The 230,874-nt window shown below is 44.6% G+C and overlaps 3 protein-coding genes across 13 annotated transcripts; 1 reads left to right on the plus strand and 2 right to left on the minus strand.

The window, feature by feature from the left end:
- Nucleotides 1-77,985: 77,985 nt before the first annotated feature.
- BATF3 (basic leucine zipper ATF-like transcription factor 3) lies at nucleotides 77,986-92,307 on the minus strand. Its single transcript, XM_049868252.1, has 3 exons — nucleotides 92,207-92,307; nucleotides 89,282-89,386; nucleotides 77,986-78,629 (listed from the first exon to the last, which is right to left on the minus strand). The coding sequence occupies exons 1-3, from the start codon at nucleotides 92,282-92,284 to the stop codon at nucleotides 78,444-78,446; spliced, it is 369 nt and encodes a 122-aa protein (XP_049724209.1). The 5' UTR covers nucleotides 92,285-92,307; the 3' UTR covers nucleotides 77,986-78,443.
- Nucleotides 92,308-94,907: 2,600 nt separating this feature from the next.
- Nucleotides 94,908-182,219, minus strand: NSL1 (NSL1 component of MIS12 kinetochore complex). 4 transcript variants are annotated; one of them, XM_049868375.1, is made up of 6 exons: nucleotides 181,901-182,219; nucleotides 178,164-178,242; nucleotides 172,796-172,926; nucleotides 170,750-170,804; nucleotides 149,975-150,042; nucleotides 95,496-95,570 (listed from the first exon to the last, which is right to left on the minus strand). In XM_049868375.1, exons 1-6 carry the CDS (start codon nucleotides 182,132-182,134, stop codon nucleotides 95,559-95,561), a joined length of 579 nt encoding a protein of 192 aa, XP_049724332.1. In that variant the 5' UTR covers nucleotides 182,135-182,219; the 3' UTR covers nucleotides 95,496-95,558. The 4 variants fall into 4 exon arrangements, with proteins under 4 accessions (XP_049724333.1, XP_049724332.1, XP_049724331.1 ...); XM_049868374.1 differs by lacking the exon at nucleotides 95,496-95,570 and adding an exon at nucleotides 147,800-148,722; XM_049868376.1 differs by lacking the exon at nucleotides 149,975-150,042 and having other exon boundaries at nucleotides 94,908-95,570.
- Nucleotides 182,220-182,310: 91 nt separating this feature from the next.
- On the plus strand, nucleotides 182,311-207,887 carry TATDN3 (TatD DNase domain containing 3). 8 transcript variants are annotated; one of them, XM_049868368.1, is made up of 10 exons: nucleotides 182,311-182,393; nucleotides 191,711-191,743; nucleotides 193,850-193,923; nucleotides 194,136-194,220; nucleotides 198,272-198,334; nucleotides 200,479-200,588; nucleotides 201,066-201,121; nucleotides 202,417-202,529; nucleotides 204,144-204,224; nucleotides 207,089-207,887. In XM_049868368.1, exons 1-10 carry the CDS (start codon nucleotides 182,328-182,330, stop codon nucleotides 207,230-207,232), a joined length of 825 nt encoding a protein of 274 aa, XP_049724325.1. In that variant the 5' UTR covers nucleotides 182,311-182,327; the 3' UTR covers nucleotides 207,233-207,887. The 8 variants fall into 8 exon arrangements, with proteins under 8 accessions (XP_049724325.1, XP_049724328.1, XP_049724327.1 ...); XM_049868371.1 differs by having other exon boundaries at nucleotides 204,147-204,224; XM_049868365.1 differs by having other exon boundaries at nucleotides 182,314-183,178.
- Nucleotides 207,888-230,874: the final 22,987 nt, after the last annotated feature.

Here is a 230,874-nt window from a genome sequence, read left to right on the forward strand (position 1 = left end):
CAGCAGTACGTTGACAGGGAACTGGCAGAAATTCTACCACAGGTATAGAGGTTAGGATTTACAGCACTTATTTTAGAGGAACACAATTCAATCCCTAATACTGTTGACAAAAACAAGGGTTTTCTCTAGGGTGGAAAGGCAGGAGATGAGATCAAGGAGGTGGGCACAAGGCCTTCGTGGTGTTGTTAGGTGCTGTTGAGTTTGTTGTGAGTAGGAACGAAACACTACCCTGTCCTGCACCATCCTCACAGCCTCAACGGTGTCAGTAGGCATTTATTGTGTTTTTTTACATTTTAACATCTCCGAAATCAAGATGATCCTACAATCACTGTGGCAGTTGTGATGAATCTATTGCTTCAGACATAATTGTGTATGTACAAGAGTAATATATGACAAAAATCTAAGTCCGAAAGCCCTCTTTCATTATCAAAAATTTTAAACGATAAAACATTAAGTTTTCACAAGAACCGTTGGTTTTTAGGAAAAAAAGGAAGGAAAGATATCCTTATCTCCCAGATGAGAACACTGTGGGGCCTTTGCAGATCAGTGACCTACCCCCACTCAGTGTGAGCCCTGTCCAGGCCCTGGGGAGAAGGCAAAGCCAACAATTCCAGGGGTGGTCCCTTCTCATCAAGGAGACAGGGCCGCCGTATCTTCCTGAGACAGCTACATATTTACCACCATGCTGCAGAACTCTATAAAGATGAGCTCCAAATGTGCTGGATAGAGAAGAGGGGAAGCTGGGAGGCTCCTGGTAGCTAGCGACTCTGCTTGGTGTTTGAATTTCCGTGAGCTCAAAGCCCTTAGCTGACTTTATCTAAGAGCTTCCAGACCACCCTTAATCTGAGTCTGGCTCCCAGGCTTCTATCTCTTGGATCCAGAGTGACCCGACTGCAGCTGTAAACTGACCCCCCACCTGGAATTCCGGGGCCTTGTTCCCCACCAGCAGCCACCACTCCTGACTCTGGCTGCCTCTCTCTGCAGCCCAGTCCTCCTCCAGCTGCTAATTAAACTTTTTGAAGCCAGTCTCAGAATGGTTTCTCTACACCAAATCTTCAGGAATTTTCTTCTTCTGGAGTTCCAAAAACAAATCTTTAAAGCCCACCTCAAGAGGAAGGTTCAGACATAGGACATAGCATGCTATTGCCTGGACCGTGAAGGTTAATCCCTAAAGCTCCTTTTGAGAATAGTCCTGGAAACTATTGGAGTGAGTCAAGTTATTCTTAAGAAAGGAGGGAACATGCCAGAGATTAGATACAAATTGGCCCTGGGAGGAAAACAACCTGAGAATCATTAACCCAGAGCTTCAGAGATGACTAGGGGGCCTGTCAGGAAACAGAATTAATGGTTTACCTTGACCAGCTTTTTCCTTGACTCAAGGTGGGGGAATTATAAAAAGACCACATCACATTCCTTTGATCTTAGGATTTCTACAGAGGCAAGTCTAGGTAAACACCAGTCTGGATGAAGAAAATGCAATAAAAACTTCTGTGTAGCACTTAGCCGTTTACAAATTCTCTAAGTGTGTGCTCTATTCTGGTTCTCACATCTCTCCGCTTTGCAGATCAGCAGACTGAAGTTTGGAGCATTTAGAAAACTTGTTCAAGGTGGTAGGTGATGGAATAGAATTCATGGGTACCAGAGTCAGCACTCTTCCCTGGCCCCTTGTACCTTGTACTCTTCCCGAGGGAAGGCTTTCACAGAGTAGAAGCACTGGGCCCAAGGTATGGGAAATCAGGAATGGACGGTTGAGCAGGCTGACGGGAGGAGTCTTCTGAGCCAAGATATGGGCGAGGGGGCAACTGCAGAGCAACACACTTCACGGAGCACCCACTATGCTGGTTCTGGGTCCTGTGTGGAGATACAACCAGTGGGCAGACAGGATAGGTGCGTGAGTGATTGTTACAGCTGAATGTCAGGTCCAGTGAGAGACGAGTGATTGTTACAGCTGAGCATCAGGTCCAGTGAGAGATGAGTGATTGTTACAGCTGAGCGTCGGGTCCAGTGAGAGACGAGTGATTGTTACAGCTGAGTGTCAGGTACAATGAGAGACGCCTGTTCAAGGAAGGACTCTGGGTCACGGAAGACTTCACAAGAGGAACTGGCAGTTTTGAAGAATGAATAGGGCTCTGCCAGGTGGAGAAAGTAGGAGGGCAAGGGTAAGGGTGGAGGTGCTAGGGAAGGTCACAGGAAATGAACTTGTGCAAAACACAAAGACTTGGGACGTCACAGTATGTTCAGAGAGGAGGGACATGAGGCTAGAAAATCAGGCAGCTGGATCTTGGGGGACCTGGGGTGCTGTGGAAATGGCAAATAGTTGAGACTTTGGGAGCCACCGAAGGCAAGCACCTGATGTGAGTAAGGTGTCTGGCTCCAGGGTGCAGAGCTGATGGACAAGGGGTTGTCTGGAGGCAGGGAAAACTCCAGGAAGCCGCTGCACTAATCTCAGTCAGACCTGGCAGGCCCGGAACCTGGGCAGTGGCACTGGGCAGAGTCAGGAGATGTTGAAGATATGGGACGGGACAGTCTTCCACCTCACATCGCAGACAACAGGAAGCCCAGGGTTTAGGCTCAGCCGTGTCTAAAGGAGCAGGAGCTAACAAAAGTCATGTCTTTATGGTGATGACTGTTGGATTGTGAGCAAGAAGACAGGCTAAGGAGAAAGCAGGGAAGAATGTGTTAGATATACAACATGTTCTAGATTGCGTTCTAGATTGCTAAGGGGTAAACACCAGGATGGGGCAGGGGGCTGTGGGGCTTCAGTCCTGGTAGACCTCCAAGACAAAAGACCACTTTGAAGTTTCCTTTGTCTGTAGGACACTGCCTTCTCAGCCCGCTAGAGCCCCTTGTGGCCAGGCCTGTTACTGCAGGTTGGCCCTTGAATGAGGGGAGCCGCCTCAGTCACAGTCACCCCTGTCCTTTGTCACACAATTAGCCTAATGCTAATTCACTGGCAATCAGACTAACCCCTGGGGTGGGGGGCTGCAGCAGGCAAAATGAGGCTGGAAGGAGAGATGAGCCCAGGACAGGAGAGAGACCCGGAATGCCACATAACTCCCCCACACCCCGTGGTCTTTATTACTGCAAATGGGACCTGTAATCCACAAGGTGAGGGGTGTGCAAAGCTGGGTCCTCCATGAGCAGAAGGGCAGGGAAGCCAGGCTCTCCGCTTTGCCAGTTTACAGAGCTTGAAGTGTGCTGTGAGGTCATTTTTTCCCACACTCTAAGCGGGAGCTCCCTCACAGGTGTGCAGAGGTATTGATACTTCTCAGCTTTGGTTGCCAGGGGCATTGTTATGGGTTGAATTGTGTCCCCCCAAAGGATGTATTGAAATTACGGTTCCTGTACCTGTTGACGTGACCATATTTGGAAATAGGGGTTTTCTTTTGTTATGTTAATGAGGTCATACCAGAGGAGCGTGGGTCCTAAACCTCATCCCTTTGAGTTATAAAAAGAACAGTATTGGGGGCACTGAGTTTATGTTAATGGTGGTGGAATCATTTGGAAAAGGATAACACAATGTTTGCACAACTTGAAGAATGTAATCAATGCTGCTGAATTATACATGTAGAAATTGTTGAATTGGCATATGTTTTATTGTGTATTTTTCAGTACAGTAAAAAAAAATGTTATGAGGTAAAAAAAGAGCAGACATACACACACACTCATGGGGGCGGGGGTGGGAATCGGGGGTGGGGGGTGATAGAAACCAAGGAATGCCAAGAAACTTCTGGGCAGGACCCTCCCCTAGAGCTGATGCCCTGATTCGGATTTCTAGCCTTCAACACTGTGAGAAAATAAATTTCTGTTCTTTAAAGCTACTCATTCGTGGTATTTGTGTGACAGCAGCTCTAGGAAATTAAAATACCCCAAGGTGCCATTCCAATGTCATCATTTTCTAGGTGTGCCATGGCCTGCAAAAGGTTGAAGGGCACCTTTCTACACACATACACACACACACACACACACGTGCACACACTGCAGTTCACATGTAGAGCATGGGTGAGACCTAGCAAAGAGCAGCGGAGAAGCACCCCCTTGGACATTCAGCCTGCTCCCCAAAGCTGCAGCTGATGCTGACCTTGTTGCTGCTCTTTTCTCTTTCTGCTGATGTTGTCACACCCCAGTCTCTAGTTCCGTAGCCCCAGAACACTGCCGTAATGCAGTTTACACCCACCAAAGGAAACATGAGAAAAATACGGAGAAATGTAAGTTTCTCATACTGCTGAATTTGTTCTTTAAAGACCTGTCCTTGTCTAAATCCTTCCTCCTGTTTTTAAAGTTTTCTTTTGAAGTAAAACATATGTACAGAGAAGCTCGGTGTGACATACGTACAGAGAAGCGCAGTGTGACATACATACAGAAAAGCACAGTGTGACACACGTACAGGGAAGTGCGGTGTGACACATGTACAGAGAAGCGCGGTCTGACATACGTACAGAGAAGCACGGTGTGACACGTACAGAGAAGCGCAGTGTGACATATGTACGGAGAAGGTCAGCGTAGCATAGGTACAGAGAAATGCAGTGTAACATACGTACAGAGAAGCATGGCGTGACATACGTACAGAGAAGAGAGGTGTGACATACGTACAGAGAAGCTTGGTGTGACATACGCACAGAGAAGCACAGTGAGACATACGTACAGAGAAGCTCGGTGTGACATACGTACAGAGAAGCACAATGTGACATACATACAGAGAAGCTTGGTGTGACATACGCACAGAGAAGCACAGCGAGACATATGTACAGAGAAGCTCGGTGTGACATACATACAGAAAAGCTTATAAATCATAGCAGATGACTTGACATTTCATAAAATGAGCGACACCATACAACTGGAACTGGGTGGCGAATCAGAATGTCTCCACACCGCAGATGCCCCCTCTCCCTCTCTTCCAGGCACTGCCCCCGAGGGGAACCCGCAGCCTGACTTCCAACACCACAGATTAATTTTGCCGCCTTTTCAACTTTATATAAATGGGATCCCACAGTATATTCTTTTTAAATCTAATTTCTTCCACTTAACATCATGTTATGAGATTTACCTCTGATTTCCCATTCATTCTTGTCGCTATATGGTATTTCAGTGTGTAAATATGCTATACTGTCTGCTATCAATGGGCATTTCAGTTATTTCCAGGCTTTGGCTATTAAGAATGGAGCTGCTGTGAACATTTTTATGTAGATCTTTCGGTAAAAATGTACACAAGTTTCTGCTGGGCACATGCTAAGGAACGGAATTGAGAACATGTGTAGGTTCAGCCTCAGTAGGTTCTGCCAAGCTGTTTTCCAAAGTGGCTGTCATCTTACAGCCCATCAGCCAAGTCCCAGAGTCCTCACTGCTCCATGTCCTTGCCAGCGTTTGATACTGTGTATCTCTTCTTAGCCATTCTGGCGGGATGTAGTGCCTTTTCTCCCCATTTTATGAAAAATAGACTTAAAAAAAATAAAGTGTGATGACCTAGAGAAAATGGTAGTTTTGTTGTAATGTCTTTAATGGGCAATGTTGGCTCAGTACCAATTTGTTTAATCCAACACCAATCTAGGTGTTGACTTAAAGGGGATTACTCTTGATAATGTTGGTGGGACTCATCTAATCAGTTGAAGACCTACCTTAAGAGCCAAGGAATGGCAAGACACTCCCGGGGTACCTACAAAGAAAGACCCTCCCCTTCTTTCCCAGAAAAGAAACAATCCTGCCTGACTTTCCAGTAGAATAGCCTTCCTGGAAGACTTCAGACTCAAGACTGCAACGTCACCTCCTGCCTGAGTTTCCAGCCTGCTGGCCTGCCTTACCGATTTCAGATTTGCGAGTCCCACAATCACATGAGCCAATTCCTCTACATGAACATATATGTATATTTTTATATATGCCTTATTGGTTCTTTTTCTCTGGGGAACCCTGATGTTGTTGTTGCTGGATGCCGTTAAGTTGATTCTGACTCATAAAAAACAAAAAAAACCACTGCTGTCTAGTCAATTCCAACTGTGACCCTATATTACAGAGTAGAACTGCCCCATAGGGTTTCCTAGGCTGTAATCTTTACAGGAGCCCTGACGGCACAGTGGTTATGTATGAGCTATGGCTGCTAACCAAAAAAGGTCAGCCAGTTCAAATCCACCAACTGCTTCTTGGAAACCCTATGGGGCAGTTCCACCCTGTCCTGTAGGGTTCCTATGAGTTGGAATCGACTTGATGGCAAAGAGTTTAACCTTTACAGGAACTGATCACCAGGTCTTTCTCCTGCGAGTGGATGGGTGGGTTCGAACTGCCAACCTTTGGGTTAGCATCTAAGCTGATTAAAAAAAAAAGCTGATAGTATACAGTATATATCATATAGCTCCCAAATTAGTTTTGAAATTTCACGGTCTCTGAAATCTTGTTTATACAATTTCAAAGGTTTTTATTAATACTATTACTACTATTTGAGGAAAGGAGGCTTTTTTAAACCTCTTCTACCATCCTGCTCCAGTACATTTTGCTTTGTAACAAACTACCCCAAAACTTTAGGATTTAAAACAACAATTACTGTCTCCTATCTCTAGATTCTTCTCCATCACGGATTTGGGCACTACTAGGCAATTCTTTTCCTTGTGGTATCCGCTGAGGTTGGTCAGTAGTACTTAACTGGAGCATGAGCTGGTGTGGGGGGGTCTAAGGTAGATAGCTTTAATCACGTATTAGTTGTCTTGTGGGGAATGGCTGGAAGGTAGAGCCCAGCTGGGGTTGTCCACAGAGATACCTCCACACAGCCTTTCCAGCTAGATGGTGTCAGGCAATCAAACTGGCTTTCCTCAGAGCAAGTGTCCCAAGAAAGCCAGGTGGCAGGTACTTCTGACTGCCCCCTAGAAGTTACCCCACATAACTTCTACCACATTCTTTTGGTTACAAGCAAGTCACAAAATCAGCCCATTATTTAAAAGAAGAGGAATAAGACTTTACTTCTTGATAGGGGAAGGGCAAGATCACATAGTAAAACAGTACGTAGGATGGTAATCTTATTGAGGCCTTCGTTATGGGTTGAGTTGTGCCCCTCCCCCAAAGTTATCTTGAAGTTATCCTGGTATGTGTGAATATGACCTTGTCTGGAAATGGGGCTTTGATGATGTTATCAGTTAATGTGAGGTCCTACTGGAGTAGGGTATGCCCTAATTCTATACAACTAGTCTCCTTGAGAGGAGGCAGTCCTTCGGGTAGCCCAAATGGCTACTATTACCCCCCTTTTCTGCCCCACTGCTAACCTCTTTGGACTTCGGAACAATCATTGCACCTCCCTGTCTGAAGCCTAATGGTTTGTCTAAATAAGCAGCGCGGCTAAGACGATACAATTATGGGCTAGAGCCCCCATGTCTGAATACCCACCTTGTGCAGTGAAACACAGAAGCCCTGGAATATACAACCGGTGGGGGAGATCCCCAGGACCCTTTATCCACAGTGTGAAGACAGGGGGCACTGCCCTGGTGGCCGTGATGGGTCTTTTCCTGTTGTACACCATCTATCGTCTGTGAGTAATAAAAAGGCTTTGACTATTGTCCACCCTGTGTGAGCATCTCGCGTGCACACCTTGATCAGGGTAAATGGACACAACACCCATGGAGGGGCTGGTGCCACTCGGTGGAATTCTCATCCCAGTACTCTGGTGGGTACTTGAGATCTGGAGACAGCCTTTAAGGTAAGCTGCGTGTGCAACGCAGTCCTTATAAAAGAGAAGACACACAGAGACAGGGAGACAGAGCAAGGCCGCCAGGTGACGCTGCAGCTGTAGGCCAAGGAAGGCCTGGAGCTAGGAGACAGGCTTGGAACAGATTCTGCCTCAAAGCTCGGAAACAATCGACACAGCCAACACCCTGGTCTCAAACTCTCAGCCTCCACAACTGTGGGACAATAAACTTCTGTGGCTTAAAGCACCCCACTCCATGGTATTACCTCACGGCAGCCCTAGGAAACCAATACACCCACTTTGGAAAATACAATTTGCCATACACCCATCCCCCCGCTCCATCCCTAACAAAGGAAACCTGGCCAGAAGTACCTGAGGAGCCCTGAGGAGCCCTGAGGTGCTGTGGTAGGCACTGCAGGCCTGTCTTCCGTACTTCCCCTCTTCCCTCCTCCCCTTTTCACCTTATTTTCATTCTCCGCCTTCTTTCCTCCCCTTTCAGTTAACCGAGCTGCCAAGGGCTCCCATTGGACAGTACTGAGTCCCTTCGTCCCCTTTTCCTCCCCACACACCTTCAAGCTCCTTGACCCCCTGGCATGTTGTGCCTGGAAGGATCTTGGCTAATCCCAGATGCACTTCACAGATGAGGAACTTGAGGCCCAGAGAGGAGACGGGGCTTTCCCAAGATGCTACTTCAAGTAAATAGCAGAGTTCTGGTTAGCCCAGCACAAAACATAGCCTCCAGTGGGGCCTCAAGAGTGCCAGCTGCTTGCTTCCAAGTCTGACTGCCTGGAAGCAAGGCTACTTGTCTCTGTTTCACATCCATTTCAGTTTCTGCTTGGCTAAGGGGGAAACCAAAGATGGCAGGCTTCTCCCAGAGGGGCCTGCCCAAGCCCTGGCCCTGGCCCTAGCCTTCAGAGATAGGCTGGGCGGGAGTGGGGGTGTGGCTTGTACCAGTCAGGACCAGTGCACCCAGCCCCTCCAGCCATCCCACTGGACTCTGGAATCACATAGCTCTCCCTGATCCTGAAGGCCAAGGAGTCTCAGAACTCTGACCTCATCTAGAAGCCTACAGGCCAGTTTTCAAATTTTCTGGGCATCTGGAGGTGGTGAATTTAACTCAAGGTGACGATGGCTGAAGTCTAGCTGAATGTAAATCTAAGGTGACATAGAGATACAGACCCTAGGGACAATAACTCTGTTATGTAAAAGCCTGTTTCCTCTGATAAGAAGCCCAGATAGGAAGAGGCTAGGGCCCAGAGGGGGAATCCCAGGCTGGCCCACCGAACGTCCCATAGCAACAGCGGCTGGATCTTGAGGGGAAGTGCGAAGGCTGTAGGTCTTTATGACAAACACTTACAGAGCCCTAAACACATGCTAAGCTTTGTGTTAGACCTGGGTGTTAGAAACAATAAAACACAGCCTCTCCTCAAAGGAGGTTTCAGTTAAAAAAAAAAAAAAAACCAAAATAGTTGCTATCAAGTCAGCTCTGACTGCTGGCAGCATCATGCATGTCAGGGCAGAGCTGTGCTCCACGGGATTTTCAGGGCTGCGACCTCTGGAAGTAGATCGCCAGGCCCGTCTTCAACGGTGGGTGGGAGCGTCGTTCTGCGACCTGGAAACAGGAGGATGAGGAGAATTCTCTTCTAAGAAGCCCCTCGGAACTTTTTTAATCCACCAGTTCAGTGTTTGAGTCCCAAGGTTGCACCTCTGCAGGTTAGTGATAGCTGGGGGTGTGACATGGGTAAGCCATCAGTGCAGTCACTCTGGGGACACAGAGAGAGCCCCTGAGGCTGTCTGTGTGCCTGGCATGGGGAACACATCTGTGGAGGACTGTGTGGTAACAGGGACTGAAACGATCGCTTCAATTGCTAATCGGCATAGCCTGCCACTTCATAGGAGTCCCTGCTAGTCCACCTAGAGGCTCCTTGGAAGACAGGCCTGGTGATCTACTTCCAAAAAGCCACAGCCTTGAAAACCCTATGGAGCACATCTGTATTCTGACATGCACAGTGTCACCACAAGTCAGAGGTGACTTGACAGCTGCTGAGTTTTCTGTTTTTTTACTGGTAACCTCCTTTGGGGAGAGGCCATGTCTTAATGTTTCCAGTCCCCAGGTCTAACACAAAGCTTAGCATGTATTCAGGGCTCCATAAGTCTTTGTCACAAAGACCTACGTCAGTCCACCAGTTAGTCCCCTGCATCCAGGTGTGCTTGCAGCTAAGGTGCCTGCCCTCTGTAAACCCTGCTCCCGCTCCTCCTCCGCAGCCCCCATTGACAGGAAGTCCTCCAGGAGCTCTAACAGGCCATGAGGGACACTGCTAATGATGTTAGCCCCACCATGGACCCCAACCAGCAGACCCTCCCCTGGACCCTCTGTGGGGCTGATAGAAACAAGCCATGGAGGGCCCCTTGCCGTTCTTCTCTCTGGGTCATCCCCCTTCCAAACAGATAAAGGGGAAATTTCTTTCCCATCATACTCCCTTCCTGAGGGAAAAAAAAAAACGAAAATAAGAACAGAAAAATCACTAAACCAGGGGAAACGTCATCAGCTAACGGTGTAATTTCCCAACCTCTTGTTGGCCAGAGCCGGTGCCTGGCCCTTACATGTTCTCCGGCCGTGGCTGCAGCAACCTGAGTTGAAATGGTGAAGTCAGCCCCACGCTGTGTACACAGCCAAGGAACTGGGAGCCCACCCTGTGTTTCTCCCCAAGCTCTGTGGTCTCTTTGCTGCATCTTATTTGGGCTCTCTCTTGTAGTGCTAATGTCTGTCAGGTGCTTCCTGTCTGCCAGCCACTTTTCTAAAAACTCACAGGAATTAGCGTGTTTAGTTCTTTTTCTATAAAACTCTGTAAAGTAGGAATTACTGTTCTCATTTCACAGATGAGAAAACTGAGGCACAGATGAGTTAGAATGAGGTCCCCAGTAGCAGGGTATGACTCCGGAGTCCACACGCCTGACCTCACCGTGGGTGACTCCGTGGAGTTCGTGGTCTTAGAAGGTAGCTGACTCTACGCCTGGGCGAGTGGCCAGCCTGCAGATGTGGGTCAATAACCTCTGACTTAGAGCACTGGGGTTCTGCACCAGGGCACCTCTCCCCAGCGGTGGGGATGACCCCATTTTCCCTCTGCCCCTGGGCCACGGCTGTGCCCTTCATTCAGGCTGAGGAGTGTTTCAGCTACTGAGGGAATGACCTGCCTTGTGAGGGGTGTTGCTCGTCTCTTCTGGAAAATTAACCAGGAGCCCCATGCTGCTGTCATCTGCCTCGCCCGAGCCACTTTAAAATGTGTGAGCTGCCTGGAAGGTTCTTTGTGACGCTCAGGGAGCCCCCAGGCAAGCCCAAGGGGTGACTTCCAGAAGCAACAAGAAATCCCAGGCTAACACCTGCATGGTAAGAGAGGGGAACATGGCCCTGGAGAGACCTCCTGACCACACTCTTTCTAGTAACTTCGAGCGTGAGATTCCCAGACAGCCATGTCCACTCCCACTCTCAAATCCTCCAGAGCACCCCCTGGTGCTCTTCCTACGTCTCCCTTCTCTCCTTTTCCTGCCTCAGGCTCCGCACCTCATGGCTGTCTCCACCTTGGGTCACTCGCTCTACCCTCCTTGCTTCCACATCGGCTCCCCTCCTGCCCCCAGTTTGGCTGCCTTTCTTCCGCAGGCTCTCCAGTTCCCTGCCTGGCCTTGCTTTCTTCTGATCTGTTATTCTCAGATCTGAGGGTCCCTTCCTCACCCCAAATCCTGTCCCCCCAAACACACCCCATGTCCACCATGTGATTCTAATCCCTCCCTCAGGCCCCAAAGCGTGGACATTGAGGATGAGACTTCAGGGGGCCAATTTGGGGACCTGCAGGCTCTTTTGCCTACAAGCCAGAGTTGCCATTCTCTTTGAAGGTGAAGCTGAGGCTGCCTGCCCTCTCCCCACGTCCCAGGGGCACAGAGCTTGAGCTTATTTGCGTTAATTCCCTGGTGGCTTTGGCTCACTGTCAAAGACGTGGTGGCATGCTAATTTATGCATACTGGATGCAAATGAATATAGAAAAATATGTGACCCTGGATTTACTGGAAATCAGAGGCTCCCCTGATGGGAAGACAGGAAAATTTTGGAATCTACTTCCCATGAGAAATTTAAAAATAGAGTGGCCTGCCTCCCCGTTGGGGGTGGGGAGGGATGTGGCTGGTAGTCCTTTGGAAGAAGGAGCTCAGTCCCCATCCCACTCCCCCCATCTCTAAGCAACCCAGTAAAAGCCAGAGAAAGAAAAGGCACCTGGGCATCAAGCCCTCTCCCTCTCTTCTCTGGGCTCTGGGCTCAGACTCTGGCTCTGGACTCTGGGCTCTGGGCTCTGGCCTTGGGCTTGGGCTCTGGCCGTGGGCTTGGGCTCTGGCTGTGGGCTCTGGGCTCTGGGCTCTGGGCTCTGGGCTCTGGGCTCTGGGCTCTGGGCTCTGGGCTCTGGCTCTGGGCTCTGGGCTCTGGGCTCTGGGCTCTGGGCTCTGGCTCTGGCTCTGGCTCTGGGCTCCGGGCTGGGGCTCTGGCCTCTGGGCTCTGGGCTCTGGGCTCTGGGCTCGGGCTCTGGGCTCTGGGCTCGGGCTCTGGGCTCTGGGCTCTGGGCTCTGGGCTCGGGCTCTGGGCTCCGGGCTCTGGGCTCTGGGCTCTGGGTTCGGGCTCTGGGCTCGGGCTCTGGGCTCTGGACTCTGGGATCAGGATCTGGCCATGGGCTCTGGCTCTGGCTCTGGGCTCTGGGCTCGGGCTCTGGGCTCGGGCTCTGGCTCTGGCTCTGGCTCTGGGCTCTGGGCTCTGGGCTCTGGGCCCTGGGCTCTGGGCTCTGGGCTCTGGCTCTGGGCTCTGGGCTCAGGCTCTGGGCTCTGGGCTCAGGCTCTGGGCTCTGGGCTCGGGCTGTGGGCTGTGGGCTGTGGGCTGTGGGCTGTGGGCTGTGGGCTCTGGCTCTGGGCTCTGGGCTCTGGGCTCGGGCTCTGGCTCTGGCTCTGGGCTCTGGCTCTGGGCTCTGGGCTCAGGCTCTGGGCTCTGGGCTCGGGCTGTGGGCTGTGGGCTCTGGGCTCTGGGCTCTGACTCTGGGCTCTGGGCTCTGGGCTCTGGCTCTGGGCTCTGGGCTCTGGGCTCTGAGCTCTGGCCTCTGGCTCTGGCTCTGGGCGGTGGGCTCTGGGCTCTGGACTCGGGCTCTGGGCCCTGGCTCTGGGCTCGGGCTCTGGGCTCGGGCTCTGGGCTCTGGGCTCGGGCTGTGGGCTGTGGGCTGTGGGCTGTGGGCTCTGGCTCTGGGCTCTGGGCTCTGGCTCTGGGCTCTGGGCTCGGGCTTTGGCTCTGGCTCTGGGCTCTGGCTCTGGGCTCTGGGCTCAGGCTCTGGGCTCTGGGCTCGGGCTGTGGGCTGTGGGCTCTGGGCTCTGGCTCTGGGCTCTGGGCTCTGGCTCTGGGCTCTGGCCTCTGGGCTCGGGCTCTGGCTCTGGCTCTGGGCTCTGGGCTCTGGGCTCTGGGCTGTGGGCTCGGGCTCTGGGCCCTGGCTCTGGGCTCGGGCTCTGGGCTCTGGGCTCTGGCTCTGGCTCTGGGCGGTGGGCTCTGGGCTCTGGACTCGGGCTCTGGGCCCTGGCTCTGGGCTCGGGCTCTGGGCTCGGGCTCTGGACTCCGGCTCTGGGCTCTGGGCTCTGGGCTCTGGGCTCTGGGCTCTGGGCTCTGGGCTCTGGGCTCTGGGCTCTGGGCTCGGGCTCTGGCTCTGGCTCTGGGCTCTGGGCTCTGGGCTCTGGGCTCTGGGATCTGGCTCTGGGCTCTGGGCTCTGGGCTCGGGCTCTGGCTCTGGATCTGGGCTCTGGGCCCTGGTTCTGGGCTCGGGCTCTGGGCTCTGGGCTCTGGCTCTGGCTCTGGGCTCTGGGCTCTGGGCTCTGGGCTCTGGGCTCTGGGCTCGGGATCTGGCTCTGGCTTAGGTCCGTGAAGTCAAAGCCATGGTGCAGCTTATGCCTGGAGAGCAGGTTCCCAGGCAATTACTGCATCTTTGAACACAGACGTATCCCTGTCTGGTGAAAAAGGTTGATGTGTTTGGAGAATAACCTGAAGTTCGATGGTTTGACTGCACCCACAGGCACCTTGGAAGGAAGCTCTGCTGACCCGCTTCCAAAAAATTTAGCCACTGAAAACCCTGTGAAGCAAGTTCTACTCTGACACACGTGGGGTCGCCACGAGTGGGAGTCAACTCCACAGCCTCTAACTCTCCTACAGCATTCTGCTCCTCTGACCGCTTAGTCTCCTCCACTGCCCCTCCTCTGCTTGTCTCTCACTGGGCATGGCTGGTTAAGTGACAGAATGTTCTGGAACCTTGGGGGGAGGGCTAGGAGGTCTCAAGGTTTCTATAAAGAAGGACTCAGAGGACTTCTCTGGGGCAGGTCAAGTAACCACAGAGTCTTAGGTACCTCTGTCCCTGGAGGAGGGGGAAAAGAGCCCCCTAAGAAAGAGCAAGAGAGGAGCGTGGCCCACAGGCTCGTTCTTGTAACCCTAAGCAAGGTTGTCCAACAACCCCAAGAGGAAGAAACTGACCTTTTCTTAAAGATTTCAGGACAAGGAAAGTTTCTTCCAAAATCTTTCCAACAGTCTACCACTTCCACCATAAAGTTTTTACTTATATGATTATATATGCTTAGTGTTGTCATAGAAGCCTTTTTTTTTTTTTTTTTCCCTAATACTTTCCCCCCAGGTAGGCAGAAAACAGCTGCTCCCTACTACTAAAGTAAAAAAACTAAAGTAACACTCCAGCATATCACCCATTGTGAGAAAAACCTTAAGACAAGCTCCCCCGAGACCCAGGGACCTCCCCAGCTGCTTCCCTGAGAGTCCCCACACCCCAGGTGACAGGGAGTGCTATGTGCTGAGCCCTGCTCCCTAGCTAGCCAGAAAGTCTTCCAAGGTCCAACTTCCATCTGGTCAACATTCGGGGCTGCCCAGAGGAAGGAAACAGTGCTCATCTGTACATTTAAAAGGGAAAGGGCACACTGTGCATATGGTATGTTAACCTAGCATCTCCTTTAAGACTCTGAACAGTCCCACTAAAAACCAAAAACCAAACCCACTGCCGTTAAGTTGATTCCTACTCATAGCAGCCCTATAAGATGGAGTAGAACTGCCCCACAGGGTTTCCAAGGAGCAGCTGGTGGATTCAAACTGCTGACCTTTTGGTTAGCAGCCAAGCTCTTAACCACTGTGCCACCGGGGCTCCAGCTAGTGATCAACACTCTCCATTTTCTCCTTTTCTTCTAGCACACACTATAAACTACAGTTCCCAGCCGCTCCTATAGGGTCGCTACTCTGTCCTATAGGGTCACTATGAGTCGAAATCGACTCAATGGCAACGGGTTTGGTTTCGGATGCAGTTAGGCAGGGTCATGTGACTGAGCCTTGGCCAATGAAATGTGGAGACAAGTGATTTTTGCCACTTCCTGGCTGGCCCATTAGAACTGCCCACAGTGGTCCTGCCCTCTCTTTTCCCATCACTCTCTGGATGATCTGCACAGCATGAAGCCATGAGATGAAGATGGGATGAGCTTGGGTCCCTAAATTGTGGTCAGAGAAAGGCTACACAGGTGGTGGGGTTGATGAAGAGCAGAATCCTTGTAACATGTCAGGCCTGACCCTAACTCTGGGGCATTAGGGTCAGAGCTAGAACGTGGGTGGCTGCTGTCAGACATGGAGAACTTGAAAAGTGGGGATATGTGTTATCTTCACATCTTTGGGAATCAGCTTTATGTCAATTCTTTTTTTTATATAATTTTTATCGTGCTTTAAGTGGAAGTTTACAAATCAAGTCAGTCTCTCAAACAAAAACGTATATACACACCTTGCTACACACTCCCAATTACTCTCCCCCTAATGAGACAGCCTGCTCTCTCCCTCCACTCTCTCTTTTCATGTCCATTTCGCCACCTTCTAACCCCCCTACCCTCTCATCTCCCCTCCAGGCAGGAGATGCCAGCATAGTCTCAAGTGTCCACCTGATCCAAGAAGCTCACTCCTCACCAGCATCCCTCTCCAACCCATTGTCCAGTTCAATCCCTGTCTGAAGAGTTGACTTTGGGAATGGTTCCTGTCCTGGGCCAACAGAAGATCTGGGGGCCATGACCACCGGGGTCCTTCCAGTCTCAGTCAGACCATTAAGTCTGGTCTTTTTATGAGAATTTAGAGTCTGCATCCCACTGCTCTCCTGCTCCCTCAGGGGTTCTCTGTTGTATTCCCTGTCAGGGCAGTCATCAGTTATAGCCAGGTACCATCTAGTTCTTCTGGTCTCAGGCTGATGTAGTCTCTGATTTATGTCACCCTTTCTGTCCCTTGGGCTAGTAATTACCTTGTGTCCTTGGTGTTCTTCATTCTCCTTTGATCCAGGTGGGTTGAGACCAATTGATGCATCTTAGATGGCTGCTTGCCTAGTGTTTAAGACCCCAGATGCCACTCTTCAAAGTGGGATGCAGAATGTTTTCTTAATAGATTTTATTATGCTAATTTTACGTAGATTCTTATTAATGCAATAAAAGAATCGAAAAAACCTTTTTAGCATTCATCCCAAGAAGGGTCCCCCGCCACCTTCACTGAAGGCTTCATCCCGTGGGTGCAGGACCATGAATTTGGTGGACGCAGAGCACAGCCAGGATTACCGTAAAAGTCTGCTAAAGCCATCATCATGGTTTGCAGCTCACTGCTGTACCAGTTCATCCCCCAGGCAATGAGGGCTGAGTAACCATCTCATAGAAAGGCTCCAAGCTGTGATCACGCTCAAAGAAAACGTACTTACCAATTGAGCATCCTCCACACGCCATCATTCTAACAAGTACAAGCTAAGATCAGCCCAGCCTGATTTTTAAAAGAGGGAGGGGGAGCCAAAGGGTTATTGGTAAGAAGGGAGAAGGGAGGGTTAAAGGATTTCTTAAAATTCCTACAAAATAGGAAATCCTGCACATACAGTTTTCAGGGCCTCCAAATACCTCTTTTGTTTTCCCCAAACATTTCTGCCGAGGTTCTATGCTAAAGAACAAGTTTTTGGTCCTAACACTGTGTTCCTCCTCCTTAAAACGGTGACCTCCCTAGAAGAGGCAGTGTACGTCTTATTAGTCAATTGCACGTTATTGTGACGTGGAACTTGACGGGAACTGACATTTATTGAGTCCCTATCATTTATGGTGCCAGGATCTTTAAATACATTGTTTTATTCGATTTTCACATTTTACAGATGGGCAAACTGAGTCTCAGAGATGCTTAGTTGCCTGCTGTCTCAGTGAAAGACGGCAGATTTGACACCAGTTTTGTGTTTGCCAAGTCCTTGCTCGCTGCCCTATGCCGGCGTGTTTCATGTCTGGCTGCTACTCACAGTCACCGAGAGGACAGTTAAAAACACAGATTCCTGGGCCTGGGCCCAGACTTGTAGACTGCTCTCCCTGGGCCAGGACCCTGCAATCTGTTTTCGCATACACCCTAGGGGCGAGTGGAGATGAGTCTGGGAACCATCACAATGTGCCTTGCAGCTGAAAAGAGGAAGTGGGCAAGTGAGTGGGGAGGCCAAGGGAGCGGGTGCCGGGGAGAGGAGAGTGTGGCCCTGGGCTGGCCCTCCTCAGGCAAGGACTGGCCCCCGTCATGTAGGAGCTGAGTGCCTGATGTGGCTCCCCGGCCTTGTCTCCTCCACCCCCGTCTCTTGACATGAGGCCCTGGAGGACAATGCATGAAGTCAAGGGTCCTTCCTAGGCAGCTGTTTGCCTTAAATCTCTGCTGTGGAAAGGGATGTCATTCATGTGGAACTCGCCTGCAAAAAGTCATGTCCAGACCTATTTTTAAATTCACCAGAAATAAAGAAGGCAAAGCTCATCAAGGCTCAGAATCTGCTGGTCATGTTCCCGGCTCTGTAAAACTGCCTTGATTTGGTGCTCATCAGTGCCAAAGCCTGAGATCACCGAGCGGCAGCTGGGCTTATGCTGGCCACCGCGCCAGCTTGGAAGCCAGTTCATGAAGAATGCGGCCAAAGCGAGGCCGAGGGTGCTGTTGCCGTAGGGAGCTGAACGGCTACTTGAAAAGCCATGTTAGCACAGCCGCGGACGTCCTCCTTGGGAACAGTAATAATGCTGCCATTTATTGAGAGCTTACTACGCACAGGCTTATAATCCCTTTTGTCCATAGGTGGACCATATAATTTATGCCCATCAAACTGGGCAATTTTGAAATTGAAACGGTCAGGAGAGCTATTAATATTTTCACCATGACCACAAATATAAACCTGGGGTGTCTGAAGAAAACTAGGATGTATGATCACCCTATATACCCGAAACCTTGGGGCCAAATGTGTTTCAAATTCAGATTTTTTCAGATTTTAGAAAGGCAATGTTGTGTATATGTATATATGTACATGTGTATCTATATTTTAAAGAGCCTTGGTGCAGTGACTGAGCACTTGGCTGCTAACTGAAAGGCTGATGGTTGGAACCCACTAGCCACGCCACAGGAGAAAGACGTGGCAGTCTGCACCCACGAAAATTACAGCCTTGGACACCCGATGAGGCAGTTCTACTCTGTCCTGTAGGGCTGCGATGAGTCAGAATTGACTGGATGGCAACGGGTTGTATATGTATCTATAAACCAAAAATCAAACCCATTGTTGTCAATTCCAGCTCACGACGACCCCAAGCGTTACAGAGTAGAACGGATTCTGTAGGGTTTTCTTGCCTGTAACCCTCATGGAAGCAGATTGACAACTCTTTCTTCTGAGGCTAGGGGATGGGTCTGAATCACCAACCTTTAGGTTAGCAGTCGAGTGCAAACTGTTTGAACCACCCATATACATATTTATGTTGTTGTTTGCTGTTAGGGGCTGCCAAGTTGGTTCTGACTCATAGCAACCCTATGTACAATGGAATGAAACACTGCCCGGTCCTGCGCCATCCTCACAATCTTTGCGATATTTCAGTCCATTTTATATCAATCCATCTCATCAGGGTTGTCTTAGACATCTAGTGCTGCTATAATGGAAATACCACAAATGGGTGGCTTTAACAAACCGAAATTTATTCTCTCACAGTTTAGGGGGCTAGAAGTCCGACATCAGGGTGCCGGCTTTCTCTCTCTGTCCACTATGCGGGAAAGTCCTCATCAATCTTCTGGGTCTAGGAGGTTCTCAGTGCAGGGGCCCAGGTTGAAAGGACATGCTCCTCTCCCAGCTCTTCTTTCTTGGTGGTAGTAGGTCCTCCTCTCTCTTCTCTCTGCTTTTCTCCACACCCCAGGGAAACTCCCCTTACATCAGATCAGGGTTTATATCTGGAGTATGGGTGTTGCATCAAACCCTAATCCTCTTTAACATAGCCTAATCTTGCCTCATTAACCACAGGCAGAGATTAGGGTTTAGAACACACTGGACAATTACATCAGATCACAAAATGAAGAACAATCACGCAATACTGGGAACCATGGGCTAGCCAAGTTGACACACAGTTTGGGGGAACACAATTCAATCCACGACAAGGTCTTCCTCTTTTTCACTGACTCTCTACTTTACCAAGCATGAAGGGACTGGTCCCTCCTGATAACATGTCCAAAGTACGTGAGACAAAGTCTCACCATCCTTGCTTCTAAGGAGCATTCTGGCTGTACTTCTTCCAAGACAGATTTATTCCTTCTTCTGGCAGTCCATGGTGTATTCAATATTCTTTGCCAACACCATAATTCAAAGGTATCGATTCTTCGTCGATCTTACTTATTCATTGTCCAACTTTCACATGCATATGAGGCAATTGAAAATACCATGGCTTGGGTCAGGTGCACCTTAGTCCTCAAGGTGACATCTTTGCTTTCCAACACTTTATAGAGGTCCTTTGCAGCAGATTTGCCCAGTGCAATGCGTCGTTTGATTTCTTGACTGCTGCTTCCATGGTTGTTGATTGTGGATCCAAGTAAAATGAAATCCTTGACAACTTTAATCTTTTCTCTGTTTATCATGTTGTTGCTTGTTGGTCCAGTTGTGAGGATTTTTGTTTTCTTCATGTTGAGGTGTAATCCACAGTGAAGGCTGTGGTCTTTGATCTTCATTAGTAAGTGCTTCAAGTCCTCTTCACTTTCAGCAAGCAAGGTTGTATCATCTGCGTAACACAGGTTGTTAATGAGTCTTCCTCCAATCCTGATGCCCCGTTCTTCTTCACATAGTCCAGCACCTCAAACCTGGCGGTCTGGACACCAGTGGTCAATTCTTCCCCTGGAGGTCCTGTCCAGAGACCTTGTGATACTCGCCCAGGGGTGTGGGGTCATGGTTATTAAGTGGGCCTGACGATCTGAAACCAAATTTGTTTTAAAGAGGGTGATTAAAGTTGCATAGTGATCAGACCTGAATATTAAGTCATGAGTTTAATTGGTAAGAGAATGTTCCCTTTTAGATGACACAATCACCTCCACTGTTGAGTTTCTTTGCTGATGTTGAGTGGCCACGAGGGATTTAAATGTTTGAATCTTAGTGATTGCAGGAGAGGGCCTTTGACACGCCCTAAAGTGATGCCCGCCTCCCCCACCCCGTGCACCTGGGTGAGAGCCTCATCTGTCACTAAATTAAGGATGAATCCTGCTGTGAAGCCTCTGCCAAAGAGCCCACCTCACCCCAGCTAAAACCGCCTCTACAGGCCCTGCGGCGCTGCCCTCTCCAGAGCTGGGAGCAGCCTACCCAGGGCTTTCTAGGCTTGCTGGCCTGGTACCAGGCCCTGGGCTCACCTCCCTTCCTATCGTAGGCTCACCAGCCCTGGAAGGGATATCGTGTGCGCTTTGTGTGTTTGCACATGTGGGTGTGTATGCATGTGTGTTTGTGCGTGTGTGTGCGTGCACCAAATGTGTGCACGTAAACATCAGCACTGAGCACTGCTTCGTCCCACCCTCCCCTCCACCCACCGTGTGAACGCGAGTTTGAGTCATTTAAATTGGAGGACGGAAGGATGGCCTCACCCCTAGATGCAACATGGAAAAAAAAACACCAAACGAGTTGGCATCAGTCGGTCAGTTCCTACTTGAGGCAACCCCGTGTGTGCAGAGGACAACTGCTCCATAGGACTTTCGATGGCCAAGACCTTTTGGAAGTAGATCACCAGGATGTTTTTTCTGAGGTGTCTTTCGGTTAGTAGCTGAGCCCTTAGCTGTTTGTGCCACCCAGGGACAACAGAACTTGCAAATTCCAAGGGCACCTGCCTCTCTCTGCCTGATGAGTTCAGCACAATCCCCAAATCACTGGAGATGTGGCCAGTGACCCTGACGACACTGCCCCACCAATGTCTTCCCCGGGGGACCAGACCACAGCCTGGAAGCCTCCTCAGAGAAGACCCGCGCAAGAACAGCTGCAGTTACGGCCCTGGGACCACGCTCCCCCCAGCCCCTTCCTCGGTGGCAGTGTTCCTTCTAATGTCTTTTTCTTTCTTCTTCTTCTTTTTTTTTTTTTAACTCTATTCTTCTAATTCCCTGAAGCTGTGGACAGACAGCCACACAGCACACCCGGCAGACACAGACAGATGCTAGTGTTGTAGTCACGTTACATTTACCCAGCAGTTGAGATTTGCAGAATGCTAGGCAGCACTCAGTCGCGGCTTTGATCAATGGTAATTAATGACGATGGACACAAAGAGGCCAACCACTGCCGTCTGAGGCCCTGTTTTTCCCAAGCCGCAGGCTCTGCAGCGGCTCTTCATGTTCCTGGCTATCAGCTACGTTGTTTGGCTTTGTTTTGGCCGTGTAGCAACAACCTCCCATAGTGTGAGGTCTTGGTGGTAGGTCAGCCTTGGGGACCAACAGAGCCAAGTGCTCCTTGTGCCTGCCCCCAGGTGCCCAGGTCTTAGGCCTGGACCCCAGCCTGAGCCCACAGGGCACTTCTGCCAAGACTTCAATCTTGAATGAGTGACAAAGCCCATATCGGCACTAGGAATTCTCCCCAGCAAGAGCAGCCCATACCAGGTTGTTCCTGCTGAAAGGCATTTCCTCTGCTTCCTGCTTCTTTCCTGTGGCTTCCTCCAGACTCACACCATACCTTCCTTCCAATAAATTCCCCTTCTGGTGACAACAACCAGACTCCTGGTCATGACACCAAACTCCTGTTCAAGACAACCAGGCTCCTGGTCATGATATCAGACTCCTGTTCACAATAACAGACTTCTGGTCATGACAGCCAAGCTTCTGGTGACGACAACCATACTCCTGATCATGACACCAGACTCCTGGTCACGACAACCAGACTTCTGGTCATGACATCAGACTCCTGGTCACAACAACCAAACTCCTGGTCACGACAACCAGACTTCTAGTCACGACAGCCAGAACTTCTGGTCACGACAGCTAGACTTCTGGCGACCACAACCACACTCCTGATCACAACAACCAGACTCCTGATCACTGCAACCAGATCCCTGGTCACAACAACCAGACTCCTAGTCACAACAACCAGACTTCTGGTGACAACAACCAGACTTCTGGTCACAAAAGCCAGACTCTGCTTCTTGCTCCTGAAAGCATTCCCTCTGGTTGTGACAGGACCTCTTGCTAACAGAGCTCCACGTTTTCATTTGTTCATATACATGCCTGGCCCAAGCAAATGGGTTATGAGTGATCAGCCCTAGCCCCTGGTCCTGTGACACAGTTCTGGCCAAAGAGACCCAAGGGGAAGCTGTTGGGAGTTTTGGGACAGCTTTTCCTCACTGATTGTGTCCTGTCCCTCTTCCTGCTTGGGAAGCTACCAGGTGAGAAGGGACCCTTAGAGCCCAGTAGCCATCTTGCCAACTGAAGAAGGCAGAGTGAGAAGGCAGAAGACCCTGGGTCCTCTGTGTTGGCTCAGAGCCACTGCACCAACCCCAGAATCAGCTCCCTCTGACCTGAAGCCTTTCTGTGATAAATCATCCCCACCACTTGGTTCTCTTATACCAAGTGTTTTGTTATTCACAGCTAAAAGCATCCAGATACACTGATTCCCTGAATTTCACTGTTTTCCAAATGAATCCATCCACATTGTTGGAGCTGGAGGAGATGTGGGAGACCATCTAGCTTTGGAGCATTTTGTAGAAGAATCTGAGGCAGATGTAGAGACAGAACCAGAGGAGGAGCTGGAACACCTGAGTTTCACGTCAGGGCAGATTTCCCAACACCTGAGGAGGCTGAGGGCCCAGGGTAGGGGGAAGGGTGAGGACTCCCGGGGACAGAGCCTGGATCCTGGTGATGGAAAGCCCTGGGCAAAGGGGCAAATAAGAAGGGGCAGTGTGGGTCCCTGCAAGACTCAGGCAGGGCTGTGGCCTGAGAAAGCGTGAGGAAGGACAAGGTGTGTCTCCAGGTCTTTCTGCCAGGGCTGTCGGTGCACAGGCACACGTGCACGTGCACACGCACACCCCTTCGCCCTGGGCTCCACTTCCCAGCCGCCTTGAGTCTGGATCTCTGTCCTCACCCACTGGCCTGGCAGACAGGACCGCTTCCTCTCATGGAGGAGTATGCTCGTTTTGTGGTTTCTGGTTGATCTGTCAAACCACTCACTTTCCTCTGTTTTCACAAATTTCTTTTAGCTGTGCTTGGCCAAAGGCAAGCCTACGCCCTGCAAAGCTGCAAAAGAGCGGACCAAACCTCGTGGGAGCATTGAGCACAGGCAGCAGGCAGCTGGCAGAGCTGCAGGTGTACCGGCACTTCTTCAGAGGCGTCAGGAAGGCCTCTCCGGCCCAGATCACACTTCCCGTACCTGGAAGTCAGTACCTGAAATTCCCCTGTTGGAGATACAGTGTAAATATTGCTGGGAGACATAACTCCTCATATTCTCTTCAAGGTAAAGGAGTTTTCATGGCCCTCTCAGGAGGTAGACATTGAGAAGAATAAGAGTGGAAAAAGGATCAGGCGTATTGGAAGGTGGAGGTTTCTAACCCAAGACTGGCTCTGCAGTCCGGCTGTGTTGACAGAGAACACACTGGGGAGCAAGAAGGCAGTGGGGACAGTTATGCCCCTCCGGGGGGAAATTCGGGTGAGAGGAAGGGCAGGAAGGGGGTGGCCAGTGTGTCAGAGCCACACTGTGGTCCTCACAGCCAAGGTATCCAGTGTGCAGTACTTTGGTAGCAGCTGCTAGGGAGCCACTGAAGGTTCTTGAGAAGGAGAATGACATTATCCAGAAGCCAAACCTGGCAGCTGTGGGAGGGGGATTGGATGGTGGACTGATGTCAGGGAGCCTAGGAAGGACATAATGAAGGCCTGACCACAGGCATGAGGGGGATGGTGGAGGCCATGGGAGAGGAAGGGAGTAGAATCCAGGGGACCAGGGGACCAGGGGACCAGGACAAGTAGGAGGAATGCTGACCGTATTAAGGGGAAGTGGAAAGTGAGGGAGCTGGCTTGTGGGGAAGGAATACTGAGAACTTGAAACAGGCCCTCATGGGTCATCAAGTGGAGATGCTGTTATTGTAATTATCGTCGTCTGACAGATGCTCAGAGCTGACTCTCTGTGAGGCACTGTGGTAAGCCCCTCATCTGCATTATCTCGTTTAATCTTTGCAGTGCCATCCAACGGGTAGGTGTTATTTCATCCCCATTTTACAGACAAGGAAACTGAGGCTCTGAGAAGTTTAAGTACTTGCCTGAGTTCCCACAGCTAGTAAGTGGCAACAGTGAGATGTGAACCCCTGATCCCGACTTCAAAGCTCCTAACCACTAGTACTCGGCTCTGGCACTTGGGTCCACTGCCACGGAGATGACACGGGGGTCTTAGGAATGGCTGGGACCCCAAAGGAAATTTGTAGCGCGAGGCAGAAGAACTAATTGTTCCCATGTGCCCTGTCACTGTCCATCAGTCAGCCTTTCATTCAGTGCTCCAAGAGCAATTTCCCTGTTGTGCGGGTTTTGAGTGGAGTTTGGAATCGGCCTTAACAACCACCAACGGCTCCCTAACCACAGCCCAGAGTGACCCTAACAGCCCCAGGGAGGCCTCTTCCTCCTCCTCCCTCTAACTCAAGCTCCCAACTTCTTTTTTCTAATCAGGACTTCCTTTCTGGCCGTGAGTCATGGGCAGAACTCTGAAGCACAATCTGGGTATTGGACACAGAGGTGGGGCCCTGGGCAGGGAGCAGGTATGAAGGGTGGGGTTCCGTGGGAGCTCCAAAGATGGCCTGGGGTGGGGAGACATTGAAGGGCTGAGAGAGTGGGGACTGCAGCTGGAAGAGGGAGGGAGGTGGCAGGAGACAGAACAGGGAAGGACAGGTGTGAGGTCTAGGGAGCTGGGGCTGGGCCTCACCCCTTTACCTGGATGCCTTGCTTTTATCCACCAATATCCCCACTCTACGCTTCTGACTCCCTTTTCATCCCCTAAAGGAAAAAGACACTCAAGGAAACACTTCAGCTGAAATCAGATTGATTCCCTTCCGCTCTACGCCAGCCCTGAATCTGTCCCCTCAATGGCTCCCCTTCTCTGGGCCCCCAGGCACCACCTTTGATGCCTCCTTCTTCTCCATCCCAAACGTCTTCAGCCCCCAGTCCAGCCCATTTTATCCCAGAAACATCTCCTTCATCAGGCCTTCCCTGTGACTCCCACGGGAAAGGGGGTGAGCCTCAGGAACCTGGGGGAAAGCACCTGCCCTACAGCACCCCCCCATCCTCCTCCCTCACCTTAGAGCCTGGTGGGGAAGGTGGTACGGGGAGGTGATCCAGCTCCAGTTCTCCCTCCTCAAAACCATCTTTCTCATTCCAGCACTGTGTTCCAGGGCCTAGGCCACCCTGGCTTCCTAACAAGAAAGTGTTTGTTGAATAAGTGAATGAATGAACGAACATGTAACAAAAGGAGCTAAGAGCAGAGACTTCTGGGTAGAGCCCTCCTCTGCCTATTTTTGCAGATGAGGAAACAAGCGCAAAGAGACTAGACTTCCCAAAGATCCAGCTATTGGTAATGGAGGCCTGGGGTTCAAACCAGGTCTTCCTACTCTAAAGGCCGCGTTCTTTCCACCAACTGTAAAACCCAGACAAATCTGGGGCCTGGGGGAGGGAGGTCATGGAGGCACAGAGTCAGAGTCAGTGCTCTGTAGCTTTCACCATCCAGGAGAGGCACAGGGCCCCTTCTGAGGCCTAGAGGGACCAGGTGGGGTCTGGTTACCTAGCATGGGTGTCTCAGTTCTAGCCCAGACCGAGTGGTTCTCCTCCTTTTACTGGGGACCTCAAGTTCCAAAACAAACAGCCAGGGGTTGGGACACAGCCCATGCTCTGGAAAGACCAAGTATCCCAGGTGCGTCTGGGTGGATTTGAACCTCCAACCTTTTGTTTAGCAGCCAAGAGCATTAACAATCCAGGGACTCTGACATTCAATTAACATTTGTTAAATTGAACATTCTTATTACTAGTGAGATATTGGGTTTGCAGCTTTCATTTGACTGGATTTGGGTTAATAGTCTCACATATCTCTTCATTTTCCTTCGTGGTTTGGGCTTGGTGTTTGGGAAATGACAACGAACACTAATCGAGGGTCTGTTAGCTGCTAGGTCAGCCCTCAGGATTTGGCCCCTGGGTGCATAGCATGAACATTTCCTGAGATGCGAATTAGAAATGCAAATTCCAGAGCCCCACCCCAGACCAGCCGATGCAGAAACTCAGGGTGGGGCCAAAAGCAACTAGCATTTTAATAAGCCCTCAGGTGATGCTGATGGACACAAAAGTGTGAGCACCACTGCACACAAAAGTGTGAGCACCTCTGTGGCAGGTGTTTTGCGTGAATAACCTCATTTAATTCATAAAAGCCTAAAAAGGTGAGAATTAACATCCTGGATTTACAAATGAGAAACCTGGGGCTTGGAGAAGTGACCTTTCCAAGGGCCTCACCTGGTAAGTGAACGCCTGGTCTGTGTGACTCCACACAACTGGCTTTTTCCCCTTCACTACTACACTGTCTCCAGGAAGTGGGACTGTTAGTTGTGTTTCCTGAAGGGCTTCCTCCAGGCAGATGTGGGAGGCAGGCGTGGCTGGTGAAGGTAGAAAGTTCTTCTGGGCAGAGTTTTTCACATGGTTTGCAAGACCAGCTGGACTGGTAAGATTTGTGAAATCAGGCAAATATTTAGCACTAGGACTGTCCTGGTATCGCACTGGAGCTAAGAAGGCCTTACTGTTAGCTCGCAACTTGCCCAGAGCACCTGCCGTCTGCCAAGCACCGGCTTCTGCAGCGTTGGAGACAGAGCCCCCACAGGGCTGTATTCCTTACCTGGTTTCCTCCCCCACAGCATTGCATTGCAAAATCGTTTCCTTTGCTGGGTTCCACTCCCCACCCCCCACCCCCCAGCTTTGCACTGAACCCTGCTTTTGCTTGGAGTTTGTGTAAACCCCACTGAGCCTGCGCTTCAGGATTAAGAATGTTGTAGAGGTAACTTGTGTGAACGCCCTACCTGTAAACCCCTTTAAAGGTAACCTGTCTGCCCGCCCTTGGTGAGCAGCTTTGGCAGCAGCAGCTCTGACTGCTTATTTCCTTGTGCAACGAAACAAAGGTGCGTTTCCTGTTCTCCCACCTCAGTCTCTCCATTGCTGGCTGAGAGTTATGCCAAGTAAGAACTTGGGGTTTCCACCCAGGAACACACTGAGACCTGCCGTGACAGCACCAGTGGTGACGTGTGGAGTTTCTACTGCTTTAGGGCGCCGTGGTAGAGGCTTGTGGTACATTCTCCACTGAGTGTTGTTATGTCCTTTGACAAACGGGGAAACTGAGGCCTAGAGAAGCTCTACGGGGTCATTCCCTCCCGCCACCCTCGTAGCCATCAAGTTATGGGGAAGCAGTCTCAGAGCCAGGCAAATCTGGCCCTGGCTTCAGGACCCAGCACCCACGCCCACTTGCCCTTTTGGCTCTCTGCCCAGAAGAAGGCCAGCTGGAACCCACTGGGCAGGTGGGTGGCTGCCGGCGGGAGTGTGCCAGGTTATCTGAGCCGGAGGAGCTCAGGAAAGACCTATCAGAGGCCACAAGAGGGCGCTGTGATCCAGGACGCCCCTGGATCCTGCACAACACCTGCTCAGAGAGCGGAGAGCGAATCCTGGAGGACAAAAAAAGCTACCTGCAAAGGACTCCACCCGAACCCATCTCCCTCCCTTCCTTCCTCTTTCCCCTCCGCCCCTCCCTGACATCCAGCCCAGCCCACTGCTCCCCAAGTTCTGATTTAAGCGTGCTCACAGTCAGAGGACTTTAAATACTGCAAATCTGGACGTCAAAAGTGAACTTTCTGCTGTAAGTCATGGGTGTGCTTCAAAAAGCAGTCCTCCTAGTGCCTTCTTAGTATCAAAAATAAGTTACAAACAGGAAGCACAGCCCTGCGCCCCTCATTCTCCTCCCCCAAGTCCTCGCCCACCAGTTAAGAAACACGGTGTACCTGCGCTCGCGCTTGGACAGGCAGAATTTTGGGTTCAAATCCTGAATCTTAAAAATCACACAACACAGCAAGCTCTTTAATGAGCCTAACTTTTCTCATTGAATAAGATGAGAATGATTGCAGTACCCGCCTTGCAGGGTTGTTGAAAAAGCTGAACACATAGGAACCACCTAGAATGGTGCTCTGGCCACAGTGAGTGCTCAGTAAACATCACCTTATTCTGCTGACCCTCCACTGAGTAACCTGAGTCTTACCGCGTGCACCAGTCGTCTGGCGCTCAGCACAGCAGCCTGTATCCTGGGCTGACTTCTCAGACAGGATGTCTGACGACCGGCAGCTGTGTTGTGTCCATCTCTCTGCTCAGAAGTGCTCGGCATCACAGGCCCTTGCTGGGGCATGGTAACTAGAGAGGGCTTGGTGGCCACCACGAGCCACAGCTCTGGACACGATTCTGCCTCATCTTGTATTCCCTCAGGTGGTAGGTTCTTAAATAAACCTGTCAGTGCAGTTGCTAAGAACCCTTGTCTGGAAGGGGCAGGTGCCCTGGTAGCTTAGGGGTTAAGGTGCTTGGCTGCTAGCCAAAAGTCCAGTGGTTGAAACCCACCAGCCACTCTGCTGGACAAAGATGTGGCAGTCTGCTTCTGTAAAGATTACAGCCTTGGAAGCCCTATGGGGCAGTTCTACCCTGTCCTGTAGAGTTGCTATGAGTCGAAACCAACTCCACAGCAAGGGGTTTTATTTTTGGTTTAGGCAAGAGGTCCCCTTCTGCTCGCCTGACGTGGGGATGGAGGCAGATGGGGTGGTGCGGAAGCTTGTTTGGCTTCGTGACCCCAATACTCCTCAGCATGTTTTCTCCCTTTCAAAATCAGCAGCTGAGAGCTTGACATAACTAACATCACGATGAACCTATCAGCTTTTCTCCTTCCTTCGTCTGTCTCCTCTGCATACCTTTGTTAAAGACTTTGTTTTGACCTAATGTTAATAACTTTGTTCTTTGGTTTAATCTGACGCAAATAACTTTTTGTTCTGTCTGACCACCTGTGACTTACAACCCCCCACAGGAAAATCAGAGTTCAGGTATCCGATATGCATACCCTCAGTCTGATAGGGTCTTTTTGTCACTATCTTGTAATGAATCACTCCTTCTGGCCAGGTCATCTGCGGACTACAAAGACACTTGTAACCCTTGTAAGACTCTATATAAGCGCTAATGTAAAATTGCTCTTTGGGACTCCATAGAGACAACCTGTGTTACTGCCAGGTCCGTGGGGATGTGTACATCTCCTGAATAAACTTTCTCACTCTTTCTGACTTGGAATATGTTTCATTGGCTCAGCTGCTGCAGGGCATGGACCCTAATCAGACAACATCCTAATCTCTCAGGATGGATAGACTATGTGCTCCATGCAAAGGCCTGGCCTAGAGCCTCAGCACTGACCCAGACCAGACTGTGGGGCGCTCCAGCCCCTACCGCTGCATGGCCCATGGGTTATCAAGTCCACTTCCAGGTGTCGGCATCTGCAGTTCTGGGGGGTTTTATGTCTTGTTGACTTTCCACCTCTGAGAGTCTCTCCCTGTATGGCTCAGCCCTGGGCCCAGAAAAGGCCTTACAGAGCGGTACAGTCACTGAGCGTGCTGTGCTGACTGCCTCTCTGATCCAGAGGCCTTGGGCTGTGCCAAGTTAGATCTGTCAGGTCTTCAAAGGCACTGTGATCAAACTCCTTAGATCCCCTCAGAGGCCCCTCTGGAGCTGTTCACAGATCCCTCGCATATCATTGAAAAGCTAACCAGGTATGTAAATGAGTCTCAGGGGTGTGAGCTTGATGTGGGCTGTGGAAATTGCGTCTGGTCCATCAAGGACGGCCTCCTGGTTGAAGTGGGGCGGGGGGCGGGGGGCAGCGGAGGCTGAAGCTGCAACTGAAACGGATGTAGTTTGACAAAGAGAGGGTGTGGTTTTAGGCCATAACCTACCCTTCCCTGGTCAGTTCCTCACTTGAGTCATCCCAGGTTCCGCTGCCAGCTGCTGAGAAGGCTCGACAGCCCTCAGGAAGATAGCTGAGCTCCTGGAAATCACTGTCCACCAAGAGCAAACCCACCACTTCCACCCCCAAGTCTTAGAAATCCTGCCTGACTGCAGCTGGGAGCGGAATGGAGCTGAGGGTTTAGCAATGACCAAGTATTTGGGTTTGGGGCAGGCTGGTAACTACTGGTCTCCAGTCAGGGTCCCTTGATGGTAGTCGCCCTCTGGGGGGTGACATGTTCAAATGTGAAATGGGAGTTGAGCCCAGAGGGAGGGGTCAGCCAGGAGCTGTCTCAGGGCCCTTGTCTAGCTGGCAGGTGGGGCTGTACAGCCAGCAGCTTCCTGTCTCCCTCTCCGGGCTTCGAGAGAGCAATCTAAGCTCTGTGTATCTGCTTCAATTTATTGTGAACTTTCAAGCTGGTGCCGGGCAAGACCTTTTGGATACCTCAGAAGCGCTTTTGGTTTGGTCTTGTTTTTTATAGTGCCTTTTCTTGGAAGTAGGGAGTCCATTTTTGCCAAGAATAAAACAAAGAACTAGGTTTGAGATTGGATCAGAGCATAAGAAGAAATTAAGCTTTGATCCTTTCCATTGCCCTATTTTTAATTATGCAACAGGACAAGTAATAGCTAACATTTAATCCTGCTAAGTAGATCCTTTTTATCTCCATTTTGCACAAGAGAAAACTGCACCCAGAGATGATACATGACTTGCCCGACCCCACATACCTGGTAAGTGGTACCCTACACACAAGCATAGTGCCCAGGCCCACAATACTTTAGGGGCCCACAAAAATGTTTTACTTTCTTTTTAAATCAGGAGGAAAAAAATGAACTCTGAAGTCAAAGAAAATTGTTTAGTATAGAATATTAATATATTTGCCTAAACCAACAGTTGTAACTATACATTTTTTTTTTTTAATTCATGATGTAGTGTCACTTATATCTGAGTGTAATATGAGGCGATTTAACAATTTAACACCTTTGAGGAAACCCTGGTGCATAGTAGTTAAGTGCTATGGGTGCTAACTAAAAGGTCAGCAGTTCGAATCCTCCAGGCGCTCCTTGGAAACTCTAGGGAGTGGCTCTACTCTGTCCTATAGGGTTGCTATGAGTCGGAATCGACTCGATGGCAGCGGGTTTTGAGCATGTGCTAGGAGCAGGCAGTTGGTAGGTTGTTGCTGTTGTCAGGTACTGTTCAGTCAGTTCCGACTCATAGCGACCCTCTGCACAACACAACGAAACACTGCCCAGTTCTGAGCCATCCTTACAATTGTTGTTATGCTTGAGCTCATTGTTGCAGCCACTGTGTCAATCCACCTCATTGAGGGTCTTCCTCTTTTCCACTGATCCTGTACTCTGCCAAGCATGATGTCCTTCTCCAGGGACTCATCCCTCCTGACAACATGTCCAAAGTATGTAAGATGCAGACTCGCCATCCTTGCTTCTAAGGAGCATTCTGGTTGTACTTCTTCTAATACAGATTTGTTAATTCTTTCAGCAGTCCATGGTATATTCAATATTCTTCGCCAACACCACAATTCAAAGGCATCAACTCTTCTTCAGTCTTCCTTATTCATTGTCCAGCTTTCACATGCATATGATGTGATTGAAAATACCATGGCTTGGGTCAGGCGCACCTTAGTCTTCAGGGTGACATCTTCACTTTTCAATACTTTAATCCTTTGCAGCCGATTTACCCAATGCAATGTGTCTTTTGATTTCCTGACTGCTGCTTCCATGGGTGTTGATTATGGATCCAGGTAAAATGAAATCCCTGACAACTTCAATCTTTTCTCCATTTATCATGATGTTGCTCATTGGTCCAGTTGTGAGGATTTTTGTTTTCTTTATGTTGAGGTGCAATCCATACTGAAGGCTGTGGTCTTTGATCTTCATTAGTAAGTGCTTCAAGTCCTTTTCACTTTCAGCAAGCAAGGTTGTCATCTGCATAACGCAGGTTGTTAATGAGTCTTCCTCCAATCCTGATGCCCCATTCTTCTTCATAGAGTCCAGCTTCTCATATTATTTGCTCAGTATACAGATTGGACAAGTATGGTGAAAGGATACAACCCTGACACACACCTTTTCTGACTTTAAACCAATCAGTATCCCCTTGTTCTGTCTGAACAACTGCCTCTTGATCTATGTAAAGGTTCCTCACGAGCACAATTAAGTGTTCTGGAATTCCCATTCTTCGCAGTGTTATCCATAGTTTGTTTTGATCCACACAGTCGAATGCCTTTGCATAGTCAATAAAACACAGGTAAACATTCTTCTGGTATTCTCTGCTTTCAGCCAGGATCCATCTGACATCAGCAATGATATCCCTGGTTCCACATCGTCTTCTGAAACCAGCCCAAATTTCTTGCTGCAGCCGTTTTTGAATGATCTTCAGCAAAGTTTTGCTTGCGTGTGATATTATTCTATAATTTCTACATTCGGTTGGATCACATTTCTTGGGAATAGGCATAAATATGCATCTCTCCCAGTCAGTTGGCCAGGAAGCTGTCTTCCATATTTCTTGGCATAGACGAGTGGGCACCTACAATACTGCATCTGTTTGTTGAAACATCTCGATTGATGTTCTGTCAATTCCTGGAACCTTGTTTTTCGCCAATGCCTTCAGAGCAGCTTGGACTTCTTCCTTCAGTTATCATCGGTTCCTGATCATATGCCACCTCTTGAAATGGCTAAACATCGACTAGTTCTTTTTGGTATAATGACTTTGTGTATTCCTTCTATCTTCTTTTGATGCTTCCTGCATCAATTAATATTTTCGCCATAGAATCCTTCACTATTGCAACTTGAGGCTTGAATTTTTTCTTCAGTTCTTTCAGCTTGATAAAAGACGAGGGTGTTCTTCCCTTTTGGTTTTCCATCTGCAGCTCTTTGCACATGTCATTATAATACTTTTTCTTCTTGAGCTGCCCTTTGAAATCTTCCATTCAGTTCTTTTACTTCATGAATTCTTCCTTTTGCTTTAGCTGCTCAACGTTCAAGAGCAAGTTTCAGAGTCTCCTCTGACATCCACCTTGGTCTTTTCTTTCTTTCCTGTCTTTTCAATGACCTCTTGCTTTCTTCATGTATAATGTACTTGACGTCATTCCACAACTCACCTGGTCTTCAGTCACTAGTGTTCAGTGCGTCAAATCTATTCTTCGGATGGTCTCTAAATTCAGGTGGAATATGCTCAAGGTCATATTTTGGCTCTTGTGGACTTGCTATGATTTTCTTCAGTTTCAGCTTGAACTTGCATATGAGCAATTGATGGTCTGTTCCACGGTTGGCCCCTGGCCTTGTTCTGACTGATGATATTGAGCTTTTCCTTCTTCTCTTTCCACAGATGTAGTCAATTTGATTTCTTTGTGTTCCATCTGGTAAGGTCCATGTGTATAGTTGCTGTTTATGTTGGTGACAGAAGGTATTTGCAATAAAGAAGTCATTGGTCTTGCAAAATTCTATCATTCGACCTCCACTATTGTTTCTATCACCAAGGCCATATTTTCCAACTACTGATCCTTCTTTGTTCCAACTTTCGCATTCCAATCACCAGTAATTATCAATGCATCTTGACTGCATATTCTATCAATTTCAGACTGCAGCAGCTATAAAAATCTTCTATTTCTTCATCTTTGGCCCTAGTGGTTGGTAAGTATATTTGAATAATAGTCGTATTAACTGGCCTTCCTTGTAGGTATATGAATGTTATCCTCTCACTGACAGCGTTGTACTTCAGGATAGATCTTGAAACGTTCTTTTTGACGATGAATACAATACCATTCCTCTTCAAGCTGTCATTCCCAGCATAGTAGACTATATGATTGTCTGATTCAATATGGCCAATACCAGTCCATTTCAGCTCACTAATGCCTAGGATATCGATGTTTATGCGTTCCATTTCATTTTTGATGATCTCTAATTTTCCTAGATTCATACTTGGTACATCCCAGGCTCTGATTATTAATGGATGTTTGTAGCTGTTTCTTCTCATTTTGAGTCATGCCATATCAGTAAATGAAGGTCCCGAAAGCTTGACTCCATCCCCATCATTAAGGTCGACACTACTTTGAGGAGGCAGCTCTTCCCCAGTCATATTTTGAGTGCCTTCCAACCTGGGAGGGCTCATCTTTCAACACTATATCAGACAATGTTCTGCTGCTATTCATAAGGTTTTCACTGGCTGGTGCTTTTCAGAAGTAGACTGCCGGATCCTTTTTCCTAATCTGTCTTAGTCTGGAAGCTCAGCTGAAACCTGTCCTCCATGGGTGACCCTGCTGGTATCTGAATATCGGTGGCTTAGCTTCCAGCATCACAGCAACACGCAAACCCCCACAGTATGACAAATTGACAGACACATGGGGGACAATGTTAGGTACTGGGGAGGATAGACAGGAGATAGCATTAGTCACTATTGAATGTCCACGTACCTAGTATAGAAGTAGTCCATGGGTGGTGCAAATGGTTGACACATTTGGCTGCTGACCAGAAGGTTGAGATTGAGTCCACCCAGAGGTGCCGCAATTTGCTTCTGTAAAGATTTCAGCCAAGAAAACCCTATGCAGCACAGTTCTACTCTGGCACACATGGGGCTGCCAGGAATCGACTGCAGCAACTGATATGGCCCTAGTGCAGGCCAGGTGCTACGTACACTTGCTTTCCCCACTGAAGGGGCCAGACCCACACTGAACATGTAGCAGACCACAGCTGAGAAAGTTCTACAGGGTTTGGACCAGGTAGCTCACGAAAGCCTTCATGAAGGAGGTGGGATTTGAGGAGATCCTTGAAGATTAGATAGGAGAGAGAGGATTAAACATGAAAGGAGGGAGACAAGGAGGTGGGGTGGTGTGAGGAATGTTGAATTCACTGGTATTTGGCAGTCTGCTCCCATAAAGATGACTGCCTAGGGAACCCTACCTGTGGGGCAGTTCTACTCTGTCATATAGGGTCACTGTGAGTCCAAATGGAAACCCTGGTGGTGTAGTGGTTAAGTGCTGCAGCTGCTAATCAAGAGGTCAGCAGTTCGAACCCACCAGGTGCTCCTTGGAAACTCCATGGGGCAGTTCTACTCTGTCCTATAGACTCACTGTGAGTCAGAATCGACTCGACGGCAGTTGGTTTGGGTTTTTTTTTTTTTTGTTTTGTTTACAAATTTACTCTCCAGCACACTACAGCAAGGAGAACTTGGGGTGGTGGATGGACAGGCTGTGCTCTGATTATAGCCATCAGTGCCTATCAGTTAAAACTCAGTCTCAAAACTACTACTGAATTTTATTCTTTACGTGTCACTTGGAGGACCCACGTTTAACTATTACTGCTGTTTTCATTCCATCAGTAATAATTAAGGCCTAATTGTTACTTAAACTCACAAATGATTCTTACATAATAGAGGGGTAAACGAGACTTGGTTTTGTCAGTTGTTCCTCCTGTTAGATATTAGCTAGTATTCACTCTTTTGCAGTTAATGTACGCCAGTAATTAGCAAATGGTACCAAAGGTTGTAAGAAATCATCTCACTTCCTTGTTTTTGCACGAGAATGACACACCAAGCATGGCAGCATGGTTCCCATGGAGTGGACTGCTGGTTTACAAACAACGTTCCTCAGAGCTAGGATTTGGTAAAATGATGAGGGACAGGTCAGGGGCTGGGGGCTGGGGGTCCTTCTTCTTGCTTTGACCAGAGCAAGCTGTATATCGCACCACCAGGGTTCTCCATGTATGGGGCCCTGGTGGTTCAATGGTTAAGCTCTGGCTGCTAACTGAGAGGTTGGCTGCTTGGACCCACCCAGTGGATCCTCAGGAGAAAGACCTGGCAACCTGCTCCCATAAGGATTACAGCTTGAAACCCCTGTGGGGCAGCTCTAGTCTGTCAGGTGGGATTGCTGTGGGCTGGAATCAATCCAATGGCATCCGACAGCAACATGTATGTGCACACACACAGAGAGAAGCCCTGGTGGCATGGTGACTAAAGCGCTCGGTTGTTAACAAAAAGGTGAACAGTTTGAACCCACCAGCCTCTCTGGGGGAGAAAGATGTGGAGAAAATTTAGGGCCTTGGAAACCCTACGAGGCTGTTCTCTGTCCTGTTGGATCGCCATGTGTCGCAGTCGACTCATCGGCAAAGGGCTTATTTTTCTGGGTTATGCGTACACACGTATGTATATGTATGTGTATGTGTATATGTATATATACATGTATGTATTTCTACATAAGATTTCGTTTTAAAAGAGAAGTTCCTCTGGGGGGGAATATATTTGAAAACCACTGCTGTAAAAACTCAAGAAAGGTAAATCAGAACTCTGGAGCTAGTTTATTTCTTGATTCTCTGCCTTTCCCAGGAGAACCTCAGCTGGTTTACAGAACTCCATATTATGCAGCAAGGTTTTTTTCTGAGTGCAGAAGGGAGTGGAAAGAAGGTAGGCCAGCGGAAGAAAAAGCCAGCTGTCGCCAGGGCAAGGTTAGTGCCCCTGTGCACACACCAAGGAGCTGGCCAGGGGGCTGGGAGCACAGGCGGCAGGTGTGGGTGTAGCCGCAGAAGGGTTGTGGGACACATTCGTCCTCCATCTGTCGGTGAGGCCCTGAGCTCCCAGGGATGCTCCTGGAAAGTGAGTGAGAGTCTCTTGGAGGAATAGTTTGGCCCTGGGCAGGTACGTCCTCCTCCATCATGACCACTATCCTGTGTCCTTCTTGTCCTAGAAACTCGTGGGCTGGGAGAGAGAAGGGCTCTGCCTGTCCCACCTGGCTGTCCCCTATCCTCTGGCCACACACACCTCCCCTCACCCTACCCCCGCATGCTGCAGTCACCTCCTCGTCAAAAATTATCCAAGAAGAGCGACGAAACCCACAGCTTCACACTGAAGGATCTCTACCGAATAGGAGTAGCTAATGTCCCCATTTTACAGATCAAGAAACTGAGGCCCAGAGAGGTTAAATAACTCACCGAAGGTCACACAACCAACAAGTGACAGAGCTGGGTTTTGAACACAGGCACTTTGACTCTGTGCTCTTAACAACTCATGGTGACCCCATGTGTGTCAGAGTAGAACTGTGCTCCAGAGGGTTTTCAATGATTGCCAGGCCTTTCTTCTAAGGCACCTCTGGGTGGGCTCAGACCTCCAATCTTTTGGTTCACAGCTGACAGTGTTAACTGTTTCCCCACCCAAGGACTCCAAGCTTCACTATGTTGTTGCTGTTAGGTGCCATTGAGTCGATTTTCGGCTCATAGCGATCCCATGTGACGGAGTAGAACTGCCCCGTAGGGTTTTCTAGACTGAAATCTTTATGGGAGCAGATCCCCAGGTCTTTCTCCAATGGACTCGCTGAGTGGGTTCGAACTGCCAACCTTTCAGTTGGCACTTAACCATGGAGCCACCAGGGCTCCTACTTTACTGGGTTGTTGTCGTGCCATGAAGTTGATTCCGACTCATAGCAACCCTAGAGGACAGAGTAGAACTGCCCCATAGGGTTTCCAAGGATGTAGTCTTTACAGAAGAAGACTGCCCCAGCTTTCTCCCAGGGAGCAGCTGATGAGTTCAAACCACTGACCTTTCGGTTAGCAGCCGAGTGCTTAACCACTATGCCACGAGCACTCCAGTTTCACTAACGGGGGGAAATTGAGGGCTAGAGAGGTTGAGAAACTCCCTGGAGAGCACAGCTGGCTTGTCTACTGCTTTGCCCCAGGCCTTAACACCTCTGCTCGCTAACCACTCCCCACCTTTGTGCTCCTGTGCCCCCAAAACCATTCGTGCAGATGTTTCCTCATGGGGGCTCTCAGGATCTTTGCTTCTGCTCCTGCCTCAGCCTGTCATTTCCTCAAAGATCAGGGTTGTGTTTACTAGTTCTCTTCATGTCCTCTCCCTCCAGTGCTGTAAAAGCAGCGTGGTGAGGGCTTCTGACCTCCTCCTCTAACTTCACAAGGGGGAAGGAGAATCAAGATTCACAGCCCAAGGCTTATTCCTATGAGGCGGAGGTCAAAGATGCCTCCACCCACCAACATTTTTACCAGTTCTGACATCAGCTGTCCCTCCCATGGGACTCTGTACTCTGCTGAGTTTGATAATTCATTGCAGTGGCCACACAGAATCCACAGACCATACAGTGATAAGGCTTATTAGGAAGTCACAGGTTACTATTCAGGATCAGGGACAACTCAGGATACAGTTCTTCAGTCAGGACGGCTTCTTGCCTATACCCACAGGCAGGCCTCTCCTTGGCCACCTTTCGGCCCCTCGTCCCGGCCTCTGCCCTGCTTGGGCAAGTGTTACAAAGCTCTTTAACTCAGCAAATAAGGGCCCGTGGCACCCCACTCCACCTGTAAGCCTCAGCCTGAAGGCCCTCAGCTCTCTGGCTCCATGAGTCAGCTGACAAGTGCCCAGAGACACCGCACTCCTGGTTCTGCTGCCACCCTTTCTCTGTCACTGCTTCTCGGGGTCTTTCACCATCTCCAGTGTTTCAGCTCTCTCTCTCTGTCTCCTGAGTCTAGCAGGTTCTCAGTGCAGGGATCTTGGGTCCAAAGGACATGCTCCACTCCTAGCTCTTCTTTCTCTGCGATGTGAGGTCCCCCTTTCTGCCTCTGGGATGGCTCATTTTAAGCCTAGTGGGCTGACAAAACTGACCAATCCCCTTTTTAGCATTCCGTACACCTTATTTTCATGGTCCCACCCCCACAAGGGTGCCAGGTACCTTATTTACATTGTTAGCAAGCTATCCAATCCCCTTAGTGGGTCATAAGCACTTTATCTGCACAGCCCCACCAGTCATTTTTTCAGGTTTACCAGTCCTTTGGTGGGAGCACAAGACCTTGGTGAGAAAGGCCATATAAACATGTAAACACATAAAACTGATCTGCAAATGCCAAGGGCCCCACTTGAAGTTCTTCATACGGTGGACCCTAACTAGATCCAACTGCTTGCTCCAACTTCACGGCCACAACTGCATCGGCAGCTGACATCTTGGTGGAAATGCAGAAATGAGGAAACAGCCAGAAGTAGTTTCCTGGTCCTTCATCACACTTAGCAAAACTTTATTTGCATACATATGTATAAAGCAGGTATCTGCCAAAAAGACAGAAAAATTTCCTTCCCAGGAGTGTCTGGGGTCCAGCCATGTAAATCATCATGCAGCTGAGGAGGTGGCTGGGAGCTGGGTGCCAGAGCCAGGGAGAACCAGAGACTGGAAGGAAAGCCCTGTTCCCTCCCCCTCACCCCTGCCCTGGTGACTCACGGAGAAACTATGCAGCCCCGGCTTGAGTCGAGAGGTGATAATAAACGGACTCTTACTGGCTGCTGAGGCCCCTGGGTAGCTCAAACGGTTTGCACTCAGTTGCTAATCTAAAGGTTGGCAGTTCAAAGCCACGATTGGACCCACCCAGCAGCACCAGATTCCGTAAAGGTTACAGCCAAGAAAACCCTATGGAGCAGTTATATGTACTCTGTAACACATGGAGCTGCCACGAGTCAGAATCGACTTGAAGGCAATGGGTTTGGTGCTTTTTTGGGTACAGACTGGTGAACTTGAAGGGTAGTGAAATTGATCCTTGGGCCTCCCTCAGGAAAATACATTCACCCAACCTTGGGTGATGTCTGGGCAGGCAGGGAGGTGAGATGGAGACTGGTGCCGGGGAAACGTCACTAACTGGGACCTTGCTAAGAATTTGGGACAGCTTAATTTTTTTTTTTTTTTTTCAGCAATTGGAGCAAAGCTTACTTTTGTACAACCTATGAGGAACAGTTCTACTCCGTCCTATAGGGTCGCTATGAGTCGGAATCGACTCAAGGGCACTGGGGTTGGGTATGAGGAAACAAATTTCTAAGCAAATTAATTCAGTTATTTGTTCATTTATTCAATGGGTAGATGGGAGGTACAACCCCCCCTAAAATGGCCTTTGTTGTTAGGTGCCGTCCAATCGGTTCTGACTCATAGCGACCCTATGCACAACAGGACGAAACACTGCCCAGTCTTGCACCATCCTCACAAGTGTTGCTATGCTTGAGTGCATTGCTGCAGCCACTGTGTCAATCCATCTTAATAAGGATCTTCCTCTTTTTCACTGCCCCTCTACTTTACCAAGCATAACGTACTCCTCTAGGGACTGATCCCTCCGGATAACACGTCCAAAGTATATGAGACATAGTCTCATCATCCCTGCTACTAGAAGCATTCTGGCTGTACTTCTTCCAAGACTGGTTTGTTCGTTCTTTTGGCAGTCCAATATATTCAATATTCTTCACCAACACCACAATTCTAAGGCGTCAATTCTTCTTCGGTCTTCCTTATTCATTGTCCAGGTTTCCCATGCATATGAAACCAAAAAACCCAGTGCCATCGAGTCGATTCCGATATGAGGCAATTGAAAATACCACAGCTTGGGTCAGGTGCACCTTAGTCTTCAAGGTGACATCTCGGCTTTTCAACACTTTAAAGAGGTCCTTTGCAGCAGATTTGCCCAATGCACTATGTCCTTTGATTTTTTGACTGCAGCTTCCATGGGTGTTGATTGTGGATCCAAGTAAAACGAAACCCTTGACAACCTCCACCCTTCCTCCGTTTATCATGATGTTGCTTATTGGTCCAGTTGTGAGGATTTTTGTTTTCTTTATGTTTAGGTGTAATCCATACTAAAGGCTGTGGTCTTTGATCTTCATCAGTAAGTGCTTCAAGTCCTCTTTACTTTCAGCAAGTAAGATTGTGTCATCTGCATATCACAGGTTGTTAACAACTCTTTCTCCAATCCTGATGCCCTCCCTGTTCTTCTTCATATAGTCCAGCTTCTCTGATTATTAGCACACAGATTGAACAGGCATGGTGAAAGGATGCAACCCTGACACACACCTTCCCTGACTTTAAACCACACAGTATCTTCTTGTGCTATCTGAACGGCTGCCCCTTGATCCATGTATAGATACCTCATGGGCACAGTTAAGTGTTCCAGAATTCCCATTCTCCACGACATTATCTATAATTTGTTATGATCCACGCAGTCGAATGCTTTCTCATAGTCAATAAAACACAGGTAAACATTTTTCTGGTATTCTCTGCTTTCAGCCAGGATCCACCTGACATCAGCAGTGAGATCCCTGGTTCCACGGCCTCTTCTGGAACCGCCCTGAATTTCTGGCAGTTCCCTGTCGATATACGGCTGCAGCTGCTTTTGAATGATCTTCAGCAAAACTTTACTTGCCTGTGATATTAACGATATTGATCAATAATTTCTGTATTCAGTTGGATCACCATTCTTGGAAATAGGCATAAACATGCATCCCTTCCAGTCAGTTGGCCAGGTAGCTGTCTTCCAAATTTCTTGGCGTAGATGAGTGAGCACTTCCAGCACTGCATCCGTTTGTCGATACATCTCAATTGGTAGTCTGTCAATTCCTGGAGCCTTGTTTTTTGCCAATGCCTTCAGTGCAGCTTGGACTTCCTCCTTCAGTACCATCAGTTCCTGATCATATGTCATATGAAGCCCTGCTGGCAGAGTGGTTAAGTGCTATGGCTGCTAACCAGAGGGTCTGCAGTTCGAATCCACCAGGTGCTCCTTGGAAACTCTATGGGGTAGTTCTACTCTGTTTTACAGGGTTGCTATGAGCTGGAATCGACTTGATGGCACTGGGTTTTTCTTTTTGTTTTAATAATTTTTATTGAGCTTTAAGTGAACGTTTACAAATCAAGTCAGTCACTTATAAGCTTATATACACCTTACTCCATACTCCCACTTACTCTCCCCCTAATGAGTCAGCACTTCCAGTCTCTCCTTTCGTGACGATTTTGCCCGTTTCTAACCCTCTCTACCCTCCTATCTCCCCTCCAGACAGGAGATGTCAACACAGTCTCAAGTGTCCACCTGATACAAGTAGCTCACTCTTCATCAGCATCTCTCTCCAAGCCATTGTCCAGTCCCTTCCATGTCTGATGAGTTGTCTTTGGGAATGGTTCTTGTCCTGGGCCAACAGAAGGTTTGGGGACCATGACCGCCGGGATTCCTCTAGTCTCAGTCAGACCATTAAGTCTGGTCTTTTTATGAGAATTTGGGGTCTGCATCCCACTGATCTCCTGCTCCCTCAGGGGTTCTCTGCTGTGCTCCCTGTCAGGGCAGTCATCGGTTGTGGCCGGGCACCATCTAGCTCTTCTGGTCTCAGGATGATGTAAGTCTCTGGTTCATGTGACCCATTCTGTCTCTTGGGCTCATAGTTATCGTTTGACCTTGGTGTTCTTCATTCTCCTTTGATCCAGGTGGGCTGAGACCAATTGATGCATCTTAGATGGCCGCTTGTTAGCATTTAAGACCCCAGACGCCACACCTCAAAGTGGGATGCAGAATGTTTGCATAATAGAATTATTTTGCCAATTGACTTAGAAGTCCCCTTAAGCCATAGTCCCCAAACCCCCGCCCTTGCTCCGCTGACCTTCGAGGCATTCAGTTTATCCCGGAAACTTCTTTGCTTTTGGTCCAGTCCAGTTGAGCTGACCTTCCATGTATTGAGTATTGTCCTTCCCTTCACCTAAAGTAGTTCTTATCTACTAACTAATCAGTAAATAACTCTCTCCCTCTCTCCCACCCTCCCTCCCTCCCCTCCTCGTAACCACAAAAGTATGTGTTCTTCTCAGTTTATACTATTTCTCAAGATCTTATAATAGTGGTCTTATACAATATTTGTCCTTTTGCCTCTGACTAATTTCACTCAGCATAATGCCTTCCAGGTTCCTCCATGTTATGAAATGTTTCACAGATTTGTCGCTGTTCTTTATCGATGTGTAATATTCCATTGTGTGAATATACCACAATTTATTTAACCATTCATCCGTTGATAGGCACCTTGGTTGCTTCCAGCTTTTTGCTATTGTAAACAGAGCTGCAATAAACATGGGTGTGCATATATCTGTTTGTGTGAAGGCTCTTACTTCTCTAGGGTATATTCGGAGGAGTGGGATTTCTGGGTTGTATGGTAGTTCTATTTCTAACTTTTTAAGAAAATGCCAGATAGATTTCCAAAGTGGTTGTACCATTTTACATTCCCACCAGCAGTGTATAAGAGTTCCAATCTCTCCGCAGCCTCTCCAACATGTATTATTTTGTGTTTTTTGGATTAATGCCAGCCTTGTTGGAGTGAGATGGAATCTCATCGTAGTTTTAATTTGCATTTCTCTAATGGCTAATGATCAAGAGCATTTTCTCATGTATCTGTTAGCTGCCTGAATATCTTCTTTAGTGAAGTGCGTGTTCATATCTTTTGCCCACTTCTTGATTGGGTTGTTTGTCTTTTTGTGGTTGAGTTTTGACAGAACCATGTAGATTTTAGAGATCAGGCGCTGGTCGGAGATGTCATAGCTGAAAATTCTTTCCCAATCTGTAGGTGGTCTTTTTACTCTTTTGGTGAAGTCTTTAGATGAGCATAGGTGTTTGATTTTTAGGAGCTCCCAGTTAGCTGGTTTCTCTTCGTCATTTTTGGTAATATTTTGTATTCTGTTTATGCCTTGTATTAGGGCTCCTAACGTTGTCCCTATTTTTTCTTCCATGATCTTTATCGTTTTAGTCTTTATGTTTAGATCTTTGATCCACTTGGAGTTAGTTTTTGTGCATGGTGTGAGGTATGGGTCCTGTTTCATTTTTTTGCAAATGGATATCCAGTTATGCCAGCACCATTTGTTAAAAAGACTATCTTTTCCCCAATTAACTGACACTGGGCCTTTGTCAAATATCAGCTGCTCATATGTGGATAGATTTATATCTGGGATCTCAATTCTGTTCCATTGGTCTATGTGCCTGTTGTTGTACCAGTACCAGGCTGTTTTGACTACTGTGGCTGTATAATAGGTTCTGAAATCAGGTAGAGTGAGGCCTCCCACTTTCTTCTTCTTTTTCAGTAATGCTTTACTTATCTGAGGCTTTCCCTTCTATACGAAGTTGGTGATTTGTTTCTCCATCACATTAAAAAATGTCATTGGAATTCGGATCGGAAGTGCATTGTATGTATAGATGGCTTTTGGTAGAATAGACATTTTTACTATGTTAAGTCTTCCTATCCATGAGCAAGGTATGTTTTTCCACTTATGTAGGTCCTTTTTAGTTTCTTGCACTAGTATTTTGTAGTTTTCTTTGTGTAGGTCTTTTACATATTTGGTAAGATTTATTCCTAAGTATTTTATCTTCTTGGGGGCTACTGTGAATGGTATTGATTTGGTGATTTCCTCTTCGATGTTCTTTTTGTTGATGTAGAGGAATCCAAGTGATTTTTGTATGTTTATCTTATAACCTGAGACTCTGCCAAACTCTTCTATTAGTTTCAGTAGTTTTCTGGAGGATTCCTTGGGGATTTCTGTGTATAAGATCATGTCATCTGCAAATAGAGATAATTTTACTTCCTTCTTGCCAATCTGGATGCCCTTTATTTCTTTGTCTAGCCTAATTGCTCTGGCTAGGACCTCTAGCACAATGTTGAATAAGAGCAGTGACAAAGGGCATCCTTGTCTGGTTCCCGTTCTCAAGGGAAATGCTTTCAGGTTCTCTCCATTTAGAGTGATGTTGGCTGTTGGCTTTGCATAGATGCCCTTTATTATGTTGAGGAATTTTCCTTCAATTCCTATTTTGCTGAGAGTTTTTTTCATAAATGGGTGTTGGACTTTGTCAAATGCCTTTTCTGCATCAATTGATAAGATCATGTGGTTTTTGTCTTTTGTTTTATTTATATGGTGGATTACATTAACGGTTTTTCTAATATTAAACCAGTCTTGCATACCTGGTATAAATCCCACTTGGTCATGGTGGATTATTTTTTTGATATGTTGTTGAATTCTATTGGCTAGAATTTAGTTGAGGATTTTTGCATCTATGTTCATGAGGGATATAGGTCTGTAATTTTCTTTTTTTGTGATGTCTTTACCTGGTTTTGGTATCAGGGATATGGTGGCTTCATAGAATGAGTTAGGTGGTATTCCTTCATTTTCTATGCTTTGAAATACCTTTAGTAGTAGTGGTGTTAACTCTTATCTGAAAGTTTGGTAGAACTCTGCAGTAAAGCCATCCGGGCCAGGGCTTTTTTTTGTTGGGAGTTTTTGGATTACCATTTCAATCTCTTTTTTTGTTTTGGGTCTATTTAGTTGTTCTACTTCTGATTATGTTAGTTTAGGTAGGTAGTGTTTTTCTAGGAATTCACCCATTTCTTCTAGGTTTGCAAATTTGTTAGAGTACAATTTTTCGTAATAATCTGATATGATTCTTTTAATTTCAGTTGGGTCTGTTGTGATGTGGACCATCTTGTTTCTTATTTGGGTTATTTGTTTCCTTTCCTGTATTTCCTTAGTCAGTCTAGCCAATGGTTTATCAATTTTGTTAATTTTTTCAAAGAACCAGCTTTTGGCTTTGTTAGTTCTTTCAATTGTTTTTCTGTTCTCTAATTCATTTAGTTCAGCTCTAATTTTTATTATTTGTTTTCTTCTGGTGCCTGATGGATTCTTTTGTTGCTCACTTTCTATTTGTTCAAGTTGTAGGGATAGTTCTCTGATTTTGGCTCTTTCTTCTTTTTGTATGTGTGCATTTATTGATATAAATTGACCTCTGAGCACTGCTCTTGATGTGTCCCAGGGGTTTTGATAGGAAGTGCTTTCATTCTCGCTGCTTTCTATGAATTTCTTTATTCCCTCCTTAATGTCTTCTACAACCCAGTCTTTTTTCAGCAGGGTATTGTTCAGTTTCCAAGTATTTGATTTCTTTTCCCTAATTTTTCTGTTATTGATTTCCACTTTTATGGCCCTGTGGTCTGAGAAGATGCTTTGTAATATTTCGATGTTTTGGACTCTGCAAAGGTTTGTTTTATGACCTAATATGTGGTCTATTCTAGAGAATGTTCCATGTGTGCTATAAAAAAAAAAGTATACTTTGCAGCAGTTGGGTGGAGTGTTCTGTATAAGTCTATGAGGTCAAGTTGGTTGATTGTGGCACTGGGTTTTTGATGTTACCTCCTGAAATGGTTGAACATTCACCATTTCTTTTTGGTATAGTGATTCTGTGTATTCCTTCCATCTTCCTTTGATGCTTCCTGCATCGTTTAGTATTTTCCCCGTAGAATCCTTCATTATTGCAATTCGAGGCTTGAATTTTTTCTTCAGTTCTTTCAGCTTGAGAAGCGCTGAGCGTGTTATTCCCTTTTAGTTTTCTATCTCCAGGTCTTTGCACATGTCTTTATAATACTTAACTTATCTTCTTCAGCCACCCTTTGAAATCTTCTGTTCAGCTCTTTTACTTCATCATTTTTTCTTTTGCTTTAGCTACTTGACGTTCAAGAGCAAGTTTCAAAGTCTCTTCTGACATCCACTTAGGTCTTTCTTTCTCTTATGTCTTTTTTAATGACCTCTTGCTTTCTTCAGGTATGATGTCCTTCCACAACTCTTCTGGTCTTCAGTCATTACTGTTCAATGCATCAAATCTATTCTTGAGATGGTCTCTAAATTCAGGTGGGATATACTCAAGGTCGTACTTTGGCTCTTGTTGACTTGTTCTAATTTTCTTTAGTTTAAACTTGAACTTGCATATGAGTAATTGATAGTCTATCCACAGTTGGACCCTGGCCTTGTTCTGACTGATGATATGGAGATTTTCCTTTGTCTCTTTCCACAGATGTAGTCAATTTGACTCCTGTGTATTTCATTTGGCAAGGTCCATGGGTATAGCTGCCGTTTCTGTTGGTGAAAAAAGGTGTTCGCAATGAAGAAGTTGTTGCAGAATTCAATCATGCAATCTCCAGCACCATTTCTATCACCAAGGCCATATTTTCCAACTGCCAAGCCTTCTTTGTTTCCAGCTTTTGCATTCCAATCACCAGTAATTATCAGTGCATCCTGATTGCATGTTTGATCAATTTCAAACTGCAGAAGTTGGTAAAAATCTCCAATTTCTTCACCATTGGCTTTAGTGGTTGGTGCATAAATTTGAATAATATCTTATTAACTGGTCTTCCTTGTAGGTGTATGAATATTATCCTATTACTGACAGCATTGTACTTCAGGATAGATCTTGAAATATTCTTTTCTGCAATGAATGTAACACCGTACCTCTTCAAGTTGTCATTCCTGGCATAGTAGACCACATGATTGTCCAGTTCAAAATGACCAATACCACCAGTCCATTTCAGCTCACTAATGCCTAAGATGTCAATCTTTATGCATTCCATTTCATTTTTGATGATTTCCAATTTTCCTAGATTTATACCTTGTACATTCCTGGTTCCGATTATTAATGGATGTTTGCAGCTGTTTCTTCTCATTTTGAGTCATACCATATCCGTAAATGAAGGCCCTGAGGGCTTGACTCCATCCATGTCTTTAAGGTCGACTCTACTCTGAGGAGGCAGCTCTTCCCCAGTCATCTTTTGAGTGCCTTCCAACCTGGGGGGGCTCATCTCCCGGCACTATATCAGACAATGTTCAACTGCTATTCCTAAGGTTTTCACTGGCTAAATCTTTTCAGAAGTAGACTGCCGGGTCTTTTTCTTAGTCTGTCTTAGTCTGGAAGCTCAGTTGAAACCTGTCCTCCATGGGTGACCCTGCTAGTATTTGAATACCGGTGGCATAGCTGCCAGCATCACAATGACACACAAACCCCCACAGTATGACAAACTGACAGACGTGTGGGGGAAAATGGCCTTAGCTGTCAAGAAAAACAAAAAACTGGGTAACTAAATCAACTTGTGGTGCTGCTTCAACCCACGGTGAGCATCAGGGATTTTCAAGCTGTTTCGAGGCCCTCATCTTCGGCAGAAAAATAGACAAGTAAAACTCAAACTGTGGTATCTTGTCATTGAAGGAGATCCATGGGGTCTTACTGTTGGCCCTCAGCTGCTCCTCCCAGTAACAGTGGATGTCCTTGAAAGAAATGAAAGCCGTTGTGCTTTGTAATATTTAAACAATGTATCTTTTTCAAAAATTCAGACTGCCCTCCCTAACTTCATTATTCCTGAGATGAGCCAAAAAAAAAAAAAAAAGAAACGACTTTTGAAAGACCACTTTGGCTTTGGAATGCATTAAGTCCTTACCACTCAGAGTGTGGTCCACGGACCAGCAGCATCACCAGGGAGCCTGTTAGAAATGCAGACTCCTGTGCCCCATCCCAGACCTCCTGGGTCAGCATCTGCGTTTTAACAAGATCCCCAGGTGCTTCCAGTACCCCAAAACCCAAACCCATCACCATCAAGTGGATTCGACTCATGGCGGCCCTATAGGACAGAATAGAACTGCCCACAGGGTTTCCAATGAGCTGCTGGTGGATTTGAACTGCTGACCTTTTGGTTAGCAGCCCAACAACCACTACTCCCCCAGAGCTCTGGTGTTTCTGATGCGTTTTTACAACTCGAGAAGCACTGAGTCGTGTATTGTGTTCATGGGCAGCAAGCTTTCCTTCAGAGTTTTGCTTTGCTCCTAATGATGCTAAAGGGGTGTGTTTCTCTCTGAGAGTGTGGCCACATTCTGGGGGCAGCCAGCCCTAGACCTCACTGGGCAGAGGGAAGCAGAGAAGGAACAACCCGAGGTCTCTACAGACAGATGGCGTGGGAGTGCGATGGCCTTGGTGGCTGACCTCTAGAGCGGGAGGAACGAGAGAGGAAGAAACCCAGAAAACCGGCTCCCAGGAGGCAGTGGGCTGCAGAGGTAGGGGCTTTAAGAGGGGTCTTGATGAGAGTGGTAGGGGAAGAGAGAAGCCCCTTTAGAATCTGCACAGCGACAGGGAATAAACAGGCCCCATGATCCATGGGGGTCTCTATTTCAGCCCAGCCCATGGGTGGTGGGCTGGGGGCTGAGGAAGGGTCAAAGGCAAGGAACTGGGTTGAGGTCTGACCCCGGGCTCAATTCAGAGATCCTGGTCTGTCTACTCCTGACTCATGCGGCAGATGTGAGAATTTGGCAGCATTCCAAGAGCACAGAGGAAGAGCTGGATTTCTGAGGCTCCAGCTGACAGACCAGAGAAAGGCAAGGTGAGATGGGACAGGCACTTATGTAAGACAACCCCACGCCAGCTGCTGCATAAGAAAACCAAACACCAAATCAGTTGCCATCAAGTCGATTCTGACTCACAGCGACCCATATGTGTGTCAGAGTACAACTGCTACTGCACAGGCTTTCAGAGGCAGATCGCCAGGCCTGTCTTCCAAGGCACCTCTGGGTGGATTCAAACTGCCAACCTTCCAGTTAGTAGCCAGGTGCTTTATCATACCATTGTGGCCATACAGGAATGGGTCTTGGGGCATGAAGGTGTGTTGCTGTTGCCTTATGTGCACCTGTAGAGAAAATCACCTAAGTTTTCCTACGCAACAAGTCCCTGGGTGCCGCAGATGGATAAGCCCGCAGACCATGTCCCCCAGAATGCAGGGTAATATTTGCACAAAAGCAAAGATAAGAAGGCAGCAAAGCCAAGGCCATGAAACACTTTATGTACAAACTATTAAATGGAATGTAACTTGCTCTGTAAACTTTCATCTAATGGACAATAAAAAAAAAAAAAAAAAGAACAAGAACAAGAAAGAAAAAAAGCCCCGTGGAGCCCATGACAGACATTCTGACTCTGACACACGTGGAGTCACCGTGAGTCGGAAGCTACTCAATGGCAACCGGTTTACTGGTATTATTTTTAAAATTCCATGTAAATTGAGAATCAGCCTGTCAATTTTGAAAGAAAAAAAAATCTTTGTTGTGAATTCAACATTTTTCTCCCTCTATGTCCCGGACCCTCTATTGTGATCTCAGAGCAATTAGTAGTGGTAGCTGGGCACCATTTAGTTTTTCTGGTCTCAGGATAGGCTGTGTTTCCCGTGGTATATCAGTCCTTTGGACAAATTCCTGCCTTGAGTCTTTGGTTTTCTTCACTCTCCTTTGCTCTGGACTAGAAGAGACCGATATTTGTATCTTGAGACCTCTCCAGCTTTTGAGACCCCAGACGCTACTCACCGCAGTAGAGTGTAGAACACTGCCTTAATGAACTAAGTTGTGCCAATTGGCTTCGATGTCTCCTGAGTCTGTGGCCCTTTGCCTTCAAGCCAGGCAACTTCATCCCATGAGGTGTTTGGTTATGTCTTAGAGGTTTTCCTGACTGTGCCCCTTGTGTGCTCTATTGTCTATATTAACATATAAGGAGCACCTATAGTCACGTATGTAGAAATACCCACCACTGAACCTGTGTCTGCTGGTGGCTGTGCTCCCTTACGTCCTCCCACACCTCTTGACATACCTATCCATCTGTGTATCCACTCCTAAATTTTTGTTTGTTAATACATTGTTGCAGGATTGTCTAAGCTATAGTAGTTAAAAAAGTTACATAGTTGCCCTTTATTCCTGTGTTCCTTTCAGTGTCCTCTCTTGCCTTTGTCATGTTGTGCTGACTTCTCCTATATTGTATACTACCTTTCCCTTCACCAAATGGTAACACATGTCTTCTGTCTATTTGGGAATATTCCCTCCCTCCTTCTCCTATCCCCGGTAACTATAAAAAAATTTCCCCCCTCTGTGTGTAACCTTTAGTTGTTACTTTATAATAGCAGTCTCATACAATATTTGCCCTTTTGTGATTAACTTACTTCATTCAGCCTAATGTCCTTCAAGGTCATCCATGTTGTGAGATGTTTTGTGAATTCATCATTATTCCTTATTGTTGTGTAGTATTCTGTTGTGTGTATGTACCACAGTTTGTTAATTCATTCATCTGTTAATGGGCACTTAGGTTGTTTCCATCTTTTTGCTATTGTGAATAATGCTGCAACGAACTTGGGTGTGCACATGTCTATTTGAGTCATGGCTCTTATTGCTTTAGGGTTTATACCTAGAGGTGGGATTGCCGGATCATATGGCATTTCTATTTCTAGCTTCTTAAGGAAGTGCCGTACCATTTTCGATAGAGGCTGTACCATTTGACATCCCCAGCAGCAGTGTATAAAAGTTCAAACTCCCCCATAACCTCACCAACATTTTTTATTTATTTATCTTATTAGTGCCAGTAATGTCGGGGCAAGACGGTGTATCACTCTAGTTTTGATTTTCATCTCTCTAATTGCTACTGATTGCAAGCATTTCTTCATATATTTGTTAGCAGCCGGGATGTTTTCTTTGGTGAAGTGTCTGTTCATATCCTTTGCCCATTTTTTAATTGGATCGTTTGTCTCTTTCTTGTTGACGTATTGAAGTTTTCTATAAATTTTAGAGGATGAACTCTTGTTGGATACCTCATAGCAAAAATTTTCCCCAATCTGTAGGTTCTCATTTTATGCTTTTGGAGAAATCTTTATTTGAGCATAAGTGTTCAATTTTTAGGAGGTCCCATTTATCTAGTTCATCTTCTGCTGTGTGCATTTTTAGTTATGTTTGGTATTCTATTTATGCCACATATAGGGCTCCTAGCATTGTCTCTATTTTTTCCTTCATGATCTTTATAGTTTTAAGTTTTATATTTAGGTCTTTGGTCCATTTTGAGTTAGTTTTTGTATATGGTGTGAGCTATGGTTCCTGTTTCATTTTTCTACAGATAGATACCTAGTTTTGCCAGCACCATTTATTGAAAAGACTGTCTTTTTCCCTTTTAATAGACTTTGGCCTTCAGTCTTTTGTTAAAGATCAACTATACACAGGTGGAAGGATTTACATGTGGGTTCTCAATCTGTTCCATTGGTCTATGTGTCTGTCATTGTACTGGTACCAGGCTTTTTTGACTACCGTGACCATATAGTAGGTTCTGAGATCAAGTAGTGTGAGGCCTCCTACTTTGTTCTCCTTCTTAAATAATGCTTTACTTATTGGGGGCCTCTTTCCTTTCCGTATAAAGCTAGTGATTTGCTTTTCTATCTTGTTGAAGAATGCTGTGTGATTTGAATCGGGATTCCATCGTACCTATATATTGCTTTGGGTAGTATGGACATTTTTACAATGTTAAGTCTTTCTGTCCAAGAGCATGATATATTTTTTCATTTATGCAGGTATCTTTTGAATTCTTGCATAGTGTTTCATAGTTTTCTTTTATAAGTCCTTTTACATTACTGGTTAGATTTATTCCTAAGTATTTTATCTTTTGGGGGGGCTATTAAGCCAATGGTATTGTTTTCTCAAATTCCTTTTTAAAGTTCTCTTTCTTGACGTAGAGGAATCCAACTTATTTTTGTATGATCTTGTATCCCGCCACTTGTCTGAATCCTTCTATTAGTTCCAGTAGCTTTCTTGTGGAATCTTTCGGATTTTTAATGCATACGATCATATCATCTGTGAATAAGGATAGTTTTACTTTTTCCTCACCAATTTTGATTCCTTTATTTCCTTTTCTTTCCCTATTGCTTTAGCTAAGACTTCTAGTACAATGTTGAATAAGAGTAGTGACAAAGGTCATCCTTGTCTGGTTCTCATTCTCTCTGCATTGAGAATAGTGTTCGTTGTTGGTTTTGTAAAAACTCCTTTTATTATGTTGAGGAAGTTCTCTTCTATTCCTATTTTGCTGAGAGTTTTATCAGGAGTGGGACTTTATCAAATGGCTTTTCTGCATCAATAGAAATGATCATGTGAGTCTTTTCCTTTGCTTTTTTTTTTGTGGTAGATCACGTTGATTGATTTTTCTAGTGTTGAGCCATCCTCGCATGCCTGGTACGAATCCCACTTGATCACGATGTATTATTTTTTCATATGCTGTTGCATTCTATTGGTTAGGATTCTGTTGAGAATTTTTCAATCTACATTCATGAGGGATATTGATCTGTAGTTTTCCTTTCAAGTGATTTTTTTGCCTGACTTGGTATCAGGGTCATTCTGGCTTTGTAGAATAAACTCAGGAGTATTTCTTCCTTTTCTGTGTTCTAGAATAGTTTAAGTAAATTGGTGAAAACTCTTCTCTGAATGTTTGGTAAAATTCTTCAGTGGAGAGTGGGCTGGGGCTACTTTTTGTCTTTGGGAGTTTTTTTGTGTGTGTGACCCCTTCCATTTCCTCTTTTTTTTTATGGGCCTGTTCAAATTTTCTACCTCGGTTTGTATCAGTTTAGGTAGGTAATGTGTTTCTAGAAATTTGTCCATTTCCTCTAGGTTTTCAAATCTGTTAGAGTACAGTTTTTCTTAGTATACTGTTATAATCCTTTTTATTTCAGTTGGTTCTGCTGTAAGGTCACCCACCTCATTTCTTACTTGGGTTATTTGCATCCAATCCTGTTTTTCTTTTTTCAGTTTGGCCAGTGGTTTGTTGACTTTATCGATCCTTTCAAAGAACCAGCTTTTAATCTTGTTGATTTGTTCTATCATTTTTCTGTTCTCTGTTTTATTTATTTTTGCTCTAATTTTTATTATTTCATTTCTTCTAGTGACTATGGGCTTCTTTTGCTGCTCTCTTTCTAATTGTTCCAGCTGTAGGGTTAACGTTTTGATTTTTCCCTTTCTTCCTTTTTGATGCGTGTGTTTATTGCTATAAATTAACCTCTGAGCACGCTTTTGCTGTGTCCCAAAGGTTTTCGTATGTTGTATTTTCATTCTCGTTTGATTCTAGGAATTTTTAATCCCATCTTTGATGTCTTCTATTACCCAGTAGTTTCAAGCAGAGTGTTATTTAGTTTCCATGTATTAGATTCTTTTTCCTTGCTCTTCCTGTTACTGATTTCTGCTTTCATAGTGTTCAAGAATGTCTCCACCGCTGTATTTTCAATCTCATTATATGCCTGTGAAAGCTGGACAATGAATAAGGAAGACCAAAGAAGAATTGATGCCTTTGAATTGTGGTGTTGGTGAAGAATATTGAATATACCATGGACTGCCAAAAGAAAGGTCAAACCTGTCTTAGAAGAAGTACAATCAGAATGCTCCTTAGAAGCAAGGATGGCAGGGCTGCATCTTACCTACTTTGGACATGTTGTCAGGAGGGATCAGTCCCTGGAGAAGGACGTCATGCTTGACAGGGTACAGGGTCAGCAGAAAAGAGGAAGACCCTCAACGAGGTGGACTGACACAGTGTCTGCAACAATGAGCTCAAGCATAGCAACAATTGTAAGGATGGCGCAGGACCGGGCAGTGTTTCGTTCTGTTGTGCATAGGGTCACTAAGAGTCGGAACTGACTCGATGGCACCTAACAACAACAACAACAGTGTTGTGATCAAAGAAGATGCTTTATATTATTTTGATGTTTTTGAATTTGAGGCTCACTTTGTGGCCTGAAATGCAGTCTATTCTGGAGAACAATCCATGAGTGTTGGAGAAGAATGTGTGCTTGTTGCTGTTGGGTGGAGTGTTCTGTATGTGTCTATGAGGTCAAGTTGGTTGATTGTGGGATTTTGATCTTCTGTGTCTTTGTTGAGTTTCTTTCTAGTTGTTTTATCCTTCACCAAGAGTGGTGTGTTAAAGTCTCCTAGTATTATTGTGGAAGTGACCATAGGTGTCTTTTGGAAGTAGATCTACAGCCCTTCTTCCATGGTGCCTCTGGGTGGACTCGAACCCCCAACCTTCTGGTTAGCAACAAAACACGTTAACTGTTTGCACCACCCAAGGACTCCAAAAATAATACAATGAGTCTGAAATAGAATAAGGTAACAGAGACATGCATGAGGTTTGACAGCAGCACAGAGGAAGGAAGAATAGCTCTGACTAGGGTACCCAGGAGGCTCAAAGGAGGTAACATTTGATCTGGGAGTTGAAAGATGACTAAGCACTTACCAGGTGGAGACATTCTTGAAGGTCTACTTAGGTTTTACTGGTCATAAGGAGCAGACACTCATTTTATTTGGCCAAATAAGGGGGTGGCTAAAAGAAAACATGTGGGACTATCCTGGAGTCAAAGTCTCATGGGAATTATTGGCAAGACCTCCCAGATCCTTGGCTTGGAGGGCAGTTCTGGATCTCAGGCTCCTTTCCTGGCCTTAGCAGCCAGGTCTGTGAGTCTTTAATGTCTGCCTCCTGTCTGTGTTCATCCACTTCTGCCTCCTCCTACCAGCTGATTCTTTCTCTCCAGCTTACAGATGTGAAGCTGGAAGGATAGGTTGTACCAGATGGCAAAGGGTCTTGATTGGCTAGGGAGGTTGGTTCTTTATCACTTTATCATTTTGCCACTGGGGATTTTTAGCAGGAAGAAGAAATTATCAGATTTGGGTTTTAGGTAGATAATTCTGATGATATGTGAAAAACCTGCCTGGCAGAACAGGGAAGAAGATACTCCAAGTAAGAGATAACGAAGGTCAAAACCTATGGTGCTCAGGAAACACGGAGCTTGGGCAATAGCAACTACATCCTGAACACCCACTATGCACCCCGATGCTGGCCAGAAGTTTTATATCCTCTTAGGGGACAGAGGGGTCCCTGGGTGGTGCAAATGGTTAAATTTTCAGCTGCTAACTGAAAGATTGGAGATTCGAGTCCACCCAGAAGTGCTTCAGAAGAAAGGCCTGGCGATCTACTTCCAAAAACCAGTCACTGAAGACCCCGTGAAGCCCGGCTCTCCCGACACATATGGGGCCGCCACGACTTGGGGTCAGCTCAGCGACAGCTGGTTTTTACTGCTGGGGGCATGTAGGGTCGCCACGACTTGGGGTCGACTCAGCGACGACTGGTTTTTACTGCAGGGGGCAACGGACAGGAGGGCTAAGGCATCTGCGTTCTGCAAAATCTCCCCAGCTGATCCTGGTTGAGAACAGCTGGTCCAAACAAGGGGGGTGGCAAAGAGAGACCAGACGGAAAGGAAGACGGGGATGGGTTTGGAGACCCCCTGGGCTTGGCGGGAGAAGGAGGCCAGGTGCGCCTGCAGTTCCCAGCTGGGCAAACTGGGTGAGAAATGGTTTCATTTTCCAGGATTTAGGAAACAGAAGGCAGAGTAAGTTCACACATGAGAGTGGGAGGAGAAAAGCTTGGGAGGACAAAGGTCTCTGCGGGTCCCCAGAGAGGTCAGAATTAGGTCTGCTGAGGGTGCCCAGCGGGGCAGTGATCCAGGGTGGACTGGCTCCAGACGCCCTTTAGATTTGGCCTCCACAGGTCAGACTCTGCTGGGGAAGGAAGTGTTCTCTGGACATCAATTAGCTGGACAGACGCAGAGTCTTAGGGCTCTGAGAAAGCATAAAGCAACTTTCTTCATGGTTTTCTTGTTGTTTAGCATGGACTTTGCTAGCTCCTGGCCAGCGGCCCCTTGGTTTGGAATGCTGGATCACATTTAACCAGTGTATCAGTCAGGATTCCAGGACTTCAGTCAGATAGTTCCACCGAAGAGATTTCAATCGAGGGACGATTTAGGAGGATGTGGGCAATGTCGGGGGTCCCTGCGTGGTGCAAATGGTTAACACACTCGGCTGCTAAACTACAGGCTGTAGGTTCGAGTCCACCCAGAGGTGCCATGGATGAAATGCCTGGTGATCTACTTCTGAAAAATCAGCCATTGAAAACCCTATGGAACACAGGTCTGCTCTGACACACATGGGGGCACCATGAGTCGAACTGCAACTGGGCAGGGTTAAGGGAACCAAGGAGAGATGCTGAGGTACTCAGGGGCTATCGGCAGTGGGAAGCCTAAAGGGGCAAAGGGCAGAATGGAGTTGCTAGAACTCAGTGGGAACTGGAGTTGTGGAGGAGGGGCTGCTGCTCCAGGAGAAGCTACAGTGACAGAGCTGTGCAGCCACTTCCGGAAGGAAGGCTTGGAGTCAGGAAGGGACAGGCAAGAAACACCAAGACCCAAGCTGTCCCTCTTTCACCCTCCAGCTCCTGCTGGTGCCTCCCATTTGCTGAGGCCAGTTGGAAGCCAGGCATCAGGGAACCCAGGGATGGGTGTATCTGGTCAGCCTTGCAGACAGAGAGCAAGGCAGAGAAAGGTAGAGAACAGATCAGGTGTGTGTGCTTAGGAAGCAGGTAAGGATGAACCAGCACCATCACATTTAGAACCCAGCCTGGGTAGCTGTGGAATGGAGAAAAACCACAGCACGGGAAGTCAGGATACTGGGATTCTGGCGAGGCCTGACCCTGCTGCACACCCACCACCCTGGGAGGCATGCCCTGGCATCTTGGGCCTGGACACCTTCAGCTGTGGATCAGACCACCGCACTGTCAAATCCTTCTGGGGTGAAGTGTCACGCTTGGCTGTAAGTCAGCATGAACTGGGCTGGGTGCTGTGCTCTCTGCTCCCAGGGCTCAGACCACATCCAGGTGCAGGAGCCAGGAAGCCTGAGGGGTGCTGGCCAACACCTGAGACTAGACCTGGTACTCCTCTGTTCTAGGAAACGCACAGGGCATGAAAAGTCAGTCTGGGGCTTTCTCGAACATGCTTGTCACAGTGGTGAGGCACATTCAAAAAGAAAGAGAAAAGGCTGCTTATCTCCAGAGAGCAGCAGCTCAGCAGACCTGCCTGGCTGCGGCTCCAAGTCCTGGCAGCCCCCACTCAGTTCCTGATAACCGAAGATGAAACTTGAACAGCAAAAGGGAAGTCTCCTGTCTCCTACGGGGTATCAAATCCTGTTTCTAGATGGTTTCAGTTCTTAAAGAAACAGGATTCCATATTTTCTCACCCAATAAGCTGGAAGGCACAGAACCTCCAGTGACCACCAACCACAATTTCACGGCTCTGGGGTGAAATGGGACGAACCACACAGCCCTTCTGAAATCTGCCTTTGGAAGGGGTTCCAGATATTTCTGAAATGTATCAGGATCTTTCTCCTTTTTAACGTGAAGAGCTGCCTGGGTAAGTGCACAGATTTCATCACTCTGACCTGGGCCCCAACGTGCTACTTGGGCTTTTACTTTCCTAGCTTTCTGTGGGCTCAGGTGACTCAGCCAAGTGCAAGTTATCACTGTATTTTGGAGGTGGGAAGAAGGCCACGCACATTGGCTTCAGGGTCACCCACAGGCTGGCCTCAGAGAGTTGCCACTCCTTTGTCATGCCTGGGAAGCATCCAGAGCTGCTGGAAGAGTGGCCACAAGTGGAATGGGTTGGAATATTGCTGCTTTGAAAGCATTCGTTGGTGTTCACAGGCTCCCTTATGTGTCTTCTGATCACCACTCGTCTGTCAGTTTGTTGTATTGTGGTGGCTTGCCTGTTGCTGTGGTGCTGGATGCCATGCCACCTGTATTTCAAATACCAGCAAGGTTACCCACGGTGAGCAGGTTTTAGCAGAGCTTTCAGACTAAGATAGAACAGAAAGAAGGACCTGGCAGTCTACTTCTGAAAAGCATTAGCCAGTGAAAACCTTATGAACAGCAGTGGAATATTGTCTGATAAAGTGCTGAAACATGAGCCCCTCAGGTAGGAAGGCACTCAAAATAGGACTGAGGTAGAGCTGTCCCCTCCAAGTAGGGTCGACCTTAATGACATGGGTGGAGTCAAGCTTTGAGACCTTCATTTGCTGACGTGGCACAACTCAAAATGAGAAGAAACAGCTGCCAACACCCATTAATAATCAGAACGTGGAATGTACAAAGTATGAATCTAAGAATATTGGAAGTGGTCAAAAAATGAAATATCAATATCCTAGACATTAGTGAGCTGAATTCAACTGGTATTGGCTTTGAGCAGGATAATCACATGGCCTACTATGCAGGAATTATAAATTGAAAAGGAATAGCATCACATTCATTGTTGAAAAGAACATTTCAGGATCTACCCTGAAGGACTACACTGTCAGTGATAGGATAATATCCATACACCTACAAGGAAGTCCAATTAATACAGCTATTATTCAAATTTATGCACCAACCACTAAGGCCAAAGATAAAGAAATTGAAGGTTTTTATCAACTTCTGCAGTCTGAAATTGATCAAACATGCAATCAAGATGGACTAATTACTGGTGATTGGAATGAGTAAGTTGGAAACAAAGAAGAAGGATCAGTAGTTGGAAAATATGGCTTGGTGATAGAAACAACACCAAAGATGGAATGACACAATTTTGCAACACAAACTACTTCATTGCAAATACCTCTTTTCAACAACATAAACGGCGACTAAACAGGTGGACCTTGCTAAATGAAACATGAGGAAATCAAATCTACTACATCTGTGGAAAGAGACAATGGAAAAGCTCAATATCATCAGTCAGAACAAGGGCAGGGGCCAACTGCAAAACGGACCATCAATCATATGCAAGTTCAAGTTGAAGCTAATAAAAGTAGAGCAAGTCCATGACAGAGAAAATATGACCTTGAGTATATCCCACAGAGTTTAGAGACCATTTCAAGAATAGATTTGATATGTTGAACACTAATGACTGAAGACCAGACAAGTTGTGGAATGACATCAAGAACATCATACATGAAGAAAGCAAGAGGTCTTTAAAAAGACAGGAAAGAAAGAAAGACCAAAATGGGTGTTAGAAGAGACTCTGACTTGCTCTTGAACTTAGAGTAGCTAAAGCCAATGGAAGAAATGATGAAGTAAAAGGACTGAACAGAAGATTTCAAAGGGCGGCTCAAGGAGACAAAGTAGACATGTGCAAAGAGCTGGAGTTAGAAATCTAAAAGGGAACAACACGCTGGGCATTTCTCAAGCTGAAAGGACTGAAGAAAAAATTCCACCCTCAAGTTGCAATATTGAAGGATTCTGCAAGGAAAATATTGAATGACGCAGGAAGCATCAAAAAAAGATAGAAGGAATATACAGTCACTGTACCAAAAAGAATTGGTCAACCTTCAATCATTTCAGGAGGTAGCATATGACCAAGAACAGATGATATTGAAGGAAGAAGTCCAAGCTGCACTGAATGGAATGACGAGAAACAAGGCTCCAGGAATTGACAGAATACGATTGAGGTGCTTTAACAAATGGATGCAGAGCTAGAGGTACTCACTTGTCTAAGTCAAGAAATTTGGAAGATAGCTTCCTGCCCTACTGACTGAGAGAGATCCATATTTGTACCCATTTCAAAGAAAGGTGATCCAACTGAATGGGGAAATTTTGAACAATATCATTAATATCACACGTAAGTAAAATTTTGCTGAAGATCGTTCAAAAGAGGTTGCAGCAGTACAAAGACAGGCAACTGCCAGAAGTTCAAGCTGGATTCAGAAGAGGATGTGGAACCAGGGATATCATTGCTGATGTCAGATGGATCTTGGCTGAAAGCAGAGAATACCGGAAAGATGCTTATCTGTCTTTTATTGACTGTGCAAAGGCATTCGACTGTGTAGATCATAAATTATGGAGAACATTGCGAAGAATAGGAATTCCAGAACACTTAATTGTGCTCATGAGGAACTTGTACATAGACCAAGAGGCAATAGTTTGAACAGAACAAGAGGATACTGCATGGTTTAAAGTCAGGAAAGGTGTGAGTCAGGGTTGTATCCTTTCACCATACCTAGTCAATCTGTATGCTGAGCAAATAATCCAAGAAGCTGGACTATATGAGGAAGAACACAGCATCAGGACTGGAGGAAGACTCATTAACAACCTGTGACGCGCAGATGCCACAGAGTTTCTTGCTAAAAGTGAAAAGGACTTGAAGCATTTACTGAGGAAGATTAAAGAGTACAGCCTTCGGTATGGATTATACCTCAACATAAAGAAAACAAAAATTCTCACAACTGGACCCATAAGCAGCATCATGATAAATGGAAAAAAGATTGAAGTTGTCAAGGATTTCATTTTACTTGGATCCACAATCAACGCCCATGGAAGCAGAAGTCAAGAAATCAAGTGACGTATTGCACTGGGTAAATCTGCTGCAAAAGACCTGTTTAAAGTGTTGAAAAGCAAAGGTGTCACCTTGAAGACTAAGATGTGCCTGACCCAAGCCATGGTGTTTTCAATCTCCTCATAGGCATGAGAAAGCTGGACAATGAATAAGGAAGACTGAATAAGATTTGATGGCTTTAAATTATGGTGTTGGCTAAGAATATTGAATATACGATGGACTGCCAGAAGAACGAACAAATCTGTCTTGGAAGAACTACAACCAGAATGCTCCTTAGAAGCAAGGATGGCAAGACTGCGTCTTACATACTTTGGACATGTTGTCAGGAGGGGTCAGTCCCTGGAGAAGGATGTCATGCTTGGTAGAAGGTCAGCGAAAAGAGGAAGACCCTCCGTGAGATAGACTGACACAGTGGCTGCAACAGTGGACTCGAGCATAACAACGATTGTGAGGATGGTGCAACGATTGTGAGGATGGTGCAACGATTGTGAGGATGGTGCAGGACCGGGCAGTGTCTCATTCTATTGTACACGGGGTCACTATGAGTCTGAACCTACTTGAAGGCAGCTAACACAGCATAACATAACATAGTTCATTGAAGAGAACAGAGGAGGGGGAAAGAAAGACAAAGAGAAAAATAAGAAAAAGAATAGGTCTCTGAGCGTGTGAGAACGCGTAATTAAGGAGAAAGGTGATGCGTCCTCTGGAAAAGAAGAAGGGAAACATTTCTGCAGGATTCACCTCCCCAGTCCCCAGTGCTGTCGGGTCGATCCCGACTCATAACGACCCTATAGGACAGAGTGGAACTGCCAAGATTTCACCTCCCCAGTCCCCAGTGCTGTCGGGTCGGTCCCGACTCATAACGACCCTATAGGACAGAGTGGAACTGCCAAGATTTCACCTCCCCAGTCCCCAGTGCTGTCGGGTCGATCCCGACTCATAACGACCCTATAGGACAGAGTGGAACTGCCAAGATTTCACCTCCCCAGTCCCCAGTGCTGTCGGGTCGATCCCGACTCATAACGACCCTATAGGACAGAGTAGAACTGCCAAGATTTCACTGAGACACACCCAGAAAGCTTTCTCACTGAAGTCAGACCCTGGAAGAGGGAATAAAAGATGCTGTGGAATCTTTCATGTCAAGATTCATTGATTTACCTATTCATTTACTTAAAAAAAAAAAAAGTTGCCATTGAATCAACCTCAACTCATGGCAACTTTTCTCTCATCACCCCACACAAAAAAAAAACATTCATTCGTGCATTCTTTTCAATATCCCAGGTCTGTAAATATGTCTAACGATTCTCATTGGAACTGGCTGTAACTGCTGGGTTCCATCACTGATTCATGGTCTTTCATAAGAAAAATTTAACCCCTGTTCATTTCACGGGAGAACTGTGCTCCATGGCATCGCCAGCGACGGGTTTTTCAGAAGTACATTCTCAGGCTTTCTTCTGAGGTGCGTCTGGATGTAGTCAACCTCTAACTTTTCAGTTAGCAGCGGAGTGCAGTATTCATGAAGTTAAATGAGCAACAACAGTAAAATAGGATGCGTCCTGTGACCCATGTGGCGTCGTGGGAAGCACATAGGAACAGCACCCAAACAAATCAGTAAGGTCTGGAGCGACTGGCCATTAGCTATGACCTAACGGGTGTTCCAGAGTCAGAGAGAAATGAGGAGGCGGAGCAAGCCTGAGGGCCTAGTGTAGGAGAGCACAGCCCAGCCCACGAGGTGCCCCAGATCCTTGTAGCTCCTTGGAGATGTTACTCAATGTCAGTAAACTGCCTGGCTTTCTCCATGGCTCTGTCCATATGGGGTAAATTCTTCCAACAACACTGGGAGCATCTGACACTTTAAAAATTAAAAACAACTGAAAAAAGTTAAAGTCAGGGCTCTTATTCAGGTAAGAAATGAACAGGTGTTAAATTTTTTATTTATTAAAGACCATGAATCAGTGAGAGAACCAAGCAGTTACAACCAGTTCCAAGAAGAGTCATTAGACATGTTTACAGACCTGGGATATTGAAAAGAATGTGCAAATGAGTGTTTTTTGTGTGGGGTGCTGGGAGGAAAATACATTGATTGTTCTGTGGACAGCACATGACTTGCACAACTACAGACAAGAATTGGGAAGCCTTGGTGGCACTGTGGCTAAGCACTCAGCTGCTAACCAAGAGGTCAGCAGTTCAAAACTACCAGCCACTCTGAGGAGAAAAATGTGGCACTCTGCTTCCATAAAGATTTACGGCCATGCTGAGACCGGAAGAATTAGATGGTGCCCAGCTACCACCAATGACCGCCCTGACAGGAAACACAACAGACAGTCCCTGATGGAACAGGAGACAAGCGGGGTGCAGAATTCAAATTCCAGTAAAAAGACCAGGCTTGATGGTCTGACTGAGACCGGAGGGACCCCAGAGGACATGGCCCCGGACTCTCTGTTAGTGCAGAGCTAAAACCATTCCCGAAGCCAGCTCTTCAGACAAAGATTAGGCTGAAATATAAGGCACAAAATGATACTGGTGAAGAGTGTGCTTCTTGGCTCAAGTAAACACATGAGACTAAATGGCAGCTCCTCCCTGGATACAAGATGAGAAGGCAGAGAGGGACAGGAGCTGGTTGAATGGACATGGGAAATACAGGGTGGAGAGGAGGAGTGAGCTGTCATATTGTAGGGAGAGCAACTAGGGTCACATAACAATGTGTGTGTAAGTTTTTGTATGAGAAACTGACTTGAGTTGTAAACTTTCACTTAAAGCACACACACAAGAAAAGATTTACAGCCACGGAAACCCTATGGGATAGTTCTACTTCGTCCTATAGGGAGGCTATGAATTGGAATCAACTTCATGGCAATAGGTTTGGTTTTTTTTTGGTGGGGGGGGGTTAGACAAGAATTATTTTGCCATTTTATCAATTAGCTACAATTTAAAACCTGTGCTGTCTAGCCAACTCTGACTCATGGTGACCCCATGTGTGTCACAGTAGAGCTGTGCTCTATAGAGCTTTCTTTTTGTTTTATACAAGAATGCCCATGGCAGCTTTATTGACAATTTCCCCAAACTAGAAATAATTCAAATGTCACTCAACAGGAAAATGGAGAAATTGTGGTATGGTCTTACAATGGAATATTACTCAGCAATGAAAAAGAACAAACTACTGATACAAAAAAGTGGATGAACCCCACAGACATTCTGCTGAGCAAAAGAAGCCAAACACAAAAGAATAATACTATATGATCATGTTTACATTCTAGAAAAACCAAACCCATTGCTGTCCAGTCAATTCCAACTTATAGTGACTTACAAGGCTGAGTAGAACTGCCCCATAGAGTTTCCAAGGAATGCCTGGCGGATTTGAACTGCTGACCTTTTGGTTCGCAACCATAGCACTTAACCACTATGCCACCAGGTTTTCCTTACATTCTAGAGCAGTCAAAATCAATCTAAGAGGAAAAAACCAGGAAGTGGTTGTCTCTGGCAGGTAGAGTTTGACACGAAAGGGTCAGCAGCCATTTTCTGGCAAGGAGGAAATGTTCTATCTTGTGATAAGGAAGTGGGTTACATAGGTATATCCATTTTTCAAAATGATATGTCTAAAACTTGTGCATTTCAACACATAAATGTCAATTTTACCAAAAAATAATTATAAGAAAATGACGATAATAATAGAATGTTGGGGAGAGGGGATTGGGAGTGGTGGAAATAGACCTGAAGTAAGAATTTTAATAATTGTTGAAGCTGGGTAATGGATACATGGGTGGGGTTATTATACTATTTTGTTTATTTTGAATGTTGTTGTTGTTGTTAGGTGCTGTTGAGTCGGTTCCGACTCAAAGCAACCCTCTGCACAACAGAACAAAACACAGCCCGGTCCTGCGCCATCCTTACAATCGTTGTTATGCTTGAGCTCATTGCTGCAGCCACTGTGTCAATCCACCTCATTGAGGGTCTTCCTCTTTTCCGCTGACCCTGTACTCTGCCAAGCATGATGTCCCTCTCCAGGGACTGATCCCTCCTGACAACATGTCCAAAGTATGCAAGATGCAGTCTCGCCATCCTTGCCTCTAAGGAGCGTTCTGGCCGCGCTTTTTCCAAGACAGATTTGTTAATTCTTTCAGCAGTCCGTGGTATATTCAATATTCTTTGCCAACACCACAATTCAAAGGCGTCAACTCTTCTTCAGTCTTTCTTATTCATTGTCCAGCTTTCACATACATATGATGTGATTGAAAATACCATGGCTTGGGTCAGGTGCACCTTAGTCTTCAGGGTGACATCCATGCTCTTCAACACTTCGAAGAGGTCCTTTGCAGCCGATTTGCCCAATGCAATGCATCTTTTGATTTCTTGTCTGCTGCTTCCATGGGCGTTGATTGTGGATCCTAGTAAAATGAAATCCTTGACAACTTCAATCTTTTCTCCATTTATCATGATTTTGCTCATTTGTCCAGTTGTGAGGATTTTTGTTTGATTTATGTTGAGGTGCAGTCCATACTGAAGGCTGTGGTCTTTGATCTTCATTAGTAAGTGCTTCAAGTCCCCTTCACTTTCAGCAAGCAAGGTTGTGTCATCTGCATAATGCAGGTTGTTAATGAGTCTTCCTCCAGTCCTGATGCCCCGCTTCTCAATAGAGAAGAGTCCAGCTTCTTGGATTATTTGCTCAGTATACAGATTAAATAGGTATGGTGAAAGAATTCAACCCTGATGCACACCTTTCCTGACATTAAACCATACAGTATCCTCTTGTTCTGTCCAAACAACTGCCTCTTGACCTATGTAAAGGTTCCTCATGAGCACAATTAAGGGTTCTGGAATTCCCATTCTTTGCAACGTTACCCATAGTTTGTCGTGATCCACACAGGCAAATGCCTTTGTATAGTCAATAAAACACAGGTAAACATCCTGGTATTCTCTGCTTTCAGCCAGGATCCATCTGACATCAGCAATGATATCCCTGGTTCCACGTCCTCTTCTGAAATCACCCTGAATTTCTGGCAGCTCCCTGTCTATATACTGCTGCAGCCGTTTTTGAATGATCTTCAGCAAAATTTTGCTTGCATGTGATATTAATGATATTGTTCTGTAATTTCCACATTCGGTTGGATCATCTTTCTAGGGAATAGGCAGCAATATGGATCTCTTCCAGTCAGTTGGCCAGGAAGCTGTCTTCCACATTTCTTGGACGAGTGAGCACCTCCAGAGCTGAATCTGTTTTTTGAAACATCTCAATTGATATTCCATCAATTCCTGGAGCCTTGTTTTTCACCAATGCCTTCAGAGCAGCTTGGACTTCTTCCTTCAGTAGCATTGGTTCCTGATCATATGCCACCTCTTGAAATGGTTGAATGTCAACTAATTCTTTTTGGTATAATGACTCTGTGTATTCCTTCCATCTTCTTTTAACGTCTCCTGCGTCGTTTAATATTTTCCCCACAGAATCCTTCACTGTTGCAACTTGAGGCTTGAATTTTTTCTTCAGTTCTTTCAGCTTGAGAAATGCCGAGAGTGTTCTTCCCTTTTGGTTTTCCATCTCCAGCTCTTTGCGCATGTCATTATAATACTTTACTTTGTCTTCTCGAGACGCCCTTTGAAATCTTCTGTTCAGTTATTTTACTTCATCAATTCTTCCTTTTGCTTTAGCTGCTCAACATTTGAGAGCAAGTTTCAGAGTCTCCTCTGACATCCACCTTGGTCTTTTCTTTCTTTCCTGTCTTTTCAGTGACCTCTTTTGCTTTCTTCATGGATGATGTCCTTGATGTCATTCCACAACTCATCTGGCCTGCAGTCACTAGTGTTCAGTGTGTCAAATCTATTCTTCGGATGGTCTCTAAATTCAGGTGGGGTATACTCAAGGTCATATTTTGGCTCTCATGGACTTGCTCTGATTTTCTTCAGTTTCAGCTTGAACTTGCATATTAGCAATTGATGGTCTGTTCCACAGTCGCCCCCTGGCCTTGTTCTGACTGATGATATTGAGCTTTTCCATAGTCTCTTTCCACTTATTTTGAAAAGGTTTGAAATTTTCCAGAATGAAAAGCTTAAAAAAAAAAATGATGGAAAATACAAAATAAAACCTGTTGCCGTCAAATCAATTCCAACTCATATCCACCCTACAGAACAGAGTAGAACTGCCCCATAGGGTTTCCAAGGAGTGGCTGGTGGATTCGAACCACTAACCTTTTGGTTAGCAGCCAAGCTCTTAACCACTGTGCCACCAGGGTCCCTTAAAAAATGACAGGTTCCAACAAAATGGAATTGAACAAGCTCTAGCCCGGAGCTGTGTCCCTTGAACGGGGGTTTTAGTGTCATATTTCTAAGCTCCATCTTCTCATTTTATAAGGATTGGTGGGATTAGGTAATTTCTTCAGTTCCTTAGAGCTTTATTTAAGATTCTTTGAAATACTCCCTTGTGATGCACTCTTACTTCAGAAGCTGTGACAACTCGCTCTGTTCACTTGCTGACAGCGAGAGTAAGCGCTCAGATTGTAGGTAGTCCAAAATGCTTGGCAGTGCTTTGGGAATGGGCTCTTTGGAAGAACACTCTTCCCCATTGCCATCCCAGTAGGGCTCTTGTGGCAATGCAGCTTTGCATCCATTGGTTCTCAATTAGGACGGCAAAGGATGCAGCAACAGCAGTTCCTGAAGGAGAGAGGTTGCTAGGGTAAAGATGACCATAGTTGGCACTGCAGATGGTGTCCTCTCCACTGGTGTGATGGTTATGATTGTGTGTCAGCTTGGCTGGGCCGTGATTCTCAGGGTTTATATGGGATCACCCCTATGATGGGATCTGCTGTGAGTAGCCAGTGAGTTGAAAGGGAGTTTCCTCGGGCGTGTGGCCTGCATCCGAATATAAGCGGGCGTTCTGGCTTTCACCTGCTCTGGACCCTGCCTCCTATTCATCTGACCTCCGGTTCTTGGGACTTGAGCTTGCAGCTTACCTGCTGGTCTTGGGATTCGTCAATCTTCACAGCCTGTGTGCAAGAGCCCTGCTCTCCACGACCTGGAGATCTTGGGTTCGACAGCCCCTGCATCTATGTGAATCAGAAGATGCCTCTATCCCAATCCACGGACTTGGGACGTTCCAGCCTCTACAACCTCATGAGACACTTCCTTGATATAAATCTCTCTCTATATGTATTTATATGCTTTACTGGTTTTGCATCCCTAGAAAACCCAGCCTAAGACAACTGGCTTCCTCTCAATGGGACTTACATCACTGCCCATGTTTGAGTTCCTTGTAAGAAAGGCAGTTGCTGAAAATTACATCAGCGTCCAGAACCTAGAAACCCCAGTTGTGCTCCCTGCCTTCACAATGGCACACTTGTTTTCATTCCGCAGGGCACGACCTCTTGGAAAGTTCCAACAACGCCCTTGGGGGTGGAACCCCACATCAGTGTCCAGCTTGGCAGCTCCCCTATTTTGAAGAAATCCATGAGTTTCTTCTCCTTCAGTGCTACGACTGACACCATCTTGGAGTCCTGGATTTTTTTAATATAATTTTATTTATTTTGTTGTTGTTCAGAATATACAAAGCAAAACATACACCAGTTCAACAGTTTCTACATGTACCGTTTAGTGACATTGATTACATTCTTCGAGTTGTTTAGCCATCCTTACCCTCATTTTCTGAGTTGTTCCTCCCTCATTAAAATAAATTCATGCTCCCTACAGTTCCTAAGTAACCTTTCGAGTTGCTATTGTCAATTGGATTCCATATAGTTCTTAAAAGAGCACAATGCTTGTTGTAGATTGATTCGTGTCCCCCAAAGATGCGTGTCAACTTCACTAGTCCATGATTCCCAGTATTATGTGATTGTCCACAATTTTGTCATCTGATGTGATTTTCCTACGTGTTGTAAATCCTACCTCTGTGATGCTAATGAGGTGGGATTAGCAGCAGTTATGTTAATGAGGCAGGACTCAATCTATACAATTAGGTTGTGTCTTAAATCAATCTTTTTTGAAATATAAAAGAGAGAAGCCAGCAGAAAGACAGGAGGACCTCATATCACCAAGAAACAAGAACCAGAGTCCTTTGGACCTGGGGTCTCTGCGCTGAGAAGCTCTGAAACAGGCTGCTCAGCCATATTGAAAACCCCAATCAACACCCCTTCCCCCCTCTCTTTGTCTTGTTAACCACGAGCTTGTTTTGATCAGGAAGTCGCAGGAGGTAGTGGCTCTGTCCACTGACTAGCCCTAGTTACACCTTGAAGCATGCACAGATTGAAATCACATACTTCAACTGAAAACCCCCCCCCCCAAATATAGGCATGGGAGGGCTAAAGGCAGAAAATTCTGGGTACCAAACCCAACCCCCTGATGCCATTGGAAACAAAAAGCTCCCCAGCCCCCTTAGTCAGTGAGCACGTGGCTTTAAGGTCACTAGACCCCACGCGCTCCTTGTATGCGCAGATAATAAACTTGCCACTTTCTGTTTCCCTTGCAATCAGTGTCCGTCTTATTTTAATCGGCTAATAAGACAGGACAAGAACCCAAGTGGTGTTTGGTTACAGCTCCTCAACTGGGAAATGTTGGTGACAAGGCCCTTCCCCCAAAGCCGACAGAAGGAGGAAGCCTTCCCCTGGAGCTGGCATCCTGAATTTGGACTTCTAGCCTCCTAGACTGTGAGAGAATAAATTTCTCTCTGTTAAAGCCATTCACTTGTGTATTTCTGTTATAGCAGCCTTAGATAACTAGGATAATGCTCAAAGCTGATATTTTTTAATGGTGACACAGGGGTTAAGTGCTATGGCTGCTAACCAAAAGATCAGCAGTTTGAACCCACCAGACACTCCTTGAAAACCTTATGGGGCAGTTCTACTCTGTCCCACAGGGTTCCTATGAGTTGTAATTGACTCAACGGCAACTTTTTTTGTTTTTATTGTTTGGTTTGAAGATTCCAGGGGATATTTTTGGTTTAAGGTTTAAAGATTATCTCAGGGCAATAGTTTCAGGGTTCATCCAACCTTCATGGCTCCAGGAAGCCTGGAGTCCATGAGAATTTGTAATTATGTTCTATACTTTCCCTCTTTTGATCAGGATTCTTCTATGGAATCTTTGATCAAAATGTTCGGTAATGGTAGCCAAGCGCCATCAAGTTCTTCTGGTTTCATGGCAGAGGAGGCAGTTTTTCGTGGAGGCAATTAGCCACACATTCCATTTCCTCCTCCTATTCCTGCCACTCCTTCTTCCTATGTTGTTCCAGGTGAATAGAGACAAATTGTTGCACCTTGCATGGCCGTTTGCAAGCTTTTGAGACCCCGTGCACTACACATCAAACTATGACGTAGAACAGAGGCAATAAACATGTTATTAAACCAATTAACTGGGATGTCCCATGAAACCATGACCCTAAGCCTCCAAAACAAGAAACCAAATCCCATGAGGTGTTTGGTTGTACATAAGCAGCCTCAGTAGCTACTCTTGTTTTTGTTTGTTTGTCATTATTGTAAATATATCTATCCCACAACTTTCACCAATTCAACTTGTTCCGGGTGTTCAACTTATTGACAGCAATTGCATTAGTCAGCTGTGCAATGCTATCCTTAATCAATGCAATTTTTCCATCCTCGTTAGCCCCCCTCTCCCCCCTCCCTCATGCCCCTGGTAACCACTAATAAACTTTGTTCTCTGTATGTTTGCCTTTCCTGTGTTTTTATATAAGCGAGGTCATACATATTTGTCCTTTTGTAATTGCCTTATTTCACTCAGCGTGAAGTCTTCAGCTGCATCCATACTGTAACACGTATCAGGACTTCATTTCTCCTACTGGCCGAGTACTATTCCACTGTATGTAAGCACCACATTCTGTTTATCCACCATCTGTTGATGGGCGTTTAGGTTGTTTCCACCTTTTGGCTGTTGTGAATAGTGCTGCAGTGAACATTGATGTACAAGTCTCTAAATTTCTGCTTTCACGTCTTTTGGATATATACCTGGGAATGGAATTGCTGGTAGTTCTATTTTTAGTTTTTTGAGGAACTGCCACACTGTTTTTCACAATGGATGTACCATTTTGCATTCCCATCAGCAGTGGCTAAGGGTTCTAATTTCTCCACATCCTAGCCAATATTTGTTACTTTCAATTTTTTTTTTTTTAGCCATCCTGTTGTTGTTGTCATTAGGTGCCGTTAAGCTGATTCCAACTCACAGTGACCTTATAGGATAGTGTAGAACTGCACCATAGGGTTCCCAAGGAACAGCTGGTGCATTTGAACTGCCGACCTTTTGGTTAGCAGCCAAGCTCTTAACCACTATACCACCAGGGCTCCTTAGCCATCCTAGTGGGAGTAAAATCTTATCTCATTGTGGTTTTGATTTGCATCTCTTGATGGCTAATGACGCTGAGCATCTTTTCATATATTTGGTGGCCATTTGAATGTTCTCTTTGGTGAAATGTCTATTCAAGTCCTTTGCCCATTTTATGATGGGGTTATTTGTCTTTTTGTTAAGTTGTTGAAGTTTTATGTATATTTTGATTGTTAGATTCTTGTTGGATATATGGTTTCTGAAGATATTCCTCCAGTCAGTAGCTTATCTCTTTACTTTTTTGGCAGAGTCTTTTGATCAACAAAAGTTTTCAACTTTTATCAGGTCCCATTTATTTATTTTGTATTTTGCTGTTTGTGCTTTTGTTATTATGTTAGATAACCCACTGTGGAAAGCTAAGCCTGACAGCATTGCCCTTTTTCTTCTAAGAATTTCATGGTTTTAGTTTGCACATTTAGGTCTTTAGTCTATTTTTAATTTGTTCTTGTGTGTGGTGTGAGGCAAGGGTCCTGTTTCATTTTTCCGCAGGTGGAAATCCAGTTTTCCCAGCACCATGTATTGAACAGAACCTTCTTTCCCTATTGAATGGACTTAGCACCCTCGTCAAACATGGGTTGGCCATAGATGTGTGGGTTTATTTCTGGAGAGTCTTGGGTTTTCAATGGCTGGTACTCCAGAAGTAGATCTCCAGGCCTTTCTTCCAAGGTACCTCTGGGTGGACCCCAACCTCTCAACTTTAGGTTGGCAGCCGAGTATGTGAACCATTTGCACCCCCCAGGGACTGCAGCTATAAGTTACAGAGTTGTAAAATAGCCCAAAAACACTAAAGTCTATAACCAGATAAGCTGAGGAATGTTTTCTAGACAATGCATAATTTTCCCTTTAACTATTTGCATACACGCTAACCTTTATAATTTCTCTCTTTTCTCCCTCCAGAATAGAGGTTTCTTTATTCAGCTCCTCTGTGCACTATTAAAAAAAAATTTTTTTCTTTTTTTTTTTAAAAATTATTCGGGTGATAAAACATAAACGCAAGATAAATTAATTAACCTTAAACAAATATTAAGGGGTCCTGGTTGTGCAGAAGTTAAGCATTTGGCTGCTAAGTGGAAGGTTGGCAATTCAAACCCACCAGCTGCTCCGTGGGAGAAAGATGTGGCAGTCTGCTTCCGTAAAGATTTACAGCCTTGGAAACCCTATGGGGGCAGTTCTCTGTCCTGTAGGGTCACTATGAGTCAGAACTGGCTTGATGGCTATGGGTTTTTAAAGCAAACGTTAAGGACTTAAATAGTGACGAGACTCCGGCAATTATATTTATAACATTTAAATAAAAGTTGAGATAACAACTGAAGAGATTTGTGTCCCTCAGCTCCAACTTCATCTTCATCATCTTATTATCACTTTCACCATCGTAACTAAAAGACCTCTGTTAGACGTCTGGTCGATGCTGTAAAAAGAGGACTTAGCTTCACCTTTGACTTAAGGGAATTCCTAGCCTACAACAGACATACTTACCCAGATGACGAATTCGGGTTAGATTCAACAGGGACCAGCAAGGAGAAATTCCCATCATCAAGAGAGTAGCGTTAAGTGATTTGGGGGCTGGAACGGGGATGAGGGCCTAATTTGGATGAAAGCTAGGGAGGGAGTAACCATTCACTCAGCTCATCATCAAACGGATTTTTGTAGTGCTTACCACGCCCTGGTTGCTAACCAAAAGGTCATTGGTTTGAGCCCACCAACCACTGTGGCAGAAAGATGAGGCAGTCTGCTTCTGTAAAGATTACGGCCTTGGAAACCCTATAGGGCAGCCTGAATCTGTTCTCTAGGGTTGCTGTGAGTCAGAATCAACCCAATGGCAACGGGTTTTCTTGTTTGTTTTGCCAAGTGCTTGGCACAGGGTTGAGCAACCAAGGATATTTGGTTGAATAGAGCAACCAGCTGCTTGTAATCTAGGTAGCAGTGTTCCCTGTTCAGTCCAGATGGGAACAACAGTTAGGTCTTCTCTGCTGGAACTGAAAGAGGTCTAGACTGAGATCTCAGAAGCTGTATGATGAGGCAGCCCTTTAAGGCCCATTAAGGTGTGTTATTGTCAGATGGCATCCGGTCAGCCCCCAACGCAGCGCAATGAAACCTGTGCCTTCCATGATCAATAAGGGACGGGACCATTGAGATCCATAGGTTTTCACTGGCTGATTTTTGGAAGTAGATAGCCAGGCCTTTCTTCCTAGTGTATCTTAATCAGGAAGCTCCACCAAAACCTGCCCAGAATCCTAGCAGCATGCAAGCCTCCAGTGACAGATGGGTGGTGGTTGGTTGAGCACTAAGTACCCTGGCCAGGAATTGAACCTGGGTCTCCTGTGTGAATGGTGAGAATTCTACCACTGAACCACCAACCGCCTTCATCTTTAAGGTGGAGGGATTGCTTCCCCAGGCTGGTGCTGCCCCCATATAACTAGGTGTTTAACCACCAATTATGTGAACAATATTTAATTAGTAAAAACAGTAGCTATAACAGTTAAAGAACTGTTCTTTTCATCCTTTAGATTTTTTAATCTCAGGATGCTGGCCACCACAGGTGTTTCTCAAACTTTCTTGCTTTCTCAGTCTCCAAAAAGTATTGCCTAGTGAATTGAACCTTCTGTGAGTTTATGACATTTTGGGAGCTACCTTTTTCCCTTGCTACCGTTGGAAACCCTGGTGGCGTAGTGGTTAAGTGCCACAAGTGCTAACCTAAAGATTGGCAGTTCAAATCCGCCAGGCGCTCCTTAGAAACTCTATGGGGCAGTTCTACTCTGTCCTATGGGGTTGCTATGAGTTGGAATCGCTATGAGTTGGAATCAACTCGATGGCAATGGGTTTGGTTTTTTTGGTTTTACTGTTTTGGGGAAGGATTGCAAGGAAGCTCCATGAAAGCTGAGCATGTCGGGAAACGGTCCCGTTCCCAGCATTCCAGACAACGGCAACTCTACCCTCCAACAACAGTCACCCCTGGGATTCAGACATGTGGGAGGTGAATTCAGGGCAGAAGCTGGCACCCTGCAAAAGGTGACTAAAAACTTAAACCAGCTTAAGAAGAGTTTTGATTAATTGGTAGCTAGACAAACAGCAGATTATTAAAAGGAATCAGGGAAGTTCCAAGTGCGCCCCTGGCCTTTCAGGGTGGTGTCGTAGAATGCAAACGCTGGACTCTCCCTGGCATGTTCCCTCAGGGCTGTGGTCAGAACTCTGGGCCAGTGGCCTTTTTGGTCTGCAGTGACATTTCAGAGCTTCTTAAGAATGTCTTAACAGAAAAGGTCATGCTAGAACAGCCAGAGGAGCAGGTGAGCTGTCTCAAGGGGCAGGCCTGTCCTAAATGCGGCCCCAGGCTGACAGTGCAAGCCTTCAAGCTGCCACACCAAGTACCCCGCACTGCTAAATGCAGACGTTTGAGTGTCTGTGCTGCTGAAGCGAGCACTAAATACTGACTTTTGGTTTAGGTCATGCTAATTCTGATGATGTCCGTGGTGACTGATATCCTTTGTCCCAAACAGATACAGGCAGTTGCATGGAGCCGATACTGACTCGTGGTGACCCGACGTGTGTCAGAGTAGAACTGTGCTCTATAGGGTTTTCAGTGGGTGGTTTTTTACACATAGACTGCCAGGTCTTTCTTCCAAGGCACCTCTGGGTGGACTTAAACCTCCAACCTTTCAGTTAGCAAGCAAGCACATTAGCTCTTTGTGTGTAGAAAAATTTCTTCAAGGTGGTCATTTTCCAATGGGCAGTCCAGGAAAGTTCCCTTGACTCCAGAGTAAAGCAGTTTCCAGAGACTACCCTTGGCTAGCCCACCCTCACCCCTCATGTAAAGGGGTACTATCAGGTGGGTTTCCAACAATGTCCCTCCTGGGGACTCAGCATAACTTCCTCAGGAGCAGGGATGGTTTAGGTTCAGAGCTCAAGGACCCCATAGCTCTCTCCTCTTCCCCTTTCCCTTCCTTCCTCTCTCCTTCCCCTCTTTTCTTCCTTCTCTCCTTTTGCTCACTGACGCTCTCTGTCACCGGCCGACTGCAGCATGGATAAGCCCGCCGGCACCTCTGGTGTCACAGGAGGGAAGTCCATCAGTGAGAGCTGGGGCCAGCCTTTCCTCCTAGCTCTCGCTGGGGTGGAGCAGCAGCCCTGCCAGTAAGTGTATCCTGGCTGCAGAGACTCTAGCATTGATGGGAAAAAAGAGGGTTTTTGGGTTTCTGGCTTTCCTGTCCGTTACCGTCATCATTCTTACCCAGGTTTGGGGCTGAAATTGAGGCGTGATTCAGTGATGGAAACCCCAAGCTTCAAGACTTGGGCCGGGGCGATAGCAGTGTGATTGTGGACAGGAAGTGGGATGGCTGCGTGGGTGTGAAGGAAGGGCTTCCTCCCTCTCAGACACTTTCTATGCCCAGGGGTTGTTGGGTGATTCTATGCGGGTGGGGGATGAGGAGGCTTACTCAGCCTGTGTCCCTCCTCCCCAGCCCAACAAAGAGCAGCTGGGAGACTTTCCATCCCGAGGCCTGGCACGCAGCAGCAGCGTGAACACAACCTGACAAACCCACCCTCAGCAACCTTTCTACTTTCCTCCTGGAAATGACAGTTTCTCTGGTTTATACAGAATCTTTCCTTTTTCACAGGAGGAGTTGGACGCTGAAATGAGACAGCCCCTAATGGTGCTGAGACCTTGCTGAGGAGATTCTTAGAGGCCGAGCTCGGCTTTCCCACCACCAAGTGCAGTCCAGTCTAGTTGTGTCAGAGTAGAACTCTGCTCCACAGGGTTCCATGGCTGTGACCTTTCAGAAGCAGATCACCTGGCCTTTTTCCTGAGGTGCCTCTGGGCGGTTTGAACCACCAACCTTCTGGTTAGTAGTTGGGCACTTTGCACCACCCAGGACTCAATACTCTGGAGAGTCGTATCTTCAGCCATCTGGGAAGGGAATCGGCCCCCAGCACCATGACTCTTTACCGTGGGCAACCCTAGTTTTGGTTCCTGCTTCCAAATTGACTGCTTTGATATCAAAATGTGAGTTCAAACTAATAAATACACAGCTTAGGAAGGAAGGCAAGTCTCTAGCCCCCTGCAGACAGCAGTTAATTTAAATACAGTTCTTGATGGCAGAGAAAAGAATTAGCGTCTCACAGCACAGCGGCTGGATCTGGGAGTGGAAGACAGGATTGACAAGGCTGGAGAGTTAGCCGGGGACGCAGAGGAATCAAACCCGATGCCCAGGTTTGTGTCTCAGCAGATGGTGGAGACCTTCATTAAAGAGGTAAAGACAGGATGAGGTAACGGTGTAGCTTCAAACGTGCTGAGTGGGCACACTGTGAGAGGCCCCCTCAGGGACCTGAGGGCCAGCTGGACGGCAGGTCTGACTCAGGACAGACTTGGGTTCTGGATACAGACGGATTTCAGGAGGCAGGTCGGCTAGAGGGATCAGCCAGCCAGGAGAACGTGGAAGCACTGCAGGATCAGGGAGCAACCTGCAGAGTGTAAAGTGCCCCTATGCGGCCGAGAAGCTGCTGGTTGAAGGACAGCAGCAGCTGAGCGTCTGCATGTACGAGGCACTAACATTCACATGTTCACACTCAGGCACACAGTCCCCTGGACCCAGGCTCTGAGGCCACTCTTCACAGTCTGGCTGCTTTCCCGCAGTAGACAGTCCCAGCTGTCCTCGTGAGGAGCTGGCAGGAAGTACCACCACTAGACACCAGCTGAACAGGACCCCACCTCAACTCACCTCCTTGTTGCCCAGCTTCAGCCTGACCCTACCTACTAACTCTAAAGTGAAGCTTGGGGGTCTCGTCTGGTTCTGCTACTCACCTTGAGCAAGTCTCTTTCTCTCTGAACCTCAGCCGCCTCATCTGCGAAGTGAAGGAGTCGGGCTGCATGATTTTAAGGTCTCTTGCACTAAAAGAAAACCCTGGTGGCGTAGCGGTTAAGAGCTACAGCTGCTAACCAAAAGGCTGGCGATTCAAATCCACCAGACGCTCCTTGGAAACCCTATGGGGCTGTTCTACTTTGTCCTCTAGGGTCACTATGAATTGTAATTGACTCGACAGCAGCAGGGTTGGTTTTGGTTTGCACTAAAAGATCCATCATTCCCCTGAATGGCTGTATTTGGAAAGCTTTGGTCTGGTATCCCCAGCAGGCATCAGCCTCCCAGTGCCTCTAACTGGAGGGGTCCTGCAGCCTTCAACCAGTGCAAGTCGGAGGAGGCCAGGTGGTCTCCAACAGGAGCGGGAGCCTCTCCATGCAAGGAGCTTATGGGGAGCAGTCGGGATTAGTGATTGTATGAAGTCAGCCAGACCACCACCCCTGGACAGAGCTGCCCTCTATTTCTTTCCTTTTCTTTCTTTTTTTCCCTTTTTAAATCTTCTACACTTGCAACAAGAAAACTTGCCTTTCTGTTCTCATTTCTTGTTCCCTTTATGATGGGACGGCTCCACCCTCCACAACCCCTGTCTTGTTCCAGGGAAGATGAGAATTAGAGGGGTGTGGGGAGTGCTTTCCCAATTTGCTTTCCTCTCTGGGGTCAACTCTCATTCGCTTGGTTCTGCTTTTCCTGAAAGAATAGAGCTGGGAGGGACTTTGAAAGGATATTGCTCCTCTCCTTGCCTACCTAAATATTTGTTTAAGTAAGGCAGCAGGTCTCCCCCTATTCCATTGTGACTCAGGCTAAGATAGAAATAAATTTCCTGTCAGATCCTGTACCTACTATGGAATGGTGAGGTGGCCTGGGAGTGTATAGAGTGTACAGTATGGAAAACCAGCCTGGGGTAGAAAACCTTCCCAGACAACCCAGCATGGGTATGAGAGCTGGCGAGCACCGAGGGCTGAGCAAAGCACAGGTCAAACACACCCCTTCTGACCCAGCTAGGTCTGCCTCCTGAAAGCATAGGGGTGGCAGGGAAGTCCCATTGTCCACCATGGATGTCTACCATGGACGTCCACCACAGATGTCCATCATGTGTCTTCACCATGGGTGTACACCACAGATGTCCATCATGTATGTCCACCATGGGTGTACACCACAGATGTCCATCATGTATGTCCACCACGGACATCCATCACAGCTGTCCACCACGGATGTCCACCATGGATGTCCACCATGGATGTGGCTGCTGGGGAGACACACAGGAGAAGGAAGCAAGACCCATGAGCCACAAAAACTGGAGACCAAAGGAGGCCTCTTCAAGAAGAGAAAGTGTGTTATGTCTCTAAATTCCAAGAACCTGGAGAAAGGAAGGACTACAATAACCATCTTTATTATCCAAATTCTGGAGGAAATGATTCTGCACACAGCGGAACCTACTAGCTGCCAAAGTGGATGAGAAGTGACGGAAGGTGATGGTGGCATCCTTGCCTGCGTCTGCTCAAGGGCTCTGGACGTCAGGCGCCTGTGGGGCTCTCTGCTGAGCCCGGTCTCCTGAGGACAGGCCTCCTCAGCTTCTCGGAGGAGGCAGGGTGACAGGTCCTCCTGTGCACAGATGCTGAGGGAGACTGCTCATTCCTGGGGTGAAGAAGGCCAGGCTCCTCGCTCCAGGGAGGAGGATGTCCTCCGGCTTCACCGGGGCAGACAGCCAGCTACGGGGTCCGGCCGAGGCACGGACACGAAGTTCACGGGGCAGAGCAGCAGCGGGCACATCTTCTCGTGCTCCTTCAGCACCTCGCTCAGGTGCTTCAGCTCCTCTGTCAGCTTCCCGATCTCCCTCCGCAGCACCGTGTTCTCTTGCTCCAGGCACTCATACTCCTGGGAAAGAAGACAGTCAGCAAAACTATTTCCAAAATGAGACTCCCTTCCTCTGTCCTCCCGGCAGCTGTGACCCCCACCTCCTTCCCCCAGAACTTGGCCTTTGTCAGCCCCACTCTAGCTCTCATATTTGTCCGTTTGGTTCACACCTCTCTCTTCTCACTAGACAGGTGCACGGGGACAGGCCTTTGCTCTTTATAACAACTGTCCCACAGGGTTTCCAAGGAGCAGCTGGTGAATTCAAGCTGCCAACCTTTTGGTTAGCAGCTGAGCTCTTAACCACTGCACCACCAGGGCTCCATAACGACTTTACTGCGGTATAAACAAACAAACAAACAAAAACCCAGTTGCCATCAAGTTGATTCTGACTCATGGTGATCCCACATTGTGCCCTCCATAGGGTTTTCTTGACTGTGACCTTCCAGAAGCAGATCACCAGGTCTGTCTTCCACAGCACCTCTGGGAGGGTTTGAACCACCAACCTTTTGACTGGTAGTCATGGATTCGTTATATTCGACATAAAACAAAACGGACTCATTTTAAGTGTACAATTCCATGAGTTTTGTCACATGTACACACCCATGTTGATCAAGATACGGAATGTTTCCTTCACCCCCAAAAGTCTCTTCGTGCCCCTCTGCAGTCATTGCTCCCCACCCCCAAATGCTGAACTGCTTTCTGAAAGTCTTTGCTGGGTTCACTGCTACACCTTCAGCACCCAGACCAGCACCCAGCACGTAATACATGTTTGCTGATTGCAAGAATAAATGGAAAAAAAAAAAAAACACCTTTTGCCTTGGATTTGCTTGAGCGCTTACTTGTTATGTTTCCACTGTATCAGCAGTTACAGAGGCTCAGAACTGAAGGGATCATGGAGACCCCTCAGCCCAGCCCACCCAGCGTAGAGACCTTCCGTCTGTTAACTCTAGTCCTTGCCCCTTCTGAACCGCTCTATTAAAAAGCTCTTCCTCATGGTTGTTGGGTGCCCTCAGGTCGATTCTGGCTCACAGCAACCCCACATGTAACAGAACAAAACGTTGCTTGGTGCCGCGCCATCCTCACAATCGTTGCTATGTTTGAGTCCATTGTTGCAGCCACTGTGTCAATCCACCCTGTTGATGGTCTTCCTCTTTTTCGCTGACCCTCTGTATACTGACCCATAATCCCTCTCTCCTTCAAACCCACCCAGTGGGCTTGGTTCAACTTTATCGAACCACATAAAGTAAATCCACCACTTTTTCAATGTCACAGTTCTTAAAACATTAGAAGACAGGCCTACGCCCTTTCCCCTTAGCCATTCTCCTTCCTGAGCTCAACTGTCTTAACTCCCCCAAGTTCCTTGGGTGACAGGACTCCCAGCCCCTCTGCCCTCCTGGAGACAGCCCCCGATACACACTCCAGTTGGGCAGAATCTCTGAGACAGTGCTGCTCCCCAAGTGTAGTGCCTGATTCTGGGGTGGGCTGGCCAAGGGAGGACAGATCGTGGTGGGCCCTCCCTATGCCGACCCAAGTCTTCAGCCACCCGTCACTGCTGATTCTTCCTGAGCTTGCGGGGAAGTGCAAGCTTCACCTACAACTGCTGCTTCTGAGTCTGTGCCCGGATGGCTGACGTTCTGGAGCTTCAGAGTGGGACTTCACACCATCTCCACGAAACCCCACTCTGTAGTGGGACACATTCCAGTCTAGCAAAACCGTTTTCAATCTTGGCAGTATCATCTCATGGATTAGTGACACCACACAGCTTTCCACTGTCCGTTAGCTCAACAAGCAGGTGTCCCTTTTCTTCATCTAAGTTCCACAACACAGCCAATCATAGAGCCTACGGCTGCCAACAGAGACCTCTCTAGGCCGACAGACTTATTTAAAAGGTGCTGAGACACCATTTCCCCTCCTTTCTAGGTTGATTCGTATCGTTAATGCCATGCATTTCCTGGGTTGGGGACCCAAACTTATTACCCATCTTGTCTCTTATTAGAGAGATACCACTAAATATCACTAAAGAAAATCATTTAGAAAGTTTTTGTTACAGCCCCTGCAGACACATGCAAATTCTCAGCTCTGCCCCTGGTTGTCCACCTCAACTGGCTTGTCTTCTTCCTTTTCTGTGTAGGCACAGACCAGGCCCACTACCTCCAGGAAGGCTTCCCTGATCATAGCATCTATCTGAGCCACATCTTTTACTGTGTGTTCTATTCAGTCTGGAACCATGTTCAATCTCACTTGTGTTAAATAATGTCTCTCCTCGAATATCAGAAGCGTATAGCACCTAAAAGCCCCCGCTACCCTCCCCTGCACCCCTGCCTGATGGGCACAGCACCAACACCTATGCTCAGTGGCTTCTCAGCCCTTGTCCTCTGTCTCCTCTTACCCTCTTTCTTCTCTCCTACCCTCTCTAGGCACCTTCCTGCCTTTCAGGACCTAGGAGCCCAGAGGGACTGCACGCAGAGGCCATCTGAGCCATTCCTCTGTCTCCTGCCCACCCCAGGCAGCCTTCCAGCGTGAGCTGGAACCCTCTCCAAGGCAGCAGGCCTCAAACCTCTCCCCAGACTGCCCTGGGTCAGACTGTGGCCATTCTCACTGGAGCACCGGCTCCACCTGCCTTCAGTCCTCCTTCATGCCTCCCAGCCCAGCCCCTCATGCTCTCCTTTGGTCTCTAACAAGCTGTGGTCCTGGAGTCAGAATCCAGCCTATAAACCCAGCAACAAAGCCCTCCATGGCCAAGAGCGGGGGTCGAGTGGGAGGATAGAGATGATGAGTGAGGTATCGTGGGAAGTACAGCAGAGAGTGGGACAGGCTGCAGTTCTGCACACACACGCATGCATACATGCATGCAAAGACATGTGCACAGGCACACACATACCTGCACATGCACACACACACACATGCACAGACACAAATGCACACAAGCATGCAGACACATGCACAGACATATACATACGTGCACACATAGACATGCACAGGCACACATGCATGCACATACATGCGGGCACACATACAGACACATACACACGTGCACATTCATGCATGCACACAGACACATGCACAGACACACACATTCATGCTCCCATGTGCACACATACAGATACATGCACAGACACACATACGCACACATGTGCCCACACGTGCACACACACATGCACACACACATGCATGTACATGCATATATGCACACACGCATGCACACTCACACACACCCCACCCTGCAGCTGGAAAACGCTCTTCCCCATGCAGTGTAGTAAGAGTGGATCTGAATGGTTCCAACGAGCCAACATTTTAATTAGATTCTAAAGGACAGGAAGCAAGTACCCTGGGTGGGACAAATGGCTAAGCACTTGACTACTAGCTGAAAGACTGGTGGTTTGAACGCACCCAAAGATGGCTCGAAAGTAAGGCCTGGTGATCTGTTTCCAAAAGGTCACAGCAGGGCCCCATGAGTCGGAATCAACTCAGTGCCAACTAACAACAAGCGAGGGTACATCTCAGAGAAATGGGTGTAAAGCTGTAAAGGCTCTGAGTTTCCAAAAGTAAATTTCTATAAGCTCATGAGACCCACAGACCAGGAAGCTCTCTGCTTTGGGCAGAATATTCCATGTGTGTTGAATTCTCTGGGGAGAGTCTAGCTCCTGAGCTGTATCCCTGGAAGCCAGAAGTCCTGCCTGCTGCCTTCCTGAGGTCCCATCGTCTCCACCAAACCACAGCTCAAAAGGCTTCAGAGCTGCCTGTCCTGGGGCCACAGGGCAGGCCCACATTTGTCGTCTCCTCAGGGACTTTCTCTTCTGGGATTTAATTTTTAATCATAAATCTGCTGATGGACTTTTATCGAGCTGAGGAATAAGGAGAAAAGAAGTCAAAATCTTCTTTCTATAAAATAAGAAGACAATCTGGGAGGGGAGGAAGAGCAGGCAGAGAACACCAAGTGGGAACAAATAGGAAAGGAATAAAACCCACTTTCACACTATGAAGAAATTACTTGACCTTAACACAAACGGAAAGTAAAGAATATTAGCCCCTTTGTCATGTTCAAAGAGATTATCAGTTTAGTTCAAATCCTGCTGAGCTTCCAGTCATTTGCATTGGGGTCTGATGTCACTTCGCTGCCAGGGAACACGCTGCAGGCAGAGAGCTAGACAGCCAACTCACCACAAGCCCAGCCCTGGCTGGGGCAGCAGTTCTCTACTGGTGGACCCTGGCCCCCCACGGGACTTCTGGCAATGCCTGCATACATTTTTAGTTGTCACACTCGGGCGAGAGGTGCAATGCATCTAGTGGGTAGAGGCCAGGGACGCTGGTAAGTATTCTACAATGCACAGGACAGCTCCCCACACAACAGAGAATTACCCAGTCGTTTTTAGGAAGCCCTGGTGGCATAGTGGTTAAGAGTTATGGTTGCTGACCAAAAGGTTGGCAGTTCCAATCTACCCTGTGTTCTTGGAAACCCTATGGGGCAGTTCTACTCGGTCCTATAGGGTCACCACGAGCCGGAGTCGACTCGACAGCAACTTTAGTTTTTTTTTTTAGGGCCGCTGCGAGTCAGAGTGGACTGGATAGCACGTTTTTTTTTTTTCTTTCTTTCTTTTTAGCGTCAATAACCCATTGCCATTGAGTAGATCCTGACTCAAACCTACAGGACAGAGTTGAACTGCCCCATTGGGTTTCCAGGGAGTGGCTGGTGGATTCGAACTGCTAACCTTTTGGTAAGGAGCCGAGCCATGGCGGCACAGTGGTTAAGTGATACAGCTGCTGGCTGAAAGGTCAGCAGTTGGAATCCACCAGCCGCTCCTTGGAAACCCAATAGGGCAGTTCTGCTCTGTCCCGTGAGGTCGCTGTGGGTCAGAATCCACACCAGCCGCTCCTTGGAAACCCAATGGGGCAGTTCTGCTCTGTCCCGTGAGGTCGCAATGGGTCAGAATACACAGCAACGGCTTTGGGGTTTTTTTTTTTTTTAATGTTAATAGTGCCGTTGTTGAGAAGCCCTGGGCTGGCCATCTTAGAGAGGTTGTCAGGGGAACAAGGAACTGTCTGGGGGCATTTGGGTTCCAGGGAGCCCTGAGGCAGAGGAAAGGATCAGGGACCAGAGGTGATAATTAGGATGAGAAAGAAAGGAGCACGAGAAGGCCACCAGGAGGTGACAGGGCCACCACAGACCCATTTCACAAGTAGGAAAGCTGAAGCTCTGAGGGATACAGTGAATTTCCAAGGTCACACAGAGTTGGGGCCAGATCCCTGATGTCAAGGTCAACTGCGACTCTCATACAGCAGCAGCAACTCTGCTTTCTTTTGACAGTGCTGGGGCCCAAATTTCCCCATGGTGGTTACCAGCAGCAAGGGAGTGTAAGAGCCCAGAATTTTACAAAAAGTCCATTTCCAAGCCTTGAGCTGATACACTTCCCAGCAAGAAAATTGTGTCACCAACAAGGGCTATACAAATTAGTGTCATAATCAGTTTCTAAACCAAGTGGGTACTGACACAAAGCACTCTCTTAGAACGTGCAATATCTGAAAGAACCATGGTAACGCATACCACAACCATATTGCCCAAGCCCTTGTCAGTTTAAGACATTTGGGGCTCTTTAGGATGGCATCACTGCCTTCGCTTTCTGACTCAAAATTCATTCTCAGTCTGACACCTTTGGGTGCCCGACTCGAACCAGTCTGACCCACTTCTGAGCCACGATTCTCCTTGTCTCAGAGACTGGGACTGCTCATTCGGTCCCTTGTGTGGATGTGGGCTTGGGTGTGTGCCTGGTGTTCGGAGATGAGCAGAGGCTGAAGTTCCCATGAGAGTTGTAAGCACACTGAAGAAAGATTGGAAACCTGCAGTGAACAGTGAGGCACACAGACACTGTTAAGAACTGCTTCTCATCAATACAGTCCAACTTCCAGCAACCACAGCCTGAGGGGAAGACTTCAGCTGAAGAGTGACCCCAGCCCATCTCCCCTTTCCTCCCCTCTGAGGAGGCCTCGCCTTGATGGTTAGCCTTTGGACTTTGGCGATGAAGAGCTGAGAGGGAAGGGAGGTGGCCAAGAGACCCAGAGACTCATAAACGCCGGGCAGTGGAGGAGGGTTTTCAGGGTGTTGAAGGCGAGGGAGGCACAAGAGCAGCTGAGGTGTGGAAGTGAGGGGCAGGGGAGAAAAGTGGAAACTTCAAATAAGTCTTGCTCAAAATATTCTCTGTGGTACTCAAGAAAGACAAGAATTTGAGTTACTTCACAATCCTTAACATGCTACCCCAGAGTGTGGGGCTGAGGGATGAACGAGGGAAGTCCTTTGACGGGTTCATATCTCCAGGGAGCAGCAGGAGTCATGGCCATCGGGTGGCTGTTTCCTGGACCCCTCAGTGCTCCCAGTGAGCTGGCTTCACCCCAGGCTTGGGGAAAAAGTTTCCATACACTGTGTGTGTCCAGCTCTCACCTTCCTCATCCTAGAAGTAGCCCAGAGTTCCTGGATGATACAAACAGGCGCCATCTTCCTACAGATGAAGCCACTGTCCTGGCCTCCCCAGCACTATTTTCAACAACGCTGGCCTTACCAAGGCCTCCTCATCTACCTCCGAAAAAATCAGCCACTGAAAACCCTATGGAGCACAGTTCTACTCTGACACACATGGGGTCACCATGAGTTGTAATCAACTGTACGACAACTGGTAGACGTGGCCCAGGAGCCCTGAGACCTGAGTGGATTTCTATTGTGACCTATAGCAATGTTCCCCAACTCACTGGGAAATTATAAAATTATTCTTCACATTTTTTAAACAGATACCCCACCCCTAAAATGCTTTTTAAGTTTAAAAAAACCGTCATTCAATGTTCTACCACTAAACAGTCAGCCACGCAAAACACAGATGCCCGTAACTGTGATGTTCAACCTGGAAGGAGGCTGGGAGCAAACAAGAAAGGGAGTATTCACGTAGCACCTTCCAGCCCAGAGACAGTGTCCCTCTTGTTCTGCACACATTTGGGTATGGATGGATTTTCAGCTCCCTGTGCCAGCCACCCATCCCCCCGCACCTCTTTTGACCAATGGCCCTTTTGAGCAGCTAGTGAGGGAGAAGGTGTGGGCTACAGCTTTGAGGTCTTCCTACAGACAAAGCCACTGTCCTGGCCTCCCTAGCATTATTTGCCAACAATGCTGGCCTTGCTGAGGTGACCTGCCAGTGGAAGTAATCCTGATATGTTCCTCTGGCTCCACAGAGAGAGAGGAGAGCCAGACTTTCCATGGAGAGAGCAGGTTTCAGACCAACAGCCTCATGTCTGGATAGCGCAGCTGGCCTGACCGGCCATGTGGCACGGTCTACAGGGAGGAGAACATACTACGATCCTCGGGACGGGCCCTTCACTCCACGGTTCCAAGAGGATTCAGGTGGGAGCAAACGTGGCACGAGCTCTAGTTCCCACGGCAGCTGGCTCACTCGGCTATCAAATCCAACAATGACGGAAACTGAGAGTGACCCAAAGCTCATTTGAGCATCTTTGTTGGTGCTGTAGTAAAGTTATGTATTTGTTACCTTCAGTGGTAAGCAGAATAATGCCCCCCCCATCGCATTTACATCCTAATCTCTGTTACCTGTAAATACGCTACCACACGTGGAGAAAGGGACTTTGCAAATAGTATTAAGTTAAAGATCCTGAGAAGGAGAAATTCTCCTGAGCCAGGTGGGCCCCATGTCATCACAAGGGTCCTTTTAAGTGAAAGAGGAAAACAGGAGACATGATGATGGAAGACGCGTCAGAGCGAAGCAGCAGGACAAAGGCTGCTGGCATTGCTGGCTTTGAAGGCGGAGGAAAAGGCTCCAGCCAAGGAATCTGGGAAGCTTCTAGAAGCTGGAAAAGGCAAGGAAATGGATTTTTTCCCAGAAGGAATGGAGCCCTGCCAATATCTTGATTTTAGCCCAGAAAGACCGATTTCAGATTCCTACCCTCCAAAACATTAAGACGGTAAGTTTACGTGGCCTTGAGCCACCAGCTGTGTCCCAGCAGCTGCAGCAGATGGACACAGCTTCCTCAGGACAGGGACGAGATCTTCCTCCTCTCTTTGTGACCCGATGGTAATGCCTTGCCCACAGTTAACCAGTGGCCGTGGAGCTGATTCTGACTCGTGGTGACTCCGTGTGTGTTTGAGCAGAACTGTGCTCCGCAGGGCTTTCGATGGCTGATTTTTCAGAAGTAGGTCACCAGGCCTTTCTGCCAAGGTGCCTCCGGGTGGACCCAAATCCCCAGCCTTTTGGTGAGAAGCCAAGCATGTTGAACGTTAACCATCTGCAGCACCCAGGGACTCCTGCCCACAGCAGTGCTGAATAAACATGTGTGGGATGGACCAGTTCAGACGCGTTCCATGGAAGATCTGTGTCCACTACGCACACAATCACTTGGGACTTAGAACTGAGTGTCCTCCAGTGTTTTTGATATTAGTGCACCTGGACTGGACTAGAAGTTTCTTGAGGGAAAGGGCCCTGGCTGTCCAGCTGCTGTCTGAACACGGGCCGTGTCCTCACTCTGAGCTACATGTCCTTCCTGAGGCTTATTTGGTAATGTGAAACTAGAACCACGATTGCTTCAGGAGCAGGGGAAAGGAAGAAAGGACATCACAATTCTTGTGCAGAAATTTCACAGAACTGACGAGGGCTGGGAAGGGCCTTTCCTGGTCTGGAGAAACCCTTCCAGGCACACTTTGGGGGTTCCTGTGCCACAAAGTCTCGGTAGATTTATGCAGAAAGTCAGCCCTTGGAATCACCTTGAAACAAAAATTGTCCTAACAATCTCCTCTTTCTAGGGCCCAGCCTTCCTATGCCCAGGCAAGAATCTGACATTTATAAATTACATCATCCCATGAATTTGTATCAGTAGGTGACCCCTCCCTGGATGTTCCTACTAAACCCGTTCCCTGTTCATCGTTAAAGGAAGGGTTTTGGAGATTGCTTTCCCCACCCCATAATACCCCCATCCCCCATCCTAGCCTGGGCTAGCTGAGACAATACGGCAAGACAGCATGGCAGGAGAGAGCCAAACTAAACTTCTTGATTCTTCTCATTGCCCCAGTACAAAGGACAACAGCACAGACTTGCATCAAATCGTCCGATAGATCCTTGCATTCCTTCCCAGCCAGTTTCTGACTGAAACAGCCCCCACGTCCTGGCTGTAGGATTATGCATAGGAGGTGAGAAAAATGCAAGCGTTTAGGAGAAATCCCTGGCTCCCGATTGGGTGATGAGAAAGGTGTTAACTCCATTAAATACAATCTGAAGATAGTGCAAAGGGGAAGTTCCAGGGCAGACAGATATTCTGTTATGAATAGGTTGCACCCGAGGGGTCTCAGCAGACCCATGTGGAGACACTAAGCAGACACTGGAGGCTTGGGTTCAGGACAGAGGTCCTGCCTCTAGAGATATACACCTGAGAGTCAACCGTGTTGGGAACTAATGCTGAAAGAATAGATTAAATCTTCCAGGGTGAGAAGAAAAGAGGGCAGAGTTCAAAACCTTGTCGACACCAACATTTAAAGAAACAGAGGGAAAAAAGAAAAAAAAGGCTAACAAAGAGATCAAGAAAAAGTGACACAATGGGCAGAACTAGGAAAAGTGGTTAGTTTTTAAAAGCTAAATGGGAATGTCTTCAGGAAGAGGACGGTCAGTGCCATCTGCTGTTCCAGCGAGGTCCAGGATGATGAGAGCAGAAAAAGGCCCCTGGACCTAGCAGGTACAGGCATAGAAGCTTTGGTAAGAAGTATGTGTGCACATGCGTGTGTGTGTGCATGTGTGTGCGAGTGTGCATGTGCATCTGTTGCAAGGTGGGGTGGGGTGGCAGAAACCAAATCCCAGACACCCAGAGCATTCTGTTGTAAGTAAGCTGCACAGAGGTCCTTCCTGGAGAGACATACCTGAGAGCCACCTGTGTTGGGAGAATAGATTAAATCTTCAAACTACGTCTGGGACTGAGGACATGGAGCCAGTAAGTGTAAGATCATTGTTCTAAGTAGGGAAGTGAAGGAAGGAAAGAAATGGAACAATAGGAGCTTGGGCGAAAACCAGGTTTGAGAGGAGGTTTTGTTTGGTTTGATAATGAAAGAAACTTGAGTGTGAGAAGGAACCAGTGGGTAGGGAGAAATGCAAATGTCAGTGAGCAAGGAATCAGAACACTGGGCTGAGGGACCATAGGCAAAGCTCCATGGCCCCAGTGAATATTGCTGGGTGTTGCTGAATTGGTGATGATGGACGGGACCTCATCACCAGCCCCACAGTCAGGGGTAGATTATCTAATAGGCAAGGTAAGCATGGTGCTTACCCTGCTTACCAGATCGTCTGTAGTGAATTGAATTTCATCAAAGATGTGGTGAAACACAGGTGAAATTGTTCATTACAGGTAGGTAAGTAAGCACAAGTAAGCCTGTGCTTACCTTGCTTACTGGTCATCCATCCCTTTCAGGGGTTGTAAATTTGAAAACAGGCTTTGATTCTGTAGGCAGGTGCTGTGGGGTTGGGAGAAAGAGAGATGCCAGCCATACCTAGAAGTAGAATCTTTGACATGGTGAAAAAATGTGAAATTGTTCACTACAGACGATCTGGCAAATGAGGTGAGAACCTAACCCTGACCCTAACCCACGGTGCCAGGCCAAAGGACCACTCTTCCCAGTGGCTCCACTCCAACCACAGTCTTACCTCGTGGAGTTTGTCAGCCTTCTGGGTCTGCTTCTTCCTACTTCTCTGAGCAGCAACACGGTTTTTCTCTCTTCTTCGGACCTTCCTGTCATCATCTTCTGGACTCTGGGGGAAAGCATTTGGTCAGATGTGAAGTTGAGGCTCCTCACCTCACCCCTCTCTGCTTTCTCTTTTCACTCAGCATTGCCAGTCACGCTTCACCAATTTATTGCAGTGTGCAGCACTTGTTAGGTGTTGTCCAGTCAATTCCGGCTCATAGTGACCCCATGTGACAGAGTAGAACTGCCCCAAAGGGCTTCCTATGCTGTAATCTTTATGGAAGCAGATCACCAGGTCTGCTGGATGCCACTGGGTGGGTTCAAACCACCAACCTTTCAGTTAGCAGCCAAGCTCTTGACCATTGCTCTACCAGGGCTCCTGGGATAACTCTAGCTCTTTGTTAAGAAGCACTCACCAGGCTTAGCTGCTAATCCCCACAACCACCCTGAGAAATGGGTGGTCTGACCACTATCTGAAAGATGAGGAATAAGAAACTCAGAGAGCTTAAGGAACTTGCTTCAGGTATCATGGCTAGTAAGCGGCTGAGTGGGAAGTGGAACTCAGGTCTGTTGGGCTCCAAACCAATGTTCGTAAACCTTTCCAGGGCGTGTGCAGGAAGACTTGTGGTGCTCATCCAAGACTGGGAAAGCAGAGAGCACCTGGAACTTGCTGTGTGCCAGGCTTCCCCACATCACGCACAAACAGGTGCCTTTATACTGTATGCAGATCACGGTTACAACTAAATGCAACCACATAACTCCACCAACAGACAACGTGCTCATGTGAACAATGCTTGGCTTCCATTTTGTTTCAGAAGTCAAAGTGAATCAGAAAGCAAATTTTCAATGTATCTTGAAAGTTTTTATATGAGTTTTAGCCAAACTTAGTCAAATCCTGCAAGAGTTATCATGAAACAGGCAGGCAGAAAAATGCGCTTACCATGATGAAAACACGTCACTCCGTTACAGAAAACATGCAGAAGCAGAATAGTATTTGCTTTCCAGACCCTGTGAGAACACACCAAGGTAGGGGGGCAGGGAGGGAAAAAGCGCTACCCTTAAGAAATCTAAAAACCAAGAGGTTACCCAAAATGGAGCACAAATACAGGAAAGACACTCAATTATTAATATTAATAGAAAACAAAACACTAACAACACAAAATGATCATTTTATCTACTCCTGTATTCCAAATAGGTGAGACACACATCATCCCTCCAAGTTACTGCAGGTAAAGAGATTTTCAGTGAATGTGAGTATGTAAGAGTGTAAAAGGGGAAGAAAATAACACACAGAACAAATAGGAGTGGTCTGGAGACAGTGCTTAAGAGGACAAAGTGTAAAAATGAAAGCTTCTAGGGGCAAAGAAGACTTGGTAATCATAACCAGGACACCACAGTTAGACACTCAAGAAGTGTGAGAAAGAAAAGGAGTGAGAAAATGTGGTGTAGAGGGCAGAACTTCAGTTTTAGAATAACATACACCCTGGTGGTGCCTCTTACTACCAATATGATGGTGGGTAAATGGCTTAAATTCTCTCAATTTTCAATTCCCTCATCTATTGTAAGTGTGATTCATTTTTTTTCAATAAATACTGGCTGAGCACCTACCGCCTGCCAGCCAGTGTTCTAGGCACAAGCCCTGAACAGACGGTGGGTGATCTCATGGGGCTTCCAAGCTGGCAGCCCACTGCTAGGGCTCATAAGATAACACGTGATTTTTGTCTTCAAGCTTCCAGCACACAGCACGCCCTCAATAGGCCACTTGCCTCTGCCGGGGTTGCTGCTGTTTTTTATTGCCTCTGCCACAGGGCTTGCCACCAAATTTTGCCTCTTCACTTCCCATCATCCTAAGTCATGGGGCACTAGTCACTCTGCAGTGAGGCAGCCCACATCCTGCCCTCTGGGCGCTGACCCTCGACCTGGGCTTAACCACGTAGCTGTCCACACCTGACAACCCAGCAGAAGAAACAAAAAATCAAGACAGAACATACTGAGACAGTCATATAACTATTAACCATATTTCATTTAATCCTCACGAAAATCCTGAAAGGTGGATGTTATTATATTCATTTTACAGATGGGGAAACCGAGGCTCAGGGAAGTTAAGCAAATTGCCCAAGGCTACTCAGGCCGTGTGTGGCAAAGCCGAGTCCTGAACTTAGATCTCTGAGACTTAAAGTCACCGATGACATTATGTGCCAGGCACGGCGCTCGGTGGCGCCATAAAGATGAAAAGACCCAGTCTCGGTCCTTCACTGGAAGCAAAGCTGGCGGACGGCCCTGCCTGAGCGCAGCGTTGTCCGTTTCCCGCGGGCGCGGTTGTAAAAGCTGCCTGGGACATCGCCGCCGAAACCGACTGGACGGGGACGAGGGGTTTCCTCTAGCGCTGGGGGTGGAGGGGGTGGAGCCTGCGTCCATTGCCGGGGGCCCCCACCCCACGCTCCCCATTCCGCCCGCAACTGGAGCGTGTGCTGGGAGTGGCTCGGCGCCAGCAGCCTCCCCGGCCGAATTCCCCTCTCCACGCCCTGGCTTTCACCCGGAGTGGCCAGGAAGGGCTAGGCGCTCAGGCCGTGGGGCAGTGGCGCCCCGGACAGCGTGGAGCCCACGTGCGGGGAGCGCGGCCGGGCTGGGCCAGCCAGGCGTCGGCGTCCTGCCTCCTCTCCCCGCCCGGGGCGCAAGAGCCGGCTCCCCATCCAGGCCCCGCGGGCACCGTGAGTGCGCCAGGGCGGCTGGGCAGAGACGCACGCAGGGGCCCCTGGTCCGCCCTCCCGCCCGCTCGTCTCCCGGAGCGCCCTCCACCCCCGCACCCCAGCAGCCACCACCCCGGAACCCAGCGCCCAGCTCCTCGCGCCCCGGGCGCCCCCACTCCTGGGGCCCCTGGCACTACCTGCGGCTGCGGTTGGTTCCCGGGCGCCGCGACGCTCCTCTGCAGGACACTGCCGGCCGCCGGGAGCCCTTGCGACATGCCGGGCGCTCCTCGGCCCGACCGCCCTGCCCCCGGCGCTGCTACGGGGACCCTCCCACCCGGGGCATCCTGGCTCCCCGGCACCTGCCGGCCGCCCGGCCCCTTCCGCCCCGCCCCCGCGGGCTTCCCGCTCTCCCTGTCGGCGGCCGTGGCGCGCGGTCCCGGGGCTCCCCACCCCAAGGTCCGCCCTCGTCCTGCCCGTCCCCACGCCGGGCCCGCCCCTCCTTCTCCCACCCCGCCTCGTTTCCTCCTTTCCCGCCCTCTCGCCGCACCTCGGGGTCCCAATCCCACCCCGGGCGCAGGTTTCCGCTGGGGCCCTGCGCTTCGTGGAAGTCACGTGGTGGCTCCGAAACCCGGAGGGAACGCGAAGCCCACCCGCAAGAGGCTACACTGGGGTGGGCATGGGGGGTTAGGGAGGCGCAGCGCGGCACAGCCTTTGGGGTCCCTCGGCCGCCCCTGAGGAACTCGGGCTGAAAAACACGAGTGGGTGGTTTGGCTTGGTGGTTTTTTCCCGGTCCCATCACAGCATCTTCCTGCGCATCCGTCACATCTCGCCAGCCGCTCACAGTCCCGGGACTTTCTCCGCAGCCATTAGTCAGCCTGGCGCCCGAGGCGCTGCCCTCCCCACCCTCACGCCCTCCTCGGCCCTCGGCTCCCCAAACTGGGAGGTGCAGGGAATGGAGACGGACCAGCCGGCTTCACCAAGTCCCACCGCGCACCCTGAGGGTCACCCCTCTTTTCACCAGCCCCGCCGAGCTTGTGGGAGGGAGCAGACGGGGAGGCCCCGAGGGTGAATTCCCAGGGAGAGGGGGCCGGTTGTCCCAAGAGAAACAGTGACATTGACCTCACTGGACGTCACCGTTGACAGGTTTGGGGATCCGGGCCCCCCCCACGCTAACGTTAAACGCGCCAGATCTTATTTCTTTTTCAAGATCAAAGTGATCTACAGGTCAAGATGCGTGGCTGTCACCACGCCGGTGCCGAAGTGGGAGTGAAGTGGAGGTGCGCGGTGCTTTCCCCTCCACCCGCCTGCCAGTTAAAAGAGGCGACGTCAAGACAAAATCGTACATGGTCCCAGCAAAGAACTAACGAGCGGTTACGGGTTTGTGGTCTGGATGCTGTCAGCACCGGGAGAGAAAGATAACCGCGAACCCGGGGGGTGGGGGCGGGAACTCCGACCAGAACTCAGAAGTGCTGTCCGGGTGTGGTCGTTAGTCCTTCGGGCTCAGAGTGCGGCAGGCGCAGGGACGGACTCTGACCTCAGCCCAGTGCCCCTAGCTCTCCTTCAGGTCGAAGACACTCTCGAAAGCTTCGAGACGGTGCTTCGGTGAACTTGGCTGTCTGGCCGAGGTCAGGAGAGCGAGCGGAGATGTCTGTGAGCAGGGGTCCTGAGAACGCAGGGCGGAGATGCAAGGCAGCCAGCGGGAGGGCACGGGGGACACAGCCCGTTACAGCCACAGTGCCACCCACTACAAGGTCAAGGGAAGCAGAGCGGAGCCATCTCTCCTCGGCTCTGTTGCCTGGGTTTCGCCTCTCCCTTGTATTTCATCACCGAACATACCCCATGGAGGCTCCTGGGCTGTTACTTTTGTATCCCACGCCGGTACACACAGGGCGCCTTGTGCAGCATGCTACACACAGCAGGTGCTCAATTTACTGACAAATGAAGCGTGTTTCAGCTGAGCCCACATTCTTGAAACTTAAAAAGACTCTAACAAGTTAGGAAAACCTCTGGGGCGAGTGGTGGTTAATTCTGAGCAGGGCTTGCATCCCCCCATCCCCCCCCCCCCCCCCGCAAGGTGTTCAAGAACAGAAAGGGCAGGCAAAGCCCGGAGCAGACGTTAGGTGCACTCCCAGCTTCCTTCTGGCTGGTGTCGGTTTTCTGCTCTTACTTAACCACACCACAGTCTAAGGCATTTGTGGCTGTACCTGCTTGTCTCTGCCCCGGGAGCCTGGGCCTTGTCCCGGCACACAGGGACTCTCCGTTTAGGCATGGCCTGGGCTGTCATGTTAGGCAAGGCTACCTTCACATACCTCCAAGGAGGAGTCGATTAACTGCTTAGTGTTTAAGGAACAGATCAATTTGACCTACATATCATAATCAAAATTAATGGATTAGGCAGTCAGATATAGAAAATAAAATTAGGGAGATAAAACAGAATTAAATCCTTATTAAAGCCCTGGGAATAAGACCACAAGGAGAGAATTATCTAAGACTAAAAAAAACTAAGGCATGAAGAAATCCCGGTGGAAAGATCTGGACTGTATACGAATGTTAAACGGTTTTAGACGACAAAATAGCCAGAAGTTAAAAACAAATATACTAGGAAAAATATTCATGATAAACATGACAAAGGGTTAAGATCTCTATTGGATCTATAGGTCATAGAAAGAAATAAGAAAAATATTGGGACGAACCCCAAAGGCAAATTGCTCAAGTGACATGAACTGGAATTTCTCAATGGAGTTAAAAAAAATAGAGATAGGAAAAACACATATTAAAATAAGAAATTTTTCAAATATTGAATTACCAAAACAAAAGGTTATAATGTCAAATGCTGGTGAGCGTGTGGTGAAATTATTACTCTTGTATTTCACTAGCATTGTTACACATTGGTGCAAATCTATTGGAATGCAATTTTATTGTAGCTTTCAAGAACCAAAAGAGAGACACCACTTATGACTCAGTTCTCCCACATCTAAAAAAAATCCTAGGAAGATAGTTGAAAATAATGAGAAAAATACTATTGCACTAAATATACATAATAACATTCTTAAGAGTGAAAAATTATAAGCAACATAAATGTCCAATTGTAGATGAATAACTAAATAAAACATGGTGCAGCCACTGGGTAGAATAGTGTACATTTTTAAAATTACAAGCATGCAGACAAATTTACTACATGACAGACTGATTTGCTATCAGGTAAAGTAAGAAAAACAACCAGGATACAATAGTACATGTATAACACATGTAACATTATGTAAAAATATGACACATGTAACATTATATAAAAATGTATACATATGAGAAAAGACCAAAAGACCAAGGTAACAGTAGCTTTTCTCTCATGGTGGTGGGTTTATACGTAATTTTCTTTTGTCTGTTTTTTAAAACTTTTTGAAATTTTGTTTTATTATGTTAACATTTTTAAACATTTTTTATTTACAGATGATATTCCCTTCCTTGACGCTAAGGTCAGTTGTCATCCCAGAATGGCAACAATGCTCTGACCAGGTGGAATCCTCTTGTTTTTCTGTTGTATTTTCTGGCTCATTTTATCACCTTTAAGTCAAAAGGAGAAAGAAAAATGAAATGAAGAAAAGATAAACAAGCCCAGACATTTCAAATGTCACCTTTTCCTCCTCTGCCTTTTCTTTTTACTTGTGCTTTTTTCCTTTGAACTGAGAAGAGAAATTATATGATTTGGCGATTTCCTATTAATACCACAATGACCTTGGAGTGCAACTTTGGGGATAGAGAGAGGAGGTTTACAGCTCAGTGACCACATTCTTTGGTGATTCCCTTCACAAGAAAACAGTTGTTTAAAAAATGTGACTCAAAGGCTAGAAAACCTGGTCACCATTTCACCTTTGCCTTTTCAGTAGTTGAACTTTCACTACTCTTTCTCAGAGGGTGGTCCCGTGGGCTTCCGGTGGGACTAGAGAATAGAAAGTTTAAGGCAGAGACCACTGTGTCTACCCTGCTGTTGTGTGCCAGGCAGGGTTCTAGGCACTGGGATACAAGGAACAAAGCAAAGATCCACACCTTCACAGAGCTTACTCTAGAGAAGGGAGAGACGGACAATGAGCAAACACAGCATGTTAGTTAGCAGTACGATCTATGAGAAACATGAAAGCAGTGACCAGCACTAGGGAGTAGTAGAGGGAAGGTTTGCATTTTTGAATATGGAGGTGGAGCAAGGTTTCCTTGAAAGAGGTGAACCACGGGAACATCTGGTGGAAAGGGGCTCGTGAGGCATGAAGGGCAAAGGCAAAGCCCCATGGGAGGGTGGCCGGTCATTCCTGAACTGCAGGAGGCTCCCATGGCTGCAGTGAAGTGAGAAGGTGGTGGACACCAAGACATGGGGGCAGAGAGGTAACGGGGCCAGCCAGGTCATGTAGGGCCTTTGGGCTATTTGGCTTTTACTCGGAATGAGATAGGAGAACACCAGACAGAGGGGAGACAGGATCTGACTTCAGTTTTTACAGGACCACTTTGGCCGCTATGTTAAGAAAACACTGACAGGCGCAAGGAAGAAACAGCCAGGTGTCTGTCGCGGTAACCAGGAGAGCAGGAATGCGGGCTGGGAGGGAGTTGGAATCCACGGGCCGAGGCAAGTTTTCCATGCAGCTAATGAGCTCAAGCTTCAGAGCCTTCTGCTTGCACAGGCCCCTTTCAAGGCACAAGGGGCCACAGTATGTTCACATGGTCATGCGTTTTCATAAAACTTGCAAAAGTGGAATATTTTAAACATAATAAGATCACTACATCTTCCCACCCCAGCTCCTTTTCAGTCCCCTCATGTCTGGTGATGTTGAAGTCATGAGACATTTTGGAGACCCTGTGGAGGAGAGTTTACTTGGGGGTGCATTTATAGATTGGGGTGTATGTTTGTGGTTTGCACTTGTTCTGTGTGGGGTCACATTATCGCCAGTTGTACAGCTTCCAGGACTACTCTTGCTGCTATTCTTGGGCTACCTCACCCAATAGCATGGGTTGTACCGAGACACAAACACGTCTTACACTGCCCGCACCAGGAGTATGTGGGTGCCCGAGGAGACACAAGGGTTCAAATGCCAGAAGCCAGCATGTGGAAATTCTTCAAGTCATTAGACACACAAAGCCGCAAGCAGAGGATTCAGTTCTCATTTAGGTCGAATCAAAACAGGACTCTCTCCTGTTGGGAATAAAATGATAAATGCACCACGCTGAAAACCAAGCCCACTGCCATCGGGTCAGTTCTGACTCACAGTGACACTGCCATCGGGTCAATTCTGACTCACAGGGACACTATGGGACAGAGTAGGACTGCCTCAGAGGGTTTCCAAGGCTGTAGTCTTTACGGGAGCAGACTGCCACAGCTTTCTCCCATGGAGCACCTGGTGGATTAGAACTGCTGACCTTTTGGTTAGCAGCTGAGCACTTCACCACTGTGCCACCAGGGCTCCTAAATGTACCATAGTTTTATTTTTTCCTTTTTTTTAATGAGAGTGGTATATGTGATAAAGATTTGAACATGACATTTTAACGGCTATTTGGAAGGATGCTGCAGACGTGTTGGTAAAACAGGTCAGAAATTGGACTCCCCCACCGTGCATCTGTCGGCATGTCACACTGTGGCAGTGCGCATCTTGCTATGATGCTGGAAGCTCTGCCACTGGCATTTCAAATACCAACAGAGCCACCCACGGTGCACAGGTTTCAGTGGCGCTTCCAGACTAAGACAGACTAGGAAGAAAGGCCTGGCGATCTAATTTAGAAAATCAGCCAGTGAAAACCCTGTGCATCACAATAGAATATTGTCCAATGCGGTGCTGGAAGAGGAGTCCCCTAGGTCAGAAGGTGGTCAAAATGCACTGTGGCCGCAACAATGGACTAAAAAATACCAATGAGCGAGAAGATGGTGCAGGACTGGGCAACATCTCATTCTGTTGTACATGGGGCCACCGTGAGTCAGGGCTGGCTGGACTGCAACTAACACCAGCTAAGTCTCTATCTTCCCATTATCTATTCCACTTGTGTGATAATCTCTAAAAAATAATGTCATCATTTTCTGGATTATAACTGTTTATACTAACACAGAATTTGGCCAGAGTCAAAAAGAAAGAAAAGAAATCACAGACATCTAACTTGCTTGTAGATACAGTGCACCACCCTTTGTCATCTCTACATTTATTTATTAAAGAACTGAGAGAAAAATTATATAAAATTAAAGAACTGTAAAGGCAGATAAAAGTAAGCAAAAAAAAATCAAAATTTTTCCAATATCAATAATCAAATCATAATTTAAAATTTCAGATTTATTGGAAGCAATTATTCATTAAGGGGAAAAGATAAATGTCAAATGGAAGGGATGAACAGGCTCTTGAATTACTTTGTGATCCAACAACGAGGCAGAGTGAATGACAGAACACTCTGGGAGAACATTTATGTTTCTATTGCTCTGGCCTGAAATATTGACACTGATGAGGAAACACCAAACCCATAATATGCCCCCACAATGAGAAAGAACATCTGTGACAAGCTGGTTAATGAGTGTCAACCATTCTAAGAGTGTTGAAGATGAATCACTGAAAAAGAAAACACGAAATGTCCCGAAATATTACTATGCATACGAAACAACTTGATAGAGGGTTTCCCAAATCTGACAATTCTAAAAAAAATTACATGACATTACCAACGTGTTATGAAGCTGAAAGAAATTTTCTAAACTATGAATGTTTTCAAAAGTAAAATTCCTCTCAGCCACACAGAAAAAAAAAAAACACAGAAGGACTGGGTTATCTCCCTACCCTTTCCATAGGAATTCGTTGTCTTAAGAGGCAAACAAAGACATGTAGGAAAAAATCATTATAGAGGTATGTCAGCAGGGTAGGTAATCAATATGTTACTCTTCTTAATTTTTTAATGTTTTTGCTATTTATTTGTTAGCTTTTTAAATTTGTAATTTGTTGTGCTTTTCTTAGAAGGGAAAAATTACTTATTTTTCTATTCATAATATTCCTTTTTGGAAAATAGGGTATTAAGAAAAAGGCTGTATTTTCAAAAGTTTGCTTTTGGGTTGGATGTGGGGTATAAGGAAAGGGTAGCAGTCAAGAACGACTCCGTAGTTTGGGCCTGAGCACCTGGAAGGCTGGACTGCCATTGGCTGGAATGAGGAGGACGTGAGAGGAGCAGGTTGTGGTTAAGGTCAGGAGTTCTGTTTTAGACATGTTACATTTCAAATGCCTAATACACACCCAGGAGCCCTGACAGCACAGCAGCTACGCTGGGCTGCTAACTGAAAGGTTGGCGGTTAGAATCCACCCAGCAGGTTCCTGGGAGAAAGACTTGGCAATCCACTTCTGTAAAGATTACAGCATTGAAAACCCTATGGGCCAGTTCTGCTCGGTCAAATGGAGTCGCTATGAGTTGGAATTGACTCCACGGCACCCAACAACAATACACATCCGAGAGAAAGTGGGGATCAGAGGACTGGATGATAACGGCCCCAGGAGTCAGGAGAGGGGTCTGGGCTGCATGGCTAGGGTTTGGTGTCACCCAGTGGGGTAACTCATGGTGTCCCCTCCCATGGACCGACTCCCATGCCAGACCATACGGAATCCTTAGGAACGTCTATTATCAATTTTAATCAGAATAATATGTGATAAATATAGTTGTAAACTGCTAAAATATAATATTTCTTAGATTATATGAATAGTAACAACAAAATTGTTTTGTAAAATTCCAACATTGTTGGTTACGTTATTAGGTACTAAAGTAGAAGAATTTTTTTTCTTCTTTTCCTTTAATTACTTCTTAATTCTTGAAAATGTTATTGATAGACATCCACAAATACTACTTACCACAATCACTTACCACAATATTGTAGCTAAAACAACAGAAAATTTGACAAAATTAGCGACAATAAAAACACCAGCAGCAAGGAGAAAAGCGGCGCCTGCTTGCAGCTGTGCAGAGGAAACCATGTGATTCGAAGCACCATTGTAACTGGGTAATAATGCAGCTCTGGCCAGAGCATATTGTTGTTGTTGTCAGGTGCCAACGAGTCCGTTCCGACCCATAGCGACCCTGTGCACAACAGAACAAAACACTGCCCGGTCCTGGGTCATCCTCACAATCGTTGTTATGCTTGAGCTCATTGTTGCAGACACTGTGTCAGTCCACCTCGTTGAGAGTCTTCTTCTCTTCCGCTGACCCTGTACTCTGCCAAGCATGATGTCCTTCTCCAGGGACTCATCCCTCCTGACAACATGTCCAAAGTATGTAAGACGCAGTCTCGCCATCCTTGCTTCTAAGTAGCATTTCTGATTGTAGTTCTTCTAAGACAAATTTGTTTGTTCTTTTAGCAGTCCGTGGTATATTCAATATTCTTCGCCAATGCCACAATTCAAAGGCGTCAATTCTTCTTCAGTCTTCCTTATTCATTGTCCAGCTTTCACATGCATATGATGCAATTAAAAATACCATGGCCTGGGTCAGGTGCACCTTGGTCTTCAGGGTGACATCTTTGCTCTTCAACACTTTAAAGAGGTCCTTCACAGCAGATTTACCCAATGCAATGCGTCTTTTGATTTCTTGACTGCCGCTTTCCTTGCTGTTGATTGTGGATGCAAGTGAAATGAAATCCTTGACAACTTCAATCTTTTTTCCATTTATCATGACATTGGTCCAGCTGTGAGGATTTTTGTTATTTTAAAAAAAAAAAAAAAAATTTTTTTTTTTTTTTTTATGTTGAGGTACATGCAATCCATATTGAAAGCTGTGGTCTTTAATCTTCATTAGTAAGTGCTTCAAGTCCTCTTCACTTTCAGCAGGCAAGGTTGTGTCATCTGCATAATGCAGGTTGTTAATGAGTCTTCCTCCAATCCTGATGCCCCATTCTTCTTCATAGAGTCCAGCTTCTCGAATTATTTGCTCAGCATACAGATTGAATAGGTATGGTGAAAGAATACAATCCTGACACACACCTTTCCTGACTTTAAACCACTCAGTATCCCTTTGTTCTGTACGAACAACTGCCTCTTGATCTGTGTAAAGGTTCTTCACGAACACAATTAACTGTTCTGGAATTCCCATTCTTCGCAATGTTATCCATAGTTTGTTATGATCCACACAGTCGAGTACCTTTGCATAGTCAATAAAACACAGGTAAACATCCTTCTGGTATTCTCTGCTTTCAGCCAGGATCCATCTGACATCAGCAATGATATCCCTGGTTCCATGTCCTCTTCTGAAACCGACCTGAATTTCTGGCAGTTCTCTGTCGGTGCACTGTTGCAGCCTTTTTTGAACAAACTTCAGCAAAATTTTGCTTACACGTGATATTGTTCCATAATTTCCACATTCGATTGGATCACCTTTCTTGGGAATAGGCATAAATATGGATCTCTTCCAGTCAGTTTGCTAGGAAGCTGTCTTCCATATTTCTTGGCATAGACGACTGAGAACCTCCAGAGATGCATCCGTTTGTTGAAACATCTCAATTGATATTCCATCAATTCCTGGAGCCTTGTTTTTCGCCAATGCCTTCAGAGCAGCTTGGACTTCTTCCTTCAGTACCATCGGTTCCTGATCATATGCCACCTCTTGAAATGGTTGAACATCGACTAATTCTTTTTGGTATAATGACTCTGTGTATTCCTTCCATCTTCTTTTGATGCTTCCTGCATCGTTTAATATTTTCCCCATGGAATCCTTCACTATTGCAACTCGAGGCTTGAATTTTTTCTTCAGTTCTTTCAGCTTGAGAAATGCAGAGCGTGTTCTTTCCTTTTGGTTTTCCATCTGCAGCTCTTTGCACATGTCATTATAATACTTTACTTTGTCTTCTCGAGAGACCCTTTGAAATCTTCTGTTGAGTTCTTTTACTTCATGAATTCTTCCTTTTGCTTTAGCTGCTCGACGTTCAAGAGCAAGTTTCAGAGTCTCCTCTGACACCCATCTTGGTCTTTTCTTTCTTTCCTGTCTTTCCAATGACCTCTTGCTTTCTTCATGTATGATGTCGTTGATGTCATTCCACAACTCACCTGGTCTTCAGTCACTAGCGTTCAGTGCGTCAAACTTATTCTTCGGATGGTCTCTAAATTCAGGTGGAATATACTCAAGGTCATATTTTGGCTCTTGTGGACTTGCTCTGATTTTCTTCAGCTTCAGCTTGAACTGGCATATTAGCAATTGATGGTCTGTTCCACAGTCAGCCCCTGGCCTTGTTCTGACTGATGATATTGAGCTTTTCCCTCATTTCTTCTCAAACTGACAGACAGGTAGGGGAGAGCATATTAGAAGGTTCAAAAAATAAATTAGCAAAGGTGTATTGATATATGTAAGCTGGGCTTACAAAAAATGTTTTCTTTGTTATAACTAAACTTGGATATTTTAATAGAAAATAATAAATGTCTGCTGAAACACTGCATAAAAATTTTATAGACCATCACTTTGGTGTCACCCCCTCTGACAGTGTCACCAGTGGGGTCTGCACCCCTGCACCCCTCTAGAGCCACTGCTGAGCTGGGGTATACATTTTGAAGTCATAGCTTACAGATGACATTTAAAGCCATGGAGTCACCAAAGGAGAAATTCAGAAAGAAAAATGGATGCTGAGAATGAGCCCCGGGCACTGGACACGAAGAATCCGAGCTGAGGAGGAAGTGTGAAGATCACAGAAGAGGAGTGACCATTGTGATGGGAGAAGAAACAAGAGACAGATGTCCTGGAGGCCACGAGGAGTGTTTCTAGGGAAAAGGGTGAGCCACAGTACCAAACGCTAAGAGCTGATGAGAACTGACCATTGGATTTAGTGAAGTGGTGCTCACTGGTGTAGTCAACAGAGCAGCTTCAGGGAGTGGTGCCAGTGCAAGGCCAGCTGGAGTGGGTTCAAGAAATAAAAGGAGAAAAATTAGAGTCACTGGGTGGTGTGAACAGTTAAGTGCTCAGCTACAAACTGAAAGGTTGATGGTTTGAACTCACCCAGAGGCACCTTGGAAGGAAGGCTTGGCTATCTACTTCTGAAAGGCAGTTGTACTCTGAAACACATGGGGTCATCATGAGTTGTAGTGGATTGTGTGTGTGTGTGTGTGTGTGTGTGTGTGTGTGTGTGTGTTTTGGTTTGGCTTAATGTAGACAACTGTTTCAGGGAGTTTTGCTATAAACAGAAAGAGAGAAATGGGATGGTAGCTGGGATGGGAAAATGGGGTCAAGAACAAGTTTTTCTTTAAGATGTGTTTGTTTGCTGAAGGATAAAGATCCAGGAGAGAGAGGAAAGTTCTGATACAGGAGAGAGCTCTTGAGGTGATGTCTTTGAGGCCCGGCATGGAGAATTAGCCTCTGCTGGGGCTCAGGATGTGCTCAACATTGTCACGGGAGAAAAGGTGGAGCAAAGCTGGCGGGTACGACAGGGCAGGTAGATGCCGAGATCGGAAATCTCTGCGAGCTGGAGGCCAAAAGATGTGTTGACACGAATGCTGAGTTTATGCTTTGTGTCCACCAATGGGGGCTGGTCAAATAAAATTGTGTTCCACCCATACTGTGGCAGAAACATTACTTCCTGTTTGAAAAGAAGACTGTGCTTTGTGATACAGTGTGTGTGAAAGAAGCAAAGTGCATAAGAGTGTGTAATACGCTGTCGTTTGTAAACACAAGGAATATCTTTGCAAGGACGCGAGGGAAGCTGGTTTCAATGGCTGTGTTCCGGAAGGGGGACTGGGTGGCGGGGTCGGAGAGGGAAGGACGTTCACTTTTCTTCTGTATCCCTCGCACCTTTAAGTTTGGTACCATGTGCACTTATTAAATACAAAAAAAAAAATTTTTTTTTTTTTTTTACCTATTCAAAATTAACTTTAGTTTTTAATACTAAGTTAAGGGGCTTTGTGCTTGGCATGACTATTTGGGTTTGAAGAAAAGCTGCGTCAGGTATATAACTGTTGTTTTTCTTTTGTCAGGAATCCTTCTATGCCTACCAGAGGTTTTTTTCTATGTAATTTTAGTAGTACAAAATTTGAGTAGCTCAGAACTCCTTGGTTATTCAGCTTCGGGTAGAATTAATAACTGATTTAAACCTATTTGAATTAAAGGACTAATTAAAGCACTCTACCTGGCACTTGATAACCATTGTGGCTTCCTGTTGGTCAGCCATGTCCTGGGGAGCTTTATTGTCGCATCAGGCAAAAGGAGAAATGGGTACCTGGATACACATGTCTTTATGTACTTTTTATAATAGTTTTTTTTTCTTAAAACTTTAAAGTAATTGCAAAAATATTAAAAAATTGAAAAGTGTATTAAAATGTACGTTATTCTAAGTTTGAATATCTCATGCATATAAAAAACCAAATTTATCGTAGTTTTCTTTTCCTGGATTTAACCGAAGCAATCTCACCAATAAAATTTTCAAAATCTACTTCTTTGCTTCTCTTGTTTTCGGCTGAGAGCTGCTCAGTTACAACAAATGTGAGAAGGTAACTTTGAAAGTATGTTTGACGAATGTAAAACTTCAACAAGATGTGTATACATATACTTCCCAAACTTGAAAATAAATGAAAAAGACAAGAAATGATGACTACTGGATGAGAGTACGAATTATTATGGGAAAAGTACATATCAGATAGAAATTAAGGAGATAGTGGTATCCAATTTTCACATCTGAATTGGAGTTATGAAAAATTAAGTGAAATGTCTTCTGATCTTTCATTTTTCATCAGAGAAAATTGACTTTCTATGAATACATCTGATTTACAAAAAGCAGCCTCTGACTTAGCTCTTAATAGTCTGATAACTTAAAAACGAAACAGAACAAAACATTGCCATCTGGTCGATTCTGACTTATAGCAAGCCTATAGGGTTAGGGCCTATAGGGCAGAGTAGAACTGCCCCACAGGGCTTCCAAAGAGTGGCTGGTAGATTCGAACTGCTGACGTTTTGGTTACCAGTCGAGCTCTTAACCATGGCAACAACTTAAGTCCTGTAGAAATTCTGAATAGTTGTAAGCAGTGTGCAATATCAACAATGTGCAATGTAAGATCAGCTTTATGTTTGGATATTCTAAAACTGATTGACACATTTTGCTTAGCCCAATCTCCTCTAAATTTGAAAGTGGCCTTGAAACTTTTTTTAACAATGCCAGGCACAGTGACCCTCTACCATTTCACTACTCTGAAATTAATTAAAAATTATTTAAGATCATTACTTGGTCAAGAGAATTGTCCAACATGACAATCCTCTCAACTGAAAATGAGCAAAGCGAAGAAGTAGAGTTTGAAAACTGCCATTAAATCAAGGAAAGTAAAATGATCACAAGTTCATTTTTAAATAAAAATGACATATTTAAACGAAATAATATTGTGAGTTTTTATGTACCTACTTTTCAATTTTTAAATATTTCTTCAGCTTCTTTAACGGTCTGGAAAAAAAAATCAACCATTAAAAAAGGACTAGAAACATGAGTACCAGGCGCCCATTTTTTCTTTTGCTTGAGGCTCCGGTATGGCTTGATAAGGCACTGTTGAACCCTGTGTTTGTTCTAAATTTTCATGCTTTGTTTATCGAGGATTTTTTAGCATTAATCTTTTTTTTTTATTTATTAAAATAATAATAATCTTGGTTACTCAGGGGCTTTGTTTGTTTGTTTTTGCATCTCCCTAAATTTTGCACCTGAGGTGAGCGCCTCACCCTAATCCCAGCCCTGTTGTTTGACAGTCAGTGGACCATGGCAGAGGCGGGCAGGGAGCCAGCACCTAAGAGTGGGCTAGCTGATTTTACACTTTTTAACATTTTTTCGGTACATGGTCAGGGATGGTAATAAAATCCAGAATCGGTTGAAAAGCACATAGGAGACACAGAATCCCACGATCCAACCACCCACACAGACAGACCCTTTTGAATATTGGCATATACGGCTTTCTCAATTTTTTTTATGCAAGTATATACATATATATGCATTTACATGCATGAAATCATACTCTAAACTGCTTTTTCACTTAAAACATCATAAACATCTTTCTATGACAATAAATATGCATAGTATTCCATTGTAAAGATATACCATGTTGTTAGATACACCATGGGGAGTCGGTTCCAACTCACAGCGACCCCGTGTACAACAGAACAAAACACTGCCCAGTCCTGCACCATCCTCACAATCATTGTTACGCTTGAGCCCGTTGTCGCAGCCACCAAGTCAGTCCATCTTGTTGAGGGTCTTCCTTTTTTTTGCTGACCATCCACTTTACCAAGTAGGAGATATACCATGGCTTATCAAAATAATGATTAAGCAACATTGTTATAAATATAATTGTACCCACATATTTCTGGACTTTTCTTATTATGGCCTTAGATTTAATTCCTAGGTATAGAATTGCTGATCAAAAGGGATATGCACGCTTTCAAGGTATTTGACACATATTGGCAACTGCAATTAATAACCCTGCCATCGGTCTATGAAAATTCTACCAGCTAATTAGACCATACTTTTAGGTTGGCTACCGTTCAGGGCCAGGACTGAACTTGTTTCTTGGGTCACTTGTTGGACTCTTGATAATGAGATGAAAACAGGAACAGAAAATTGTAAGATGGGATCCGGCCCAGAACAAAGTTATGAAGACTGTTTTTAGTAACTTCCCGTCCATAGGCCCTTCTCCATCTGCTCCGTGAAGCTCTTTCTGGTGCCCAGGATTGGTCACCCGAGGGCAGGCAACCCAGGCCTGCTGTCCCTGCAGACCAATCCAAAATACATCACCGGGTTTTCTCCATCCAAACTTCCCACCACTCAAGGCTCTTTCCGCTCCCCCCAGCTCCCAAAAGGAAAGAGCAGGGAGAAAACACGTGGTACGTGCTACCACCTGCCTGCCAGCTAGTGGTGCCATGGTGGCTTGAGTGCTGCTATCATGCTGGAAGCTATGCCACCGGCATTTCAAATACCAGTAGGGTCATCCATCATGGATAGATTTCAGTGGAGCTTCTAGACTAAGACAGACTAAGAAAAAAGATGTGGAGATCTACTTTCAAAAGTAAGCCAGTGAAAACACCACAAATCACAGAACATTGTTCAAGACTTTGACTTGCTTACTTTGGTCGCATCATCAGGAGGGACAAATGCTGGAGAAGGACATCATGCTTGCTAAAGTGGAGGGCCAACAAAGGTGAGGGAATCCCTCAGTGAGATGGGCTGGCACAGTGAGCACAACACTGGGCTCCTACTTACCAACAATCATGAAGATGGCAGAGGACTGGGCAACATTTCACCCTGTTATACATGGGGTTGCCATTCAGTAGTAACAAACAACAGCAACAAAAGGTACTTGCCTTCTAAAACGAAAAAGTAGAGATGATGGATTGGGACAAATATCAAATGGTGGGATTTTAGGCTCTATGGCTCCAAAAGTGGAAGAGAGATTTGGGGGAGATTCCTTAACCACACTGTGTTAGGTTATTAACCTCTTGCTCTTATGCATAGAATTGGCCCTGAAAAAAGATGGAGAAAAGAAAAGAAAAAAAAAAAAAACTGAAGAAGAAAAAGAGGGAAAAGGAGCCAGAAAAAGAAAAGGTACTCACAGTACTATCAAGAGACTCTACCTGGGCCATAGAAGATTCTGGAGTAGAGGCTATGAAGTTGTTAAATGACTGGTTCTGTACCCTTGTTGTCTCTCTATCGCTCAGTCCCCCCCCACCTCAAGTTTTTTCTGTCTGTCTGTCTTTCTATCCATATCATCTCTATCGCACCCCTATATTTACCTCTGCATCTCTGCCTGACTTCTGGTTGTCGGTGCCCCAAGCTCCATCCTTAGCCACTGCTTCTCTCGTTCTGAGTCTCTCCACTCCATCTTTCTCTATTGGAGAACTTTCTCCTTAGCCTCTCTCCTGGGATATCCCACAGACACCTCAAACCCAGTACGAGCAGCACCAAGTGTACCATTAACCCAAATGCACTCGTCTGCAGGTGCTCTGTCCCAGGGACCCAGGCTGCCAGCTGCCCAGCCACCCAAGTGTAGGTCACGAGGGCATTGTCCCTGGGCACCAATTCCAGTCAGTCTGTATGCTATATAGTTCCTAAGCCAAAGGTTGGACCAGGTTTTGTGAGGCCTGAATCTGATACCACTTGGGGCACCCTCTTTAACAAAAGTTACTCAAATTTGAATACTAAAGTTAAAATGTAATCAGAATAAGAAAATAAATCATAAAAAAAACCCCACAAACTTGACAAAAATCCAAAAAACAGCATACTTGTATTTTCTACTCATGATCAACACCCAATGATGCTGTTATTTCATCTATTTTGGGGCTTCATACAGCAATGCTGTCTATTTGGGGGCTTCATACAGCAATGCTGTCTGAAGTTGTTTTATGTAATGAATAGAAAGATAATTCATTCTTCTCTTGTGATTGAAACTTGTTTATTTTATCATCAATAGTTGAGATACTTAAATCATATGGTTCTATACAGAGATATACTTGGTGATACCCTAAAAATGTAAGAATTCTGAGAAATGCTATTTCATAAGATTCCCACCAAAAAGTGCACTTACATTTGTTTCAGCTGCATTATCAAATATATTCCTGACAGGTGAGGGCTTCTTTTTTGATTAGGATCCCATGAGAACCAAATTCCCTGCTTTTACATCTATAATGAGCTTAAGAATCTGCCACCAACTGCAGTTAAAATACCTTTTTTGGTAAATTTTACAAAAACATCTGACCATGTGACTGTGGTGCTATGATCCTCCTAGGGCTTTGGAAAGGGTCTAAGTGACAAGCTGGAAGCTTACGCTTCCCTAACTTCACATTAAATCCATCTCCACCTCTATCTTCATGATATCTCTGGGGTTTCTCCCTCCTCTCATCCTCCTCCCCACACCTGTACCTGCTCTCATCTGGACCATAGCAATAGGACCCTGTGACCATTCTCCTTCTGCTCTCAAGGGCCTCCAGACCATCTAAAAGGCAAATCTGCCATCCTACTCCCTGTTTAGAACCTTTCCATGGTTCCTTTTTACCACCAGGATGAAGCACAAGTCTGCTTGACCTCCAAGGCTCTCTCCACCTCTCCAACCTTCTCGCCTTCTTCTACCCACCTCAGCCCTTACATTCACACAGTAGACTTTGTTCTACTTGGGATGATTCAGACTTGGTCAAAATGTCTCGACTCTATGGTTTTTGTCTGTTTTTCTCTTCTCCACCCTGTATCTCCTTCCACCCCCAACTTGGTCTGCTTGATGAAGATCTACATATTCCTCTTTCAACAAGTAGGCTAAGCACTCTCCCTCCAGAAACGCTTTGCCTTGACTGTCAGGTATAATTAACGGCACATCCTTTTTTCCTACTACTTCTTTATGAAGTTTTTAAAAATTTGCTTGTAACTACACAAGAAATACAGCCCTGATGGCACACTGGTAAAGAGCTCAGCTGCTAACCAAAATGTCGGCAGTTGGAATCCACCAGCCGCTCCTTGGAAACCCTATGGGGCAAATCTGCTCTGTCTCGTAGGGTTGCTCTGAGTCAGAATCGACTCAACAGCAACAGGCTATGTAAGAAATAAATGAAGACATTGCCACTGTAAAAAGAAGGATTCAACCATTTACAGATGAATTGAGAGTGGTCAGCACTTCCAACTCCAGTCATTGCTGTGTATCTTTCCAGATCTTACATAAGTGACAGCACCCGACTCCCCAGTTGTGTAACTATATGGTGAGCCCCACAGGCAAGTGCAGCGCCTTCTTCACAGCTCTGTCCCCGCTCCCCGACCAGTGCCTGCTTATGCTGTTAGCCCCCAACTCACAGGACCTCCTGTGTTACAGAGTAGAACTGCTCCATGGGGTTTTTCTGGTTGTAATCTTTAGGGAAGCAGCTCACCAGGCCTTTCTTCTGCAGAGCTGCTGGGTGGGTTTGAACTGCCAACCTTCGGGTTAGCAGCTGATCATAAACTACTTGTGTCACACAGCCTCCTAACTAATGCCTGGCTGTAGTTATAACCAGTACTACGACGGAGGACACTGAAAGCTTCAGGAACATGCCCTGGCCTCCCAGAGAGTCAGGATTCATACTCAGGCAGAGCAAGCAGTTAATGATTTGGTTGCTAGTCATTAATAAACAGTCACGTTGCAGCAGGTAGCATTTGGATTAGATAAAAGACTTACCAACAGAGGTCCAGCACATACTACCAAAGGAGACACGAGAATGCTTATTGAAGCATTATGGTAGCATACGCCACACAAAAATTAAGAAATTATTTCCCCCCTAATAATTTTGTTTCCTATGGAAAAGTCATCTAGTAAAATAGTGTTTAAACTAGTTGTGCAATTCTAGTATTTAGTGTAGCCCTAAATGGTGGTATATCTTGGTGGCATATCCTTGGTGGTGCGGTGGTTAATAGTCTAGTATTATAATAAGGAGCCCCGGTGACACAGTGGTGAATGTTGTTGTTGTTCCTGGGTTGGTTCTGACTCACAGTGACCCTGTGCACCACAGAATGAAACACTGCCCGGTCCTGCGCTATGCTCGCAATCCTTGTTATGCTTGAGCCCATTGTTGTAGCCACTGTGTCAATCCATCTCGTGGAGGGCCTTCTTCTTTTCTGCTGACCTTGTACTTTACCGAGCATGATGTCCTTCTCCAGGGACTGGTCCCTTCTGGCACCCTGTGCAAAGTATGTAAGATGCAGTCTCGCCATCTTTGCTTCTAAGGAGCATTCTAGCTGTACTTCTTGCAAGACAGATTTGTTCATTCTTTTGGTAGTCCATGGTATATTCAATATTCTTTGCCAACACCACAGTTCAAAGGCGTCCATTCTTCTTTGTTCTTCCTTATTCATTGTCCAGCTTTCGAATGCATATGATGCGATTAAAAATACATGGCTTGGGTCAGGCGCAGCTTAGTCTTCAAGATGGCATCTTTGCATTTCAACACTTTAAAAAGGTCCTTTGCAGCAGATTTGCCCAATGCAATGTGTCTTTTGATTTCTTGACTGCTGCTTCCATGGGTGTTGATTGTGGATCCAAGTAAAATGAAATCCTTAACAACTTCAATCTTTTCTCTGTTTATCATGATGTTGCTTATTGGTCCAGTTGAGAGGATTTTTGTTTAGCCTAGTATTATAATAAGGAGTCCTGGTGGCGCAGTGGTTAAGCACTCAGCTGCTAACTGAAAGGTCAGCAGTTTGAACCTACCAGCAGCCCCAAATGAGAAAGATGTGGCAGTCTGCATCCATAAAGATTACAGCCTTGGAAACCCTATGGGCAGTTCTCTGTCCTGTAAGGTCAGTATGAGTTGGCATCAACTCCATGGCGCACAACAACAGCAATACAGTACTACAATAGCTTTATAACAGTCTACTGTCTGGAAACTCTATGGGGGCAGTTCTACTCTGTCCTATAGGGTCGCTATGAGTCAGAATCAACTCAAAGGCAGCGGGGTTTAGCGTCTGGGAGATTGCTCATTCTTCTCTTTTAAACAATGAATAAGACATTTGTCATTTAGGACTTACTTAAAAAAGTAATTTCACTCATTTCCTGCAGTATTGACCATCAGCTACAGCTAATCTGTTATTTCCTTGGCGGCAACTCAACATCTCTTACTCACTCCCATTGCATCTAGCACAGAGCTGGGCTCACGACACCGACCGTGCCTGCTGAATGAGCAAACTAGGGAAGACTCCTGCTGGCTACTGTCGTTGGAAGGAGACAAAGAGCTTTGATATTACGCCCAACACTTAGGGAAGGTGCCTGGGACTGTTTAAAGAAACCGCTGGTCTTTCTTCACAGTAGCCCATGCTTGCGGCTATTGTTAGGACAGAAAGAGCCTTGTTATTACCTGGTGTTGACTCCGATTCATGGCGATTCCACGTGTGCAGAGTAGAACTGCTCCATGAGGTTTTCAAGGCTGTGGCTTTTCTGAAGCAGATTGCCAGGCCTGTCCAATGCCACTGAGTGAGTTCGAACTGCCAATCTTCTGGCCAGTAGTCAAGGGCTTAACCGTTTGTGCCACCCGGGGACCTTCAGGAAGAGCCTTAGGTTTGTGTAAGACACTGGCTCAGAGTCAGCTTCTCAGCAGTAGCTGAACTAGTGTGTCTTTCCCCTCAGCAGACCTCAGGCACACAAAACCGGATAAACATTTATCCTTGGTTCCTGCTACTCCATCATCATTGGCTCATAGATGGGCCCTTTTTATTTATGTATTAGTAATTTGTCTTGGAAGAAGCAAAGCCGGAGTGCTCCTTAGGAACAAGGAGGGGGAGACTGTCTCACATACTTTGGACATGTCATCAGGAGGGACCAGACCCTGGAGAAGGGCATCATACTTGGTAAAATAGAGGGTCAGTGAAAAAGAGGAAGGCCCTCAATGAGATGAATTGACACAGTGGCTGCAACAATGGGCTCAAGCATAACAGTTGTCAGGATGGCGAAGGACCAGGCAGTGTCTTGCTCTGTTGTACATACGGTCACTATGAGTTGGAACCAACCTGACAGCACCTAACAACAAAAACAACAATTTGCTTATTAATAATTTAACAAACATTTCTAAACCAACCACCTAACCCAAGAACCAGAACACTGAAAACCACTTTCATTTACCTCTGGGCACCTCCCTGTTCCAGTCCCTTCTCTCCCATCTCACTATCCCAAATTTTGAGTTTATCATTTCATTGCTTTTTTTTTTTAATTAAACTTTTTATTTTGAGATAATTGTAGATTCACATGCAGTTGTAAGAAACTCTTATGACTCTTTACCCAGTTTCCCCCATGGTAAAATCTTGCAAAACTATAGTACAATATCACAACCAGAATATTGACATTGACATTGATACCATCAAGATACAGAACATTTCCATCACCACAAAGATCTTCCTATTGCCCTTTTATAGGCACACCCACTTCCCTCCAACCTGCCTCCTTAACCCCTGGCTACACTAACCTGTTCTCTATACCCATAATACTGTCATTTCGAGAATGTTACATAAATGCAATCATGTATTTTGGGATTTTTTTTTACTCAGTGTGATTCTCTGGAGATGGATCCAGGTTGTTACATATATCAATACTCTGTTCCTTTATACTGCTAAATAGTATTCCGTGGTACAGTTGTTGTTGTTGTTAGGTGCTTTCAAGTTGGTTCCAACTCATAGCGACCCTGTGTACAACAGAAAGAAACACTGCCCTGTCCTGCATCATCCTCACAATTGTTGTTAAGCTTGAGCACATTGTTGGAGCCACTGTGTCTATCTCTCTTGCGGAGAGCCTTCCTCTTTTTTGCTGACCCTCTACTTTATCAAGCATGATATCCTTCTCCAGGGACTGGTCCCTCCTGATAACATGGTCCAAAGCAAGTGAGACGAAGCCGCGCCTCTTCCAAGGAGCATTCTGGCTGTGCTTCTTCCAAGACAGTGGCAGTCTATAGTATATTCAATATTCTTTAGTATGGATTTACCATAATTTGTTCAACCATTCACCCATTGAAGAACATCTAGGTTGTTTCCAGTTTGGGGCTGTACCATTTCATATTCTCTCCACTTTCTCTGCAACCTCACCAGCATTTGTCGTTGTCACTATTTTTAATTTTATCCATTCTGACAGAGAGATCATTGTGGTTTTAGTTTGCATTTCCCTAATAACTCATGGTGTTGAACATCTTTTCGTGTGCTTATTTGCCATTTTATTCTTGGTAAAATATCGTATGTCTTTTCCCCATTTTGTTTTTTTTACTAATGCATTTCTTAAATATTCATTTATTCTTTTTAAAAAAAAATTGCACTTTAGATGAAAGTTTACAGAACAAACTAGCTTCTCATTAAACAGTTAGTACACATATTGTTTTCTGACATTGGTTAACAACTCCACGACATGTAACAAGCTCCCCTTCTCAACCTTGGGTTTCCTATTACCAGCTTTCCTGTCCCCTCCTGCCTTTTAGTCCTTGCCCCTGAGCTGCTGTGCCCCTTTTGTTTTGTTTTATGGGCCTGTCTAATCTTTGGCTGAAGGCTGATCCTCAGCAGTGACTTCATTACTGAGCTAAAAGGGTGTCCAGGGACCATACTCCTGGGGTTTCTCCAGGTTCTGTCAGGTCAGTAAGTCTGGGTTTTTTTGTTTTGTTTTGTGTGTGTGAGTTGGAATTTTGTTCTACATTTTTCTCCAGCTCTGTTCAGGATACTCTATTGTGATCCCTGTGAGAGCAGTCAGTGGTGGTACCCAGGCACCATCTAATTGTGCTGGACTCAGTCTGATGAAGGCCATGGTAGTTGTGGTCCATTAGTCCTTTCGACTAATCTTCCCCTTATGTCTTTAGTTTTCTTCATTCTCCCTTGCTCCTGAAGGGGTGCGACCAGTGGAGTATCTTAGAGGGCTGCTCACAGGCTTTTAAGACCCCAGATACTACTCACCAAAGTAGAATGTAGAACATTTTCTTTATAAACTATCTTATGCCAATTGAGCTAGATGTTCCCCAAGACCACCGTCCCCACAGTCCCCAGCTCAGCAATTCAGTCCCTCAGGGAGTTTGGATGTTTCTATGGAGCTTCCATGACCTTGCCTTGGACAAGTTGTGCTGCTTCCCCAGTATTGTGTACTGTCTTACCACTCACTAAAGTTACCACTTATCTTTGTCTATTTAGTGTTTTTCCATCCCCACCCCTCCCATCCCTCGTAACCATCAAAGATTGTTTCTTTTTTTGTGTAAACCTTTCCATGAGTGTTTACAGTAGTGGTCTCATACCATATTGTCCTTTTGTGACTGACTTATTTCACTCAGCATGTTGCCCTCCAGATTTATCCATGTTGTGAGATGCTTCGCAGATTCATCATTGTTCTTTATCATTGTATAGTACTCCATTGTGTGTATGTACCACAGTTTGTTTATCCATTCATCTGTTGATGGGCACCTAGGTTGTTTCTATCTTTTTGCTGTTGTGAACAATGCTGCAGTGAACATGGGTGTGCATATGACTATTCATGTGACAGCTCTATTTCTGTAGGATATATTCCTAGGAGTGGGATTGCTGGATCATATGGTATTTCTCACCTTTGAATTGTGGTGTTGGTGAAGAATATTGAACATACCATGGACTGCCAAAAGAACAAAAAACCTGTCTTAGAAGAAGTACAGCCAGAATGCTCCTTAGAGGCAAGGATGGCAAAACTGCATCTTGCATACTTTGGACATGTTGTCAGCAGGGATCAGTCCCTGGAGAAGGACATCATGCTTGGCAGAGTACAGGGTCAGCAGAAAAGAGGAAGACTGTCAATGAGGTGGATTGACACAGTGGCTGCAACAATGACCTCAAGCATAACAATGATTGTAAGGATGGCTCGGGACTCGGCAGTGTTTCGTTCTGTCGTGCATAGGGTCACTATGAGTTGGAACCGACTCAATGGCACCTAACAACAACAACAACAATGGTATTTCTATTTCTAGCTTTCTAAGGAAGCATCATATTGTTTCCTAAAATGTTTGTATCATTTTGCATTACCACCAGCAGTGCATAAGAGCTCCAGTCTCCCCACAGCCTCTCCAATATCTGTTATTTCCTTTTTTTAATTCGTGCCAGTAATGCCAGGATAAGATGGTATCTCATTGTGGTTTTGATTTGTATTTCTCTAATGGCTAGTGATCCTGAATGTTTCCTCATGTGTCTGTTAGCCACTTGAATGTCTTCTTTGGTGAAGTGTCTGTTCGTTTCCTTTGCCCATTTTTTAGTTGGATTATTTGTCTCTTTTTTTGTTGTACAGATGTTAGATTTTCCTGTAGATTTTGGAGATTAGACCTTTGTCTGATTTGTAATAGCCAAACATCTTTTCCCAGTCTATAGGTTCTCTTTTTACTCTTTTGGTGAAATCTTTTGATGAGCATAAGTGTTTAATTTTTAGAAGATCCCCATTATCTAGCTTATCTTCTGGAGTTTGTGTGTTGTTGGTTATGGTTTGCATCTTGTTAATGCCATGTACTAGGATCTCTAGTGTTTATCCTATTTTCCTTCTATGATCTTTATAGTTTTTGGCTTTATATTTAGGTCTTTGACTCATTTTGTTTTTGTGTATGGTGTGAGGTATGGGTCCTGTTTCAATTTTTGCAGATGGACATCCAGTTTTGCCAGCGCCATTTGTTAAAAAGACTATCTTTCCCCATTTGATGGGCTTTGGGCCCTTGTGGAAGATCAGGTGACCATAGGTGGATGGATTTACATCTGGGTTCTCAATTTTGTTCCATTGGTCAATGTGTCTGCCATTGTACCAGTACCAGGCTATTTTGACTACTGTAGCCGTATAGTAGGTTCTGAAGTCAGGTAGTGTGAGTCCTTGTACTTTATTCTTCAATAGTGCTTTACTTATCTGGGGCTTCTTCCCTATGCATATAAAGTTAATACTATTGCATTTTGAGAATTCTCTATATATTCTAGACACTAGTCTTTTGTCAGATATGAAGTTTGCAAGTATTTTCTCTGTCTTTCACAGAGCAAAGTTTTAAAATTTTGATGCAGTCCAATTTATCAGTTTTTTCTTTTTCATGTTTTTGGTGTCATGTCTAAAAATTCTTTGCCTAAGACACACCCAAACTCCCTGAGGGACTGAATTGCTGAGCTGGGGGCTGTGGGTTCCACGGTCTCGGGGAACATCTAGCTGAATTGGCATAAGATAGTTTATAAAGAAAATGTTCTACATTCTACTTTGGTGAGTAGTATCTGGGGTCTTAAAAGCCTGTGAGCAGCCCTCTAAGATACTCCACTGGTCTCACCCCTTCAGGGGCAAGGAAGGATGAAGAAAACTAAAGACGTAAGGGGAAGATTAGTCGAAAGGACTAATGGACCACAACTACCATGGCCTTCACCAGACTGAGTCCAGCACAATTAGATGGTGCCTGGGTACCACCACTGACTGCTCTCACAGGGATCACAATAGAGTATCCTGAACAGAGCTGGAGAAAAATGTAGGACAAAATTCTAACTCACACACACAAAACAAACAACAACAAAACAAAATAAAAAAAACAGACTTACTGACCTGACAGAAACTGGAGAAACCCCAGGAGTATGGTCCCTGGACACCCTTTTAGCTCAGTAATGAAGTCACTGCTGAGGATCAGCCTTCAGCCAAAGATTAGACAGGCCCATAAAACAAAACAAAAGGGGCACAGCAGCTCAGGGGCAAGGACTAAAAGGCAGGAGGGGACAGGAAAGCTGGTAATAGGAAACCCAAGGTTGAGAAGGGGAGCTTGTTACATGTCGTGGAGTTGTTAACCAATGTCAGAAAACAATATGTGTACTAACTGTTTAATGAGAAGCTAGTTTGTTCTGCAAACCTTCATCTAAAGTACAATAATAACAATAATAAATAAATAAATAAAAACTCTTTGCCTAACCCTAGGTTCTGAGGATTTTCTCCAACTTATTTTTCTAAAAATCTTATAGTTCTACAGTTAAGTCTGTGATTCATTTTGAGTTATGTTTTGTATAAGGTATGAGACTTGAGTCAAGGACTTTTGCGTGTGTGCGTGTGTGTTATGGATGTCCAGTTGCTGCAGCACCATTTGATCAAAAGGCTACCCATCTCCACTGAATTGCTTTTGCACATCTGTCAGAAATCAGCTGGGCATGTTTGTGTGGGTCTATTTCTGGGTTCTCTGTTCTGTTTCATTGGTCTATGTGTCTTTCTCTCCAATACCATACAGTCTTTTTTTTTTAATTGTGGTTTAGATGAAAGTTTACAGCTCAAGTTAATTTCTCATTCAAAAATTTATACACATATTATTTTGTGACATTGGTTACAATCCCCACAATGTGACAGCACTCTCCCCCTTTCTACCCTGGGTTCCCTGTGAATGCAGTCTTGCTTACTATATTTATATAAGCCTTGAAATCTGGTAGACTGGTGTTTTCCACTTTATTCTTCTTTTTGAAGATTGTTTTAGCTATGCTGTTCCTTTCCCTTTCCATATGAAATTTAAAACAATCTTGTCTGTATCTACAAAAAAATCTTGCTGAGATTTTGATAGAAATTGCATTAAACCTGTACATAAATTTGAGGAGAATTGATTTCTCACTAGGTTGAGTCTTTTAATCCATGAACACAGTATGTCTTTCCATTTATTTAAATCTTCTTTGATTTCTTTCATCAGGGTTTTGTAGTTTTCGGCATGCAAGTCCCATACATGTTTTGTTAGACTTACACTTCATTTTTTTTTGAGTGATTGTAAATGGTATTTTTTTTATTTCAGTGTCCATGTGTTCACTACAACTATATAGAAATATAATAGATTTTTGTAGCTTTATCTTGTATCATGCAACATTGCTGAACTAAATTATTAATTCTAAGAGTTTTTGTAGATTCTTTGGGATTTTCTTTGTAAACAGTCATGTCATCTGCAAACAAGAAAAGTTTTATTTCTTCCTTTCTGTTCTGCCTAATTTTTACTTCCTTTTTTCTACTTTATTGCACTGACTAGAATTCCAACACTATGTTGAATAATGGTGGTGAGAGTGGACATTTTTGCTTGTCCCCTGTCTTAGGGAGAAAGCATTCAGTCTTTCACAATTAAGTATAATGCTAGCTGTAAGTTTTTTGTAGATGCTCTTTATCAAGTTGAGGTAGTTCCTCCTTTATTCCTATCTTTCTGAGAGTATTTATCATGAATCGGTGTTGAATTTTGTCAAAATTTTTTTCTTCATTGATTGACATTATTGTGTAATTTTTCTTCTTCAGCCTATTAATATTGTGTATTACATTAGTTAGGGGCCAACTCTACAACAGCCAACAACGTTAAGTGTAAAATCTTATTGTGGTCTTGGCTTTCATTTCCCTGAGTTCTCACGAGGTTGAGCACCCAGTTAAGCGTGTTCCTTTCTCCCTAACTCACTTTTTAAAACATGTAGTTGATACTTTACCAATAATCCAAGTCTGTTGCATTTGTTTTCTTAACGCTATTCGTATTACCTACATAGTGACCCCTGCCCATGCATCTGAATAGAGACGCATTTATTTACCCAGGAATGTGTCTCTGGGTAATTCTCCTGTGTATCTCTGGTTAGCGCAGTGCCCCAGGCAATGAGACACAAGTTGTTGTTAGTTGTTCTTGAGTGAATTCCGAGTCATGGAGACCCCGTGCTGTCAGAGCAGAGCTATGCTGCATAGGGTTTTCAGTGGTTGATTTTTCTAAAGTAGATCACCAGGTCTTTCTTCCAAGACACCTCTGAGTGGACTTGAACCTCCAACCCTTTGGTTAGCAGCTGAATGTGTTAACCATTTGTGCTACCCAGGTCCCTACCTCCATGCTTTTGACCATTTGGCCATTTCCTTGACATAATTTGGCCTGTTCAGCTGTTCCCTCTGCCTAGAACACTCTTTGTCAACCAATATCCTATTTATGCTTTAAAATATGGCTCAAATGCTCCCTCTCTGAAGACTGTCTTGGTCATTGCAACTGGAAATGATTGCCCTTTCCTCTGAGCGTCTGTAGCATTGAGCACCCCTCATATGATGGGCATACGGCTTGGTACCATAATGCATAACTGATGCTCACACCTGGAAGACTACTGGGTGGCCTTGCCTCAGTGGCTCAGACCAGGGCTGCCTGGCATGTCCTTATATCCACCTTTGGCTTGTAGGCAAAGTGCCTCTCCTTTACGAACATTCCAGCTCACACAGTGGACATTTTTTATTTCATCTCGAATGACCAAATTCATTAAAAGTGGTGTATTAGGCAAATTGCCAATTTGCTAAGCAGAAATATCACCTATACAAGAGACTGGAAGAATTAATTATTCAGAATAATGATAAACTCTGGTTTTGAAGTGATGCCCATTACATGTCAGTTTGATGTGGGAGATGGGCTAGCCTTTCAATAGCAAAACAACTGGGAAAACATATTTTAAGAGTCTGACTTGTTGTAGAACAAAATTCTAACTCAAAAAGAAAGACCAGACTTGCTGGCCTGACAGAGACTGGAGAAACCCTGAGAGTATGGCCCCCCGGACACCCTTTCAGCTCAGTAATGAAGTCACTCCTGAGGTTCACCCTTCAGCCAAAGAATGGACAGGCCCATAAAACAAAACGAGACTAAAGGGGCACACCAGCCCAGGGACAAGGACTAGAAGGCAGGAGGGGACAGGAAAGCTGGTCATGGGGAACCCAAGACTGAGAAGGGAGAGTGTTGACATGTCGTGGGTTGTTAACCAATGTCATAAAACAATATGTGTACTGTTTAATGAACAACTAGTTTGTTCTTTAAACCTTCATCTAAAGTGCAATTTTTTTTTTAAAAGTGACTTGTTTTAGTGTGAGTGGAAATGGGAAACACCCTACTCAGCTTTGAACTTTTGTATCTTCAAGGTGTGGTTAAGAGCTTGGCTGCTAACCAAAATGACAGCAGTTCGAATCTACCAGCCGTTCCTTGGAAGCCCTATGGGGCGGTTCTACTCTGTCTTACAAGGTTGCTGTAAGTCGAAATCCACTTGACAGGAACGGTTTTTTTTTGCTTTTTGGTTTTATTGCTATTGACAGTTTCAGCAAACCCTGTAATACAAAAGGACTTAAAAAGAACAAGTCTAGATTACATCATTTCATCATTTTTAAAGTAAGAGATTCCAGGCATGCTTCATACAACTTATCTACATAAAAGTAGCTGTGAATTTTATTATCTCATGTGGGGGCAATTTCATACACCAGCCAATTCCAATCATTTTAAAAAACTAAATTATAAATTTTTAAGTCACAGACTAGAAAAGATTTACTAAAATATTCTTATATATTATAAAAATAAAACATGTTTATTATAGAAAATATAACCCACCAACCCACTGCCGTCGAGTCAATTCCTACTCATAGCGACCCTATAGGACAGAGTAGAACTGCCCCATAGAGTTTCCAAGGAGTGCCTGGTGGATTTGAACTGCCAACCTCTTGGTTAGCAGCCGTAGCACTTAACCACTGCGCCACCAGGGTTTCCATAGAAACTAAAAATATTAATAATAAGTTACATTTATTATTATTATTATCACCATCACCCATAATCCCACTACCCAGAGACAATCACTGATAGCATAGAAGGGACTTGGAGAGATTGTCCTGGTTCTTTTGTGGTTTGTGTCTAGGCAAGTCTATGTCGTTGTTGTTAGGTGCCATCCAGTCAATCTCAACTCATAGTGACTTCGTGTGACAGGGCAGAACTGCCCCCAGTGGGTTCTCTAGGCTGTAATCTTTGCAGAAGCAGGTGGCCAGGTCTCTTCTCCTGTGGAGCCGCTGGGTGGGTTTGAACCACCAATCTTTCAGCCAAGGTTAGCAGCCAAGGGCTTAGCCACTGTGCCACCAGGGCTCCTTTAGGCAAGACTATACCTGGCAGATTTTCTTTTTTTTTTTTTTTTCTTTAAACGAAGAATCCATACTTGCCCTCAGTGCTCCAGGATTTAATCACACTGATGGTCAGCAGCTCTTTTTCATGTTTATTTTCAGTTCCACACGCCATTCTTCAAGTCCATTTCCTCTTGTTCTCTCCCCAGGGGAGGCAGAAGTGCTGGCCTCTCTCTGCCTAAGAATCTTCAACAGCACCGAGTCAGTGATCCCCTAGTCTGCTCTTCTCCAGAGCGAATCAATAACGCATCTTCATCTTGGCATCTGAGTCTCACGTCCCAATCATTGTACCACTTTGAGGCATCACTTGAGCTTCCCAAAAGGCTGAGAGTAAGCCATATTTCTTCTAACAACTGGTTGACCCAGCTATTTGACATTCACCTTCCTGAAAGCAGGGGGTTGGATCAGATGACTTTTGGGGCTTCCTTTAGTTGTGAGTTTATGTTCTTTTCACAAGCCTGGCTTAGGATTCTGCCCAGGGTAAGTATTTAGTAAGCCTTACTGGCTGTGTGACTCAAGAATGCAGTTCCTAATAACAAGAGCCACAAACGGTAAAGACAGTTCCAGGAATTGGCTGGTTACTTCGTGGTGATGGATCAAACAGGGAAAGAACTGCAGGCCTCCTGTCCATTTCCCAGCCACTTCTCCCCACATCCATCTCTAAATGTTCACAAAGAACAGTCTGGGGCTCCCTGCAGTGGACGTGCCCTGGAGATAAGTCTGCAAGGAGCTCAGGCTTTAGAAGGGTTGCTTGTACTCAACTTGGGATGCAACTTTTGGTAGTCAGGGGCTCACCCAAATTCTTCCTCCTTGCTCCCTTGTTTCTTCCCAAGGAAGCCAATTTTAAATGTGGTGACACTGAGGCTGTACAGTGCTGCACCAGATACCCGTGAACCTGAGAGACTCAGCTATGCTCCCCTGTGCCTCGAACCACATCCCTCTAGAAGTCACTGGGAAGCCAGTTGGGGGTGGGAGCCCTAAAGCAGTGGAGTGACAGTGCCAAAGTGGTCTCCTTCTCAAGTCTCAGAGTCATGAAAAACTCAGCTTTTGCAGAGGCATTCAAGACACTGCGAGTTTTGGCTGAAAGCACATGGGCTATCCTGTTACACATCTTCCTGGACTGGTCCTCCATTCTTTGTAAATAGCTATTCACCATTCCTTTCATCCAGCTCGCTCCTGCATCTTGGACTTTCTATTAGATCTTACCACTTGCTCAGAATATCCCCAAACAATCTCTATATTCTGCCATTATTCAAAGGGCTCCTGAAACCGCCTCTTCCAGGAAGTCTTCCATGACCAACTAGAACACGAAACCTCTTGGCCTCCCTCCACACTAACCACACTCCTCAAAAAACTTCCCCTTTGTTTTCACAGAATGTAAACGCTGCAATTTATTTATCAGTTTACTGTGTGGTTTGAATAGACTCTCCGGAAGAAGATAATAGCTGATGCCTTCCGAGGTCAAGGGTGGTGTCCAATGAGATGTGTAAATGACCCCAGCACATCAGAGCAGCAAACAAGGGCTGCTGCAGTGGTGTGACTTTGCAGATGGCTGTTCAGACTTTCCCTTCAGAGCCGGAACCTCCACGTTTCCAGAGGTGCTGTTTATGTGCAGCGTCAGCCTGGTCCTTCAGTAATATTCATTCGACACATGTTCTCTGAGCACTTACCATGAGCAAGCATTGTGTTAGGCTCAGGGGATGCAGTGCCCACTGACAGGTTTTAAGACTATGGTCGTGGACCATCAGTCTGGTAGTCAACAATGAAATATGCCTCTCAGTGTTCATTTCCTTCTTGAATCTGGCCCAGCCTGTGACTTGTTTTAATTAAGAGAATGTAGAAATACTGTTGTGCTTGGAAATTTCTGCTTTTGTGATTTGGGGAGCCCTGAGCTGCCATGAGGAGCCCTGGTGGTACAGTGGTTAAGTGCTCGGCTGCTAACCAAGCCCACCAGCCACCTCAGGAGAAAGATATAGCAGCCTGCTTCCATAAAGATTAGAGCCTTAGGTCCTGGACACGCTTTTAACTCAGTACTGAGGTCACTCCTGAGGTTCACCCTTCAGCCAAAGATTAGACAGGCTCATAAAACAAAACGAAACTAAATGGGCACACCAGCCCCGGGGCAAGGACAAGAAGGCAGGAGGGGACAAAAGAGCTGGTAATGGGTAACCCAAGGTCAAGAACAGGAGAGTGTGGATATGTCCTGGGGTTGGCAACAAATGTCACAAAACGAGATGTGTATCAATTGTTTAACGAGAAAGTAATTTGCTCTGTAAACCTTCATCTAAAGCACACACACACACACACACAGACAAAGATTACAGCCTTGGAAACCCTATGGGGCAGTTCTACTCTGTCCTATAGGGTCACTATGAGTTGGAATCGACTTGATGGCAACGGGCTTGGTTTTTGGGTTTGGTGAGCTGCCATGTAAGAAGTCAGATATTCCGCTGGAGAAACCACGGAGAGAGGCCACCTGGAGAAGAGGCCCTGACACTATAGGGAAAGAGACAGTTCAGCTGTCCCATAGTCCCAGCTGACCCCAGCCTCCAGCCAAGCTGCCAGTGAATGCAGCCACGTGAGTAATCAGAAGCAAGACCAGCAGAAGAACCATCTAGCTGAGCCCAGCTCAGACTGCATAAATGGGAGCAAATGACCATTTGGCTGTTGTTGTCAGCTACTGTTCTTGGAATGGTTTATCAGACAGCAATTAATAACCAAAAACAAACAAAAAAATCCTATCATTCCTGAAAACAAGAGAGGAGTATATGATTTTCCAAATCAGCCTCAAGGTACAGGCAGTCCCCAGGTTATGAACGGGATGTCTTCCTAAGTCTGTCTTTAAGTCAGATTTGTAGGCAAGTCAGCACAGGTACATACTGTTCTTATCTAGTGACAGTTAGTACAATGTTCATCTTAGTATATGTTGCTGTTGTTAGGTGCCATTGAGTCGGTACCGACTCATAGCGACCCTATGTACCACAGAATGAAATACTGCCCAGTCCTGCACCACCCTCACAATCATTGCCATGCTTGAGCCCATCATTGTAACCACTGTGTCAATCCATCTCTTTGAAGGTCTTCCTCTTTTTGCTGACCCCACAGTTGTGACAACATGTCCAAAGTATGTGAGACGCAGTCTTGCCAACCTTGCCTCCGAGGAGCATTCTGGTTGTAGTCCTTCCAAGACAGATTTGTTTGTTCTTTTGGCAGTCCGTGATATATTCAATATTCTTCACAACACCACAATTCAAAGGCATCAATTCTTCCCGTCTTCCTTATTCGTCATCTAGTTTTCATAGGCATATGACGCCATTGAAAATACCATGGCTTGGGTCAGGTGCACCTTAGTCTTCAAGGTTACTTATGTCTTTGCTTTTCAACACTTCAAAGAGGTTCTTTGCAGAAGATTTGCCCAATGCAATGTCTTTTTTTTTTTAATAATTTTTATTGTGTTTTAAGTGAAAGTTTACAAATCAAGTCAGTCTGTCACATATAAACTTACATATACCTTACTCCATACTCCCACTTAGCCTCCCCCGAATGAGTCAGCCCGCTCCCTCTTTCCAGTCTCTCCTTTCGTGACAATTTTGCCAGTTTCTAACCCTCTCTACCCTCATATCTCCCCTCCAAACAGGAGATGCCAACACAGTCTCAACTGTCCACCTGATACAAGTAGCTCACTCTTCGTCAGCATCTCTCTCCAACCCATTGTCCAGTCCCTTCCACGTCTGATGAGTTGTCTTTGGGAATGGTTCCTGTCTTCTGGAATGGTTCCGGACCAACAGAAGGTTTGGGGACCATGACCGCCGAGATTCCTCCAGTCTCAGTTAGATCATTAAGTCTGGTCTTTTTATGAGAATTTGGGGTCTGCATCCCACTGATCTCCTGCTCCCTCAGGGGTTCTCTGTTGTGCTCCCTGTCAGGGCAGTCATCGGTTGTGGCCGGGCACCATCTAGTTCTTCTGGTCTCAGGATGATGTAAGTCTCTGGGTCATGTGGTCCTTCCTGTCTCTTGGGCTCATAGTTATCATGTGACCTTGATGTTCTTCATTCTCCTTTGATCCAGGTGGGTTGAGACCAATTGATGCATCTTAGATGGCCGCTTGTTAGCATTTAAGACCCCAGATGCCACATTTCAAAGTGAGATGCTGAATGTTTTCATAATAGTATTATTTTGCCAATTGACTTAGAAGTCCCCTTAAGCCATAGTCCCCAAACCCCCGCCCTTGCTCCACTGACCTTTGAAGCATTCAGTTTATCCCGGAAACTTCTTTGCTTTTGGTCCAGTCCAGTTGAGCTGACCTTCCGTGTATTGAGTATTGTCCTTCCCTTCACCTAAAGCAGTTCTTATCTACTAACTAATCAGTAAATAACTCTCTCCCACCCTCCCTCCCTCCCCCCCTCGTAACCCCAAAAGAATGTGTTCTTCTCAGTTTATACTATTTCTCAAGATCTTATAATAGTGGTCTTATACAATATTTGTCCTTTTGCCTCTGACTAATTTCACTCAGCATAATGCCTTCCAGGTTCCTCCATGTTATGAAATGTTTCACAGATTCGTCATTGTTCTTTATTGATGCATGGTACTCCATTGTGTGAACATACCACAATTTATTTAACCATTCATCCGCTGATGGACATCTTGGTTGTTTCCAGCTTTTTGCTATTGTAAACAGAGCTACAATAAACATGGGTGTGCATATACCTGTTCGTGTAAAGGCTCTTATTTCTCTAGGATATATTCCGAGTAGTGGGATTTCTGGGTTGTATGGTAGTTCTATTTCTAACTTTTTTTTTTTTAATAATTTTTATTGAGCTTTAAGTGAACGTTTACAAATCAAGTCAGTCTGTCACATATAAGCTTATATACACCTTACTCCATACTCCCACTTACTCTCCCCCTAATGAGTCAGCCCTTCCAGTCTCTCCTTTCGTGACAATTTTGCCAGTTTCTAACCCTCTCTACCGTCCCATGTCCCCTCCAGACAGGAGAGGCCAACACAGTCTCAACTGTCCACCTGATACAAGTAGCTCACTCTTCATCACCATCTCCCTCCAACCCATTGTCCAGTCCCTTCCATGTCTGATGAGTTTTCTTCGGGAATGGTTCCTGTTCTGGGGCAACAGAAGGTTTGGGGACCATGACCGCCGGGATTCCTCTAGTCTCAGTCAGACCATTAAGTCTGGTCTTCTTATGAGAATTTGGGGTCTGCATCCCACTGATCTCCTGCTCCCTCAGGGGTTCTCTGTTGTGCTCCCTGTTAGGGCAGTCATGGGTTGTGGCTGGGCACCATCTAGTTCTTCTGGTCTCAGGATGATGTAGGTCTCTGGTTCTTGCGGCCCTTTCTGTCTCCTGGGCTCATAGTTGTCTTGTGACCTTGGTGTTCTTCATTCTCCTTTGATCCAGGTGGGTTGAGACCAATTGATGCATCTTAGATGGCCACTTGTTAGCATTTAAGACCCCAGATGCCACATTTCAAAGTGAGATGCAGAATGTTTTCATAATAGAATTATTTTGCCAATTGACTTAGAAGTCCCCTTAAGCCATGGTCCCCAAACCCCCGCCCTTGCTCTGCTGACCTTTGAAGCATTCAGTGTATCCTGGAAACTGCTTTTGGTCCAGTCCATTTGAGCTGACCTTCCGTGTATTGAGTATTGTCCTTCCCTTCACCTAGTTCTTATCTATTAACTAATCAGTAAAAAATCCTCTCCCACCCTCCGTCCCTCGTAACCACAAAAGTATGTGTTCTTCTCAGTTTATACTATTTCTTAAGATCTTATAATAGTGGTCTTATACAATATTTGTCCTTTTGCCTCTGACTGATTTCACTCAGCATAATGCCTTCCAGGTTCCTCCATGTTATGAAATGTTTCACAGATTCGTCACTGTTCTTTATCCATGCGTAGTATTCCATTGTGTGAACATACCACAATTTATTTAACCATTCATCCGTTGATGGACACCTTGGTTGCTTCCAGCTTTTTGCTATTGTAAACAGTGCTGCAATAAACATGGGTGTGCATATATCTGTTTGTGTGAAGGCTCTTATTTCTCTAGGGTATATTCGGAGGAGTGGGATTTCTGGTTTGTATGGTAGTTCTATTTCTGACTGTTTAAGATAACGCAGATAGATTTCCAAAGTGGCTGTATCATTTTACATTCCCACCAGCAGTGTATAAGAGTTCCAATCTCTCCACAGCCTCTCCAACATTTATTATTTTGTGTTTTTTGGATTAATGTCAGCCTTGTTGGAGTGAGATGGAATCTCATCGTAGTTTTAATTTGCATTTCTCTAATGGCTAATGATCGAGAGCATTTTCTCATGTATCTGTTAGCTGCCTGAATATCTTCTTTAGTGAAGTGCGTGTTCATATCTTTTGCCCACTTTTTGATTGGGTTGTTTGTCTTTTTGTGGTTGAGTTTTGACAGAATTATATAGATTTTAGAGATCAGGCGCTGGTCCGAGATGTCGTAGCTGAAAATTCTTTCCCAGTCTGTAGGTGGTCTTTTTACTCTTTTGGTGAAGTCTTTAGATGAGCATAGGTGTTTGATTTTTAGGAGCTCCCAGTTAGCTGGTTTCTCTTCATCATTTTTGGTAATGTTTTGTATTCTGTTTATGCCTTGTACTAGGACTCCTAAGGTTGTCCCTATTTTTTCTTCCATGATCTTTATCGTTTTAGTCTTTATGTTTAGATCTTTGATCCACTTGGAGTTAGTTTTTGTGCATGGTGTGAGGTATGGGTCCTGTTTCATTTTTTTGCAAATGGATATCCAGTTATGCCAGCACCATTTGTTAAAAAGACTATCTTTTCCCCAATTAACTGACACTGGGCCTTTGTCAAATATCAGCTGCTCATATGTGGATGGATTTATATCTGGGTTCTCAATTCTGTTCCACTGGTCTATGTGTCTGTTGTTGTACCAGTACCAGGCTGTTTTGACTACTGTGGCTGTATAATAGGTTCTGAAATCAGGTAAAGTGAGGCCTCCCACTTTCTTCTTCTTTTTCAGTAATGCTTTGCTTATCCGAGGCTTCTTTCCCTTCCATATGAAGTTGGTGATTTGTTTCTCTATCCCCTTAAAAAATGACATTGGAATTTGGATCAGAAGTGCTTTGTATGTATAGATGGCTTTTGCTGGAATAGACATTTTTACTATGTTAAGTCTTCCTATCCATGAGCAAGGTATGTTTTTCCACTTAAGTAGGTCCTTTTTATTTCTTATAGTAGAGCTTTGTAGTTTTCTTTGTATAGGTCTTTTACATCCTTGGTAAGATTTATTCCTAAGTATTTTATCTTCTTGGGGGCTACTGTGAATGGTATTGATTTGGTGATTTCCTCTTCGATGTTCTTTTTGTTGATGTAGAGGAATCCAAGTGATTTTTGTATGTTTATCTTATAACCTGAGACTCTGCCAAACTCTTCTATTAGTTTCAGTAGTTTTCTGGAGGATTCCTTGGGGTTTTCTGTGTATAAGATCATGTCATCTGCAAATGGAGATAATTTTACTTCCTCTTTGCCAATCCGGATGCCCTTTATTTCTTTGTCTAGCCTAATTGCTCTGGCTAGGACTTCTAGCAAAATGTTGAATAAGAGTGGTGATAAAGGGCATCCTTGTCTGGTTCCCGTTCTCAAGGGAAATGCTTTCAGGTTCTCTCCATTTAGAGTGATGTTGGCTGTTGGCTTTGCATAGATGCCCTTTATTATGTTGAGGAATTTTCCTTCAATTCCTATTTTGCTGAGAGTTTTTTTCATAAATGGGTGTTGGACTTTGTCAAATGCCTTTTCTGCATCAATTGATAAGATCATGTGGTTTTTGTCTTTTGTTTTATTTATATGGTGGATTACATTAATGGTTTTTCTAATATTAAACCCATCTTGCATACCTGGTATAAATCCCACTTGGTCGTGGTGAATTATTTTTTTGATATGTTGTTGAATTCTATTGGCTAGAATTTTGTTGAGGATTTTTGCATCTATGTTCATGAGGGATATAGGTCTGTAATTTTCTATTTTTGTGATGTCTTTACCTGGTTTTGGTATCAGGGATATGCTGGCTTCATAGAATGAGTTAGGTAGTATTCCGTCATTTTCTATGCTTTGAAATACCTTTAGTAGTAGTGGTGTTAACTCTTCTCTGAAAGTTTGGTAGAACTCTGCAGTAAAGCCGTCCAGGCCAGGGCTTTTTTTTGTTGGGAGTTTTTTGATTACCGTTTCAATTTCTTTTTTTGTTATGGGTCTATTTAGTTGTTCTACTTCTGATTGTGTTAGTTTAGGTAGGTAGTGTTTTTCTAGGAATTCATCCATTTCTTGTAGGTTTGCAAATTTGTTAGAGTACAATTTTTTGTAATAATCTGATACGATTCTTTTAATTTCATTTGGGTCTGTTGTGATGTGGACCATCTTGTTTCTTATTTGGGTTATTTGTTTCCTTTCCTGTATTTCTTTAGTCGGTCTGGCCAATGGTTTATCAATTTTGTTAATTTTTTCAAAGAACCAGCTTTTGCCTTTGTTAATTCTTTCAATTGTTTTTCTGTTCTCTAATTCATTTAGTTCAGCTCTAATTTTTACTATTTGTTTTCTTCTGGTGCCTGATGGATTCTCTTGTTGCTTACTTTCTATTTGTTCAAGTTGTCGGGACAGTTCTCTGATTTTGGCTCTTCTTTTTGTATGTGTGTATTTATCGATATAAATTGGCCTCTGAGCACTGCTCTTGCTGTGTCCCAGAGGTTTTGATAGGAAGTGCTTTCATTCTCGTTGCATTCTATGAATTTCCTTATTCCCTCCTTCATGTCTTCTATAACCCAGTCTTTTTTCAGCAGGGTATTGTTCAGTTTCCAAGTATTTGATTTCTTGTCCCTAATTTTTCTATTATTGATTTCCATTTTTGTGGCCTTGTGGTTTGAGAAGATGCTTTGTAATATTTCGATGTGTTGGATTCTGCAAAGGTTTGTTTTATGACCTAATATGTGGTCTATTCTAGAGAATGTTCCATGTGCACTAGAAAAAAAAGTATACTTTGCAGCAGGTGGGTGGAGTGTTCTGTATAAGTCTATGAGGTCAAGTTCATTGATTGTAGCAATAAAGTCTTCTGTGTCTCTACTGAGCTTCTTACTGGAAGTCCTGTCCTTCTCCAAAGTGGTGTGTTGAAGTCTCCTACTATAATCGTGAAGGTGTCTATCTCACTTTTCAGTTCTGTTATAGTTTGTTTTATGTGTCTTACAGCCCTGTCATTGGGTGCATAAATATTTAATATGGTCATATCTTCCTGGTCAATTGTCCCTTTAATCATTATGTAGTGTCCTTCTTTATCCTTTGTGGTGGATTTAACTTTAAAGTCTGTTTTGTCAGAAATTAAGATTGCTACTCCTGCTCTTTTTTGCTTGTTGTTTGCTTGATATATTTTTTTCCATCCTTTGAGTTTTAGTTTGTTTGTGTCTCTAAGTCTAAGGCGTGCCTCTTGTAGGCAGCATATAGACGGATCGTGTTTCTTTATCCGGTCTGAGACTCTCTGTCTCTTTACTGGTGCATTTAATCCATTTACATTCAGCGTAATGATAGATGCGTTTAGTGCTGTCATTTTGATACCTTTTTATGTGTGCTGTTGACAATTTCATTTTTCCACTTACTTTTTTGTGCTGAGACTTTTTCTTTGTAAATTGTGTGTTCCTCATTTTCATAGTATTTGACTTTATGTTTGCTGAGTTGTTATATTTTTCTTGGTTTTTATTTTCAGTTGTGGAGTTGTTATACCTCTTCGTGGTTACGTTAATATTTACCCCTATTTTTCTCAGTAAAAACCTAACTTGTATTGTCCTATATCGCCTTGTATCCCTCTCCATACGGCAGTTCTATGTCACCCGTATTTATTCCCTCTTTTTGATTATTGTGATCTTTTACATATTGACTTCAATGATTCCCTGTTTTGAGCGGTTTTTTCTTTTAAAAGTTAATCTCGTTTTTGTGATTTCCCTATTTGAGTTGATATCAGGATATTCTGTTCTGTGACCTTGTGTTGTGCTGGTATCTGATATTATTGGTTTTCTGACCAATTTCCTTCAGTATTTCTTGTAGCTTTGGTTTGGTTTTTGCAAATTCTCTAAGCTTGTGTTTATCTGTAAATGTTTTAATTTCGCCTTCATATTTTAGAGAGAGTTTTGCTGGATATACGATCCTTAGCTGGCAGTTTTTCTCCTTCAGTGCTCTATATATGTCATCCCATTGCCTTCTTGACTGTATGGTTTCTGCTGAGTAGTCTGAACTTATTCTTATTGATTCTCCTTTGTAGGAGACCTTTCTTTTACCCCTGGCTGCTTTTAAAATTTTCTCTTTATCTTTGCTTTTGGCAAGTTTGATGATAATATGTCTTGGTGATTTTCTTTTTGGATCAATCTTAAATGGGGTTCAATGAGCATCTTGGATAGATATCCTTTCGTCTTCCATGATGTCAGGGAAGTTTTCTGCCAACAGATCTTCAACTATTCTCTCTGTATTTTCTGTTATCCCTCCCTGTTCTGGGACTCCAATCACATGCAAGTTATTCTTCTTGATAAAGTCCCACATGATTCTTAGGGTTTCTTCATTTTTTTAAATTCTTTTATCTGATTTTTTTCAACTATATTGGTGTCAATTCCCTGGTCCTCCAGATCCCCTACCCTGCATTCCAATTGCTCGAGTCTGCTCCTCTGACTTCCTATTGAGTTGTCTAATTCTGTAATTTTACTGTTAATCTTTTGGATTTCTGAATGCTCTCTATGGATTCTTGCAGCTTATTAATTTTTTCACTACGTTCTTGAATAATCTTTTTGAGTTCTTCAACTGCTTTATCAGGTGTTCCCTGGCTTTTTCTGTAGATTGCCTTATTTCATTTCTGAGGTCATCTCTGATGTCTTGAAGCATTCTGTAAATTAGTTTTTTATATTCTGCATCTGGCAATTCCAGGATTGTATCTTCATTTGGGAAAGATTTTGATTCTTTAATTTGGGGAGTTGTAGAAGCAATCATGGTCTGCTTCTTTATGTGGTTTGATATCGATTGCTGTCTCCAAGCCATCTCTAAGATATAGTGATTTATTCTATATTTGCTCACTGAGTCTCATCTTGTTTTGTTTTCTTTCAATGTACGTAGATGGGCTACTAGATTGCGCTGTCTTGATTGTTGTAGCCCTTGAATCACTTATGACCTATTACCAGCTGGTTTGGGCTGTTAGTCCATTCACTATTCTTGAGTAGAATCTGATTTTGGGTCATCAAGTGTGTGGTGCAGACTGTCACCTATCCACCTAGAGAAGTAGTGGTGATAGTTGTGTGCACCAGATTCTAGTAGCAGCTGGGGTTCACACTCCAGGTGGGTCAGGATGCTGACAGGCTTTCCCCAAGTGCCAGTGAGGTAGGTGTGTCTCTATTCCTAAAGCACTTTGGTGGGTGGGCTCTGCAGCTGTACCTTAGGCCCCCAATGCAAGTACCTCTATAGATTGGTAGGTGTCACCCTCCTTAGACCCCTAAGGCAGGAGGCTAGGTGGTCTGGGGGGAGCTTCAGCCCTCAGTTCCCTGTTGTGGGCCAGTGAGGGCTCTGTTGAATACGCAGAGATATCAGACCTGGGAAACTTGTCTTTCCAGTAATCTGCTAAAACAATTACAGTCAGATCCCTATCAGAATTGCCTTTGCATTATAATAGCCACCTTGTTCCCTGTAGGGATGAAAGCCCAAGACTGTGGATCACATATGTTTGGCTGGAGCTGGTTCTGTTTTTAGTCCAATTAGGGAAGGATTTTTGGTCCCTGGGTTTTTTGTAGCTGCTTCTCTCAAGCCAGGAGAATGGGTTAGGAAAAGACCAAAAACAAAAAACAAACAAACAAAAAAACACAGCACACTTCACTCTCTGGCTCAGGAAATTCCAATGTTAATGAAGCCGCCTGGGAAGGGGAGGGGAGGTTTCAGATAAATAGGAGAGAGTAGCACCCCAGAATATAGACAAAGTTACTTATCTTGTTTGGGACGACTGTTTTATTTGAGATTCCTGAGGGGCGTGTTGACTGTGTGCGGCTGGCTGGGTCGAGATTGCCCCCGAGGGTCAGGCCCACGTCCCGTGCTTTCGCTGTCTCAGAAGTCATGGTCAGTTCCTCCTCTCCCAGTCCAAAGCCCAGCACCAAGGTTCCCCGGCTGGGACGCTGCACTCCAGGCTCCAAAACCAGTCGCTGCCTCCCGGTGACTTCTCCTCCTGTCAGCCGTGTCACTGCACTGCCTGCGTGCACTGACTGGGCTTCCCCCAAGGTCATTTCTGGGGGCCAGGGCTGCAGCCGGTGTTTGCACCATCTCAGGACACCGTGCTCAGCTCCCCTGCGCCCAGCCCAAAGCCCAGCGCCAAGGTTTCCCGACTGGGACGCTGGCTCCAGGCTCCGAAAACAGTCGCTGCTTCCCCGTGGTTGTTCGTTCTCAGTCTCTGTCACTCAGGTCAACTCTTTAGATCTGTGTTTGATGGTCAGGGTTCGTAGACTGTCATGTATGTGATCGATTCACTTGTTTTTCCGAGTCTTTGTTGCAAGACGGATCTGAGGTAGCTTCTACCTAGTCAGCCATCTTGGCCCCCCGCAATGTGTCTTTTGATTTCTTGACTGCTGCTTCCATGGCTGTTGATTGTGGATCCAAGTAAAATGAAATCCTTGATAACTTCAATCTTTTCTCCATTTATCATGATGTTGCTCATTGGTCCAGTTGTGAGGATTTTTGTTTTATGTTGAGATCCAATCCAAACTGAAGGCTGCGGTCTTTGATCTTCATTAGTAAGTACTTCAAATCCTCTTCACTTTCAGCAAGCAAGGTCACGTCATCTGCATAATGCAGGTTGTTAATGAGTCTTCCTCCAGTCCCGATGCCCCATTCTTCTTCATATAGTCCAGCTTCTCAGATTATTTGCTCAGCATATAGATTGAATAGGTATGGTGAGAATACAACCCGGATGCACACCTTTTCTGACTTTAAACCAATCAGTAGCCCCTTGTTCTGTACGAACAACTGCCTCTTGATCTATGTAAAGGTTCCTCATGAGCACAATTAAGCATTCTGGAATTCCCATTCTTCTCAATGTTATCCATAGTTTGTTATGATCCACACAGTCGAATGCCTTTGCATAGTCAATAAAACACAGGTAAACATCCCTCTGATATTCTCTGCTTTCAGCCAGGATCCATCTGACATGAGCAGCAATATCTGTGGTTCTACGCCCTCTTCTGAATCTGGCCTGCACTTCTGGCAGTTTCCTGTCAATATATTGCTGCAGCCACTTTTGAATGATCTTCAGCCAAATTTTGCTTGCATGTGATATTAATGATATTATTCAATAATTTATGCATTCAGTTGGATCACCTTTCTTGGGAATAGGCATAAATACGGATCTCTTCCAGTTAGTTGGCTAGGTAGCTATCTTCCAAATCTCTTGGCATAGATGAGTGAGCACTTAGTATGTAGTATATATTTTAACTTTTTAAGCATTTAAAACACTTAACACTTCCAACCCATGCAGTGTTTTCATGAGCACCACAAAGTAGCACATGCATTTGTTATTATGAACCGTTGTATGTATTTAACTCAAATTTTTAACATAATAGGCTTTATGACAGTCCATTCTTATGTACGAATTGTCCGTTAAGTCAGACATTCGTAACCTGGGAACTGCCAGTACTTTGATAGACCAAATGCTTACAAATTTAAAACTCAAGCAGAGTCATGGTAGCAAATGTTGTTGTTAGGTGCCATTGAGTCCATTCTGACTCATAGCAATCCTGTGTACAAGAGAACAAAACACTGCCCAGTCCTGTGCCATCCTCACAATGGTTGTTTTGCTTGAGCCCATTGTTGCAGCCACTGTGTCAATTCATCTTGTTGGGGGTCTTCTTCTTTTTCGTTGACCCTCTACTTTACCAAGCATGATGTCCTTCTCTAGGGACCAATCCCTCCTGATAACATGTCCAAAATACTTCTCACCATCCCTGCTTCTAAGGAGCATTCTGGCTGTACTTCTTCCAAGACAGATTTGTTCATTCTTTTGGCACTCCATAGTATATTCAATATTCTTTGCCAACACCATAATTCAAAGGCATCAATTCTTCAGTCTTCCTTGTTCACTGTCTGGCTTTTGTATGCATATGAGGCAATTGAAAACACCATGGCTTGGGTCAGGTGCACCTTAGTTCTCAAGGTGACATCTTTGCTTTTCAACATTTCAAAGAGGTCTTTTACAGCAGATTTGCCCAGTGATTTCTTGACTGCTGGTAGCAATAGGGCATTAAAAAAAAAAAAAACTAGCCCTTACCAAGTTTTTAGATAAGAATCAACCCGTCCATCTTCCCTAAAATAATCTATAAAATTAACACAACCAAAAAAAAAAATGACAATTTTTGACATCTTATGCAAGCAGGTGCTAAAGTTCATGTGGAAAAGTAAACAAGCAAAAGTAGCCAGGAACGTTCCGGAAAAATAAGTGGGGAAGGAACAGTCTTAACAGAAAATGAAATATACCATAAAGCTATCAAAATTAAAGCGGTATGGCAGGGGGGCTTGAGTAGAACAGCATAGAAGAAGATGCAACCACATGTGCAATTTTATTAGATGAAACGTGGCTTCTCAAATCAGTGAAGAAAAAGAGATATTATTTCAATAAATGGTGTTTGGATAGGTGGTTAGCCATCTGGAATGACACAAAAGGATTAGATCTCCACCACAAACTATTACTCTAGTGAGTAAAAATAAAAAACAAAATCCATCGCCACTGAGTTGATTCCGACTCATAGCAACCCTACAGGACAGAGTAGAACTGCCCCACAGGGTTTTCTAGGCTGTAATCTTTACACGGAAACTCTGGTAGCTAGTGGCTAAGTGCTACAGAGGGTCGGCAGTTTGAATCTACCAGACACTCCTTGGAAACTCTCTGGGGCAGTTCTATCCTGTCCTGTGGGGTCACTATGAGTTGGAATTGACTCGACGGCAACGGGGGTTATGGGGCTTCCTCACAGAAGCAGATTGCAGGTCTTTTTCTCCGGTGTAGTGGCTGGTGAGTTCAGACCTCTGGCCTTTCAGTTGGCAGCCGAGCTCTTGACCATTGTGCCACCAGGACTTCTTGCATATGTGGTTAAAAACCAAACCCAGTGCCGTCAAGTCGATTCCGACTCATAGCGACCCTATAGGACTGAGAACTGCCCTACAGAGTTTCCAAGGAGCACCTGGCAGATTTGAACTGCCGACCCTTTGGTTAGCAGCCGTAGCACTTAACCACTATGCCACCAAGGTTTCCGGATATGTGATTAGGGATTCCCAAATTTCACCGTCTGTGGATGGTTTCTCTAGATTTGCTCAGTTTTTCCACAGAAAGGGCCCGCCAAGGTGTGTGAGCCAGGCGGCCAGCATTCTGGAACCAGGAGCCTCACCGTTGGAGTGCAGAATTTCACTTTGCTGCCCTGTTTTCAGCTCTGAGTTTACCCTTACCCTCCAGGGCCCCTCTGTTTCAGTCTCTCCAGGAAATAACCTCTTTTGGCAGAGGCAGTCACTGACAGTGGGCCAAGGGGATGGGGACACGGTGCTCTCATTTTTCAGACTCCTCCACCTCATCTTGGCCTTTTGTGGTGTTCTCTGTTCCTTAGCTGTCCAAAGAACTCTGCTATGAGTCAAGCATGTAGGGATAGGAAATATGGCCCCTTATCTTGTCTAAGCACCTAGTTTGTTAGTCACAAGCAGTCCTCAAGTGCCAGCAGTAACATTTATATGGTGGTCTGCACTTATTTTTAAATTCCAAGAATACTGAGTCAAAGACCTTTTAATTATAGCCAGCCTGATCTCTTACCTGTCTCAATAACACAGTTCTTGGTTTAGGGGAAAACAAGAATACTGAATCTCCTACATAAAACAAACTCTAACAGTACTGAGAAGAGAAATAGACTCCAGAGTAACGGGAACAAGACAGAGAAACACACGGTCCTCTTTTGATTAACGAGGAAGTGTGTTGCCCAAAGCGTAACATTTGAAGGAAGAAAATGCATGGAGGAAAGGTTAATGAAGTAGCTGAGCAGAGGAAAATCAAGCCTAAGTGCCTGCAGGGAGAGAAGCTGACAAGAGAGATAGGGTCGCTAAGAGTCGGAATCCACTCGGGCACTGGGTGGGGTTGGGTTTTACATGCTTGACCAGCTAAAAATTACGGATAATCCTCCTGAGTTGTTCTTCAAGTCCCCCACCAGGTGCAGAGCATGTGCAGTAAAAATCAAGGTAACCTATGAATGACCTTCCACACGAGATAATCACCAACAAAGACGCCTTGCCAGACTCGAGCCAGGGTCCAAAGACATCGCGCATGCGCAACATCCCTGACTAAGTCCTGGTCGACACCCAGCAGCCCTCGCGACAGACTCCATCTTGGTTCCAGCATCCTCTGCGAGGAAAGCCGTCTTCGTTCCAGCAGCCTCTGCGAGGAGCCCCGTCTTCGTTCCAGCAGCCTCTGCGAGGAGCCCCGTCTTCGTTCCAGCAGCCTCTGCGAGGAACGCCGTCTTCGTTCCAGCAGCCTCTGCGAGGAACGCCGTCTTCGTTCCAGCAGCCTCTGCGAGGAGCCCCGTCTTCGTTCCAGCAGCCTCTGCGAGGAACGCCGTCTTCGTTCCAGCAGCCTCTGCGAGGAGCCCCGTCTTCCTTCCAGCAGCCTCTGCGAGGAGCCCCGTCTTCCTTCCAGCAGCCTCTGCGAGGAACGCCGTCTTCCTTCCAGCAGCCTCTGCGAGGAAATCCATCTTGAATTCCAACTGCGCGTGTGTTTGATTTTCATAATCCTTCCCCTTCTCCTGGAAATCTCCACCCATCTAATGAATGAAGAAAAGCTTTTATAAACCCTAGGAAATCCTTTGTTGACGAGAGACTGGAGGCTAGCGTAGGTGGAAACCCCTCTCCTCCTCTCATCGCGAGCCTTTTTACTTTCTGTCCCTGCCAAACCTGAAGAGGAAGCTGTGGAGTAATGTTCTGGGGACTGTCCTCATCACAGTTGGCATAGCTGCTTCAGCAGAGCTAATCTTGGAAAGCCAAATGTTTTTGCAGTTCGTCTCTCCAGGCCAAACCAGATAACAGCTGCATCACCACTCACTGGTACCACAAAGGTCAAAAGATGTGTTTGTGGTTTCAATATTGGGCTCGGGTGACGATCCCCAGAGTTCTTTGGCAGTCACAACTGCTGTAAAGAGATGAGTCTTTCTGCCAGTTGTCTTCCTGAAAACACGCAGTACCAATGGTAAGACTTGCCTCAGCTCACTTTAAAGCTGATGAGTTTACGAAAGCCATCCATTCCCAGTCATCCCCCACCTCTGTGGGCTCCAGGAAGCCTGCTAAACCAGTCCAACTTCAGGAAGTCTCTAGGGCTGCTGCTCTTGTCCTCTGCTGTCCTTCAGAACCATTCAAGCCAGCTTCGGGGAGTGAGGACCGAAGCAGCAAGGAGCACTGTGTCTTTACAAGGGAGGTCTAAACATTGACTCTCCGACCTCAGTGTGCATCAGAATCACCTGGAGGGCTTGTTACGAGTTTTTGCTGGGTGCTAAACGCAGAAGGGAAACTCTGGTGGCGTAGTGATTAAGTGCTATGGCTGCTAACCAAAACGTCGGCAGTTCGAATCCACCAGGTGCTCCTTGGAAACTCTATGGGGCAGTTCTACTCTGTCTTATAGGGTTGCTATGAGTTGGAATCGACTCGAAGGCATTGGGTTTGGTTTTTTGGTTTTAACCTCAGAATTTCTGATACAGTAGGTCCAGGGTGGGGCCCAGGAGCCCTGATGGCACAGTGTTTAAGAGCTTGGCTGCTAACCAGAAACACTGGCCGTTCTAACCCACCAGCCGCTCCTTGGAAACCCTGTAGAGCAGTTCTACTCTGTCCTACAGGGTTGCTTTGAATCAGAATTGACTTGATGGCAACACTTTTTTTTGGTTCGGGGTGGGGCCCAAGAATTTGCATTTCTAAAACTTTCCGAAGTGATGTTGATGCTGCTGGTCTGGGGACTGGCTGTAGAATCACTAGTCTCAGGTTTCAAACACCCGTTTGTTGTTGCTACACAGTTTACGTGGCTTCTCATTCCTGCAGCATAATTAATGTCTCAATTCAGAAAGTCTATGGAATATTCTGGGCCTTAGAATGCTTTCTGCTAGTCGATTAATAATTAATCCCAAGAAACTACTAATCATTATTTAATCAAGTATCAGGCACTGTACTCAATGACGGGAATACCACAAAATTGAGGAAGAGGCGTTTCCTGAACTCAGGATGCTGACAGCTTATCAGGACAGATAAACACCAAAGTGCAGAAAACAGAAGGCAGAGGAGAGCTGAGCCATAAAAGACATCTGAAGAGCTTTGGGCTCCCTGAGGTCACCTTTTAATAGAAAAGCAGAACAGCACACAAAATAAACGACATTACCAGAAAATCGGTGCCCTACTAAAAAAACACCTGTATGAGTCCAAAAGATCACCATTTAATCCAAAGCAAAATGAGAAGATAAGGGGGCAGGGAAACGAAAGGACTGGGAATGGAACAACCAGGACACAATTAATGAGAATGTTGACACAATGTGAAAAATCTAACTAATGTCACTGAACAACTTGTGTGGAAATTGTCAAAGGGGAACCTAACTTGCTGTGTAAATTTCACCAAAACACAATAAAATATTATTAAGAACAGACACGGGGGAAAAAAAAAACTGCTACAGGGCTTTTTCTAAGGCACAATATCAACCAGTGAATACTCATGGAGCAGTCATAATGTCTTAGCATCCAGTCATAAATTACATTATAGAAGCAATAAGTATTTTAAGTCACTAGGCTCATCTCTCTGGCTCCAGGGAGGAAATGTTTTACTCAAGTGCATTCTAGAAGTGCAGATTCTAGGCTTAACTAAGACCTCACACTTCGTGTCTATATTCTTAATGTTATATGTTCTTTCAAATGTCTATTCCAAAGTCCTTCTTGCTCATATGTGCTGTTCTTAGGGAAATGAAAACAGGCTTATCCTCACACTCCTTTACCTGTTCCTTCTTTAGTTTCCTGTTTTAAGTCTAAAACCCAGGCACTTCTATTTCCTTACCAGGGTTATCAACCAAACTTCTAGTCACTCACAGATTTTATAAACTCTGAGTAAGAACTGTTATGAAGAAGCCCCAATTCATACAATCATCATCAGAAGCACACAGATCAAAGACACAGAGAAAACCTAGATGCTGCGTGGCTCCAAGCATAGCACCAACAAAGCATACTTGGATCTGTGTGTAGTTTACAACTACTTCCTGATCTTGACCTTCCCAGGCAGAGAAACAGACTTTATCAAACTATGTGTGGTTTTCCGTTGAACATAAGAAATACCCAGTAAACCCTCTTATACATCACAACATTTCATTTAAAATTTTCAGCTTAAGAAAGAAAGGCTCATAAGGGACTAGGGAACTTTTGGAGTATTATTTAATTGCTTAAAGAAAGCCTTGCTATGAGTAGGAATTACTTTGGAAATAACCTCTTAAGCAAGAACAGTTAATAAGAAATTGTGTCAACAGGAAGGAAATCTAGCCTCCACTTAAGTTTGGTTTTTGTAGCGGGAGTCCCCCCAAAGATGACCTGCGTAGCAGACCCTATTCACATAGCTTGCTTTCACATCCCCAAATTTAAAAGCAGAGGCACAGCACCAGTAACTACTTGTTAACGAATTTTCAATGGTCCTCTGTGGAGTTTTTAATTAGCCCTAATTTGTTCCCAATTTGGTTTCTATTGGGCAGACCACATTTGATGTACTTGGCCATGGAAGTCGCCATTTGGTTCTCAGATACACTGTTTACCCTGCTACGTCATAAGCCTACCGTGAAAATAGTCGTCAAGCTGAGCTACGGACATGCGTGCTGTCGAGTCCATTCTGACTCAGGGTGACCCTACGGGACAGAGCAGAACTGCCCCACAAGGTTTCCAAGGCTGTAATCTTTATAGGATCAGATCATCAGGTCTTTTCTCCTGTGGAGTTGATGGTGAGTTCAAACACCAACCTTTTGGTTAGCAGCCAAGCACTTAACCCTAAATACTCATTGACTTCAGTAGCGACAAATTGCTTTACATCTCTAAATGAAAAGCACGACTAGTAAATTCTTTAAATACAAATGCCGTTATTCTATCAGATCAAACCGGTTATTAGTAAAAAGAGGATAAAGGGCTTTTTGACAATAGTTGGCCTTGAAATACTGTTGGCTTTTACTAAGTATGTAAATTAAAAAAAAAAAACCCTCATGACTGTGGTTGCTTCATGACGGACCATTCAGCAAAACTTGAAGGTTTAATTTTGTTTTGTTTTTTAATTTTTATTGTGCTTTAAGTGAAAATTTACAAACCAAGTCAGTCTCTCATACAAAAACTTACACACACCTTGCTATATACTCCTAGTTGCTCTCCTTCTAATGAGACAGCACACATCCCTCCACTCTGTATTGTGTCCATTCAGCCAGCTTCTGTCCCCCTCTGCCTTCTCATCTCCCCTCCAGACAGGAGCTGCCCACATAGTCTCATGTGTCTACTTGATCCAAGGAGCTCACCCTTCACCAGTATCATTTTCTATCCCACAGTCCAGTCTAATCCCTGTCTATAGAGTTGGCTTTGGGAATGGTTCTTGCCTTGGGCTAACAGAAGGTCTGGGGACCATGACCTCCGCGGTTGAAGGTTTAATTTTAACAGGTCCTCCATGTCAAAGAAGGTTCATGCTATGCTTTCATGGGCTTTGACCAAATAGAATTTTGCAAAGTTCAATCAATTTTAGGATACTTGAACTGTTTTATACTCTACTAAAACCAAATCTATTTGTTTTAGTAGAATGGAAACTTTTCTCACTTAAAATGATATAGCAGTCACAATCAGAGGTATTAGAAAATGTGGATGAGAATTAACAGACTAAATAAATAACAACCAATTTTATTCAGACCTGAATTCAAATCCTCCATAGATTTCAACATAGACAACAGAGGGTCAGTGAAAAAGAGGAAGACCCTCAAGGAGATGGATTGGCACAGTGGCTGCAACAATGGGCTCAAGCATAACGATTGTGAGGATGACACAGGACCTGGCAGTGTTTCGTTCTTTTGTACACAGGGTCACTATGAGTCGGAACCGACTCGGCAGCACCGAACAACAGCAACAACACAGACTGAAATAACATTCACCAAGTTTACCCATTGTTTCCCAAGGCTTTGGATGTGTACCAATGTGAGCGTGAGGAAAGATTTTCAATGAGGCAGGACATGACATTTAATAACACCAACTCTCATAGTGAGAACATTTTCATTCTTTTAATCCTTCTAATTACATTTGAGAAAAAGTCTCGGGTACTATAATCTTTAAGCCTCTTTACCATTGCTGAACTGTTTAGCAAAGAGCAGACCTTAGACACAGGAACCTTTGCAGGCAACAGTATCTACCAAAAACTTAATTAACATTGCTTTGTTTTAATTGAATTTAATTTTATTGTTACTATTAATTTATGGAGAGTGATACTAGTTCTACTTATAGTAAACCAAAACCCGTTGCCGTCATTCAATTCTGACTTTTTTTTTTTTTTTTTAGAAAAAAAAAAAATAAACAACTTTTGGTTTTTAAAAGTTAAGAAGAACAAAATCAGAGGACTCACACTTTCTGATCTCAAAACTTACTAAAAATATACAGCACTCAAGACAGTGCGGCACAGAAATAAGGACATCTAGATGAATGGAATACAACTGAGAGTCCAGACATGAACCCGCATATTTATAGCCAATTGACTTTCAAATAGGGCGCCAGGACATTGAATAAAAAAAAAAAAAAAAGTTTTTTCAACAAATGGTGCTGGGACAACTGGACATCCACATAAAAAAGAATGAATCTGGACCCCTACCTCACAACACATACAAAAATTAACTCAATGGAGGGTAAGACAGTATACAATACTAGGGAAGCCTGCACAACCTGTACAAGGCAAGGTCATGGAAGCTCCATAGGCACATCCAAACTCCCTGAGGGACCGAATTGCTGGGCTGAGGGCTGTGGGGACCATGGTCTCGGGAACATCTAGCTGAATTGGCATAACATAGTTTATAAAGATAATGTTCTATATTCTACTTTGGTGAGTAGCAACTGGGATCTTAAAAGCCTGTGAACGGCCATCTAAGATACTTCACTGGCCTCACCCCTTCAGGAGCAAGGAAGAATAAAGAAAACTAAACATGTAAGGAAAAGATTAGTCCAAAAGACTAGTGGACCACAACAACCACGGCCTCCACCAGACTGAGTCCAACACAGCTAGATGGAACCCAGCTACCACCACTGACTGCTCTGACAGGGATCACAATAGAGGGTCCCAGACTGAGCTGGAGAAAAATGTACAACAAAATTCTAACTCACAAAGAAAGACCAGACTTACTGGGCTGACAGAGACTGGAGAAACCCCGAGAGTATGGCCCCCAGACACCCTTTTAGCTTAGTAATGAAGTCACTCCCAAGGTTCACCCTTCAGCCAAAGATTAGATAAGCCCATAAAACAAAACAAGCCTATAATGGGGCATGCCAGCCCAGGGGCAAGGACTAGAAGGCAGGAAGGGACAGGAAAGCTGGTAATAGGGAACCCAAGGTCAAGAAGGGAGAATGTTGACATGTTGTAGGGTTGCTAACCAATGTCATAAAATAATGTGTACTGTTTGATGAGAAGCTAGTTTGTTCCCTAAACCTTCATTTAGAGTACAATAAAAATTAACTCAATGGCTCAAAGACCTAAATATAAGAACAAAAACTATAAAACTCTTAGAAGAAAAACCCACGTGTTGCCGTCGAGTTGCTTCTGACTCATAGCAACCTTATAGGACAGAGTAGAGCTGCCCAATAGGGTTTCCGAGGAGCACCTGGTGGATTCGAACTGCCGACCTTTTGTTTAACAGCCATAGCTCACTGTAGCTCTTCAGCACTGAACCACCAGGGCTCCCTTAGAAGAAAGTATAGGTGTAAATTTTCATGGCCTTGAGTTAAGCAATGATTTCTTAGATATGACACCTAAAGTACAAGCAGCCAAAGAAAAAATAAATTGGACTTCATCAAAATAAAAATTTTGTGCTTTAAAGGACACTATCAAGAAAGTGAAGAGACAACCCATATAATGGGAGAAAACAGTTGCAAATCGTATGTCTGGCAAGGTTCTAGTATCCAGAATCGATAAAAAACTCTTATAATTCAACAAAAACACTAATAACTCAGTTAAAACACGGGCAAAGGATCTGAAAAGGTATTTCTACAAAGAAGATACACAAACGTCTAATAAGCACATGAAAAGATATCTGACATAATTAGCTACCAGGAAAATGCAAATCGAAGCCACAATGAAATACCACTTTACGCCCACTTGGATGGCTGTATAACAGAGAGAGGCAGTGACAAGTGTTGGCAAGGATCCGTAGAAACTGGAGTCCTCATCCACTGGTAATGGGAATGTAAAATGGTGCAGCTGCTGTGGAAAAGTTTGGTAAATCCTCAAAAATTGAAACACAGAATTCCCATATGACCAGCAATTCCACTCCTAGCTATATACTCAAGAATTGAAAACATATGTCCAAAAACCTGCATGTGAATATTCATAGCAGCATTTTTCATAATAGCCCCAAAGTGGAAATAACCCAAATGCGATGATGGAGAAACAGTATGGTCCACAAATACAATGGGATATTAGCCCTGAAGAGAAAGAAGCTCTGATAAATGCCACATGGCTGACCCCTGAAAACATGCTCGGTGAAATAAGCCAGACATGAAAGGATAGATGTTGTATGACCTGATTTACAGGAAATATCTAGAGTAGGCAAACGCAGAGACAGAAGTAGATTAGCAGTTACCACGGCTGGGAAAAGGGGTAAAAGTGGAGTAAAAAAACAAAACTCTGAATCCTCTACGTATTCACATGGAAGTTTGTTCATACACATCCAGTAGTATTTATATAAATGTTTGTATGTATACATGTCTATTTGAATGCATGTATCTCTATATAACTACAAATTTAACATAAATCTATATTTTATAATTACACATTGATAATCATAGTGATCTGCTCAGGAAAAATATACCAAAATAGCAAGAATGGTTACTGTTGCAGAGGGAGTTTCAAGGCATATTTTATGTTTTACATTTCTGTATTTTTAGAACAAATCCAATGTGGAAGACAAAGGGAAGGATGGAAATAACACAAAAAATTAAGAAAAAAGAAAAGTCCAGATGGTACTCAGACATGGTAAAAATTATGAAGGCAGGTCTCTAGTAGCTCAAGTTTAGAAAATGCGTATTCCTTCACTGATCAGAAACTAGCTGTTTTGACTGCGTTCTCTCTTCCCTGGGACTGGATTTGACCTCTTTGAGTTTTTGTTTTTTTTTTAAGACCCTGTGGAAACCCTGGTGGTGTACTGGTTAAGTGCTACGGCTGCTAACCACAGAGGTCAGCGGTTCAAATCCAACAGGTGCTCCTTGGAAACTCTATGGGGCAGTTCTACTCTGTCCTATAGGGTTGCTATGAGTCGGAATCGACTCGACGGCAGTGGGTTTTTTTGGGGGGGTGCCTTAGTCGCTACTCATCTAGTACTGCTATAACAGAAATACCACCAGTGGATGCTTTAACGAAGAGAAATTCATTTTCTCAGTCTACTAGGCTAGAAGTCTGAATTCAGGGCGTCAGCTCCAGGGGAAGGCTCTCTCTGCCGGCCCTGGAGGAAGGTCCTTGTGGTCAGTCTGCACAGGAACCCCAGGCCCAAATGATGCGCTGCTCCCGGTGCTTCTTAGTGTTATGAGGTCCGTCCCCCCACCCCCTCCCTTTTTCTCTCTTGTAAGATAGAAGATGGTGCAGGCCACACCCTTTACATTGAATCTGGGATTTGACCTTAGTAAAAATTTTTTTTTTTTTAAGGGTGGTACAATCCCACCCTAATCCTCTTTAACGTAAAATTACAATCACAAAACGGAGGACAACCACACAATACTGGGAATCATGGCCTAACCAAGTTGACACATATTTTTGGGGGACACAATTCAATCCATGACACCAAGCAACGTAGCCTTCTTTCTTTAACCACAGGGAGGTCAAAATCTTATTTCCTATTTGTTCCTTCAACCTTTCCAAAGTTCCATAACAGACTTTTTTACTTTCCATTCTTTTAGCTAGCTAGATCTTGGCCTATGCTGAAGTACGAGTTCTCCTCTTTAAAGTGCACACTTGCCCAGTATCATCACTGCTATCAGTCACGTCCGTCTCAGTTAACAATGCCAAGAGACTGCCTCTCCCAGTCAGTGGTATTTCTATTTAAACCACGCTCTAACTGTGGAGTGGAACTCTGGGCTCTCACAGGGGTTTCAAGTCTCAGCTGTCTGGGTCTTTCAAATAAAACAACAAACTTTTTTAATTCTAAAATTTTTCAAACAGACACAAAAATAGAAAGAATATATCCACCACCCAGATTTAACATCATCAAGATTTTTACCATTTCTGCTTATAAGCCTATTCCTTTTCCTTCTTCTTTGCTAACATATTTCTGAGCAAATCCTAGACATTATGCCATTGAGCTGTGTATCTCAGTATGCACTGCTTAATCGTGGGGGTGTTTCCTTACATAGTAACGGTATCATTATCTCATCAAGTCTAATAAAAGAACTCATCTGGGGGCTTCTGAGGCGGAACAGAGCCTACGGGATCTTAAGTGCTATGAAAAAGTTAGCATGTACTCAAACAGCAGTATCCGCGACCTCAAAACAGTCTGGAAGTGAACTTTTAGTAGTTCTGAAATGCAGGTACTGACCTGCCATCCACCTAAAGCTGGGCTGCGAACACCTAAGGCAACTCTTAAAAATACACAGTATCAAGATGTCTTTGTACGTTACTTTAATAAAAAACACACAGCTATGTACAAATATACAGATCTTCCATGTAACATAGAAACAGAGTGCAGTGAAGTAGCTTTATAGTTTTCCTCACTGAGACAGACCTTCTGTCCAGTGAGAACATTTATGATTAGCAAGACACAGTCAGCAAGACAAGTACAGAGTTTCCAGCCTCGTGATTAGGAAATGCCTTTGAAGGGATGACAGTGTCACAGTCATCAAAAGGGGGAAGAGTTGACAAGTTAGAGGGTCCTCCCTACGTTGTATAATGTAAGTACAAGACACAATAAGAGCTGTGATAAACTAGAGTTGAATGCTAGAAATATAGGTGATACAGCTTTCTCAGATTTCTACCAGTGATTATATACTTGATATATGAACATCTTTAAACGCAGACTAGTTCAATAGGATTGCATGTATTTATTCCACAACTACAACGTGCCAGTGTAATTGTGATACACACTTCAGAACTGGAATTCTCTATAAAGCAGTAATGACAAGCCCTGAGAAGACACTATTAGTCCTAAGTCAAATTATATTTAAAAGTTAAAAGGTCTTTGGAAAACAAATGTGTAGGCAGGAAACACTGGCTACATATCGATTTTATTTGTAAGAGTAATAAGTGCACAAATACTAGTATTCTTAAGTTTTAAAGGTAAAACAAAACCAGAAAATCCTAAAGTTAACCCCACAAATTCAAATTAGCTGAACTTGGAGTAACAAAAATCAAAGCTGCTCTTGTTATTTGCACATTAATTTGATAAGTGAAATTGCATCTAAAAAGAAAAAAAAAAAACCCCAAATCTGCATCTGCTGTTGTACAGAAGTGATGGTTACTTTTCAGCACTTGAAATAAAGACAACTCTTAGGAAGCTCTTTTTTTTTTTTTTTTATAAAGATGCATATCAGGGAAACCAACAGAATACATCACTCATGAAATTCCGTAAAAGCTGCAAGGCAGCCAAGAGTTGGTGGCATTTAAGGACAGTAAGAGTCTGCATCCTTAACCCCCAAGGATGGCTTCTGTACCAAGACTAAAAAAGTATGCTTTTCCCCTGCTGTAGCTGGACCGGTTACATCCCATCCCCACACAGAGCAAGGAGAACTGTACACACCAATCACTCAAGAGTTATCTGTTGTTTTCAATCAAGTCCTGTTGAGGCTGTAATCTGTCTGATAACATCTACTTTCAGCTCCCAAGATAAACAAAAGAGTCTATGTATCAAGGTTAATTCTCTTGGGCCGCAATGGATACCATCTTCTCTGGGGGCAGTCTTTAGTTCTCTTTCTTTTCAGTACCATGTCAGTGGTTTTCCTGCCAGCAGTCTCTGTCGGTGTGGTTTCTATTTGTGTTATAAAACTCGTGGGTGTAACATCTGGTTTCCTATCACAACCGGAAAAGACTTCTTGGTGGACCCTCTGGAGCTGAATAACTGGCTGCATCTTTAAAACTTGGGAAAATCCGTCTGCTTGTTCAATCAATGCAGGTAAAGACTAAAAAAAGCGGTAATACTCAGAGTTAATCTCAGGGGCAACCATACAGACAACAGAAACACATACACAGTCCTCTGGGACAAGGCTTTTTCTAAGACCAAATTTTTGGGGTCATGGATATTCAGCTTTACCTTGAAGATGCCATTTTTAGCTGGGGAATTTTAACTGAAAACTAAGACTAAGAGACATTTTGTTCCTATACTGCCTGGTAGTACACTAAACCGTGAGCACAGCAGGAGGTAATGGGAATTCAGAGTTAAGGGTTTAAAGTCTAAACAAGCTTCTGTATGTCAATTCTAGGGTAACGAGTCTTTTAGAACCTTGACCACTGAGAGCAGGGGTCAGCACACTTTTCCTGCAACAGGCCAGGAAGTAAATCTTTTTGACTTTGCAGCCCACACATCTGTCACAGCGGCTCAACTCTGACACTGCAGTTCAAAAGCAGCTGTGGACAGTCAGTGAATGGACACGGCTGTGTTCCAATAAGGCTTTATTTACAGAAACAGTCAGTGGGCTGGATTTGGCCTTGCCTACCCATTTGGCAATCCCTGATAAAGAATATTCTATGAGAGAAGTATGACCACCAGAAAATCACAGCATCAATACAAACCACTGAAGAATGACCATCAGAACAGGGGAGGTTCTGAAGGGGTTTAAAAATAATTTCCGTATACTAGAAATGTCAATGTTTTCCTGCTTAGGGTAAAATAAGTTTCAAGAACATATACAAGTTTATTAGAGTAATACTAAGACTGAAGTTGGATATGCAGCATAGTATAGTGGTTATGCATACAGGTTCTGAAGCCAGACTGCCAGGGTTCAAATCCTGGCTCAGCTACTTATTTGTGCAACCAGCTTAGCCTCTGTGCCTGTCTCCTCATCTGTAGAGTGGCAAAATAGCAGTGTGTGTCTCCTAGGGTTACTCCAAGGATTAAACGAGATATGCAAAGACGTTAGAAGATGCCTGACCATACTAAGTGCTCAATAAATGTCAGCTATTGTGATTATTGAAAGTTGTTTGACACGCTGCTAATACTCAGAACCCAAAAATACAGCCAACCATTAATGAAGCCAAATGTAATAAATACCTGGCACAAATAACAAATACGACTGTCATTTAAGAAATTCATTAAAGATCTATTTAAGGACTATGAGAATTTCTGTTTCAGTGGGCTAATACACATATTGGTGAAAGCAAACACATGGCCATGCATTTTGTTCCTTTTGTAATTTTTTAGCATGCAGCTTTTACCTTCATGGCTTCACTCATCTCCTTAGTTACTGCCTTCCCTCTGCATTTCAGATTTTCCATACGAAATGCTGCAAAGAAACCGCCAAACAGTATGTTTTAGTTTTTCTTTTTTTCCCTAATATCGAATCACAAAAGACATGCAGAGACTATCTGGACAAAAATCTGTTAGGACAATATATTCACCTCGGTCTTTCTTAGAATGTTTTATAATCTGTTAAGTGTCTCATTAAACTTATCTAAGCAAATAAAAAAGACTGTGAAAACGTTAAAGCAGTAGAGTAAAACCAAAGGTTACAGGCATAAGACGGCAGGAAACAGGAGCTCCGCTATGAGGAGTCCTAGGATTGTGTACCCTGAAAGGAAGGCCTACTGTTCAATCTCTGTATTATCTACTACTTCATCTAACACCCTCAAACACTCTCGTCACACATTAAAATAAAGAAGGCTAATATTTTTGTCTTACTCTGAATCTTAAAAAAGTAAAATATATTTGAACTTAGAATATATAACCATACACTGCATAGAGGCGATACCTCAATGGATTTCGGGGGGAGGGCAGAATCTGGTGTTGACTGTCAGTAATATTAACTTCATAAGGTTTTCACTGGTTAATGCTTGTCAGAAGTAGACTTCTGGGTCCCTCTTCCCAGTCTCTCTGAGTCTGAAAGCTCAGCTCAAACCTGTCCTCCATGGGTGACCCTGCTGCTATCTGAATACTGGTGGCATAGCTTCTAGCATCACAGCAACACGCAAGCCCCCAAAGTACGACAAACTGACAGAGGCATGAAAAATGTTTACCTGTGTTTTATTGACTATGCAAAGGCATTCAACTGTATGGATCATAACAAATTATGGATAACACTGAGAAGAATGGGAATTCTAGAACACTTAATAGTGATTACAAGGAACCTGCACATAGACCAAGAGGCAGTCATTCGAACAGGGGATGCTACATGGTTTAAAGTCAGGAAAGGTGTGCACCAGGGTTGTATCCTTTCACCGTACCTATTCAACCTGTATGCTGAGCAAATAATCCGAGAACCTGGACCCTATGAAGAAGAATGGGGCATCGGGGTTAGAGGAAGACTCATTAACAACCTTCGTTATGCAGATGACACAACCTTGTTTGCTGAAAGTGAAGAGGACTTGAAGGACTGACTGATGAAGATCAAAGACCACAGCTTTCAGTGTGGACTGCACCTCAACATAAAGAAAACAACAATCCTCACAACTGGACCAATGAGCAACATCATGATAAATGGAGAAAAGATTGAAGTTGTCAGGGATTTTGTTTTACTTATATCCACAATCAATGCCCATGGAAGCAGCAGTCAAGAAATCAAGACGCATTGCATTGGGGAAATCTGTTGCAAAGGACCTCCTTAAAGTGTTGAAAAGCAAAGGTGTCACCTTGAAGACTGAGGTGCGCCCGATCCAAGCCAAGGTACTTTCAACGACCTCATGGACACACAAAAGCTGGACGATGAATAAGAAAGACCAAAGAAGAACTGACGCCTTTGAATTGTGGTGCTGGTGAAGAATATTGAATATACGACGGACTGCCAAAAGAACAAACAAATCTGTCTTAGAAGAAGTGCAACCAGAGTGCTCCTTAGAAGCAAGGATGGCAAGACTGCATCTCACATACTTTGGACATATTGTCAGGAGGGATTAGTCCCTGGAGAAAGACAACATGCTTGGTAAACAGAGGGTCATCAAAAAAATAGGAAGACCCTCAATGAGATGGACTGACACAGTGGCTGCAACAATGGGCTCAAGCCTGACAACAATCGTGAGGATGGTACAGGACCAGGCAGTGTTTCCTCCTGTTCTACACAGGGTCGCTACAAATCAGAACCAACTCAACGGCACCTAACAACAACATTAACTTCTCTTTCCTTATTTTCTTGATGCTTTGCAGATTCCGCACACATTTTCTTTCAATCTTTGTAATAAATGTTCAAGGCTGCTCCGTAACAGAACTGCATATTCAGTGATACGGATGCATACAAACCCTTACCACAACTCTAAGTGACAGTGGGGCTGAGAAAAACCTTTCCACTATGGAAAAGGTTTTGGAAGAGCAGCCTCACTAGAACCTTTTAAAAAGGCTCAAGCAAGTGCAGAAAGGGAAACAGCTTTTCTGACTTCAAGAGACTGGCTAGGTACAAAAGACTCACTTTAGAGCCAAAGACACAAACAGGCTGAAGGGAAAAAGACCTCACATGGAAATAACCAAAAGAAAGCAGGGGTGGCTCCACCAATTTCAAGAAAATAGATTTTAAATAAAAAATTGTTACACGAGGCCAAAAAGAACATTATACACTGATAAAAGGGTCAGCCCATCAAGAAGATAAGCAATTATAAACACATATGCACCAAATAACAGAGTCCCAAAATATATGGAGCAAATGGTGACAGAACTGAAGGAAAAAATACTTCTACAATAATAGTGGGAGACTCAATACCCCACTTTCAATAATGGATAGAACTAGACAGAAGAGCAATAAGGAAAACAGATAATTCTAACAACTTTTTTTAAATAAATAAATAAATTTTAACAATACTATAGACCAAATGGAAACCCTGGTGGCATAGTGGCTAAGTGCTACGGCTGCTAACCTAAGGGTCGGCAGTTCAAATCCACCAGGTGCTCCTTGGAAACTCCACGGGGCAGTTCTTCTCTGTCCTACAGGGTCACTATGATTCGGAATTGACCTGATGGCAATGGGTTATAAACCAACTAGATCTTACTCATGGATAAAAAGGAATGAAGCACCTGATAACATGGATGAACCTAAAAACATTATGCTAAGTCAAAGAAGCCAGTGAAATAAATCAGGTGCACAAGGCCATCTACTGTACGATTCTACCTATATGAAATGTCCACAATAGGAAAGCTCACAGAGACACAAAGCAGATCAGTGGTTGCCAGGGGCTTAAGTGGCGGATGGGGAAGGACTGCTTAATGGTATGAGGTCTCCTTTTGGGGTGATGGAAGTGTCCTAGAACTAGAAGGTGGTCACGGGTTACAAACACTGTGGAGGTACTAAGTGCCAAGGACTTGTATATGGTAAAATGATTAGAAAGGAAAATTTTATGTTCTGTGCATTTTAGCTCCCTAATCTCCAAGCCCCCACTCTTACCCCCACAAACGGCATCCATATATGTGGTGGCAAGGCCTCCAAGCTGTTCATCGATGATCCTATATTCATACCCTTGGGTAGTTCCCTCCCACATTATTCCAGGACTGGTCTTTGGGACCAGTAACCTACAGCTGAAGTGACAGCACACTACTTTTACGATTAGGTTATAAAATAAGACTGACTTCTGTCTTGAGCACTCATGCTCTCTCTCGGATCTCTAACTCTGCACGAAGCAAGCTGCCACGCTGTGGAGAGGCCTGTACTGTGAAGAAGTCAAGTTTCTGTCCAACAGTCAATGAGGAACTAAGGTCTCCCAGTACCACATGAGTAACCCTGGGATTGGATTCTTCAGCCCCAGCTGAGCCTTGAGGAGACTGCAGGCACAGCTGACAGCTTTACTGCAACTTTGTAAGAAACTCAAAGCCAGAATCTCCCAGCTAAGCTGTGCCCAGGTTCCAGGCCCTCAGAAATAGTTAAGAGGTAACAAATGTTTATCGTTTTAAACTGCTAAGTTTTGGAATAATTTGCTACACAGTAATAGATAACTAATATAATATGACAGCAATATATTTTCAAGTTAATATATTTAGGCCTATCCTGGGTAGAAAATTCTCAGTAAGTGAGACTTCTTTTTAAATAATGTATGCTTGTAAATAAATACTACTTATTCACGTCACTGTGACTTATATCATTTTCTTGTGGCTTAAAAACGTAAAATTTCAAACATATCTGAAAATGTAGTATCAATTGTTAAATTTTTAGTTTTCATTGAATAAACACTATCTAATATACTGACGATATCAAGTGTTAGGATGTGGAGTAACCAGAGCTCTCATGCTTGCTGACGGAAACGTAAACTGATACAACCACTCTGGAAAACTTCTCAGTAGTATCTATAAAAGCTAAATATACACCTACCCCATTACCCAACAATTCTTCTAGATACGTATCCATGAGGAATGAGTATGTCTAAGAATGTTCATAGCAGCTTTATTCATAATAGATAAATCCTAGAAACAATATAAATGACAACAGAATAAATTGTTCACAGATACACAACGGAATAGTATGCAACCAAAAAGAACTACTGCTACACTCAAAATATGGATTAATCTTAGAGAAAGAACACTGAGCCAAAGAATGCAGAAACAAGAATAAACCAAACAAAAAAGCCCAAAACCTGCTGCTGTTGAGTCGATTCTGACTCATGGCAACCCCCGTGTTACAGGGCAGGACTGCTCCAGAGGGTTTTTTCTTGGTTGTAATCTGCAATGACAGCATAAAAAGGGCCAAGAGTACTTTGGGTTTGTGTGTAAAACAGAACTAGGTTCTAGGCATAGATAACTATAAACAGATTTTTTACACATGAATGTCTAGTGGGGTAGTAAAAATTGTGGACATACGAGACATTCAGTATCCCTGCCCCGACTACAAAATGCCAGCTACATCCTCCTTATTGAAGCCCTGGTGGTGCAGTGGTTAAGAGCTTGGCTGCTAACCAAAAGATCAGCAGTTTGAATCCACCACCTGCTCCTTGGAAACCCTACGGCACAGTTCTACTCTGTCCTATAGGGTCACTATGAGTTGGAAACAACTTGATGGCAATGGGCTTGGTCCAGTTTTCTCCTCCTCCTTGTGGTGACCAAAAATGTCCCCATGCTTTTCCAAGAGGGCCACTAGGGGGCAATAATTCCCCCAGTGAGAACCTGGATGTATGTTTACTTTCCTGAACCTCCTTGGGAACAGGGACCTTACTCCATTAATCTCAGACTCCCTGGTGTTGTGCCCATAGCCTAACATGTAGAGTAAGTGACCAATAAATGTGACGACCAAGGCTACGGTAGAGGGCGCAGTGAGGGCACAGAGGAGGGCGAGGTGAATCCAACAGGGGGAGGGAAGGGAGGGAGAAGCTTCACAGGTGGTGTGAGAGACTTGTCTCACAAGAGGGTTTGGTGATGGCTGGGCTGGGAAAACCCATTGCTGTCCAGTCAATTCTGACCCATTGTGTGGAGTAGAACTGCCCCAGAGGGTTTCCAAGGAATGGCTGGTGGATTCGAACTGCCAACCTTTTGGTTAGGAGCCAGAGCTCTTAACCACTGAGCCATCAGGACTCTGGATGGGCTGGGGTGGGTGGCAAAGGTGTGCTGTACCAAAACAAGTGAATAAATCAAGAAAGATGAAAACACAGGAGCCAGGGAACATGACCCAACACACATAGGAGTAAAAGAGATTCCCAGGAGGATGATGAAAGGGACAGACAGGCTGAAAGCCTGGCAGCAGGCGAGAGAGCAGCCAGCCCGCATCAGAACAAGGGGGCAGAAGGGTCCCAGCAGAATATCGCCAAGGAAAAAGGTTTTAAAATGGATTTGATGGATAAGCTGAAGTGTTTACCATGCTGAAAGGACTTTCATAGCTCCCTTAAATTGTCTGGGAAAGGATAAGTGAAAGACAGAAAAAAAGCCAACATCATTCCAAAGGGGGGTGGGAAGCTATTCAAGAAAGAAAACACATCCAGGGCAATGATTACGTGACTTAGATTGAAGAACATTTACATAATCCTAACAATATAAACACTAAACACTACTGACTTTTTACAAGAAGGACTGGGAGACTGCAAGTGAGCTGGTGAGTACGGGTTATTCTTTCGAGAAACTTGGCTGAATAGAAAGAGGCCAGGACAGAAACAAGCAATGGCATGGAAGCTTTCCCTGCCCTTCCTCTGACAGCCCATCCTGTAGTTATACGGGCTGACATACATTTCCAATTAAACTTATGGAATTACCTTTAGCAGCACTGTACGGCAGGTGGGTTTCACCAGCCCCCTTTCAGGAATAAGGAAACAGACTGAGAGAGTTAAGAAACGTATCTAGAGTTGAAGCTGGAATCAGAGCCCGTATCTTCTTGAATCCAAATCTGTATGTAACTTCGCTGAAGATCACTTTATCAGGAATTATATCGCCCTCACAAGAATATGTTAACAAATGGTTAAACATTAGCTTAGGTCCAACGTCGTAAAAAGCTCTGGAAATCACAGCGAGTCACGCCCAGTGAAGAATCAAAAATCAAGAAATTACAGTCCAATCTGTTTTAACAATCAGTCTGATGGTACCTTTTTTTCTTTTGTAGTTAAATGAATTAAATCTCTTTCATTTAAAACAAAGTAGCATCAATAATTTTAAGACTAGAACCACACAATTAAAAATGATTACTAAATACATGAGTAAGGTGTTTGTAAACATATCAGAAAAAGCATTCTGACAATATCTGCTTAAAATTTTCAAAATCTTTATTCACTCCTTCACTCAAGATTACCCTAAACAATTTTTTCCTTTACTTTTCCAACTAGTAATAGCAGGTAGAGTCCTTGGTGGTGCAGTTAACATGCCCGACTGCCAGCCTAAAGGCTGGTGGACTGAGTCCACCCGGAGGCAGCTCGCAAGAAAGGCCTGGTGATCTACTTCCAAAAAATCAGCCACTGAAAACCTGATGGAGCGCGGTTCCAGTAGAACGCACGTGGGGACACCATGAGCCAGAATCAACTTCACGGCAGCTGGTAAGAGCATATCAGTGCTCCCGACAGCCAGCCACCTGACGTCTGCATGCCTGACATGCAGACAGCTGGTCCTTGCCACACCACGCAGGACAGGGAAATGGGCGTCCTCCAGAGCCGCTGCCGATGCTTCCCTTCCTCTCTACAGCACTGATGGGAACGTCTTCGTGGCACCACCGTCTCCTCTTCTCAACCACAGAACAATGGTATTTAGGGATACTGACTATTCCCTATAAAAGCCTATTTAAGTGTCATGTAGTAGAAATCATGTACCTCTGAAACACTGTTTTCTCCTAATGTTTTTAATCATAAATGTACAGTGCTTCAGCTGCATTTCAGATTAAGTAGGTCGTTAGAGGCTAGCCCAGGAGCCTATTCATGTGCAGCTGTGCTGCCGTCAGGTGCCGTCTAATGCCATTTAAAAAGATCTGGAGGGAGAGACACATTTCAAATTCCAAAGCTCAGGCTTACATATAAATTTCTGAAACGTAACCATTTGTAAGTAGATGGCTACCTATAAATACCCTGGCAGTGGCTTAAGAGACTACATAATTAGGAAAGAAGAACTGCCTCTAAGTCCTCGGCTTGTAGGGTCAGCAAAAGAACCGGAAGTACCGCAAGTCCTACTGCAGAGGAGCTTAAAATAGCACCTTGCCACCCTACATGTTTAGTCAAGGACAGGAAGGAACAGGAGTCTCTTCAGTTAATTTCAAAGGACAATTTAAAAAGGACAATCCTGATGCAATTACTCCTTTTATTAACAGGACTGTAAAGGGTTGTAACTGACAAACGAGCATTACATCTTATTGGTAGACAGCTGATCAGTAGATTCCTGCAAGGATATTTAAAAAAAAGAAAAAAAAAACAACCCCCTCTCCCCCCGCCAACCAGTTTGCTTTTAAAAATGTGGAAGTCAGGCACCCTTGAGAACACCATCTTCCCTAGTCACTTGCTTTCTGAAACTTAGGGAAATGAAAAAGAGGAAATGAGAGATTGAGTAATCAATCCAGTTTTGCTTTCAGGTCACTGTACTGACTAAACTAGGTAACATGACCTTCCAAAAGCCTGTGCAAACTCAGAAGTTCAGCAGAAAGGCATTAACTACAGGCTTCCTTTCTATCGCCGACGCATTTTACGAGTATCAACAAGCAGGCACGTACTGCATGGGAAGCCTGGACTGTACTGGTTTCTGGAAAAAAAAAAACCTAAAGCCATGAATTAGAACCGTGAATTGGAAAGTCACATTCCTGGTGAAAATGAAACCAAAAACTAAGCAGTGATTTATGACTTTCTGGAAGATTACTCACTGCTACCGTTTACAGAGATCTGTGGAATCCACTTCTTGGGGGATACAATCCTTTGCACCGCCCCACTTCCCCTGCCCCTCACCACCTCCTCAGGGCTGCATCACAACCTCTTAAAGCTCCAGACACCTTCCAGCCCCTGTCCCAGCTCCTGTCACCTGGCCGTGAGCATGTCTCTGAACTCATGCAGTAACGCTCTCACTCTACTCACACCACTGCAGTCTTCTTTTTGCCCCAGGAATACTTAAACTCATTCTTGACTTGGTAACTTTGTTCTAGTGCTTCCTCTTGATCCTAACAAGATAAACTCCTTTCTATTCAGATCTCAGCTTAAATGTCCCTTCCACAGAAAAGCCATTCCCGTCACCTAAACACACTGCCCTAACACCAATGTTACTTATTTTTGTATCTGTTATTACTTTTCTCCTCCCACTAGAATGCAAGCTCCCTGGAGCTTTTCTGTGTTGCTCACCATTGTCCTCCACATCTATAACAGTCTGGCAAGCAGAAGACATTCAATACACAGAGCTGATGCACAGACGAGTAACAGTCACTCATGCAGTATTTACTGATCACAGTGCTATATGCTGGCTGTACGTAATGGAAATACAACGTAAAATAAACTCATGGAGGCTTCAGGTTTTTGAGAGACAGCCCATAGCAAAAAAAAAAAAAAAAAAAAAACCCACAAATGCTTATATGTTGTACTAAGTGATATTAAGGAAATAAAGATAATTCAAAAGTGGCTACAGCTGTACACTGGCAGGGAACTGGCAAATTCAGAGTCAGATGGGGACATGGAATGAGGGGTATCACTACACGTCAGATGGACTGTGGCTGAAAGCAGGGAACACCAGAAAGATGTCTACCTGTGTTTTATCAACTACACAAAGACCTTCGACTATGTGGATCATACAAATTACAGGTAACATTACAAAGAATGGGAATTCCAGAATACTCACCTGTGCTCATGCAGAACCTGTACACAGACCAAGAGACAGTCGTTCATACAGAACAAAGGGATACTGTGTGGTTCCAAATCGGAAAAGGTATGCAGCAGACTGGTATCCTTTCACCTTATTCGTTTTGTATGCTGAACAAATAATCTGAGAAGCTGGACTACGTGAAGAAGAAAGCAGCACTGGAATTGGAGGAAGACTGATTAACAACCTAAATATGCAGATGACACAACCTTGCTCACTGAAAATAAAGATAACTTGAAGCACTTACTAATGAAGGTCAAAGACTACACCCTTCAGTATGGATTACACCTGAACGTGATGAAAACAAAAATCCTCTCCACTGGACTGATAACACCATGACAGATGGAAAAAAAACTGAAGTTGTCAGTGATAACATTCTGCTTGGATCAACAATCAGCTCCCATGGGAGCGGTAGTCAAGGAATGAAACGATGTATTGCACCGAGTGAATCTGTTGCAAAAGGCCTCTTTAACGTTTTAAGAAGCCAAGATGTCACTTTGATGACTAAGATGCGTCTGACCTAAGTCGTGGTCTTTTCCATCATCTCATGTGCACGTGAAAGCTGGACAATGAAAATGGAAGAAAGAATTGGTGCACTTGATCTGCTATGTCGGTGAAGAACAGCGAATATACCGTGGATTGCCAGAAGGAGGGAGCCCTGGTGGCTCAGTGGTTAAAAGCTTGGCTGCTAACCAAAAGGTCTGCAGTTCAAATGTACCAGCCACTCCTTGGAAACCCTACAGGGCAATTCTACTCTGTCCTATAGGGTTGTTATGCATCAGAACCAACTCGGCAACAACAGGTTTGGTTTGAGAGCAAATCAGTCTCAGGAGAAATACAACCAGGATGCTCCTTAGGAGTGAGGATGACTTGACTTTGGCTCGCGTACTTTGGACACGTCAGCAGGAAGGACCAATCACTAGAAAAGGGCACCATGTCTGATACAGTGGAGGGTCAGTGAAATTGAGGGAAGCCCTCAGTGAGCTGGACTGACACAACAGCCACACCGATGGACTCAAACACCAAAGATCACGAAGATGGCACTGGACATGAGGTCATGAGTAAGGCTGCCGTGAGCTGGAGCTGGCAGTAATAACATGATGAAGGGTAATCAGGGAGAGGCATTTTAACTATGGCGGTTAGGGAGGATCTCTGCGAGAAGACAGGACTGAAGTGAGAAAGAAAACTGAGAAGAAGCCAATCTTAGAAATGTGTGAAAGTGAGGTACTTTCAAAGAACTGAAAGACAGGCAGTGGGGCTAGAGCAAGTAGGAAAGGCCTGAAACAGATCTGAAGAGGTATGGAGGGGCCGTATCCTGGAAGGAGACGCTAAGAAGTTTGAAGCTTATTATATATACATAATTTTTTAAGTTGCTAAAAGACTTTAGGATTTTAATCTATGATTGATCTGTTTGGGGGGTATTTTTGTTTGTTTAACGTAACAGACTTTATCTTTTAGAGCAGCTTAAGGTTTACAGAAACTCTGCAGACAGTACAGCGCTGCCATGTAACTCCCTGCACATGCCTCCCTACCAGTAACACGTGCATCACTGTGCTACGTCTGTTACGACTGACGGCCCATCGGGACTCACTCTTCATGTTGTACACATCTATGAGTTTTCACAAATGCATAATGTCACCTGTTACCATTACAAAATTCACACAGAAGAGTCTCACTGCCCCAAAAACGCCCTGTGCTTCCTGACTCACGCTTTGTAATTTTAAAAGAGCATCTTAGTCCTATGATCATACGATTATATAGAGAAAAATATACCAGGTTAAAGCGGAGATCTCAAATACAAGCGGACTTATACCAGGTTAACAGTGGAGATCTGACATACAAGTGGACTCGTACCAGGTTAACAGTGGAGATCTGACATACAAGTGGACTCATACCAGGTTAACAGTGGAGATGTGAAATACAAGTGGACTTATACCAGGTTAACAGTAGAGATCTGACATACAAGCGGACTCATACCAGGTTAACAGTGGAGATGTGAAATACAAGTGGACTTATACCAGGTTAACAGTGGAGATCTGACATACGAGTGGACTCATACCAGGTTAACAGTGGAGATGTGAAATACAAGCGGACTTATACCAGGTTAACAGTAGAGATCTGACATACAAGCGGACTCATACCAGGTTAACAGTGGAGATGTGAAATACAAGTGGACTTATACCAGGTTAACAGTGGAGATCTGACATACAAGCGGACTCATACCAGGTTAACAGTGGAGATGTGAAATACAAGTGGACTTATACCAGGTTAACAGTGGAGATCTGACATACGAGTGGACTTATACCAGGTTAACAGTGGAGATCTGAAATACAAGTGGACTTATACCAGGTTAACAGTGGAGATCTGACATACGAGTGGACTTATACCAGGTTAACAGTGGAGATCTGAAATACAAGTGGACTTATACCAGGTTAACAGTGGAGATCTGACACACAAGTAGACTTATACCAGGTTAACAGTGGAGATCTGAAATACAAGTGGACTTATACCAGGTTAACAGTGGAGATCTGACATACAAGTGGATTATACCAGGTTAACAGTGGAGATCTGACATACAAATCATGGACACAGAAAATAAATTAGTGGTTGCCAAGGGCTGGGTGGAGGGATGGAGGTGATTGGGGATAATGGCTTAAAGATGTGAGGTTTCTTTTTGGGGTGATGAACTGCGGTGATGGTCGCACATCTCTGTGAATGTACTAAATGCCACTGAATTTTACACTTAATATGAGTGAGCTGTAAGGTATGTGAATTACAGTTCAACAGAGCTGTTAAAAAAAGTGTCAAAAGGTAACAGAGTAGCCAAAATGACCTTCAAAAAGAAAAACAAAGTGGGAGGATTCACACTTCCTGATATTAAAAGAACTATAAAGGTACAGTAACTGACCACCTCACCCCCATCAGAACTATAAAGGTACAGTGACTGACCACCTCACCCCATGAGAACTCTATAAGGTGCAGTGACTGATCACCTCACCCCATGAGAACTATAAAGGTACAGTGACTGACCACCTCACCCCATGAGAACCATAAAGGTACAGTAACTGACCACCTCACCCCATGAGAACTCTATAAGGTACAGTGACTGACCACCTCACCCCATGAGAACTCTATAAGATACAATGACTGACCACCTCACCCCGTGAGAACTCTATAAGGTACAGTGACTGACCCGTGAGAACTCTATAAGGTACAGTAACTGACCACCTCCCCCCATCAGAACAGCAAAGATCAAAAAAATGGAAAACAATGGATGTTAGCAAGGTTGTGGAGAAACCGGAACCCTCGTCTTTTGCTGGTAGGAATGTAAAATGGTACAATCACTGTGAAAAACAGACTGGCAGTTCCTCAAAAGACTGAACAAAAAACTATTATATGTTTGGAAATTGATTTGGTGCTTCCTTAAAAAACTAGAAATAGAACTACGATACGATGCAGCAATCCCACTCCTTGGAATATATCCTAGAGAAATAAGAGACTTTACACGAACAGATGCATGCGCACCCATGCTCACCGCAGCACTATTTACAATAGCAAAAAGATGGAAGCAACTAAGGTGCCCATCAACGGATGAATGCATAAATAAATTATGGTATATTCACACAATGGAATACTACGCATCAGTAAAGAACAATGACAAATCTGTGAAACGTTTCACAACATGAAGGAATCTGGAAGGCATTGTGCTGAGTGAAATCAGTCAGCTGCAAAAGGACAAATATTGTATGAGACCACTACTACAAGAACTCAAAAAATAGTTTAAACAGAGAAGAAAATATTCTTTGATGGTTACAAGAGTGGGGAGGGAAGGAGAGGGGTTTTCACTAATTAGATAGTAAATAAGAACTATTCTAGGTGAAGGGAAAGACAACACGCAATGCAGGAGAAGTCAGTACAACTGGACTAAACCAAAAGCAAGGAAGTTTCCTGAATAAACCGAACGCTTCGAAGACCAGCGTAGCAGAGGCGGGGGTTTGGGGACCATGGTTTCAGGGGACTTCTAGGTGAACTGGCATAATAAAATCTATTAAGAAAACATTCTACATCCCACTTTGGAGAGTGGCGTCTGGGGTCTTAAACGATAGCAAAAGGCCACCTATGATGCATCAACTAGTCTCAACCCACCTAGAACAAAGGAGAATGAAGAACACCAAAGACACAAGGTAATTATGAGCCCAAGAAGGGCCACATAAACCAGAGACTACCTCAGCCTGAGACCAGAAGATCTAGATGGTACCTGGCTACAACTGATGACTGCCCTGACAGGGAGCACAATGGAGAACCCCTAAGGGAGCAGGAGAGCAGTGGGATACAGATCTCAAATTCTCATAAAAAGACCAGACTTACTGGTCTGACTGAGACTAGAAGGACCCCGGAGGTCATGGTCCCCAGACCTTCTGTTAGCCCAAGACAGGAACCATTCCCAAAGCCAACTCTTCAGATAGGGATTGGACAGGACTAACCCTGGTGGCGTAGTGGTTAAGTGCTACGGCTGCTAACCAAAGAGTCGGCAGTTCGAATCCGCCAGGCGCTCCTCGGAAACTCTCTGGGGCAGTTCTACTCCGTCCTGTAGGGTTGCTATGAGTTGGAATCGACGCGACGACACTGGGTACTAGGTTATGGGATAGAAAATGATACTGGTGAAGAGTGAGCTTCTTGGGTCAAGTAGACACAGGAGGCTATGTGGGCAGCTCCTGTCTGGAGGGGAGATGAGAGGGCAGAGGGGGTCAGAAGCTGACAGAATGGACATAAAATAGAGAGTGGAGGGAAGGAGTGTGCTGTCTCATTAGATGGAGAGCAAGTAGGAGTAAACAGCAAAATGTATATAAATTTCAGTATGAGAGACTGACTTGATTTGTAAACTTTCACTTAAAGCGCAATAAAAATTAAAAAACAAAAAACTACCATATGACCCAGCAATCCCAATCCTAGGTATATACCTTGAAGTGAAAGCAGGAATGCAAACACAAACCTGTACAGTAACAATGTTCATTACAGCACTTTTCACAATAGCCAAAAGGTGGACACCAGCAAAATGTCCATCAACAGATGAGTGGGTAAACAAAATGTGCTGTATACATATGCTGGAGTAGTGCTCAGCCATAAAGAGAGATGGAAGTTCTAAGGCATGCCACAACATGGATGAAATCTGAAAACTCTATGCTGAGCAAAGTAAATCAGTTGCAAAATGACAAATACTGCATGATCTCACTTATATGAAATAAGTAAATATAAGAAACCAAAGACTACTGGTGTTTACTAAGGGTGGGAGGGAGGGAAAGGGGGAGTTTTTTCTTAGGGGGCACTGAGTGATATATCTCAATGGTTGTGAACTAATTTGGAAAAGCATAGCGGTAATGGTTGCACAACATGAAGAATGTAATCAATGCCACTAAAATAAACATAGAAATTGTTGGATTGATGAATGTCTTGTATATGTTTTTACCACAATAATAAAAAATAAAGCTATAATAATTAAAACAGTATGATAATAGTATAAAAATAGATCCATAAACCAATGGAATAGAATTGAGAGTCCAAAAATAAGCCCTACACCTATTGCCAGGTGATTTTCAACAAGGGTGCCAAGTCCATTCAATGGGAGAACAGTCTTTTCAACAAACTGTGCTGGACAAATAGATTTCCACACACAGAAGAATGAAGCTGGACCCCTACCTCACGCCATGTAAGAAAATTAACCCCAAATCAATGACCTAAATGTAACAGCTAAAAATATAAAATTTTTATAAAAAATACAGAGATAAATCTTTAGGACCCTGTATTTGGCAGTGGATTCTTAGATATGACACCAAAAACATGAGTGATGAAAGAAAAAATACATAAACTGGACTTCATCAAGAGGAAAACCCTTTGTGCATCAAAAGACATTACTAAGTGAGATGGCAACCCACCTACACAGAATGAGAGAAAGTATTTGCAAATCACGTATCTGATATATTTAATATCCAGAATACATAAAGAACTCCGACAACTCAACAATAAAAAGACAACCCAATTAAAAAACGGGCAAAGGACTCAAACAGACGTTTCTCCAGAGAAGATATACAAATATCCAATAAGCACATGAAAAGATGTTCAGCATCCTTGTTATTAGGGAAACGCATCTCAAAACCACAACGAGAAGCCACTTCACACCCACTAAGATAGCTCGTATCAAGAGGGGAAAATAGTAAGTGTTGGTGACGATGTGGAGAAACTGGAACCCTCACCAGCTGCTGGCGGGAATGTAAAATGATGCAACAGCCGTGGAAAACAATCTGGCTGTTCTTTGAAAAGTTTAGCACAGAATTACCACATGACCGAGCAATTCCACTCCTAGGAATCCACCCAAAAGACTTGAAAGCAGGGACTCAAAAGGATGTCGTACACCAGTGTTCGCTGCATTACTTTTAATAGCCCCAAAGTGGAAATAACCCAAATGTCTGTCAACTGATGAAGGGAGAAACATGTTACATACACACCATGGAATATTACTCAGCCCTAAAGAGAAAGGAAGTCCTGACACGCACTACAACATGGCTGAACCTTGAAAACATCATGCTGAGTGAAGTCAGCCAGGCACAAAAGGACAAGTATCATATGATCCCACTTACATGGAGTACCTACAATAGGCAAACGCAGACAGATGGAAAATAGGTTAGTGGTTACCATTGGCTGGAGAGAGGGGTGAGGAAAATTCATGCATAGGTACGGAATTCGCTTGGAGTTAAAGAAAAAAATTTTAGAAACAAATAGTGATAAAGGCGGCACAAGACTGTAAATGTAATTAACGCCCCTAAATCGCACAGTTGAAAGACGGCTAAAGTGGCAAATTTTGTTATCTATATTTTACCACAAAAAGGGTAAGAGTGTAACATATTCAATATGCTGAACGGAAGTAACTGTCACTCAGTAAAACAAAGCTAAAGAACAAGGGTAAGAGAGGCTTAAAGAGTTCACACCCACAGACTTTTGTTCAAAGTAACCTAAGGAAGCACTTCAGCGTAAAGACAAGTCATCCAAGGAGTCTGGGAATTTTTTTGGTAAATCATCAAGTGCAAAAGAAGCAGTATCTGTTAAGCTGCATTTTTTAACAAAATAACTAAAATCCTAGACACAAACAACAAGGAAAATTAGGAATTTGTTTATTCAGCAGATGAAGTATACTGGGTAGTGCAAATTGTTAATGCTCTTAGCTGCTAACTAAAAGGTTGGAGGTTCAAGTCCACCCAGAGGTGCTTTGGAAGAAAGGCCTGGTCATCAGATTCTGAAAAATTAGCCACTGAAAACCGTGTGCAACACAGTTCTAGTCTGATACAAATGGGGCTGCCAAGAGTGAGAATCAGCTCAACAGAAACTGGTCTTTAAAGTGTACTAAGGTTCCTTGCTTTAGGTGAAGGGAAGGACAATACTCAATACAGGGAAGGGCAGCTGAACTGGACTGGACCAAAAGCAAAGAAGTTTCCGGGATAAGCTGAAGGTTTCAAAGGTCAGCGGAGCAAGGCCGGGGGTTTGGGGACCATGGTTTAAGGGGACTTCTAAGTCAATTGGCAAAATAATTCTATTATGAAAACATTCTGCATCCCACTTTGAAATGTGGCGTCTGGGGTCTTAAATGCTAACAAGCGGCCATCTAGATGCATCAATGGGTCTCAACCCACCTGGAGCAAAGGAGAATGAAGAACACCAAGGTCACACGACAACTAAGAGCCTAAGAGACAGAAAGGGCCACATCAGCCAGAGACTTACATCATCCTGAGACCAGAAGAACTAGATGGTGCCCGGCCACAACCGATGACTGCCCTGACAGGGAGCACAACAGAGAACCCCTGAGGGAGCAGGAGATCAGTGGGATGCAGACCCCAAATTCTCATAAAAAGACCATACTTAATGGTCTGACTGAGACTAGAGGAATCCCGGCAGTCATGGTCCCCAAACCTTCTGTTGGCACAGGACAGGAACCATCCCCGAAGACAACTCATCAGACATGGAAGGGACTGGACAGTGGGTAGGAGAGAGATGCTGATGAAGAGTGAGCTAATTATATCAGGTGGACACTTGAGACTGTGTTGGCATCTCCCGTCTGGAGGGCGGATGGGAGGATAGAGAGAGTTGGAAGCTGGCAAAATTGTCACGAAAGGAGAGACTGGAAGGGCTGACTCATTAGGGGGAGAGCAAGTGGGAGAACGGAGTAAGGTGTATATACACTTACATGTGACAGTCTGACTTGATTTGTAAACGTTCACTTGAAGCTCAATAAAAGTTAATTAAAAAAAAAAAAGTATACTAAGGTCCTTGCCTTGCTTACACCCACTGCCATCAAGTCGATTCTGACTCACTGCAGCCCTACAGGACGGGTCAGAACTGCCCTACAGGCTTTCCAGGGAAAAACTGGCGGATTCCAACTGCCAACCTTTTGGTTAGCAGCTGAGCTCTTAACTACTGCACCACCAGGGCTTCTGTCTTGTTTAGAAGAGGACTTAAAATACAGAAAAACTCTAGACTTTGCCAGCTAATTTTAGAAGTGACACTAAAACGCTGACATCAAAATCAGAAAAGGATAGCATTAAAAAAAAACCAAACCAAAAACCCGTACGTAGCAGCTTCCTAGGGCTGTGAGTAACTCTTCGAAGCCCGATCCACGCTCTGGGCCCTGGGAGGCAGCCCCGGAAGCAGCCACACCCTCCAGGCGCACCATTTCCTGCTTGCAGAATCCCGAAGTTTGACAGCCTTTCTTCGTTTCAGTCTGTCTCCGTCCCCTTCAGCCCAAACTGGCAGTGCCCCTGTTAGCATAACATTCTCAGAAACCTTGTCTGACCTCCATGGACGTCAAGAGGATCCATGCCATGAGACACGAGCATTCTCCAGGGATCCTTCCTGGATCCTGGATTTAAAAAAACTAAACCCACTGTCACCAAGTCAATGCCGACTCATGGTGGCCCCCACGTGTTACAGTGTAAATTAAAACTGCTCCACGGGGCTTTCTGGGCTGTAGTCTATACAGAAGCCACTGGGTGGGTTCAAACAGCTAACCTTCAGGGACCTTCCTTCCTAGATAGCTCCACCTCCGCTCTCAGCTTCTGCTTACATGTGTGATTGGATCCAAAAGTCACACACCTAATCTCTTTGCAAAAGGCTCTCCAGTCTCATCCTTGGCCCTTTTTCCACAGCATGTCTCGGCATCATTTGCAATATGGACAGGCTGAAATTTTCCCAAATCAAATTCTGGTTTCATGTTTTTTTTTTTTTTAGTTAACAATTCCGTCTTCAATTATCTTTTTACTCTTGCATATTAGCATAAGCACCAAGGAGAAACCAGGCCATGCCTTCAACATTTCGTTTGGCAATCACCTCGGCTAAATATTTAAGTTCATCACTTACGAGCTCTACTTTCCACCCAACAAGAGAACACAATTCAAGCAAGCTTTCTGGCACTTTATTACAAGGATTGTATTTCCTCCCATTTCCACTAACAGGTCCCTCATTGTTTTCTAACATGTCATCAGAAGCACTTTAAATGTTCAGATTTCTAGCACATTCTGTTCATGACAATTCTCCAAGATGAGAGGAAGCCTGACAATAACAAATGTTGGCAAAATGCAGGGCAACAGGAACTTTCATTACTGCTGGTGGAAATGTAAACTGATATGACTACTCTGCAGCTTAAACGCGATAAAGCTGAACAGGAACAAACCCTGTGACCTAGAAATTCTGCCCCTAAGAACCTACCTATTCTTACAGTACACAAGGAGATGGTGTAAGAATGTTGATGGCAACACTGTAGCAGCAAAAAGGGAAACAACTCAGCATCTCTCAGTAGAGGAATGGATAAACTGATATATTCAAATACTGGAATATTATAAAGTAGCTGCATAAATAGAAAGCTATGTGTTATCACAACACAGACAAATCTTGATTAATAATACTGAAGGGAAAATACGTTGCAGGATGATGCAATCGGTATAATACAATTTACATAAAAATTTAAAAACAAGTACCACACACTGTTTACATGCACATCCTATAAAGTAAAAGCATAAAAACATGAATAAGAAGGGTCTGCACCGCCTGAGAACAGTGGTCACTGCTGAGGTGACAGGCAGCGGACTGGGATGGTGAGCGGGTACCAGACAGTTCCAGCTGTACGCATACATTTTAGTTCCTTTTTAACAAGGTGTGAAGCAAGTATGCCAAAATGTGAACAGTCCCTAAATCTGGGTGATAGGTACAAACATGGTCATTAGGTTACATCCCATGTTTTCCATATATTTGAAATTTTCAAAAAGGATCCCTGGTGGCCCAGTGGTCAGGTGCTCAATTGCTAATCAGGAAAAAAAAAAAAAGCCTGATGTATGCAGCATGGACTGGATGAGAGCAAAGGTGGGAACAGGAAAGACCTCCAGGAATTATCTGTAGAAACCCGGGCTAGTATGACAGTGACCTAGAACAGAGGTGGTGATAGAGAGAAGAGGATTATTTGAGATTACATGTCAAAGGGATAATTTATGGAATGTGCTAACGGGGTTAGACAGAAGAAAGACTCAAGGCTGACTTCTGGCTAGAGCAATACGCAGGCAGAGATACCATTTACCGAGATGGGGAAAATGCGAAGAACCAGTTAGAGGGTGTGAAAGAATCCTATCTTACATTCGTCGTTCATCTCGCACTTCTCCTGCTCAGACAAGAGTACGGGTAGATTTCTGTCTGCTCTTTGTATCCCCCGAAGTCCCTAACTGTGCTGAATCAATGTTATATGCTTGCCCAAGTATTAAATTTTGAAAATGAGACAAACCTCATTAAAAGTGTCAGCTTTCAAAGAAATTTGGTATCACTTAATATTACAATAGCCAAAAAAAAACACAAAACTTTCAAGAGGTTTCCCACGCAGCTTCTTCAGATTTCTAGGTCGTACACAAAGTTACACATACTTTCCACTTCTCTCTTAAGCCATTTTAATTAGTTTCACACGATTTTATTTTTTTTTTTGCTGTTATTGTGAATATACATAGCAAAACATAAACCAGTTGAACAATTTCTACAAGCACAACTCAGTAGAGTGATTAGACTCTCCAAGCTGTGCACCCATTCACAACCCCCTTTTCTGAGCTCTTCCACTGTATTAACATGAACTCACTGCCCCCTAAGTTTCCTATCTGCTTTTTTTTTTTTTAGTATTTTATTGTGTTTTAAGTGAAAGCTTACACAGCAAATCAGATTCCCATTCACCAATTCACACACAAATTGTCCTGTGACACTGGCTACAGGCCCTGCAATGTGTCAGCACTCTCCCCACTTCCACTCCGCCTGCCCCATTTCCATCCCTCCAGTTTTCCTGCCCCTCTTCGCCTTCTCATCTTTGCTGAGATGTTATATGTATGTTTTTAATTAAATTTTACTTGTAAACAATGAGAAACCACTGAAGGTTACTGCACAGGGGAGTGACACCATGAGAGAGGGCTTTAACAGCAACATAACTGTCTATAATTGAAAGAAAGGATACTTTTAATAGAAGTTAGAGATGGGAAGGTGCTATAATAATCTAGGTCAAGAGAGAGCTTTATAAGTCGATTCATGAGTCTGATCCTGGAGATTCTGATTCAGTAGGTTTAGAGTAAAGCCTCTTTAGTGAAGAGCTAAGAACAGGTGTTCGTTAGTGGATTAGAGCTTCAGAGAGAAGGTATCCTTGATGAGACACCTTTAGAAGAATACCAGACACTCATAAAAATTATAAGCTAATGCTGTATTTTTACCACAAATGAACACTGACTCACCTGGATCAGGGTCACGTTTTAGGTCCAATGGATGTACGACTGGGTGGTACTGCTTCTAAACACAACATAAATTAAAACATAAGACAGTAACAATTTAATCACTTAATATCTCATGTGAACATTTCCTTCAGCTAGTGTAAGCAAACACACTATACAATCAGTAGTACCGGACTTTTGCAATCAATCAATCGATACATACATTATTAGATCCTGAAATCTGCAGGCAGGGAAGGGGAGGAAAAGAAGTCTGAATTACACCTTTTATGATATCGCCACCTACTGCACACACTAAGAAACGCAGCGTGAAAACATGATTTGAAAAAGCATTTTAAAGACACAGAGACTGAACTTTGTGTTTAAAGAATGTTTCAAAAGTTAAGATAAGTGTTTAGAACTCAGAACTCATGTTCCCAAAAAAAGGGACCGATCCTATGACACATCAGAACTACAGACCCAGGATCTACACTCAGGAACAAGGAAAGTACTCCTCCTGGCCCTTGCCAAAGCCAGCAGAAGCCGTTTTCCATCACTTTTTAAGCTTCGCCGTTGCACTGCCTCACCTAGGGTTGCTGACGTTCAGTCCTTTATGCAATACTGGTTACCAGTTTTGTTTTGTTTTTTTTTTGGGGGGGGGGTAAGGCAGTATAGAGGGAGAAGGGAGATACTGGAAAATAAATACATTTTGAATGTCTTTTGTGAATAAACTTAAAAAAAGGAGGGGGATATTTCTTTGAGCACTATCTACCAAAAAGGAAAACAATAAATTCTGATTATGGATTTTTTTTTTCCACATAGGATGACTAAAATGTTTTAGATAAAGTATTAAGCCTTCACTACCCTAAAACAATTCCTGAAAGGAAGGCAATTAGACTTCCATGTGGAACTACACCAGCTTCAGAAACTAAGGACCAATAGCACAGCATAATCTAAACACAGCATGTTGGCTACTCACGGGCAGTGTCAGAGGGACCCAACTTGTTTGTGGACATCCCGTTTATTTTTGATTCAGATACTGATTTATCCCAGTCCTAAAAATTCTGAAAAGATGGGGGCATAGTATGGATGGTCATGGATAGCTACAGTAATTATAAATAAGAAACAAGCCCGTTGCTCTGCTTGTCTAAAAAGCTTAGGCTGAAGGAACTGACGGGTTCTTCCTGGTCTTGTGACCAAGATGGTCATGACTTCTGGAGCAAAACAAATTACACACAGTTTACAAAGCAAATTCCAGTGTTATGAACAGGTACTGAAATAATGTTCATCATCAATTTAACCAGATCTTCCAAAATACAGGCAGTCACCGGATTATAAATGACTTCTAGTCCTAAATCTGTCTTTAAGTCAAACTTGTACATACGTCGGAACAGTTAGGTACAGTTCGAATCTAACTGTTTCAAATGTTTGTGTTAGTATATACTATATAGAGTACCTTTCTATTTATAAAAAACATTAAACAAACACTTCCAGATACACTAAAACATCTTTAACCTAATAATATAGCAGTAACGATGTTTGGGTGCACATGCCAAGTGGCCCCCGTTTGTTATTAAGAACCACTGTATGTTCCTGGAATGTTTAGGGCTTCTGGGGTGGGTTCTAACTATGGCTGTACGTAAGTTGGGTGTTCATGACCCAGGGACTGCCTGTATAAAAACGTATATAAATAATGTGCCTGGAATGTCTGGGCTTTCCGGGGTGGGTTCTAACTATGGCTGTACGTAAGTCAGATGTTCGTAACCAAGGGACTGCCTGTATACAAACGTATATAAATTATGTGCCAAACGTAAATGACAAATAGAAAGAAAAGGATTAAAAAATAGATTTCTTTTCCTCTCCTGGTCTCAGAATTATAAAGGCATTTAGAGTCTTTTATTTTTAATTTCTATTTTCATATCAGCTGTGTTCAAAACCTAATGTGCCTTAAAACAGAAAAAAGCCTAACAAGAGACAAACAGCAGTTATTGAGGCAGGAAAGATATAGACAAAAAAATATCACTTATCTCCACATGGACCTTACATGTTACTTTAAAAAATAAATCATCTTACCAGAATCTCTTGCTTCGCTTTTATGGTTTTGATGACACACTCAAGGATCTTTCTGGAATACTGCTTACGCTTCGTGGCTACGTCTACTATGATTTCATCAAACTGGTCTTCAAGTACTTTGATGTCTGAATCTATTTCAGAAAAAAAAAGTAATGTCTAAAAGATTTCTTAAAACGCATTTTTACATTCTATATGAAAATGTGATGTAAATAAAACTACATTCAGAAAACACTAATTAAGAAAAACAAACATGGCAAGTTACCAGATACCCCCACTTTGGTGACTGATTCATTCACTCATTGAAAATCACTGACTGAACACCTAGGGCACGCTCTGAGTCGGAACGGACTCAACAGCAGTAGTTTTGGTTCGGTTTATGGCACACCAGGCCTAAATCAGAGAAATACAAAGAAGAAAATAACACAATCTTTTGCTTTCTAAGAGCTCAGAGTCCACTGGAAAAAACAGATAAACGCAAGTCAAATTGATAAGCACAACAGAGCAATGAACAAAACACGATCAGGACAAAGAACAGTGCAACGATAACTCGGCCTGGGGAACTTGGGACCTCATGGAGGAAGTGACATCTGAGCTGGGCCTGGAGACAGAAGTGTAAAGCCACCGGATAAAGAATGCTAGGAAAAATGGTAGAAAGAAGCATTTTAGGCCAAGGAAACAGCATCTGCGAGACCACAGAGTCACTGGGGAACAAAGAAAAGTTCCAAATGGCTGCAGGATAAAGCATAGGGAAAAAGGATAATAAAATATGTATGAATTAGACTGTAAAAGACATTTAATGCCAGAGATGCTAAAGAGTTTTGAATTTATTATGGGATCAACCCAAGCTGTGGCAGTAGCAATGAGTGGAGTACCTAGATCTGAAATAGGACTCAACTCGACAGATGGTGGGAAAACAGAAAGACAGGGTGACATTAGTTTCCTTGATTTAGCTAAACCTATTTTGTCAGACGCTTTTCCACGTTTTAAGATAGTGATTTACAAACTTTAGCATAACTAATAATTACCTGAGGAGCTTGTTAGAAGTACAGAAATTCTGATTTACTAAGTTTGGGATGGGGTCCAGAAATCAAGCACCCTAGATGAAACAAATGCAAGTGATATACCAAACCTACTTTGAAAATCATTTTAAAGAGCAACACACACTTGACCAGTTGTTGCTGACTCACGACAACCCTGTGTGTGTCAGAGAACTGTTCTCTAGAGGGTTTTCCATGGCTGAGTTTTCAGAAGCAGACTGCCAAGCCTTTCTTCAGAGGTGCATGAGTAGACTTGAACCATCAACCTTTCAGTTAACAGATGAGCACATTAACGGTCTGCACCACCCAGGGATGACAATTGTTGACTAGTTACAAAAGCTAAAGAATGAGGTCTCTGGATTTACTGGTCTACATCCTATCTGTTCTGCTATGTCAAAGTCTAGCTACAAATAGACCTATTTATTTTACCGAGTACAAACTTTGTAGGGAGGAGTCTGAAACATTTCATATATGTATATATAAAATGCATATATAAAATCAATATATGTACATATCAAGAGCCTAACTAGGTACACCAGGTGTGGTCTTTCATGTAACAAATATTAAGTCCAATTAATTGCTTTTTTTTTTGAGGATATTATGAAGAATGAACAAATCTGTCTTGGAAAAAATGCAACCAGAATGCTTCCTACAAGCAATGATGGCGAGACTTCGTCTCACATACTTGGGACATGCCATCAGGAGGGATCAGTCCCTGGAGAAGGACATCATGCTTGGTAGAGTACAGGGTCAGCGAAAAAGAGAAAGGCCCTCAAGGCGATGGACTGACACAGTGGCTGCAACAATGGGCTCAAACATAGCAACAACTGTGAGCATGGTGCAGGACCAGGCAGTTTTTCCTTCTGTTGTGCACAGGGTCGCTATGAGTCAGAACTGACTTGATAGCAACTAACAACGACAGGTACAGTCATTTCTTACTTTGGATACTCATTTAAATAAGCAGTCCTCCCCAAAATATAATTTACACATTAAAAAAGTTAAAATGTGCCCTCCAGTCACTAGCCTGAAAGGAATAATGTACTGTTTTGTTGCTGCTGTGGCGTTGCCCCAACTCACGGTGAACCCATCCTGCACTGTCCTCATGATCGATTCAGGATCAGACCACTGGGATCCACAAGGTTTTCACCGGCTGGTTTCCAGGAGATCGCCAGTCCTTTGCTCCTAGTCTGTCTTAGCCTGGAAGCCCTCTGAAACCTGCTCAGCACCACAGCAACACGCAAGCCTGCACTGGCACACAGGCGACACCTGCACACGAGGCGCACTGGGTGGGAACCAATCCACATCTCTGCCATGGCGGTTCCACTCCTGAACCACCAATGCTTCCAAAATGCCCCATTTTACAACCAGCTTAAAAAAGAAAAAAAAGTCAGAAATCTCTTACATAGGGAGGAAAATGGTTTCTTAGCGCCACCTATTGACAAATCTACAAAACTGAAATTTACAAGCAAACGAGCTGGAAAGAATTATCCATTCAACAAGTATTTAGTGGGTTCCTACTATGTAGTGATATGAAAAACATAGTCCCTGCTCTGAAGAAGTTTACATTTTAAATCTTAGATGTGCCTGGTCACACCTCCTGGAATCAAGCCCTTTCATGGCACTTAGAGGGGCAGAAGGAAGGGCTAGCTTCACTTACACACTCGTTCATTCATTCATTACTAACCTTATGGGCCAGGTACTTAGAAATCTCAGTGAAGAAAGCAGAGAAAAACTTCTGCCCTTCTGAAGCTTACGTATTGCCTGCTTGCACTAGAACCTATCAACTCCATCTTCTGAACACCCCCTGAACGTATCTTTCCTTTTCCATTCCCACTGTCTGCATGCAGGCCTTCATCTTTTGCTGGACTCTTCCTGTCACCTCCCTAAGGTCTATCTGCCTAGAATTTCTCTCTTCTCTAATCCACCCCCCCGACAAACAGCTAGAGTTCTAAAACACAACCTTTTCATGTAATTCTACTTTAAACACCTTCATGGTTCCCCACTGCCTACAGGATTAAGTGCGAATTCCTCAGTATATCCTACAAGGCTATTTAGGATCTGGCCCCAGCTTATCTTTCTGACCACATCTACCCCTAGTTTTCCCAATGTACTTCTGATATTTCCCAAACATTATCCTTCCCTGGTGCCCTACACATATTCTGTATTCTTTGCTTCCAACGTCCTTCCGACCTCCTTTCTAACGTACTCTTTTATTAAATGCATTTAACAACAACCTACTGTTAGGTCTCCTCCCACTTCCCAAAGAGAACAGCGACTCCTTATACGTTACCTTCCATGAACAAAGAGCTGCTAAAAGGTAAGGACCTTGTCTTTTCTTCTATTTCCCAGCATCTGGCACAGTGCCTGGCATTTAGCAGGTGCCCATGGAAGACGGTGAGTGTGCAGTACTCTTAACCATCTGCCTCACAGTTAAAAAAGAAAACATGAAGGACAGCCACACTTCTCCCAGCCACAAACCTGCTGGGAAACACATTTCTTAGTCTATACATTGATGAACCATGCTTTAAAAGGTAGCCTGGGACCAAACAAAAAGGCAATTCTAAAATGGTGTCACAGAACAAGAGTCAGATAAAGACCCAGTGAAAGGCTGTGTCATTTGAAGGCTGTGCCATCTGAAAACACTCCTGAGTGATCCTGACACTCCACCTCTCCCCTACTCACTGCAATCTCTCTGGTAATATTTGGCAAATGAGATGTTATTGTTTTTACTCTTTTAACATAGAAGCAGCAGTCAAGAAATCAAATGACATATTGCACTGGGCAAATCCGCTGCAAAAGACCCTTTTAAAGTGTTAAAAAGCAAAGACGTCACTTTGAGGACTAAGGTATGCCTGGCCCCTTGCAAAGTATTTTCAACTGCCTCATATGCATGCGAAAGCTGCACAATGAATAAGCAAGACCGAAAGAACTGATGCTTTTGAATTATGGTGCTGGTGAACAATACTGAATATACCACGGACTGCCAGAAGAGAACAAATCTGTCTTCGAAGAAGTACAGCCAAAATGTTCCTTAGAAGTAAGGATGGCAAGATTCCATTTCATGTACTTTGGACATGTTATCAGGATGGGCCAGTCCCTGGAGGACATCAGGCTTGGTAAAGTAGAGGGTCAGCAAAAAAGAGAAAGGCCTTCAACGAGATGGAATGACATAGTGGCTGCAATAACGGGCTCAAACATAGCAACGACTGTCAGGGTGGCGCAGGACCAGGCAGTGTTTCCTTCTGCAGTACACAGGGCGGCTGTGAGTTGGAACCAACTCCACAGCACCCAACAACAGCAACGTGTACACCATAATGTGAATTTTGATGACTTTGAAGAGATAACTATCATATCTCAAGGACTGAACAGTGAAGTCTTCTGGGCAAAGTATTATCTTAACATTGAGAAGATAAAACCTCAGAGAGTGACTTGGTGGGCTTGGATTCAGTTCAAGGATAACTAACTGGGAAACCTGAACACCCAGCAGTGACATCAAACTATGCTGGTCAGATCCATGTAACATGATTGTGAGGACAGATAAGACACTCTGGCCCTTTTGTCAGGGCAGCCCTTCTCCTGCACATCGCTGGGTAGGCACTGGGGAATTCTGACTCTCTCCCCACACTGACCATTCCCTTTCTATTCACTGTTCTCTTCCTGACACTAACCATTTTCTACTAAAACTCTGGTATCTTTAAGTATGTCAATGCCGTAAGTTAGGGTACAATCAAGTCTGCTTCGGACCGGGAAAATATTGCCTTTTTAAGGGACTTTCTATAAGCACTTCAGGTCACCCTATACGTGGCACGTTTACAGCTTAACTTTACACTCCTAAAGGTACTACAGCAACGATTGTGAGGATGGCGCAGTACCAGGCAGTGTTTCCTCCTGTTGTATGGAGGGTTGCCGTGAGTCAGAAGTGACTAGACGGCACCTAACAACAAGGGTACTTCACTATCCACTCTAAGGGCCACTTATGAAAATACAACTTGATTTAAAAAGTATTAATCATAGAAATTCCCTGGACCTGTTTCTTTATCTGCTGATATTTCTCCAGTATTTTCAAATAAACTACTGATTATAGTATTTTTGAAAACTGATCAAATAGAAGTCCTTTCGAGAATGCAAGATAGCATGTATGGGGACCAAGGTACCTACTGGGTTGCTGCCCTCAAGTTACAGCTATCTACATTAGCTTCCTCTTTTTTCCCCCCATAAAGGGTTTTCTTAAAAAGAAGTAACACTGAAAATGGAGCTTAAAAAAACAGCATTAGAAATAAAATTAGCAACAAAAATAACTCATAAATGACAGAAGGAAAAAAATCACATACCCATAAAGCAATTCTCTGATGCTTCCTGCCACGCTTCTCCGTTAATGCTGACATTCTCCTGCACGGCTGACTCAAAAGTCTGCAACAAATTCACAACAGTCAAACCACTAAAAACAGCTTCAAATACGAATTCAGACATTCTGACAAAATAATTTCAGATTTGTGACACAGGATATAAAGAAAAGTGGAAGTTGAGCGTTCTGGTCTTTTAAGAACTATGTATACAGAATCAAAGTGACAACAGCAACTCGAAAGATTAGACAGGAACCTCAGGGGGCAGAGTTTGTTAACAGGGGAAGAACAACTCAGAAAAGGAGGGTGAAAATGGTTGCAGGAGTCGAAGAATGTGATCAGTGTCACTGAACTGTGTATGCAGAGACAGCTGAATTGGTGTATGTTTTGCTGTGTATACTCACAACAACAAAAAATAAAATAAAAATCAAGTGGCAGATCGGGTCGTTAGTATAGTTACTATTTTCAATGAAGGTTCCATTTCAATCATTGACTCTACCTATATTTCAGCTAAGAGCCATTACGCTACCTGTGAGAACATTTGATGACAAATTTTCCAATATTCTTGTAAACAAACAAAAAAATTACTTCTTAAATGAAAGAAAAAATAAATAAAAGCTAAGAAATGTGGACTCAGCTGAACCTCAGGGGTACAAGCACTGTATATGCTGCAGAATGAGTGTCCTGTTAACGAGAGAGTGAAAACATGTACTTTAAGACTCTCTAAAAAAACTTTACGAAGAAAGTTTATAACAAACTTTATAAAGAACTGTTTTTCAGAGATGCATGCTGGAGCACGTAGGGATGAAATGACATGTGACCTGGGATTTGCTTTAAAATTCACTCTGTTCAGTAACAACAGAGAAAGCAGAGGACAGGTGAAGTGAAGCAGAATTTTGTTAACTATTAGACACGGGGATGGGTGTACATATGGGGGTCTGCTGCACTCATCTTTTTTCTTTTTAGTAAGGTTGAAAGTGTTCATAACACATTTCAAAAAAAAAGTACTGAAGGAATTTAGCAGGACTATTAAAATTTTAAATGCACACTCCCTATCAGAGAACAATTTCACCTCTAGCCATGTATCCTGAAGGACTATTCTCATAAACACGTAAGGAAATTAGTACTAGGGATGTTCATTTTAGCATTGTTTGAAATAATAAAAATTGAGGGAAAAAAATAACAAAATCTAAATTCAACATTAGGATAACGGTTAAATAAACAACAATATATCCACACCACACAGCATTTAAAAAGAATAAAGTACATCTCCACATAACGATGACAAGCAAATAGGTGAAGATATTTTGGTGAAAAAAGCAGTTTACTAACACCACATCAGCACAACACTATTAATGTTTAAGAAAAAAAAAAAAAAAAGACACATAAAGCTATTAAAGAGAGTATAGGATTACTCACCTCAAACGCCCCCCAGATTAACAGTTATCTCAAGAAAGAAGGGTTATGGGGAATGGAAATTCAAAGGAGACTTTTGCTTTGTGCTATGTTTGAATTTTTTACAATGAGAATGTATTTCGTACCATTTGTATAATTAAAAGCGTAGATCAAATAAAGAACCCCTAGTGGCACAGTGGTTAAGAGCTTGGCTGCTAACCAAAAGGTCTGTGGTTCAACCCCCCTAGCTGCTCTGCAAGAGAAAGATGTGGCAGTGTGCTTCCATAAAGATTAAAAAAAAAAAAGTCTCAGAAACCCCATGCAGCAGTTCTATTCTGTCCTTTAGGGTTGCTAGGAGTCAGAATTGGCTGGAAGGCAACAACAAATATAGATCGAGTAATGACTGCTCATCATGAGCTAAAATACACATTCCACACCTTTCTTTAAAGATTCTATAAAATCCCTACTTTACGTATACACTTTCAAGGGTTATCTGCGAATACAAATTATCTTTGTGATATTTATTGCATGACTATATCATGCAGTTTCAGATAGATACATTTACATAATTAAAATCTCTGCCTTTTATCTGTTCTATTAATTAAAATAAAACACTGATGACCTCCCTTCGTAGTCTATGTCTTCAATCCTTTTCTAACTCACTTTACAATCCCATTAAATAGCATGTGAATTCATGATGTTAAGCTGAGTTACTCTTTTTCTGTAAGGTAACTAAATGTTTTATGCACCTTAGCACTTCTTGGAATGAGTAAACTCTAGGATCATTATATAATAACCGTCTTCTCCAAAAAAACTACTAGCCAACTTCCTGAGGTCGTAGTCTATGTCTTCAATCCTTTTCTAACTCACTTTACAATCCCATTAAATAGCATTTGAATTCATGATGTTAAGCTGAGTTACTCTTTTTCTGTAAGGTAACTAAATGTTTTATGCACCTTAGCACTTCTTGGAATGGGTAAACTCTAGGATCATTATATAATAACCGTCTTCTCCAAAAAAACTACTAGCCAACTTCCTGAGGTATGTCTCTATTCTTGCCTTGCTTGTAAGCAGACAATGAACGTAAGCGCCGCTGCTGACAAAGTGGAATACAGAACCACAACTCAGGGAGTGTGTGTTAATCCTTCTTTCACTTAACCTTTATTTTTATTGTTTGCACTGTGATCATTCCTATTTACAAGTGTGTTACATCATAAGTTTTCATTTTTTTCTACATATATATATATGTTGTGTGTTCATTTTAACAGGCACCAATCTCTCAATTTACTGTCTTCCTCCAAAAACCTATCTTCTTCAGGACTTTGCAAAATATTAGGAAAAAGACAGGAAAATGCATATAAGGCCCAGGGTGTGATCTTAGAGAGTGACGTTTGTAACCAAGACAGCTTCCTTATGTTTTAACCAACAGGGCGGCAGTTCGAACCCACCAGGCGCTCCATGGAAAGTCTATGGGGTAGTTCTCTGTCCTATAGGGTCGCTCAGTGTGTTTGGTTTTACATCAGGCGCTAAGACAGACAAAGGGAAGAACAAGAGCTAGCTGGATGACTGGCCCCCAGGATACCCTTTCCTGGAGGATTCCTCACAGGTCAGTCGGCGCCGTCCACCTGGATAAACGCCAGCCAGTCCCGGCTACTGACCGCTTAAACTGTGGCCGAGCTGAAATGTGCTGTAAACGCGACCCCAGATCGAAAAGGCTTGGTGCCAACACAACAGTGCCAGGTACTCCAGCTTCTATACCATCACACGCTGAAATGCCTTGGCCGTGCCGCGCTAATTAGCTGTACTGCGCTAACTGACTGTACCGCGCCCACCAGCCGCGCCGCGCTCGCCCACCAGCCGCGCCGCGCTCGCCCACCAGCCGCGCCGCGCTCGCCCACCAGCCGCGCCGCGCTCGCCCACCAGCCGCGCCGCGCTCGCCCACCAGCCGCGCCGCGCTCGCCCACCAGCCGCGCCGCGCTCGCCCACCAGCCGCGCCGCGCTCGCCCACCAGCCGCGCCGCGCTCGCCCACCAGCCGCGCCGCGCTCGCCCACCAGCCGCGCCGCGCTCGCTAAACCACACCAGCAGAGCGAGTCCCCGCTGCGGCTGTAACCCTCCCACTCAGCGGCACCCCGAGCTCGCCTTCCGTCCCCAGCCGACGCGCCGGCTCAGTCGCTCCGGCCCGCGGGCACCAGCCCCGTCGCCCTCCCCTCCGCGCTCTCCGCGGCTGCTCGCTCGGCAGCCCGGGCCCGGTGCCCTGCCGGCCTGGGAGTCCCCCCGCGGCCCTCCGACCCGGGAGCGCGACAAGGGAAGAGGCGGAGCCGGCTCGTACCCACTGTGCGTCCCGCAGCGCCGGCTCCCGAACCTGCTCCGGCAGCGCATCCCCGAGCTTCTGCACGAAGAGGCCGCACAGCTCTAGCACTTCCGTCACGGCCCGTTTCGAGGTGCAGAGCACCCGGAAGTCCTCTCGGGGAGCGGCGGGGACCGAGGCCAGGGCGTCTGTCCCGGCCGCCACCTCCTCCTCTGGTGGAGGGGCGAAAACCAGGGCTTCAGGCGCCCCCGCCATTTTCCCAGTTTGAACTGTGGGCGGGGACTGCGGGAGCGGAAGAGCGGGGACCGGGAGCGGAAGAGCGGGGACCCGGGAGCGGAAGAGCGGGTCCTTCTTGTGCAATCAGTGGGCGTCCGGCCGGAAGCTCGAGCCGTGGCGGCTGCGGCGTTCCGACACCGGCTCCGCGGGCGCGTCCAAGGCTGCGGCGGCGATGGGGACGGCGGCCGCGGGGCTGGTGGACTGCCACTGCCACCTTTCCGCCCCCGACTTTGACCGCGTATGTGGGGGCGCGGCGGGGCCGGGGCAGCGGGCAGGTGCGGCCCTTGGCCCTCGGGTGGGCTTCGCGGCCTCGCCCAGGACGAAGCCCCGGGTCCTGCCCGGGCGCTGGCTCGGGTCCGTGTAACCGGCGCCCGGTTTAGGCTCAGGCGCCCGCGGCTTTCCTCCTGGGCCTGACTGGCGGCGACGGAGACCTCCTTCCCCCGTGCCTTAAGGGTCGCCTCAGCTCCGGGCCGGGCCCCCGCTAGTCCCGGCAGGGGTCCCCGAGACGCCCTTCCCGGCCGCGGCCGCACCGCCTGGCGCGCCGTCCGCCGGGGAGTCGGGCAGACAGAGGGCAAAGCGCCGCGGAGTCAGAGCTGCCGGCAGTGCGGCCGCCGCGTTGGCAGCTGGAGGCTGAGGACGAGGAGCTGTCCCGGGCGACGCCTGCGTGGAGGCCGGAAGGACAAAGCCCCGGAGCAGGGCGGGCGGACGGCGGCGCGGGGAGCAGGCGGGCTCGGGCCCCGGCGGGGCAGGGATGGGCCCGTTCAGGCCCCCGAGGCGCGGGCTGCAGCCTGGGAGCTGGAGAGGCTCCGCGGGAGAGAAGGCGGCGGGCGGGGAGGAGTTCGCATTTCCTGAGAAGCGCAGTGCGAATCCATTAAAAGGCTCCCTCGAAGCCGAATGACAACATCTGCCGTCTGCACCGAGACCGCCGTGCTGCTGGGTGGCCACCGGGGAGGACGGCAGGCGTGGGCGCGAGACCAGCTTTGCCTCTCGCTGTGGATAGACAGGAGACTGTCCTGGCTGGTGGTACGGTGGTAGCAGGGGACTTTGGAAGAAGTACATGGATTCAAGACATATTTTAGAGATAGCAGCCATAGTATGTGAAGAATTGGGTGTGTCAAAATAATGGAAGCATAAAAGGAATTAAGGCACACAGGATTTATTTGAGCATTTAACCGGTATGGATGCAGGGAGACCTTTCTGTCCAGAAAAACAGGAAGACTCGTCTTAGGCTAATTACAGTGAGTTTTTAAGGAGAAAAAAGAGAAATACGGAGTGGAAAATTAAACATCGGCTAACCTTCAGCATGATATTTATGTTGGATTCTTTGTACAAGATAAAGTTTAAGTAAGGTTATGGTGAACAGATGTCACAAGAGAGATTAGCGTGATGCAGGTGATATGGTCGCGTTGTCTCCTGTATTTTTGTTTGTCTGTCTTTAGGTACATTCCACAACAATCAGTGACCTTTGTGAATTTTCCTGTGTACTGAGAGGAATCTGTCAACTGGGTCCTCAGTTTCTCTCTTTAGCAATTTTCTTCTCCCTTTTTCAGTAATACTGAGTAAAGGTCCTTGGTGAGTAATCTGAAGTCTGCTCTGTTGGCTGATGACAGTGAATATCATTTGTTCTCCTAGCGGCTGCTCATACACATTTAAGATCCTTGAGATAAAGTATTTGAGGAGGGTGATTATAAGGATTGTCAGTGATAGGACAAAACCCAAGGTTTAAAAGGTTCCTATAAACCAAGGACCCCAAGAACCAAGATTTACCCGGGTGAACAAGTCCTGTGGATTTTAGGTTTCGCTTTGACCGGTTCAGCAGTTTTTTGCAGGGTATCATTATGTATAGACAGAATTTCGAGCCAGTCAAAGTGCAGATACCTCTCTGTGAAGCCAATGTGTAATCAAAAGCTAGTCTATCCTGTAAAGTCACTTTGTGAATTTCTGATAGTTCTTTGGAGAGTGAGAGGGTGGTTTTTCTAGTTGGTGACACCAGGTCTTTTAATGCTGCTTTATTTAATACCATTTGTAATCTTAAAATGTGTCTTCTAATGCTAGAAATTTCAGCTTCTGAGACAGAGGAAGTTGTTTTTCCTAGAATGGAGCATCTTGTAAGTTTGCTTTCATCTAGAGTTTCTTTCCAACTTCCATTTAGAGCTACATCTAAATGGGCAGTAGTTTGTTCTCGTGTTTCTACAGTGTTGGTGTCTGTCATACTTGCAGTGTTCACTTTGAGTAAATGATTGTGTGAATACATAGGGAACAGCGTAAGCTACGTAGCAAGAGCCAGTGCGTTTTGCAGGTAGAGCTTTGTAAACCATCGGCCAGAGACAAAATACTGTCCTTTTAGGGCATTAAAAGGCAACCTGTTACCTCCGACAGCAGGCACAATAGCTTGTAAAGCTAGCTGAGTATAAACACAATAAGGGGGATCATACCCATCTTGATCATTATCTGAGTGCAAAATCTTGGTGCCATTTAGCCAACAATTTCATTTGCCAGATTTTTCAACCCGCTGGAACACGTTTTGGTTAGAGGAATGGGCCTCTTGAGAAGGAGAATATATTGTATCCCAGAAGGGAGTTTGACCATTGCACTGGGTATGGGTTTCATGAAAATAAAGAGTTCTGCCCAGTAGAGACCGAACAAACGCTGCTGCCTACTTACTGGATGGCCTTCTGATTGGTTTCGAGCGAAACACCAAGTCCCTGGAGTTAACACTGCCACATCGGAATAATCCCAATCAGAGACTCCTGAGGCGGAGGCTAGCGTCGTTCCAGAAAGGAGATCTGTCTGCCTGAGTATATCTGATGTGATTTGTCATAGCTAAATCTGAAAAAAAAAAAAAAAAAAAAATTTTTTTTTTTTTTTTTAAATCTGAAAGGGTTAATGGAATCACGATTAAGCGTATACCAGTTTGAGGGCTTTTGGGAGGGTGGGCACAAACCGAGCAATTAGCTTGATTAGTGTGATGAGCTATTTGATGAGCAGGGAGTACAAAGGAGTTATGTTCTCGATAGGTGGTTACAAAAGGGAATAAAATGAAGGGAACAGAAAAGCATTTATGTATGATTCTGATCTGTGATCTTGGGTAGAAGCAGCCCACATCATACACTCTTCTGCTTGTTCCAGGGGCCTTGGGTGAAGCTGTCTACCTCGGGATCATCTGCTTCTGGGGATTGATTTTGTCTGGTAGATTTTTATCCTAAGATCAGAAAGAGGTTGTCAGGTTCATGAATGTGATGGGGCTCTTTTTAGCTAAGAAATGTGTACCCACGGGTTGGCTCCTCGGAGTCTGGTTGCCATGTGTGTAGTGAGGAGAACCAGATAAGGCCCTTTCTGTGTGGTTCTAAAGGAGCCTTGCGTTGAAAATGTTTTTAGAAAATCCGGTCGCCAGGTTTAAGATTATGACATGTCTGGTTTCCTCAGGAGAGGGTGCTGTCTCTTCAGAGGCTTCTCACATCTGTTGGGAATAAGCTTAGGAAAACCGCGTTACAGCTTGACAATGCTGAATCACATCAGTGTGTCCCAGTACTGCAGCGGAGCTCGTCATGATGTGCAAAGGCTTAGACTATCCAGTAACTGTCTCTTAAGGAGTCAGGGGATGTTTTCCACATAGCACAGATCTGGTAGTCATAAGGGCCAGAGGGGCTGCTTTGAGCCAAAGCAGCCCAGCGAATTAAGACAATCTGGCTAGCTTGAGTTAGTTCATTCTACTTTTCCAGAAGATTGGGGGCAATAGGGACAGTGTGAATGCCATAAGATGGGGAAAACTTAACCTCTTTTTTGGACGATTTTTTTTCTAGTGAAGGGAGTTTCACAGTCATGAGAAGTCTCTGAAGCTATTCCCCCGAAGAGGGATGTTTCAGAAGTTTCCCTGCCACTGTGGTGGCATCAGCTTTTCAATAAGGAAAAGCTTCTCGAGTGAGCTTCTTGGATCAAGTAGACACGTGAGACTATGTGGGCAGCTCCTGCCTGGAGAAGAGATGAGAGGTCGGAGGGGCAGGAGCTGGCCGGATGGACATGAAAATAGAGAGTGGAGGGAAGGAGTGTGCTATCTCATTAGAGGGAGAGCCACTATAGTTTTTGTATGAGAGAGTGACTTGGTTTGCAAACTTTCACTTAAAGCACAATAAAAATTAAAAAAAAAAAAAGTTTGTATCCATCCAGAACATAAATTAACTATTATAAAAATATAGTTCTATTCCATGAGGGGAACCCTGGTGGTGTTGTAGTTAACAGCTGGGCTGCTAACCGAAAGGTCCTCAGTTCAAATCTACCAGTTGCTCCTTGGAAACCTATGGGGCAGTTCTCCTCTGTCCTATAGGGTCGCTATGAGTCAGAACTGATGCAACAGCAATGGGGTTTTTTGTTTCTTTCTTTTATTCCATGAGGGAGGTAATTGGATGAAGTGCAGTTGTAAATGTTAAAAATATCCAAAGTAAAGGGTCTTTCCTGAGACGGTTTTAAATGTTTTTCCAGGATTATGAGTTTGGTATTTTAGAAGCTGATCATTGACTTGTTTAACAGTACAGTCATCCCTCCATATTCATGGGTTCCGAATCCATGAATTCAACCAACCATGGGTCAAAAATATTGAAAAAGTTCAAAAAAAGCAGAACTTGAAATTGCACTATTTACATAGCATTTACATTATATTAGGTATTATAGTAACAGAGACATGTGCAGGAGGTTGTGTGTAAGTTACACGCGAATACTATGCCATTTTACATAAGGGGTTTGAGCATCTGTGGATTTTGGCATCCACAGGGGGGTCCTAGAATCAATCCCCTGCAGATAGCAAGGGACGACTGTACTGGTACAATTTCCCCACCAGTATCTAGATACAATTTGAAGCATTTTATCAACCGCATGTTGAGCGGTTGAATGTAGAGCCTTTAGGAAAGGGAATTTTAAGGACTCTAGGAGAACCAGGTATTTAGGAAGAACCAGGTGGTTGTCAGGACTCTCCCAAAGTTCTTTTTTAATTATAGAGATAGTCATTTTTCAGTTTTCTAATTCTGGCTCTTTCTTTAGTTTTTCAGCCAACTGCCTTAAATTTAAAAATTTGGAGCGACTTCATTTAATGCTAGACATTGTTTTTCTAGTACGTGGGAAATTTTTTGGGCTGCCTTTTTTGCATGAAAATCAGCTATGATATTACCTTGGTATTCAGGCTCAGCTTTGTGGATATGGGCCTCTATGTTAATTATACCTATTTGGGAAAGTAGTAATAAGGTCTTAAGTAATACAGGCACTAATTTTCTGTTTTTGATGGAGGTCCCTGTAGAAGTAAGGAACCCGCATTGTTTCGTAGCATTCTAAAATCACGTACTACCCTAAGTATCAGCTGTCAGTAGAAATGTTGACAGTCCTTTAGCAATCTCACAGGCCAGATTTAGAGCATACGGTTCTGCCTGCTAGCCTGAAGCAAACTCAGAGAATGGTCTTCTTTCAACTAGTTCATGTTAGTTCCTTACAGCATCACCACTTTAATAAGAATTCTGGGTACTTTTAAGGTAGGCTGTACCTACATAAAATACCAAATCAGAATTTTTAGGCAAAATTTCCTACAAATCAAGCCATGGAGTGAATACTTGAAATACAGTATACAAGCAGTCATGAGATTCATGTCCTCAGGCGAGTGTGGAAGGGCAGCAGAACTGAGAATACTACGTCATTTAACTTGAATAGTAGAAGGGGACAAAAGAAGGAACTCATAGGGTAAAAGCCTACTTGCAGAAAAATGTTGAGTGTGTTCAGTATTGTGCAGAACCTCAACGGCATGAGGTATTTCTAAAGTTAAACAACTTCCTTGGACTATGTCAGAAGAGGCCACTGCTATTGTAGCAGCCACAGCTACAGACTTTAAACAAGAAGGATAAGCTCTGGCCACAGGGACTAGTTGAAGGCTATAATTAGTAACAGGCTTATGGTGGGACCTGTGTTTCTCTATAAGGACCTCTAGACCTTCGTTCTGTTTTTCATGTACAAATAAGAAGAAAGGTAGTCAATAGTTAGGCAAGCCTGGAGTCAGAAGACTTTGTAGAGCCCTTTTAATTTCCCCAAAAGCCTTTTCATGAGTCTTTTCCCAGTGTATTGGTTCAGGCACAGAACCTTTTGTTAGCTCGAACAATGGAGCAACTATCTCCAAAATGTTTGGAATCCAAACTCCACAGAATCTTGCTAGGCCTAGAAACCCGTGGAATTGTCTCTTGGTTTGAGGTCAGGAATAAGACTGGATAGCCTGAAGTCTCCTAGGGGAAAGAGAGATTAGCCCTGCAGATAAATCATGCCCGAGATAATGAACCTTTGAAGGATAAATTGCAGTTTATTTTTAAAGACTTATTGTCCCTTATAGGCAAGCTGTTGTAATAAGTAAATTGAGAGTCAGTTTTTGACTAAGTTTGATCTAGGGAGCATAGTAAAAGGTCATCAACATACTGTATAAGAGTAGATTTATTCTGAAAATTAATTTTTCCCCCCAGATCTTTAGTATTATTGTCAAGGTCCTGAGAAATATAAGTAGGAGATTCAGAAAATCCCTGAGGCATTACTGTCCAAGTGTACTGATTTTTCCAAGTAAAGGCAAATAAATACGGGCTTTCCATATCTACCAGAATGCCAAAGAAAGCTACACACAAATCTACCGTGAAACATTTTGAGTCCAGAGCTGTTTCAAAGTGTTCTGCCAGATGTTAGAATTCTGCCGTTGGGGTAACTTCATATTCCAGTTTGTGTCATTTTATTAGGTGCCCAATCTCAGGGCACAGTCCATTTACACAATGGAATAACAACACATATTGCTGTCCCTATGGCTTAAGTCCTATTGGCCAAACATCTCTTCTAGCCAGGCCCTAAAGTCTGCTGTGGTTTCATCTTTCTTCTCTTTGCATGCTTGTGTAATCATCCAATTTTGGCTGGAAAAGTGGAAGGGACAGCTTTTAATAAAACCTGACCCACTTTTCGAGCTCTCTTAATGCCATCTTTGGTAGTGTGGCAGGCTAGATCTTTAATATCCTCATCTGATGTTTCCCAATTTGCTTTTTATAACAAGGTTTTGGATTTTCCAGGCCCCACTAACATCTGAATAAAAATAGGTTGATGTAAGTTGGGAGCCCAGGATCTTATGCTCCCAACAGTATTCTAAACTCCTCTTGAAGTTTGAAGTCTTGTTTGATCATTTTTTGGGGTCGGGGAAGTCCTTAACTATGCCTGGGAGTTCTGCTGTCAGCCAAGGTGTGAAAAATGCAGAAGTGGGTACCCCAGGTTCAGAGGCTAGTTTAATTTTTAAAGGAAATTGACCCTTACAGTTCTTAAGACGAAGAGTTGGAGGAAAAGGAAGACAGTAAAATGAGTCTGAAGGAGCAGATGAATTGGAGGTAGAGTTGGTTTAAAGAGCGGCTGATGGGCGTGGCATGGCTCTGGAGCAGTGGAAGGGGAGAGTCGTGAAGGTTTTTTCCTTTGCACACTATAAAGAGTCAGAGAAGCAGTTTGGGAATCATTTTGTCATTTGGAAGCTTTGCTGTACCAGTCCAAAGTGCTCCCCATTACTTGCTGAATACGAGTTTGTTTTCTTCAAGCGCATCTCTCAAATGGATGATGTTTTCCATGCTAAAAGTTTCCCAAAGGAGCTACTGCTGTTAAGTCATCTCTGGTAAAAATCAATCCATTTTTCCAAATTACTAGAAGTTTTGGGTCCATAATGCATGAACATGTAAGCTGTGGGAGTTTTAGGAAGCAACAGCACTTTTAGAACAAACAGACCCATCTCTATGCTTAAATCTCAAAGAAGGACCTGCAAAAACAGCTGACCCTGGGGTACTGAGGACAGACATTTTCCCCCTGCTTCTAATGGGTCAGAAGAGTGGGTTGACTTACCAAGAAACGGATGTCCAAAACTGCTAAGATACGAACCCAGAGAGCTCAACACAAAAGGAATGGAGCATGGATCCAGGAGAGACTCACTCAAGTTCCTCAACTGTGATGAAAGAGCAATGAGCAGAAAGGGCCCACGTGGGTGCTGTCATCTCCCACCAGCAGCAAGAAGTCTTTGGGCGTCGTCTCCAGATCCTACTTCTGACACCAGAAACTTCCAAAATAAAGCACAAAACAAATTAAGATTTATAGAGTTTATTTAAGCAATTGATACGTATGCACACAAGGAGACCTTTCAGTTCAGAAAAGCAGGTAGGCTCATCTTAGGCTAACTGAAGTGAGGTTTTTTTTTTTTTTTTTTTTAAGGAAAAAAGGAAATATACAGCAGAAATTGAACATTGACTAACCTCTGGCATATTTATCTTGGATTCTTTGCACAAGATAAATTTTGAGCAAGTTAATGGTTAACATGTCTCAACAGATTTGTGTGACTTTATAGTCAGTGTGTCTCCTGTATTTCTGTTGTTCTGCTCTTGGGTACGTTCTACAATAGTCAGGGACCTTTGTGAATTTTTCTGTGTGCTCAGAGGAATCTGTCAACTTGGTCCTCAGTTTCTCTCTTTAATAGATATTTAGAGTTAGGGAAAGGGAGGAATCGGAGGTGACTCAGATTTTTAGCTTTTGTCTCAGGGAAGATGGTGGTGCTATTTACTGAGGAAAGACAGGTTGGGGAAGAAGGAAGGAATAGGTTTCTGGGAAAAAATAAAGTTACGTTTGGCACATGTTGGAGATGTCACGTAGTCATTTTTAAATGTGAATCCTGGGTTCAGTAGAGAGCTATAGGCTGGAGATAAATACTGGGGACTCATTAGCATAATGGTGGTATTCAAACCCATAAAGGAGGAGCAGGAGTCCCTGGGTGGTGCAGACTCTTACTGTGCTCAGTTGTTAACTGAAAGGTCGGGGGGTCAAGTGCACTCAGAGGTGTCTCGGAAGAAAGGCCTGGTGATCTTCCAAAAGATCAGCCATTGAAAACTAGGGAGCAGTTCTACCCCGACGCGTGTGGGGTTACCGAGGGAGCGGCCCTACCCCGACGCGTGTGGGGTCACCAAGGGCCCCGAGGCGTGTGGGGTTACCGAGGGCCCCGAGGCGTGTGGGGTTACCAGGGAGCGGTCCTACCCCGACGCGTGTGGGGTTACCAAGAGCCAAAATCGACTCAACGGCACGTGATTTTTTTTTTCTGAGAGGAGGAGCAGAGGGTCCTGAAGTCAGATAAAGGAAGGAGAACGAGTCAAGAAGACTGGAAAGTAGCAGCCAGCGAGACAGTGGTGTTTGCAGAAGGAGAATGGTGTTGCAGAAGCTCACAGTGGAAAGTATCTTGAGGAGGAAGGAGTGGGCAAGTGAGGGGTGCCAGACGTTGCTCAGGGGTGAAGTGAGAAGAGGACAGAGGAGTGTCTTTTGTGTTTGACAACAGCAGTTTCTGTGTTCGTGGAGTGGGAACAGAAGCCAGGTTTACTGACATTAAATGTAGACGGGAAGTGGGTCACTGTAGACTCTCTCTCCACCACCCCGTTCCTTGCCGTCATTGTCATTCTTTGTGGTGACTCACTTGCCTTGATACACACAGACAGAGCAGTTACTCACTCATCTAAAATAACTGATCACTTATGTTTCTTTTAGGATCTGGATGATGTGTTAAAGAAAGCCAAGAAGGTAAGTCAGTATCTATTGATTGCCTTATTTTTTTGTTGTTGTTGTTCCTTACTAATTTCAAGCTAAAACTGCTTGAAATTTAGATACACTCTGCTGATACTTCTTCAGCGGTTAATACGTAGCATTTATTGTTTACTGTGTGTCAGACACTATGCGCCGCTCTTTCCATGCCTTATCTCAATGTTTCACACCAGACTTCTGAGGAGAGTTACTGCTTTATAGCCACCACCCCCCATTTTATGGATAAAGAAACTGAGGCCAAGAGAAGTAGTCCAAGGATGTACCACTAATAAAGTGTTACAGACAAAACAGCCGGCATTTAAAACGTGTGCTTTCAGCCACTGTCTCTACCTTCAATACGGAACAGATTGGTCCATTTGTCGGTTCTTAAATTCACGTTATTCTGGAGATCATGGATAAATTATAAGTTTTCTGAAACATTTTGATTTGTTTGGAGAAAAATAATTATTAATTTTTACAGTGTCTATGAAATCCATTTTAACTGGTATTTTGCCATTTTCTCATAAAGTGGTAGATCCCAAAGCGGTTGCCAGCACATGTTTATATACATTTATACAGGAGCACGGGCTGTGGAGTTACACAAGCATAATGACCTTGGGAAGGAGTACTGGTGGCGCAGTGGTTAAGCGCTCAGCTGCGAATCAAAAGGTCACCGTTTCAAACCTACCAGCCACTCTGTGGGAGAAAGATGTGACGGTCTGCTTCCACAAAGATTACAGCCTTAGAAACCCTCTGGGGCAGTTCTACCCTGTCCTGTAGGGTTGTTAGAAGTAGGAATCAACTCGAAGGCAGTGGATTTGGGTTTCTGTGACCTTGGGTGAGTTATTTGACCTCATCCAAAACTTGGTTTCTTACCTAGAAAATGGATTATAGCAATGCCTGCCTGCAGAGCGTTGGGCTTCTCCTGTATGTGGCCCTTCAGCCCTGGGATTTATAGTTCTGCTGATTGCTAGACCACAATATTCCCAAGAGACTGGTTAGTCTACTATACAAATAAGGTGTGTAAAACCCCTGCAGGGATTGGTCAGTACTACATCAACTAGGTAGCTGTGGCAAACTGAGGGGACTGGTCAGTTTTGCCATTTTGCTAGGCTTAAAAGGCCCAGTCCCACCGAGGTTGAGGGAGACCTCACTACCATCAAAAAGAAAATCCAGGAGTAGAGCAGGTCCTTTGGATTCAGGGTCCCTACCCTGAGAACCTCCTAGACCCCAGAGACAGAGATAGCTGTAATATTGGAGATAGCGTGAGCGTGAGAACCAGGAGACCAGCACTAGATGGTTACGTTGGGCTTCCCAGCCCGTGGAGCAAGGCAGCTGCAGTGGGTAGCTGACCCACAGAGTGAGAGAGCTGAGCGCCTTCAGGCAGGAGGCTTCCTGCTGCAGTGGGGTGCCTCCAGGCACTTATCAGTGGAGCTAAAGAGCTGTAATACTTGTCTGAGCAGGGCAGAGGCTGAGAACAAGGGTCAGCTGTGGGCATGGCCAAGAGCAAGGCCTGCCTGCCTGCAGGCACAGCCAAGAAGAAGCTGAGAGCTGTCTTGGTTGGAAGCTATCCTGATTGACAAACTGTCCCGTCTCCTTAGTTCTTTCTGTTACTTTGAAGTTGATCCTGGTTGAGTTGTAGCCTGTAACTTCCCTGATAAACCACCTAATAATCGTATGGTATGTGAGTTCTGTGTGGCCATTGCAACAAGTTATTGAACCCAGCAGAGAAGTGGAGAATGCCATGGGAAGAAGACCTGCTATCAGAATGGATACAAACGTGGGGGAGTGGAAGCATGTCTGACCCCCACCTAACAGGGATCAGCTTGGGCTGATGGTGATCATCCTCCCCCCTTGTGAACCTGGAGGACGTCAGATGCTTCCGCTTTACGCAAGCCCACAGGGAGGTTGTGCAGATGAATTGAGGTGGTGTCTGTGTTCACGAAGCGAAGTGCCTGAAACGTGATAGAAGTCATGGCTGTCGTGTCATTGCAGCCTGGTGGCCAAGGAGGACTAGGATGCACAGAAAACTTTAAAATTTCATTCAGTTACATTAGATGTGTACATTGTTTGGGACTCTTAACTATCGTATCCCCTTTGTTTCAGGCCAACGTTACGGCCCTTGTGGCAGTTGCTGAACATTCAGGAGAATTTGAGAAGATCATGCAGCTTTCAGAAAGGTGCCACTTTTAATGAAGACTTTAAACTGCTGCTTTTATACAATGTCAGATTGATGATGTCAGATTTATAGTATCAAAGATGATCCATTTTTTTAAAGAGAATGGGAAGGAAAAGTCACATTAACATACCCCTGAAAAGAGATTCTACTTGCCCTTCAGAGCAGTCTCGTAGTCTGCTACCCCCGCGTTCTCACTTGATTCCATATTTCCAGGTACAGTGGATTTATCCTGCCGTGCCTGGGTGTTCACCCAGTTCAAGGACTGCCACCAGAAGGCCAGAGAAGTGTCACGTTAAAGGTAACAGTCACATACAACAAGAACCATCAAAAATGATGATACCTTTTGACTCAGTAATCCGTTTTCTAATTTAGTCTAAGGACGTAATCCAAAAGGGGGAAGCGCTGTCTTCCTTCACAAAGATATTTGTCATTATTTGTAATAAAGAGAAAGTGGAAAGAGCCTAGAGGTTCAGAGATAAAGGGATCTTAAGTTAAACTAAGTGCTAAATATGATGCATTTGTTGAAAACGAGGATTACAAGGTTTCTGTAGCAACATGGAAGCTGTGTACAGTATAATATAGAGAGAAAAAGCAGGATAGCAAGTGTTTATCCACTGTCTGTCAGTGACAGCCAGGTAAAACGTGTCCCGTTAGGAAAAGCTGGGGAGAAAAACACAAAAACAATCGTAGCTGTGAGGGTCTGTGGAATTATGGGGGACTTCTTTTTTCTCCAGTCTTTGTCAGACCAGTAAGTCTGGTCTTTTTTGTGCGTTAGAATTGTCTTCTACATTTTTCTCCAGCTCTGGCTGGCAGGAGGATACGCAGTTTGAGAGCTTTATTGCATTTTTAAAGCTCAATACCCATTTGAAGAAGCGATGACTTTTTTAGCCCATGAGTACACTAAGATGTGAGGGCTGTCATTTTTTTATAGTAATGAGTCTTCGCTTCTGCATTAGGTTACCCCGGGTAGCTTTGCTTATTTCATAACCAGATTACTTTTCATTCACTTCAGGTAAAAATGCATACTTAGCATTTAGCTCTCTTGAGTTGTTGAGTATGGTAAAATTAGCTAAACTGCCAGAGAGTTAACAATTCCCAAAATGTTGGAGATTGCAGCTGCCCAGCTTCCATGTTGTGGAGATTTATACTAATAGGCAGGCAGGCAGGCAGTGTTTACTGAGCAGCTACTGCATGGCAGGTACCATTCTAGGCACTTAGAGTGAAGAGACGCGGCCCCTGGAACCGGGTTCTAGATGGAGGAGGACAGTCAGCAGTGGAATACTGAAACAGGAGAACTTCAGGTAGCACTAGGTGCCTCAAGAACACAGTGGGATTATGTGATAGGGTTCTGGGTGCTGGTTTTTAGATTGTGTCCTCAGGAAAGGCCTCTGTGAGGCAGTGACATCTACGCTGCTACCTGAGGAGTTGTTCATGTACAGATAGAGGTCAGAGTGTCATAGGCAAAGAAAACAAACCACAGAGGCCCTGAGGTAGGAATGAGCTTGCTGTGGTCAAGAAGTGGAAAGGAGGCTGGTATGGCTGGAGGGAGGGGCGGTGCTGGCACTGAGGTCAGGAACTGGCAGGACTCACCTCATACAGGGCTTGTTGGATTTCGTTCAGTTGAAGTGAGGAGTTAAAGTGGGGGAAGGTAAGATGTGACTTAGGTTTTCAAAGGATTTCCTTGCTCATAGTGTGAAAAATGAATTTTGAGGAGAGCAAAAAGGAAGAAGCGGGAATAGTTAGAAGGCTATTGTGATAGTCCATGTGAGAAGTGATGGATTGGGCCAGAGTAGCACTGGAGGAGGTGAAGAAAAGTGGCTGATAGGATGGCTTAACTTATGAAAGTAATTAAAATACCAGCAGTATACAGGGAACTCTCAGGAGAGCCGTCTGAAATAGATGAGTGATAAACAGAGTTCTTCCTGTCTTGTTCCTGGTGCACTTGTGGTATGTACCACAGTTTGTGGCATAGTTCCTAGAGTGTCAGCTCCTTGAAGGCTTTAGAACCCTCCCTAATATGTGGTACAAAGCTAGGTACGTGCTGAGCATTCATTAAGTTGCCTTGATTTAGGATTTAGAATTGCCTGTTGCTGTTAGTTGCCACTGAGTCGATTCTGACTTGCGGAGACTGCACGTGTACAGGGTAGAGCTGTGCTCCATAGGATTTTCAGGGCTGTGACCTTCCAGAGCCTATTGCCAGGCCTGTCTTTTGAGGTGTCTCTGGGTGGGCCTAACATCACACAAATCTTTCAGCATATTCCCAAATTAATACATTCAATGCGTATTGTTACCGGGCACTGTTTAGACACTAGGGATGCTGTACCTGTGAACCATTGCCATCAAGTTGATCCCAAGTCAAAGCATCTGTGTAGGACAGAGTAGAACTGCCCTGTAGGGCTCCCGTGGGTGGCTGGTGGATTCAAACTGCTGAACTGCCAGCCTTTTGGTTATTTAGCAGGCAAGCTCTTAACCACTGCACCACCAGGGCTCCTTGAATAATGTGGTGAATCACAGTTCACTGGCTAGTCTGCTGCCCTCTGCAGGCAGAGCACGTGCACTCTGGTTTACCACATCCCTCCTTGGCCCGCACCACTCATTTTGTTACACACCTGCTCTAAAGGTTCTGGAGACTAATTGTTTTCTCTAAGGAAAAATCCTTTGTAATTATTTAAAATCACAGTAGGCCTCTCTTCCCTCCCTCCCGTTCTCCTTCTTTCCTTCCTTTTCTCCATCCTTCTCCCTTCCTTCTTTGAGCAGTATGGTGGAAACAGAATGGGCTTTGAAGTCAGGAGACACCTGGCCGACTGGCTTGTGTGATCTGGGGCAGCTTACTTAACTTTGCCAAGTCTCAAGTTCCTTGTTTGTAAATTGTGAACAATAATATAATAGTAGTAGTGGTACCCCCAATCACAGGGTGCGGGATCTTGAAAACCCCCATAATAGGACCACTAGCTGTTAAGGATCTTGAGACCTTAAAGGGGAAGTGTGAGAAGAAGAGCTGAGGTCAGAGATAGACCTGTGACTGCCCTCATAAATACTTTCATATCTCCTAAAATAAAAGAAAGCACACACACAATAACATGTAGACGTATTAAATTAGTAGTATGAATTATCTATATTCTGCTATTAATTTCTATTTACTGTACTTGACTTGCCAGAAGCTTACAGAGCTGTTTCATGAGGAGTTTGAACAGTCTCTTTGTAAATTTGTTTCGCTATTTTTGTAGATAACAGACATTCCAAGTGGCCTGTTTGTTCCTGTGTCTGGTTTTCATCCAAATGTGTAGTTTCTGTCTCATTCAAGACCTTCTAAGTGCCAAACATCTGGGTGCTGCCTCCCACTTGCCCAGTCCCTTTGAGACACAGAGTAGTTTGAATGTTTGGTATTAAAAAGCTTTGCCTGACCCTGCTTAAACGACCCAGCCTTCTGTCAGCTGCTCTGATATCCAGGTCTCATCCTTCGTCAGGTCCACCAGTATACACCCCTAAGGCCTTGATTTACTCTCCCATGTCTTTTCTCTCTCTCAAGGCATAATCGTAAAATCCCTTGCTCTGCTATTTGCTTTATCTCCCTTAGTGCTCTCTCGTTCTACTTATCTCTAGTCAAAGTACCTTGCCGTTCACGTATCCCAAAACTCAGATCTTCAAAATAGTTTAAAAGGTATCTAGAAGCAATTTTCCATATAGTTGTATTTCCCCTCCTTATAAGGGAACCCTCACAGGGTGAATTCTTTTCAGAGAAAATGGTGATATTGTTGAAATTAATGGTATACAGTTACTTCAGTAGTTAACAAACAAGCACATAGATAATATTCATTGTTTATATTGTTGAACCTTTAGGACAAAAATAGGCTAAGCAGTACTGTAAGGACAAAAGAGATAAATGAAGACATTGCGAAGAATTCATGAGATTTCACTGTTATAAATTCACAAGCCATTAGTATCCTTTGAGAAGACCTTAAATAATACACTCCCCAAAATTCACCTACAGAGGTGGCCTCCTGGCAGCTCTCCGCTTTCTTGCGTAACTATTCCAAGAAGTCTAAAATAGTCCTCCTAAATCCCAGGAAAGTCCTTCTGAACAGAAGGAGAAGCTTAAGTGGAAATCTTCATAAAAACCTGCATTCTTGTAACCTGAGTGAGTTTATCTTGGCATGTGTCTCTACTCAGATTCCAGTTAGAGGCTCTCACCATTATGGCAGGATTACTATCCCTCGTTTCCTGAGTGGTTATGGGGTTAAATGCTAGTAAAGCACCCAGCATAACAGAGTGCCTGGCGGGTAGGAGGTGTTCACAAAATACCAGTTCCCTTCTTCTTCCGTTTTAACGGTGTGCTTGCTTGCTTTCAGGATTTGAATATGGCTTTGCCCATTATTGAAAATTATAAGGATCAGTTGTTGGCAATTGGAGAGGTAAGCTCCCATTAGCTGATCATGACTTCTAATCCAGATAAAAATAATCTTTAGTTCAGCACTGGTGATTACAGTTGTCTTGAATAACTGTTACCATTCAGCTGAGTGATAGCTTACTGATACACTCTCAGTGAGCAGAAGAGCTTGGGGGTGAAACAATAGAAAGTCTCACCACAGGCTTATCTTAATGGGGGAAAACCACCTTAATAGCGTTTCTATATGCAGTCAGTTCTCATTATTTGTGGTAGTTTGTTGTATAAAATTTCCACGAGTACTGAATTAGTGAGTACTGAACCATTGCCCCTGGGGGAACGTAGAGTTTTCTGTGGTTATGTTTCTATACAACACAGTAATGCAAATACAGAAAATACTGGGAAAAAATTAAAGGTTAAACATTTAAAGTTTTTGAGAATATTCCATGAAAGCTTACTTCTGACGGAGCTGCAGGAAGTGTGATGGAGCACTGTGCTGGGCAGTCGACCCTCTTGTCCTTGGCTTGCCCCACGAAACCAAGGGAGAGGTTGGTGGAGTGTTGAGAACCTGCCCTTCCACATAGCCCTTTTCCTGTGTAACACTGAGCAACGATTTTTTTAATTCCTCTGCAGCCTCCTGATCTGCAGAACCTGTCTTGTCTGCAAGGTTAACATTTTTTATGCCATTCCATTTTGAAACCTGCATGTCAGCCAGCACCAGCTGGGAGGGTTTAAGCTTCTTCGCTTTCAGCCTCACAGCTGTGCTGCCCACTGTACCACTTTTATTGGTTTTCATTGCCTGAGTCTGCGGATTTAGCTGCTTTTCCGTAACTTCTCGTTCCATTTACTTGATGTTCCACAGCATCTGCACGGTAGTCATCACTGTAGTGCTTTCAGGGCCGCAGGTACAGATCAGCCGATTTCTTCTTCCTTTTCCCGAATGGTACCAAATTGTTGATTCGTTAACACGGAACTCACCCCAGCAACACTGAGACTCATGCATAAACAAAGCTTATCTCGTGTGTATTTTCTCCAAGGCACGTCACAGCCTTCTTGTGCTTAGGAAGGCTGGACAACAATTCGGCACTATGCTGGGGGCCCTTTTAAACAGAGAAATCAACAAAAAGCATAAAAATGCAAAACACATGGCATTAAATAGACTGTGAGAAGGACAGTCGCTCACAGTGTGAGAGCTGAAGCAGAAAGGCCAAGGTCACCTCGTTCCACCTCAGCTGGGAACGTGCTCCAACGACCCAGGCCTCCACTGTTCTATGCGTGACCGCGAAGCACTTTGAGTATTGATTTTGGGTCACCAATAAATTTCAGCGCGTATGCAAATTTGCAAATACAGAACCTGTGAATAAGGAGGACTGACTATGCTTTTTATTCTTTTGTTTGAATATGTGTTATCTCTCATTAAAATAGTATATGTGGCTTTTTTTAAATTAGAAACACACTTTAAATAGACCACCAGTTGCCAACCAGTTGCTCTTGAGTTGGTTCCCACTCCTGGCGCCCCCTTGTGTACAGGGTACAACTGCACCCCACAGGGTTTTTAAAGCTGTGACCCCTTCAGAAACAGATTGCCAGGCCTTTCTTCAAGATGCCTGTGGGTAGGTTTGAACTGCTTGCCTTTTGGGTTGAGCGCTTAACTGTCTGCACCACCCAGGGACTTCTTTAAATAGACTAGAGTTTGTAATTAAGGAACTTTTTTTTTAAGTAGTTGTGAACTATTTTCATCACTTGGTGATAAATTCTGTTTCTAATTAAAGATAAGAATAACACTTAGACCCAGAATACAGATTATGATGTAACAGTGCACGCCAAAATATTACCAAGGGAGGCAGTTATCTTTAATCTGTGCTGGCCCATACGTGACCACATGCAGCTGGTGAGCACCAGTGTGGCCGTTGTGACTCACATGGCAGATTTCAAAGACTTAGTAAACAGGATTTATATATGTATAACTTATAAGTTTATATTGATTAAATATTGAAATAATATTTTGCATATACAGTATTAAATGAAATATATTATCAATTTCACTTGTTGTCAAATGTTTTTGATGTGGCTACTAGGAAATGTAAAGTTATATATGTGGCTCACATATTTTTATTGTTAGCACTGATCTATGGCATGTCTTTTGGGTTTTTATTTTTTTCCCCATTATAGGTCGGGCTCGACTTCTCCCCACGATTTGCCAGCACTGACGAACAGAAAGAAGAACAAAAAGAAGTCCTAATCAGACAGGTCCAATTAGCCAAAAGACTAAATTTACCTCTGTAGGTTAATTCATCATCTTTCTGTGTTAATAACTATAGAGGAAATTAAGTAATGATCAGAGAGACCCTCCTGAAATGGAACCCTGCATTTCTTTTTCTCCGAATTACATGCAGAAAACAAAAATAACAGTGAAACCTGTGAGAGCCAGAACTTGTTGGGACTGCCTTGTTTTTCCAGGTCTCCCAAGTTTTCCGCCTTTGACGGGGTGCAGTATTACTACTTTTCTATGGCTCCCTATTAGTGGAAAATATTTGAGTTTTCTTTCCCTGAGAGGTTTCCACCTTACACAGGTTCTGGCTTTCGCAGGTTTTACTGTAATATTTTCAGACCCAAGTACTTAAACATGGGAGAAAGATGTGGCAGTTGGCTTCCGCAGAGACTTACAGCCTGGGAAACCCTGTGGGATCGGTATGAGTTGGGATCCACCGGACAGCAGCGGGTTAAGTACTTAATTGGAATTTTTTGGTTTTAAATAGAAATGTTCACTCACGATCAGCTGGAAGACCCACCATCAACCTCTTACGGGAGCAAGGTATTCGGATTCCTGAGCAACGTGCCTGGTGCTTAAAGTATGACAGTCCCGGTCCGCGTTCTCCTAGAGCAGCCAGGTTTTAATTTGGTTTCTTAAAGGAAAGGGAACAGGACGAGGGTGGGGGTTGGGAATCAGCCGAGATGATTTTGCAAGTCAGCTTGCTCTTTACAAGGTTTTCGGCATGGCTAAGATAGGTGTCAAGCTCGCAGAGAACAAATGAAAAATTGGATCAAGTTATGTTCCTTAATTAAAAATTTAGCAGCTCACATTTCTTAATCAGCTGAACCAGTTGGTTCACGAGCGAGAGGACAGTACAGGGCAAAGAAGGGCAGTAACAGAGTGGCATTGGATCACTGCATGTTTTCTGGTTGCTGCTTCAGAAAATAGTATCATGTAGATTGTGGCCCTCATACATAAAATGCGCTTCGATCTTCCTAAAGTAAAACTATATCTTACTATTTCTGAAGTAAAAAATATATCTTATATAGCATTATTTTCAAGCTGTTTTAAGTGCCACCCACAGTAAGTGTACTTTATTTTGAGACTCCGTATTTACACATATAAAAAACTGACAAAGGTTTAACAAATGTGTATATACATATGTGTGTGTTTTTATATATATATATGTGTACACACACGTACACACTGTGGCTGTGACCCACAAAACTGATTTCATAACTCGCTTGTGGCCATAATGCGCTAATGATCACACCTACCATTTGAAAACAGCTGTCAGATAATGACGGAAATGTAAATGCTTACGAGTAGAAAGCATCGTTCGTGTCAGTGATGAGAGCTAAGCCCAGCTGGAGTAGCTGAAAGCAGGATTTTATACAGGCTGAGCAGCATAAAGAGGAGGTTTTGTGACGCCATCTCTGACTTCTGAATTTGTGAGTCATTTAGCTCTCCAGTTTTTCTTGCATTAGAATTTCTGTTAGAAAGATCCATTTGCGTGCTTAAGAATCTCTTCTTAGGAAGAATAATTTGACAGCTCACAAATCCTGGAAAAGATTTGATGGTACATGAAGTTTAAATAGTTGCTTAAAAGTTTGTTTTTCAATTTTCTTTAGTAATTTCATTCTGAAGATTAAGAATTGACTGTGTTAATGTTTAGTCTGCTGTTTGGGTACTCTACAACTGTCTGCCTTTTGGAAGCCGTAGGCCCTCGTCTTTACATCACAGTAGCCAGCATTGACCTAAAAGCTCTGACCTTTGTTGTTCAGTTTAATTAATGAGAAAGCCTCCTGTTAAGAAACCACAGAGGACCTCTCTGACTGATCTTTCGTTTCTGGGAGGCGCTGACAGGGTGCTGCTGCATGCCTTTGACGGCCGGCCATCTGTGGCCATGGAAGGAGTCAGAGCTGGGTACTTCTTCTCAATCCCTCCGTCCGTCGTAAGAAGTGGACAGGTGAATTCTTTCTTTAAACCCCTCTGACATTTTGTGAAATCACTTTTTTTCCTGTTTTTCTAAGCCATTCTAATGCATGTGTAGTCATCACTCTTTTGTGGCTTTCCTTTGCATCTCCCGGTGACCAGTAATGTTAAGTATCTTTTCATGGGCTTGTTGACCATCTGTACATCCACACCTCCTCTTTGGTGATTCCCATTCAGATCTTTTGCTTTTTTAATTTGGTTGTTTTCTTATTGTTGAGTTGGCAGAATTCTTTATATATTCTGGATGCAAGTCCTTTTTCTGCTATGTTTTACACATTTTCTCCAAGTTTTTCATTTTCATAATGGTATCTTTCAAAGAGCATAAGTTTTTAATTTTGATAAACTTCAGTTTATCCTTTTTTTTTTTTTTTCGGTTTGTGCTTTTGGTGTTGTAGCCAAAAAAATTTGCCTAACCCAAGGTCACAAAGATTTTATCTTTTTTTCCTAGAAGCTTCGTAGCTTGAGGTTTTATTTTTAGCTCTATGATCCATTTTAAATGATATGAGTTATGAGTCAGGATTCTTTTAATTTTTAGGCGTTCCCAGTTATCTAGTTTCTCTTCTGCGTAGTTAGTGGTGTTTGTATACTGTTGTTGCTACGTATAGGGCTCCTAGCGTTGTTAGGGTTCTTTTTATTTTTTGCCCATAAATGTCCAGTTCCAGCACCATTTGTTGAAAAGACTGTTCTTTCTACCTTGAATTACTTTAGCGCTTTTTTGAAAATAAATTAGCAACATATGGGGAAGGGGATCTATTTCTAGCTTTTTTATTCTGTCCATTGACGTATAGATCTGTCCTTAGGCCAATGTCACAATGTCATGATTACTGTGGATTTATAGTAAGTCTTGAAGCCAGGTAGTATGTGTCTTCCAACTCGGTTGTTTTCATAAATAGTTTGGCTATTCTAGATCCGTTGCTTTTCCATTAAATACCGGAATCAGCCTGATGATTTCTTTTTTAAAAAGTCAGCTGGGACTTTGATTGGGATTACACTGAATCTCTAGATCAATATAGGGAGCACTGGCATGAACACAGTGTATTTCTTTATTTATTTAGATTTTCTTTGATCTCTCATCATTTTACTGTAGTTTTCGGCATACAAAACTTACACATATTTGGATAAATTTATCCCTTAGTGTCTCATATTGATGATGCTGTTGTAAATGGTACCTTTTTTTTAAATTTCAGTTACCAACTATCCGTTGCTAGCATATGGAAGTAAAATTGATTGTATATATTGAACTTTGTATCGAGCAACTTTGCTAAGCTCATTTATTCCAGCAGAGTTTAGTAGATTATTTAGGATTTTTTTACATAGACTATCGTGTCATCTATGAATAAAAACAGTCTTACTTTTGCCTTTACAGTAAGTGTGCCCGTTATTTGTCTTTCTTGCCTTATTGTACAATCCCAAATACAGTGTTGCTTTTGGTTTCTGTGATTCTCTGTAGTTTTTTCGTTATCAGTTTCATTGATTTCACTTCTTTATTATTTCACTCCTTCTGCTTGTCTTGAATTTAACATGATGTTCTTATTTTATCTTTATTTCTCATGTTTTAAACTTAACAGCTATTTTTTTTTCCTCCAAGAAGCAGAAACTCGTGAAACTGTTGCCTCTGACTTCTATGTGCTTAGAAACAGATTCACCTGCACTAGGACCAGAAAGACAGGTAGATGGTTTTGTAGTTTCTGCATTATTTAGATTGTGTCTTTAATTTACCTACTTCCACTTTAGCTGTGTTTCTCATTTAGTGTGAATGCAGTGGAATCCTATTTTAATGCTAGGTTGAGGGATTACTTTTATTTCGGGTTTTTTCTAAATATACTTGCTTTAAATTTAATGTGGAACATGTCCTTATTTACATAATAATGACAGCCAGACCAATATAGTAAAAATTACAGTGTCTACTGTCAGAAAAATCTGGGCTTAAATCCTGTCTTTGCAACCTAGTAGCTATGTGATTTTAGACAAGTTACTTAATATCTCTGAAACTATTTCTTCATTTATAAAATGTGGGCAGAATAATAAAGGATTCCAGTGAGGACTAAATGAAGTAACATATGTGAAAGTGCCTAGCAGTGTCTGGTATACAGCAGGTGCTCAATAAATATTCATTTTTCTTTTTTAATGAGCCATGTTATAATGAGGTTCTGTTTCTTTCTGTAGAAATATTTATATAGTCATAGGTTTATTTATGTGATCTTTACTATAGTATCTCATTTTGTTGTTAGAGCCCATGAAAACTCATTTTAAATTTCATACTGTTTTATACTGATAGTTTTATGCTATAATTTTCTGAAAGGAAGCTACAGGGTCTGCTTTATTTATACAGTTCCTGTTAGAGTAACCTGCCAACGTGTGGCTTAGCAAGCACTACCCGTCAAACCTGTGTCTCCAGGCCTGCCCCGTTCAGAGGACTGGCATCCGAGTCTGGGAGGCTTGGGGACAGTGGTGACATGATTGTTAATAAACTGTGATTATTTAAGAAGGCAGTGTGAATTTTGCTAGTTAATGTCCAGTTAGTTACATATTTTTTAAAATCTGTGCTTATAAGAATATAAAAACAATAGCTCAAAGGTAGAAACAACCTACATGCCGATTAACAGACAAATGGATCAACAAAACGTGGTGCATACGTATAATGGAATACAGCTCAGAATACCTAGTGAGAGAACTGAAGCCTTGATACCTGTTACAGTATGGACGGAGCTTTAAGACATATGCCCAGTGGAGTAAGTCCATCACAAAAGGGCAAATTTTATATGACCTCGTTTACAGAACAAGACAAGAACAGGCTCGTGCACAGAGCCAGAGTTTCTCCGTGGTTACCAGGGGTAGGAGAGGATAGAGTTTCCATTCTTAGTGGCAGAATCACATTGACTAAGGGTAGGATTGCACAGTCGATTAATGTAATTGCTGTCAGTAACTTGTACACCTATAAAAAGTTGAATTGGCGAAAGTTGTGTGATAGATATATTTACAACAATGATAGAAAAAGAAAAGAGTAGCTGCTGCCGTTGCTTATGTACAACCAAAACATAGGATTTGGTTCCTTGGTTTGGAGGTTTAGGGTCATGGTTTCATGGGACATCTCAGTTAATTGGCCTAATAACATGTTTAGTGCTTCTGTTCTATCTCCTAGTTCGTTGCGTAGTGCCTGGGGTCTTAAACGTTTACAAGCGGCCATCATCAAAAATTGATCTCTATTTGCCTGGAACAACAGAGGAAGAAGGAGAGTCAGGAATAGGAGAGGATATGGAATGTGTGGCTAATTGCCTCCATGAACAACTGCCTCCTTTGCCGTGAGACCAGAAGCAGATGGTACCCAGCTACCATTGCTGAACATTTGATCAAAGATTCTATAGAATAATCCTGATCAAAAGGTGGAAAATGCAGAACATAATTCCAAATTCTCATGGATTGTAGGCTTTCTGGAGCCATGAATGGCAGATTAAACTCTGAAACTATAGCCCTGAGATAATCTTTAATCCTTAAAGCAAAAATATCCCCTGAAGTCATCTTAAAACTGAGCGATAGTTTCGCTTAACTAGTAAAAAAGATCTGCCTTGAGCCTTATGCTCTTTTAAGAACCATCTATATGGTATCAAATTGGCAACAGCAACTTGAAAGATTAGATAGGAACCTTAGGGGCCCTTGAGTGTTGGCTAGTGAGAGAGGAACAACTCAGAAAAGACCGATGAGGATGGTTGCACAATTTGAAGAATGTAATCGACGTCCCTAAATGGTACACATAGAAACTTGAATTGGTGTATGTTTTGCTGTGTATATTCTCAACAACAACAAAATAAATAAAATTATATTAAAAAAAAGAAAGAAAAAATACTGTCAATTATACTATGACCTGCCAAAAACCAAGTACATAATCTGTTTAGTCTTTCAGACACACGGTGGCGTTTCTTGAATCAAAGTGTAATATATCTGTGAGGTGTAGAGGCCAAGGTGCAAGCAGTGACCTTTTTAAGCACTCACTTTTTAAGCGCTCACTTCAGCCCAAAACCAAAGGGCCGTTCATCCCTCAGCCAGGCAGCTTGCCGAGTGTTCACTGTTGCAGCCTGCCTCATGTGCTGGGTCGCGGGAACTCAGCTGCTAAAACCCCAGTGTTCTTTTCAGGAAGATCAGATCCTTATAATCAGTGTTGCAGCCACAGCTTAAGCTAAAGCACAGGGGCTCCTCCCTCTGTAGACACCCACCTCCCCCGATTAAAAGAGAAAAAAAAAAGAAGAGCTCCTCAGTTGTTTTTGTGTGGTTAATTGCAGTCGAGTTGATTCTGACTCAGGGCAACTCCGTGTATCGCAGAGTAGAACTGCCCCATAGGTTTTCTTGGGTGTAATCTTAATGGAAGCAAATCACCAGGCCTGTTTTCCACGTTACCAGTGGGTGGATTTGAGCTGCCAACCTCTAAGTTAGCCGTCAGGTGCAAACCGTTTGTGCCACGTGGCTAAAAAGTATTTATTCAATAAATCGTTACACGGGTGTTAGGCTTGACTTAGTGTCTGCTTTGTTCTGTTCCAGGTGCGGAATGAACCTGGGAACATTACCGTTTCAGCGGAATACGTTGCCCAGGTGAAAGGGATCTCAGTGGAAGAAGTTACAGAAGTGACCACACGGAACGCATTGAAGCTCTTCCCCAAGCTTCGGCAGCTGCTTCAGAAATAACTTAAAACCATCCGTTACGAAACGAGATCGACCGCGAGGGGCGGCATTCGAAGGGCAAAAGGCCTGATTAAGGATCTGAACTGAAGAAGCCATTTTATAGAGATAGAGAAGATCATAATTTTAGAGAAATGTTTTCTCTTAGCTCAGATCCTGGAACCCTGGGTTCTCCTTCTAGCTGCTTTCAGGAAACGGAGTCCTGGCGGGAGCCAAGGAAGCACTGCTGCTTCCAGTCTTCCCGTGAAAGAGAACCGCTCACAGCTGAGACCCTTCCTCCAGGGAGGGGCGGCCCCCACAGCTGAGAGATAAGCACTACGGGGATGGGGGGCGCAGGCCACCGCTTGACCCTTCACCCCCCGTTTTACTTCCCACGGGATTTATCCAGTGGAGGGAGAGGGTCTAGTTTTATACATCAGAGATCTTCTGTTTTCTAGGTTTCTAAAACTGAACTTTTAGTACTTTGATATCTTTCTTTTCAAGAGAAAAATATCAAAGTTTTCATATTGACCTTAGTTTAGATTTCTGAGGGCCAGTGTTTGTGCCATCACCGTGAAATACCAAACTCGAAGTCCCAGTGAGTAAGCTGACCTTAAGTCCCAGTCTGAATTTTGTCCGATTCTTAATGTAATTGACTTCATTAAAGAAAATATGACTTTTTTATGTGCAGTAATATTTCATATTTTAAGCTTAAAAAATGTTATGTATAGTTAGCCAGGTATTGTGCTCCATACCAAAGCCTGGGTATTAATTTTGTTAAAGTATATAAATAGCAAATGCTGGAAAAAATACTTGTCATAGGAAAAAAAAAAACTTCCTAAAAAGTATAGATTTTACATAGTAGATCTTCAAAAACGAATTCATTTATAGAGGAATGAAAGCTGGTGCTAGGGCAGATTGTCCAAACCGGATTACACTAGTTGGAAGATGGAGTAGGGTGCTTTGTGAGGTACTTAACCCCCGTCAGCGTGGTTGTCGGCTATGTTTCCACGTTAAACGAGGGGTTACCTAAAACTGAACTTCTGAGCTCTCTGTAAGCTCCATGCTTTCTTTCCCTGTACCCTGCCCCTTCTGCCCACATTCCCTTTCAGAAACTCTTCCCTTTAAATCCTTTAAGATCATCTTAAATGCCATCACCTCTCCTGATCACGCTCTAAGCTGTTTAACACTTTCTTCATTTATTCCTCCATTGATTCATTTCATTTATTCTACAAACAGTTTTGGAGCCCCTCTTACAGGCTGCCCGCTATTCTAGGTCCACAGATTATAAAGAGGAGTAAGACATGGCCTTTGCCCTCAGTTAGCTCACAGCTTAATAGAGGAGCTGGTTGTCGTTGTTAGGTGTCATCCTTGTTATGCCTGAGCCATTGTTGTCCCTACTGTGTCAGTCTGTCTCACTGGGGCTCTGCCTCTTTTTCGCTGACCCTCTACCAAGCATGATGTCCTTCTCCAGGGACTGGTTCCTGCTGATGCCATGTCCAAAATACGTGAGAATAGTGGGCAAAAGATTCCAGACCAATGTGAGAAGTGCTGTGATAAGAACAAAGCGCCGTAGGGTCGTCTGAAGGCACATCGCACTCCTACTGTCAACCTTGTGCGTTTTCTCACTTAGAGATTACCGGCTGTTTGAGAGCAGACCAATGTTTTGTTGTTTTTGCGGCTGCTCTGAGGACTGATACAAAGTTTGTAGTATCATAAGATCGCATATATTTTTTTAGTAAGTGCACGGAGGCAGCAATTGTAACTGACTGCAGCTGAGAAGTCGAAATTCTGTCTCCGCCTACTCTTCGGGATGGATAAAAAACGATAGAGGATATTATATACCTTTTCAACGTTTTTTGAGATGCGAATTTTTCTCCAGTAGCCGTAAATGTACTAAATACTGTTCAGAGATTTCCCAGTGTTGAACCTTTCTCCAAAATCAGAATAAACTCTTCTTCATTTGGAAAAATATATTTTTTCATTCTGTTATAACATCTCTCACCCTCAGATGAAAGACAAGAAGGACTTTTATATTTCCCTGAGCATATGATGCTTCCTTACAAAAGGAAACGTTTCTTATTCCAGCCCTTGGCTTTTCTTATTTTGGTAAGAATTGGATGAAATTGTATCATTCGTTAAATGGAAAATTAAGAAAAGCTGGAATGAGCGCTTCCCTTTAGTTATTAGACGCCCAGAGTTAACTTCTCTCCTCAGCTGCTTGCGCCCTACCCTTGCTCACTGCCTCCCCATCAGAACCCTCCTGCTTTGCTGTTGTGGGTTTCCGTTCCTTTCCCCAGATCCCTTCTGAACTTCTAAACTAAACTGGACGAAGAGTCCTGTTTGCACACAGGTGAGCTCCACTCGTACCTCAGAGATGAATTTCTTTCTCCGCCCTTTCTTTCCTTCTGTGCTTCTGACCAAATACTTGGAAGCAGCAATGTGAAATGACATTTCATTTATAGGATGTGAGTAACTTAAAAGGGTTTCCAGAAGTGGTTCTATGCTTGCTAGAGCTTGGCTTTTCGACCATAAGCATAGCTCACCATCCGTTTTAAATTAAATCAGAGTCTGTGCTAATGATTGCAAAGTCAGTCAAGAAGGTGGAATGGAAAGAGAAAATTCAGGAATGACTCATGTTACAGGTTTATCCCCGGGCTCTCAGTTGTCTAGCTGCTGAAACAGAAATACCACAAGTGGGCAACTTTAACCAACATTCACTTCCTCACAGTGTAGGAGAATAGAAGTCCAAATTCCCGGTGCCAGCTCTAGGGGAAGGTCCTTGTCTCTTCTGAGCTTCTGCTCTTGGGTGATCTTCAGGTGGCTTGGCATCTGTCTTCTCCCATCCCTGCTTCTCTCCCTTGCTTATTTAATCTCTTCGAATGAATTGACTCAAGAACACCCTACAGTAATCCTGCCTCATTAACATAACAAAGAAAGGATTATAACCACAGGCATGGGGGTTAGGATTTACAACACCTGTTTTTAGGGGGACACAAGTCAATTCATAACAGGCTCCAAGTAACACATTCTAACAGATTCCGTACTCCGCTTTTGGCTAATTCCAGGACAAGCATATCTCCAAAGAAGGTGACTTCTTTGTTGAGCATCCCTGTATTTCATGAACAGTCTGAGTGGTATTTATACCTTCGCTATTAAAAGTTTTTTAAAAGTGGTACAAATAGCTCCTCATTTTGAATTTAGTAGTTTTAATAGAGTAGATCTAGAGATCCCTGTATAGCGTGTGGAGCTGACGGTGTCAGAAGTCTAATTTCTTCTGTATGGGACTTCTCTGTGAATTACTTCTGAGGTTCAAGAAATGTAAATACTTTGTATAAATTCTATGGCTGGTGTATGAGCCATTTAGGCTTATAGTCCCCTGACTTCTGTTCTAGTGCTCTTGCCCAGGTGTCACAGTGCTTCCCAGTCTGATACCTACGTTGACTTAAGTGACATCTCTCAAAAACCGACCTAAGAGTACTGCAAATCAAGAACTCTGAGTTTGGGGCTGGCTTCTGAGTGAATAGGGAAGCAGTAGGAAAGCATGTGGATCCTGAAGTTCGTGTGGACGGACACCTGACAGGTTTTGGCTCTCCAGCATCTAAATTCCTTCCTTTGGAGAGTCCCTCATGAAGCGGAGCCTGCATCCCCCTACAGATGCGGAAAACGCCAGGCATCACTTTTCAGCATGCTCGTAATCAGGGAGCAGACAATATGACGTACCCCAAATTTCGAATGAAGATGGGGACATGAAGAAGCCAGGACGGAGCTGACTCCATGCTGCCGAGGTGGGCAATGCAGCAGTGACTTTAGCGGCTGTGTTCAGGGTCCAGCCGAGAAGGGGTGCCAGTGTTAACTGCAGGCTCTGTTCCTAGTGGCTGTGGCCGGGGAGTCATTCAGTGGCCTGAGTTGGGTTATCCAGCCCTCCTTCAGTAAATTCTTTTCTAATCAAATTAGCCAAATGTACTTTCTGTTGCTTATATCCTTAAGAACCCAAATTGATGAGAAAACTGGTACTGTGGAGTAGTTGTCACCAAGAGACACCCAGGGAAATGAAGAGAGGAAGGAAAGAAGAGAAGGAAATCAGGGACCAGGTTATATGGCACGGACAGGCCTCCAACCAGCAAAATTCCAGTTAAAAGGACGGAGACACTGGCAGCCCATAGTAGATGGTGACCAAACGTGTGAAAACATTTGACAAAGGCATTCTTATGGCAGGAAGGGTATGTGTTGATTTTTGAGCAGCCCAAAGAGTACCCTGCAATGACATTTTTCATCTTTTTGTCCGTTTTTCCAATATTTGGATCCCCCACCTTATGAGGAAGAGCCCGTCTTCACTGTAGAAACTGAAAATGTCAAATAACTTCCTGTGACGGCTAGTTTTATGTGTCAACTTGGCTGGGCTAGTTGTTCAGTTAAACGCTAGTCTAGATGGTGGCGTTAGATGCTAAGTCAATTCCGACTCATAGCGACCCTGCGTACAACGGAATGAAACACTGCCCCGCCCTGCGCCATCCTCACGATTGTTACGCTCGAGCCCATTGTTGCAGCCACTGTGTCAATCCATCTTGTTGATTTTCCTCTTTTTTGCTGACCCTCCACTTTACCAAGCATGATGTCCGTCTCCAGGGACTGCTCCCTCCTGATAACATGTCCAAAGTACCTCAGACGAAGTCTTGGCAATACTTGTTTCTAATGAGCATTCTGGCTGTACGTCTTCCGGGACAGATTTGTTTGTTCTTCCGGCAGTCTATGCTATATTCAACACTGTGATTCAAAGGCATCAATTTTTCTTCGGTCTTCCTTATTCATTGTCCAGCTTTTGCATGCATATAAGGCGATTGAAAATACGGCTGGGGTCAGGCACACCTTAGTCCTCAAAGTGACATCTTTGTTTTTTAACACTTTGCGGTGCAATTGATTACTTTTGTGTGGCCTTTCTAGCTGTGGTCTTGTAACCATCACCCAGGTGATCGGGCAGGACTGTGTGGTAGGGTAATTGTGGCCCACAATTGTGGCCACCAATTGTGGTCAGCTTTGCCTTAAAAGAGAGCCAATTCTAGAGCAGAGGAGAATCCTACAACCACCAAGGAAGAACAGCCAGGAGCGAAGAACACATCCTTGGGACCTGGGACGCCTGTGCTGAGAAGCTCCGGGGAGCGGGAGATGGAGAGAGCGAGAGCAAGGTGGAACCCTGAAGACAATGAGAAGCAGTGGTAGGAGAGCCCCAGAAGCAGAGACCCGGCGGCAGGAGACAGCACGGTGGGCTTCCCAGCCCACAGAGAGACCTGAGTGCCTTTGGGGAGAAGCCTAGGCACAGGGAGAGGCATGCCTGCGAGCATGGCTGGGAAGAAGCTGTCCTGATAAAAGCACTGTACCCTGAATGTTCCTGAGGCGAGTTGTAACTGTTACTTCCCTAATAACCCCCATAATTGTGAGTATGGTCTGTGTTCTGTGTGGCCATTACAGTGAATTATCAAACCCGGCAGAGAAGTAGAGAGTGCTGTGTGAGGGACGGTTGGTGTCAGAATTAGTAAAGATGACGGAGAGAGGAGGTTTATTTGGCTTCCACCTCATAGGAGTCAGCCTTGTGCTGTTGATCTTGGCTCTCTTCCCCCTTGTAGGGTTGGAGGAAGTAAGACCCTGCCCCCAAGCCATGTTTACACGCTTTAAAGAGGTCTTTTGCAGCGGATTTGCGCAATGCAATACATTGTTTGATTTCTTGACTGCTGCTTCCATGGGAGTTGATTGTGGATCCAAGTAAAATGAAATCCTTGACAACTTCAATCTTTTCTCCGTTTATCATATGATGTAGCATATGGTTAAGGACTTATTAATCCTTTAGCATATGAGAACTAGACTTACTGGTCCACTTGTGAGGATTTTTGTTTTCTTTATGTTGATATGTAATCCGTACTAAAGGCTGTAGTCTTTGATCTTCATCAGTAAGTGCTTCAAGTCCTCATCACTTTCAGCAAGCAAGGTTGTGTCATCTGCATAATGCGGGTTGTGAAAGAGTCCTCCTCCAATCCTGATGCCCCATTCTTCTTCATACAGTCCAGCTTCTCGGATTATTTGCTCAGCATACAAATTGCATAGGTATGGTGAAAGGATACAACCCTGAAGCACACCTTTCCTGACTTTAAACCAATCAGTATCCCCTTGTTCTGTCTGAACAACTGCCTCTTGATCTCTGTAAAGGTTCCTCATGAGCACAATTACGTGTTCTGGAATTCCCATTCTTCCCAATGTTATCTATAATTTGTTTTGATCCACACAGTCGAATGCCTTTGCATAGTCAATAAAACACCGGTAAATATCCTTCTGGTATTATCTGCTTTCAGCCAGAATCCATCTGACATCAGCAGTGATATCCCTGGTTCCACGTCCTCTTCTGAAACCGGCCTGAATTTCTGGCAGCTCCCTGTCGATGCACTGCTGCAACCGCTTTTGAATGATCTGCAGCAAAACTTTACTTGTCTGTGGTATTAATGATATTGTCTGGTAATTTCCACATTCTCTTGGATCACCTTTCTTTGGAATAGCATATGGATCTCTTCCAGTCAGTTGGCCAAATTTCTTGACATAGATGAGTGAATGCTGCCAGCATTGCATCCATTTGTCAAAACATCTCAGTTCGTATTCTTTCGGTTCCTGGAGCCTTGTTTTACACCGGTTCCTTTGGTGCAGCACCATCAGCTCTCAATCATACGCTACCTCCTGAAATGGTACAATGACTCTGTGTATTCCTTCCATCCTCTTCTGATGCTTCCTGCATCTAGGTGCTGCTGTGCAAGTATTCTGTAGATGTGGTTAGTGTCTACAATCAGTTCATTTTAAGTAAAGGAGATTACCCTTCATAGCCTGATCCAATCAGCCGGGTGCCTAAAGAGTAAAAAACAGGTTCCCCGAAGAAGCAATTTTGCCATGAGACTGCAGGGTTAATTCCTGCCAAGTTGCTGGCCTGCCAGCTTCCTCTACAAATTTCAAATTTGCCAGCTCCACGATCACTAATTCCTTAAAAATCAATCTCTATCTCTGTATATACGTACATACATATATAAACACTTATGTGTATTTATAGGTACACATATTTTTGTATGTATATGTAAACTTGTGTGTGTGTGTTTGGATGCTGCAAACGGTTAAGCATTAGGCTGCCAATCAAAACGTTGGTAGTTTGACTACGATGAGATTCCATCTCACTCCAGCAAGGCTGGCATTAATCCAAAAAACACAAAATAATAAATGTTGGAGAGGCTGCGGAGAGATTGGAACTCTCATACACTGCTGGTGGGAATGTAAAATGGCACAACCACTTTGGAAATCCATCTGGCGTTATCTTAAACAGTTAGAAATAGAACTACCATACAACCCAGAAATCCCACTCCTGGGAATATACCCTAGAGATACAAGAGCCTTCACACAAACAGATATATGCACACCCATGTTTATTGCAGCTCTGTTTACAATAGCAAAAAGTTGGAAGCAACCAAGGTGTCCATCTACGGATGAATGGGTAAACAAATTGTGGTATATTCACACAATGGAATACTACGCATCGATAAAGAACAGTGACGAATCTGTGAAACATTTCATAACATGGAGGAACCTGGAAGGCATTATGCTGAGTGAAATTAGTCAGAGGCAAAAGGACAAATATTGTATAAGACCACTATTATAAGATCTTAAGAAATAGTATAAACTGAGAAGAACACATACTTTTGTGGTTACGGGGGGGAAGGGAGGAAAGGAGGGTGGGAGAGGGTTTTTTACTGATTAGTTAGTAGATAAGAACTACTTTAGGTGAAGGGAAGGACAATACTCAATACACGGAAGGTCAGCTCAAATGGACTGGACCAAAAGCAAAGAAGTTTCTGGGATAAACTGAATGCTTCAGAGGTCAGCGGAGCAAGGGCGGGGGTTTGGGGACCATGGTTTAAGGGGACTTCTAAGTCAATTGGCAAAATAACTCTATTATGAAAACATTCTGCATCCCACTTTGAAATGTGGCGTCTGGGGTCTTAAATGCTAACAAGCGGCCATCTAAGATGCATCAATTGGTCTCAACCCACCTGGATCAAAGGGGAATGAAGAACACCAAGGTCACACGATAACTATGAGCCCAAGAGACAGAAACAGCCACATCAGCCAGAGACTTACATCATCCTGAAACCAGAAGAACTAGTTGGTGCCCGGCCACAACCGATGACTGCCCTGACAGGGAGCACAACAGAGAACCCCTGAGGGAGCAGGAGATCAGTGGGATGCAGACCCCAAATTCTCACAAAAAGACCATACTTAATGGTCTGACTGAGACTAGAGGAATCCCGACGGTCATGGTCCCCAAACCTTCTGTTGGCCCAGGACAGGAACCATCCCCGAAGACAACTCATCAGACATGGAAGGGACTGGACAGTGGGTAGGAGAGAGATGCTAAAGAAGAGTGAGCTACTTGTTATCAGGTGGACACTTGAGACTGTGTTGGCAGTTCCCGTCTGGAGGGAGGATAGGAGGGTAGAGAGGGTTGGAAGCTGGCAAAATTGTCACGAAAGGAGAGACTGGAAGGGCTGACTCATTAGGGGGAGAGAAAGTAGGAGTATGGAGTAAGGTGTATATAAACTTATATGTGACAGACTGACTTGATTTGTAAACGTTCACTTGAAGCTCAATAAAAATTAAAAAAAAAAAAAGGTTAGTAGTTTGAACCCATCCAGAGGTGCCTGTGAAGAAAGGCCAGGCGATCTGCTTCCTAAAAGTCACTGCTATGAAAGCCCCATGGAGTGTAGTTCTACTCTCAAACACATGGTGTTGCCGTAAGTTGGAATCATTAAACAGCAGCTGGTAGTGTTGTTGTTAGGTGCCGTCAAGTCAGCTCTGACTCATCGCAACCCTACGTACAACAGAACCAAACACTGCCAGATGCTGCGCCGTTGTCACAACCCTTATGCTGGAGCCCGTTGTTGCAGCCACTGTATCAATCCATCTCCTTAAGGGTCTTCCTCTTTTTCGCTGACCCTCTACCAAGCACGATGTAGAGTGTTACATATCTGTGTGTATATACAACGAGCTGAAAGATTGGCAGTTCGAACCCACCCGGAGGTGCCTCAGAAGACAGGCTTGGCGATCTGCTTCCAAAAGGTCACAGCCTTGAAAACCCTATGGAGCAGTTCTATTGTGCACACATGGGTTCATCATGCATCTGACATTGACACCATAGCAACTAATAATGACATATATATAAATAGTCCCTGTTGGTTCCGTTTCTCTAAAGAACCCTGACTGTACTCTTCTTTCCCAGCTTTTGTTACAACTATGCCAAATACGTGACCTAAGTTCCACCAATCAGATGCACCCACCCCAAACTTTGAATCAGAAGCCAGGGATGTAAAGGAACGGGCTATGGTGACTTCATGCTGGTGGGCCTGGTGGCGGCTGTACTGTTTCAGAGGCAATGGCGGCCTTGATTCCGGTGGCAGAATCCTGTGTCCAAAGGCAGTGAGTCTTCATGGAACCAGCCTTGTGGCCTCATTTTGGGCATTGTTTCTAGATCTGTGGCCCACATACCTGGTTCTCTGGCACTCTTTGAGATTTTGTGAGCTACCCAATAAAAAAAAAAATATGTTTAGTAAATTCCTTTTCTGCTTAATTTAGTCAAAGTTGGTTTCCGTTTCTTGCAGCTAAGAACTATGACTGCTGTAGTAGCTATCCGTCCACACAATTCCACCATCTCCAAATCCCAAACCCTCTCCTCTTCACTCCCGTGGCTCCTGTTGATTTTGTGACTTCTTTCCCTTTTGGAAGCCTCCTTGAAGTCCATTTTTGCCCTAATTCCCTGATTTTAAAGTGTTAGGATGGGGAAGAAGCACACTGAGTTTGCTGGGATTCCCTTAATGACAACTGCAGAGCTGGCCTGGAGCTGCTAGCTCCAGGGATGGTTATGCCTTGCAATTCATCAATGGTCTCAATTCACTGCCTACTTAATAGTCCTTTTATTATAAAAGGCGTCTTCTCGGAAGGGAAGCCAGGAATTAATTTGGCCAGAAAGAATTTACCCTTTGGAATCAGACAAAAGGTCAAGACTGTGAAGTATCCCACACAAAACGATCCTAGGGGAAATTCTCCTCATCCCCAAAATTCGCAGCAGATCTCCATTCAGCCCCATTTCCCAAGGCTCCTCTTTGGACTTGTGGTATCTCACATAGCTACCCTCACCACCACAATACAGCTTATCAATGCAAAACCGTCACCAAACAGAAGTTTTCTGGACTGATAAACAAGTATTATCAGGGAAAGTTTTTGAAGTCAGTAGCTTACTGTACATGCCAAACATTTTCATCTGCTTCCTCTAACTTTCTTGTCTTGGGCCCAACTGCAGCCATTTATTATTAATTGAAGTTAAGGAGTCAGAAAATATTGAAATATATGAAATCCTTGATGACATATATAGCAAATTTCTCACAATTCCTCCAGAGTGCCAGGTAGCCCTGCTAATCTTAGTTAAATCAATCCTGGAGCCTACCAAGTCTTCCCTGTGATTTCCCAAGCTACCAAGGCTTCCTTGTGGATTTCCCAAGCTACCCTGCTAAAGCTGAGGACAATGGGCCATGTGTGAAAACCCCTCTACTCCCTTCTGGTTCTTGAGTGCATGGGTAAGGCCAGAGTCTAACAGATCCAAACCAATGGAATTCAGAGAGCTAAAAACAGAATCATGGCCACTGGCCTGGGTCCTCCAGACACCAGAGAATCCCAGTAAGGTAAAGGGTCATTTTGGAGGACAGCTTCTAGGTCATGGTATATTTGATATGCATCAGGGAGCAGTTGACATCATTGCTGTCCTAATACAATGCCAACCCTTTTACAGCCTCTGATGACCCCATACTAGCTCATAAAACCCATTGCTGTGGAGTCCATTCCAACTCTTAGCCACCCTATAGGACAGAGCAGAACTGCCCCATAGGGTTTTCAAGGAGCAGCTGGTGGATTTGAACTGCTGACCATTTGGTTAGCAGCCATAGCTCTTAACCACTGCACCACCAGGGCTCCTTGTATTAGCTCATACAAGAGATGAAAATTGGGATGTCAGAGGTGGGGGTGTACAGGTAGAGTATAATCTGAGGTTAAAGGTAAAACAGGACGTGTAGAACAGGGAGGAATGTTTCATAACTGCGCCCAAGATACCCAGTAATTTTTGGGTTACACATCTGGAAGGGCTGTCTAAAGTTCACCCTATCTACTCCAATATCTCTAGGAAAATGAAATCAAAATTATCCCGTCTGCTCTGATGTATCTGCCCTAACCCAAAAAACCTTCATAGAGCAATAGTCTCCAAAACAGATGTTGTTATTAGGTGCCCTCGAGTTGGTTCTGACTCATAGCGACCCTATGCACAACAGAACCAACCACTGCCACGTCCTGCACCATCCTTACAATCGTTGTTGTGCTTGAGTTCATTGTTGCTGCCACTGTGTCAATCCACCACATTGAGGGTCTTCCTCTTTTCTGCTAACCCTGTACTCTGCCAAGCATGATGTCCTTCTCTAGGGACTGATCCCTCCTGACAACATGTCCAAAGTATGTAAGATGCAGTCTTGCCATCCTTGCCTTTAAGGCGCATTGTGATTGTACTTCCTCCAAGACAGACTTGATTGTTCTTTTACCAGTCCGTGGTATATTCAACATTCTTCTCCAATACCACAAGTCAAAGGTGTCAGTTCTTCTTTGATCTTCCTTATTCATTGTCCGGATTTCACATGCATGTGATGCGATGGAAAATATCATGGCTTAGGTCAGGTGCACCTTAGTCTTCAAGGTGACATCCCTGCTTTTCAACACTGTAAAGAGGTCCTTTGCAGCAGATTTACCCAATGCAATGCATCATTTGATTTCTTGACTGCTGCTTCCATGGTTCTTGATTGTGGATCCAAGTAAATGAAATCCTTGACAACTTCAGTCTTTTCTCCATTTATCATGATGTTGCTCATTGGTCCAGTCGTGAAGATTTTTGTTTTCCTCATGTTGAGGTGCAAGCCATACTGAAGGCTGTGGTCTTTGATCTTCATTAGTAAGTGCTTCAAGTCCTTTTCACTTTCAGCAAGCTAGGTTGTGTCATGTGCATAATGCAGGTTGCTAATGAGCACTCCTCCAATCCTGATGCCCCATTCTTCTTCATATAGTCCAGCTTCTTGGATTATTTGTTCAGCATACGGATTGAATACGTGTGGTGAAAGGATACAACCCTGACGCACACCTTTCCTGACTTTACACCAATCAGCATCCCCTTGTTCTGTCCGAACAACTGCCTCTTGATCTATGTACAGGTTCCTCATGAGCACAATTAAGTGTTCTGGAATTCCCATTCTTCGCAATGTTATCCATAATTTGTTATGATCCACACAGTTGAATGCCTTTGCCTAGTCAATAAAACACAGGTAAACATCCTTCTGGTATTCTCTGCTTTTAGCCAGAATCCATTTGACATCAGCAACGGTAACCCTGGTTCCACATCCTCTTCTGAAACTGTCCTGAATTTTTGGCAGTTCCCTGTCGAAATACTGCTGCAGCCATTTTTGAATGATCTTCAGCAAAATTTTGTTTGTGTGTGATATTAATGATATTGTTCTATAATTTCTGCATTTGGTTGGATCACCTTTCTTGGGAATAGGCATAAATATGGATCTCTTCCAGTCAGTTGGCCAGGAAGCTGCCTTCCATATTTCTTGGCATAGATGAGTGAGCACCTCCAGCATTGCATCTGTTTGTTGAAACACCTCAATTGATATTCCATCAATTTCTGGAGACTTGTTTTTCTCCAATACCTTCAGAGCAGCTTGGACTTCTCTTCCTTCAGTACCATCAGTTCCTGATCATATGCTACCTCTTGAAATGGTTGAATATCAACCAATTCTCTTTGGTATAATGACTCTTTAAGTGTATTCCTTCCGTCTTCTTTTGATGCTCCCCGCGTCGTTTAATATCTTCACCATAGAATCCTTCACTATTGCAACCCTAGTCTTGCATTTTTTCTTCAGTTCTTTCAGCTTGAGAAATGCCAAGTGTGTTCTTCCCTCTTGGTTTTCCATCTCCAGTTCTTTGCTCCAAAAACCAAAAAAAAAAAAAAACACCCAGTGCCATTGAGTCAATTCCGACTCATAGCGACCCTACACATGTCATTATAATACTTTACTTTGCCTTCTCAAGCTGCCCTTTGAAATCTTCTGTTCAGTTCTTTTACTTCATCATTTCCTCCTTTTGCTTTAGCTCCTTGACATTCATGAGCAAGTTTCAGAGTCTCCTCTGACATTCATCTTGATCTTTCTTTCTTTCCTGTCTTTTCAATGACCTCTTGCTTTCTTCATGTATGATGTCCATGATGTCATTCCGTAGCTTGTCTGGTCTTTAGTTACTAGTGTTCAATGCATCAAATCTATTCTTCAGATGGTCTCTAAATTCAGGTGGGATATACTCAAGGTCATAACTTTGGCTCTCGTGGACTTGCTCTGATTTTCTTCAGTTTCAGCTTGAACTTGCACATGAGTAGTTGATGGTGTGTTCCACAGTCGGCCCCTGGCCTTGTTCTGACTGATGATATTGAGCTTTTCCATCTTGTCTTTCCACAGATGTAGTCAGTTTGATTCCTGTGTGTTCCATCTGGCAAGGTTCATGTGCATAGTCACCGTTTATGTCAATGAAAGAAGGTATTTGCGATGAAGAACCCGTTGGTCTTGCAAAATTCTATCAATTGATCTCGGACATTTTTTCTCTCACTAAGACCATATTTCCCAACTACCGATCCTTCTTCCATTTCCAACTTTCGCGTTCCAATCGCCAGTAATTATCAATGCATCTTGATTGCATGTTCGATGAATTTCAGACTGCGGCAGCTGATAAAAATCTTCAATTTCTTCATCTTTGGCCCTAGTGGTTGGTGCGTACATTTGAATAATAGTCATATTAACTGGTCTTCCTTGTAGGCGTATGGATATTATCCTATCACTGACAGCGTTGTACTTCAGGATAGATCTTGAAACGTTCTTCTTGACGATGAATGCAACACCTTTCCTCTTCAAGTTGTCATTCCCAGCATAGTAGACTGTATGATTGTCCTATTCAAAATGGCCAATACCAGTCCATTTCAGCTCATTAATGCCTAGGATGTCAAAGTTTATGTGTTCCATTTCATTTTTGATGACTTCCAATTTTCCTAGATTCATACTTCATATGTCCCAGGTTCCGATTATTAATGGATGTTTGCAGCTGTTTCTTCTCATTCTGAGTCTTGCCACATCAGCAAATGAAGGTCCTGAAAGCTTTACTCCATCCACGTCTTTAAGGCCGACTCTACTTTGAGGAGGCAGTTCTTCCCCAGTCATCTTTTGAGTGCCTTCCAACCTGGGGGGCTCATCTTCCAGCACTATATCAGACAATGTTCTCCGCTATTCATAAGGTTTTCACTGGCTAATGCTTTTCAGAAGTAGACTGCTGGATCCTCCCCCCATCCTGTCTTAGTCTGGAAGCTCAGCTGAAACCTGTCCTCCATGGGTGACCCTCCTGATGGCATAGCTTCCAGAATCACAGCAACATGCAAGCCCCCACAGTAAGACAAACTGACAGACCTGTGGAGACCAAAAACAGATAGGCAACCTTATTAAACCAACCAGTGCATTTCGTTACATGATTGTGTGAAGAGCTGACGTATTATCTCTTCCTAAAGCTATCAAAGGACAGTTTTTAGGGAATCTGGGAAATTGGCAGGGAAGAGGGACTTATTTTATCCTAAGGAAAAATATTTTTATCTAGAAATTTGTGGGGTAATGATGCTGTAAAGATTCCTATTTACATTTCCACATTATGACTATGACCCCAATACCACCCAGCATGTTTTCTCCTTTTTCAAAATGGGCAACTGAGAGCTTAACATAACTAAGGCCATGATAAACCTGTAAGCTGTTCTTCCTCTGCCTGCCTCCTCACATACCTCTGTTAATGACTTTGTTCTTTATTTTAAACTGATGCAAATAACCTTTTGTTCTGTCCAACTACCTGTGGCATACAACCCCCCACAGGAAAGTTGGAGCCCAGGTATCAGATATGTATGTCTTTAGCCTAATAAAGAAATGTCTGGCAGGGGACTACAAAGACACTTGTAACCCTTGTGAGATTCTGAAACAGGTTGCTCAGCCATATTGAAAACCCCAGTCAACACCCCTTCCCCCCTCCTTTGTCTTGCTAACCACAAGCTTGTTTTGAGGAGGAAGTCGCAGCAGGTAGTGGCTCTGTCCACTGACTAGCCATTGTTACACCTTGGAGCATGCACAGATTGAAATCACATCCTTCAACTGACCCCCCCCCCCAAATGTAGGCATGGGAGGGCTAAAGGTGGAAAATTCCGGGTACCAAACCCAACCCCCAGGCGCCATTGGAAACAAAAAGCTCCCCAGCCCCCTTAGTCAGTGAGCACGTGGCTTTAAGGTCACTAGACCCCATGCACTCCTTGTATGCGCAGACAATAAACCTGCCACTTTCTGTTTCCGTTGCAATCAGTGTCCGTCTTTTTTCAATCGGTTAATAAGACAGGACAAGAACCCAAGTGGCATTCGGTTACAATTCTATATAAGCTCTAATGTAAAACTGATCTTTGGGACTCCTTTGAGACAGCCTGTGTTGCTGCTGGGTGCCCGCTGGTGTACGCAGCTCCTTAATAAACTTTCTCCCTCTTCTGACTTGGAGTATGTTTCATTGGCTCGACTGCTCCAGGGCACGGACCCTAATCAGGTAATGTGACTGACACATGGAGATGCTACCTTTGCTGCTGTAATCAAAGGAGATTAGACGTGTTTGTTCACCGTAATCATAAGAACAGTGACAAAATAAGTAAAGGATGGAAGCAAATGAGATTTTTTTAATTTCTGCCAAGTTATTGAGCCAAATCTTCATTTTCTAACAGGCAAAAAGAATTCTGAGGAGAAAAGGGCTCTGGAGAGACGGAGGAGAAAGGCTACCTTTCTCCCTGTCCTGCCTGGGTCTGAGTCCCACGCACCTGGCAGGCTCTGGAGCCCTGGTCAGGCCGGGCGTGCCCGCTGCCGAGAGGAAGATCCAGGCACGCTGCTTTCCTTTCTCCTCGGCACTGAGGCGCGCTCTTCTCCGGGGACACAGGAATTTGACTTGCGATTGAGGCTCCTCTGGGTTGTCACTTTCATTTCCATCTGTAATATTTCTTCTCTCAACAAATGCTAAGCACTGTAGGTAGAAGTGGAGCTGGTGTTATACTGTGTATAATTTACTTTAACATACTTCCGGCTAGACAGCACGGTCTACATGGTCACGGGTCACCGCTCGTCGCCAAGGCAGACGGGCTCACAGCGACCCACGTGTGTCCGCGTAGAAGCGCGCCCCACGGGTTTCAGCAAGTAGACCATCCGGCCTTTCTTCAGAGGCACCTTTGGGTGGTGGGAAGGAGCTTTTAAAAAAATCTAGGTGCTTGGCATACAGAGAGGCTTCTGTCAAAACTGCAGGCTGGACTCCATTTTTGCTGTTTACTGCTCATTCTGAGCTGACTTTCAGAAACCAGCCGGGCCGCCTCGGGAGGCCCACAAGGTCCCCACCTGCCTTCCTCTCACGGCCCGCTCAGGACATGTCCATAGATGACGCTGTTAAACGACTCAGACTTCACCCTCAGCGAAGCAGTGTTTCAGGAGGCTTGCTGCCATTGTCACCAAAACGAAACCTCCATTGCCCTTGAGTCCGCTCTGACTCATGGCGACACTGGAGGACAGAGTAGAATCCCCCAGAGAGTTTCCAAGGAGCAGCTGATGGATGTGAACTGCTGGTCTTTTGATGAGCAGCCAAGCTCTGACACTACCAGGGGCTCCTGCAATTGTCGGGTCCCTGTGAAATCATAATTTCCTAAATGCCAACCAATCAGAATTTTTTCCTTGTGAATTCCTCGGTTTTCCGTGCTTAAACTGTGAAAAATTCCTCTCCCCGGAGTACTTTGGCGGATCCTCATGACGTGCTGCCTGGTCTAAGTCTCTTTGTTCCTTCAATAAACTCTTGGCTTTAGTTTTAACAGAAGCTCCAGTTTCCTGTTTGACAGTGGACTCAAACCTCCAACCTTTTGGGTTAGCAGCTCAGCAGCTACCTGTTCACACCACCCTGGGACTCCATGTTTGTGTTAATTCCTTTTAAGCTGTGTGCTACGGGAAGCCAGTTAACACACGAGGTATAAACTCCAGATGTGGTGAGTTAGCAGGTGTTGGGTAACAACCCAGTGGCACCTGAACCCAAGGTCAGCCGCATCTCCAAGAGACTGAGGAAGGACTCTGGAACCAGTGATCATGACATATGTATTGTTTATTTGGAAGCTTACTTACAGAACCGTGGCCTAGGGCAAAAGTTCGACCAGTTCAGTGTTCCGCAACCACCTAGCAAGGGATACAAGCTTATATACCATTCCAGCAGGGACCAAGGCTCACGGTTTTTCTCCCACATCCTTGGGCAGCCAGCGTTCCCAGGGACTTCACTTCTAGGCCCAGATGTTTTCCTTCCTGTTGCTAAAGCGTTCCTCGGCCTTGGTTGCGGGCCCAGTCGTGCCACTCTCGGCCTTGTACCTTAGCCTGAGTCCATCCCGAATTCATCCCCAGCATGCTTTGGGGAAGAGCAAAGCTGGTTTTCCCGTTAGGAGGGGATGCACATAGCTGAAGAGCATTACCCTACAGCAGGGTTGGTGTTGGGGAGACTGACAGACCCCGCCTTCACTAGCACTTGTTATGTGTGCCTCAGAAAACTTGGAGTCGCACCAACACCAGAGGGTCTGTTAATCAGCATAATGATTGTCCGTTGGAGAAATGAGTGTGGGCTAGCTAGACATACCCCTCGTGGGTAAGCAAAATATATTTCATATTTTTAAATAGTTGGAAAAATCAAAGGAAGACTAATATTCCACGACATGTGAAAATTACATAAAATCCAAGTTTCAGTGTGCATAGTTTCACTGGACGCCAGCCATACTCCCTCTTTTACCGAGTGAGTAGTTGCATCAGAGACCATGTGACCCATAGAGACTAAAGTACTGTTTCCAGAAGTTGCTGACCCCTGGCCTATACTTTACCAGTGGGGCCTGAGGATTCCTTCCAGTCCAGGGTTCAGCCTCTGAGGAGAATTCTGGCATCTCATTGGCCAGGCTCCCTCAGGCCAGATGGCAGTGGTTCTCATCCTGGGCTGCACATTAAAATCGCCAGGAAGGTTTAAACATCCCAGTCTCTAAACCCCAACCCAGATCCATTAAACCGAAATCGCTTGGATTAGCATCTGTGGAATGGTTTTTTTTTTTTTTTAAACTCACCTAGTGTTTAAGGTATAGCCACAATTAAGAACCACGTGTTAAAAGATGGAGTGACTCATTCAGGAAAGGCGTTGGTTGTTGTTGTTGTTGTTAGGTGCCATCCAGTTGGTACCTACTCATAGTGACCCTATGTACAACAGAACGAAACACTGCCCCGTCCTGCACCATCCTCACAATCTTTTTGCTTGAGCCCATTGTTGCAGCCATTGTGTCAATCTTTTACCTGGTAAAAACCCCAGGTTTTGCTTGGTGTGACTTTTTGCAGCCAATAAATGAGAGACTGAGATGGGAGATCAGAAGGATGCCTTTATTTCGTTGTACAAGGAACGGAGCAACTGGGGCTGCTGCCTCCAAGAGTGCTCGTGGGCAGTTTGGGTAGGTGGGCTTTTACAGAGAGCAGACAAGGAAATGCAAATTTATCATGAATATTCAAGATTGGCCTTCATGCAGGTGCTCAGAGCTTGGGGATGACTATGCATTTTCTTTAGACTAGGGTTCGATCCCCAGGATGCAGGAATGGATGAATTTTTCCTCATTAGGGTGTTAAGTCTCCACCCAGAGGCAGGTTGAGGCCATCTATGGCCCATTCTGTGGTTATCTTGTCGAGGACAATTTCAGAAGAAAGAACAGCTTATTCTGTTCGATGTAGGAGAAGCCAGAACGGGTGTCTCTCAGAAGGGTTGGGCTCTGGAGCTGCCTGCCTTAAATCCATCTCATTGAGGGTCTTCCTCTCTTTCACTGACCCTCTACTTTACCAAGCATGATGTCCTTCTCCAGGGACTGGTCCCTCCTGATAACATGTCCAAATTATGTGAGACATAGCCTCACCATCCTTGCTTCTATGGAACGTTCTGGTTGTACTTCTTCCAAGACGGATTTGTTCGTTCTTTTGGCAGTCCATGGTATTTTCAATGTTCTTCGCCAACACCACAATTCAAAGGCATCAGTTCTTCAGTCTTCCTTATTCATTGTCCAGCTTTCATATCCATATGAGGCAAATGAAAACACCATGGCTTGGGTCAGGCACACCTTAGTCTTCAAGGTTGCATCTCTGCTTTTTAACGCTTTAAAGAAGTCTTTCGCAGCAGATTTGCCCAGCGCAACTCATCTTTTGATTTTTTGGCAGCTGCTTCAATAGCTGTTGATTGTGGATCCAAGTAAAATGAAACCCTTGACAACTCCAATCTTTTCTCCATTTGTCATGATTTTGCTTATTGGTCCAGCTGTGAGGATTTTTGTTTTCTTTATGTTGCGATGCAATCCATACAGAAAGCTGTAGTCTTTGATCTTCAGCAATAAGTGCTTCAAGTCCTCTTCACTTTCAGCAAGAAAGGTTGTGTCATTTGCATACTGCAGGTTGTTAATGAGTCTTCTTCTAGTCCTGATGCCCCATTCTTCTTCATATAGTCCAGCTTCTCAGATTATTTTCTCAGCATAGAGACTGAATAAGAATGGTAGGAGGATACAACCCTGACGCACATCTTTCTTGACTTCAAACAACAGTGTACCCTTGTTCTGTCCGAACAACTGCCTCTTAATCTATGTAAAGGTTCCTCACGAGCACAATTAAGTGTTCTGGAATTCTTATTCTTCGCAGTGTTATCCATAACTTGTTATGATCCCCACAGTCGAGTGTCTTCGCATAGTCAATAAGACACGGGTAAGCATCTTTGGTGGGTGTGCCTTAAACTGAAGTGCTTCTTAAACTTTAACATGCATATAAATCACCCGAGGATCTTGTTAAAAGACAGATTCTAGTTTAGGAGGTCTGGAGCGTGTGGAAATACACAAAGAACAGTCAGATAAGATTAAACAAAGGCGATTTACTCAGAACTTGCTATAGCAAGGAAGTCAGCCACCTTATGTTTCTTTTGACAGAGACTCCAAGGTAGGCAGGAGAGTGGGAAAGCTTTCTGGTGGGGAAAAAGGAGGTTTCGGTCTGCCCTGATTGGAGGCCATCAGCTTGAGGAAGCTGGAGGCGGGCCATTCTGTTGGTTAGAGGAACATAGTTGGCTGTCTCTAGTCTGTCCTTCCTTGGAAGCGGGGACAAAAACTAAGGAAGGTGTCAATTATTTAATCAAGTCCTGGCCACTTGGGGCCCATTGTCACCAGGAAGTATCATTTGGCTTCCTGGATGGTAGCTGCAGATAGTGGTCTGACTTTCCTGGCTGGGTGATGCAGGTTGTGGGTCAGAGTTTTATCTTTATTTGTGGTCTGGCCATTGTCTGCTTGTTCATTCAGCCTCTCAGTCCCAAGATGCTGTGTTTACAAAAGCTCCCAGATGATGTCACTGCTACTGGTCCATGGACCAAACCTTGAGGAGCAAGGCAAGAGCAGGGAGTTCAGTGAGGCTGTAGAATATACTTCTTGAATTCATTTTTTCCTGCTTACTGATATATGCATGGGAGAGTTCAGTCTGAGGCTTGCTTTCTTTGGAACCTGCCACATGGAGTGGGTTGTGAGGAAGGAGCCCCAGAGCTTCGTGCTAACTCCACTGCAAACTACCAATAGCTTCCAGAAGAACTCAGTAAACGTGAACCTCTAAAATGGCTGGGGTCGTTTGGTTCAGCTATCTTGTTGCTGTCGTTAGCTGCTGAGTCGGCCCCCAACTCATGACAACCCCATGTACTACTGAACAAAACACTGCCAAGTCCTACACCATCCCCATGATTGGTTGTGGACCTGACCGTTGTGATCCACAGGCTTTTCACTGGCTGTTTTTTGGAAGTAGACAGCCAGGCTTTTCTTCCTACTCCATCTTAGTCTGGAAGCCTTGCTGAAACCTGTTCAGCATCACAGTGACATGTAAACCATCACTGACAGAATATATAATGTTGAATGATACAGACCCAGCCCTTGACCTCTTGGAATTTACAGTTTAATCAAAGAGACCAAGAAGCAGTAAGGGAACTATTTTAGAATTTGCTCTGAAGGAAACAAATAGGGTGCTGTGATGGAGAATACTGGGAGAGGCCACCAAGTTTAGATACAGTGACCTGAGGGTCAAAAGTCACCAGGTCTGTGAAGAATGGGGAAGGAACGTCCCAGGCAAAGGGAGGAGCTGGTGTGAGGGCCCCAAGTCAAGAAACACTCACTTTTAAGGAACTGAGGGTCATTCTGATAACAGGGCAAGAGAGGTGATGTTTGGGTTGTATGGTTGATGGGAAAGATGACAGGAGAGGAGGAGATAGCTCAGGCCATTCTTTCCTAGCACATCACCTTTAAACAAATCCTGGAAATAGGAAATCAGAGGAAGCCTATGACCTATGCTCAAATCAAAGGAGAGCTGAGGCACAAAACCTTGGTCCCTGGACAATGGCCTTAGGTGGGGGTCGTTCTGACTACAGTGTGGTATCTGTGGTTCAGACTGTTCTCTAGAACAGCCCCACAGACTCATGAATGAGGAAGAGGAGTCCGTAAAATGACGTAAGAGCTTTTGCACTAAAATCTCCGAGGGTAACCTCGGGAGACTCTCTTCTCCTCTGATGATTTGAGTGGAGCCAGTTCACCCACCTTACCCATCCCACTGCAGAGAGGACAGAAAAGGGCAGCTTTGGGCAGCTGTTTCACAACTGAGTGTCCTCAAGCCTCCAACCTACACCTTTCATTCCTAGTTTCACATCCCAGCACTAGTATTGCCTCAGGCCCTTTTGTTTTGAAGGCCTTATCAGGACAGGGCAGCAGTTGCTTCCTTTGTGCGTGGTTTTGCCATGAGACAGGGCAACTCCTGGGCAGCTAACAACAATGACACTTAGATCTTAGTGTCTTGGTCGGTGCTACTTTGGACGCATCTGTAGACCTAGGGAAGAGATGTAGCATCCCCACTGTGGCCTGTAGGACCCTGGCCAGGGAAAGCACCACTGGCTATAGATAGCTTCAGCAGCAATGGCAGGCCATACTGCCATCTTTGCTGGACTCAGCGTTGCCACAGGAAGCCTTCCTGTACTTGGTTAGTGTCCTTGACTTGGGAACTTACCTCCAGACATCTCTGCAGGGAGCCAGAGCAGAAAAGGAGGAAAATGTCTGCCACCAAGTGTTTACTGAGAGGAACACCTGCATTAACAGATAGAAAACTCCCCTGGGAGGGGTTTGAGCTGGTAGCTGGAGTTTCTGGAATTTCAGGTAGGGTCAGTCCCCAAAATATTTATTGTTTTACAATTTTTGAGGTTTTGGTTTTAGCTGGACTGTTGTAGGGTGTACAGAGGAGGACAAAGTAGAAACACCCAACCGTGCCAGGGGCTTGGGGAGGGGGGGTGGGTAGGGATGTGAAGCAAGCCTTCCAGAAGGTGGTGGTGTTAAACTAAATTTTACAAGAATTAAAGTTAGCCAGTGAAGCGAAGGTGGTAGAATAAGGGAAGTTCAGAGAACCAGAAATGGTTCCATAAAGCTGGAGGTACACAGGGAAGGCTGGATGGGGTTATGGAGAAGTGGGGCTACGAAGGGTCTTAATTATATTGTGCATAGCATGACAGCCATTTGCTATGTATGTATCTCCTGCGATACATTGCAGATTGAGCCAAAGAAATGATGCTGTATTGGATAGTCTTTACTTAGACTGCTAAGTGTTGGGAGAAAATTCTCCATAGGTCTGTCTTGTTTCTGCACATTCTGACACAAAAACACTGACAGCTTTTACTCCAGACCGTCTCTTCAAAGATCTTTTATAGCTAATAGCCTTGGAAGATAGAGATAGGGTCTCCTTCTGGAGCAGAGGGCAATTTTGTTAACATCCAATATAATAAAGATACTTCCTCGGGGTGTATGTTGTGTTTTCTAAACTCAGGGCTCCTCAGCTGTGAGGTAAACTCTGTGTGTGTAGCCTCCACCTGGGCAGCTCCCACTTATGTGTGGGTCTTGATGGCCGGGGTGGGGCAGGTAAAGGAAATGCACTCGAATCTGAAGTTCGTGCCACTTGCTGTGCTGTGAGTAATAAAGTCCTTTGTCTCTGACCCAGGGGCCTCATGTCTTCTGCCCACAAAAAACATGGCAGGCTAAACCTTTACAGTTCTTGAGAAAGCCAGAACTGTGTAAGGTGGAAACTGGTCAGAGAAGGAAAACTCAAACATTTTCCACTAATAACAATGGAAAAATGGTTAAGACTGCACCCTGACAAAAGCGGAAAACTTTTGATACCCGGAAAAACAAGCCAAGCTTGTTGAGTTCCGGCCCTTTCAGGTTTCACTGTATTTGCCTTTTGAAAAGTAAAGAGTTAACTTTAGGTCTGAACTTCACAGCTGAGGAATCTTATCCACACTGTGCCCTTAGGTGAGGCAGGGTTTAAACCAGTTCACGAATTCCTATCCCTTCCCATAGCAGAATGCTTTGA

This window comes from Elephas maximus, chromosome 24 (genome assembly GCF_024166365.1).
Source record: "Elephas maximus indicus isolate mEleMax1 chromosome 24, mEleMax1 primary haplotype, whole genome shotgun sequence".
NCBI lineage: Eukaryota > Metazoa > Chordata > Mammalia > Proboscidea > Elephantidae > Elephas > Elephas maximus.

Excerpts from the sequence above, each read along its gene's own strand:
- TATDN3 (XM_049868365.1), top strand. The coding sequence starts at position 183,050 with ATGACAACATCTGCCGTCTGCACCGAGACCGCCGTGCTGCTGGGTGGC. Across the intron at positions 183,179-191,710 it reads GGAGACTGTCCTGGCTGGTG|GATCTGGATGATGTGTTAAA; the intron begins GTACGGTGGTAG and ends TGTTTCTTTTAG. Across the intron at positions 200,589-201,065 it reads AAAAGACTAAATTTACCTCT|AAATGTTCACTCACGATCAG; the intron begins GTAGGTTAATTC and ends GGTTTTAAATAG.
- BATF3 (XM_049868252.1), bottom strand. The coding sequence starts at position 92,284 with ATGTCGCAAGGGCTCCCGGCGGCCGGCAGTGTCCTGCAGAGGAGCGTC. Across the intron at positions 89,387-92,206 it reads GGAACCAACCGCAGCCGCAG|AGTCCAGAAGATGATGACAG; the intron begins GTAGTGCCAGGG and ends GCTTTCCCCCAG. Across the intron at positions 78,630-89,281 it reads AGGCTGACAAACTCCACGAG|GAGTATGAGTGCCTGGAGCA; the intron begins GTAAGACTGTGG and ends CTTCTTTCCCAG.
- NSL1 (XM_049868374.1), bottom strand. The coding sequence starts at position 182,134 with ATGGCGGGGGCGCCTGAAGCCCTGGTTTTCGCCCCTCCACCAGAGGAG. Across the intron at positions 178,243-181,900 it reads CGCTGCGGGACGCACAGTGG|ACTTTTGAGTCAGCCGTGCA; the intron begins GTACGAGCCGGC and ends AATTTGTTGCAG. Across the intron at positions 150,043-170,749 it reads AAAACGTGACCCTGATCCAG|CATTTCGTATGGAAAATCTG; the intron begins GTGAGTCAGTGT and ends GTTTCTTTGCAG.